Source organism: Cervus elaphus, chromosome 21, assembly GCF_910594005.1.
Source record: "Cervus elaphus chromosome 21, mCerEla1.1, whole genome shotgun sequence".
Lineage (NCBI taxonomy): Eukaryota > Metazoa > Chordata > Mammalia > Artiodactyla > Cervidae > Cervus > Cervus elaphus.
In genome coordinates this window covers 27928487-28216844 of record NC_057835.1, presented here as the reverse complement: position 1 = coordinate 28216844, position 288358 = coordinate 27928487, and the positions used below count along the sequence as shown (strand labels likewise).

At 43.0% G+C, this 288358-nt stretch overlaps 1 protein-coding gene across 5 annotated transcripts; it reads right to left on the bottom strand.

The window, feature by feature from the left end:
- Positions 1-114037: 114037 nt before the first annotated feature.
- FAM110B (family with sequence similarity 110 member B) lies at positions 114038-253087 on the bottom strand. Of its 5 annotated transcripts, XM_043879225.1 has the most exons (5): positions 252778-253087; positions 226534-226660; positions 218461-218556; positions 174163-174251; positions 114038-116906 (listed from the first exon to the last, which is right to left on the bottom strand). In XM_043879225.1, the coding sequence occupies exon 5, from the start codon at positions 116591-116593 to the stop codon at positions 115448-115450; it is 1146 nt and encodes a 381-aa protein (XP_043735160.1). In that variant the 5' UTR covers positions 116594-116906; positions 174163-174251; positions 218461-218556; positions 226534-226660; positions 252778-253087; the 3' UTR covers positions 114038-115447. The 5 variants fall into 5 exon arrangements, with proteins under 5 accessions (XP_043735160.1, XP_043735159.1, XP_043735161.1 ...); XM_043879224.1 differs by lacking the exon at positions 226534-226660; XM_043879226.1 differs by lacking the exons at positions 226534-226660; positions 252778-253087 and adding an exon at positions 223718-223739.
- Between the last annotated feature and the right edge of the window lie 35271 nt (positions 253088-288358).

Below are 288358 nucleotides of genomic sequence, written 5' to 3'. Positions count from 1 at the left end.
GTATGATGTGACATTTGGATCTAATTTATTCTTTCTTTGTACCAACATCCAGTACTCCAGACATTTCATTGCCAGTAATTTTCCCCTCATTGGCCTTGTTTTATTCGTTCATTTCTAGAATTATGTCCAGTTAATTGGTCATGTCATTTGTCCTCTCAAAGCCTGCACTATTCTCGTAGAATTGGTGGTTTGTCAATAATATCTATCCTGGGATTCTCTTTCTACTCAGTTGAACTTTATTTCCTGGAGTACTGTTTTCGTGCTGGTGACTCTGTTTCCCCCAGTATCTCCATTATTTAGCAGTTGGGTCGCCCCCGTTTTCCTGTCTCTCTCTGCCACCATCTGCTTGAGTTATCAGCTGGCAGTCGAGTTGGTTGTGCTTACAGTTCTCCCCCCTCATCCGGAGTTTCCTTTTCCATAGTTTCAGTTGCACATGGCCAACCATGATCCAGAAATACTAAATGGAAAATTCCAGATATAAACAATTCAGAAGCTTGAAATTGCATGCCGTCCTGAGTAGCCTGATGAAATTTCGTGCCACCACGGTCCTGCGTCATGCCTTTGTTGGGTGTCTCCTGCCCGCTGTCGGGGTTATCAGATCAATGGTTGAAGTACCTCAGGGCTTGTGTTCTAGTGACCCTGATTCTACTTAATAACGGCCACACGGTGCAAGAGCAGTAAGGCTGGTGGTTCAGATATGACAAAGAGATGCTGTAAAGGTCTTCCTTTGAGTGAAAAGGTGAAAGTTCTCAACTTATAAGGAAAGAAAATAAATCGTATGCTGAGATGGCTAAGACCTACGATAAGAATAGATCTTCTATCCATGAAATCGTGAAGAAGGAGAAAGGAATTTGTGCTAGTTTTGCTGTCGTGCCTCCTGCTGCAGAAGTTACGGCCACAGTGTGGAGGAATGCTTGGTTAAGATGGAAGAAGCATTCAATTAGTATGATAAGATTATTTTCCTTTTTTACTATGAGGTAACTTTAATGGCAGTAAACATTTAAGAAGCAAATAATATGCATACAAGGCATAGAATAAATGTAAAAAAAAATGGAAGTAGTGAAATGTAGGGTTAAACTTTTTCATATATGTGTGTGTGTGTTAAGTTGCTTCAGTTCTGTCTGACTCTTTGTGACCCTATGGACTGTTGCCTTGCAGACTCCTCTGTTCATGGGATCCTTCAGGCAAGAATACTGGAGTGGATTGCCGTGCCCTTCTCCAGGCGATCTTCCTAACCCAGGGATCGAACCCACATTTCTTACGTCTCCTGCATTGGCAGGCAGGTTCTTTACCACTAGCGCCACCTCGGAAGCCCATTAGAAAGCTGTAGTTTCTTTCATTATGTTCACACACACACACACACACACACACACACACACATCTTTCTTGTTTTCTCATCAGGGATCTTTGCCGACACATCCGATTTTGTGACTCCCAGTCTGCCAGATCAGGTGTGACACTGTTGCTCACTTCTGCCTAGGAGAGGGTCTCAGAGGGTCTTGCACAGCATGTGTCAGCTTTACAGCTCTCTTGTCTTTCTCCGTTTTGCAGAATTGTACTTTTAGGGATGTTTTTCTTCTCATAGCAAGACACACAGGAAGTTCAAAAATACATCTATAAATGTACTTCTCAGAAAGTGTTTTGGCATGCAGGATCACTGATTGGAAGCAAGCTCTCTCCTGACTGCAAGAATATCCTGATTAGATGGCGTTATTTCCTTTGTGGCTTAAATAACCATATATTAATCTAAATTTGAAACCCTGGGTTTCAAGCTCTTTTTAAGTTGTTAGATATTGCCAACCACTAGCTCAGTAACAGGGTTAAAATGAAATTCGTTGTTTGGTTTTTGAGGTTGCAGCATAAATGAAACTTCAGAAACAAAAGATAAATTTGGCTTTTGTTGCACTGACTGATGGAAACTGCTCAGTCCAGTGATAGCAGCAAAAGTATACAGTTAAGATGATAAACCAAGGTTATGATTGAACAAGTAACTTCACAACAGAGGAAAACTTTACAGGGTCACTGCATAGCCCCATAAGCATTCAGGGTAGAGTTATATTTCTAGGGAGTTTCTAGTCGCTGTTATTTAAAGATGAAGATCTGTTTGCTTAAAAAAAATCTATTTAATTATTCAGCAAGGTTTTTGACATTCTGAAAGAACTTACCACAATGTCACAAAGAAATAGATTCTTCCAAGACCATATTTGGAGGATGACTTTACAAAATGATCCCACTTTCCTAAAATGCCCCTTCCTCTCCATCCTCCAACAATGGACCAGTCCATTCATGCTTTCTCTTGCTAAGCTCTCATGGGCACCAGTGGAAAGCTTGCACAAAAGAAGCAAAAGGTCTGGACTTTGTTGAAATGGAGTCACTTTGTACATATGTAAAAACTACATCCATTTATTTTGTCAAGCCAAAATGACTGTTTAGGAGCCAGAAGAGGTAGGAGTAGTGGAAAGCAGCATTTTGGTGCTTACGCATGAATCAGCATACGTCTGTACCATGTTGTTATTCAGTCACTCAGTTGTGCCCGACTCTTTACGACCCGATGGATGGTAGCACTTCAGGCTTCCCTGTCCTTTATCTCCTGGAGCTTGCTCAAACTCATGTCCATTGTGTCAATGATGCCATCTATCACCTCATCCTCTGCTGGCTCCTTCTCCTCCTGCTCTCCATCTTTCCCAGCATCAGGGTCTTTCCCCACCATCAGCTCTTTGCATCAGTTGGCCAAAGTATTAGAGCTTCAGCTTCAGCACCAGTCCTTCCAATGAATATTCAGGGTTGATTTCCTTTAGGATTGACTGGTTTGATCTCCTTGCTGTCAAGGGACTCTCAAGAGTCTTCTCCAACACCACAGTTCAAAAGCATCAATTCTTTGGCACTCAGCCTTCTTTATGGTCCAACTCTCACATCTGTACATGACTACTGGAAAAACCATAGCTTTAACTAAATGGACCTTTGTTGGCAAATTGATGTCCTGCTTTTTAATATGCTGTCTAGGTTTTTCACAGCTTTTCTTCAGAAGCATTAAAATGTTTATTCAGGTGCTCTCAGAATGAAGGAATATGATAATTCAGCTGACTGGGATGGTTTAGCAGCAGTCAGGCATACAATTTCATTACATTTTGGTAATAGATATCTAGTTTATAAAATAGTACAGTAGTTTTTAATGTATCTGGAGGTATAGTAACCACCATTTGAAATAAATATCTGTGATTGTTAAATGTATTGTAGGTACACAGGATTTGTGAATGACCTGGAGGTATTTAACAGAGCCCTACGAACCTGACATTCTTAATGATGTGGAACATAGGCTGCAGTGCAAAAGTAAGGAAACATGCCTCTGAGTGGCAAAATCCCTGGTGCTTTGTCATAAAATACGTGCCTTTTGCAGTAAAATTGTATGCAAAGTACGGGAGAAGATGTAGAATATCATGGTCCGAAGTCTCGATAATAAATGACAGCGGCTCAGCAGCTGGGGTCACTTAAGACAAGGCAGACCATCCTCTGTGTTGCAATGGCCCTAGGAGCTCTCAAAAGTATAAACATGTTTAGTGTAGTGCATTTGTTTCTTGTTTGCTAGTTTGGTGGAACAGAGTACAATAACCAGTATTTTTAATGTTGCCCTGGAATCATCAAGAAAATGCACAAACTTTTTTTTTTTCCAATATGCTCAGACATGCAAGATTCCGACATATTTTTTAAAGTCTTGGCTTCATGTGGAACACTCTCTGAAAATGCCAGGGAAATGAGACATTGATTTATTTAAAAGAGAGTTTATACATTTCCTGTGCTGTCCCAAGTCCTTCTGAGAAGTAGGCATTTTCTAAACAAGTGATGCTACATTTTTTGAAGCTTCTACTTTTTTCCAAATAATTTTCATCTTGTGTGCATGAGTGTTTAGTCGCTCAGTTATATTTGGACTCTTTGTGACCCCATTGACTGTAGCCCACCAGGCTCCTCTGTCCATGGAATTTCCCAGGTAAGAATCCTGGAGTGGGTTGCATTTCCTTCTCCAGGGGATCTTCCCATTAATTCTAGGTCTCTGACCCCTATTACATGTGACCTTGGGCAGTGTAATTAACTTTTTTGATAATTTCCTGATTATGCACACACACACATGCCTACACATGCACACACACAAACACACCCACCCAATTCATAGAACTGTGAAAATTAGATACTGTGTCTGAAAATTTTGTGTATATTGGTTTTGAATGTTTGCTTATCTGACTTATGTATGATACAGCCAAGAAAGTCAAGTATATTATTACTTAGCAGTGTGCTCGAGATTTCATTAGTGGCATGAAGACTTACTTGACTTATGGAAGAGCCTTGAAATTCTGAGCAAGCATCTTTCATCTAATTGCATCTTTATAATTTTTGAATTATAGATTAGGGCTCATATTCTCTTAATCATTTTGGGAGACTAGGGATCCCCATTTTAGTTTAATCAAACCACATAATTTAAATAATTAATAAGTTGAGCAAACTGAATAGGCACTCTGGTTCAGACCTTTGCTGCTTCCAATCAGGGAACCTAAAACAACAGGGACAGAATTCCAAGGAAGGTGTTGAGATGAGGCACCAATAATAAGCATGATGTAAAGAGAGATGACTCCCACACATTACATTAGTTATACAGAATGTCATCTCATTACGAGACAAAATTCCCTTCACAACATCTGAAGCAGAGATTGTGCTTCCCTGTCCAGGAATGATTATTAATATTGTTCAAAAGATTTTGTTTTCATTTCTGGATTTGGGGGTGGAATGGACTATGGATTCCTATCCATTAAATGCTTCAGTTTTCAGATGAGGGAGTTGAGGCCCAGAGGGTTTCTGTGGCTCATTCCACGTTACATGTCTGGTTGGTGCTGAGTCCAGGTTGGATGCTGGGTGGCCTAAATCTGTTCCGTAGGAGTCTGCTGCCCTGGGACTTGTAACTTTTTTAGTATCGTGATTTTCAAGCTTTCTGAAGTCATTAGATCTGTTTTATGGATGTTGTTGCTGTTTAGACACTAAGATGTGTTGGACTCTTTGTGACCCCCATGGACTGTAGCCTGCCAGGCTCCTCTGTCCATGGGATTTCCCAGGCAAGAATACTGTAGTAGGTTGCTGTTTTCTTCTCCAAGGGATCTTCCTGACTCAGGGGTCATACCCATGTCTCCAGCATTGGCAGATGTGTTCTCTGCCACTCAGCCACCAGGGAAGTCTGTTTTATAGATGACCAATGTGTAAAACGGTAAAACCAGGCTTGCTATGCTGAAGGGTTTGAGGAGCTGAAACCCTTTACCCTCCTTTCTTGTCCTAATAACACCAGGCCTCTGCAGAAGGGCTAAAATGTCTGGTTTCGTGTGTACTTTCTCTTAATGGTAGTAGACATCAATACATATTCTTTGTTTTTTCCTAGTTTTCTTCTTTTTTTCTAGTTTTATTGAGAAGTAATTGACATACATTACTGTATATGTTTAAGGTATACAACATTATGGTTTAATTGACATATATTGTGAAATGATTACAATAGGTTTAGTTAACATTCATCATTTTGTATAGATACAGTAAAAAGAAAAGAAAAAAAATTTTTTCCTGTGATGAGAACTCTTAGGCTCTCCTCTTTTAACAGCTTTGTATATACCATACAACAGCGTTAATGCTGTACATTACATCCTTAGAACTTAGTTGTCTTATAACTGGAAATTTGTCCCTTTTGAATAGTTTATCCAATTCCTTTTCTCCCCACTGATCTCTTTTTCTGTGAGGTTGGCATGGTTTCTCCTTTGTTTTTTGTTTTGTATTTGTTTTAGATTTCGCATGTAAGTGAGAATATACAGTATTTTTCTTTTTCTGTCTGAATTTACTTCACTTAACACCTTCAAGGTGCATGCATGTTGTTGCAAATGCATATTCTTAAGAACTCATCTGCAAGTTAAGGTTGATGGATAAAGATAAGTTTTTTCAAAATTTAGATAAGTTTGATCAGTTAGAAAACTTAAACTAGAAAACTAGACACAGAGAATCTCGTTATATGTGTTTTCTCTGTACATTTATATCAGCACATCTCACTTGTCATTTAAACACTTCTTTTCTAATGCTAGGTTCCTGCTAGTTATGACAAATTGTGTCCACTTTAATCATATTTTAATTAAAAAATTTTTAAAACATATTTATTTTGCTCTCCCAGGTCTTAGTTGCAGCACGTGGGATCTTCAGTTGTGCATGTGAACTCTTAGTTGCAGCATGTGGAATCTAGTTCCCGGACCAGGGATCAAACCTGGGCCCTCTGCATTGTGCAGAGTCTTAACCACTGACCACCAGGGAAGTGCCCACATTAGAAATGTTTTAGATAGCAACTGAAACTCCAGAGGTTGCCAACGTCCATTGGATCATAGGAAAAGTAAGAGAGTTCCAGAAAAACATCTACTTCTGCTTTATTGATTACTCCAAAACCTTTGACTGTGTGGATCACAACAAACTTTGGAAAATTCTTCAAGAGATGGGAATACCAAACCACTTTACCTGCCTTCTGAGAAATCTGAATGCAGGTCAAGAAGCAACAGTTAGAGCCAGACATGGATCAATAGACTGTTTCCAAATTGGGAAAGGAGTACGTCAAGGCTGTATATTGTCATCTTGCTTATTTAATTTATGTGCAGTGTACATCAAGCTGGAATTAAGGTTGCCGGGAGAAATATCAATAATCTCAGGTATCCAGATAATACCACCCTTATGCAGAAAGCAAAGAGGAACTAAAGAGCCTCTTGATCAAAGTGAGAGAGGAGAGTGAAAAAGTAAGCTGGCTTAATATTCATAAATATTCAATATTTCTGAAATATTGATATTGAGAAATATCTCAATATTTAGAAAACTAAGGTCATGGCATGCAGTCCATCACTTCATGGCAAATAGATTGGGAAACAATGAAAACAGTGACAGACAATTTTCTTGGGCTCCAAAATCACTGCAGATGGTGACCGCAGACATGAAATTAAAGGACGCTTGCTTCTTGGAAGAAAAGCTATGACCAAGCTAGACAGCATATTAAAAAGCAGAGACATTACTTTGCCAACAAAGGTCTGTCTAGTCAAAGCTATGGTTTTTCCAGTGGTCATGTATGGATGTGAGAGTTGGACCATAAATAAAGCTGAGCACTGAAGAACTGATGCTTTTGAACTGTGTTGTTGGAGAAGACTCTTGAGAATCCCTTGGACTGCAAGGAGATCCAACCAGTCAATCCTAAAGGAAATCAGTCCTGAATACTCATTGGAAGGACTGATGCTAAAGCTGAAACACCAATACTTTGACTGCTTGATGTGAAGAAATGACTCATTGGGAAAGATCCTGATGCTGGGAAAGATTGAAGGTGGGAGGAACAGGGAATGACAGACAATGAGATGAATGGTATTGCCAACTTGATGGACTTGAGTTTGAGCAAACTCTGGGAGTTGGTGAAGGGAACTGGACAGGGAAGCCTGGCATGCTGCAGTCCACGGGGTCGCAAAGAGTCGGACATGACTGAGTGGCTAAACCGATTGAACTGACTAAACTGATTGACTAAATCTCCAAAGGGGTATCTGCAGTTGCTGACAGGATGGAAGATTTATTTAATCTTCATTATATGTCACTGCCATGTCTTCTGTACAAAATTGTAGCATTTTTATGCAGTTGAAAGTGCACTTGCTGCTCCACAGAAGCCATTCCTTGGTAGACTGTTACCATGTGTTATCACGTCCACTCCATCCTTTCAGAGAGATGCTGTTTGTGTTTGAAGCCACTGGGAAGTGGAAGTCCTCAAAGAAAGTTACACACATTCAGGGTAGAGCAGCTGTGCATAAATATCTAATCATGACATTCTCTGAGTTGAAGACTTGTGCCCAAATGACAGGAGAAAGCAGACAGCATTATGAGAAGACAGTATTGCCATCCCCCTCTGTCACTGCTCTTTCTTCTTTCACATCTTGTCTTTCAAGTCTTTCTTTTGTTAAATAATCTTAAACCTTGCTGGGGATTAGTACATTATGTTAACTTTCAGCTTTGTATTCTAATACAGGAAAAAACAAACAACTCTCCCCCCCACCCTCCTAGCCAATACTAGGTCATTTTAGAAGACACAAGATGGAAATTACTCACACAATACGCTATTTTCAATTTACTTTTGCCCTTTTGGAAAGCTGTGAGAATTCATGTTTTATGCGTTTGTTCATAAAACATTCACTGGGTGCCAAGTATCTATAGAACTAAGCTGAGGGGTTTGGAGACATATTTAGTTTGAGTCTTTGATAAGTAGGAGGGAATATACACAATTAAAATACTTGCAATTGATGACAGCTGTGTCTGGTGCAGTGACAGAGGACTTTGCAAACCTCAGCAGAGCCCTGAAGAGCCTTGGGAGGGGGAGTTTCAGGGAGCCTTGAGAGTTTTGGGGAGAAGCTGATAGGTGAATAGGGTTGTTAAATGTGAGAAGCATTTTGTCATGACCAAGGCCATCGTCAAGAATTCAAGGCTGGGAAGGCAGGTAGATGTGTTGAGGGCCTTTGTAGTTCTCTGGGAGCAGCAGAGACTTAAAGGGTTGAGGACATGTGGTTGGTGAATAGACGATAGTGAGCACGTTTGAGGTTATGCAGTTAGGATCTTGATGTACTTCTGACCATTAAAAAACATCAGCTATTTTCATCTTCATGAAAGTGAAAACTCTGCCAAAACAGTGGTCATGGCGGATAATGCTGAATATCAGCACAAGTGAGATTTACTCTGGGAGGGGTTTGTTGTCGTCGTTCAGTTGCTAAGTTGTGTCTGACTTTTTGCGACCCCATGGACTGTAGCCCACCAGGCTTCCCTGTCCCCCGGAGGTTGCCCAAGTTCATGTCCATTGAACTGGTGATGCCATGCAACCATCTCATCCTCTGTCCCTGCTTCCCCTTCTGCCCTCCATCTTTCCCAGCATCAGGGTCTTTTCCAGTGAGTCAGCTGTTTGCATCAACTGGCCAAAGTGTTGGAGCTTCAGCTTTAGCATCTGTCCTTCCAATAAATATTCAGGGCTGATTTCCCCTACGATTGATTGGTTTCATCCCCTTGCTGTCCAAGGGACTCTCAAGAGTCTTCTCCAGCACCCCAGTTCTGGTTACCACTCTGGGGGTTTAGATAACTGCAGATTCAGTGTGATGATGATTAGTTAGTCAAAAATAAGCGGTAATTTTACCCACAGTTTCCTGTGTGAGATGATTCTAGACAGCAATAGAGGGATTATTTCTGCCGTGGTCTGCCCTGTAAGAACACATCTATTTTTTTTTTTTTAAATGTGGGACCATTCTTAAAGTCTTTATTGAATTTGTTACAATATTGCTTCTCTTTTATGTTTTTTTGGGTTTTTGGCCATGAGGCATGGGGAATCTTAGCTCCCTGAGTATGGATCAAACCCATACCCCCTGCCTTGGAAGGCAAAGTCTTAACCGCTGCACCCCCAGGAGGGTCCTGTAAGATCACCCCTTGTGTGTTGCACTGCTTCCACTTCTGATCATTACATTTTAAGAAGGATTTCAGCAATGGGATCATGTTTTTCTTTTTAAATTTTGTTTAAAAAATACCAACTAAATGGGTTATTAAAAGTCTGGAAACCATGAAACTTTGGGAAGCCCTAACTCTGAATAGTTAACCAGAATCTCTGGAATGGAGCCCTGGCATGTGTAATTTTTAAGAAGACTCTGTTGATTTTAATTTGGAGGCAGGGTTGGAAAAACTAGAAGAGATAAACTGTGTTTCATTTCTCAATTTCAGTTATTTGTTTTTGCTCAGTTACTCAGTCGTGTCCAACTCTTTGCAACCCCATGGACAGCAGCATGCCAGGCTTCCCTGTCCTTCACCATCTCCTGGAGTTTTCTCAGATTCATGTCCATTGAGTTGGTGATGCCATCCAACCAGCTGGTAGCCATAATAAAATAACCAAATTAGTGTATTTCGTAAGAAAAGCATCACACTAGCTACTAAACAATATACATTTAGTAGCTCCTCATCCTCACATGATGGCATGAGGGGGAAAGGACATGTGTTGATATAGACATTTGTTCCCAGATGTCAAGATCCCCAGAAGTCTATCGAGCCTCACTGGCAGTGAGCTCTGTACAGAGACTGGATTGTGTTTCTGCCACCAGCCTCCTCTTTCTGCTTTAGAAAGCATGAAATAGTTTAAGGAGTTTGGCTATTTTACTTGTGAAATTACACTTGGAAAATTTTGCCTATTTTCTATCAGGAAGCAAGAAAACTTCAAACCTTTTCCTCTGTCATATCTCTTCAAGTGCCCTCCACCTCCACCCCAAGCTTGTCTGTCCACTGTCAGATCTTTGGTTCCAATGTAAAGTCAACAGTGTAATAAGTCCCATTAAAATAAATGACTATTGATCGTTTCCCATGATGTCATCTTCTAACTCTGCTAGAATAAAGTGCTTTTATTCTTGTTCTGTTTGATCTTTTCCTTATATTTGAAAAAAAAAATTGACAAAACAAACAGAAAGTCTTTTGAACTTTTGAAAGAAGGCATGGAGAAAAGAATCCTACTAGGAGAAACCCACCCAGATGTTGATAGAACTCATTCATTTCTCAGACATTTGTTGAGCTCCAAGTACACGCCAAGCTGAGTGGCTGTCCCTGTGGTACCCGGGTCCTAAGCCCCTACCTGTCCAGAGGGTAATGTACTAGAAGTTAGCTTGTGTAGCCATATTTTAGCATCAAATCCTTTTGTCTGCCTATGAGTGCACCAGACTCCCAGTCCTGAGAGGAGAAGTGAGTCACTGTTGACTCACCTTTCAAGGAAGCCGGAACACCAGGGATTCCAGAAAACTGAAAAGGCTCAAGAGAAAAATAGTAATGTATATTCTAAATATGTCCCTCATAAGCACTTTCAAAATAGTGTCAGAAAATGTTACATGTTAGTAATGTAACCACAGGAAAAGGGTCTAAGTGAGGGGTGAACTGTGGGACTAGGCATTAAGGTATGCCCCTAAGGTGTAAGAACAGGGTGGGGAGCAAGACCCCCAATCGCCGAGTCCTCCAGAGACGAGAAGAACCCTGGGGCAGCCTCCTCTCTTCTTAAGAAGGCTGGGGCCGGGCACTGACTTGTTTCAGGGCCTGCCTAGGACTGACTCACCCACTAGAGCAGAAAGGAAGAACTTCTTCCTGTTTGGGGAAAATCCATGACAAGCGTATTTGGATTTTGAAATCTGCCAATTCACTCCAAGTTGTCCCTACTGCATTCATGATCTTATTCCTCTTTTTAATTGTTTTTAGTACCTGTATGACTTTCTGAAGATAATGGATTTGTGTTGTGAGCTTCTCACGTCCCTGTAGTTGTTAATTATTTGCTCTGAAGTGTCTTAACTATATACTTACCACTTTCCCATAGCCCTCACTTCAAGTTCTGTTTCTAGGGATCACCCTCCATAAATCAAACAGTACATTTCTATTATAGCATTCTTCAAAAATTATTGCTGTTATTATTTGGGCTTAGTGGTAAATGATATCTGCTTTGCCATAATAGAGTGTGGTTAAATGTATATTACACTAAATAGAATGTTTGGCTATTTTTTATTGTAGAATAAATGAGTTTTCTTCTCTCTCATCTCAGATGGAAACTTATATCCAGTAGTTTAGAGAGTTTGGGGATAAATAATTAGAATAAACTGTCTTTTCATATAAAAAGATGATCCACAATCAAAATAGCATATTCTTTGCTATTTACAGAGAAGCAGGGGAAGGTCTATACTGATCAGTCCACTGTTTTTGCCAAACTTGCCTTCTTTTATTATATTCTGGCAAAATGGTTGACTATCCTTTGGTGATGCCGTGGGTGTACACTCTCCCAGAAGATTCTTAATCACCACACAACTAAAATGTAGTATTTTCTGACACTATCTGAAAGTGCTTATGAGTGACATATTTAGAATGCACATTACTGTTTTTCTCTTGAGCCCTTTCAATTTTCTGGAATCCCTGGTGTTCTTTCTCAGAAGGTGAGTCAGTAGTGACTCGCTTCTCCTCTCAGGAAAGGGACTCTGATGTATTCATAAGTAAATAAAAGGATTTGATGGCAGAATATAGCTTAGCTAACGTCAAGTGCATTACCTATTAATGTTTGACCTGGTAATAAATATGTAATCTAGGTTCAGAGAGCACCTGTCTCACATTGCGGCCCATCTACCCTTGAGGCTGAATCTCGAATGTATCAGTTCTTCTCACTGTGCTCTGATTTTTCCTGTCTCTCTTCTCCCAGATCGGGCCAGCCCTGTGAGACAGTCAAGCTGGGGCAAGGACCTAGAGTCTGAGCACTGACCACTTCCGGGTGTACACTGTGGTGTCGTGGCAGCCGCAGGGATAGTCACAGCTGAGACAGTAGGTGCCTCCAGCTGTGTAACTTACTTCTATTAGCCTGTATTGTTAGCACTACCCTCCTTCTAGATTTGCTCAGTCTCTCATGAAACCCTGTGGTTGTTTCTGTTCCCAGTGGGCATCGTGTCTTGAGTCAAGTGCCACCTCCAGCCTGTCATTAGATAGCTCCCTTATCAGTATTACCTTCTGTTTGTCCTATAGCTGGCGAAGACCAGGGGAATTTCCTTTAGGTTTTCTTTTTTAGTCAGCAAAGGGAATGTGGAGAACCTGATCTAACTCCATAATAATTTCCCCTAATCACTGCCAGAATTTACTTCTGTTTCCGTAGGACTCAACTGATGCTATTGCTTTCGGTCAAATTGCTGTTACTTCTTCCCTCTTTCAAGGGAAACCATTGCTTAGAATGTCTTGATCTTTGATTTGTAACCTTTAAATCCTTTACTGATTGGACAAAGCTTTTGTTTGTAAAAGAGTTACCACTTAAAATATAGAGTTACCATTTATAAATATAATCTAGACAGCGTATTAAAAAGCAGAGACATCACTTTGCTGACTAAGGTCTGTATAGTCAAAGCTGTGATTTTTCCAGTAGTTGTGTATGGATGTGAGAGTTGGACCATAAAGAAGGCTGAGCATGGAAGAATTGATACTTTTGAACTGTAGTGTTGGAAATGACTCTTGAGGGTCCCTTGGACTGCAAGGAGATCAAACCAGTCAATCCTAAAGGAAATCAGTCCTGAATATTCATTGGAAGGCCTGATGCTGAAGCTGAAGCTCCAATACTTTGTCTACCCGATTGTGAAGAGACGACTCAGTGGAAAAAACCCTGATGCTGAGAAGGATTTAGGGCAAGAGGAGAAGCAGGCAGCAGAAGATGAGATGATTGGATGGCAACATCGACACAGTGGACATGAGCTTGAGCAAACTCTGGGAGATAAAGGACAGGGAAGCCTGGCGTGCTACAGTCCATGGGGTTGCAAAGAGTTGGACATGACTTAACAACTGAACAAGAAGAACAAGAGGGCACAGCTACATTTAAAAGTGTCTAAGTGTATATATTTCTCTATAGTTGTATCATCACGATTTCTCTACAAGTCTCTCTCGATGCCTGAACCTCCTTTTTAGCAAACTGTAAAGTCTTTTCTATTAAATATCATTTTCTCTTTGTTCCGGGCCCTTAAACTATATATACATCCTTTCATCCTGCCCTGTAGCTCCAGAGTAAGATACCGTCATCTTCCTTTTTAAGGCTAATCTATCTCATTGTTAACTGGATCCCGCACCTAAGTTATTTATGCATCAATTATTTATCAAGAGCCTACGATGTGCCAGGCATCTGTTAGAGAGCTGAGGACCGACATGAACAGGCAGGTTGGTCCCTGTCCTCATGGAGCTCCTGGCCTTGCTTGTCTCCCCATCATAACACCTCCATCTCCAGCATTTCCGTTTCTACTACCTTTTTAGCTCCTTCTCCTCTCCCTTAAATCTTTCCCTGATGCCCCATTAGCTAATCCCCAGTTCCCTCTTCTTTTTCTTCCTATCTGCTCACTCATTTCCCCTTCTGTGATTTTCAGAAACTTACTAGATTCAGCGTTAGATATTTTTTGATGAAGCTCACCTGATCATGAGAATCTAAAGAGGAACTTGTTACAGTGTTTGTTTCTGAGTCTGTCTTTGGAAGTTTTTGGTAGAAGATGGCTGGGGTCAGGGAATCTGTAATTTCACTTAGCTATGTAGATGACTCCTAACATCAGGCCAGTTAGGGAGCTCTGGGCTACATGCCTTGCACCTCTGACATTTCCCCATCCAGCCCCTTTACCTTATGTGGGCACACCTTACCTCACACTGCCCCAACCCTTGCTGTCCTTTCCTTTTCTTTCTCTTCCAGAGAGACCAGTTAAGAGACCACCCAATTATTAAGGCCCCTGCCTCATGATCCAATCTCTGGTCTGTATCTAGAGTCTGAATCTTTTTCATCTTATTATTTAGACTTCTGCTTTTTCATCTGCCTGGGGGAGAGAGATATGGCAAACTTAGTACAGAGAAAACTGCTAAAAGCAAACCAACAAAAAAATCCAGCAACTGTTGTCTCACACACACAAATCAGAACCCAGACCTAGTGCAATATACTGCCAAAATGCTCATATTCAACAAAATATTATGCCGAGTCATGCAGAGAAGCAGGAAAATATAACCCACACTCAGGGAAGAAAGCCAACATTATAAATTATCTCAGATTAACCCCAGATGTTGTATTTAGCAGACCAAGATGTTAAAGCAGCTATTATAAATAAGTTCAAAGAACTAAAGGAAATCATATTTAAAGAATTAAAGGAAGGTATGACATTGACTCAACAAATAGAGAATAGCAATAAAAATAGAAACTTTAGAAGAGAAACACATGGAAATTCTAGAATTAAAAGATATTAATTGAAGTGAAAAATGCACTAAATATATTCAACAACAAAATTAAAATGACAGGAGAAAGGATCATCAGTCTTTTGATATGCTAATCAAATTTATCCAATTTAAATAACACAGAGAGAAAACGGCCTAAGAGAAATGAACAAACTTTCAGTGATATGCAGGACAACATCCGGTTTACCAAAATATGCATAATGGGAGTCTCAGAGGGAGGGGAGAAAGAGAGAAAACATTTGAAGAAATAATGGCCAAGACATCCCAAATTTGGTGACAAATAGCCAAGAGTTCAACAAATAGTAGGAACAGAAGTGAACTTCCTTAACTTGATAGATGGCATCTATGAAAACTCTGTAATTAGTATTACATTTCATCATGAAATTACTGTTTTTCTCTGAAGATCAGGACCCAAGACATTGATATCAACAATTGGCATTTTTATTCAATAGTTTTGGAGGCTTTAGGACATGAAGTAATGAAGAAGAAAGGAAGAACAGCAGGAGAAAAGAAGAGAAAGAAAAAAAGAGAGAAAGAGAAGGAAAAGGGGGGGGGGAGATGGAAGGAAAGAGGAAAGAAAGGGAAGAGGAGGGGAGAGGTTGGAAAGAAAGGCGTCTAGATTTGAAAGGACTCTTTTTGTTTTTAAATTTCAGATGAAATTATCTTGTATGTAGAGAATCCTAAGGAAGCCACAAAGACAGGAAAAGCTAGTAAATGAGTATAGCAAGTTTGTAAGATACAAGATGAATATACCAAAGTCAGGTTTGAAATACTAGCAGAGAACATTTCAAACATGAAATGCAAGAAACCAGTTTCATTCACAAAAGCAATAAGTATTTAAGGATAAACAATAAAAAGAATATGACCTTCACACTAGAAACTAAAAAATATTACTGAAATTTTAAAAGAGGTAAATAAATAAAACAATATCCCATGAATATGGACTGGAAGAGACAGTTAAGATTTCAATTCCCCTCAAATTGTAGATTCAACAGAATCTCCATCAAAAATGCCAGGAAACCTTTTTTGTAGACATTGATGAGATGATCCTAAAACTTACATGGAAATGCAAAAGAACTAGAATTGCGAAAACAATTTTAAAGGATAAGAACAAAGTCAGAGCAGTTATACTGCTAAATTTTAAAACTTCTTATAAAGACACAGTAATCAAGAGTGGAATTTGCATAAAGATAAATATGTAAATCAACAAGGCAGAATTCAGAGTTCTTAAACAATTACACTAATAGTTAATTATTTATAATTAAAAATTTTTGCTTTGAGATAATTATAGATTCACATGTGGTTGTAGTGAGTAATACAGTGAGATGCTGGGCAGCCTTTACTCAGGTTTTCCCCAAAGGTGACATCTTATGGGAACTCAGCAGAATGTCACAGCTAGGATACTGGCATCGATACAGTCAATATGTGCAGCACATCTATCACCACAAGGCTCCCTCTTTTTGCCCTTTTATAGCTACACCCACTTGTCTTCTCTCCATTCTTGACCTCTGGCAATGACTAATCTGTTCTCCATTTGTATGATTTTGTCTTTTCAAGAATGCTATATACATACATTGTATAAATGATACATGAAGTCATATACAGGTGACATTTTGGAGTTGGATTTTTTTCACTCAGCATAATTCTGTGAAGGTTCATCCAAGTTGCTGAGTGTATCAAGAGTTTTTCCTTTGTATCGCTGAGTAGTATTCAATGGAATGAATGTACCAACAATTTGTTTAGCCAGTCACCTGTTGAAGGACACTGTGGTCATTTCCACTTTTTGGTTATTACAAAAAGGTTTGCTAAGAACAATTGTGTACGGGTTTTTTGAGTGAACATATGTTTTAATTTCTTTGGGGTGAATGCCCAAGTGAAATTGATGGGTTTATGGTTGTTACATTTTAATTTTTTAAGAAACCAGTGAACTTTTCCAGAGTAGCTGTACCATTTTACAGACCCAACAGCAAAGTACAAATGATCCAGTTTCTCTTCATCCTTTCCAGTGTGTTGTCATCATTTTTTTATGTAACCATTCTGAAAGTATGTAGTGATATCTCATTGTTTTGGTTTCCATTTCTTTAGCAACTCTTCTAATATACACTGTTTTAATTACTATAGCCTGTATATTGTCTTAATAGCAAATAGTTTTATTCCTACCATTTCATTCTCTTTTTTTATTTTCAAGTTTGTTTTAGCTATTCTAGGACTGGTGCACTGATTTTTGAGAAATATGCAAAGACATTTCAATGACTTAAACATAGCATTTTCAGCAACCTAATCTGGGACAATTAGATACATATATATATGCAGAAAAAAATGAACTTAGACTCTGGTGATCATATGCAAAAATTAACTCAAAATGGAATCCAAGTCTAAATGGAAGATCCAACACAAAGAAACTTCCAGACAAAGTATAAGAGAGAATCTTTGTGGCTTTGGGTTAGACAAAGATGTCCAGCTTATAGTATGAAAAGCACAATTCATAAGTAAGAAAATAGATTTCGGACTTCAGCAACAGTAAAAATGTTTGCTCTTTAAAAAGCCCCATGAATACAGTAAGGAAAATATACACAATAATATTGTAATAACTTTGCATGGTGATAGATGATACCTCGACTTATTGTGATGATCATTTTGAAATGTATAGAAATGTTGAACTACTATGTTGTGTACCTGGAACTAATGTAGTGTTGTAGGTCAGTTGTACTTCAATAAGATTTTTTAAAAACAAGAATAAAGGGCTCATGAAGAAAATGAAAAGACAAGCCTCAGATGGGGAGAAAATATTTGCCTATCATATTTTGGATAAATGTTGTTGTTCAGTTGCTAAGTTGTGTCTGACTCTTTGTCTGACTTCATAGACTGCAGCTCCCCAGGCTCCTCTGACCTCCACTATCTCCCAGAGTTTGCTCAAATTCATGTCCATTGAGCGGGTGATGCTGTCTAACCATCTCATCCTCTGATTTTCGGATAAAGGACTTGTATCCAGATATATAGAGAAAAGTATATTCATGCTCACCATTTCAAAAATAGAACCTAATTTTAAAAAGGGAAAAAATATGTGAATAGATACTTTCCAACAGAAGATAGGAATGGCGGAAAAGCACAGGAGGAGATGCTGACTGTCATCGTTAGGGAAGATGCACTTTTAAAGCACAGTGTGATGCTACCACATACCCATGCACATGGCTATAATAAAAAAAGACCAACAAGACCAACAACTGATGAAAATGTGAACACTTAGAACTTTCATGCGTTGTTGATGCTGCTGCTGCTGCTGCTAAGTCACTTCAGTCGTGTCCGACTCTGTGTGACCCCATAGACGGCAGCCCACCAGGCTCCCCCGTCCCTGGGATTCTCCAGGCAAGAACACTGGAGTGGGTTGCCATTTCCTTCTCCAATGCGTGAAAGTGAAGAGTGAAAGTGAAGTCGCTCAGTCATGTCCGACTCGTAGCGACCCCATGGACCGCAGCCTACCAGGCTCCTCCATCCATGGGATTTTCCAGGCAAGAGTACTGGAGTGGGGTGCCATTGCCTTCTCTCATTGTTAATGGGCATGGAAAATTGTAGAACCACACTGGAAAACTGTTCGGCACATTCCTCAAAAATTAAACATAAGTTTATGACACAACCCAACAATTGATTCCCTTTCTAGGTGTCTACTGAATAGAACTAAAGACTGATATTCACGTAAAGACTTGTGCCAGTGTTCATAACAGCACTATTCATAGTAGCCTCAATATGGAAACAATCCAGATATCTGTCAACTAGTCACTCACTCAATAACCAAAATGTAGTATCTTCTTCCAGTGGAAGGTTATTTACCGATAAGATGGTCATGCTGTGACGTGAATGAATGTCAAAAACATTATACCAGGTAAAAGAATCTAGACACAGAAGACTATACAGTGTTGATCTCATTTTTATGAATCTCCCAGAGGAGATAAGAGAATATAGAGAAAGCACATCAGTGGTTGCATGGGACTGAGGGGGTGGGAGTGGAGATTATAAATGAGAAGGAGGGAAGTTTTTGGTGCAACAGAAATGTTCTAAAATTGGGTTGTGGTGACGGTTGCACAGTTCTTCATATTTACTAAAAATAATTGAATTATACACTTAACAATGAATGAATTTTGTGGTATGTGAATTATTTACCCAATGAAGCTGTGGAATTCTTTTTTTTTTTTGAAGCTGTGAAATTCTAATAATAATTCTTTTTTGGAAATGTTTTCTTATAGTGCCAGTTTAATAAGTAATCACCAGTGTTTCACCCAGCTTTTAGGAAAGCCAGATTTGGAGAACAATAGGAAGAAGAAAAACATAAGTTCTTTACTCTGAGACTCCTCTTAAATTTCTCCAAAAATGAATAGACACTGGATTCTCTTGAGTGACAGAAGTCAGTAAGCTGGGAGAATGGCAACTGATACATCCCAAAAGATCATTTCTCTTCCCTAAAGTGAACTTTCAAAGCTGGTATTTGTCACATAGCCAAGTTTTTCCTAGAAGTTACCCACAGTCCACTCTGCTAAAGTACTAGGGAACTTCCATGTCATTGTACCTCTCCAACTTGCGATGTGAGTAGTGATATAATTCAAGTGATTATTTTTGTTCGGAGAGTTTAAATTGTCTTATGATGAGCAAATAACATTCTTAGACTTGAGTCACACATTTACAAGCTAATTACATGGTGTATCTTTGCTTCACTTGCCTGCACAGTAATCATGTAACTCTAAAGGAAATGTGATTATTTTGTACCTGAATTAATTCAGAGCACAGTTGTGTGATCATTGGTTTGAGTCCCTAGGACAGAAACATCTAAGTCTAGTCTGTAGCAAGAAATTATAATGCAGTCCTTGTCTTCTGCAAGCAGATTCTGTATTCTGCTGGTGATAAACTGTATTCTGTTGGCAAATGATTGTTCAACAGGACAAATGCGGTATTATTTTCCATTTCTAAGCATGAAATTCCCATCTCTAGGACTGTTTAGTGTCCACTGGCCTTCAGCATTTCACAGCCAGCCCCAAGTGCTTATGTAATAATCGTCTGCAACCAGTCACTTAAGGGCAACTTTCTTGATGACCTTGTCAGAGGCTTTCTGTTGGCAAGCGGGATTGATGGACTCTCAACCAGCACACAAGTGACAGAAAACACTTCTGTCACAGTGAATTCACTCTTTTCATACACAGAACTCACATTAGAGGTCAAATTGCCAAAACTGGTGTTCTGTAGCTTCACAGATTCTATTTCTGCCTCCTTTTGGGTGGTCACTTGTAGCTGAGTTTGACAGAAGAGGCCTTATTAGAAGGATGCACGGGTTCTTCCATAGTCTACTGTTTAGCCTGATTTCAATCACCAAGTGAAGCTTTCCCCTTTTCACTGAAACCTAACTGGTTAGTTTCACAGTCTGCTTGTTTTGGCTGGTCATATTCATAGGAACCCCGTCCAAAGAGGAAAGGAGGAAGTGAGGGAAAGTAAGAAAGTATAATGTGGTATAATGAGCATGGCTCTTAATCCAGGATGTGGCTGCTTAATGAGCACATGATTCTGATTAAACAGGACCTCCAATGTCTCTCAGTACCCTGTAACCTCTGGTATCACCATGAAGGTCTCAGCAATAAGGCTCACAATCTTTGTTGGCTTTTTAGAGTTTTTTCTGGGCTTCCCAGGTGGCACTAATGATAAAGAATCTGCCTGCCAATGCAGGAGATGTAAGAGATGTGGGTTCGATCCCTAGTTGGGGAAGATCCCCTGGAGAAGGAAATGGCAACCCACTCCAGTATCCTTGCCTGGGAAATTCCACGGACAGAGAAGCCTGGCGGGCTACAGTCTATGGGGCGGCAAAGAGTCAGACATGACTGAGCACACTTGCAGATACACCCTGCAGATGCCTAGCACAGCCCTTGACCAAGGACTCAAAGTGCATGCAGATTTATGATTTACTTATTTATTTCTGTTTGGCTGCATTGGGTCTTCATTGCTGCACATAGGCTTTTTCTAGTTGTGGCAAGCGGGAGCTGCTCTCTAGCTGTGGTGCACGGCTTAGTTGCCCCACGGCATTTGAGATCTTCCCAGACCAGAGACTGAAGACTGAACCTGTGTCCCCTGTATTGGCAGGCAGATTTTTATCTACTGGACCACCTGGGAAATCCACATGCAGATTTGTAGGGAGCCTCTGTGCTTTTCCCACTTATCTACTATCTTGCTCTGCAAATTCCAGCTGCCTCAGCAGTCTAGAGCTCGGTTCTGTTCATCTCAGTTCAATGAGACTGCTGTGTCCAATGGGCTTCCCCTCCCAGCCACGGAAGGCAGAAATCGGGGTTGTTGTGGAGCTTATTTTGTGTGTTTTCCTTTTCTTAAGTATTATAATTCTGTATCCGTTGGGTGGTCACTTGTGGCTGAGTTTGGCAGAAGAGGCCTTATTAGAAGTCTAGAACTTGGTTCTGGTTTTTTTTCCAATGGCTGAAAGCAGTTGCCTTATACATTTTTTTCCCCTGCTTTTGAGAGGGTATTCTTGCCTGGGAAATCCCATGGTCAGAGGAGCCTGCTGGGCTATAGTCCATGGGGCCATGAAGAGTCAGACACAATTGAGGATGCATACACGTGGTTGTTTTTGGTGGGTGGGCAAATCTCCTAATTGGTCTATCAAGGATAGAAGTGGAGGGTCTATATTCAACTTTCATATCCTTATCCAGTTATCAAGGGTAAGCAGGAATTCCCAACATGATTTATCCTAACACAATCTCTTCTAGGCCAGTCTCTATTCCTTATAGTTGTGCTTAGGATAAATGAGTCAAAAATAGCTTAAATGTAATTTTTAAGAGAAAATAGTTTGTAAGATAAATCAATATTATATCAAAGTCAAATATCAACTATTTTTCTTCTGCCTTATTTCTTTATTCTTTTTTTTTCTTGATTCTTATAGATGATTAAGAGTTGACTATCTTATACTAAATACAATTTTCTAGACCAGCCTTTTGTCTAATGACAGTCTTTCTCTCTTCTTTTTATGTTCAATAACAGAACTTCGGACAGAAGGCAGTTTTAAATGTCTGCTCACATCACCATCAAACAGATGTTCTAACATTAGTTGTATGGTCCTATAAGAAGACTGGACTTTATGTTGAACAGAATTAATAAGAATCTTGGATTACAAATTCAATATTTAGTGTAGATTTCAGCTTCTGGTCTTAGTGGTAGAATGTATTGGCTTCCTCTAGGTTCCAATAAAGCTTTTAACCAGCTGTTCTGTTTAATTGTATCCTTTTGTGTGTCTCAGAGAGACAAGATGCTAAAGCTTTAACCTCAAATTTATCTTTGCACCTTGCCAAATACACTGGAACAAAAGGTTGAATGTGATACAAATTCAGCACATCAGTATATTGAATCAAACATGTTTTCATGTCACTTGAATTACAGATTGGCTGGACTTTTACCCTGCTGCTACCTAACTCTCTTTCGAGACTTTTAAATCCATGGTCTCCTTGGTTCGTTTCTCATATGTGCTTTTGGGTCAATTACAACTCTGCCTCACTGGCTGCCTTGTTCTCTCCAGCAAGATAAACACTGAACAGAACCTTTTATCTTAGCAGGGCCTCTCTGGACACTGCATTAGAACAACTTTTCTCTCTCCAATGTATTATTTATGGGATTTTAAGTTTTTCTTTCACTTTGGGTGTGAAACCAAACTTTCTTACACAGTGTAACAGATGTGGCGATAAGTCCAAGTGATTACCTGTCTTCCTGTGATTTCATCTGCAGCACTTCCTTCAGCTAGTCACTTTCAGCTGAGTTCTTTTTGGCGCTCGTGTGATGAACTGGGGGCTGGACTTTGTGACTGAGGGGTACTTTAAACCAGGCATGTTGAAGGATGACATGCAGCTGTTTTAGGCAGAGGCTGTCTATGGTGACAACAACCACAGATTCATTCATAATCATATGGCATGGCTCTACTTGCCAAGATAACTGGTCGACCACATTAGAATGCAAATTGCCTCCTGCCTTGTGGTGACTGTTCCCTGAGATGGTGTTTCTCAAGGATTGTCTATCAGCCCCCTCCCTCATAATCATGGGTGGGTGTTTGAACCACACACAGACCTGTGTCATGTCTGAGGATGAAGCCTGGAACTTCCTTCAACAAGCATCCAGGGTGGTTCTCACACACAGAAGAGTTTCAGAACCACTTTCCCCTCAAGGGGCGCTATTTTAAGATCCAAACTGGCAAGATATTTACTAATTTAGTCTATGATGAATTCATGTTGTTATTGTTGTTTAGTGGCCAAGGCATGTCCAACTGTTTTGCAACCCCACGGACTGTAGCCTGTCAGACAAGAATACTGGAGTGGGTTGCCATTTTCTTCTTCAGGGGATCTTCCCTGACTCAGGGCTGGAGCCACATCCCCTGCTTTGGCAAGCAGATTCTTTACCACTGAGCCACCAGGGAAGCCCAATGAGTTCATGCATCAGATGACTTAGTGTTAAATTTTTGGTCTAGGATTTTGCCTTGATGCCTGTTGCTGTGCTTATTGTAGAAAAGTTTTCTGTAGCCTGGACCATACATGGTTTCTTCTCAAGGTGGGAAAATTGGCACTTCCTCTTTTGTCTATGTCGTTAATTTCAATGAACAGCTGCATCATTTCTCAACTTTCTTAATGGGATATAGCAAAGTCATCCCTATGGTTCAGGTCCTTCTTTTTAAGATTTTCAGTTTTCTGGAACAATTTTTATTATAATTGCAGGATGCAATCCTGGCATTGTCTCCATCTGAATGGGGATTGATGGTGCCTTCAGGGATCTGTATAACTTTCTGCAGATATTCTTGCTCATGTTAAAAGAATAAATGTAATTCTCCAATGGATGTTCTGATTCTCTGCTATCACTAGCCAAGAAGTTGCTTGGATACTTGCCAAGTCACTCACCTTCCCACTGGTCTCCTTGCTTCTACTTTTGATTATACAAGCATTTCTCAACACCACAGCCAGTGATCCTTAAAAACATGTCACTCCTCACTCAAAACCCTCCAATGACTCCCTGTAGTGGATGCTCTGGTGTGTTGCCCAGATACCCCTCCCCAGGACCGAAGCACTGATTTCCCCAGATGGTGGGACAGTTGGCAGCTAACAGCCCTCAGCGAGTCACTCTTTAGGAATTGCTCTGTTGAAGAGAGTCACCTCAGCCAAGGTCACCTTCATGGCAGCCTGTATCCACTGATGGATGGTGTGGGGGTATAAAGACTGAGTTGTGTTGGCCATTTTAACTCCAGAGCTCCCAGTGGGGTGGATGCATCGCAATTCCCCTTTTCCATCTGCCAAGTCCTGCTTCTTCCACACTCTGTGTGCTTAGTCGCTAAGTCGTGTTTGACTCTTTGTGACCCCATGGCCTGTAGCCCGCCAGCCTCCTCTGTCAGTGAGATTTCCCAGGCAAGAATACTGGAGTGAGTTGCCATATACTCCTCCAGGGGATCTTCCCGGCCCAGGGATTGAACCCAAGTCTCCTGTGTCTCTTGCATTGCATGCGGATTCTTTACCCACTGAGTCATCAGAAAAGCCCCACCCTTTGTAGCTTTAGATGCCTGAGATCACTTCCCCCAAACCTCCCACCCACACAGTTCCACCTTGGCATCTATCCTAAGGAACTCAACCTGCAATACCTCCCATCACATATATTTTATTAAAAAAATTTTTTTTTGCATGCAGCATCTTAGTTCCTTGACCAGGGATCAAACCTGTGCTCTCTGCAGTGGGCTTAACCCCTAGACCACCAGGGAAATCCCCCATCACATTTAGAACAAAGCCATGCTCCTCTCTAGTATGGCCCTGTGCAAACTGGGCCTACCTGCCACCAGCTTCCTGTCCTCCCCTCTCTTCTCTATGCATTTCATTAGAGCCACCTTGGTTCTCTTGCCATCCCTCAGACACTACAGGTTTTTTCCCACCTCCTGGTATTTTGCACTGCCCTCTGCCCAGAACAGAATCCTTGCCCAAAACTCTGCATGACCCACTTCCTTGTCTCTGTCCAAACAATGCCCCCTTAGAGAGCTTCTCTGATGGTCCTTCCTAAGGTGGTGCCCCCTGCCCCCGCATCAGCTTCTACCTCCGCATCTGGCTTTACTTCATAGCACTTCTCAAATGACATTTTATTACATGTTATTTATTTCTTTTGTTTCTCTTGCTTGCATGGGAAGTTTATGAAGTCAGTCTTGTTTACTGCTCCAAAGCAGCACTCACATGTAGTGAGCCCTCAGTAAATATTTCTGAATGAATGGATGAATGAATGAGTGACCCGCAATTGACCCAACCCACTCACACAAAATAATAAAGATGAGAATGTAAATGTGCTTTGCTCTCTGCCTTTTAATCTTCATATCTAATAGATATGTTTACATATCATTAATTGTTCATTTCTTAGCTCTGCCATTTGTTGGCTGTGTGACCTTAGGCCAGTTATTTAACCTCTGTGCTTCAGTTTTCTTTCCCTAAAACTGAGGTAACAGGGTGGTTGTGAAGATTAAAGTGGTTAGAAAGAAGACTGCCAGCAATGTGGCAGCTACTTTGCAAGTGTTAATCAGTTGCTTTTAAAATTATTGTTACATCTTTTGACTTAAAAATCTATCTTAAATGCTTAGAACTATTTTCTCATAAATGTTTACTTACCTAACCACCTTCTGTTTGACCTTGAGTTTGTTTCCAGGTTGCTTTACTGTCATAAATAATGCTGTAATAATGTCCTTGCACATGAATTTTTTTGCATATCTGTAACCATTTCCTTGTAGCGATGCCTGTCATAGAACTACAGTTACAGTCCTACACACTTCTCTCATTAAGGTGCATTATTAGCTCTAATTAATAGCTTGAAAAAGTGTAATGGCTCAAACACAACAAAAGTTAATTTCTTACTCAGATTTCAAAATGGGTGTTGCTGACTCCTTGTTGGTGGCAGTATTGAAACCCCATCTCCAGGACGTGGCCCCCAGGGTTATCACACTCCTCAGCGTCAAGCCAGTGGAAGGAGAAACAAGGAATGAGGAAAGCACATTCCTGCCAATCACATCAGTCGACTCCCCTGAATTGCCCTGCCTACTCAAGAGCAGGAATATAGAAAGAAGAAATAGAGTGTGCAGTTTCTCCCTCTGAATCTTAAATAGCTTCTGTACTGCTTCCAGGTGATATAAACCAGAGGATGCTGTCACTGTGCTGTGGCCCCATTTAGCTTTCTATAGTTAGAAGGCAAAGGTTGTATCTGATGGGTCTACTAACCCTTTCTTGGTTTTCCATCTCTTATCCCATAAATACATGGTCTAGAAAGGTCCAGTGTCTTGAGTGTCTCTCACAATTCGTCCGTGGCATTTTTATTAGATATGAAAATTCCCAGAGGAACTGAGAAGTGGCATTATCAATGCTTTCCAAAATATACACTGGTAGGTAGATAATTTTGGCTTCCCTGGTGGCTCAGATGATAAAGAATCCACCTGCAATGCATGAGACCCAGGTTCAGTCCCTGGGTCAGGAAGATCCCCTGGAGAAGGGAATGGCAAGCTCCTCTAGTATTCTTGCCTGGAGAATACCATGGCAGGCTACAGTCCCTGGGGTTGCAAAGAGTTGGACACGACTGAGTGACTTTCACTTTTGCTTCAGGTAGGTAATTTATATGAAATCTTTGGTAGTTAAGAGTTTTTCAAGAGCAGTGCTGGGCAATAAATTTAAACTAAGATTCTTGATATAACTAGGGAATTACTATGAAACTTTCAAATAAAGGATAATCTTTGCTCTTAAATGAGTCAGAATCTAAGTTAAAATGAGTGATCCATGGAAAATGTGAAAAAAAATAGCTCTTATCATAAATTATACAGTACATAACCAGCCACTACCTGACGATCTTAAATAGGGCTATTTTGCTTCTACTTTTCTATTCAAACTGAGAACAATAGCAATGAATAATTGTATGTCCTTCAGCATCTTAACTTCTTACACAGATGTTTCAAAAGATAAGATTTTATTTTGGACAGATGACAACCGAATGATTTGCAAGCCTCAGGCCCAAGTTTAGTAGCACAGACTAAGCATGTTGACAATATTTTAAACTGTTGAAATAAACTTTTATCATTTCATTTAGAATGATTCCCCAAGCTTATTCTAAATATCTCTATTATGGAAATAAAATATTTTAGCTAGGAGTAAAATTACTTTCTAAATGTAATTTCTTCTAAAAACATAAATCTAACACTCAGCATACTTTTCAAAGCTATCTAAAATGGCAGTTCCTCTCAAACATTAAAAAATGCCCACCAGCATGTCACCTACTGAATGTCCCACCTAAAAACTCATTCTTCATCAGCAAGGATCAAATCCACCCTGTTTTCACCAGAAAATATGTTACCATAAGCTCATTCACAGATGCTTTTGGTGGGATGGTGGATGTCTTAGTCAGAGACCTAAGCCTTTGGATACATAATGTTTAGAAGTTAGGGAGATGAGGCAGAATCCACAAAAGAACTGGGGAGTGACTGGCAGGGAAAGGGGAAAATTACATGTTGTTAAAGTCAAGTGACAAACTAATGTCAGTAGGAGGGTGTGATTGGCAGCAAATGCAGATCAATAGATTGGGGAGACAGTGACATATAGGGAAGCCTGGTATGTGGCAGTCCGTGGGGTCGCAAAGAGTCAGACATAACTGAGCGACTGAGCAACAACAGATTGGTCAAGTATTGGAGGACGGGGAGTTGACCATTGAATATCATGTAGAAATCACTGGTGCCATTGACAGGAGGGTTTCACGGGCTCAGTATGGATGAGAGCCTGACTGACATGCATTGAAGAGAAAATTGAAGGAGAATGTACATTGTTGAGTGTTGATGGCTCTTTTGTCTTTCCAGCCAAAACCACCAGGATTACACTCTAGTCAAGCAAGTTGGGCTTGTAGCTCATTACAGTGAGGGGGACCATATAGTACGGGGAGCACTGGGTCTGTCAGCAATGTGTTGTATAATTTGGGGGGAAGTTTCAGGAACCAGATCTTTGTTCTGGAGTGGAGGATCTCTGGAAGCAGAGATAATTAGCTATCTTAATAAATCTTCATAGGAAGACTATGAGTGTGGTCAAAGCTGTAGTTAGTAAAGAATTATCGGTCACTGACATCAGTTGGAAGAGGGGGTGTTGGGTAGTTTGTGGTTTTCACAGTGACCTTGCTGTTGTCTGTCCTTAGATAAGATGATAAAGTGCCCTTGTTTTTTGACTGCTTTATCATGCTCACAGAGTGACCTTGTCTGATGTTGACGTTCTGTGAAATTGTTTATGTTCAAAGGAAGAACACCAAGGACTAGCTGTGAGTGGTGTGCTGTTACAGACACTGCTGTTGGAGGACTCGGGGAAGAAGTAGTTTACACACTGTTTGAGTTTTATAACTAAATATTCTCATATGTGATTCATCTCTTGTTCCACAAACAAGATATTAATAATTAACATGTCTGATCATTTATTTTTCTTTCTATCTCACTTTTTCCACTCTGAGGCTCCAGGTTTTGGGGGTTAGCATTTACATGACACTGCAAATTTCATAAACTGAGCAGAAGATGGTGGTACGTGAAATTTTCGTGAAAACCTGAATTGTAATGCTGCAGACTCATTACCTTTATTTGGCCATAGACTCAAAGAGATTGTGCATTCCAAAGTGAAAGTGAAAGTCGCTCAGTTGTATCCGACTCTGTGATCCCATGGGCTATACAGTCCAGGGAATTCTCCAGGCCATGGAATTCTCCAGGCCAGAATACTGAAATGGGTAGCCTTTCCCTTCTCCAGGAGATCTCCCCAACTCAGGGATCAAACCCAGGTCTCCCGCATTGCAGGCGGATTCTTTACCAGCTGAGCCACAAAGGAAGCCTAGTATGCATTAGCAGTACTTAATTTTATGGAATGTTGAGTAGTTACTTTAACATTTTTAAAAATTATATTAACTGTTTGGTAACACCATAACATTAACAATGATTTTGGATATTAGATTTCTTGATACATTTTTGTTTCATACATTTGGCAGGAGAGCCCAAAAACTATATTCAAAAAGTAAAAATGAGTATAAATTTGCATAAAATTAGTTCCATGGAAGGTTTAATTTTATCTCCCACAGCTTAAGTGATTTTTTTTTCAGCTATTTTCCACTTGGATGAACCAAGACTAGTTACCATAACAACTGTGGTTATTACCACTGACATAAGTGGTCTTTTCTTACACCAACACACTTATCAATATGTTCATGGTACAAACGTTAAACATTCACAATGTAAAAAAGAAAGACTTCCTCATACCCCCAGCCACCAGGACCTCTCTCTTGATACATTCATGGTTCTCAGCTTCTTTTATATCATTCAGAGATATTTCATGCTTATATAAGCATTTACACATGTATTCTTCCAACCTTACACAAATGGTCTGCACTTGTTTTATACTTAACAATTTGAGACTGGTTTCATTACCAAATATATACAGTGATTTTATTCTTTTAAGCTGTTAGTCTATTTTATTGCTATAAAAATATTAAAGTAACTCTCTACTATCACAGATAATTCATCACTGAACAACTTTATACATGTCCTATGTATCTGAAGAGCAACTTTCCAGAGTTAAAATTCTGGGTCAGAGGTCATTGACATTTTAAAATTCAGTGGCTGTTACCAAGTTTCTACAGAAGTTGTACCAGTTTCCACTTCCACTGGGAGAGGATGTGAATGTTCCCCATAGCAATGACCAAAATGCTAGGTGAACACTTTGATTACTGCCAGTCTGTTAAAAGAAAAATGTTACTATAATTTCATTTTTCTTGCAGGGGGAGTTTATACTTTTATTCTTGATAAAATTGAGTTCTTATAGTAAATAAATTTGTTATCAGTTTGTTATCTTTTGACTGCAGTGGTTTTCCTTTGAACACATTTTAAAAATTTTTTATAGAATTGACTTAATTAATTGTGGATTTTGTGGCATCTGGCCTTCATGTCATCTAGGCAGGCTTTCTTTACTCTAAAGTTGCCAAAAACAAAAGAGATACACAAACAAGCAAGTAAAAACAAAAATCTTCTTTCATAGTATTTTTCTAATATTTTAATAAATTTAAATTTTTTCACAAAAATTTTTAATCTTAATTTTTTGGGGGTATAATGTGTGAATTATATATTCAAATAAGTTTTCAGGTACCAGTCTAACTGTTTTTTTTTTTTTTTTATCTTTTATTGTCTAGCTTATCTTTTCACCCTTAGTGTGAAATATAACCTAGTTTGTATACTAAATAGCCAAGTGAATTTGGTTATATTACTGGATTTGCTATTCTTTTACCTTAATCTCATTATTCATAAGTAATATATTTAGTAAGGCTGGTTTCCCCTCAGTACTTTTCTTTTTCATAACCTTCCAGTCTATGGATATTTACCCTTGTTTATATTTTCATGTGGACTTCTGAATGATTTTATGTAATAAAAAGAAATCTGTTAGTAATTTGTCAATATTACATTAACTGTTCACATGACCTTAGAGAGAATTTATGTCTTTAGTTGATTTCCTCCTTTCCAAGATCACAGGAGGTCTTTCTTTGTTCAATTCTTCTCTTGAATAATGTTTGCCACTACTAATGGGGTTTTGTCTGCTTTCCATCCCTTTTCCCTGTTTTATTAATGTTAAAACTGTAATCTGGGAAATAGGTACTCAAAATCATCGGGTCTTTGTTTTAGACTCCATCTTCTGTCAGTTATACTTTTAAATTTTGTTTTTGGGTGTCAGTTTTGAAGAACTTTCTGTTCTCTCCTGTGTGTTCTTTTTTCTGCTACCAGTTTTATGATCTCTTAGTTATCAGAGATGTTTAATAACCCTTTATAAGTGATAGGACAGTGCCCATCCTACCCATTCTTCTTAAACCTTAAACATTATACAGAGTCATACAAGATGCTGAATTGCAAAAGCAATCTTGTGAAAGAAGAAAAAAGTTGAGACAACATGTTCCCTGATGTCAACTATATTACAAAGCTACAGTGATTAAAATAATATGTTACTGGCATAAAAACAGACACATAGATCAATGGAATGGAATAGAGAGCCCAGAAATAAACCCACACACATGTGGGCCATTAATTTATGATAAAGGAGCCAAGAACATACAATGGGCAAAGAACAGTCTCTTGAGTAAATGGTGTTGGGTAAACTGGGCAGCCATGTGTAAAGAATGAAACTGGACCACTATCTTACATCATAGACAAAATTTAACTCAAAATGGAGTAAAGATTTATATGTAAGACCTGAAACCATAAAACTCTTAGAAGAAAGTATATGTGATAATATTCTTAACATAGCTCTTGGTGATGATTTTCTTGAATCCCAAAACAAACACAACTAAGGCAAAAATAAACATGTGGGACCATACTAAATTAAAAATTTCTGCACAGCAAAGGAAACCATCTACAAAATGAAAAGGCATTTCATGGGAGAAAATATTTTTAAATTATTTATTTAATAAAAGACTAATATACAAAATATATAAAGAAAGCATATAGCTCAATAGAAAAATCCCAAATTTTGAACAAAATAGGCATAAGATCTGATTTCCAAGGAAGACATACAGATGGCAATCAGACCATATAGACCTTTTGATAAACAGCTCCAGGGAAGCTACTGGACCCTGTTTGAGACAGAGTACTTGACCTTGGACTACAATTGGCTGTGTTCCCAGAAGCTGAACATGCAGCCCAGATGCCATGTCATCAGTGATAGCTGTACCATCATGTCTCCCTATGCTTTATTTGTTGTCCAACGAAGGATCCCTTAGGAGCAGATGCTGGAGAAGGAAAAAGCCCAAGCTTGGTTCCTGGTTGGATTGGGTCAAGATATAGGTGTTAGGGAAACATGGATGGTGTTTCCCTGACTTGTACTCAGGAATGACACTGAAAGGCCATGGTGAGAAAACATCCTCCTGGAATGAACATACAGTAAGGCCTCTGGTTTCTGCTTTGCATGGAATGAGAAGCTGCCTTTTCTTTAGATGGTTTATAGGTATAGGTTATAATATACGCCAGGACTCATGAGCAGTGACAAATGGCCAGAAAAAAGATTGGAAGATTGCAACTCACTGCTTTCTTTACACCAGGAGAAAAATTTGAACACATATTTAATCATGTGTTTCATCATGGAGTCAACATTGTTCAAAACTCTTTTCTACCTAAAATCATTTGAGTTGAAAAAGACTTTAAGTGGTGTTAGTAGTAATCCCAGGATTACTGTCAAATTTGTTTTGAGCCAGTTTATTATACTTGTGACAAATAAATATTGGTAAATGAAGCTAATTTACATTCACTGCCTCATCTGATATCCACAGAGCTTTACAAGTCTCCTGTGCTTTTCTCATTAACAAGATTATGCATGTAATGAGAGTAGATGTCTTCTTATCCCCTAAAGTCCTCACTAGTCTCTGAAGGCAGAGGATGTCTTGTTTCTCTCTTTGACTAGGTAAACAGTCTAATCAAGTACTGAGTACTCACATGTTGTCAGATGGCATTATAAGCAATGGATCAGAAAATTTACTTACAAATCAGAAGCATTAATCTTTGGCTTGTTACAGATTTGGGAAGCTAGAATTTAAAATAATTATTTGTTCTTTAAAACCACACTCAGTGTTTCATATTTTGTATAATAAGCTATTACTTTGACCTTTTGATTAGCAATTAATAGCTTAATGCTGATATTTAATGCTTGCATCAAGAACTTTTCTTGAATGCTGTTGTCCAATATGGAACCCACTAGCAAAGCTTGACTATTGAGTACTTGAGATGTAACTTAACTCAGTTGAGTTGAGCTATAAGTAAAAAATATGAATTGGATTTCAATGACAAAGTAATTGAAAAGTAAAATATTTTATTAATACATTTATTTAGTGGCTCAGATGATAAAGAATCCACCTGCAATGCAGGAGACCTGGGTTCGATCCCAGGGATTGGGAAGATCCCCTGGAGAAGGGAATGGCTACCCAGTATTCTGGCCTGGAGGATTCCATGGACAAAGGAGCCTGGCAGGCTACAGTCCATGGGGTTGCCAAGAGTCAGACACGACTGAGCGAATTTCACTTAACTTATGTTAAATAATGTTCACTTCAGTTATATGTGAAACAATATTTGGGGGATGTCGGGTTAATTTAGTAAGTATAAACTCCTATAATTATCCATTGTTTAGTGTAATGTACAAAATATTTGCACACATGGGGCTTCAAATTGTGATCTTGTTATTTATTTCATTAAATTTTCTACCATCATTAAGTATTAAACCCCAAATTTTATACTGGTTGTGCTTTGTATCTTTACTCCTTGATCCACATGCTAGACCCACTGGTGTGTCAAGTGAAGTTTGTCACCCATGAATGGAACAACAGCAACAACAGAAAAGCAAAGGATGTGGTTTGACCTTGATGATAATGATAAATTAAAGACATAAATATCACTCGGGCATCCCTTCCAGAGACCTAGGGTTCTTCTCTATCCTTCCCTTCCATACTCTCTCCACTAGCCATCCATTCCTGCCATTCTGCTTCCTAATGACTCTCAAATGTTCACTTTATCCTCCTGTCTATTGCTACTATATTGGCAAAACCCCTTGGTATCTTTCCCGGCATTATTGCAGTGTCCATGGCCTGGGTCCATAATTCCAATTCTCTTTGTCCTCCTACTTATTCTTAAAATGTGGATCAACTGTTTTACTCCTAAAATACAAATCTATTCAACTTTTTAATGAGGAGTCCTGCAAAAATCCTGACTGCCCACACAATAAAATGCACACTGCTTAGAGAATATTTCCTGTGCTGTCTCTCACCGCATCCTCCTCTATGTCAGCCATGTTGGATGGGTGAACATCCTTGATGTGTGTTGCTGCCTGAGGCTTTCAGCCTGTGTTCACTGGCATATTTGCCTGGGAAGCTCTCCTTGCCTGGACTGCCCACGACCTGGACTCTCCTATCATTCTGAAGGTGCTCTAGACTGAATTGTTCAGTCACTCAGTCATGTCTGTTTCTTTGCAACCCTATGGACTGTAGCCTGCCATGTCCATGGAATTCTCCAGGCAAGAATACTGGAGTAGTTTGCCATTTCCTACTCCAGGGGGTCCTCCACATCCAGGGATCGAACTCACGTCTCCTGTATTATCAGGTGAATTCTTTACCACTAGTGCCACCTGGGAAGCCCTGTTGTGACCTCCCCAAATTCCTACTTTGAAGCACAGCCTGAGCAGACTGGTACAGAAGGATCTGCTCCAGCTTCATTCCCAGAGAGTGTGATCCGGGCTAGGTGCCTTTCCTCCACTCCCCGCAGCTGCTGGATCCTGTCATCAGAGCCCCACATCATTCTGTGGTTATGGTCACTTTGATCTTCCATTTTACTCTGTGAACTCCAGGAAGGCAGACTGAGTCTCTCATTAGTCTTTGCATCAAATTCTCAACACATGATTGTTCATTTTAATGTTGAAAGAGGTACAGGACAGAAATGGTGTTTTGCTGGCTGAGCATTTTAGGAGTGTTTTGTAAACATGTTCCAAGGCAGATAAAGAGTGTTTGGGGGATGCATTTCACGAAGAGTTCTCACAAGTAACTTCCAGTCTGAGGCCACCTGGCCAGAGGGAGCAGCAGGGATCCGGGCCCGGCCAGCTGGTGCGTCTGGGGAGGTGTCAGGGAGCCATGTTTCTTGGGAAAGTTACCAAGCCCACGCTTAGTTAATGCTCGTAACAGGTGGGATTATCCCCATGGGGCATCCATGTTAAAGTGATCTGCTCCCTCCTTCCGTGACCTCGAATGCAAATGGTTAATGACAAAGGAGTGAGAAAAAATCTTTAGTTATCAAGCCCTGGTAACCCAGTGTCTCAGAAAAACAGATGGGACTGTATCTTTGGAGGGCTCTGTTTCTTTGAGCGGAAGGAATAGAACAATGCCCTAGTACAGTTGTTCAGTTTTCACACGTTTCCGTTGCAGAAAGCACGGGGCAATTTTCTCAGGCTTTGCTAGGGCTATACCATTTATTTCTCCCTTCACATTAGTTTGTGAACCTAGTGAATTCTTTGTGATTTCATGAGATCTCGGATAGTGGAGGATGTGGCATAGTGTGTGTTCATCGATCTTTCACTTCTATTTTTTTTTGATCTGTCTTTATCAGTTATCTTTCTCTTTTCATTCGTGGCCTTATACTTATTTGCTAGTTTTCCAGGCATGCTGTGTTATATTGCACGGATTAGAAGTGGCACATTCGGAGGGTGTCCTGGAGAGTTTTCATGGGTGGATGTGTCAGCCTCCAGTGGTTACTATGAGGCAGCATGCTGGAGGAGTAAGGCATGGCTTATCCATGGGGCATGCAGACTTGTTCATAGATAGCCCTGGGTTAGGATGTGTGTGTGTGCTCAGTCACTCAGCTGTGTCCAACTCTTTTCAGCCTCATGGACTGTAGCCTGCCAGGCTCCTCTGTCCATGGAATTTTCCAGGCAAGAATACTGGAGTGGGTTGCCATGCCCTACTCCAGGGAATCTTCCAGACCCAGGGATTGAATCCAGGTCTCTCGTATCTTCTGCATTGGCATGTGGATTGTTTACCACCGAGCCACCTGGGAAGTCCCTTGTTATATTTACATCTGCTCAGTATTCGGCATCTAGTGCCTTGGTACCCCAAGTGTGTGATGTGTATTGTTTTATGAATTACTGGTGCTAATTTTCCACCAAGGAACAGATTGCAAGAGATTTTCCTATAAGTGAAGCCCCTGGGTTAGGATGCTGACTGTTATTTATTTTCTGTGTGATCTTTGATTAGCTTCTAGACTTCCCTGAGCCTCAGAACCTATGAACTGGAAATAATGATGCTTACCTTATAGTGTTTCAGAGTTAAGAGGCATAAATGTGAACACTTGTAAATAATGCCCCTGTTACTTCCACTGTCCTTGGAAGGTGTTTCCCTCTATAACTAGGAGGAGGGAAGGATGACTAAAGCACATAGGAGATTTGGGCCATAGAAGGACCCTGAGAAATTGCTGTTTTCATCCAGAGGGATGTCTAAATCATTCATGATGGATAGTTTTTATTTTCTTCTTTAATATTTCTGGGAAAGAGATTTAACTTGAACACTTCACAGAGAACTTTATTCTAGTGTTTCATCATCTTAATGGGTGAAAAGTTCTTCCTTATAGTCAGTAGAAATCTGTCTGGTTTTAATGCAAGCTCATTTCTTTGTATTCAGACCCTGAGGGGAAAGGGAAGAATCTATGGAGTCTCTCAACTGAGAAAACCTTCACGTATGAAATCATCACTCCTTTCCCTTTTCTCCGCGAGTCTAATGAACTCGGGGTCATGAAGGGGTTTTCAGGGACACAGGTCCCCATTGCTTGTCATCTTCAACCTTTCATGTGAAGCAGATTCTCTTTCTTCTCATCTGGTTAAATGTGTGTCTGTGCTGAGCAGAGTCAATCTACTGCAGAGTAGAAGGGATGGGTATCATCTCAAGGTTGCAAAAAAAGACAACTTATTTCTATGGTATGCTACGAAATCCCAGACATTTTAGAAAAGAACTTCCTATTATAAAAAAAGTCCCAGTTAGTAATTTAGAATGTTGTATTTGGGTCTCTGTGCTTACTACCATTTTGTTCTGCTAAGTTGAAGAAATATGCCATAACGTGGTGAGACCTCAGCTCCCCATGTTACAAGCTACTCTTCTCATCTCAGAAGCCTTTCCTAACTCTTGTTCCTCAGATTAAAAACCTGGCAGAAACTGTTTGCCAGGTTCTGTTCACTTTTAGGTTCTCATGGTCCTGATCTGGCATCCACAGAAGATTGGGTATTTTGTGTGTGCCTGCTCAGTGATGTTCGACTGTTTGTGTTCCCATGGAGACCACCAGGCTCCTTTGTCCATGGGATTCTCCAGGCAAGAATACTGGAGTGAGTCGCCATTCTCTTCTCCAGGGAATATTCCCAACCCAGGGATCAAACCCAGGTCTCCTGCATTGCAGGCAGCTTCTTTACTGTCTGAGCCACCAGGAAAGCCCAATTAGTTTGTTTATTTTTTACTGGTAGAAAAAACAAGTGAGTTGTTCACAGTGTTTTTAAAACTGACTTTATAAAATCGGTTGTTTTCATGGTGGTAATTCAGAGTTTCTTCCTCTCTGGAATGGGACTTTCTTCCTCTCTGGAAATAGTATACAGATCTGAGCATCCTTTTTGCTCCTGATGGAAAGAGTCTGTCCTACCGCATGGAAGGAAAAACAGGAGACAAGAAATTGGAGACAGTTGTTCTTGTCCTGATGAATGTGACTTTGATACATTGCTACATAACACTGACTAGTTTGTCAGTCCCCCAAGATGGCTTCCCCTCCTTTAGCTCTAAAATAATCTTCAAAGACCCAGGCCATTGAAGTGTGCAGTAGCTCTCCCCCTCCCCAACATGATTTGTTATATTTACATCTTCTCAGTGTTCACATCCAGTGTCTTGATAGCCCATGTGTGTTGTTCTGTGAATAACCGGTGCCAATTTTCCACTAAGGAACTGATTGCAAGAGATTTCAGTGTAAGTAAATAAGGGATAATTTTATAAGGTTTGATTCTCCAGGGAGCCCCAGTGGATGCCATTGGGACTTTCTGAATTAGTTCAGAACCAGAGCCAAAGAAGATGGCTCAACATTTGGGCTGATTCTGTCACGGCTTAAGTGTTGTGATGGGCAGTGTTACAGAATATAAATTCTGTAACCTCAATTCAAAGAGCAACAATTTAACCTCCACAAAGTAGCCTGGATGGGGTGTGCTGTGACAGTAATTTATTCTTTCAGTCATCTTCTCCTTGCAGTAGAAGAGATAATTTTGGTAATCGGGACTATTCCCAGACTTATATGCTCAGCCACATACACCATTAACATAAATGCTTCTATTCACTCAGGCCCTGGAAATAGGAGCTGTGATTAATATGCTCATCCATATGCTTTTTTATATCCTTTAAAACCGAAAGATGATTTTTGAAAGAATTAAATAGGGACTGGAATTCATTCTGTAATCGCTCTAACAAACGGCATTTTAAAGGACCTAGCAGGGGAATATTTGTGCTGAGATGAAACGGTAGCTAAGAAATTGATTTCTTATGACAAAGAGAAGTTCTTGCCTCCTCATTTTGAAAGAGAATCTTAAATATGTAATATAATCAGGCTCATTCTTGTCTTTGGCCAAAAGCCAGGACTCAACTTTACACTGTTGCTCAGATTCTATTCTCTACCCCTGCCTGAGCCTGACCCACAGGGACCCCTCCTCCTGGCAGGAGCATGCTGAGATGTGCAGAGATGTCCCCTCATCTCCAGGTGCTTCCAAGTCACGAAGGGAACTGGGTGCCCTATAAGTGGAAACTCACCTCGTCTGATGGGTCGAGGATGGACTTGGGGTGACTTAAATGCCTTTCGAAAGTCCATGAATGAACTTAAGCTGAAACAAAGTTCAGGTGGGCAAACCGCACCTCAAAAATTGAATTAACAGATAGTTGTATATTTATGAATATTTTCTTGTTTTTGCTACTTAGTTTTTATTTTTATTATTTTTTATTGTAGTACAATTGCTTTACAGTGTTTTGTTAGCTTCTGCTGTACAACAAAAGGAATCAGCTATATGTATACATTATATCCCCTCCCTCTTGGACCTCCATTCCACCCCCCAATCCCACCACTCCAGGTCATCACAGAGCACCAGGCTGAGTTCCCTGCGCTAGGCAGAAGCTTCTCACTACCATCTGTTTTACACATCCATCCATTCATGTGAGTGCTCAGTCATGTTCGACTCTTTGCAACCCCATGGACTGCAGCCCACCAGTCTCCTCTGTCCATGGGATTCTCCAGACAAGAATACTGAAGTGGGTAGCCATTTCCTTCTCCAGGGGATCTTCCCAACCCAGGGATCGAACCAGGTCTCCTGTGTCTCCTGCACTGGCAGGCGGATTCTTCACCACTGAGCCACCAGGGAAGCCCATGTTACACATGACAGTGTACGTATGTCAACGCTGCTATCCCAGTTCATCCCACCCTCCAACTCACCTCAACTGCTTTGTCCACAGGTCCATTCTCTATGTCTGTGTCTCTATTCCTGCCCTGCAAACAGGCTCATCTATACCATCTTTTTAGATTTCTTATATAGGAGTTAATATGCAATGTTTGTTTTACTTTCTGACTCATTTCACTCTATGACAGACTCTGGATCCATTCACATCACTACAAATGACCCAATTTCAGTCCTTTTAATGGCTGAGTGATTTTCCATTGTGTATATATACTACATCTCTGAATATATCCTTGTATGCTTTTTTTTGGACTTTCCAGGTGGCTCAGTGGTAAAGAATCTGCCTGCGGTTGCAGGAGACTCAGGAGACAGGGGTTCAATCCCTGGGTAAGGAAGATCCCCTGGAGAAGGAAATGGCAACCCACTCCAGTATTCTTGCCTGGAGAATCCCATGGACAGAGGAACCTGGCGGACCACATTCCATGGGATCGCAAAGAGTCAGACATGGCTGAGCATGTACACATGCATGCTTGCTTTTATGCTCTGGTAAGCCTTACGTGCCCATCTGCTGCTGGCAGGACTCACTGCCACCAAGCCCATTTCTAGTAGACTGTCTTTGATAAGGGGCATGTGTAATTAGAAAGGTGTGAATTAGAGGGGAAAAACTGAAAAAAAAGTGACTCAATTTAAATGAATAATACACTACAAATAGGGGGCGTGTTCATAAGAGAAATTGTTTTTGCCCTATCCTGACATGAGAGCAGTCTGTGATTTATTACTACAGAGAGTGGAAGGCGATAGGCCAGAGCCACACAAGATCCAGCTTCCAGGGTTGTAAATTCCAATCTGATATGCACATGGCAGTGTCATCCAAAAGTCTGTCAGTTGGCCTTGGCTGACCTCTGTTCCCCGGTCTCGACTAGCTCTTTGAATCCCGTGGCCCTCATTTAAGGGCGGTCATCAGATTTGTTATTCCTGTCCTGTGACAGTCACGCAGGGGAGATGGTGAGCCTCACGAGGGCAGGGCTCTAATTTTTCTTATTGCCAAATGTTCACAACTGACCCGTGCCTGCCCTGTAAGTCCACGCTGAATAAATGCCGTTAATACAGGCACAGAGACCTAGTGGTCAGTGTCCCTGGGGAGGGACGTGGACGGTCAGAGTGGAGGCAGGCCACGAGTCCAAGATTGGGACACGGGGAAACAGGAGCCCCTGTATCAGGATCACGGGGAGGGAGCCGCCTGCATCATGGCCAGGGGGACCTGGCCTGGAGATCACTGGGACCGGAGACCAAGACAAGCCTCAACTGTGGGCTGAGGGCAGCGTGATGATCCAGGTCAAGTTTACGGTTAGAGTTTAAGGGGGCCCAGCTGTGAGAGAACAAGGGCTATAGGAGCTGAGACCCAGGCTTAGCCTGATGCTCTGTGTGTAATGAAAACCTGGACTTGCCTCGCTAATTATTAACTGGTAGGCAGAGCGATGACCTTGTAATCAGACTCTTTGGCTCCCAGTCCTGGCTCTATCACTTACTAACTACAAGCAGGTCGCTTGGCCATATCCTGTCTTAAGTTGCTCCTCAGAAAAATGGTTCCAGTAAAGCTCTTCTTACAAATCAAATAATAGCTTATTCTTATTAGTGTGCATGCTAAGTTGCTTCAGTTGTGTCCGACTCCTGCAACCCCATGGACTGTGGCCCTCCAGGCTCCTCTGTCCATGGGATTCTCCAGGCAAGAATACTGGACTGGGTTACCATGCCCTCCTCCAGGGGATCTTCCCGACCCATAGATGAATCTGTTTCTCTTAAGTCTACCTGCATTGGCAGGTAGATTCTTTACCACTAGTGCCATCTGGGAAGCCTCCCTATTAGCAAGACTCTGTAAAAATTAGAAGATTTTAAGATATTAACCATGATGCACTCAATCATTCTCTTTCAGCCCCGAAGGGCTCAGGGGTCAGTTCTCGCCAAGACCTCTTGGAAGAGTCGCCACTGACCCTTCAGTGCCTCTCTAGCTCACCTTCAAGGACAAGGATAAACCTCAGAAGTATCCTTAGAGCCTGGAGGGGAAGAGAAGTAGGGCTGAGGCAGAGTGCACAGCCCAGGCCTGAGGTGTATTCCCAAGGGCTGGTGGAAAGGAGCCTGGGCACCCTGGGCAGGAGAGTCTTCCTGTGTTTCCTTGACCGGCCTCCCCTGCCAACCTCTGCAGTTGTGTAGCCAGGTAGGTAAGCATGCATGTGACGATGCAGACTCCCCCAAGGTTCAGAACTCCTTTGTCCATCCGTTTCTTCACTCACTTATTTCACAGGTATGTGTGAGCCCCTGCTACATGCCAGGCTAGATGGCGAGCCCTAGTCCCACATTAGTGCTAAGCACCACAAATATTCTTCGTGTCTCTTCACTAGTGAGTGGATGGTGGGCTCCTCTCTTCCCTGGAGGGACCATGCCTACTGGTGCTTCCATTCTGGGTTCTGCCATCAACTCAAGTTATTTCATGGAAGGTTTTACCTCTCCTAGGGCTTTCCAGGTGGAACAGTGGTAAAGAATCTGCCTGCCAATGCTAGAGTTGCTGGTTGGATCTTTGGGTTGGGTTGGGAGGAAATGGCAACCCACTCAAGTATTCTTACCTGGAAAATCCCATGGACAGAGAAGCCTGGCAGGCTATAGTCCATGGGGTTGCAAAGAGTTGGACACAACTGAGCTTACTTACATAACTTTTACCTCATTTCCATATTTACATATGTACTCTTTAATCTCACCCTTCCTTTCCAATTTGTGCCCTTACTTGAGAAAAATCTTTTTTTCCACAACCTTACTATAAGGATGTTGACTCAGATGGTAAAGAATCTGCCTGCAATGCTGGAGACCTGGGTTCGATCCCTGGGTTGGGAAAATCCCCTGGAGGAGGGCATGGCAATCCACTCCTACTGGAGGATTCCTGTCTGGTGGGCTACAGTCCGTAGGGTCTCAAGGAGTACAGCACCCAGCACTATAAGGATATCAGTGATGATTCATCTAGGTTAAGGGACTGGAAATTCATAAAAAATTAGGAAGGAAAACACTTTAAAGTCTTTGTAATTGACTCAGTAGATCCTCATCATTTTCTTACCGATCTGTTTTACTACTTCTGATTAATGTATTTCCATCTAAAAAACCAGCCTTTAAGATAACCTATCTCAAATACAAATTTAATTTTTCATCTTGTCCTAGTTTTGCTTCACTTAAAATATACAGTATTTTGGCAACTCAATGATTGGTCAAGGGTTTTAGGGCTCCCTTGAGGTCCCAGACATCACTTACTACTTAAATTGAATGGGAAAATGTGTTTTAAGTTTGAAATGCATGCCAGTAGGAAGCAGGATTTTTAAATCATTGTAGAATAAATTGTGAAATTTATTTGAAAATTCATGGTTATAAACCTATAAAACACTGGCACTTTCAGGCTGTTTTAAAACGGGTCTCTCTTTCATGTAGTAATTCTTCTGTTTTCACATTCCTTGCCCCCATCAAATTCCTCATCCTAACAGCTGGGGCAGAAGTAGTTCTGGGACTATATGATATCCTGGAATAGAATGTTTAAAACATTTCAAAACATAATCTGCCAAAGAGTGTCCCCAGTGTCCTCCAGAGAGAAACAGCTGGTTGATTCTAACCTGCATCCAGCAGACCCAGAGTGCACAGTTTTCTAGCTTTGTGTGTGTGTGTTCAAATAGATACTTCAATACTCTGTGAATTTTCATCCGTTCAACACTGAAAGTAGAAGTGTAAGTTTTTGAGTCTCATACTATGCATTGTATATATTTTTTATTTAACAAACACTTCAAAATAAAGCATTGAAACAAGAAAAGCTCATCTTCTGGTTTTCATCGCTCCCTCTCTCCAGATGGATCCCAAAATACTTGCCAGGAACACTGCCTTATTCATAACTTAGAATAGAAATACATAGAGAACCATAACAATTGTGCCCACTAAACCTATTTTCTGCAATTACCAACGGAAATAACAAAAATGCTAGGAAAACATATTCATCAAAATGGCAGATTTTTTTTTCTTTGTGAGCTGTAATTAGTTCCTGGGCCAATTTCCATTTTCTGAATTGCATACTAGATGATAGACATTTTTATTTGTTGGGGGGGGGCAGAAAAATGAATGTATTAGCTCATAAGCACATCCTGTCCAGATTACAAATTTGTTTCTCTGGAATGCACCAGTAATAAACAGAGTCTTTCTGAAAGAAAAGTCCTTTTCCCTCCAAACATTTATTTGGAAACATTAATTTTCATTCTTCATGTATCAATGTGTTGTTTGGCGTATGTTAGTCCCTGCAATGCCATAGAGAAGAATACAATGCTCTGGCATTGGATAGTAATAGCAGTCATTTTAGGGTAAAATAAGAATTATTTTACTGCAGTAGCCCCCTTCTACTTTGCTCCCTTCTTCCCTTTCATGCCAATAAATAGAGTGTATAATGAATATGGAAATTTTGGCTCCATTTTACTACAAATTATTGAGCATTTCCTATGTGCTATATACAGTGTCCTGGGCTTCCTAGGCGGCACTAGTAAAGAATCTGCCTGCCAATGCAGGAGACTCAAGAGACAAGGGTTCAATCCCTGGGTGATCCCCTGGAGAAGGAAATGGCACCCCACTCCAGTACTCTTGTCTGGAGAATCCCAGGGACAGAGGAGTCTGGTGGGCTACAGTCTATGGGATCGCAGAGAGTCAGACACAACTGACTGTCTGAGCAGCAGCTGTATACAGTGTCTTAGGAGAGTAAAAAATAAACACAATAAAATCCCTGCCTCAAAAGCTGCTAGTTTAGAAGTTTCCTGTGACCAACTTCTTGCAGACCAGCCTGGGTCTCACTGCCCCCAGAAGGCCCAGCATCTTCCAGGGGGGCTCCAGCCTGTTACTTTTGTCCACATGCGGAGTGAGCAGGGTGTGTCTGGGAGAGTTAAGCTGAATTGCCCTTCTTATGAGTGCGACTGAACACATTCTCATGCTTTTCTTTTAAGAGTATTCATGTTTAGTTTTTCTGTGAGCTGACAATGTATTTGTGATGTGTGTGCATTCTAAGTTGCTTCACTCATGTCTGACTTTTTGTGGTCCCCATGGACCACAGCCAACCAGGCTTCTCTGTCCATGCGATTCTGCCGGCAACAGGACTGGAGTGGGTTGCCATGCCTTACTCCAGGGGATCTTCCCAACCCAGGGATCAAACTCACATCTCATGATGTTTCCTGCATGAGCAGGCAGGTTCTTTACTACTAGTGTGCTGCCTGGTGAGAGTATCTATTATACTGTTGGTCATTCTCTTTGTGGACTTCCCTGGTGGCTCAGATGGTAAAGAATCCGTCTGCCAATGCAGGAGATAAAAGAGAGGCAGGTTCTATCCCTGAGCTGGGAAGATCCCCTGGAGAAGGAAATGGCTACCCACTCCAGTATTCTTGCCTGGAGAATCCCATGGACAGAGGAGCCTGGCAGGCTCCAATCCATGGGAGTCGCAAAGTATTGGACGTGACTGAGTGACACACACACACACACACTACATGCATCAGCCTCTTGTCTGTCAATGCAAAGCTCAAACTCTGTTCAGAGCCATCTCTCAAGGTTCTTCCCCCAGGGTCTTCTCTCCCTGATGGCCTCTGAGTGGAGGAGGGTTAATGGTGCAAGGAGACGCACTGCCTCTTCTGGGCATCTTGCTCCCAGGTCCACTGAGGTGTGGTCAGTGTCTCCCGCAGGTTTGGAGCCTTGCTCTGCTGGCCCTGCTGACTGTGCCCCCCAGTGCCTCAGATGGTGAGGTCCTGCGCTCGGCAGCTCCCCACCCGCCCCAGGCCTCTTCCGGTGGCTTCTGTGCCTCCTCTCTTGGGAGAGAAGGAGGGGGTAGGTGACTGTGGGTGGCAGCTTCCACTAGCTCTATAGTACCCAGCTCTCCAAGCTCACTTTCCCTTTGACCCTGCTTGTTGGGTGCGGCCTGTGCTGGGGCTCTGACGGGCTGTCTGAGTCCAGTCTGGAGGAGGCCTGGGTTGCTCCTGGGGTCCTTTTACTTCAAGGCTCCTTCATGCCGAGACCTTGTCAACTTACTGAAATTCCTGCGCCTCTGTTTTCTCTGCCTTAAAACAGGCATGACTGTAGAACCTTAATCATCTTGGCATTCTGAAGAGTAAATATAAGCACTCTGTAAATATTTGCTATGTTAAAAATTATTCCACTCTGCTTCCACCTTGAGAATTAGAGAAGCTTCACCTCTCAGACATTTATTGATTGACTGGGCATCTTTAGGCATTTATTTCAGCAAGTGAACAAGATGGCTTTATTAACACCTTCATTATATTTAAATTGGGCTTCCCTGGTGACTCAGATGGTTAAGAATCTGCCTACAAAGCAATGTGGGAATCCTGGGTTCGATCCCTGGTCAGGAAGCTCCCCTGGAAAAGGAAATGGCGATCTACTCCAGTATTCTTGTCTGGAGAATGCCACGCACAGAAGAGCCTGGCGGGCTACACTCTATGGGGTTGCAAAGAGTTGGACACGACTAAGCAACTAACACTTTCACACTTTATATTTAGATTAAAAAGTATTTTAAAAATACTAATTTAGAAGATTTTCATCTGGGTACAAAATTATTTTAAAAATAAACTTAGGCAGAAACTTCCACTTATGGATCTGAAAGACTGAGACCTTCCGGTAGGATTCCCTTTCCTGGCAGAAACCAACTGTGAAAGCTGGACGTGAAAGAGTGAGATTCTAGATAGCAGAAGCAGACACACCATGCTGGCCAGGGCACGTGTGCTCCCAGGGAGAGAGAGACGTGGTCTTTAGAAGTAAGTTTCCATCACCGTGGCTTTTGGTCTAGGACTTAAGTGTCATCTGCCTGACTCACTCAGCAGTGGCAGGGGCGCGTATAGAAAAACTCAGTTTTTCTGATCTGAGAAAGTATAGTGAAGCCAGGAAACTGAATGCTGGAGAGAGTAGGGGTAATCCTGGAAGGAAAAGAGTCAGAGCATGGATCCCCAATCTCCATCCACAACATCTCTGCTGTACCCCAGATAATATTTATGCATGGAACAGACTCAGTGCAGCTCAGCTAAAGACAAGAGATCCAGAGTGAGACTGCACTTCTGCCCAGGAAACAATTTGCACTTCAAGACCAGCCAAGAAAATTACCTGCTAAAACAAACAAAACAACACCATTAGAGAAAATAACAATATCCAGGATCTGTTAACATTCATAATATCTGAGATACAGTCAAAATTATCCAACATACAGAGGTCCAAGAAAATGGAACACATTCTCAAGAAAAAAGAAAATGAGTTGTGTCTGACCTGAAGATGAACCAGATGCTGGAACTAACAGATAAGTATATTAAAGCAGCTATTATAGCAACAGCCAATGAAGTAAAACAGAACATGTTTTCAGTGAATGAGGACCTCAGCAGAGAAATGGGAGATCTCAGCAGAGAAATAAAAACAACAAAATGAGAAGCACATGGAAGTTATAGAACTGAAATTAGAGTTATGATAAAAATAGTCACTGGGAAAACTTAATAGTCAAATAGATATGACAGAGGAAAGAGGAACTGAACTCAAAGATAAAGCAATAGAAATTTGTCCAAGGTGAAAAGCAGAAAAAAGTGTGGAAAATGAACCAATGTCTTGTTAGACTGGATAAAATAAGCAAACATATAATAGGAGCACCAGAAGGAGTCATAAAGAGTTGGACACGACTAAGCAACTTCGCTTTATTATCAGAAGGAGAGGAGAGAGAACAGAGCAGAGAAAAAGTACCTGAAGAAATACTAGCTGAATGTTTTCCAAATTTGGTGAAAGTTAGAAATGTTTTGGATACAAAATGCCATGCAAACAAAACCACAATGAGCACAGAAACTCCAAGGCTAAGTTACATCGTGGTAAATTGTTAAAAGCCAAAGATAAAGAGTAAGTCTTGAATGCTGACACATTGCCTATAGAGGAACAATGATGATTAATAGCCACCTTCTCATCAGAAGCCATGAAGGACAGAAAAGAATGGAATAACCTTTTGAAAATGCAGAAAGAACAGCTGTCAACCCAGAATTGTGTATTCTTTGAAAACTGTTGTTTAAGAATGATGGCAACTTCCCAGAACAGTGCTGTGTTCACTCAACCCTCTTTGCATAGCCTTGCTCCTGGGACCAGAGCCAGACATTGTTTCAGGGATAATCAGAAAGAGTTCTGGAACTCTCTCGAGTTTCCAGTTCTGTTGGACCTTGTGTTTATTCCTATTGTTGTGGGTGAAGGACCAAATGAACTATTCAGTACTAACTCAAAGAAGAGAAGAGATAGGACTATGTTATGTAAATATAGAAAAGATAAAAGAATGCAGTCTGCAGTCAAAGATCTCATGGTGACAGCAGTGGGAAATCACACAAAAAATTCATTAGTGAAGGAGACCACATAATCAGATCAGTAAACAAAAACATAGCTTTTAAAAATTTTATTTATTTTTCATTGGAGGTTAATTGCTTTACACTGTTGTGTTGGTTTCTGCCATACATCAGCATGAATCATCCATAGCTATACATTTGTTCCCTCCCTCGTGAGCCTCCCTCCCACCCCTCTCAGTTCTCACAGACCAGCAGTTTGAACTCACTGTTAACAGCAACTTTCCATTAGCTAGCTGTTTTACACTTAGTAGTGTATGTATTTCAGTGATACTCTCTCAATTCTCAATTTGTCCCACTCTCTCCTGCCCCCGCTGTGTCCATAAGTCCATTCTCTACGTCTGAGTCTCTATTCCTGCCCTGCAAACAGGTTCATTAGTACCATTTTTCTAGATTCCATATATATATATGCATTAATATATGATATTTGAAAAATGTATTTTTTATTTGAATTTCTCAGTGGAGGCTAAATGGAATTGGAAGTAGAAAGAAATGCTCAGATAAGACATGCTCTCACTGACGACATCCTCACCATCTGAGCTTGTGATCTGTTCTTTTTCTTCTTGGGATTTAATGTAAATTATATAACTATGAAGACTAAGTATCAGCACTTCTCTGGCTAGCACAGTGAGCAACTCAGCAAACTCTTCTTCAGATAATAAAGGAAGACTTCACAGAAGAGAAGACATTTGATATTGTATGTCAGAGTGTGAGCATTTTCACTCAAAGGAGGGGAGGAGAGAGGAGAAATTGCTTATTGTATAGGGAAAAAAAAGCATATGCAGAGCACAATACCATTTTAATTAAACATGCTGCCTCATGAAGAAGTGTAAAATGTCCTGCAAGCGAAGGCTTCAGGAATCATCCTCATCTCTATTTCTCACACATGGTGTTTTCCAAAAATGAGAGCAAAAAAGGCATTTTCAAATAAAAGAAAATTAAAATAATTTGTCATCAGAAGACCATGTAGCATTACAATAAAAGCTAAAGGATATTCTTTAGGCTGAAGGCAAATGATAGCAGATGGAAAGTTGGATCCTCAGGGGGAAAAAAGAAGAGCCCTACAAATGATAAATATCTGGGTGATGATGCAAAAGACCACCCTTTTCCTTCCAATCTCTTTGGAAACAATTGTCCTGTGTAAAGAGAAATGTAATTCTGTCTCAAGGGGTTGTAACATATGGAGCTGTAACACAGAGAGCAACCATGATTATACTCCAGCACCTATCTCCAGCGTCCCCCCGCCAGCTCAGTTCAGTAGCTGTGTCACGTCCGAATCTTTGTGACCCCTTGGACTGCAGCATGCCAGGCTTCCCTGTCCATCACCAACTCCCAGAGTCTACTCAGGCTCCTAGAACAGGCAATATACTGGACAATTCTATCCCCCATCCACTAATTGCTTTCAGTTTCCCCAGACATTCAATTCAGTTCAGTCGCTCAGTCATGTCTGACTCTTTGCCACCCCATGGACTGCAGCACGCCAGGCCTCCCTGTCCATCACCAACTCCCAGAGTTTACTCAAACTCATGTCCATTGAGTCGGTGATGCCATCCAGCCATCTCATCCTCTGTCGTCCCCTTCTCCTCCTGCCTTCAATCTTTCCCAGCATCAGGGTCTTTTCCAATGAGTCAGTTCTTTGCATCAGGTGGCCAAAGTATAGGAGTATCAGCTTCAACATCAGTCCTTCCAATGAACAATCAAGACTGATCTCCTTTAGAATGGACTGGTTGGATCTCCTTGCAGTCCAAGGGATTCTCAAGAGTCTTCTCCAACACCACAGTTGAAAAGCATTAATTCTTCATCACTCAGCTTTCTTTATAGTCCAACTCTCACATCCATACGTGACTATTGGAAAAACCATAGCCTTGGCTAGATGGACATTTGTTAGCAAAATAATGTCTTTGCCTTTTAATATGCTGTCTAGGTTGGTCATAACTTTTCTTCCAAGGAGTAAGCTCCTTTTACTTTAATGGCTGCAGTCACCATCTGCAGCGATTTTTGAAATAATCTGGAAAAATATTGGAAAATTGGAAAAAATAAAAGTCAGCCACTGTTTCCAGTATTTCCCCATCTATTTGCCATGAAGTGATGGAACTGGATGCCGTGATCTTAGTTTTCTGAATGTTCAGCTTTAAGCCAACTTTTTCACTCTCCTCTTTCACTTTCATCAAGAGGCTCTTTAATTCTTCACTTTCTGCCATAAGGGTGGTGTCATCTGCATATCTGAGGTTATTGATATTTCTCCTGGCAATCTTGATTCCAGCTGTGCTTCATCCAGCCCAGCATTTCTCATGATGTACTCTGCATAGAAGTTAAATAAGCAGGGTGACAATATACAGCCTTGATATACTCCTTTCCCGATTTGGAATTAGTCTGTTGTTCCATGTCCAGTTCTAACTGTTGCTTCCTGACCTGCATACAGGTTTCTCAAGGGGCAGGTCAGGTGGTCTGGTATTCCCATCTCTTTCAGAATTTTCCACAGTTTATTGTGATCCACACAGTCAAAGGCTTTGGCATAGTCAATAAAGCAGAAGTAGATGTTTTTCTGGAACTGTCTTGCTTTTTCAGTGATCCAGCAGATGTTGGCAATTTGATCTCTGGGTCATCTGCCTTTTCTAAATCCAGCTTGAACATCTGGAAGTTCACGGTTCACATATTGCTGAAGCCTGGCTTGGAGAATTTTGAGCATTACTTTATTAGCATGTGAGATGAGTGCAATTGTGTGGTAGTTTGAACATACATTGGTACTGCCTTTCTATGGGATTGGAATGAAAACTGACCTTTTCCAGTCCTGTGGCCACTGCTGAGTTTTCCAAATTTGCTGGCATATTGAATGCAGCACTTTCACAGCATTGTCTTTTAGGATTTGAAATAACTCACCTGAAATTCCATCACCTCCACTAGCTGTGTTCCTAGTGATGTTTCCTAAGGCCCACTTGACTTCACATTCCAGGATGTCTGGCTCTAGGTGAGTGATCACACCATCGTGGTTATCTGGGTCATGAGGAACTTTTTTGTTAGTTTTTCTGTGTATTTTTGCCATCTCTTCTTAATATCTTCTGCTTCTGTTAGGTCCATACCATTTCTGTCCTTTATTGTGCTCATCTTTGCATGAAATATTCCCTTGGTATCTCTAGTTTTCTTGAAGAGATCTCTAGTCTTTCACATTCTATTGTTTTCCTCTGTTTCTTTGCACTGATCCCCCTGCCAGGCACTAGCTACATCGGAGTGGTGGTTTTGCAGAGTCTCCTCATGCTCTCAGGTCATTGCATTGCCAAGAGAAATATGACAATGTACACTCCTCAAGGTGAATCCAGAAGCTGGCTCCGCTAAGACTGTAGAGAAGCCATCTGGACCCACAGCAGAATTACCATCTGCATGTGCCTTCCAAGTCCTCTTTGCTGCTTGGCCATTAAGATGAAATGTGGCCCAGGACATACTGCAGAAACACAAGCACAAGATAATCTCATAATGGCCTTCTCCTTTGAGTGAAAACAATTCTTTCCCTGTATGTAATGTATGTATATATGTATGTGTGTATATGTACATATATATATGTGTGTTTATGATTATGCATGTGTATGTTATAGTTATATGTACACCAATTTCACTGTCCATCAGTCTAGGCTTCTTGGAAGAAAAGCTACACAGTTTATTAAAGAGCAGAGACATGCTTTGCCAACAAAGTTCTGTATAGTCAAAGTTGTAGGCTTCCCTGGTGGGTCAGATGGTAAAGAATCTGCCTGCAATGCAGGAGACCTGGGTTTGATCCCTGGGTCAGGAAGATCCCTTGGAGGAGGGAATGGCAATCCACTCCAGTATTCTTGCCTGGAGAATTCCATGGACAGAGAAGCCTGGTGAGCTTCAGTCCAGAGGGTCACAAAGAGTCGGGTACGACTAAGTGACTAACACTTCACTTCATGGTTTTTCCACTAGTCATGTGAGGATGTGAAAGTTGAACCGTAAAGAAGGCTGAGCACTGAAAAATTGATGCTTTTGAAGTGTGGTTCTGGAGAAGACTCTTAAGAGTCCCTTGGACAGCAAGGAGATCAAACCAGTCAATCCTAAAGGAAATCAGTCCTGAATATTCATTCGAAGGACTGATGCTGAAGTTGAAGCTCCAATAATTTGGCCACCCAATGCGAAGAAATGCCTCATTGAAAAAGACCCTGATGCTGGGAAAGATTGAGGGCAGGAGGAAAAGGGGACAACAGAGAATGAGATGGTTGGATAGCATCACTGACTCAATGGATGTGAGTTTGAGCAGACTCTGGGAGATAATAGGACAGGGAAGCCTGGCGTGCTGCAGTCCATGGAATCGAAGAGTTCGACATGACTGAGCAACTGAACAATAATTTTACAGATGGGGAAACTGAGTCTTAGAATGTATAAGCAATTTTCCCAAGGCTCCTGAAAGAGGTAGGAATCAAATATAGCTGACTCCAGGGCCCATGCTCTTAAAAGATTTTTTTACTGCTTCAACCTGTATCACCTTTTCCCAATCTGTATACATAGCACATTTACTTCCTGTGTGTGGGGAAATATGACCTGACTTGGATTATATCTAGATATGCATACTTTATTATGGGACTCTAATAAGTGTATTATAATATATGTATGTAATGTATATATGCATCCTTGTAAGGTTATGCTATTTTCTATAGGGTAACTAGCTTTAAGAAGGGCTTCCCTGCTGGCTCAGACAATAAAGAATCTGCCTGCAATGCAGGAGACCCGGGTTCAATCCCTGGGTCAGGAAGATCTCCTAGAGAAGACAGTAGCAACCAACTTCAGTATTCTTGCCTGGAGAATCCCATGGACAGAGGCTACAATCCTCAGGTCTCAAAGAATTGGCATGACCAAGTGACTAAGCACTAGCACATGCTTTAAGAAATTCTAAAAAGTAAGATACTAAAATATATTGAGAAGATAAAGTAGGCAATTTTTATTTGGAATCGTTCTTGCTCCTTTTTTCACAGGGACTCAGTAGGGACTTCTTTTTCAGATAAAAAGCTCTCCCAGCATATTTAAAATATTATTCCATTTACAAAATAAAACTAATATGCTTCCCCACCCAAATTGTGTAAAAACTGTTACATCTATAACAGACTGAATAACTATAAGAAATTATATCAACAGAGAAGGTGCTATGGCAATTAACAGGTGACTTTAAAAAATAATTGATGATTCAGTAGCATTCCTAACTATTATTTTTGAAAGCATTTTAGACATTTTATCAAGCAGTTTCAGGGGTAATTGTTACTGTTGTTATTTTTAGCAACATGGCAGAGCCTAAGTACCAATTTATGCTGCAGTCTACATGTTTGACTGTTTGCTACAGTAATGAGATTTATCTGTCCTCAGAGAGGTTGCCCCTTGGCAGCACACTGGGATTTCATTCAGGAGGAGGAGAAGAAGGCAATAACTTGCCCAGGACAAAGCCTCTTACCCTATGTATTCATTCATTTACGTGCTTTTTGGAATGAAAGCACACCACATCAGACAGCTTTGCATTGTGCTGATCGAAGGATGGAATTCGGAAACTGTGCTTAGAATCCCCCACTCTTAAAATCTTGTCCCCAAAGTATTAATTCTTTTCAGAGTGTCCTGGAAGATTGCCAGAGGCCCTCCAATTCAATCCTTCTCTTCCTCTAGATTAATAGGAGGTTGACTCAAGGACACCACATCAGTATTTTTTAATGTGTTTTTTTTTTTTCTTTTTCCTTTCTGTTAACTGGGTTGATAACTTTTGACTACCTTTCAAGTTCTTTGATCCATTACGGATAAAGTCTTCAGTCTTCACTATGTGTAAGGGAAGGGTTGGGACTTGGTTATCACATGACATGGTTAAAACATGACAAACAAGTGAAGGTCTTGAGGCAAGGATCAGAAGTGCTGTGCACGTTGTCGGAGGCTGGAAATGTTGGAGTTGGGAGTTCTGATTTCTCTATCATCTATTATCTTTATCTATCGTCAGTCATCTATCTATTATCTATCATCTATGTATCTAAAAAAAGTGAAAGTGTTAGTCACTCAGTCGTGTCCGACTCTGCGATCCCATGGACTGTAACCCGCCAGGCTCCTCTGTCCATGGAATTCTCTAGGCAAGAATACTGGAGTGGGTAGTCATTCTCCTCTCCAGGGCATCTTCCCAACCCAAGGATTGAACCTGGGTCTCATGCACTGCAGACAGATTCTTTACCGCCTGAGCCACCAGGGAAGCTCTATCTATGTGCTATCTATCTATCTATCATCTCTCCATCATCTATCTACCTATCATCTATCTATCTATGTCTGTCTATCATCTGTCTATCTGTCTACCATCTGTTATCAATGTACGTACCTACCCACCCATCTATCATCTATCTTTGCAGCTAGTGGCTCAGATGGATCTGGGAAAGACATTCTTTTCAGATGTATATCTGCACAATCAGAATAACCTCCTGTGGTCTTTGACCCTACTTCGGGTGAATGTCAGACTACAGAACAGTACAGACGTGACTACTGACCTACAGAAGCAGAGTGAGGCTGATGTTTGATTAACGACCAGAGGAATCTAGTTGCAACCACAAATGCAAATAGTAGCAGGTGAAAGATATTAGCAAAGCCTGCATGAATTTGAATAAGATATCATCAGGAGATAGAACTTACGCGTTAACACAAAGCCTCCTTATTCTTCTTGGCATCGCCATTTGGGTCACTTTACCGCTGTGCCAATTTTTCTCAATGGAGCTTTTCAGAATCACACACAATTTTCAGTTCAAACAACAGAATAAGCACTGGTAATTTTCCATTTTTCACGATCACCTATAGAATGGATTTTTCTTTTAGTTGAAGTGAGCTTTGTAGCTCTGTTATCTGCTTCATAATATTTGCCACATTTAATTATTATTTAGAGTTGAGTTTTTGAGAAAGAATAAAATGCTTTCAAAAACATCTCCTTCATTGTAAGTAATATGTTAAAAACAAATTGAACATATATACTGAGAAATATATTAAACATATATTTTAAATGGAAAATTTCCACAGATTTAGCCATAAGCTTATTTTCTCAAAACAAAGGTAAATGTTATTATTATTATATTTAAGTCCTGGCATTTTATCTTAAAAGAAACTAAGACCATTCTGTGGCTACTGCTTCAGTCTGGAACCCGAGAAACTTGCTTTCTAATGTTTTCTAGAATACTTTGAACCCATGTTTATCTCTAACTAAGCTGTGGTACCACATATCATTAATCTTTTATTGACAATACTAGGCTCCAGGAAAAGTGATCACTCATCAGATACACAAAACAGCAGCTTAACTGAACTGACATAGAAAACACGCAAGGAAACTACATGCCTGTTCTCTTACTGGTGACATTTGGAACAATAGAACTGTCAGACCCTCATGTGAACAGAGGGGCTTAATCATAGCAGGAATTAGTACACACGACAGGTGATTATGTGCTGGCGACATGCCAGGACCAGCTGTGAGCCTTCACATTATTTGTAATCTCAGTAATTGCAGCTTTGGAAAAAAAATTATTGGGGGACTCAGGGTTGGAGGGAGGAAAGTAAGCAAAAACCACATACAACCCATTTATTTCCACAATAAAGTTCTTTAACCCACATTATAAATTTAGGTCCATCCCCTTTCTCTCCAGTTAAACAAAAGAGCAATATAATCATGTCTTCCCTCCCTTTTTTCAAGTCCAATTTTAGTGGCTCCTTACAAATAAAATATGCCTTCTATCATTTATTTACTAATTTGAGATGGGATTTCCTTCTAAAATTACATAGGCTACAATATGTAAAGCCACTCAGGAAAACATGGGACCTAGTTGGCATTTTCCCATGTGGAATATTCTGTTATTTAGCTGTAGTAAATGTTTGATTTCTTTCTGTTGGGCGTTTATACAGAGAGATAATTCTTTAACTCTGAAACCATTTGTGGAAAATAATCCAAGTGTAACCCATGATTTGGAGAATTCCAGACGTGAGAGGCTGGAAAGCAAAGCAGGAACATGGAAAGAAGACAGATAACGAAGTTTTTCAAGATCCAGAAGCAAAATTCCCGGTTCACATTCTAGTTAACCTGGAACGAGAAGGCAGAATGTAAAAGGCAGCTTTGTCGTAACTGTTTATCTTTAGTCTGTTTGTTGATGGTTTTTCATGGAAATATACCCAAAACCTTTCTGTTTTCATTATACCCATGTGGTTATTACTACAAGTGCAATCTTTCTTTAAATGGTTTTTTTTTTAAGTTATTATTCTATTTATTTATTTATTTTTGGCTGTTCTGGGTCTTTGTTACTGCACAGGCTTTTCTCTAGCTCCAGCCAGCCAAGGCTTCTCTCTAGCTGCAGTGCATGAGCTTTTCATTGTGTGGCTTCTCTTGCGGAGCATGGGCCACAGGGCCCTCAGCCTCAATGGCTGTGGCTCCAGAGGTTTGGTGGCTGCGGCTCCTGGGCTCTGGAGCACAGGGCCAGTAGTGGTGGTGCACAGGCTTACTTGTTCCACAACACGCGGGATCCTCCCGGATCAGGGATTGAACCCGCGTCTCTTCCATTGTGGATCCTTTACCTCTGAGCCACCAGAGAAGCCCTGCAAATGCAATCTTTGCACCACAGCTTTCCTTTACTTATGTTTTGTTTTGCTTTTTGTAACTTTTAGATTTTACGATAATTTTAAACTTATCATTCCAAGAATAGTGTTGGAACTCCCTTAACCAGTTATCCAAATTCACCAAACATTTACATTTGTCTCATTTGATCTATCATTCTCTCACTATGTGTTTATTTACATCTGCATGTTTTTCTGAGCCTTTGGTAATGTAAAGACATTGAGTCCTTTTGATTTCTAAATATTTCTAAGTATATTTCCCCCAAACAAGGATATTACCCTATATAACCACAGTCCAATTTTTTTAACATTGATACATGACTGTGATCTGATCCACACAGGCAAAACTGTCAGTTATCCTAATCGTGGCCTTTGTAACTAATTTTATTCTCTCATGTAGCATGTAATCCAGGATTACAAATGCTTTTTTGTCATGCTAATTTAGACTATTTTATACCCAACAATCCATCACCCTTTAAAAAATCTTTTGGACATTGCCATTTTAAAGGAAAAGAGGCATTATTTTACAGACTCTTCCTTTTGGGTTTGGCTATTTCTCCTTCATTAGATTCCAGTAATGTATATCGTCAGATATAGCACAGAAGTGATGTTCTGTCTCTCTCAGTACTTTGCAAGTGTGGAAAGCAAACTTACTAACTAGAGTTTAATTTTTCCTTACAGGGTTTCTTTGAATATAAAATTTATATATAATGATATGCACAAGTATTAAGTGCACAATTTGATGCATTTAATTAATACATACACCTGCCTAATGATTTATCCAGAAATAGAATATCTCCATCATCTTAGAAAGTTCTGTCACATCACCTCCAGATGAATCCCCTTCCCCCTACAGAGGCAAGAGTTTTTCTGACATTTTTTAGACACAAATGAGTTCTTCCTGTTCTAGAACATTCTGTAAACTGATCCACCTAGTAGGTACCTTTGTGTCTAGCTTCTTTCACACATAGTTTCTGTGGGATCCATCCATGTTTTCCTCTGTCGGTAGTTCATTCCTTTTTGTTATTGTTGTTATGTAGCATTTCATTGTATGATACAGCACAGAAGTTGTATATCTGTGTTTCTATAGATGAGCATTTGTCATGTTTCCAAGTTAAGGCTGTTACAAGTAAATGACTTTGAGCATGCTTGGAACAGATAATAAATTTTATTCCCTTGAGTAATATCGGGAGTGAAATTTCTAGTTGATAGGGTAGGTAACCAGGCGTGCGTGCATGCTCAGTCATGTTCGACTCTTTGCAACTTCATGGACTGTAGGCCCCCAGGTTTCTCTGTCCATGGGATTTTCCAGGCAAGAGTACTGGAGTGGGTTGCCATTTTCTTCTCCAGGGGGTCTTCCTAGTCCAGGAATCAAACCCTGATCTCCTACACTGGTGACACCTGGGAAGCCAGGCAAGGTAAAACATTTAATTAAAATTAAATAAGCTGCCAAACCTTTCTCCAAAAAGGCCTACAGGAATACCTCAGAAATTTTGTGGGTTCCATCCCAGACAACCACAATAAAATGAGTGTCAAATTAAAGCAAGTCACATGACTGCTTTGGTTTCCTAGCTAGCACAGATAAAAATTTACATGATACTATAGTCTACTGAGTGTGCTCCTCTGTCCATGGGATTCTCCAGGCAAGGATACTGGGGTGGGTTGCCATTACCTTCTCCAGGGGATCTTCCCAACCCAGGGACTGAATCCAGGTCTCCTGCTTTGCAGGCAAATTGTTTACTGCCTGAGCCACAAAGGAAGCCCCTATTATTACATCATAACTTATAAAGCAATGTTTATTCTGATGTGACCTGTCCATTCATATTCTCGACAGTGTCTTTTGATCAGCAGAATCTTAAATTTTGATGAAATACACTGTATCAATATTTCCTTCTGTGTAGAATGCTTTCTGGATCCTAAGGAATTTTCTCGAGACTACCCTAAGTGTGGAGAAATATTTCTCTATGTTTCCTTCTTTCTTGCTGTTCTTCAGTCATTCAGTCATGTCTGACTCTTTGTGATCCCATGGACTGCCACATGAAGGCTTCCCTGTCCTTCACCATCTCCCAGAGCTTGCTCAAACTCATGTCCATTGAGTTGGTGATGCCATCCAACCATCTTATTCTCTATTGTCCCCTTCTACTCCTGCCTTCAGTCTTTCTGAGCATGGGGGTCTTTTCTAATGAGTCATCTCTGCGCATCAGATGGCCAAAGTTTTGGAGTTTCAGCTTCAGCATCAGTCCTTCCCATGAATATTCAGGATTGATTGCCTTTAGAATTGACTTTTTCACTTTTTCACTCTCCTCTTTTACTTTCATCAAGAGACTTTAATTCCTGTTCGTTTTCTGCCGTAAGGGTCATGTCATCTATGTATCTGAGGTTATTGATCTCTCTCCTGGCAATCTTGATTCCAGCTTGTGCTTCATCCAGCCCAGCATTTCTCATTATGTACTCTGCATATAAGTTAAATAATCAGGGTGATAATATACAGCCTTGATGTACTCCTTTCCCAATTTGGAACCAATCTGTTGTTCCATGTCCAGTTCTAAATGTGGCTTCTTGACCTGCATAGAGGTTTCTCAGGAGGCAGGTCAGGTGGTCTGGTATTCCCATCTCTTGAAGAATTTTCCACAGTTTGTTGTGATCCACACTGTCAAAGGCTTTAGAGTAGTCAATGAAGCAAAAGTAGATGTTTTTCTGGAATTCTCTTGCTTTTTCTATGATCCAGTTCAGTTCAGTTCAGTTGCTCAGTCGTGTCCGACTCTTTGCGACCCTGTGAACTGCAGCATGCCAGGCCTCCCTGTCCATCACCAACTCTCAGAGTCCACCCAAACACATGTCCATCGAGTTGGTGATGCCATCCAACCATCTCATCCTCTGTCGTCCCCTTCTCCTCCTGCTCTCTATCTTTCCTAGCATCAGGGTCTTTTCAAATGAGTCAGCTCTTTGCATCAGGTAGCCAAAGTATTGGAGTTTCAGCTTCAGCATCAGTCTTTCCAATGAACAACCAGGATTGATCTCCTTTAGGATGGACCGGTTGGATCTCCTTGCAGTCGAAGGGACTCTCAAGAATCTTCTCCAACACCACAGTTCAAAAGCATCAATTCTTCAGCACTCAGCTTTCTTTATAGTCCAACTCTCACACCCATACGTGACTATTGGAAAAACCATAGCCTTGACTAGATGGACCTTTGTTGGCAAAGTAATGTCTCTGCTTTTTAATATGCTGTCTAGGTTGGTCATAACTTTCCTTCCAAGGAGTAAGCATCTATTAATTTAATGGCTGCAGTCACCATCTGCAGTGATTTTGGAGCCCAGAAAATTAAGTCAGCCACTGTTTCCACTGTTTCCCCATCTATTTGCCATGAAATGATGGGACCAGGTGCCATGGTCTTCGTTTTTTGAATGTTCAGCTTTAAGCCAAGTTTTTCACTCTCCTCTTTCACTTTCATCAAGAGGCTCTTTAGTTCTTCTTCACTTTCTGCCATAAGGGTGGTGTCATCTGCATATCTGAGGTTATTGATATTTCTCCCAGCAACCTTGATTCCAGCTGTGCTTCTTCCAGCCCAGCATTTCTCATGATATACTCTGCATAGAAGTTAAATAAGCAGGGTGACAATATACAGCTTTGATATACTCCTTTTCCTATTTGGACCAGTCTGTTGTTCCATGTCCAGTTCTAACTGTTGTTTCCTGACCTGCATACAGGTTTCTCAAGAGGCAGGTCAGGTGATCTGGTATTCCCATCTCTTTCAGAATTTTCCACAGTTTATTGTGATCCACACAGTCAAAGGCTTTGGCATAGTCAATAAAGCAGAAGTAGATATTTTTCTGGAACTGTCTTGCTTTTTTGATGATCCAGCAGATGTTGGCAATTTGATCTCTGGTTCCTCTGCCTTTTCTAAAACCAGCTTGAATATCTGGAAGTTCACGCTTCACGTATTGCTGAAGCCTGGCTTGAAGAATTTTAAGCATTACTTTACTAACGTGTGAGATGAGTGCAATTGTGCGGTAGTTTAAGCATTCTTTGGCATTGCCTTTCTTAGGGATTGGAATGAAAACTGACCTTTTCCAGTCCTGTGGCCACTGCTGAGTTTTCCAAATTTGCTGGCATATTGAATGCAGCACTTTCACAGCATTGTCTTTCAGGATTTGAAATAGCTCACCTGGAATTCCATCACCTCCACTAGCTTTGTTCATAGTGATGCTTCCTAAGGCCCACTTGACATCACATTCTAGGATATCTGGCTCTAGGTGAGTGATCACACCATGGTGATTATCTGGGTCATGAAGGTCTTTTTTGTACAGTTCTTCTGTGTATTTTTGCCATCTCTTCTTAATATCTTCTGCTTCTGTTAGGTCCATATCATTTCTGTCCTTTATTATGCCCATCTTTGCATGAAATGTTCCCTTGGGATCTCTAATTTTCTTGAAGGGATCTCTAGTCTTTCCCAGTCTATTGTTTTCCTTTATTTCTTTGCATTGTTCACTTAGGAAGGCTTTCTTATCTCTCCATGCTATTCTTTGGAACTCTACATTCAGATGGGTATATCTTTCTTTTCTCTTTTGCCTTTTGCTTCTCCTCTTTTCTCTGCTATTTGTAAGGCCTTCTAGATGTTTCTTAAAACTTTTAGGTTTACTTTTATCTCTGTGAAACAAGCTGAATTACTTTCAACCAGTTTTTCTATCATAATGTTGAAAAGACTTTAATTTTCCCACTATATTAGTTTGGTCACTTGACTAAAATAGTCAGTTGATCATATAAGAACGGATCTATTCCTTTAGGCTATTTATCAAACATATATCACTGTCATGTGCTGTGTTCAATCATGGCTTTTAAATAAGTTAAGAAAAGCAAAAAATGCATGGAGAGATAGATTACAAAAAAGAGCAAAAAGGAGTCTTATATATATACCCACTCGAGACAATCTGTTTCTTCCTGTAGAAACGTATTTTTTAATCTGGTGTTATTTTTACCTTCCAAGTAAAGCATTTCTATTAGTATTTCATATACTGCAGGTTTGCTGGTGGAACTATCTAAAGATGATTTTCTTCCAATGTCACTTTTTATATTTTTGCCAGACATAGTAGTCCAACCGTTATTGTTTCTGATGAGAAGTCAGCCATTGTTTATGTCATTGGTTCCTTATGTATAACATGACAATTTTCTCTGACTGCTTTCCAGATTTTCTATTTACTCTTCAGTGTTTGGCAATTTAACTAACGTGTTATGTACTTACTTCCTCCTTCCTCCCCGTACTTTTTTTCTCTTTCTTTCCTTTTTCTTTCCTCGTCCTTCTGTCTTTCTTCCTTCATTCCCTCTTTCTCTCTGAGGTTTGCAGAGCTTCTTGAGGTCTATATCTTCTTTTTACTACATGTGAAAACCTTCTGGTCATTATTTCATCAACTTTGTTGTGCCCCACCTTGTTCCTCTCCTTCTGTTCCTCCAATTTACATGTGTTAATCATTTGCTGTTGTACCAGTAAGAGTGTTCACACTCTCTTCAATTGTTTATCTCCTTTTCTTCACATTTATCTTCAAGTTCACTAACATTTTCTTTGGCTATCTCCGGTAAGCTGATAAGCCTACACAATAAATATTTTTAATTATAAACATCTTATTTTTTTCTCTGCCAAAGTTTCCATTTGGTTCTCTTTTTATAGTTTCCGTTACTCTGATTTTTTCCTCCTATTAATTTATGATGATCATGTTCCTCTTTAAGTCATTGACATATTTATTAGACCACATCTAAAGTCCTTGCTGGGCTTCCCCGGTGGCTTAGCAGTAAAGAATCTGCTTGCAGTGCAGGAGAGGTGGATTCCATCCCTGGGTGGGGAAGATCCCCTGGAGAAGGAAATGGCAATCCACTCCAGTATTCTTGCCTGGGAAATCCTATGGACAGAGGAGCCTGATGGGCTACAGTCCATGGGATTGAAAATGAGTTGGACACCACTTAGCAACTAAACAAGAAAGTCTTTGCCTTCTAATTACAACATCTGTATTATCTTAAAATTTGTTACTACCTCTACTTTTCTTTTAGCAATTGTTCACATTTTCCTGTTTATTCCCATGCTTATAGAGCCCTGGACATTTTGAGTGATAACACTGATTTGTGAAAATAATGATTCAGGGTACTTTGTTTCTTCTCTTATAAGTGTAGATGTTTGTTGTAGCCATGACTTAACTGTATTAACAATATTGGAAGCAAACCTCAATCTCCCATTCCCCTGGAATGAATAGCAGCTGAAAATGCTCAGTTATTGCAACCTTCCAGCTGTTGCTTTTCACAGGAAATCTTGGTGTTGCTCCAGTGCATACAAAGTTCAGGGTTCAGCCAAAGGTTTAGACAGAATCATATGTAGTTTTGAGGATTCCTCTTCTGTGATCCTAATTTCTGGAATTTCTTACTTATTCCCTCTGCTCTCTACTATCTCCCGAATCCATCCTCTGACTTGTTAAGCCAGTGAGACCAGGTTTCTGTTCTAGTTTGTCCACCTCTTGCCACACAGACTGGGGTGTGCCCTTCAACAAAAAGTCATACGAGCACAAAGTTTTATCCAGAGAAATTATTTTCTTTCAAGGACAGACTCCTCTCCAGGTTCTGTGTGCTTTTGGTCAGTCCCTACTGCCTACATATACTTATTTTTTTTAAATACTTTGTCCCAAGTTTATCATTGTTGTCTGCATATGGATTAGTTCAATAAAAAGTCCTTTGCTATTACCAGAAATGGAACTCTCCAGAGGGGAACTTCCATTATATAACTTTTAAAGATGGTATTTTTGGAGGTTAAATAATGTATTCAATGAAACATATAGATAAAAATGACTTTATCACCTTTTAATGAATATGTGTCACCTATTCAATTACAAGCCCATTGAAGGCTCTCTTGGTCTTCTACTTCTTTGTGGTCTTATTTCTGTCACTGGTACTTAACCAAGGTTTTACAATAATGAAGATGCTTATATTCTTCATTATATTGCTAAACAGACCAAGTGAAGAGTTATATATCCAAAAAAAGAGATCTCAGTTTTGAACACATGGTCAAATTTTAGTTATCAGATTACAGATTTCACAACTCTGGTTTACAAATCAGTAAACTATGGCCCACAGGCCAAATCTGGCCCAGGGCCTGCTTTTGCATAGGAATTTTTATTGGAACACAGCCAAGGTCATTCATCTATGTATTGTCAATAGTTGCTTTCACACTACGATGGCAGAATTGAGTAGTTGTAACAAAGAATGCATGGTTGGCAAAGCCAAATATATATAGGATCTGCTCCTTACAGAAAAAGTTTGCTGACCTCTCCTTTAAATCAATGTGAAATAATCACCAGTACTTAAATGAAGCAGTTGAAAGTGTGTGCTTTACTGCTTATCAATATTTTGAGAAGCATCTTGGTTTTTCTAGGTCAGTGTGCAAGACAAGAGACTCACTGTGGCAGGCAGTATAGTGGTCCTTTAAAGAACCCGATGGCCTAATCCTCGGGACAGGTGAATATGGCCAAGGGAATTTTGCAGTTGTGGTTAAGTGTGTGATCTTGAGATGGGGAGATTATTCTGGATTGTCCAGGTGGCCCCAGTATAATCAGAAGAGTTTTCAAAAGCAAGAATCTCTACTGACTGTGAAGTGATGGAGGAAGGAAGGACCAGAGAGATGTGATGTTTCTGGTTTAAAAAGGGAGGTGGGGGATGGGAGCTGAGCCAAGGAATGCAGGTGTCTTCTAGAAACGGAAAAAGGCAAGACAATGCTTTCTCCCTTGGAGCCTCCAGGGAGGTATGGAGTCCTGATGGCACCTTATTTCAGCCCACTAAGACACATGTCAGACTTCTAACCTATAGGACTCTAAGATAATAAGTACTTGTTATTCTAAGCAGTAAGTTTGTGGTGATTTATTGTGGCAGTTAATAAGACTAATCCATTCACACACTGCAACACACAAAGGAATGAATTCATTTCATAATTATGGAGAAATTATATGAAAATTAGAAATATATTAGCTAACCACAGAACACAGCAAAGTATCTCTTGCCATATCAGCTATATTTTTGCAACAATACAGTTTGAACAGGTACTTTTGTATCAGTTTCTGCCATCTGTGGTGTTTGAAATTATTAGAAAAAAATTCATGTCAAAAGGAAGGCAATTCTATGGGCTTCATTCAGTTATGAATGCCAGGGAAACCATTTTACTTGGTGATCAATATGTCCAGTATGTCTATATCGCTTTGTGCTTAACTCCCAAAGAAGGGGTCGGCGGGGCGCGGGGAGAGGCAGTCCATGGAAAGCATTGGGAAAGAAAGGAAAACCCTGAACTTCAGTGAAAGAAAATCTGGATAACTTATTTCTATTCCCGTGAAACTGAAAACTATTAAGAAATGAATGACTTTGTTTGATTATTTTGCAAACTGAATAGAATGGGATTTATTTTTCAATAGCAAATTGGCAGAACCAAGTGAGGTCCCCAGGATTCTCTTGCTATGCCGTGAAAGCAAAGGTGCAGCTCACCCATTGGCAAGCCAAGCCCTTACCAACATTTTTTCCTCTCTGAATTGTCTTTCAATTAAGAAACATGCAAAAATGAAATGAACTTGTAGTTTTTAAGGACTCTTGGCAATACAGAGAATTGAATTCTATTCACTGTCCCTGAATCATAGACTGTTTTACACAGCCAAGGAAGTGGAACCCTAGAGAGACAGGGTGCCTTCTTATTCTGTGTAACTAGAGAAAATTAAAAAGTGCTTAAGGAAGGTCTCAGGGTACCAAGGGCCTGTTTCATGTGCTATGTTTTGAGGTTCAGTTCAGTCGCTCAGTCATGTCCTACTCTTTGTGACCCCCATGAACCGTAGCACGCCAAGCTTCTCTGTCCATCACCAACTCCTGGAGATTGCTCAGACTCATGTCCATCGAGTCGGTGATGCCATCCAACCATCTCATGTTCTATTGTCCCCTTCTCCTCCTGCCTTCACTCTTTCCCAGCATCAGGGTCTTTTCCAATGAGTCAGTTCCTCGAATCAGCTGGCTAAAGCATTGGAGTTTCAGCTTCAGCATCAGTCCTTCCAATGAATATTCAGGACTGATTTTCTTTAGAATTGACTGGTTGGATAATAATTTTGAGGTTATTAACATTCTTTTGCTTAAGAAACCTGAAGTTGACTCTAATTTGCTTGATCACAGGCAGACAATTTCAGGTTGGTAGGTAGCAATCTGAGAAGAGAGGATAAGCGTGACAGAGGGACACAGTGACCCTTCAATAAAGACACTTGGCAAATTAGCAAAGACTCGCTCTTGAGATGCAGTCTGAGACTCAGAACCTGAGGGATTTGACATTTGCTCATCAGTTGCAGTTGCTTTTACTTTTTGCGTGAAAACCATTTTGAAGTACATTATTGTGAGAATGATTAAATTTGAAATCATCTCGGTCAGAGAGACAGGCAGGCAGAAAAAAGAAAGACATGAAATGATGAACAAAAGAGCAAACATAAAAGAGATTTAAAAAAGGAAAGTGGAGAATTACAAGTGCATTAATAAATGTATTAGTGTCTATGTTTATCCAATTAAATAAAAATTTTACTTTTCACATTACTTTTTTTTTTAAAGCTCAGTGGCATTCTTGAGCTATGTTGTTGTGAAAGATGACAGAGTAAAATAAATTGATCTAATTTATATTTCAAAAGACAAAAATTAATAAATATAAGAGACAAAATTTAGATTTTTACCTAGCACTAAAATGGTCTGAAAAGGATGTCAGACAGTGTAAATGGAGACACACTAGCAATAAGATTACTTTTTTTACTGCTTAAAAAAAAGAATAAAAATTGTTTAAAAGATATTACTTATATATAGGTACTTAAAAGTTATTTTTAAAAATGTATAATTTTGTAGGTTCATAGTTCCCACATGAGTGTCCCTTGGGGTTTTGTTTTTTAATCCACTCTGACAACCTCTGTGTTTTGTGTATTTATTTTTTAAATTAAAACATTTTTTTATTGCTCTGGGTCTTTGTTGTGGTGCACGAGCTTCTTTAGTGGCAGTGCAGGCTTAGTTGCCCTGCAGCACGTGGGATCTTAGTTCCCTGACCAGGGATCGAACCTGCATCTCCTGCCTTAGAAGGTAGATTTTTAACCACCAGACCACCAGAGAAGTCCCTAGTTGGTGTATTTAGGCCATTCGTGTTTAAAGTGATTATTGATTCTGATGAGAAGACTGCTGTCATCCCCATCTTTGTTTCTCTGTAGGTAAAATGTTTTATTTTCCCTAGCTTCTTTCAGGTTTTTTTTTTTCTGTATTTTTGGTTTTCTACAGTGTACGTATGATGTGCCTAGGTATCGCTTTTTTTGTATTTATTTTTCTGGGTGTTCTCTGAGCTTGCTGAAGTTTTGATTTGTTGTCTATCTTTCATTTTGTAAAATTCTTGGCCATTATTAGTTAAAATATTTTTTGCTCCATTTGCTCTTTCTTCTCTGTTGGTATTTCCATTGCATGTAAATTATAACTCTTCCAGTAATTAAATGTCCTGTTCTGTTTTACTCATTCTTTTAAAATTTTCATTTCAGTTTAGGAAATTTCTATTGACCTATCTTCACGCTCACTGGTTCTTTCTTGGCCATTATTAGTTAAAATATTTTTTGCTCCATTTGCTCTTTCTTCTCTGTTGGTATTTCCATTGCATGTAAATTATAACTCTTCCAGTAATTAAATGTCCTGTTCTGTTTTACTCATTCTTTTAAAATTTTCATTTCAGTTTAGGAAATTTCTATTGACCTATCTTCACGCTCACTGGTTCTTTCTTGGGTGGCTAACAGTCTACCAATGAGCCCATCTAAGGCAATTTCCATTAATTACTGTGTTTTTGACCTGGAGCATTTCCTTGATTCTTTCTTAGAGTTTCATTTTTTCTGCTTACACAGCTATGTTATCTTGCATGTTGCCTACTTCTTTCATAAGAGTCCTTCTCATATTGATCATGGTTATTTTAAATTCCCTATATGATAATTCCAGACTTTAGGTCATATCTGAGTCTGGGTTTATGTTTGCTTTGTATCTTCAGACTGTATTCCTTCTGGAACTTTAGCATGTCTTGTTTTTTTTGTTGTTGTTGTTGAAATCTAGATGTGCTGTATCAGGTCATGGGAACTGAGGTAAATAGAACTTTAATGTGAGGTTTTATATTAATCTAGCCAGGAGTTGGGTTATGTTTAATGTTGTTGTAGCCATTGGTGCCGGGTGCTCTTGAGGCTCCTTGAGGCCTCTCAGGTGGCTCAATGGTAAAGAATATGCCTGTCCATACAGGAGAGTCAGAGGGTGCAGGTTCAGTCCCTGAGTTGGGAAGAGCCTGTGGAGGAGGGGCAATGTTCTGTAATCTTACAATTAAAATTTAGATTTTTTGTGGGCTTGCACCTGTGGGTTAATACTTTCACAAATGTTTTTAAAATTAAAAACAAATTCCCCTTGGGTGAGACAGGAAGACCAGAGGGGGCTGGAGTTGGATGCCTCCCTCTCATCATCCATTGAGACAGGGCTCTGGTGATGTCCTTTCCCTGGAGAGGGGCCTTTTCTCGAGGAACCTCTGATATTTCACAGTGGTGACTCCTTTCCTCCATCTGCATCATTCCTGGATCTTCACCTGGAGATCCCGCTGACATTCCTGGATTAAACACCACCACCTCCCTACCCGCCTGCCAAGCAGGAGATGCAAGTTTGATCCCTGAGTCAGGAAGATCCTTTTGAGAAGGAAATGGCAACATACTCCGGTATTCTTGCCTGGAGAATCCCATGGACAGAGGAGCCTGGTGGGCTACAGTCCATAGGGTCGCAAAGAGTCAGACGTGACTGAGTGACCAAGCGCTCACACACACACACACACACACACACACACACACACACACACACACAGTTGCTCAGGCTCATACTCACCCATACTCTGCCTCCAATAACTTACCCAAGCTGCCGTTTAACTGTTCCTACCAGCGTGTGGCTCCTGTAGCTTCTGCTCAGGGCAAGTGTGACTCCCTGGATCCTCCTGTTTTTCCAGATTTCAGGGTGGAGTTTGCTTTGCAACCCCAGTTCTCTGATGAGTCCCAGTAAATACATTCCTTTTCCCACATTCTTTATATTCAGAGCAGGAGCGACAAATTTCTCAGCTCATTACATGTCAGAGCTAAAACAAACCTATCTATCTATTTTGTTAAGCCTAATCTTTCATTTAAGGTTGCACTTACTGAGTAAAATTAAAAAGAAAAAAGACACTACACAGTCATGTAACATTTTGGGAAGGGGTTATGGACTGAGTCAAAGTCACTTTTTCCCATTTCTTAGGGAAACACTGCACAAAGTTGAAAAAGTTGTTCTTAAGCATTTCCCTTTTCTTCTTTTCCACTTTTCCATTGTGTGTGTTTGGTCTCTTTGTTGTTGTTGTTGAGTTGCTAAGTTGTGTCCGGCTCTTTGTGACCCCATGGATTGCAGCATACCGGGATCCTCTGTCCTTCACTATCTCCTAGAGCTTGCTCAGATTCATGTCCACTGAGTCAGCAATGCCATCCAACCATCTCATCCTCTGTCATCTCCTTCTCCTTTTGCCTTCAATCTTTCCTAGCATCAGGGTCTTTTCTGGTTCCCTAGAATTTGGACTTAGAAAATTGACATTTTATTGTAGTTGTTGTTCAGTTGCTAAGTCGTGTCCAACTCTTTGCGACCCCATGGACTGCAGCACGCTAGGCTTCCCTGTCCTTCCCTGTCTCCTGGAGTTTGCTCAAACTCATGTCCATTGAGTCAGTGATGCCATCCAACCATCTCATCCTCTGTTGCCCCCTACTTTCTCCTCCTGCCCTGAGTCTTTCCCAGTATCAGGGGGTTGGCCACACAGTTTATTGTGTTTTTCTTACCATCTTCCTGGCCAACCTGATACTAGATTTCATTCCTGTGTACACATCATCACCATTCATTCCTTCAGCCTCTAGGATTCTTTCTCAAGAAGAGCCCTTTTCTGCTGTCATGGACCCTGCCAAGAGCTCAGACAAGACAAGTTTCAAAGGTCCTCTGTCAATTCGCCTTCAGAGCACCTTGACCTTTGTGCCATTGCCTGTACGTTTTCCTCTTAAATTTGGATGGAAAAGTTTGAACAGTGAGCTCTTTAAAGACCCTGTGTGCAGCTTTGAGAGTACAGACCTCTAATCTTCACCCTCAAAATGAGATTTTCATTGTGAGAAGTTTCTACTTTTTCACAAAAGCCCCCAATTTTTATGCCAAAAAAGAACCTAAAGAAATGTCACAGCTAAGGAAAAGCCTCAGTGTGACACCATTGTCCCTTTTGTGAATGTAGTGTCACTTAATGCTTCAGCCCATTTCACGTCTCAGATAAACAATGTCCAACTTTTGACTTTTCATCTCTTTGTTCAGCATGGGCTGGCCCGCTGATACCAGAGAGACTCTGGCTCATTGTGGACCAAATGAGTTCAAAGGAAACTGCTTATTGCAAAGTCTGCCTTTTCCTACAGCATAAATGAGAAATGGGGAAAGCTGTAATAAAATTAATTGTATGTACATAGAATCTTGATGCTGAAGTGCTTAGCGTTAGAAATTCTTTTGAGAACTTAACTCTGAGGAAAAAGGAATTTTCTCTTATATAGCTTTAAATATAATTCAGTTTCCATTAACTCTTTGAAGCTGCCAAAGACACATTAAAAAAATGCCAGTTCCTGGAGTGCACCTCAACTCCGTATTTTCAAGTGTTCTCGAGGCAGCTCATTTAGCAACTTGTTTTAGGTCCCATACGTCTCTATTCTGCTAAGGAAACATGCAGAATTTGTAAGTAATTGTCTCCTTTCATCTTTTATGTTACATGTGTGCTCAGTCATGTCCAACTCTTTGTGACCCCCATGGACTGCAGTCTGCCAGGCTCCTCTGTCCATGGGATTTTTCAGGCAGGACTACTGGAGTGGTTTGCTATTTCCTCCTCCAGGGAATCTTTCCAATCCAGGGATTGAACCTGCATCTCCTGCATTGTAGGTGGATTCTTTACCATCTGAGTCACAAAGAAGTCCTGGTATGATGTGGAAAGAAGCTATCACAATATAGATCTTTTGATTAAAGAAAAGCAGACAGCATCCAGTTGATAGATGGAAAGAAATAGAGATTTGTTATAATATTAATGAGGTCTTCTTTGACTTTAATTATTTATTTACTTTTCTTCCCCTTGAAAAGGCTTAACTAGACACGGCCTATGTAGGAACATTTAGAAATAAAACAAGTTTCCAAGTCTTCAAGATTTAAGAGCACAGAGAAAGAAATAGGCAAAGAATACCATCCCCACATTTACCTCTGGAGGGAAATGGAAGAGACAAAATCTCTGTAATTGAATTTTCTCCAGTACATGTCAAGAGTACTTGCTTTTGTAAAAAATGTTCATGGGCCATTAATCATAACCTAAGAACCACATCTCACCTGAAAAATGAAAGATCCTCTTTTGGCCACAGCCCAGATGAGTTCCACAAGGTATAGAACGTTTCATTTTCAATTCTCCATGTGCTTATTATTGATCCAACTCTGAAAATCTCTAAAAATAATTCTCATTTACTCACATGGTGAGTGCTTTCATCCTAGAACATTCTCTTCTCTGGGCTTCAATAATGCAATCACACTCTCTTCAAATGTTCCCATCAGATCTCTTGGGACCTGAAGCATCAGAAGTGGATGAGGCCCTTCAAGAATGTTCTGGCATTAAGAGCCTGAGTGCCCAGAGCCATGGGAAAATATCAGCTGGAAGACACCCTTTCCCTGCCTTCTAAGGCCCCAAGAGCAGCCTGATGTTTTCTGAAGAGTTGTGCCTACTTCTTAGGCTCTCCAGGATCCTTCCAGGATGTTTATCCAACTCGACAGAGACATCATCTGAGCCATGGGGAGTGTGACTATGCCCTTTATTCCATACCCCTCACAAAGAACAGGGATTGGGTAATGGCAGAGGCATTTGAACCCTCCGTTTGCAAGCTGTGTATCCTATAAAATAGCAGCTTCTTCCAGCCACATTTTTTTTTTTTTTTGTATTTTTAAAGCCACATATTTTAAACTTGTTTCCTTAATTTTTGTCTGAAATGGTTCCAACACTCTTCTGTTCAGTTCAGTCACTCAGTAGTGTCCGACTCTGTGACCCCATGAACTGCAGCACGGCAGGCCTCCCTGTCCATCATCAACTCCAGGAGCTTGCTCAAACTCAGGTCCATTGAATTGGTGATGCCATCCAATCATATCATCCTCTGTTGTCCCCTTCTCCTCCTGCCTTCAATCTTTCCGAGCATCAGGGTCTTTTCTAGTGAGTCAGTTCTTCGCATCAGGTGGCCAAAGTATTGGAGCTTCAGTTTTAGCATCAGTCCTTCCAATGAATATTCAGGACTGATTTACTTTAGGATTGATTGGTAGGATCTCCTTGCAGTCCAAGGGACTCTCAAGACTCTTCTCCAACACCACAGTTCAAAAGCATCAATTCTTTGGCACTCAGCCTTCTTTATAGTCCAACTCTCTCATCCATACATGACTTCTGGAACAACCATAGCCTTGACTAGACGGATCTTTGTTGGCAAACTAATGTCTCTGCTTTTTAATATGCTGTCTAAGTTGGTCATAACTTTTCTTCCAAGGAGTAAGTATCTTTTAATTTAATGGCTGCAGTCACCATCTTCAGTGATTTTGGAGCCCCCCAAAATAAAGTCTCTCACGGTTTCCATTGTTTCCCCGTCTATTTGCCATGAAGTGATGGGATCAGATGCCATGATCTTAGTTTTCTGAATGTTGAGTTTCAAGCCAACCTTTTCACTCTCCTCTTTCCCTTTCATCAAGAGGCTCTTTAGTTGTTCTTCACTTTCTGCCATAAGGGTGGTGTCATTTGCATATCTGAGGTTATTGATATTTCTCCTGGCAGTCTTGATTCCAGCTTGTGCTTCATCCAGCCTGGCATTTCACATGATATACTCTGCATAGAAGTTAAATAAGCAGGGTGACAATATACAGCCTTGACGTACTCCTTTCCCTATTTGGAACCAGTCTGTTGTTCCATGTCCAGTTCTAACTGTTGCTCCTTGACCTGCATACAGATTTCTGAGGAGACAGGTGAGGTGGTCTGACACTCCCATCTCTTGAATAATTTTCCAGTTTGTTGTGATCTACATAGTCAAAGACTTTGAGAATGGGTATAAAATAAATTACATGTAATATGAAAATGTATATTTGAAAGAGACTTTTATATTTTATAGTAAGAGCATAATTTTGTATTATTATCTTGAACTTCTAGAACTTTCCATAGCCATTTTATAATCATAAGTATTTTACAACCATCTTAATTGGTAATTTCTCCTAATAGTTTAACAAACCACTTATCTGTATCTTGTCCTTGTGCCAACAGCATGTAGAACCAGAAATAGAAGTTTTGCCTTTAAGCTTTTTCCTTGCTGTTTATTCCTTTATACAGGAGTATCCCAATGTGTCATGTTTGCCCACAAATCATCCAAGAAAGTCTCCCTGCAGACCCATCAGGGAGGCAGTGATGAGGGAAAATTTCAGGATTGCCCATTTATGTTTAAATATTATCTTCACAGGGCTTCCCAGGTGGTGCTAGTGGTAAAGAACCCTCCTGCCAATGCAGGAAACGTAAGAGATGAGGGTTCAATCCTTGATTTGGGAAGATCCCCTTTAGGAGAACATGACATCCCACTCCATTCTCTTGCCTGGAGAATCCTCATGGACAGAGGAGCCTGGCAAGCCACAGTCCATGGCATCACAAAGGGTCGGACACAACTGAAGCAACTTAGCAGGCATGCCTGATCTTCACAGGAGCCTGTAAACAAAACCTTATGGGTTTCTGGCTATTTTGAATGGATTGATGCGCTGCTGGAATTTACAGTGCTTGGGTTCAGTCTCTTGATGAGCAAGGACTAGGCGTGTGGGGCAGCCTGGCTACACTAATTTATATGGAGGCAGCGCATCTTGTAAGACAGGAAAACACCTAGCCCTGCAGTTGGAAAAGTGATGAGATGTTGTTTCTTCAGACAAGGTTGTGGATTTATAGCCTGCGCTGTCTGTGCTCAATGTACTTTCCCCAGATGGTACAGAGAAGGGACGGAAGTTGCTTCCCAGAGAGAAGTGGTCTTTCTCCATTCTGCTTTTTAGCTTCACTACCTTATGTTAGACCGGACTTCAGCCTTGGATGTTTCATGACCAATGTCCCTCCACGTGAGGATGGCTAACAGCATTTATTTCACTTCCCAAGCCTCCCCTAGCCCCATCAAGGGAGGCATGGCTCTTTTGCACCCAGTCTTATTTATTTAAATGAACCTTTTAAAATCCTCAGCTGTGTAACTAATATGGGTCGCAATATTGATTCCCTTGGTTTTGGCTGCAAGGGGCTTTTTATGAAAAGCATCGGCTCAGCTGTTCGGCTCAGCTGAGCTCCTCTGCGTGCTCAGAATTCTGGGTTGCTGTAACTGCTGAGTAGTGAAAATCAAAGAGGGTCCTTTAGTCAAGACAAGTCGATTCAGATGACTGCGGAGGTTTGAAGTCTTTGTTGTGGACGTTTTAGCCCTGTGTTGCTGAGCTGGGAAAATAAAAAGAAAAATGATTGCTTTCATCATCATGGGGTCCTGCCCCATGCTTCCTGCCCCCTCCTCCCCACTCCCAAAGCACAGGATATCTTGAGAAAAGACTTTGCCATATGTGACTTTATTATAACTCTCACTGAGAGTGTTTATAAACCTTTCCACCTTGTGACCATCATTCTCTGAGAGCCAGTTCAGCCATAAAGATGAACTACTGTGACATTTTAGGGTTCTGTCTTCCATAAATTAATTAACTTGGCTGCATCGGGTCTTAGTTGTGGCACACAGCACCTTTGCTGTGTCATGTGAGATCTTTCATTGTGGCACGCGGATTCTCTAGTAGTGGCTCCCGGGCTACAGAGGGTGTGGGCTTTTAGTTGCTCACCTGTATAAGAAATTTTAGTTCCCCAACCAGGGATTGAACCCACATCCTCTGCATTGCCAGGTGGATTCTTAACCACTGGACTGCCAGGGAAGTCCCTAGGGTTGTGTCTTTTCAATCAAAAATTACTGATTAGCCAGGGTGCAGAGATCTTGATAACCATGACTTCACAGTGTAAATAACCAAAGAATCACCAAACCATCCAGTTTTGGAATGAAACTAATAAATTCCTTAGGGTCAGAGATGGCTGGGTTTAACAAGGGTCAGTAATAGTTCAGGGGTTACTGTGCATGCATGCTAAGTTGCTTCACTTGTGTCCGTCTCTTTGCAACCCTATGGATTGTAGCCTGCCAGGCTCCTCTATCCATGGGATTCTCTTGGCAAGAATAGTGGCATGGATTGCCATGCCCTCCTCCAGGGAATCTTCCTGACCCTGGGATCAGACCCGCGTCTTGTAGGTCTCCTGCATTGACAGGCAGATTCTTTACCACTAGAGCCACCATACCAGAGGGTACAATAAGCATCTTTATCATTGACATCATGAGCAAGCTATTCAGTACTAGTCTTGGGACCACTAGTATTCTCTGAGAAGCCAGTAACCATTAGCCATTCTTTGGGACTCAAGCAAGGACAGTAACTTCTTCCAAAACATTAAATGAAAGTATTCTGTAGACAGTGTAATTGACTAAATGATATCAGGGCCTCTGAGAATTCATTCAAATCACTTGGCTGAGCACTGGCCTTAGCTCCTCAGAGACTTAGCAGTAATGTAAACAATTGGTCTTGGAGAGGCTCATTTGCTTTTTCTTATTACAGAGATCACACCCTTGAATGCCAAAAGGTTTCCCACTGACAGTTCCTAATATGGGCTTCAGAAAAGTCCAATCTCCAAAATGTATACACGTTTCAACACCTACATGGAGGAAGTCATGTGCTTCCTGTCTACCATGGGGCTGGTGACACAGCTTGGCTCAGTCTGGGCATGTCTTATCTTTATCTGGAATGTAGTGCATATTCCAACATTAGGATAATTGTTTTTAACTTGCCTAAAAACTATATCTGTACTACAGTCATTGACTCTAAATGTGAGCATTCACTGGTGTGACCACAGGACAGGCACTGTGGACAGTTTTACATACAGCATTTAATTGTCACCAAACTCCAGGAGTTAGATATTCATTTCACTTTATAGGAAAAAAGGAGAGAGAGAAAGTTAAGTCTCTGGCCTAAGGCCACATAGCTAATAAGAGTACATCATATTTTGAATAAAAATTGATCTGATTCTAAAAGCAGGACTTTTGTGCTAACACTGTACTGTCTGATGTGGAAGCTACATGACTAATAGCCCCTAGTGGCTGCTGAGAGCTTTAATGGGGAAACCTGGCTGGTCAAATGTACTGTATACACTGGATTCAAAGACTTTGCATGAAAAATCTATATATAGTATGTCAGTAGTTTTATGAATTGACCTTTATTCATGTTGAAATGATCATATTTTGGGTATATTAGGTTAAATAAAATGCATTATTAAAATTAATTTCATGATAATCAGGAAACTTCTATACTTCTCTGCCCTTTCTCTGATGGTGCTTTATTGTGGTCAACTGAGTTTTTAACTCCTCAAGACTGAATCTGAACCACCATTTTAAAGCATCTTCAAAAACCTTGGCAAGTTTTTCAGATCAGGCATCCTGCTCAGTTCAAAAAACCATAATCCTGAACTCTTGCTGTTACCACCAGGGAGACAGGCAGTAAAGATCAATGAGACACGTTCGCTTGTTTCTGACTCGGACATTCTGTCTTCAGAAGCAGCTATAACCTGATTCTTAGAGAAAAAGATAGCCCCAGGATAAGGCACAACAAAAAAGTATCGCTCTCCAAATCCCTGGCCAGTTGTGTATCTCTTCTGCCATTGCTTCTATTGTGCACGGGATTTGAGTTTCTTTATTCTCATGATGCAGATTTTTGCCTATTGTTTATTATTGTTGATCAGATGATTTAAGCTTGTTCCAAATTCAGCCACAGAATTTGAATCCAAGACCTCTATGATAATGGATTCCCCAAGTTCCACAATGGATTATTTGTTCTTTGAAAGTGAAAGTGTTAGTCTCTCTGTGTGTCCAACTCTTTGTGACTCTAGGGACTGTAGCCCGCCAGTCTCCTCTGTTCATGGGATTCTGCAGACAAGAATACTGGAGTAGGTAGCTATTCCCTTCTTCAGGGGATCTTTCTAACCCAGAGATTGAACCTGGGTCTTCTGCATTGCAGGCAGATCCTTTACCATCTGAGCCACCAGGAAAGCCCCCATCTGCTAAAATCCAGGACTAATTCATCTGCAGCGTTACAAACTTCTTTGTCTCTCTGGAAAAGTACTGACCAAATACATGTCCATGGATATGCAAAGTAGAGGATGGAGACAAATATTTGGGAAATCTGAAAAAGTTAGGACTATGGATTACCCTGAAATATACTCATTGTCATCATTTAAATACCTGTATTGACTGTTACATTGGGTAGCTAATGAATATCAGTGTTCTAGAAAATTTAGAAAATATAATTGCACTAACTTATTTCTGAAAATTCTTTTTCCTTGGTCTATCTCTGACACAAAGGAAATAAGTTTGCTCAAGAGATATGATAATAATAAATGCAAGACAAAAGAACTTTCATTGATTAATTTAGACAACAAATAAAAACCTGAAGGTAATTAAAGTAAAATCATAAATGCTCTCCACTCTACAATATAAGAAAGAGTCTCTAAATCCCCATTTAATTTTTTCTCTCATGTAGAATATCCAGCTGCAATAAAAGAAGAAATTTTCTAGTCTCTGCTTTTGTGTATAAATTTTATATTTTCTTTTTTCTAAACTCTGAATATCATCAATTAAACACTGTCCCCAGAGCAAATGCATATTTGCCTTAAATTCAACAGAGCTTAAGGTTTAAAATAACCAATGGTACATATAATAATTAAAAATAAAACTGTAATTTATCATACTTTATTAATGAAGATGACTAGGAAATGACTTCTTAGGAGAGAAATTTTCCATTCACAGCAAACGTCATTTTCTAAGATTAGCCTCCCAGGCTATGTCTACTAAGGAAAATTTCCATTGTAAATGGTTAGGCATTTTTATAGTTTAGGCTTGTTATGAGAAATGATACTTTAGATTATTGAAGATTTGGAGTGACAGAAATACACTGAAATAGAGCTTCCTTGCATGCCTCTATAGTAAGAGGCGTGGGTTCAATCCCTGGGTCAGGAAGATACCCTAAAGGAGGAAATGGCAACCCACTCAAGTGTTCTTGCCTAGAGAATCGCATGGACAGAGGAGCCTGGTGGGTATAGTCTGTGAGGTCACAAAGAGTGAGACACGACTGAACAACTGAGTGTGCAAGCGTGGGAAGAGAAAGAATGAATCTTAGAGCAAAAATACCCATTTGTTTTTGATGCTATTTAAAGTAATAAGGCTATTCTATGACAACCTGTAATGGGACCTACTTCTCCAGCCCCTGCCCCACCCAGCTTCACAGCTCTTTCTTGTAGGATGAAAGGAGGACTGTTTCTGCCTCTTAGCTTTCCTCTTAAAAATAAAAAAAGAATTAATTAATTTGGTTGTGCCGGGTCTTTGTTGTGGCATGTGGGGTCTATTTCCCTGTCCAGGGATCAAGCCTGGGCCCCCTGAATTTGGGAAGTCAGAGTCTTAACCTCTAGACCACCAAGGAAGTCCCCCGTCTCTCAGATCCCCTCTCACCCACCCCAGCACTCCCACTGTATAGCCTGCCTTCCACATCGTCTCATCGCCAACATTCCCTCTTGGTTTGGAAGACTCCTCTCCTATTGACCAAATCTAATTTTTGTCAGTGCTAAATATTTCTTGTTGTTGTTCAGTTGCTCTGTCATGTCTGACTCTTTGCGATCCCATGAACTGTAGCACGCCAGGCTTCCTTGTCCTTCACCATCTCCAAGAACTTGCTCAAACTCATGTCCATTGAGTCGGTGATCCCACTTAACCATCTCGTCCTTAAACAACACCAAAAACAAACAAAACTACTAGAATTCTATTAGCTAAATCTCTTCTGTATTTTGCCTCTTCACAATCCATCTCTAAACCTGGCTATATTTTGTCCATACTTCTGAGTGTAATAATCTGGAATAATCTGTTCAAGTTTCTCCTCCTGAGTTTGTACCCCACTCCCCATTTCAACTTTTATACTATTCTTTCTCTTTCCTACAGGTGAACTGAATGGACTCCCAAGCTATCTTGCAGCAAATTAAGTCTTATTATTAATATCTTTAACCTTTTTCTGTTTGTATCACTCATTTTGCTTGCCTCCATCACCATCAGTAGCAGACTTTTGTCTCTGGACAGAACCCTCATGTCACTACCATCCTTTGACCCAGATCAGAGAAATTCTTGCCCTTGGCTCCATGCTTTAGAGCAGGGGTCCCCAACCCCTGGGCCACAGATCAGTACTGGCAGTGGGTGAGCAAGCAAACCTGGATTAGCCACCCTCTAACTCCCTGGTCAGTTATCTGGTCTGGGAAATTGTAGCTACAGACTTGGGGACCTAGATCTGCTCTTCACTGGATTGTGAAGCAATTCGAAGAGTGACGAGTAAGCCAGAGAGTGATGTCAGAGCATACCTCCTAGAGCAGTCATTTTTAGTGTGGTCTAATGTGCGTGCATGCTTGCACAGTTGTGTCCGACTCTTTGTGACCCCATGGACTGTAGCCCACCTGGTGCCTCTGTCCATGGGATTCTCCAGGCATGAATACTGGAGTGGGTTGCCACTTCCTTCTCCAGGGGATCGAACCCTCATCTCCTGTGTATCCTGTATTGGCAGGCGGATTCTTTACCTCTGAGCCACCTAGCCACAGACCAATCAATATTGGTTCTGTGTTCCATAAAGCTATTGATGAATGATTGGCCTATTGATGAATATGTACTTATTAGGGTTCTCAAGAGAAACAGAACCAATAGGATATGTATATATAAAAAGAGACTAGTTATAAGGAGTTGGATCACATGGTTATGGAGACTGGTAAGTCACAATCTGCAGGGGTGAGGCTGGCAGGCTTGAGACCCAGGAAAACTGATGAGGTTCCAGTCTGAGGGGGCCACTGGAGATCAAGGAGACTCGATGGTGCTGATGAACCCGACAGAAGGCATTTGCTGGGGAATTCCCCCTGACAGGGGAAGGCTGGTCTTTTTGTTTTCTATTCAGGCCCTCAATAGATTGGATAAGATCCATTCACATTATAGATGGCATTCTGCTTACTCAAAGTTCACTGATTTAAATAATCTCACCCCATACACCCTCCTCATTAACATATAACATAAACATCACATCTACTTTCTAGGATTAAATCCCAGACAGCTCAGACACTGCAGAATGAAAGTGATTTGACAGTCTCCCTCAGTGACTCATTTCGATTTACTTATTTAGTTCAAATCATTCTTGCTTTTCATACCTCAATCTTCTGAAACTTCGCATGCATGGAAGTGTCATGGTGTACAAAGGGCCTGATGTGAAGAATGAAAATGAGACTGAAGGTGATGCCTGGGGCACAGTAAAATGCTTGTGCCATCTGTGGAGTTCCGTGATGGAAGGCTATCCATGGTTTCTGGCAGTTAACGAGTGGATAAGTGGTCATTCACGACTGATTCAGTACATTTTGTAGGGCTGGAAATTCCTGATTACTTGTTCACTTTTACATGAAGAAATTCAGTAATAAACAGACTACCAACTAACGTGACCACATGGTGAGATTCGTCACTGAAGAATGCCTCCTTCTGCTGTTTCCCCGCTCCACCTTGGAAAGTCAAACCACCTGTTCATCATCAGTGATATGTCAGCTATAAAAATTAAATAGGGGTGGGGTGGGGGGGTTAGGAGGGAGGTTCAAGAAGGAGGGGGCATGTGTATACTTTCGCTGATTCATGTATGGCAGAAGCCAACATAACACTGTAAAGCAATTATCCTCCAGTTAAAAACAAATTAAAAAATTAAGTAATGCCACAAGACATAATCCATAGAAATGTGATATCTTTTAAAGCATATGGTTCTACTGTATAGATGCTAAGTGTTACTATTGTCACTGTGAAAGGATAAGACCTATAAAGTTGGGGGTCTTCCTTACCTAGAAGAAGAGAAACAAATTCTCTCTGAGAATGCACCTTTGTATGTACATCGCCATATATGCAGGAGTTCTAGCATTAGGTTGTAAATGTCATGTACTCTAGGACACACCCATGCTTAAAATCATAACCAGACATCTCAAACCGGTAACATTTAGGCGTATTGCCCCTCCCATTACTGCAGGTTGAAGTGAAGTGCTACTCGCTTAGTCATGTCCAACTCTTTGCAAACCCATGGACTGTAGCCCACCAGGCTCCTCTGTCCATGGGATTCTCCAGGCAAGAATACTGGACCGGGTTGCCGTTTCCTCCTCCAGGGGATCTTCCCCACCCAGGGATCGAACCCATGTCTCCTGTGGCTCCTGCGTTGGCAGGCAGGTTCTTTACCACTGGAACCATCTGGGTAGCCCTCTGCAGGTTACCCAAGGGTTATTTTCTTTTTCAACCTGTAAATAATTTATTTGCCACCATCCTTTTAAAATAACACAACCTTGCAGATCCCAACAGCATCTTAGGGCTTCTAGACAGAGCTGTTTCATCTATTCCATAGTGCTGAAGGGCATCAGTATGTTTTAAATTATACTGTTAATAGAAATAATACAACATGGAGTTCATCTCTGAAGTTATATCTCATCCAATGGCTAATACACTACTGAAATACTCTCACAACTATCAAGTTGTGTTACGCAACGTTTAGGGGGGAAGTGAAAAAATAAAGTCAATTAAAACAGCTCTTCTGTTGGTACAATGGAGCAAGTGAGGTGATAAAATTACAGAGATAACAGTGTCTTAAGCCGCAGACCTCAATAGAGTCATAAAAAGCTGTTTATCTGTGTACAACATCATATTCTGTCTCTGCTTTTGATAATCCTGAGTTAGAACCTAACTGTAGTATTTTCTAACATTACCTCAAAAATTGCTTTTATTTCATGTTCATGTGTTGTACAACGAGGAACCATCTTAGGAAGTAAATTATAAGGAGATTTAAAAAAATCTAATTTAAAGACTTTAGAATTGTGTTAAACCCAGTAGAGCTCCCTTTTTTCTTTCAGATTATTTAAATTTGCAATGTCAGCTAAGCTCTGCTTTAGAAGTTGAGCATGTTGCCTTGTTTTCCTTGTTAGGAATGGCTTCAGGTTACCAAGAAGATTGCTTTGTTGCTGTTGCTCAGTCACTCTGTCATGTCCGACTCTGCGACCCCATGGACTGCAGCATGCCGGGCTTCCCTGTCCTTCACTATCTCCGGGAGTTTGCTCAAACTCATGTCCATTGAGTCGATGATGCCATCAAACCATTTCATCCAACCATTCACCCATCTCCTCTTTCCCTCAGTCTTTCCCAGCATCAGGGTCTCAACTCCAATTATGCAACAATTATTGAGTAGAAAGCATTAAGTGTTTGGTTCAGTTCAGTAATCTTTGAGCTCATACAGGGAGACCTTAGGCAGATGTGCGCTAAGGTAAGTCTTGTTCCTCAGCCTCAAGCAATTCCCAATTTGGTGTCGGAGAAGGACCCATGTATGGGTGTTTACCACAAGACCTGGTGTGGTCAGGTTCCAAGTCCTGAATGCAGAGGAGGGGACCTAACCCAGCCCAGGTGAAAATGACGAGGCACATGGTGAAACATCCGACTCCTGAGTTTTTGTGTTTCATGAGTCAGCCCATGAGTGACTATGATGTCAATTTATTTGGTCAAAACCAAAAAAACATTTTTTCTTCATTTTGAAAACATTTATTTTTGATTGAAGGATAATTGCTTTTACAATGCTGTGTTGAAAACTTTTTTAAGTGAAGAAAAATAAGCTAGAAAAATTTTGTCTCCATTCTGAAGCTTTCTTTAATCCATTCTCCTCCATCTCTCTGAGACACAAACTTGATTTTATCTTCCTGATGAAACTCTCCTGGGTCTCCCATCGCCTGCCTACAAGGTCTCAGTCTCTCCTTCTGGCATGTTCTTCTCTCGCCCTCCTAACTTGCCATCCTGGCCTGTTACTCACTTTTCTTGTCCTAGATCTCCAGCCAAACTCAAACCTCATGTATTTGCCAATTGCCCTAGAATGCTCGTCTGCTCTTGCGTGTGTGTGCTTGATCACGTTCGACTCTTTGTGACTCCCTGAACTGTAGCCCGCCAGGCTCCTCTGTCCGTGGAATTCTCCAGACAAGAATCCTGGAGTGGGTTACCATTTCCTCCTCCAGGGGATCTTCCTGACCCAGGGATGGAGCCCAGCTCTCCTGCATTCGCAGGTGGACTCTTTGCCAATGGGCCACCTGGGAAGCCGCCTCTACTTTTGATGATATCCTAGTCATCTTTTAGGACCCAGTTCAGGAGTTTTCTCTTGTGAAAACTTTCTTAGTTTCCCAAGCAAAGTGATTTTCCTTCCTTTGTGTTATCATTGTAGCTTATTCATATCTGTTTTTGTAGCAATAAGTGGTGTCTTGCAATTGCTTGTTTATATATCCACACCTAGCCTCTAAGCACCTTGACAGCAAAGAAAATATCTTATGTATTTTTCTCTGCCTAGCATGTAGAAAGCAGCAAAAGAGAAACTTGTGATGCATTACAAATGATTGCTCTTTTTGCTTCATTGTAGCAATTCAGTGTCTTGCAATTATTTATTTAATCATCCACTCCAATTCCAGACTCAGTATCTTCAAGGCAGAGACTATGCCTTATATATTTTTATCTGACTAACGTATAAGATGAGTAAATAACCAGATGAGTTAATTTGGGAAACTGGCTATCAATAATAACATTTCATCTCTGTAAGGACCATTAAATTTTCCTAATGAGAAGATATACAACATAAATATTAGATCACTTGAGAAAGACACAGCAAGAATGTTGTTGGGTAAAAGTTATCAATTAAGGTGATTGTGCAAGAATAAAACTGTGTCTCCCTCACCCCCCATAAAATATTAAGAAATGATGATCTGGAAGGGATATGCTACCAGATATGTACCAGATGTGCTAGAAGCAGGGTTTCCCTGGTGACTCAGTGGTAAAGAATCTGCCTGCAATAGGGAGACCTGTGTTCGATCTCTGGGTTGGAAAGATCCCTTAGAAGAGGGACTGGCAACCCACCCCAGTATTCTTGCCTGGGAAATCCCATGGACAGAGGAGCCTGGTAGGCTACAGTCCATGGGGTCACAAAGAGTTGGACACGACTGAGCACTTAGCATCACCTGAGTCCTATAAAGTCAGCCCACCTTGCTGCTCGTGACAATCTATGAAGGAGACTTAGAAAAACTCCAGGGGTCCCAATTTGAGAGCATTTTCCTTGCTCTCGGTGCAATCCTCTTTCCTCTTACCTAGACTCAGCCCTGGGACATTTAAAGGATGCCCACAAAGCTCCAAGGCTCCAGGTTCCCGGCCTCATAAAGCTCCTACCCCAGAGGGCATCCCATCTAACGACTAGATGTCAAGTAGCGAATACACTGGCACTCACTTCTCTCTCTCCGGTTATGTTCACCGGCACCCATATTCTTGTTGTTCACTGATCCCATGGGCCCTCCAAGCCATTTGCGATCCATCACATCCTTTTGTGTATCTACTTGATCCATTTTCAGCTTCAAGTCCACAGTTCATCACTATGATAGATCTCTTGGATAGGCTCTCAATGCCCTAGACAATGGGTCAGTGAGCTAAGGCCCTCAGGTCAAATAGCCCACAGACAGGTTTTATAAATAGTGTTGAGTTGGAACACAGCCACCCCTCCCCCCTTTAATTGAGATATTGTCTTCGGCTGCATTTGCACTAAAGTGATGAGCTGAGTAGTTGTGACAGACACTGTGAGGTTGCAAAGCAAGCCATATATAATTTCATGTCCTTGTAATCATTATAAGGAAAGGAACAAACTTCTGCACACTTATAGGTGGACCAGGGAAGAAATGATTCCACTCTGCAAAACGCTGAACTTGTAGTTCTAGCAATGACTTAATGATGCTCTACTGAAGGCCTGTTAAATCTGTACATATTTCTTTTACTCTGGGTTCTCCATTGAGACCCTTGGGGTGAGGCTGAGATCCTTCCCTGATTGTGTTTGTAGATACCAGAGGGCTTGACCAGGGCTTATGTTAGGAAGGAGGAAGGAAGGACAGACAGCTGGAGATTTGGTGAACTGACCTGCACTGCATAATGCAGAGGGGAGAATGTGGTCACTCAGGATACGTGGACTTGATTCCATGCCTTATCCCAGGTCTAGTGGTTATGACACTTGCCCCTAGTCTGTTCCTTTTTCAAGAATGTATTTTCTCTCAAACATCCACTGGGGGAGTGAAAAACCCCTTGGAACTTCTGATTCCCATCACATTCTATTAATAATTCACAGAGGTAGACTTCCCTTTATAAGAAGCCTCTGTGTTCTTCCTTTGCCCTATAGACCAGACATCCTAAATAGTTTTCATCTTCTGCTTCTGATAGCATGTAATTGCATGTAACAAAAAAAAGTCCACTGATAGTTTCAATAAAATAAAAGACTTTTAATAAATACTTATTGAGCTATAACAAGAAATGACATATTCAGGTGAGAAAAAGACCCAGGCATCTGAAGAAAAGCATGTTAATTATGCACATTCAAGATTTTACTTTGAAAATAGCTAAAAAACCAACACATGCATCTGATTATCTCATATTCCTTTTCTCCAGGCTGCCCTTTGCATGCTTTCTGTGCACAGATATTTTTCACCATTGTGATTCTGACACACAAACCATCTCATCGCTTCTGCATTAACAATGACACAGAGGCAGCCAGTATCAGGCCAATAGGAAATGAACTACGGTTCTGATTTTATCCCAACAGGAAAGTAGAGATGTTTATAATTTCCCAGTAGGAAATCAGATCTATTTCTCTGCATAGCTTGACAAGATGGTATGTCTTTTCCCTCTCTATTAACTTAATACCAAAATAAATGGCAACTCAGAGTTAAATGAACAGGAATAGACTGCTAATGTCAATCAAAATATATGCCAATCTCACTTCTACTGTCAGTTGCATGGAACTCAAGTTCATTACTGAAAGTATTTGTAATTTTCTTTCCTCATTGTCTAAATCAGAGAAAGAGAGAAAAAAAGCCAGACTATGGGACTTCTGTGGTGGTGCAATGGTTAAGAATCCGCCTCCCAGTACAGGGACCTGGGTTCAGTCCCTGGTCAGGGAACTAAGACCACATGCTTTGGGCAACTGAGCCGGTGTACCACAACTCCCGTGGGTGTCATGCTTTAGAGACCTGAGCCCATGCTCTGCAACCAGAGAAGCCCCCTTGCGTCACAACTAGAGAGAAAGGCCACATGGCATAGCAAAGAACCAGGCCACCCCCCAAAATGCCAGACTACAACTTTTATCACATCATTTTATTTCAAGAGTTGTCTTCTTATAATTTCCCCTCACTCTCCTCATCCAGTCGACTCCCGCCACCATTTTTAGCTGGAAGGTTACATATGAAATCAGTGATACACTGCTTATACTTACCTGAAAATGCAAATATAAATCTATCTGTGTAAAAATGATCCTTTAAATCAAATTTCCAGACTCAGAAACCTCCTATGTAATGTCCAGAGCTAGTCTCAGATCCTCAGAGACACATTTTGCTGCTTTCCAAGTTGAAAACCATATTCCAGATGACGCACGCTTCAGTGCTGATTTTTCCTTAGCAACATGACATGGACAAGAGAAGGATCCTGGTTGACTGACAGCAGCTCTCTGTCTGTGGGTGGGCATTGGCAAGTGCCTCCATATGTGTCACACTTAAGATGCTTCTTCTAGGAGGCTTCTTATCAAAACAGTGTGTAAAGCAGTGATGCTCCCAAGGAAGTGACTGGATAAAGACAGAGCCCGTAAATTGGTGCCCAAGGTTGGCCTATGCTCTTGTCAGGACATTTACGAATTCCTCCACTGACAACTTTCATCAGGGGTAGGTGGTCATATGGTTTGTGGTGAGTGCAGGGAGGAAATTTAAAAATAGAGAAGAACGAATGTTAGCTTAGATGCCTGCATTGCCATCAGATATTCATTCATATCTGAAAGAAATGGGGCCAGTTATATGCATTCATATAAATGTGTCTATCTCTTACTATATATCTGTCACCTGTTAAAGAGTGTACACACCTGTAGGATTTATTACTGCAATGTCTTTGGAGAATGCATGCTCAGTTGCTCAGTCGTATCCCACTCTGCAACCCTGTGGACACAAACAGGCTCCTGCCAGGCTCCTCTGCCCATGGGATTTCCAAGGCAAGAATACTGGAGTGGATTACCATTTCCTTCTCCAGGGGATCTTCCTGACCCAGGGACCAAACCCACACCTCTTTTGTCTCCCGCATCGGCAGGTGGGTTCTTCACCACTAGTGCCACTGGGAAGCCCAACAGTAGTGAGGACTTAAATAGTATAGTAAGGTGTTCTAGAATCTCATACATGGATCTCTTCCTGGGAAGAGCTCCCTGAATATGCCCACACAGTTAAAATGATGTTTTGGAGAGTCATTAGAATCATGTCTTCCTATTTGGTTCCATACATCGAGGGGAGGATGAAGCCTACAAATAATGGCTAAACTAAATGTATTATATTAAATTACACCTATGTCTTAAATAATACTGCATCATAGATGTCATGGGTAAATTGCTTACTTCTTGACCTTCTGAATTCAATATAGTAAAACCTATTGTGTGGTTTATTAATTAAAGTGTATTTACCTCTTAGGCATGCAAGACTCCTAGAAGCCTCTCACTACAGGTAGAAGGAGAGGAAACTTAAGTCAAACTTTTCAGTTGTTGTTAGGTTATCCCATCTGATAAAGAGGTCTCGGTGAAAGCTACACCAGCACAAACAAATCAACGACAAAAAAGAGCTGCTGTCAGGCTATAACCCAAATCAGCTGACTAGCAACTCCTTGAGATTCTGGGGTCTCAAGATAGTCTTGGCCTTCTTCTCCTGGGGCCAACACTGAGGCCCCTGCTATTGAAATCTGGTCTACATTCATTGGTTAGAAAAACTAAATATTAAGTTTATTTGCTCGAGCACATGATTCAGTTACAGTAAAACTAATGTTGGAAATGAATTAAATTTGAGTTTTAAAAGAAAGCTTTCTCTGTTATGTTTTTATCACGAAAAGGAATCACCAAAGTGATAAGGCAGTAAACATAAATGTGAAACTCATACACAAAAGTCAACAGAACCAAGTCAGTCTGTGAATGTACAATGAGGTTAGGAATAAGCCAGTTCCCAGAAAATTGAGATTTATTGCCTATAATCTAGGAATACAGAGCAAAAGTTTTATTTTCTGATATAGAGTAGTGTCCAAGCTGGGGTTCTGTGTGGGATTTTTTTTTTTTAAGTCTTAATATATGATTACTAGAGTAAAAAAGTTTTTCCCCAGAGAAATATTGGTTTAAAAAATGCTTTCAGACACTTCCCTGCTGGTCCTGTGGTTGAGACTCCAAGCTTCCAACTCAGGGAGCCCAGGTTCCATACCTGGTCAGGGAACTAAGATCCCACATGGCCATGCAATGTGGTCAAGAAGTAAAAATTAAAGATGCTTTCAGCTAACTAGATGGTCAGGCAGTTCCTATAACAGTTGCTTTGTGCAGTGAGTGCTAATATGATGTTTTTTCTGGAGAGTGTACTTCTCTACAAAGGGGCCTCATAGAAACATTTAACAACTGACTATAATTTGTGATTAACAATTCCTATGATAACTGGTTTGTATTATAGTAAATATACGGGCCACCCCCTTAATTAATCCTTACTACAAAATCTACAGATGATGTGATAGATTATCTGTAGGAATTTTTTTAGAGTCTTTTGATGTGGACCATTTTTAAAGTCTTTGTTGAATTTGTTGCAATATTACTTCTGTTCTATGCCTCAGTTTTATGGCCATGAGGCATGTGTGATCCCAGCTCCCCGATCAGGGATCAAACCTTCACCCCCTGCCCTGGAAGGCGAAGTCCTAACCACTGGCCCGCCAGGGAATCCCTACGTGAATGTTAAACTAGCAGTTCTTGGGGTTGGGGGTTGGAGGGTTGGAGTGACTTGTAGTGTTCAGCTATACTCTTGGTGTAAATAAACCCATCACGGCTGATTTCAGAGTACCAGCATGATCCCACAGATTGTGGAGCTGGGGAGAGATGTATATTGGCCACCATTAGAGAGTGTTTCTACCATCTGGATACAAATAAAAGTGAAGAAACTTTACTCAAGAGGATAGAGCAGAGTAAGATGCAATTAAATAGTGTTGAGTTTAAAGTGTTTATACCTTTTTATAGAATATAACAATGTAATATTATGTAGTAATACAAATTATGTGATTTTTAATAATGGCTATATTTAACAACTAGTTTGCAAATTTCCTAAAATTTAACAATTGGTTCTTGTGCACTTGTGTGAGCTGGCTCCAGTGTATCATGACTTTTGGAGCTAAGTAATATTTTTTTAGGAACAAAGGTTTTATTTTTAAGGAATGAAAATGTAAAAGGCCTTCAGTTAATGTTTATTGCTGTCTAGATGAGTACTTTCTAGACACACTATTTCTTTTTTTTAAAGCTTTTTATTTTGTGTTAGGGTATAGCCAACTAACAAACTGAGAGTTGGACTATAAAGAAAGCTGAACGCTGAAGAATTGATGCTTTTGAACTGTGGTGTTGGAGAAGACTCTTAAGAGTCCCTTGGACTGCAAGGAGATCCAACCAGTCCATCCTAGAGGAGATCAGTCCTGGGTGTTCATTGGAAGGACTGAGGCTGAAACTTCAATACTTTGGCCACCTGATGAGAAGAACTGACTCATTGGAAAAGACCCTGATGCTGAGTAAGATTGAAGGCAGGAGGAGAAGGGGATGACAGAGGATGAGATGGATGGATGGCATCACTGTCTCGATGGACATGAATTTGAGTAAGCTCTGGGAGTTGGTGATGGACAGGGAAGCCTGGTGTGCTGCAGTTCATGGGCTCACAAAGAGTCAGACACAACTGAGTGACTGAACTGAACTGATTGCCTATAAAGAAAAGTTCTTCTTCTCTGCCTTCAAGGTTTGGCTGATCCTTTGTCCCTCGTATCTGACCACCGGGGCTCCTACTGTTCAGGGGTCCTACTGCAGAAGTTCATAACCTTTCCCAAATGTGTCCCAGGCTCTTCTGTCTTCATATCCTTGGTCCTACCATTACTGTGACATCAGTCATCTTCCTCCTTAACTTCCCCACCACATTCTCCAAGGGTGTGATGGATTACTCAGCCAAGGGAGTGAGTATTATGGCCAAAACTTAATGTTGGTGCAAATCAGTGTTCACCTCTAAGGTTTGCTGAAGACCTGTTTTCTGTTTCCATAGGGAACCTACTGTGCCTTTGGGGATGCGGGTGAAAACCCAGCATTTCTACAAACATTGCATTTCATCTTCCTAAAATGAAACTAGATAAAATGTATGATATTCAAAGAGACAATTTGTTACCTCAGAAAATCCCTCCTTGCAGTAGCTTTTAGTCTTAAGTTAATATAAAATACTTGACATGATGTGTTGTGTGTATGTCTCATGGCTCCATTACATTCTTTTCTGTGTATGTATGCTCAGTTGCGCAGTTGTGTCCAGCTTTTTAAAACCCCATGGACTGTAGCCCACCAAGCTCCTCTGTACATGGAATTTTCCAAGCAAGAATAATGGAGCAGGCTGCCATTTCCTTCTCCAGGGACCTTCCCAACCCAGGGACTGAAACTGTGTCTCTTGCGTCTCCTACATTGGTAGCCAGATTCTTTAACACTCACATCATCTGGGAAGCCCTTTCTTTTTCTAGTAGCTTTATAATAGATATTAATACCATAAAGAAAGTCATCACTAAAACGTAAAGTTAATATTCATAGGTAAGGCTTCTGATATTAGAAAATGGTACAAATTCAAGAGGACTTTTGTGACTGACCTTCTGGAGTCAGGAGTCTAGATAATAGAGAAATAGGAACAAATATCAATAATATTTTAAACAAATGGAATAGTAGCAAATATGGAATTGGTTTACTTGTGTCTTTATTGTTTAACTGAGTTATTTAAGAAATATTAATAATTTTAGTTCCATTTATAATTATTTAAAGGGTTCTGAGAGAGATATTTTATTCTCAGTGCTTCTTTTCTAAAAACAGGAATTGTAATAATTTTAGGAGTAAGTATAAACCAGAATTTTGAAAGGGTCAATCATAGTTCAGGATTTGGAAGATAAAATGTTCAAGTGAGCCTCGAGCTGAGTGTAACACATGTGCTGCTTCAATCCTTTTTGCAATAATACCTCAGAGCAAATAAAACCAGCTGTGTAAATGAAAAATTCAAATTAAGTATGTTTTGAACAGCCGCTGGTACCGAAGAATCATTTGCAACTCTATTCTATTCCTTCTGTTACTGAATTCAAGCAAATAGATGGTCAATAAAACTTCGTGAGTATCTAAAGTCAGAACATCTCTGATTTATGACAGACACTATTATAACTCAAAGGTTGTTATTGAGCAGAGCTAAAAGATATCAGAAAACAAGATGATAGAGATAGGTAAACGATAGAGATGAGTAGTGGGTTATGTGTCTAAATATTATGAATTTAAAAATCATCTTTAGTAACACAGTAGACAACCCAGAATTTTAAGAATTATATACTTATTTACTGTTCATATATAGTTCACATATTGTCCACACAGTTATATGTACATGTAAAGTATTTTGATGGTTTATTTAAAATTGGCCTAAGACATTTTATAATTATTTGCTAGCAAAATTACAAGTTTATTCATTAATTCTAGCTAAATAATCTGGCTATTACAAATAAAGGCAGGGTTAATTAAAGATTATTACTATAGTTACAGAAATGATATAATTTTCCTATGAAACAGAATTTTTTGAGAGATTAGTCTGTACCGTTACCTTTGAGAAAGTCTGGGTACAACGTCTCTCCTTGAAAGCAGATGAGCTCCCTTGATGCAGGTGAGGGTTGCATAGAGGCTGTCATTGGTCACAATTGGCCCCAGGCCCCTGTGAGCCCATTTTCAGCTCACAGGGAGATATATGTAGCCCACCCCGGAGAAGCTCCAGGTTTTTGCCTCCCATCAACATCCTTGAGCCACAGGCCTGAGCTAAAGGAGGTGACATACTTACTCGTCTTTCTTGTGCCCCCTCCCCACCCATGCCTTGAGAAGTCTTGTTCTGGGTAGAAGGAGATGGGGAATGAGGCAGGGTAACTTCGAGGCTCTGGATCATTCCAGCGGGAGGCCTGTTAGTTTGGTGTTGCTTTTAACTTAAGGGGTTCTGAAGCAAGAGGAATTGCTGAGAGGCGGGACTGCACAGAAGGGAGGGCCTGAGGCCTCAGGGACCCCAGGAACCATGTCCTCTGGCAATGGGAGAAGCACGGACCGAGCTGGGAGGGGGTGGAGGCTGGCCTTCTTGCTTTACTTCCCACGGTGCGCAGAGGTGTGGGCTTGATCCTCTGGCCCTGTCCGAATAGTCACCGGATATAACGACGTGAATTAATTGACAATATCTTTATCAAATAATTTGGGAGGCCACGTGGAAGAAATGAATTGCTTAGGATGTAGCAGGGAAGACAATGTCACTGAAAAATGCAGGTAAAGCTAATGAAACCTGGACACGTCCAGTGATTTTTGAAACCAACAGGCTGACTACTTTGAATGCACAATAAAATAAGCTATTTTGAGTGACATGGAAAAAATAAGATTCTTTTATAATGTATATTATATAAATAAACAACGTACAAAGCATTTGCATAGATTTTTTACGTCCTCCTGAGGAATAAGTGACGTTTTTCTTTAAAAGGCCCGATCATGCCTTCTTTCTTAACTTTTCCATGATTGTGATTTCACTGGTTCATCTAGAACAGAATTTAAATATCTTTTCAAGGTGGAAAGAATTACACACTTAAACTTAAAACACTCAAATACTCAACTTGCCCTTCAAAATACAGCAAATGGCTTGGGATTCAGAAATTTTAATAAGTTCCAAGTTTTTATACTATTAGCCATCTACTTAGGCAGCAGACAAATGAAAACCTGGGAATATGAATATATCAACTATTTATGGAAATCAAGTGATAATACACTCTTCAGAAAAAAAAAATCTCTGATACTTCTAGATGAACTACACCAGGCAAATCTGCATTTTGTCATCAGGTTTGTGTCTGTTGAGGGGACATCATACACTGTTTACTTTGCTTTAGACGTAACCTATGAACACTGATGGTTCTGAGTGATCTGTTCAAAATACTGTCTCTCCCCCTTCTGTGGGAACCAGCAGGAGCAAGAGGGCATTTTCAGTTAAATATAATTTGTATTCATGAGCTCCCTGAGTCTTTCTTACTCTCTCACTTCAGATCTTTCTCTGTGTGACAGGTTCAGAGGTTCAGTCTTGATAAGCATATGAAAGTTGGGATGTTTATTTAAACTTCTTGCCTCTGCAAAAACCCAGCCAGGATCTTTTGAGAGCAGCCTTTTTAAGGGTGTTTGCTGGCACCACTGGCTTTCTTTCACATTAGCAATCCTAGGTACCTTGTCTACCTTCTGGCATTTCATCACTTCTCCTTTGAGCCCTGTCAGCAAAGGAGAGAGGCAGGTACCCGAGTCAACATGCCTATTTTGAGAAAGAAAGGAAGGACTGCACTTTCAGCATCAGCTTCGTGTGATGTCAACAGAAGCACAGGGATGAAGGAACAGCTGTGATCATCTCAGATCTGAGATCCTGGACTGCAGTAAGATTTAAGGACACCAGGCTTTTAAGCTGTAGATTTTAGTAGATGGGGTGGGGAGGGCGGTGGGAGCGGGGTTCAGGATGGGAAACACATGTACACCCATGGCTGATTCATGTCAATGGAAGGCAAAAACCACTACAATATTGTAAAGTAATTATCCTTCAATTGAAAATCAATAAATTAATTTAAAAAATAACTTTAATCCTTTAGATTAAAAAGTCTTTTCTAGCTCATATACATCATTTTATATGAATCTATGTTTTGGATTTCATTCATCTAGTTGATGATAATCCCCCGACTCGGTTCTGGGTGCTAGATGAAGCACTGGGAATCCATCCATGGATGCGTGCTCAGTTGTTCAGTTATGTCCGACTCTTGTGATCCTATGGACTGTAGCCTGACAGGCTCCTCTATCCATGGGATTCTCCAGGCAAGAGTACTGGTGTGGGTTGCCATTTCCTCCTCCAGGGGATCTTCCCTACCCTGGGACAGAACCCCAGTCTCTTATGTCTCCTGCATTGCAGGCAGGTTCTTTACCACTAGAACCACCTGGGAAGCCCCCATTCATGGATAAACTTGGATAAATAAGATGGATAAATAACTAACTCAAGGAGGTGCTCCCCTGGGAGAATTCCTTTTTTCCCCCTTGCAATGACTCAGTACATTATTCTATGCCCCCAAGGCACCAGATTCATTATTCACCAAATATTTCTTGAACATTTCAGTCATCAGGTACTGCTACCAAATGAACAGTCACAATTATAAAGCCTCAGTGACAGACAACAATACCCTTTTGTTCCTTATTCAGGCATCTGCTTGTTAGGTGGGTGTTGGCTGATGGAGGCTGGCTGTGTTAAGCTTGGTTCTCAATTATGAAATGGATCTGGATTTGCTTCATTTACTTTCCATCTTCTTTAGGTTATGGGATATCCAAGGATTGGCAGAAGCATAAGAAGGGTGGGACGAAACATGGTGTTTTGCGGTCAGACCTGGCATGCTGGCACATTCTATGAGCCAGACAAGTCACATGGCCACGCTCACCCATGAGGGTGAGGTACCTGTCTTCCTTGGGGTCTGGCTGGGGAGGGAGGGGTTGAATATCTGCTGAACAACCATCTCCTCTATCACAAGAGCCTGCTGTGTGCCAACTATTGTGAGCTGCTAAAGAGGTAGTGGCTTCCAGGTCTGTCTTTACCCCCTACTAAATAGGCAGAGATAAAGGGATTGATTAAAGACTGTGGGAGAGGGGTTAAGGATTTGAGCTCTGATGTCAGGCAGTCTGTGAACTCTGGTTGCTCTATCTGTTGATTTATTTTTGGCTGCTCTGGGTCTTCGTTGCTGTGTGGGCTTTCTCTAGTTGTGGTGAGCAGAGGCTACTCTTAATTGCAGTGCTCGGGCTTCTCATTGTGGTGGCTCCTCTTGTTGAGGAGCATGGGCTCTAAAACACTCTGGTTTCAGTACCTGCAGCACACGAGCTCCTGGATTCTAGAGCATGGGCTCTGTAGTTGTGGTGCTCAAACTTATTTGCCCCATGGCATACGGGATCTTCCCAGACCAGGGATCCTAACCCTGGTCGAACTCTTATCCACTGTACCACCAGGGGAGTCCTGGTTGCTCCATTTATTAAATTTGTGATCACAAACAAGATTTCTTTTATCATCTCTGAACCCCAATTTCCACATCTGTAAATTGTAAGTGACAATAAGGTACCAATCCCAGAGGGTTCTTGGGGGGATTAAATAAATAATGCATACAAAGTTTTAAATTCAGGATCTGGTGCCATGTAAAAGAAAGTGATAATTGCTCAGACATGTCCAACTCTTGCAACCCATGGACTGTAGGACCCATGGACTATAGCCCACTGGGCTCCTCTGTCCATGGAATTCTCCAGGCAAGAATATTGGAATGGATAGCCATTCCATCCTCTGGGGGATCTTCCTGGCCCAGGGATCGAAGAACCTGGGTCTCCTGCGATGCAGGCAGATTTTTTACCATCTGAGCCATGGACACTCTTATCATCAACACCAGACACCCCAGGTGGCCAAGAAGAGCATCCTTGTTTTGGAGGTGCTGGGCGGTGAACTAGAGTGAGCTCTATCGTGACGTTGCACGTCTATCCATTTGGGTTCCTGGCATCTGTTGGCCCGTCTATGTTCCCAAGGGCCCGGAGAGCTCGTTAAGGACAAGACTGACCCCTCCTTCCTAGGATTCTGCCACAGAGCTGGCACTCATCGCATGCTGATGACAAATCGCTGAAACCCAGTCCCCTCGCCACTGTGCTTCCCACAGCACCACTGTTAAAACGGGCTGTGGTGAAGGATCTCTTTGGCTTTTTGTTAGTGTTCATTGTTGTTGCTTTCATTTCCAGTCTGTCGCAGACCAATGTTTTATCTGCCCAGTGAGACAGAGTTCCTGATCTGATGCTTGGCTGTTGTAGCCATGTCAAGTCGCCAGAAATGTTTCTGAACATTGACTCCTTTTTTCTGCATGTATCTCTTTGTGAGTGAATAACAAGCATCCTGTAGATCCACACTGCTTCCCAGATGGACTGCTCCCCACCCCTGCCCCTCGAATAGGGCTTCTGGGTGTCATGTGAGTTTCCTCCTGATGTCCTTGCCAAGTGAAGGATGCAGATCAGCAGATGCATCCTTCAGAGCCTTCCAGGTACTCAGGGCCAATGGGCCAAACCATCATTTATCTTGTCAGTGGCTTTCTCCCATAATCTGTCCCTGCTGTTCTCCAGAGACTGGTTTTCCTGTAAAAACACAACAGAGGCTGCTTCAAATGCAGGTACATGAGTCTAGTGTTAAGTGAAAGAAAGTGAAAGTGTTAGTCACTCAGTAGTGTCCGACTCTTTGCGACCCCATGGACTGTAGCCTGCCAGGCTCCTCTGTCCACGGGATTCTCCAAGCAAGAGTACTGCCCTTCTCTAGGGAATCTTCCCAATGCAGGGATCCAACCCAGGTCTCCTTTGCAGGCAGATTCTCTACTGTATGAGCAGTAGAGTCTAGTGTTAGGCCAACTCCAAACTCCAAAGAAAACTCCAGTGTGCTTAGGGGGGCTGCCAAGAATCCTGTAGACCAGACATGCTTCCAGCCAGAGATCATGGCCACGAGGAGACAAGCCTGGCATGAGTGCCTTCAGGGGCTCCCAGGATGTTGATAAAGTTGGCTGAAAACCCAGAGCAGAGCTTCTGCCTGAGCATCAGGTATTATGGGCTGTTTGGCTCCTGTCTGCTTCTGGGTTCTCAGGTCACTCCTACACAAGCTGAGTGGATCTTTGGCCTCAGCTCTTTCTAACCAACCCAGGCTGGAACATGTGTCCAAGACCCAGCGGAAGTTCCACAAAACCTCCAGCCCACTTGCTGCATCTCAGCATGAGCCCCACTGCCTCTGACCACCTCTTGGCTGCTCTGTGTAGCAGGGGCGGGGCGACACAGCAGCTTGGCTCCCCCCAGGCTGCAGCAGCTAGTGGAGGGGTGTGTAACAAGGTCACCTCCCTCCCTCTTGTCCCCTGGGGGAGAGGAGCCCCTCTCCTTCCCTATCAGGCTGTGTGCCTTTATCCTCTAAGGCTCAGATCTCATTCTGAACACCCCCACTCTCCCCACCCAGATTCAGTAGCTCAGGGGGGCTCCCCCACTCTGTCTTCAAATCCTGTGCCCCCTGTACTGGGCCTCTTCACTGTGGAAGATCGGGATAGGAAGAGTGTAGGTGGGTGGGAGGCATGCATGGGTATGGATGAGTGAAAGCCAGCAGGGTGCCGTGGGGCTCCTGGGCACAGAAGCCTTCCAAACAGCTGCTAATCAAGGAAGGGAGGGGATGTGGAGACAGTAGGTCCTGGTTCCACCTCAAGGGGTGTGTGCAAGAGTTCTTAGTCACTCAGTCATGTCCAACTTCGACTCCATGGACCATACCCTGCCAGGCTCCTCTGTCCATGGAGATTCTCCAGGCAAGAATACTGGAGTGGGTTGCCATGCCCTCCTCCAGGTGATCTTCCCAACCCAGGGATTGAACTGCAAGTCTCTTATGTCTCCTGCAGAGTTCAAATTCTTTAACCCTTATCTACCTTTCCAACATCGTGGCAGTGGTCCTTAGGTCCTTTATATAAACTCCATCCTTCATATAAGCCCCATCCTTCCCACCCCTGGTATGTGCCTGTAGAGCCCCTACCTTCCAAGACCACATGCACAAAGTCTACCCATCATCTATCCCCCTCTCATTCATGTCCTACATTAAACCTTCCTTAGTATCCCAAAGCATGATGCCTTGCACACAATAGGTGTTCATTAAATGTCCCACAATAAAGACATTTAAGCAAAACCTCCTTCCTCTTCAGGGTGCGGGCATCCTGTCATTTTGTTGTTCAGTTCAGCCCATCAAGACTTAGGTTTCTAAGTGCTAGAAGATTTTTATATCTTGAGGATTTTTTTGTTGTTGTTGGAGATATGGCTTTGGAAAATATGGTTCAACTAGTAAATGATTCAATGAGTGAATGATTTTGACCTGTTGTGGGGAGACACTGGGAGTTTTGCTTCATTTTTAATTACAGTTGGAAGGGTTTGCCTAGTGGGATAGGACTTCTTTTTCCCTGTCTCAAATCTAAGATAATGTAGTCATTTTGTCAAAACATCTGACTCTGAAGGAAATTGCTTCTCTTACAACATTCAGAACAAGTTTTCAAATCACACTGCAAATGAACGGTTGCCAAGACTGTGAAACAAGAGTTCAGACAGAAAGATCTACTGCTAGAATCATAGATGAGGCAGGAACTGCCTTTTCCAGAAAGGATCCCTCCTCCCAGCATCTCCACCCTGGCAGCCAGGGCAGGACAGGAGCCCAGGTCTGCAGTATGCCGCTCTGTGCACTCACCGCTAGGCTCCCTTCCCCTTGTTGGAGCCACTCATTACCTTCCTTGTATGTTCGAGGCCTGGGAGAGGCAGCAGGAAGTAGAGTAAAGACTTGGGCTGAAGCTGGATGTCCAGTGAGAGGCCCCACTCTGACACTTTCTTGCATTGACTGTTGCCAAGCCATCAACTTGCACTGAATCTACGTCCTTGTTTATGATGCAGGAACGAGCCTCTCCTATAGTCCCTGGGTTCCTGCGTCCCTGGGCTTGTCATAAGAACCAAGTAAGAGTCTTTCTGCTCCTTCTACATCCCAGTTCCTATTCCACATGGGCTCTATGGAGGTGATGCTCTGTCCTTTCACTGTATCTTACCAGGAATCATGTGCGGTTGGTTTGTCAGAATACTGATGATGTTAACTTGGTTCTGTTGGTTAACATGGTGTCCACCAGGTTCTCCACTAGAAGGTTAATATCTGTCCCTTTGTAATGAACTAGGAATTCGTGGGGAGATTCTTGGACACTACATAAATCCTCCTTCCTCACGAGGCATGCATGCATCCACGAGTCTTAGCATACATTGATGACTCTTGCCTGAATCAATTATTGCTGTGTTGGTGGTAAAATGGTGAAATTCTAATCCATTATTTCTTCCATATTCATTCATTGCCTGAATTAAATACATAATAAAACACTGAATAAGACTTGGGGCTTCCCAGGTGGCACTAGTGGTAAAGAACCTGTCTGCCAATGCAGGAGACAATGAGGTTGCCCCTCATTACTAATGATTCTAGCTGGGCTTTTCATAAAAGCCTGACCATTGTTCCCTGTAGTCCGCTCCACACCTGGGGCTGAGCAGGGGTCACCAGGCTCTGTTTGGGTTGGGGCACAACAAACCCCATATTTATTGGGTATGTGCCCTCAAGCCTCTTAGACAGTAAATCTCTGTGACAGTGAAAGGTACGTGACCCCAGACAAACAATATGTTACCTGTTTCCAAACTAAGGTAACAGTGTTTCTGGAGTGATCGCAGGTGTATGGTGTTATGATGAGTACAGACTTTTCAGTAAACTGGCTGGAACTCATACATCTAAACGAGGCTTAACTTCTGAGCTGTCACTGCGGGAGATGCCCTACGCATCCTCATACAAGTGTCATTTCTTAAAATACTGCAGAGCTCTGTTTTTGGACTGTTTCTAAGGTTCGTTTTGAAAAACTGCCTAAGAATCATCAATGTATCATTTCAGTTCAGTTGAGCTCAGTCGCTCAGTCGTGTCCGACTCTTTGCAAGCCCATGAACCGCAGCACACCAGGCCTCCCTGTCCATCACCAACTGCCGGAGTCTACCCAAACCCATGTCCATTGAGTTGGTGATGCCATCCAACCATCTCATCCTCTGTTGTCCCCCCTCAATCTTTCCCAGCATCAGGGTCTTTTCAAATGAATCAGCTGTTTGCATCAGGTGGCCAAAGTATTGGAGTTTTAGCTTCAACATTAGTCCTTCCAATGAACACCCAGGACTGATCTGCCTTAGGATGGACTGGTTGGATCTCCTTGCAGTCCAAGGGACTCTCAAGAGTCTTCTCCAACAACACAGTTCAAAAGCATCAATTCTTCGGTGCTCAGCTTTCTGTATAGTCCAACTCTCACATCCATACATGACCACTGGAAAAACCATAGCCTTGACTAGACAGACCTTTGTGGACAAAGTAATGTCTCTGCTTTTTAATATGCTACCTAGGTTGGTCATAACTTTCCTTTATTTACTCTTTATCTTTTTCTAAAATAAAAATAATAAATTCTAAAATTAAAATAAATCACTCCTATTATACTCCTTTGGTTGTTCCCCAAGATAAGTCCAGTTTATAAATACAAAGGAAATGTATCCTATTTCAGGTTTGTGGGCCCAGGTTCAAGCTCACACACCAACGAGGACACTCCCTATCTTGGAATGAGGGCCAAGGAAAGCCACCATGCAGCTGAGCTTCAGTACTTTGGGTGGAAAGAAGACTCCTCTGTCTTGGGCATCTTGGGAGAACAGAACCCAGTAGATGAAATAATTGCATCAGACCTTTATTGAAGCTAACAAGCCTAGCAAACCTGCAAGACAAGACAATACACATCTGGCTCCAAAGCCAAGTGCCCTGAGCACATATGAATCAGGACCACAGCCAGGCTGAGGCCAGGATCATTACCTGACCCACTTAGACCTCCAGTCCTGGAAGTGGCCTTGGCTTGCTGTGCTCCCCCATTTTTGTCTGAATTTCTTGAGTGGGGGTGGTCCTCTGCTCACTCCTTCTGCCCCTTGAAACAGACTTTCCCCTCTGTCCCACGGGGAGCACAGCACCCCATCGTCAGCATCCTTGGGTGCAGCATCTTTTACCTAATTCACCAACTCTGGTCACGTAAGAGATGCTGCCTCACACAGAGGTCAGTGATGCTGGAGATGTAACGGGCTGTGCCGGGCACCGTGTGCTCTTTGGAGAGATGAGGCCTTTGTTTCTGCTGGTTGCCAAGTGGCTGGTGTGTGGGGAACAGTCCCAGGAGGGTGTCTGCAGCTCCCTGGGCAGCCTTGTGTCTTATCTGCAGTCACATCATCTTATCTGCAAGGTCTCAGGGTAGAAACGAGATCAGTGTGCCTACAATAGCGGCTCAGAAAGAGCAAGCAGCAAATGAGTTCGCAGGGCAGAGTCCTGTTCCCTCTATTCACACTTTCCAATCCCTAAATTATAGAGCACAACTTCTCTAATGAAAGCGTAACACGCACACACACACACAAAATCCATTTGATGTAAAGCCTTCTAGTGTTCACTTTCCGACAGTGCCTAGAACATTGCTCCATCCTGTTAGGTGGTCTTGCGGCCCCTCAGCCCAGCGGTGAAAGATGTACACACCAAAGGTCTTGGTCCAAGGAACTCTGTAAATGGGGTGGTTTTCACTCAGGGCTTCCCACACTTGGTCTGTTTTCCAGCCAACTGCCTCCTTCTACTTCAAAGTTCAGGGCCATAACAGCATCACACAGCTGAGCTGGAGTCTTAGTGAGCGGGTATAAATGCTCATCTACTAGGTGAGGTATGGCATGCTTCAGAGTTAACAATACCAAATGAATTCTACAGAAAGCTTTAAAATTCCAGGGACTTCCCTCATGGTCCGGTGGTTAAGGTTCCAAGCTCCCAATGCAGGGGGCCTGTGTTTGATTCTTGTTCATGGAACGAGATCCTGGAAGCCACAACTAAAGACCCCACCTGCAGCAACTGAAAGGATCCCACATGGTGTAACTAAGACCTGGTGCAGCCAAATACTTTTTTTAGAAAACTTTATTTCAATGCTGAAGCTCTAATACTTTGGCTACTTGATGCAAAGAGCCGACTCACTGGAAAAGACCCTGATGCAAGATTGGGGGTAGGAAGAGAAAGGGGCAAAAAAGGATTAAGATGGTTGGATGGCATCATTCACTCAATGAGCATGAGTTTGAGCAAACTGCAGGAGATAGTGAAGGACAGGGAAGCCTGGTGTGCTGCAGTCCGTGGGGTTGCTCAGTAGACTGAGCGACTGAACAAGTTCACAATAGTTTACAGGTTTCAGGGGAACCTCTCTCTCTCTCCTCTTGGTTTTCCTCTCTCCCCTCCACCCCAACTGAAGTTCCTATTAGTATAACAAAGCAGCACAATGGAAAACCTAATTTAAAGCAATTAAATGGTATTGGACTCCAGGCATTCTCAGTGTCAAGAATGGCCATGTTCAATTCAGATCCTGGATGGTCTCTCTAGGTCTTTAGTTAACTAACTGTGTCTACACATCTCTACACTCCACTGGAACCACAATTATTTTTTAGGACTACTGTGATATTTATAGATAAAGCCAAACCAGAAAGTCTCAGGAAGTCAATTTGCATTGGAATTAAAGCTGGGCAGAGCGTAAGCAAAGTGGGTTTTCCCAGATGAAGCCATACTGTGAACAGTTCCATGGGTGGGTTTTCCCATTGCCTTCTCAGTGGGAAAAGTTAATAGACTAAAGTAACATTTAAATAACAATTTCTAACGACAAACTGAAACACGACTGAAGACATGCCATGGGGCCACTCATGATTTATTGCCAGATGTTCTCTGCAATGAGTAATTGTCATGAGCAAGTGTAGAAGCGAGGCCACTTCCTGGTGGGAAAAGCGGGTGTGTGTGAGGCTGGGGGGACAGGCTGGGAAGCGCTGGAGAGGAGGTCCTTCGATTTGGGTTTCACAGGATGGGGGCTGAAAGTTGGGGAGAGGTGGGTGGAGCTCCAAACATGGATGCCCCGCCCTCTCCTCTGCTCACCTGTGGGACTTCTCTGGGTTCCAGACTCTCCTGGCCAGCAGCAGTAATTCTTATGTAAATGAACGAGAGAGACACTTTCCCTTGGCTGATTCTGTCCTAAAGGTTGACCCTTTGTCCTGATGATACATTCTGCCCATCTTTCATGGAGAAGGGAATGGCTACCCACTCTAGTATTCTTGCCTGGGGAATCCCATGAACAGAGGAACCTTGCAGGCTACAGTCCATGGAGTCACAAAGAGTCAGACACAATTGAGTGACTAACACTTTGGGCTTCCCAGGTGACCTTAGTGGTAAAGAACCCACCTGTCAATGAAGGAGACACGAGATGTGGGTTTGATCCCTGGGTTGGAAAGATTCCCTGGAGGAGGGCATAGCAACCCACTCTAGGATTCTTGCCTGGAGAGTCCCATGGACAGAGGAGCCTTGTGGGCTATATTCCATAATGGTCACAAAAAGTCTTAGCGCACACTTCCAACATGGAAGGAAAGAGCACCACAGGGAGGAGGAGGGGAGGCATCGGCCCGTGTTCTGTTGCACACATGAATTTAACCCTGGCACCTGCTGAGGAGGAGGCAACAGTGTGTCCACTTCACAGATGAGGAAACTGAGGCTCAGCAGATGTGAATGAGTTGCTGGAGGAGGAGGAGAAGGAACTGGGAGTGGGCTCCTCCAATCCCTGTGCTGCCTCCTCCTGGGATGGAGGAGGCAAGAGGGTCTGGCCATCCAGGAGCAGGTTGGAGGGTGGGAGATGTCTCCACGGGCAGGAGACATGGATGCTTGGAAGTACCCCGGCCCCATGGTCGACCTAGGTCACTGACTTCCTGCTCTAGGAGACTTGACCCTGCGAATGTCTGCTGATCTCCATGGTTTTTCTGGTTTCTGTTGTCTTTCTTCTCCAGGTGGGGCTGGTGGCCTTTTCCAACTCACCACAGAGCTCTGAGCCTAAGGAGGAGGACCTACTATTACATATACATACACAAATACAGATACACATATACTGACCATGTACACACACACATATACACAGATGCATACATGTATTGTATGTATACTATATACACATATATTTATAAATATATCTATAGTACATGTATGTATATTATGTATGAACATTTAGCATAGGTTATAATATGTGGTGTTGGAGAAGACTTTTGAGAGTCCCTTGGACTGCAATGAGATCAAACCAATCAATCCAAAAGGAAATCAACCCTGAATATTTATTGGAAGAACTGATGCTGAAGCTGAAACTCCAATACTTTGGCCACCTGCTGCAAAAAACTGACTCACTGGAAAAGACCCTGATGCTGAGAAAGATTGAAGGCAGGAGGAGAAGGGGACGACAGAGGATGAGATTGCTGGATGGCATCGCTGACTCCATGGACGTGGGTTTGAGTAAGCTCCGGGAGTTGGTGATGGACAGGAGGCCTGTCGTGCTGCAGTCGGGCTGCAAATAGTTGGACACGACTGAGCAACTGAACTGACAATGTGCGTGTATATATATAGTGTATGTATGTATTGATATATACTCATGTGAAAGTGTTAGTCACTCAGTCATGCCTGACTCTTTGCAATCCCATGGACTATAGCCCACCAGGATCCTCAGTCCATGGGATTCTCCAGGCAAGAATCCTAGAGTGGGTAACCATTCCCTTCTCCAAGGGATCTCATCTTCCTGACCCAGGGATCAAACCCAGTTCTCCTGCATTGCAGGCAGATTCCTTACCATTTGAGCCACCAGCAAAGCCTATATATTTAAGTAAATGTATGTTATGTATATATAGTGTGTGCCCACTATCTATGTATAAATATAATTATACACATATGTGTTATTACTTTACTATAAGATATAAAAAAGGTGTCTATTTGAAATTATATTATTCTATGTTATTTACTCTTCTGTTACACAAATGCTGTTAATAAACAGGATAAAAATAGGACTGGCTAATGGTGGCAATTGGCAGTAAGGAATTTTTTGTGTGAAGAAAATGGAATATTTTGATAATATTCTTTCTGTCATCTGACACAGCAGTTCCCTTTATTCCTCCTCCTTTTTCTTGGATTTTGAATGTCTCCAGCTGGTTAGGATACCCTGGAGACACAGCATGTGCCCCTGAAGATAGCCCCCACAACCCCCACCCCCACCCCTCAGCTTGCTTCTGTGATCTCTACAGATCTGAGTTGCCCAAAAAGTGGTTCCGGATTCACATACACTTAGGGAACAGTTGGCACTGAAATCGTCTTTCGGAGATTAATGGCTCTGATAAAGATCCCAGAGAAACAGCTTAAGTTTGCTTAACCTGGACTTTCCCCTAAGTGGCATTTGATTTCTAGAACATTTTTCTTTCTTCGATGCTTACCACTAAATAGCTAACAGGCCCTACCCGCTCTCCCTTCACCCCCTTCAGCCCTGGGAGCCAGCCTCCCCAGGTGTATTTGCAGAGTCTGCAGCTGGTCTGCTTTCTCCAGGTGTCTGCAAGCTTCCCCCCTCACTTTCTTCAGTCTTTGCTTACCTGACACCCTGAGTGAAGCCACTTCTAGCCCTCATCCCTGTTTTCTTCCTTCTTCCTAAGCATGCGTCACTGTCTAACAGTCTACGTATCTGACTTATTTGACTTACTCTCTAAGAGGACCAGAGCTCCTTGCAGGTGGGTGTTTGGTTGGGGGGCTCCCTGCTGTAGCTCCAGGCCTCAAGCCTAGATCAGAGTCTGGAGCAGGAGAGTGACTCCCTGAAGGGAAATGAGGTGGAAGAGGCTATGTATGTGCTAAGGCACTTTAGTCATGCCCAACTCTTTTCAACCCCATGGACTGTAGCCCTCCAGGTTCCTCTCTCCGTGGGATTCTCCAGGCAAGAATACTGGAGTGTATACATATCCCCTCCTCCAGGGGATCTTCCTGACTCAGGAATTAAATTCGAGTCTCTTATATCTCCTGCATTGACAGGTGAGTTCTTTTATCACTAGTGTTACTGGGACTGCAGCAAAGGATCATATGTGTAATTATGATTGGGGAACCCAGTGAAGGGAGTGGACACAGCGGATGGGAAGCAACCTGTTGGGAGCCTTTCTGGTCATCCCCTCAGATTAGACTCCCAAAGTGATCTTGGCTTCTCTCTACCCCACATTCATCCAACAAGCCTTAAGCACCTACACCCAGTAGACATCAGACAGTTAACCAGACAGCAGTGACCCACTTGTGGGGAAAATAGTAGAGGTGGGTCTTCGCTCACCCAAGGGCTCAATGATGGCTCAATGCAAAGAATCCACTTGCCAATGCAGGAGACGTGGGTTCGATCCCTGGGTCAGGAAGATTCCTTGGAGAAGGAAATTGCAACCCACCCCAGCATTTCTGCCTGGCAGTCCCATGAGCAAAGGAGCCTGGTGGGCTACAGTCCATGGGGTCGCAAAGAATCAGACACGATTGAGCATGCATGCACTGCCTTCTCACTAAGGAAGATGTTTGCTCTCCATTTCTTTCTTTTTTCCATAAAACTGAATGGGTGAAAAAGCAGCTCAATCACCAGGAAAAAAAGAGTTAAGAGCAAATCAGTGCTAAAGAAGAGAAGATGCTTTTTATTTCATTTTTAGCTTGAAATCAGCCTCACTGTCTGCTGGGCTGCATAGAATTTCAAATCTCTCTGAACAGACCTTTCCAAATCACTAGGGTTCTAATTTAAGAAATAACTGTGATGTAACATGACCCTCGGCACATTTGTCTGGAATAAATTCTTTAAGAAATCCAACGTGCACATGCATATGAGCACATAATCGTTTAAGTGCAGAAAATACAAAAATCCATTTCAGCTATTAAACTAGATTTAAAAGGCATCAGGTGGTGAATTTGATGGTGAAAACAAAATCTTGGGAACCCAAAATGCTGTCTAAATCTCAATTCACAGATTCTTTCAACTAGAGAACTCTCAGCAGATGGATGAAAATCCGTAACTCAGGGCATCTTTAGGGAAGGAGGTTGGTTTTATATCAGATGCTTGTACAGTGAGGTGCTCTGGGAAATTCGAAACATGGACAAAACATATCCAGCCTTTGTCCAGGCTCAGTGGAGTGATTCTTCCGCAGCCACAGACATGAGTCCCACATCCTTAAACCATGTGCGTGTGTGCTAAGTCGCTTCAGTTGTGTCCGACTCTGTGTGACCCTATGGACTATATCCTGCCAGGCTCCTCTGTCCATAGGATTCTCCAGGCAAGAATACTGGAGTCGGTTGCCACGCCCTCCTCCAGGGGAATCTCCTGGATCCAGGGATTGAACCCATGTCTCTTAGTTCTCCTGTATTGGCAGGCAGGTTCTTCACCACTAGCACCACCTGGGAAGCCCTCATAAACCATGTATAGCTGTCAATTCATTGGAAGAAAATAGAAAAAGACTTTTGTGAAATAACCACATGATCATGAAGTTACTAAATGAGTATTTCATCATTTTCCACCAAAATAAAATGCTCAGTAGTTTAAGTCCTTAAATGGTCTAGAGCCCAAAAGAGGAAAGGGATGTGACTGAAACATTCGGAAGCCTGTCTGACAGAGCTGAATTTGTAATGCACGTAAATAACTCACCTGGCTGTTCTTCTCCATCTGTTATAAAAGAGAAGAAACAACCAGGAAATATTAAGGTTGCCTAGAAATCCTTGAACGCTTCCAGCTTATTTACACTTAGAAAGGCAAAACCTGCATCCTCAGAGGTGGTACTGTGAGGGTCCCCCCTCCCATCTTTGCTGCCCCAGTTGAAACTCTGTATGTTCTCAATTACCAGCCACCACGGTTTGACTCAGTGGAGGGAGCAGTTGCACTCATGCGTGGTTTGCTTTCTTTTTTTTTATCTTACCCAGTGAGTCTTATCTTACAACAGGCTGGTGAACCCATGTGGTCAGCACACATACATGGGAAGGCTGAGGTGGGAGGTATTTCTGCATCAGCTGTGCCTTGGAGACTGTCGGTCAGGAGACCTTCAGTGGTTACTACAGCAGCGCTACCTACCATATGGATTTTCATACTGTTAAGGGTAAGTTTTGTAGTCTGGCAAAGAAAAGATATGTATGCTGCTCCTTGACCTTCGGGACAAATGAGGGGCACAAGATAAAAGTCCTGTCTTCAGGTTTAGAGTTTTGTTCCCCCTTCCTCCCCAACCCCAATAAGTGGAACTTTTCATTGCCTTTGTTATTGTTTGGTTTTATTTATTCATTGACTTTGAGGCATGTGGGATCTTAGTTCCCCAATCAGGGATGGAACCGGCGCCTCCTGCACTGGAGATGTGGAGTCTTAATTACTGGGTGGGCCAGGGAAGTCCCTCACTACCTTTGAACTATAGTAATTACTGAGAGGGAGACATCACCTTCCTTGTAAGGTGGTTGTGCAAGAAACACTCATCCCTTTATACAGAGAGGTCCATAGTGTGAACTCCTCTTACCTTAAATGTGCCATTTGTTCATTTTCCAAAAATAAAAACTAGGGAAAGAAAGTCTTCAATGCCAGCCCCAGTCCCCATTTGTAGCTGGACGGTGTCACTGATGGGAACAGGATGGGTGGGAGGACAGGTCGTGGGGTGGGGTTAGTGGAGGGGCATGGCAGGGATTCATGCATTCATTCCAAAGACACATATTATTCACTGTCCTGGCCGGGTGCTGCAACATGTAGAGGGGATAAAAAGTGCCCATGACAGACAATAGCGTAATGAATGACAGTGTATCTGATTGTGGTCAGTGCCAGGAAGGGAAGAGGCTGGGATGGAGATGATCACCAAGGAGCTAAGAAAAATCCCATGAACACAGTGAGTGGAATGGAAGGGCATTCTGGGAAGATGGAAGCTGAGATCCCAATTTTAACATCTCAGAATCTTTTGTGGGCACTTGTTAAAAAAAGCAGATTCTTGGGCCTGGAGCAAAGCTTGGGAATTTACTGAGAACCTCAAGGAATTCAAGTGGGTTTTGAGGGCACACTTTGAGAAAGTTGTCCTCATTCAGGGTTCTGGTGACTCTGGGATTTTGCTGCTCTGAGGAATTTTGTTCGCTGCCATGTTTGGGGCAAGAAAAGATGGCAGATCTGGGACTAGATGTCTGAGCTGTAACTCTGGTCACTTCTACTCATGGTTCATTGGTCACACCTAACAATGTGGGGTGTGAGAATGCAAACTACTTGTGAGTCCAGAGGAGAGGGAATGGATACTGGAAATAGTGGCAATGTCTGCCCTGAGGAATGCAGGAGGCCGAGGCATCAGGCCTGGAAAAATGGTACCTAGGCTCTCATGGAGTTCTGGACATCTATGGATGGTGGAGGCACTATAATAATATGAAAATAGTGGTCCCCATTTCCAGAATTGACAACATTGTCCCTAGAGAAATTTTTTTATTTTTAAAAGTTTTTTATACCTGCTAGGGTTAATTGAAAGATAGTTCATATATATTAGAGCTTCCCAGGTGGTGCTAGTGGTAAAAAATCTGCCTGCCAATCCAGGAGGTGGAAGAGACATGGGTTTGATCCCTGGTCACTCAGTCATATCCAGCTCTTTGTGGCCCCATGAACTGTAGCCCACCAGGCTCCTCTGTCCATGGGATTCTCCAGTCAAGAATACTGGACTGGGTTGCCATTTCCTTCTCCAGTATAGTAGTATAGTAATGTGTATTAACAGAGAGCCTCCTAATTGAAGTTTCTTTAAATATCTGATAGTTTATGAGATAAGGGACACAGCGTAGGAATAACAGAGTCTATGCTAATCACATCATGTGATGTAACTGTTAGTGGTACTGGGTCTCCTGAGTCTAGGACATACTGGTTTGGGGGGTGCCACAGGGCACTTGGCTCTACCTCCATCTACTCTTCAACCCTGGCTGAAACCCATCACCTCATTTCTCTGCATCTCTTTCTTCCTCCATAAAATAAGCTGGAAAGAGACAATGGGTCACTATGGTCTCCCTCAGAAGAACTGAGAAGCTTCCATCTTGATGTGGTCAGGTATGATGAGGAGTTTTGAGTCACTCCCTGTATGAGAAATCACAAACCAAGATACACAGTGGTATTTTAAGCTTCTGAGAAATATTCTGCAAGACAGCTTACCACAAAGAAGCAAAAATGGCTCATACCAGCCTACATGCTAAAAACTCATTGTGGAATGAGTCTTAGGACATGCTTTATTAACTTGGGTTTGCATTTCACTTCTTCCACTTACTGGATATGTGGCTTCGAGAAGTTGTTTAATCTTCAGATCTCTCATTGGCAAAATGGATTCTAATTTATTTCCAAGGTGCTTGTGAGAGTAATAAGATAATGTGACAACAGGCTTATTTTAGCATTGCATCGAAGACATCCTGATGGTTGCTTCGTGAATGTGAAATGAATTAAACGCCCAGCTTGTGAAAGACTATATCGTTATTACTGTCATGCTTGTAGCTTTGTTGTGGTTGGTGGCTCAGATGATAGAGTCTGCCTGCAATGCAGGAGACCAGGGTTTGATCCCTGGGTTGGGAAGATCCCCTGGAGGAGGGCATGGCAACCCACTCCAGTATTCTTTCCTGAAGAATTCCATGGACAGAGGAGCCTGGAGGGCTACAGTCCATGGGGCTGCAAAGAGTCGGGCATGACTGAGTGAATAACACACCCTGTAGTTTTGTGTCTTGTGTGTATCTGGGCACACTCGATTCTATCAGCTTCCAACAACCCAGATAGTTGCTGGAGAGTCCTTCCATTCAGAGAAGAAGCCTTTTATAGATTTTCTCTCTTTCCCCAACTAAAACGTGCTCAGGTGACCAGTGCAGCAAATGCCCTTCAGTAATGGGTCTGGGTCCCCATCAGGCCTTGCCTGCTTTCCTGCCTGCCAGGAGAAAGAGGAGCCGAGTCATCTCTGAGTTTTCACTCCTCGCACCTCATCCTGATGCTTCCCAAAGAGCTCTCAGTGCTGTCAAAAAGCCCCGAGGCCAAGGGAACACACACATCAGCCGGTTTCCTCCCACTTCACAGATGAGGGCGTGGAGGCCAACTTAGCCAGATGGGTCTCAGGTATTGAGGGAAGGGGTTCCAAAGGGCTGCGGATGTCCCTCGCCCTCTGAACTTTCCTTCTTCTGTAAACACCCAAGAAGCCCTCTGTGCAGCTGACTTGTTCAGAGCCAAGCCTGCAGCTGCCCAGCCTCTGACCACTGACCTAGCAGCTCTTAGACAGCAAAGGGAACGTCGGTGGAACCTTCCATCATCCTCCAGGGCTAAGCGGACAAGTCAGGTTGGACACTTCAAAAATCACAGTGAGATGAATTATCTTTTCTAAATGAAGACTGTCCTTTCTTCTGGAACACCTTCTCCTGTTCATTCCTTCCCAGGGCACCTCCTGGTCAGTGTACCCTGTGCATCCCTGAGGCTGGGACAGGGGAGTGGTGCCAAATCACCCCATCATCCGAATATGTCTCCTGATCCTTGAATCGCGGCCAGACCTTTTCCTCTACTGTTTGCCCTTCTTCACGTCCTTGACCAAAAAAGAAGGATAGGGCTTCAAAATGGCTCACTCAGAGCTGAAAGAATGACTCTACAGCTTTCTCTCTTTGAACTCAGTGGATTGAAGTCTTTAAAAAAGAAATTAGTGGTTACCATTTGGTAAGACTGAAATTGCTGAAAATCTGTTTGAGACATGCTTGTACACACAGGTGGCAGATAAAATTATCAAGATAAATTTAAGGGTGCTTTGGTTTTTAAGTACAACATACCCGGTCTGTCTGTCCTGGTCCTGAGCTGGGCTGTAAGAGAGTGCAGAGCAGGAATCACAGAATTGAGTTCCAGTTTCCTTCTGTCACTTACTTCCTCTGGGATCTTGCTTAAGGAGCTTAATCTCCACGGATCTGAGGTTCATCACCTCCAAAATGCGACAGTAACTACCACCTTGGGTTCACTGTAAAATTAATAACATTTATAGTGTAACCAGTATACGACTTAAATGTGATAGCTTAAAAGTATCAAGCCAACATGTAATGAGATCTACTATATACCTTGGGCTTCTATGCCCAGTTCTGGGGCCGTAGTTCACATCATAACCATCAGAGATTTGTGAATTTATTAGGAGGTTCCACCTCCATCTTCAGGCAGAAAATAAAATATTCTGGGGAAAGTATACCATCTCAAAATTCACAGAGAGGCACCCACGTAGTCCAGCAAAGGCTGGGGCCATGGTGGTCATGACAAAAATCATATCTAACAGGAAAAGGCAATTCTGACACTCAAAAAAAAAAAAAAAATCTTACTGGTTGATAGCTGAGTCTACAAGGTCAAGGAGGGAAAGGAAAGCATTCCTCACAGAACGAAGAGTCCCAGGAACTCAGCAGTAGTGGTGATATTTATTAAAGTAAGTCCACAGGGATGTCCCTGGTGTAGCAGTAGAAGTGATATTAAAGTAAGTCCACAGGGACATCCCTGGCGTAGCAGTAGTGGTGATATTTATTAAAGTAAGTCCACAGGGATGTCCCCAGTGGTCAAACGGTTAGGACTTCACCTTCCAGGGCAGGGGTGCAGGTTTGATCCCTGGTCAGGGAACTAAGATCTCACATATGTCTAAGCCAAGAACTGAAAGATGAAGCAAAACTGTAACAGATTCAATAAAGACTTTAAAAATAGTCCACATTTAAAAAAAAAAAAAATAAGCCCACAAATTCTTTGATCTTCCTTCTTTTAGAACAGTGGAGCCTCCTTCTCCTTTCCATGTGTGTGGGCTGTGTTTGGTAATACTCTCCTGATGAACTGGGCATGGTGGAGGTGTGTGACTTGGCTTCTTCCCTGCCCAGGTCACTCTCTCGCGGAGAGGGGGTAGCCAGCTGCCACGTTGTAAGGACTCCTGCTGATACCACATGAGCTCTCTTAGAAGCAGATCATCCAGCCTCAGTCAAGCATTCAGATAATGCAGCTCTGGCTGACTCCTCTCTGCAGCCTGATGAGACAGCTTGGGCCAGAACCATCTGGCTAAGCCTCACCAGGATCTCTGATCCACAGAAACCAAGATAACAAATACTTATTGTCTTAAGCTGCTGAATAGTGGGGAAATTTGTCAGATCACTGAGTGTGTTAGTTGCTCAGTCTTGTCTGACTCTTTGTGACCCCCAAGGACTGTAACTCACCAGGGTCCTCTGTCCATGGTATTTCACAGGCAAGAATACTGGAATGGGTAGCCATTCCCTTTTCCAGGCGATCTTCCCAACCCAGGGATCGAACTCAGGTCACCTGCATTGCAGGCAGATTCTTTACTGTCTGAGCCACCCTTACCACCACATAGATACAGACAGATCACTGATGCAGTGGTTAAAAAGTCCCCAGGGAAAACTTCGGTTTGGTTGGAGTGCAGAGGCCTAGGCGTGGTGGCTAAAAGGGACACAGAATGTGAGGCCTGACAGCAAGATGCCTGACGATCTTGTTAAGAAGTTAGGATTAATCCTACGAGCAACTTATTTAAGCGGAGGGATGTTTTTACTTAGAAGAGTGACATGAACAGAGTTGATTATAATATCCTTGGCAAGAAATGGGATGGGTAGAGGCTGACTGGGTAGAGGGGGACCTGCAGTTAGAAAGTTGTAGGAATAACAGTGCAGTCAAGAGAAGATGAGAGCCTGAACAGAGTCAATGATAGAGAGGTGGGTATGGGAGGATTGTCTTAAAATATACTGCTTTGCAGAATGAAACTAGTCTCTAGGGCCAGCTAGTGCAATCCTGCGTCACTCTGCATTGTGTGGGGGAATAAAAGTGGGCTGAACTATATTACAGCCCAATACTCACACCAACAGTATCATCACACACGCACAATCAATATACTTACACCCGTGAGCTAAAAAAAGTGAGCATTTTGCAAAAAGGACTTCACAATTAGGAAGTGGCTTACTCTTAGATTTAATGTGAAGCATTTGAAATCATCCTTTATAGAAGCTCTAATTTCAAAGACAAAAAGAAAATAAGGAACTCCCAAATTCCACAAGAACCCAAAGCCTCACATTTGTTCATGGTATAAAGGCCACAGATGATTAGACTGAACAATAGTGGGGGTGATTTATAGGGTTGTTAGAACACAGGTTAAGGTGGTTTTGAAGTACTGGAAGACTTAAACAAAATCTATAACTAAAACAGCATAGGCAGTGATAGTAAATTTGCCAAGCCCTCATCTCCAACACCACCAGTTACTTTAGGAAAGTAACATCTATCTTTGGTATTTCAATAGCCCCAGAGAGAGATGGGTATATAAATACTAAAGCCATGAATATTTTAAATGGCTTCATTTCTATCTAAATGATGAAGGAAGAAAATGTGTGTGTATATAAAAATATTAAAGCTTTCATCCTATTATCTTTAATCCATTGCACCATCACCACTCAGAGCAGTATTTCAGACTCTTCTGGCAAGTAGAGTTCTTGTTGAATTAAAATTAAGAAGAGAACCAGAAAAATTCAAAACCAGTAGACAGTCAAAGAATCAAGTCTGATTTTCAAAGGAAAATGTTGGTGAGTGTAAGAGTTGCAAATCATATTGTTTCTGAAACTTTTAAAGTAATCCTTTCTTTTACTTTTACATGTTATATGCAACTTTAAAAAATGTTAATCTTCAAATAACTTGATTCATTAAATAGCTGTTGAATACTCAATGTCCTATTAATAACATGAGATAAGATAGGTCCACTGGGAGGAATGATACTTCACTAGAATGAAAATTCAAGTGAAAATCTAAGTTCCTTGAGGCAGACACTGTGTTGTTGACCACAGCAGTCTTGGGTCAATGGTAAGGCCTGAAAAGGGAATCACTCATCATATACCCTTTTGATAGAGGAATGAATGAATGAATGAGTGGACCACTATATAAACACATGTAACATTAATGAACTGGGTTTGTTCAAATAAGAACGAGGCTATAAATTTCAAAGGTCTGTCTCCACTGTAAGAACTCCACTGTGAGAAGTTGCAACAAATAATTACAACTTAAGAGTTTGGTGGAAGATATGAAAAATCCTGATTTTAATAAAAGATAAAAAACTGAAAGTTGTGATCTAAGCAGCAGCAGCAGCAGATTTTAGGAACCTCGATGAAACTATTTTAGCAAAAAAGCACACTGATCTAACTACAATGAAGAATACAGCTGTTCAGAATGATTGGGATATGGTGAAAATAACTTAATGAAATGCTGCTTCTTCAAGACCCTCAAAAGTCTCCTTCTGGCTCACAGTCCAAAGTGAAACTTCTGTGGAGGGAGTGAAGGAAAAGACAAAGAGAAACCACCACCATGAAAGCCTGCACCAGAGCTATTTATTAGAGTAACATTTCTTTTTTTTTTTCTTCTTAAAGATTTCATAAACAACTGAAGTATGTACAAAGTCTTACAACATTTACAGCATAAAAAGTGTCCTATGAGCTGATGAAGGCTAAGGCAGTGCTGCTAGGAGCTCCAGGGCGTGTCTATAAGAGCGAGGAAGCTGAGCATCCCAGGTGGACCCCTTGGCTACTGCCGGATGACTGTCAGCTGACGGACAGCCAACTAGACCACCTGTAGGACAGCTTATGGGGCAACAAGCTGAAATGCAGCCCTAGGGATCTTCGGGTTGAAAAGCTACACAGCGTCATGTTTCAAGTCCCTTACAGCCTCACAGGTTAACATATGCATGAGGACATAGTCATGCTGCCCAGATCTGGTTCAGCTCCCAAAGGTACTGACTTCTGAAGAGAAGGCTCTAAACTGGTATGGCTGGCATTTCCATTTGTGTTCAGTGGTCTTCAGGTAGTTCCCACCACCCAAGCCCCACTCCCCTCTCCCAGATAAAACAGTTACAACAAAGGGAGGGAGGAGAATCCACTTGGAATTCTCAACCAAAAAACCAACTTAAAAAAAAAAACAAAAAACATTCAGTATCAGCTCTAGGGTGGCCAGTTCTGTCAAATGATTGATAGTCGAAATTTCTAAATCAACCCAATCAGATTAATAGTAACAAACCCCTCTAACACCCAACCTCCTGATTTAATTCCCTTCATTGTATCTGATTGTCTTTCCTTGGGGTCAGTATTACAGAAACCACCAACGTTTATACACCAAATCAGACACAGAACGATGTGTCCCCAACCATTACTTGTGTAAATAGCAAGAGGACTGTCAACAGTAAATGACTGACATCGGATTCCCCACTTTCTTTCTCAGAAAGCCCAGCCCAGTCCTCTGGGATCCCTCACTATCTGTTTGATAGCAGAGCCCATTTATTTTCCCGTTTGGGTCTCACATGTAGGCAAATTGGGTTTTTTTAAATTCAAAAAGATGCTACTCCCAACTTAAAAGCCAGTTGATAAAACTTTTAATTAAGACACCATAGCGCGGGATATAAAAACACTAGAACCACATAAATATTGAAGAAGTTGTATACCGTTTTCCGTGTAAACAGTTTTGCCAAAGATTGAAGCCCTAAATTAGGATGTGGCCTGACACTTCGGGGCGGGTGACGCGCGACCGGCCAGGCTCTGCAGCGATGGTAGCCGAGGACGCCAGGTCAGTCCCCGTGTTGGCGGGCATGCAACTGGAAAGACATTGCACAACAAGCAACACAAAGAGAGTGGAGAAGCTCACAACACTTCAAGGAGACCTCACAATCTTCACAAGTGCCGAGGCGCGGACAGAGACCCCCCCCCTGCCTCCCTCCGGGCGCGCTGCTGCCTCTTACACGTGGGACACCTTCTGCGACTCCCTGGCCTGCTTGATGCTGTACAGCCACTTGATGATGCGCGCGTTCCTCTCGATGGCGGAGATGCCGTAGGGCACCCGGTCATTGGCACTGTCATCGTTCCTAAGGTCACTGTTACTGTCCTGAGACTGTTCGCAGTCCGAGCTGATCATGCTGGCGCTGCGGAAGTTGAGCGAGATGATGTCCGAGTTGGCCCGCGCGAAGTTCTCCATGCCCAGGTTCTCCAGCTCCTCTGGATCCAGTCCGCAGTAGTTGAAGAAGCGCTCCACGTCGGCGTCCACGCGGAAATACCTGTCGCTCAGGTCCGACTTGGAGCGCTGCAGCGAGGGTCTCCGGCCCACCCCGCCGGCTGGCTCGGCCGCCTCGGCCTCGGGGGACTTCACTGCGGCCGGGGCGGCCACCTTGGGCTTGGGGGGCAGCGGCGGGGCGGAACTGCTGCAGGGGAGGATGGCCTTCAAGGGCCTGGCGCCGGGCCCCTGGCGGATGTCCGAGGAGCTGTGGGACACGTGCAGAAAGGCGTCGGCGGCGGCGGCGGCGGAAGAGGCGGGCTCGGGCGGCCGGCGGCCCACGTGCGAGCCGCCCTCCTGGGGGCTGCCCCGGCCCGGCGCGGGGCGCGCGCGCAGCGACTCGGCGAACGAGTGCCGGTGCAGCTCGGCCGCGTCGGCCCGGGGCGCCGGCCAGTTCCGCGCGCTGTGCTTGTGGCCCGAGCCCGCGCTCGAGCCTTCGGAGCTGTTGAGGATGTTCTTGAGGATCTCCAGCTTCAGGGTCTCGCGAGGCGCGCCCCCCTCGCTCTTGGCGCCGCCGCCGCCGCCGCCGCCGAAGCCTTTGAGCGTGGGGCTGCCGAGCGCGCGCTTGGCGGCCGGGCACACAGGGGGCTTGGCCAGCACCGCCGGCTTCACGGGCTCCTGCTTGGCGTTGATGACCTCCTGGCTCTTGACGTACTTGGCCTTGTCTGCCTCCAGCCGCTCCACGGCGCTGAGTCTCTTGGGGTTGGGCTCCGCCTGGCGGCGAAAGTAGTCGGGCCCCTTGTTGAGGATGCGCAGGGGCACGGCCGACGTGAAGGTGCCGGCGGGGCTGACCGGCTTCACCATGCTACCTGTCTGTAGGCTCTCCGTGGGCATGGCGGGCACTCTCTCCCCGGCGGCCGTGGTGGATGCTCGTGTGCGCGCCTCCGGATGCGCCGGGCAGACACATGTGCGGGCAGCACAAAGCGCAGCGGCTGCTCCAGAACCGAGGGTCAGCGGCGGCGGCAGCGCCTCATCTCCCGCTCGGTCACCGCCCCGGGACTCTAATCCCCTCGGCCCCTCGCCGGCCGGCCGGTGCGCAGAGGCCACCAGCCCCCAAGTTCCTGCAATCGGGCCTCGCCGCCTCCTTTCTCCTCCCCGAAGGATGTGGGAGTCTCCTCCAGGTCTTTGTGTTCAACTGCAGGCAGAGCTGAAACACACAACAACCAACCGCGGGTTAGGATGGGCGAGTGACATCACGGCTGTAGCAACAGCGAAGCCTCGCGCCCCCGCCCCGCCGCCCCCGCCCCGGGGCGCCCCCGCCAGCCCGGGAGGGAGCTGATCCCGGCTGCCGCACGGGGCCCCGCCGCCCGCGCCCGGCGCTCGGAGGCCGGCGCGGCTCCGGAAAAAGAGCGGCGGAGGCTTCCCACGCGCCAACTCCTCCCGGCGCCTCCCCATCAGAGAGACCCGCCTCCCGATCACGCCCGGCCCGGCATCACTTAAATCCAAACCTAGGAAACACCAGATGAGAGTAGAAATGCGGGTCCCCAAAGCCCAGTTCCCACTTCATGACATGCCACTGGATTCCTGCGGCTCTCTTATCTGCTTAGGGTACAGTCTCCTTGACTTCTAAGATGCCTGTTTTGCAATGAAGCAAAACTTCTGACTTCTGTCACTCTAACACTTTAACAAGCACCTAACGCTTCAAAAACTTAAAAGATGGCAAGAAACGACAGTAATCACTCACGGTTTTTTAAAAGTCAGCATGTTTATCTTATTTTTGCTAACCAGTGTATTTGAAAACACCATCTCCTGTAAACGGAATGTGTACTAAGTTCATCTCATTAAATAACAAAGCTTATTTTTAACTAAACTAGCACCAAACTGACACGAAACCCACTAGAAATACTTCTAGATCAACCATATAAATAGACAGTCTGATTATAAATGCTCCATAATTTTTCACACAATGGGCAGAAATCAAGTTTTTTGTATGTATTTTACCAAGTCCCCCAGAGAACTAAGAAGACAAGCTGTAGGTGTAAATCATACCTAAATATGTTACTTTATAGAAAATTTGTATAATAGTTAAGCATTCATGGGTCTTATTTATGGCCTTCTGAACAACTTGACTCCCCCACCCCCCACCAAGACCACTACAGTGAAACACTTATTAATACTCCCAAGATAAATCTTTCTACTTAAAGAGATGGGAGTAACAGACCACTTACCTGTCTCCTGAGAAACCTGTACATGAGTCAGGAAGCAACAGTTAGAACCAGACATGGAACAACTGACTGGTTCAAAATTGGGAAAGAAGTATGACAAGCCTATGTATTGTCACCCTGCTTATTTAACTTACACGCAGAGTGCATCATGTGAAATGCCCAGCTGGATGAATCACAAGCTGGAATCAAGCTTGCCATGAGAAACATCAACAACCTCAGATGTGCAAATGATACCACTCTAGTGGCAGAAAGTGAAGAAGAGCTAAAGAGCCTCTTAATGAGGGACTGAGAAAGCTAGCTTGAAACTCAATATTAGAAAAAACTAAGATCATGGCATCTGATTCCATCACTTCACGGCAAACAGAAAGGGAAAGAGTGGAAGCAGTGGCAGATTTTATTTTCTTGGACTTCACAATCACTGCAGATGGTGCCTGCAGCCATGAACTTAAAAGACACTTGTCCCTTGGAAGGAAAGCTATGACAAACCTGGACAGCATATTAAAAAGCAGAGACATCATTTTGCTGTCAAAGGTCCGTCTAGTCAAACCTATGGTTTTTCCAGGAGTCATGTATGGACATGAGACTTGGACCATAAAGAAGGCTGAGCACAGAAGAATCGATGCTTTCAAAGTGTTGTGCTGGAGAAGACTCTTGAAAGTCACCTGGATTGCAAGGAGATCAAACCAGTCCATCCTAAAGGAAATCAATCCTGATTATTCATTGGAAGGAGTGATGATGAAGTGGAAGCTCTAGTACTTTGGGCACCTGAAGCAAAGAGCTGACTTATTGGAAAAGACCCTGATGCTGGGAAAGACTGAGGGCAGAAGAACGAGGTGACAGAGGGCCAGATGGTTGGATGGCATCACAGAGTCAACGGACTGAATTTGAGCAAACTCTGGGAGATAGTGGAAGACAGGGAAGCCTGGCATGCTGCAGTTCATGGGGCCGCAGAGTCAGACATGACTTAGCGTGCTAACTACTAGTTAGCACATGATACCGTGTCACATTTGTCTCTGCAGCCCTCTGAGCACCAACTAACTCTCTGTCACTGTTGGCAGAGAACACTGATGGAGCGCATCAGCATTCCAAAAACTGGTTCAGACCCACTCAGCATCGTTGGTTATAATTAGGAGTATTAAGAGAGTAAGTATTCAACTAACATCCTGAAGCTGAAACTCCAACACTTTGGCCACCTGATGCGAAGAACTGACTCATTTGAAAAGACCCTGATGCTGGGGAAGATTGAAGGCAGGAGGAGAAGGGGATGACAGAGGATGAGATGGTTGGATGGCATCACCGACTCTATAGGCATGTGTTTGAGTAAACTCTGGGAGTTGGTCATGAACAGGGAGGCCTGGCATGCAGCAGTCCATGGGGTTGCAAAGAGTCGGACACGACTGAGCGACTGAACTGAACTGATTCAACTAACATATCCAGTAACTAATTTACAAAATAAATAAAGTGGTATTAGTATAAAATCATCTGCTCTCATGGTAAGAAAAGGAAGTGTCTATTAAAATAAGCTTGGGCGGGGGCTGATAGTTTTCCTTAACATCTTTGAAAACTCAGTCTCTAAGAACACTCATCGTCATGTTTTGTTAGAGACCATTTCAGTAATCTGCAAATGGATTCATTCTAATAAAAATATTTTCCTATGCAAGATTTAAGAAGCCTCAAGGCAATTCCTCCTAATGATTTCCTTTAATTGTGTGGTGCTATTATGATACTTCAATTTAGTTTTTAAAAAACCATCTCCTCTTATGAAGATGAAGTAGGATTGTTTCTTTGAACATATTTTGAATGAAATGCCAGAGGAGCGAGGATTCCTCCTCAGAGCCTGGGGGTCCACTCATTCACTGCCTGGGTGCGCCTCCCCCATGGAGCCAGTCCTCCACAGACAGGGTGGGGAGCCAGAGCAGGAGAAGAGTCTGGGCTCAGAGGTAACCCCACTGGACCGCCCCCAGGGAACCTGAGGGCCCCCATGAGAGGACTTGTTTTTCCTAGGCGCATGTAACATTTTCACTGCTTATCACTGCAGCTTCCAAAATGTGTCTGCGGAAGGGACAGTGCTGGAAGATTCAGGAGCAGAGTGAAGGAGGTAACGGACATCTATGCCCATCAGCTTTGTGACTAAGAACCACTGCAAACCTCCAGCAAGTGGGAAGATCACCCATCGGGTGATGGTGGGCAGAGCCTGGGCCCCTTTCCCTGGGGCTTCGTCTCCTCATTTGTGACATGAGTGCTTGGATGAGATCCCCATTAGTCCTTCTCCCTCTAAAAGCACGAGGTTCTGAGCAGCCAAGAATGAGTGTGTGAGTAGTCACTTCAGACATGTCCAACTCTGTGTGACCCCATGGACTGAAGCCCACCAGGCTCCTCTGTCCATGGACTCTCCAGGCAATACTGGAGTGGGCTGCCATTTCCTCCTTCAGGGATCTTTCCCACCCAGCTTTCAAACCCGTGTCTCTTAAGTCTCCTGCATTGGCAGGTGGGTTCTTTACCACTAGTGTCAACTGGGAAACCCAAGAATGAGTGAGTTATTTCCAATTTCAAAAAGGGCCCATAGGAATACTGGCCTGTGACCAGACTGTTCTATGATTCCAGCACTTACTGTTCTTATGGGAAGGTTTTTCAGATGATGAGCTGTAGTTATCACATAGCATCCACTGGCACTAGAGCTCACTCTGGCCTACACAATAGTGTTCTTTCTAAGTCCACCATATTTGGACTGGAACCCCCAAAATATCCACCCCAACTGACTTTCCAGCATGCCCACCTGTTCATCCAGGGGGCTTTGGTACCATTCAAACTAAATGAGATTCATCCCTCTGCATTCTCAGGACCGAGGGTCCAGGACTCCCAGGCTCTGTTCTAGGAAGCATTCCCCAGAAAGCTTGTCTTCCTTCCACCCTACCTTCCATCTTCATGTAACAGAAACCCTGAGAATGGGTGGACACAGGCAGACAGCCTGAGGATGGTTCCTCCAGGCATGCACGGGGGTGGGGTGGGCTGTGTGAGGGTGTGTTACCAGACATAAAACCCACCTGAGAGGTTTGCGTTAGATAAAGTTATTATTTGTAACCACTTTACACTCCATTTCCTTTCTGTTTCTACCCCCTCTCCTGTCTTTCCTGTCATTCCCAATTTCCCTTATAATAGTCAACACACTGATGATGTCTAGACATGACTGTGGTCACAGTTGAAAAGTTTTAATTTAAACTCTTTGGGGATGGGGGAAAGCATCTTATAAGCAGCATCAAAAGCCACAGAAAAAGCTGTAGGAACTGGTTGGGTATAGGATAATGTGCTCAGTTGTGTCTGACTCTTTGTGACCCCAAGGACTGTAGCTTGCCAGGCTCCTCTGTCCGTGGGGTTCTTCCGGCAAGAATACTGGAATAGGTTGCCATTTCCTCCTCCTGGGGATCTTCCCAACCTAGGGATCAAACCCGAGTCTCTTGTATTGTCTGGAGCTGGCGAGAGAAACCCCGCCCATGACAAGGTCTGGGTTCAAGGAGCTGGCACGCAAAGGCGTCCGGACCTCCGGGGGTTTCTCGAGACCGCCCCACCATCCACCCCCAGGCCTTCGTCCTTTCATCTTTTGATGCTTGGCGTTCTTCTGTGTTCCCTAAAAACTAGTCTGACTCTTACCTAAAATCCCTCCTTGAAACCTTTGCATGGCAGCAACACAGTCCCTGGGGGCACATGGGTCCCAATAAACAGGCCTATCTATCCCATAAGCAAAAGTAGATAGAGTCCATTACAGATTGAGAAGATTCCTTAGGGTGTGATCACGAGGGAATTCATGAGACCTCTGACCCTTAGGATTACATACCAGAGCTAAGTTGCCCAGGGCTGAGCTTCCCAAGATAAGGTTTGTAGATGGCTTTTCACAGTTGACTAGCTGCTGCCATTGAATTGTTTAAAAGTTATGTGTAGGTATTGGCTGTTCTGGAAAGTTATTTATGATGTAACCCATGATTATGCACCTGGTACAATCTTATCATTCCCCCCTCCTTAAACCTCTTTAAAGGATTATTGGTTTTAGGATATATAAGCACTGATGTAAAAGAATAAAGTAGTCTTGATCCTACACTCAACCAAGACTGGCTTTCTTTTCTTTGCCGACGCCACTCATCCGAAGGGAACCCCTGGACTCCGCCGGGGCTGGACCCCGGCATTATATTTCCTGCATTGGCAGGTGGATTTTTATGACTAGCGCCACCTGGGAAGCCCCATATGGCACAACTGATGTTTCCTACCTATTTGAGTCGACGCACTGAACCTACTTAAAAAATAATGATGGTGGCAAAGAGTGTGCCTTCTCTTAATCGTGTCATAATCCTTAATTCTGCTCTTTCACTTCTTGGTGCTTCAACAGTGCTGGCTGGCACACAGCAGTATAGACCACCTGGTGTTTTGGAGTGTAGACTCACATTGAAGACACCCGGAAACCTGGAGTTACACTGTGATGTCACAGATGTGATAACCGTGACCTGTGTTCATGAGCTGTGACCAGGCACAAGACCCTCTCCTGACGGCAGGCTCATTGGAACTCTGATGTCAAAGCAGGCCTGCAGGAGTGCCTGGGCACTGGTGGGAGCAGGCCCGGAGGGGGCTCTTTGCCTCTTCATCTTGTTTCAGGGGAGGAAAATTTGATCTCAGCCAAGTAGGGTTTCATCGACTAAAGTATTAGTAATTATCCAATCCTGCTTGATCCCCTGGTGGAGGGCTAAGGAGGCAGAATAGAAGCCTGAGGAAAACTCCCATTCACAGACCATTTTGCCTACATTCTACTCCACTGAATATTCATTGAGAATGTCATGAAAGCATAAAAAGAACTGGAGGAGAAAATGTTGCAGAACCAGAGCATAGGGCAGTTCTCTGAGTCAGGGCAACGTGAACTCAACAGCAGCCCGGCCCAGGGGGCATCGTGGGCACAGCCCTCCCTGCCTGCTTCTTCCTGATGGAGAGGACTGGGGCTGGAGGGGCCACGTTATCTGTGTGGGGAGGGCTGAAGGGGTGCAGAGCCAGCTGGGGACAGAGGACCCAGGGGTGAAGACAAAGTGGCTCCCTGCCGGCTCTGGCGATGCCTCTCAGACTTAGATGTGCCTGTGCTTCTGGGGATCTGCCCGACACCCTGAGTCTGACTCAGCAGGTTGGGGTGAACCTCAGATTCTGCCTTTCTCATCAGACCCCAGGTGGTGCCTGGGAAATGGGTCCAGCCTTTGGGTGGAAGAGGAATGGGAAAGACTCTGAGTCCTGTAGGGGTGAGCATCAGAGTAGGTCCTAGACACTGGCACAGAGGATGTGAGCCCGGCTTTCTGGTCTCTTACAGAGTAAAAGTCTGGCTTTGGAGGCGTGGAAACAGCCATCCCAGCACACTGAAACTTCTAAAACCAGAGTGGCCTGGATCCTTCTAACTTCACATCTGCCAGCTCCTCACTGGGTGGTTAGGTAGAGACCAGGATCTGAGCTGATGTATGGGACACTGGGGAGACCCAGTACACTGGTCTCAGAGTAATTACAACCTGGGGAGCAGTGAGGGATAGAAAATGAGCTGATGTCCACACAGTTTATGTGAAAAATGCATAAAGCCAATTCCTGTAACCCAGGCAACGTGCATCCCGTGATTCTGAGGTCAGGCAGTCCACGGTGACTGTGGCCTCTGTGGAAGGGTCTCCAGCTACAGGACTGCCACGGGGAATGGCCTTCATTGTTGATGCAGCAAACCCAGATCTCTGAGTGATGGCTCTTTATTTTAAAATTCAATCATGGGCCACGCGCTCCTGGTAAGTAAAGAGAACCAAACAGTTAACACCTAACTGATCTTTAAACTTTAGGTGAGAACAAAGTCCTGGAGATGCAGCAAGGATCCTGGGATGGAACACAATCCCTGATTTATGAGTAGAAGCTCCTTCAGTACATGAACACTGATCATTTCTCATGTGTGTTATGGCAGAAGAAAAGGTGGAAATGGCTTTAAAGAGGGAGTCTGACTAATTCCATTCTGAGTCACCTCACATCTCGGTGTCTGGATCTCATCTATGAAAACGAAAATGTGTTGAATTTGGCGAGCTTGAAAATGCCTTCCATTCAAACATTCAGACAGCATATTAAAAAGGAGAGACATCACTTTACCAACAAAGGTCGGTATAGTCAAAGCTGTGGTTTTCCCAGTAGTCATGTATGGATGTGAGAGCTGGACCTAGACAAGTCTGAGCGCTGAAGAATTGATAATTTTGAATTGTGGTGCTAGAGAAGACTCTCAAGAGTCCCTTGGATTCTTTTGCAAAACTCTTTTGCAGAACTCTTGGACTAGCTTGCAAAAGCAAACAGTCAATGTTAAAGAAAATCAGTCCTGAATATTCATTGGAAGGACTGATGCTGAAGCTGAAGTTCCAGTTTTTTGGGCACCTGAAGTGAAGAGCCAACTCACTGAAAAAGAGCCTAATGTTGGGAAAGATTGAAGGCAGGAGAAGAGAATGACAGGATGAGATAGTTGGATGGCACCGCTGACTTCATGGACATGAGTTTGAGCAAGCTCGGGGAGATGGTGAAGGACTGGGAAGCCGGTGTGCTGCAGTCCGTGAGGTTGCAAAGAGTTGGACACGACTTAGCGACTGAACAACAACAAACGGTCTTGGAGGCAAAGAGCAAAGAAGCCGTTTACCTTTGAGGTTAAAAAGAGTTCTGGAAGAGTAACTTTCTTAGCTTCCTAAAGGTCAGATCACAAAATGTTTACAATCCAAGTAAACGTGTCCCGTGTTGCTTCCTGGTTTTCTGGAAACAGCATCTGAGCCTACTGACGTCGGCCGTTAAGATTCCAACTTGACTGGGGCCACCTTCATAACTGTAATCTTGGTTTTTTTCCATTTAAAAGCAGAGAAGCCTCATTGAAATAAGAATATAGTCTCCCACAACAGCATTAACTTTTGAATTCTTTATAAATGCAAGATAAAGGCACTCAAAATCTAATGGTGCTTACGGAACCGTGGGCTGGGTTGACTCAATCCATTAGTACCTAGTGACTGCGCAATTATGTGTAAGATGTAAAGAAACAGGAAAGTCTTGACAATTTAGAAAAAAGATTCAACAGACACACTATGACTATTAATTGAATAATGTTGATCAGCGTGGCAGAACTGTCAGAGCACTGCCCCGCCCGCCGCTTCTCGGGAATCAGAAGACAGAGGAGGAGAGGGGAACTGGACGGGGCGTCTGTCCTCAGGGCAGCTAGCTCTCCGCTGAGTTCATGGTTCATCCGAGAAACTTGAAACATACCCAGTGGTCAGTGCGGAGTGCTGAGCTGGGGGGAGAGGGGTGCATGGGGACTGACCTACGGAAGTGAGAACGGGGTGGACAGACTCTGCATTTCAGGCAGCATGACGGGGGAGCCTTAGAGGGTGATGATGCATTAGCGACAGGGTCAGGTGTGTTGTTGGGAGGGAGGGGCTGCGGGGAGGGGCCAGGATGAGAGGGGAGCAGAGCAGCTGCAGGGAGGCTGGGCAGAGCTGGCCCGGGGAGGGAGAGGCAGCGGGCTCTAAGGGGTGACCCCCTAAAGGGCACGACCTTTAGGTCTGGATGCTGTCTCTGCCCTGGAAGGGCTGAGCAGCCATGGGCAGGTCACTTCTCCATCCAGGGTCTCAGGTTTCCCATCTCCAAAATGGGCACAGTGATACTACCTACTTACTCGGGGAATTGAGAATGTTAAATAAGGGCATAGAGGCTCTTCTTATCCGTGTCACCCTCACAAGGCGGGTGTCTCTGGGGTTGGAGGGAAGACTGGACGATTTCAAGAGATGTTTTAAGACCTGCACTGGTCTGAACATGGTGTTGGGTCTACAGCCAAACCACCCTGAATGCGTCTGAACGTGGCGTCCGTCTGGTTGTGGGGGGTAAGGGGCTGTGGAGGACGATTCTGGGCTTCCTGCTCCACTGCTGACAAGCATCTGTGGGAAGCAGACACTAGTCTAATCTTTTCTCCTTCTCTTCTCTGCACCCCAGGCCTGAGCCCACGAGAATGGAACCAGCTGTGCATATCCACACACCTGCCCTCCCTCTGCTGAGATGACCCTAACCAGCGGGATTTCAGGAAACGCGTCCTCTCCCTCATTCACGTCGCAGACAGCCAACGATACTGTGGTCATCACAAAACCTACTTAGAAGCAAAATGCATTCCTAAATTCAATGCTTAGTTCCATGGGTTAAAGGAAGCAATGACATTGCATTTAGAGGACATTAACCTACCCATTTTAATATGAATATGCCATGTTTGTCACCCCCTTTTCCTTCCCCTCCCAATGCCATTCCCTTTAGTGACTCCTTCTATGCTGTGAAAATAACTTGTAAAGAGTGCAACAGGAGAATTATAAAACTGAAAAGGTAAACGGCGGAGTAACAAAAGCACGTATCCGAAAAAGACTGAATTTGCACAAGATAAATCAAATGGAAACTAAGAAATGAGAGGCCCAGACATCTGGAAGCATTAAGCCCAAACCACCACTCTTTCGGTGGGACCTGTACTTTTTCAATTACTGAGTGACGTGCCTCCTTGCTTATCGCCTGCTGCAATTCCTCAGCTCCTGATGGCTGGATCTTCTCTCTTCTGACCTCAGCCTTGCCATCAGCAATCAGCTCCAAGCTGTAAATGAAATCGTCTTCTGCCAAAAACACTCTCACTCTGAATATTCTCAGAAACCATGGACTTGTCCTAATAACATTTAAGCTTTTGATTCCAGTATCCCAGTTTTCAGCTTACTCTTTCAGTTAGCTGGAGAGGGTCTTCATGTGCTACATAATAAAAGAATCCTTGCCCCTGCATTTTCATTACTTTGTTTTCATTTTTCACCTGTTGGGTAAACTATTTCTCCACCTTTCAGCAGGTCCTTTAAGCCTTGTTTCTTCTGACATCCATTCTGTGCAGCTGGAGGATAGAAACGTAGGTTGGAATAGTGAAGAGATGCCAAGAGGCCAACTCTGCCTTCTCAGACCTTCATGGGTGTGTACCAAGGAGTAGAGCCCACCCTTCGGCTCTCCTAGGGCGTGCTGGACACACGGTTGGGCAGCACACACTTGCACTGGTATTTGGATCAATGTGTGAAAATTAGACAGTCATGTACTGCGTTACGGAAACAGCCTCCAGGTGGCGCTGTGACCTGAGAGAGTCTGCATGGAGGAGGGGAGCGGGTACAACTTGTTACCAGGAGCTTTGGTGTGACGTCGGGGCTGGTAGCTCAGATGGTAAAAAGAATCTGCCTGCAATGCAGGAGACCCCGGTTTGATTCCTGGATTGGGGAGACCCCCTGGAGAAGGGATAGGCTACCCACTCCAGTATTCTTGGGCTTTCCTGATGGCTCAGCTTGTAAATAATCTACCCACAATGGAATTTGGGAGACCTGGGTTTGATCCCTGGATTGGGAGGCTACCCATTGCAGTATTTTGGCCTAGAGAATTCCATGGACTGTATAGCCCATGGGGTCGCAAAGAGTCAGACATGACTGGAGTGACTTTCACTTTCACTTTGGTGTGATGTCAGGGGCAAAGAAGGAGTGGAAGACAACATCACTTAAGGAACCGGTATCAGGCCACCTTGGTTCTCTGCTCAGAGCAGTGGTTTGGACCATGGCCTGTGCCCACCCCCATCTCAAATAGGCTGAGGCTGGACTCAGGACCCCTCACTCTTCCAGAAAGCCTGACACAGAGCTGATAGAATCTGAAAGGGTTAGACACAGGGTCTGTGCTGGACCCTCTACCCCAGGACATCGGCCAGAGGAAGCTCCATTTCCACCAGTACAAAGTGCTGGTTTTCTGGGCCACACGAGCCCTTGGGGAAAGGTGTTCTAGGGTTATCTTTAAAAAAAAAAATTTTTTTTTTTTAAACGTGGACCATTCTTAAAGTCTTTATTAATTTGTTACAATATGGCTTCTGTTTTATATTTCGGTTTGTTAGCTGCAAGGCATGTGGGGTCTTAGCTCCCCAACTAGGGATCGAGCCCACACCCCTTGCATTGGAAGGCGAAGTCTTAACCACTGGAGCCCCAGGGAAGTCCCAGTCTAGGGTTATCTTAGAAGGAACTGAGAGCCCTGCACTGAGGGGAGGCTGTGAGCACCCCCAGAGGTGGGAGACTGGTGGCTGCGCCCAGGGAACCCAAAAGCTCCCAAAGAGACCCAGCTCCGGGCTCCCCCATGCGTGGGGACACCAGGTACAGAGCCAAGGAGAGGACCCTGCCATCTTCACAGACCCTCATGGGGCTGCCCCCAGGTCAGAAAAGTGAAAGTGAAAGTTGCTCAGTTGTGTCCGACTCTTTGCGGCCCCATGGACTGTAGCCTGCCGAGCTTCTCTGTCCATAGAATTCTCTAGGCAAGAATACTGAGGTGGGTAGCTGTTTCTTTCTCCAGGGGATATTTCCCACCCAGGGTTGGAACCTGGGTCTCGCACAGTGCAGGCGAATTCTTTACCGTCTGAGCCACCAGGGAAGCGCAGGTTAGAAGTGACACCTAATAATGAGCTGGAAAGGGGGAAGAGGGAAAACCCACAGGTTTGTGAAGCCCCTGCCTCCACTGAGATTTCCAAGCCAACAGAAGGCCTGAGCTGGGAAACGGAGAGGCGGCCCAAACAGGATGAGAGAGGCTGGAGGTTTTCAGTCTTTCACTCCTGAAACTGATCTAAGGACTCTGAATTATTGAAGATGAACTGAAGAGGCTACTGGTGGTGTCTGAGACTTCATACCAAAGGTGGAGAGGAGAATTCAGGGTGCATTCTTGGGGCCTGAGAAAAGAGGACATTCACTGCCCATTCATTCCTCATGAATCTAGGCCAGACAGTAGAAAGGGTCCAGGTGGCATCTGTAGGCCTGTTGATGCTGAGCCCCTCAGTTCAGAGCCAGAGCCGGGTCTAAGGTCAACCTCATTTACTCTGGAGTCTGGCACGTAACAGCTCTGTGACCCTGGGCACATTTACCAAGTATGCCTCAGTTTCCTCCTGACGACATGCTGACCGTAATGATGCCTACACGTCCCGGGGCTGTGGTGAGAATTCCGCGAGGGAGTGCGCTGAAAGGGTCAGGCGGGGCAGCCCGTCTGTTCAGGCAATACGAGCTGTTATTAAATTTCGCCCCCATATCCACAACTTGGCACCGTCACCCCCCATCATTACATTTCAAGCTTTACGGTAACTGAATGATCTTTTGTCTTAAAACGATTCCATTGCTCTCAGGAGATAGCGTGGGTGCTATTTCTGTCAAAGTGGGTTGACTAGGCAGTTTCTGTCTACAAGGTCACTGTTGTGACCCCATTTTTATTTGAGTTTCAATGAAAATATGTGGTTTTAGATTTCAAAACAAACAGTTGTGCAAGTGAAACAGCCTAGAGTAAATAATAAAACCATTATTAAAAATGAAATCAAATCTAAAATTGATAGGAGAAAAGCAGCTGGTTAAATCTCAGTCCAGAATGGAGCCTTGACTTTAATGTCATTCTCCAAGGTTACTTAGAAAACTTGTTCACAGGCTTCATTTGTTAGTAAGTCCACTCTAAAAAAGAAAATGTTATGAGTTTGTTTTAAAATGCCCTTCTCTTTATTTAAGACAATTAAAATGAAATCAACAATCAGAAGAAAAATTGTATTTCTGGTTCAACAGTCTTAACCAAAGGCAAAGAAAGTTTTGCTCTAACAGGGCCACCAACTTGTGTGGATGTGGGGGGCAGGGGTTCCTGCCCAGCACTGAGATGTCAGAAGTCGGGGCTGCATGGAACCAGCACCAAAAATTGCTTGGAAATACAATGGCTTCCTCAATAGAAAAAAAAGACAAGTAATTTAAAAGCAGGGTAACTGAATTCCTAATGACAGCCCAATAGGACTGCTGGCCTTATCCACAGAAACATAGAATGATCCTATTTTCAGCCTCTTTAGTCCTTTTCCATAAGTGCTTCAGGCAGTCTCTGTCCGGCTACAAGTACATGCGAGGCACACCAAACTTTTTATGAACCCAGAGTCCAGTGGAGGCCTGGCCCGTCCCACACACCAGCACCCTCAGGTCTCAGGTCAGGAGACCAGCTAGTTAACGTGAGGCTAGGCATTAGCTGAGGGACTTCTCAGGTGGCTCGTGGTATAGAATCCACCTGCCAATGCAGGAGACTTGGGTTTGATCCCTGAGTGGGGAAGATCTCCTGGAAAAGGAAATGGCAACCCACTCCAGTATTCCTGCCTGGAGAATCTCATGGTCAGAGGAGCCTGGAAGGCAGTGGACCATGGAGTCAAAAAGAGCTGGACATGACTGAGTGACTGAGCATGCACGCAAGAGTTAACTGGCTCCCCAGTTAGGCAGATCAGGAGCACCGTCTAGCAGCAGCAATGACGTCTCAACACACTCAAGTATTGTGAACGTTAATAGCAGCTTACGGAAACCCCGGGCTTCCCAGGAGGCACGGGGATAAAGAATCTGCCTGTAGTGCAAGAGATGCAGAGACACAGGTTCAATCCCTGGGTCAGGAAGTTCCCCTGGAATAGGGAATGGCAACCCACTCCAGTATCCTTGCCTGGAGAATTTCATGGACAGAGGAGCCGGGTGGGCTACAGTCCATGGGGTCGCAGAGTTGGACACAACAGAGTGACTGAGCACACCCACACAAAGACTCCATTTCTGGGCTCACATTCACCATCTCATCCATCGTCACCATCACCCCCTTATGAAAGGTCTGATCCCCCTATACCAGCAAATGTAAATGGTACCCAGACCAGAATCCAGCACTGTGTGGCTCTGGGGACACTGTGTCCCCTTCTCCCACTGACATGGACTGTAGGCATGTACACTCTGCATGTTGCATTTTTCTTTGGCTGTAAATTTATACATACTCTATGACAATTGTAGCAGAGTGGCAATTCAGGCAGAAACTTTCTTTGTGAAAATATTTTCAATTTCTAATGAACAGCCTTGGGGTAAAGGAAATAAATATGTTTTAAATATGTGTGTAAGTACTGTGAAATAAATGAGTTAAAACAGTGACACATATCAACTTGAAAGAAGAAAAAGTAAATCAGTGATTTGGGGGGAGTGGACCAAATTCACCAGGAATGTATTAGAAAAATCACTATCTAAGTTATGCTTAAAAATTAACCTGTTCATAATGATCATTTCTTATTAAGCATGTACCATATATTTAATGTAGGGACTTTCCTGGTGGCTCAGATGGTAAAGAATCTGCCTGCAATGGAGGAGACTTGGGTTCGATCCCTGGGTTGGGAAGACCCCCTAGAGGAGGGAATGGCTACCCACTCCAGTAATCTTGCTTGCAAAATTCCATGGACAGAGGAGCCTGGTGGGCTACAGTCCATGGGGTCGCAAAGAGTCAGACATGACTGAGTGACTAATACAGACACGTGTATTAATGTACAGAGAACTGTACTAATGTGTTTTCTAGGTTTCAAAATTCAATCCCACCAAGATCTCTAAAGCAAGTGTTATTATCCCCAGTTTACAGATGAAGAATAGGCTTCCCAGGTGGCTTCGCAGTAAAGAAGAGACGCAGGAGATGCAGGTTCCATCCTTGGGTCATGAAGATCCCCCGGAAGAGAGCATGGCAACCCTCTCCAGTAGTCTTGCCTAGAGAATCCCATGGACAGAGGAGCCTGGTGGGCTACAGTCCATGGGGTTGCAAAGAGTTGGACGTGACTTAGCAGCTGAGCACATGCATAGATGAGGAAACTGATGTCCAAAGATAGCAACAACGTTGTCTGAGAGACTACCGGGCGGCTGTGGGTTCCACACCTGATCTCTATGCCTATACCCTGGTCCATCTTCCCAGGTCACAGCATCACTCCTGCTCTCAAAATAATACATGGGATGTAATTCTAAATGGTTTACATTTAAATACTGTGAGTATATTTACATTAGGAAACCACACTGATGAAATTGTACTTCCTAAGATCTAAGACCTACTCTCTTGGCCACTCACTGCTAAGAACCAGCTTCTTTCCCCAGCAGGAAGAAGATAAGAAATCGTTTAAACTTGTTAAATCAAATAATCCTGTTACTCGCTCACGGTGTAAATGTGCATGCAGAGAAGGTGAAATGTTTAATAACTGACTTCCACGCATTTCTTTCTTGACACCAGTGACTGCAGATCCACCAAAGTTAGCCAAACTCTGATGAAAATAATGAGACTGAAAAGAACAATGGGAACATAGACCATGTTTCATTCTGTGCGTGACACAGAGCATTTGGAGAGCAAGGGGAACTTGCTTTTCATGGCCAGTTCTACCAAAGCCCCCAGCGGTGCACACAGTAGGCGCTCACTAAAACAGGTACCAGGTGAACTAAAATCTAAAATGCAAAGCTTCCCTGGTGGCTCAGATGGCAAAGAATCTGTCCCCAGTGTGGGAGACCTGGGTTCAGTCCCTGGGTTGGGAAGATCCTCTGGAGAAAGAACTGCTACCCAGTCCACTATTCTTGCCTGGGAAACCCCATGGACAGAGGAGCCTGGTGGGCTATAGTCCATGGAGCTGTAAAGAATCAGAGATGACTGAGCAACTAACTCTTTCACTTCAGTAGACTAGCGAGCTCATCGTTTTGTATAGTAAAGGCTCAAAATTTCATAGACAGAGGAACCTAGCAGGCTATAGTCCAAGGGGTCGCAAAGAGTGGGACACGACTGAGCATGAGTGTGCGCACACACACACACACACACACACACACACACACAGAGGATAGTCTCAGATAAAAAAACCTAGGAAGTGAACCTCAGGATGCACTGTTTACAAATTTGAAACAATATTACAAGTGCCTTCTTCCGACTGGAGAGCTAGAGGCACCAGCCCAGAAATGCACCGGAACTGTTTTTTCACAACTTAGTGGGCACATTAGCCCTGAACTGTGCTTAGAACACAAATATGGTCCAAAGGGAAGTCAACACAAGGTTGAGTTTTACAGTGGAACCAACTCTTAAAAACAAGAGCGAGTATGGCTGATCTCGTTTGCCAAACAACACTTAGAATTATTTTCCATCTCTGGAATCGTTTTTGGTTCTGGAAAAGTTCAGCAGTTGTTAGAATAACTAGTTCCTTGTCTCAAGTGTACTCAGAAAAGAGAAGCAGTATTTTTTCATTAAGGATTCAGACGGAATGGTGAGACAAATACTTTTCAAAGTAAGACACGCAAGTCTAGCACCTATTTCTGCAGCATGTATTTTAATCTTTAGCACTTAACGTGTCTCACATAAACCATTTTCAAGCCTAGAACGGCACCGGGTAAGGCTTCACCACAGTCTGCACCTGAAATGTTACTCTGGGTCCAGTGACAAGGTGCTTGGGAACGGTTGATGCCGTCATTCCACCATGCCAGGCCTGCTCCGGCTCTGCTCTGAGCCGACTGGAAGGACAGCAGCAGGCAGATGGCCAGACTGCTACATGCTCTGCCTGTCCATCCTCACCTGCCCCAGGATCCTCTCCTCCTGGGCTTGCTCTCTGATGCCCGCCTGCCCTTTCTGCTCCCTGCCCTGGCTTCCCCCAGTCCTCCTCTACCAGGGCGCTACCAGAGCCTTGCCAGTGTCCCCAGGCCCACTGTGAAGCCTTTTCTGACCTTTCATTCTGGGTCCCCTCCCACCTCCCTGGGGCTCCCCTTGCAGTCCTGATTGTGGAGTGGGGTAGTGCCCCTTCCCCCACCTGGGGGCAGGGTGCCCGCTCTGGTCTGCCCAGCGCAGCTCTGGACCATGCAGGACAGTGGAGATCAGAGTCTCCTTGTTTGACTCATGTCCAGCACAGGATGTGATAAAGCTAAGGGACTTCTCTGGCCGTCCAGTGGTTAAGCTGCTTTGCAATGCAGCGCCATGGGCCTGATCCCTGGTGGGGGAACTAAGATCCCCTGTGCTGTGCGGTGCAGCTGAAAAAAAAAAAAGAATAAAAAGCTAAAACTATCAAAAAGGCTTTGCTTGTACCTCCCCACCTCCCTATGCCTGCTGCCAAAACAAACAAAGCCAGCTCACTGAAGAGGCTTTCTAAGGATGATGATAATTTTTAAAAAATCTATATGAAAAGTAATCTGATAAATACCTTGAAAACTATACACATTGCTGGACAAAAACCTTTCATGAGATCTGAAAACTCTACCTTCAATATTCATTCAAATGCAATATGCTTTTCTAACACTATTCCTTCATGCTTTTCTTTTCAAATGAAACTATCTGCCTCTATCTTGATTAACTGTAAGTTTCTCATTCCTGTTTACTAAAGAAAAATGACTCATTCAAAGTGAAAAAATGGGATTTGGCTTTTAAGCTTCAGTCTCTGGCATTGTTTAAATATGCTTAGAGAGACATGCAGTTTTCTTTTTTTAACAAGAAAGAGAATTACTTTGCTTTGGGGCCAAAGGTGGTTGTTGATGTTCAGAGCTTCCAGGTGTCTGAACGGGCATCACCACTAAACTTGAAGGGGGAAAAAGCAGTGAAAATCTTTCATGGGGAACCATCCTTCTGTGACACTTCATGCCAGATAGATGGACACCTTAGAATCAACAGGGTATCACCTGTCCCACTTGGCAGGTGGGGACACTGAGTCTCAGAAGGTCTAAGTGGCTTGCCTAAAGCTGATCAGTTGAAGGAGCAACCCCAGGTCCATCTGTTTTCTAAAAGCATGTGCCCTCATACAGCCCTCAACAGTTATGGAGACGTCCCAGGCTGCCAGGAGTGAAGAGCGGCCAGGTTTGGATGCGAGCCCAGAAGGAAGGAAGGGAGGAAACAGCGTTAGCAGGCTCCCTCCCCACCCCCAGCCTGGAGGATGCCAGACCTCAGGCTGCTTCCAGAACAAAGTGTCTGTCCTGCTTGTGGCAGATCTGTGTGCCCACTGCCGGGAGAAGCTGCAGTCCACAGGACTAGCTGTGCCCGAGGTTAAAGTTGTGGGGAGGGTGGGTAAGAGGCCGGAGGATGTTCTTCAAACTCCACGAGGAAAAGCATTCTTATAGCCCCCTAGACCTGATTAGACTGGCTTCCCTGGTGGCTTAGTCGGTAAAGAATCCACCTGCAATGCAGGAGACACGGGTTCAATCCTGGGTCAGGAAGATCCCCTGGAGAGGGAATGGCTACCAACTTCAATATTCTTGCCTGGGAAATTCTGTGGACAGAGGAGCCTGGCGGGCTACAGTCCATAGGGCCACAAAGAGTTGGACATGACTTAGCAACTAAACCACCACTACCACAAACCCAGTTAGTGGCAGTGACAACCGAAGCTCTTTGATAAGATTCTCTATGGGGCTCTCAAAGTCTCACTGCACCCTTGGTGGGAGAAAATAGTTATCCTAACAGCTTGCTCAGGAAATGAGAATATCTTCTGAACAACAGAAACATCACAATCTAGTCCTCACTTGATAAGATAAAAATCAGACTTCCCTGTGCTTGCCTGGTGGCCCCAGTGGTACAGAATTTGCCTGCCAGTGCAGGAGATATAAAAGATGTGGGTTTGATCCTCAAATCGGGAAGATCCCCTGGAGAAGGAAATGGCAACCTACTCTAGTATTCTTCCCTGGAGACTCCCATGGACAGAGGAGCTTGGTGGGCTACAGTCTATGGGGTCATGAAGTCGGACACAACTATTCATGCATGCACAGTTGCACTGTGCTTGTCTGGAGGATTGGGCCTGAATCCTCCAGGGCACAGTGGTGGTGGTTTAGTTGCTAGGTCTTGTCTGACTCTTTTCGACTCCATGGACTGCAGCACACCAGGCCTCCCTTGTCCATCATCAACTCCCGGAATTTGCTCAAACTCACATCCATCGAGTCAGTGATGTCATCCAACCATCTCACCTTCTGTCACTTCCTTTTCTTCCTGCCTTCTGTCTTCTCCAGCATCAGGGTCTTTTCCAATGAGTCAGCTCTTCGCATCAGGTGGCCGAAGTATTGGAGCTACAGCTTCAGCATCAGTCCTTCCAATAAATTCAGGACTGATTTCCTTTAAGATTGACTGGTTTGATCTCCTTACTGTCTAAGGGACTCTCAAGAGTCTTCTCCAACACCATAGTTCAAAAGCATCAATTCTTCAGTGCTCATTTTTCTTTATGGTCCAAATCTCACATCCATACATGACTATTGGAAAACCAAAGCTTTGACTAGAAGGACCTTTACTGGCAAAGTGATGTCTCTGCTTTTTAATATGCTGTCTAGGTTTGTCATAGCTTTTCTTCCAAGGAGCAAGCATCTTTTAATTCTTACACAGCATGTTTCTATACACAGAACATGCAGAGTGCTTTAAGCAGGGCACAGGCTCTGAAACTGCCCACTAGTCTACAGGCTGATGGAGGAAATCCACATTAGGAGCTGTTTACTAGGCAGTGGGGTGATGACCAAGAGCCAGGAAGGCAGGCTGGTGCCTGGAGGTCAGAGGCAGCCTTTATGGTTACCAGGAGTGGGATGCTCACTGGAGGAAATGTGCCAACAGCAGCTACACTGGCGTGTAACATGTCAACCTGGGTTTGCCATCACGTCACCCCAAGTTCTTCAGAAAACATTCAGCCAGCAACTGGAATTTAGTAACCAAGTTAGGAAATTCTGTAGTCAGGACCCCATATGTCTGCAAAATGAAGCCACAGGCTTTGAACTGAGAGATGCTGCCAGAAACTACTTCAGATGCGATGCCAATGTCTCCAATTGAACATTTGGATTCATGTAATTTCCTCTTCCATTAGCTTAGAGGGGTTCCAACTCTTCTGGGACATTCTTTATCGATTTCTACAGGGAGGGAATGGGATTCTTCTCTTTTGTTTAATAGCCTTAAAGGTAGGTGGAGGCTTTTAAATGTTCATGTTCATCTATTTTACTCACTGTGCATGAGTGCTAAGTTGTGTCAGTCCTGTTTGACTCTTTATGACTCCATGGACAATAGCCTTCCAGTCTCCTCTGTCCATGGGATTCTCCAGGCATCAATACTGGAGTGGGTTGCCATTTCCTTCTCCAGGGGATCTTCCTGACCCCGGGATTGAACCAGCATCTCTTACATCTCCTGAATTAGCAGGTGGGTTCTTTACCACTAGCACCACCTGGGAAGCCCTAAGGACCTTTATTCACTAAGGTCCTCCAGATCACTCCAACCGCTGCTTCTAGAACTTAAGGAGTTAGAGCTTTCTTGTGTTTACAAGTGTATCTAGAAAGACATTTTAATAAATGAAGCCAATATGTACAATATAAAGACTGAATTGCTCCTTTTATCAACTTAAAATTGACCATTAAAATGAAATTTATCTCAGGGAGACACTGGAAAAAAGAAACCACATGAGAAACCTATTGTCTATCTCAAAGAATATCTCAGCAGCCCATTTCCAGTCATCGCAGGAAGAACCACTCAATATTCAACTTCTCATTTCTCAATGCCAGCTTTTTTCAAATACTATGATAAACACTCTAAAGTGACCTATTTCCCCTGACACCTGAGAAACTTGACGTGTCATTCCAAAATCCATTTCTCCCACTTGCACGGGAAGCAATGATACTTCTACAGTCGCCCTGCTCTGACAGGTGGGAACGTCTCTTCTAAGTAAAAATCTCAAGAAAAAAGTTATTCTGAAAAGGATCACATCTTCTCTTCAAGTTGGGCAATTTGGAACAGTGTTCGTGTTCACGTCTTCAGCTGGAACCAGAGTGTTAGACTGGGAGCACCCAGGATGGACCCTGGAGGGGAGTTAGGCAGTGAAGTGATGGAAGAATTACAGGGATTGTCAAAGAGCAGGATTATCTCAGAGGCCGGTGGCCTGAGACCCCCAGAGGGGCAGGAACACAGGGTGCAGATCAGGTTTTGGACTCTAGGGGGTCTACCTTGGAATCCTGCTTCTGTGTTCTCTAGCTCTGTGGCCCTGGGGCAAGTCAGTTCCCACTTGGTGCTTCCATTTTCCCATCTGTTATGTGTGGATCACAACAGCACCTTCCTTACAGGGGGACTGTGAAGATGATGGGGCACAGAACGGAAGGCACTCAGCCTGCGACCCAGCCCACAGAAGGCAGACAATGAATTTTCACAGTAACATGACTGAAAGCATTGAAAGTGCCTGGTGTTACTTGGAAAATCATTTCCCTGGTTAATTCATCGTTTTCAAGTCACACAGAAATTCCAGATGTTCTTGTAAAAAAAAGAAATGCATCAAAACAGAACCTATATCTACAAAAACTCTTTCTGGGATTTTGCCAGGCGTTTCAAATGGGGGAGGAACTGACATCTTTACTAGACTGAGTCTCCAGTTCATCAACACAGGATGTCTCTCCAGGGATGTGGATCTTCTCTGATTGCTTTCATCTGAGTTCTAGTGTTCAGCGTAAGACTCCTAAATGGGTTTTGTTAGGTATGCATGTGTGTGTGCTCAGTCATGTCTGGTTCTTTGCGACCCCATGGACTGTAGCCCACCAGGCTCCTCTGTCCATGGGATTCTCCAGGAAGGAATACTGGAGTGTGTTGCCATTTCCTTCTCTAGGGGACCTTCCCAACCCAAGGATTGAACCCGTCTCTTGCATTGGCAAGTGGATTAAGACGGAGCCACCTGGGAAGCCCAACTTTGTTGGGTGTACACTTAAGTATTTCATTTTTTTGAGCCATTGTGAAGAGTTTTGTATTTTAAATTTTGGCCAGTTCAGGACGCATCCTTATCATTTTCCACCTCTCTGGACACAAGTTACTAAGGTGTAGGCTCTAATGGCTTTTCTGAGATGTGTCAGCAAGGTTAATCAAAAGGTCTAATCAGAAAAATAACTTGTGCAGTGTCATATGGAATTCCAGTCTCTATTTAAGGTAGCCGGTTAGATCTGTTTGGCTTGGAGGGTGAAATTTTTCTGGTAGACAAAGCAATCCAAGAACGGATCCATTACAAGTCCACTATGCTGTGATTTCTGGAGAAGGAAATGGCAACCTATTCCAGTATTCTTGCCTGGGAAATCCCATAGATCAAAGAGCCTGGTGGTCTACAATCCATAGTGTCGCAGAGTCAGATGCAACTTAGTGACTAAGCAACAACAATTATTAGACCTGTGGCCAAGAAGACGTTACTGGGGAACCCAGTTGTTTTTTTTTTTAAACGGCTGAATGTTTCCATTACCAATTTCTTCAGGTTGACACTTTTATTAATTAATCAGGGACCACTCCACTGCCCCTCCCTAAAATAAAAAAAAAAAAAAAGAAACTGAAATAGATAAAAGAGAGCTAAGGTAAAGTAGATTAACAGAGATGTAAAAGAGGATATGGAATTGAAGATCATTTTCCTATATGGATACCAAATCCTCCTCATTTGTAAGGAATCAGAATAACACATTTCCCATGGAAACAGAACAAAACTGAATCCCTGTCACAAACACTATTAATTAACTTAGAAATCTGCTTTTATTCTGTCTTCCAAAGGACATCTGTATAGGAGGAAACTGTTTCTCAGAATCTATAATCAAGACAGAAACAAAACCAAGTCTGGCACAACTGACAAATTCTTTCTCAATTAATCTTGATAAAGCAGGAGTTATGTTAATAATCCAATAATTTATAATTGCTAACTGTATAAAATCTTTACTGTGTCATGTGGATGTGTTACAGAATCTAGCTTTTTTTGCAAAATGGTTTCTAAACATGGAAGCATCTTATGGGGACTATTATTAGCTTAGAAACGGACTGGCTGTAATTTGAATAATGTGAAATATACATAAGGTAAGTGAACAAAATCCCAAAGGTTACTTTTGCTTCAAAACAGTACTGTGACTTCTTTTGTTTATCTACTTTCGTTCCCCAGACCTTATTAAAGGAGAAGATGAGAGTAAAAAGCTAGAAAGAGCAAGAGAGACACAAAGCAGATAGATGAGTAACTAACCTAATGGGTCTGGGAAGTTATATGCCAAGTGTCTGGTGGAAAATCCCAGGGAAAAGTGACTGTATTTTCCTGGAATCACCCCCCCAAAGTGACAGGACCCCCGGAGCAGGATAGGCCCAGAGCTGGGGGTTAGAAACCAAGCTGAGAACATGGAGCTTATGAAGCTCCAAGCTCAGTACTGGCTGGCCTGAGACCCCACTGTGACACGGCCCCGAAGCTAGCCCCCCATGCATGTCTGCTGGGGTGACAGGACTCTCAGGCGGGCAGAAACCAGGTGAAAGCAGGACTGAGTTATCCTGAAGCTCACCTCCTCCCCTGAGCCCTCCCAGTGCCAGCAGCGGGTCAGAGGGTGCTTTTCAGGAGGCAGCTTATCTCCCTCTGAGAAACATGATCAGCCTTGCCTAGGGGAGTGTGTGTGTGTGTGTGTGTGTGTGTGTGTATTGGGACAGGGCCCCTACTGATTAGCCTTGGATATGGGAGTGTGTGTGTGTGTATGTTGGGACGGGGGACAGAGCACCTACTGATTAGCCTTGGATATGGGAGAGAGAGAGAGAGAGTGTGTGTGTGTGTGTGTTGGGACAGGGGACAGTGCACCTACTGATTAGCCCTGGATATGGGAGAGTGTGCGTGTGTGTGTGTGTGTGTGTGTTGGGACGGGGGACAGGGCACCTACTGATTAGCCCTGGATGTGGGAAAGTGTGCGTGTGCGTGTGTGTGTGTGTGTGTTGGGATGGGGGTTGGGGCACCTGGAGAAAACCAGCTCAGCCTGTGATCCCAGCCAGTGCTTCCCACCATCAACAACCCTCACCTTCACACACTGAATTGTCCACCCAATGCTCAGCAGCTCCCTTTTAAGTGTTAATGGGCAGCCAAACACCTAACATAAAAGCCAGAGACTCAAGTAATCAAACAGGAAAAAAAAGAACTGGGAGGAAAACGAGAAATTCAAAGGACATTTGAAGAAAACTTCAAAAGGTCTAGGAAATTGTCTAGAAAAAACAAGTGAGGCTACGTATGGAAGCCCTAAAATAAAAACCTTAAAAAATTTTTTAAAAGGCAAAAACAAGAGTTGGAAATGAAATATTTAATTGAAATAAAGACTTCCATAGGAGGACTGGAAGGAATATCAATGAAATCTCTCAGAAAGTAGAGCAAAAGAACAAAAGTTTGAAAACAGGAAGGCAAAGATGATAAAAACGAGAGGATCCATCCAGAAGGTCCAATGGTCAAACAGTTAAAAATCCCAGGCAAAGAGAACAAAGAATGAGGGAGGGGAGAAATCATTTAAGAAATAATATGAAAAAAAGATAGTCTCATGGAAGGGTCCAGAGATCCAGAGCCAGAAAAGCAGTCCAAAGAAAAAGAAGCAAACAAACAAACAAAAATCCACAGTAAGAGTCACGTCACTGTGAAAGGAAACCATCAGGATACAGAGATCTTACAAAGCAGGACACATACGGTGCCTAAGTGCACTGGACTTCTTAAGGCAGCACTAGATTCCAGAAAACAATGGTGCCATCTTTCCCAGTGAGGGACAGTGCTTCTTAACCTACAATTATATGCCCAGGTAAGGATGAGATGCTTAGACAGCATCGCCGACTCAATGGACTTGAATCTGAGCAAACTCTGGGAGATGGTGAAGGACAGGAAAGCCTGGCATGCTGCGCTCCATGGTGTCGTAAAGAGTTGGACACAAGTGAGTGAATGAACACCACCACAACCCTTCTTCAAGCACAAGGACAAGAATAAAGACACTTTTCAGACATGTAAGGATTTAAAAGTAGACCTCCCAGACAGTGAAGCTCACAGAGGATGTGCTTTGTCAGATGGTGGGGGTGGGGATCAACCTGGAAAGAAAAGAGACAGAGACCCAGGAAAAGAGCAGCCCCCTACCCCTGCAAAAAAAAAAAAAAGACACAAAAAACATCCAAGGGTGTTTCTCAGGTTCTGTCAATGAGAAGTACCAGCAGCTGCTGAGCAGCTCAGAGCAACTGGGGCTGGAGTGACCCTGGGATAAAAAGCTCCAGGAGGAGATGTGTGCGTATTGGTGAAACACTATTCAGATGCCGGAACATGTGGGATTCAGACTGCCTCTAGGTGGATCAGAAAGTGACGTTAAAGACAAAAGGAGGCCATGAGGAACTCAATGAAACTGGACAGTTTTTGAAAAGACATGGTTGCAGTATACAAACTGTGTACACAGCAGAGTTTGTGGCTATGTTTTGTGTGCATATGTGTGTTAGTTGCTCAGTCGTGACCGAGTCCTTGAGATCCCATAGACTGTAGCCTGCCAGGCTCCCCAGTCTGTGGGATTCTCCAGGCAAGAAATACTGGAGTGGGTTGCCATTCCCTTCTCCAGGGGATCTTCCCGACTCAGGGATCAAACCTGAGTCTCCTGCGTTGCAGACAGATTCTTTATCACTGCGCCATCTGGAAGCCCCGCTCTTGGGTAGATAAATCATAATGTCAACAGTACAGGCTGATATTCCTGTTCCTGCCTTTTTGAGTTCTCCACCACTGAACCTGGGCTACAACAAAGGGGCAGCTACTCCTGGATGTGATCCGGCAATCTGTAAGCACATGTTCTGATTTAAAAATAAATGATAGAGAAAGAAGTTACCTGTGGAAATATCAGTGCCCTTCCTGAGGCATCTGGCCTGGGATTTCTGCTGCTAGATGAGCATCAGTGGGTTATTCTCTTTTTCCTACATCTCCCATCACTCTTCACCATTAAACAGTTAACAGGGTAATTCAGTGGATTATTCCCTTTTTCCTACATCTCCCATCACTCTTCACTATTAAACAGTTAACGGGATAATTCAGATCAGGAGACCTAGATCAGGAAGAACAAAAGGGAAGCACCCAGGAAAAAAGACAACTAATGAAGATTTCCCAAAGTCATCTGGGAAGGAAGGGAGTATGCTACGTTCAGGGTGGCCTGCATAATGAGAACATATTTACAGGTGCACGGAATTTGGTTATCTTCTGTAAACGCTCTCAGGCCACATGCCTTTCCTCCATCCTCATCCTATCAGAAACCACGTGCTCTGGCGGAAGGTGCCCTTACAGTCAGGGACACAAGTGTGGGAGGCAGGATGTTTTGCTCCCTTGTTCGGTGACAGGACAAATGCTGACTCAAGGTATACATGAACTTGGCTTAACCTTGGGCGCCACTGCTCACAGACCGCATGTCCCCGAAGCAAGTTATTTACCTACATCGAGTCTCGACTTTCTTGACAGTGAAAGAATGGAACACTTAATATGCCTTACCAGATGCCTATGGGCTGAAAATCAGGTAGCAAGTGCAGAGCACTCAGCAGAATGCTGGGCACAGTCCACACCAGAGCCTTGGGGATCAGCGCTGTGGCCACCCGCCTACCTGAGGGCAGCCTGAAGGGTCTGTCGACAGGCTGGCAGGGTCCAGGGCCTTCAGAGTTGTCTGAACAACTTCTATGGGCACTGCCATAAGAAGGCTACAAGGACCCACAAGAAAAGTAAGGAGTCTAGTTCAGCCAATTTTTCAAAACCTTGCCAATGAGAAGCAAGTCATTTGGTGTGTTAGCTCTTCTATCCCAATGAGAAACTGACATTCTATGTTTCCCACTCAAACTCAAACTAAGAGAAATATTAACTTTCTTTGGGCTTCCCTGGTGACTCAAAAAAATCCACTTGCAGTGCAGGAGATGCAAGTTTGATTCCTGGGTCGGGAGGATCCCCTGGAGAAGGGAATGGCTACCCGCTCCAGGATTCTTGCCTGGGAAATCCCCTGGACAGAGGAGCCTGACAGGCTACAGTCCACAGGGTCACAAAGAGTCAGACACAACTTGGCGACTAAACAACACAACTTTCTTCAGCAATGCTGTCTGATCTTTATTCCTCTGTCTTGGGTGGAGTTCAGCCACCTCAAGACGCAGGCGTGTGGATGGAAACGTTGTAGTTTTGTTGACTAGAGGATACCATTATCCCACTTGTTCAGAAAAATCATGAATAACATTACCCCTGAATGTTTAAAGTAATATATAAAAATAATGTCTGTAGGCAATGTTAAAATGAGAATCAAAAGATGAGATTGTAAGGCTAGAAGCACAAATACGGTTGAGTGGTTTTTTAAATGCATCATTATTATTATTTTTGTTACTTGTTTTAGAATAGCAAAGGGAGATGGTGTTCTCCGGGCGGGCAAAATTCACATTTGCAGGTACAGCTATTAAAAAAGAGGCACTTTTCAAACTACACTTTAAAGGTTCAAGAGGGAACTTTCGGAGTTTTTTAACCTCAGTGTCTGGAAGACATTTAGAACTGAAGCTGATGCAGAGTCTGCTGGTTTGCAGCTGGAAATAAGAGCATGCTGAGTTAATACCTCCTCAGTGCAGCCTCTCTGGAAGCTTCTGGGCTCTTTGTACCATGGCTGTACCTCTTCCCTGAGGATCCCCTGCTTAGAAGTAGTCATTTGTGATGAAGCTTTCCACCCCAGCCAGCTACCTACTGAACCTCCCAGTGAGGACCTTCTGATACAGCGCCCTGACAAGCCACTCAGTCCTGAAAAACGAGATGGCCAGTTTCTGGATGGGAAGAGCATTTGAAATCTGAACGCCCTGGAGTGTGAGGCCAGTTTCCCTTCTCATCGTCAGTGAGTCTCCAGACACTGATACCTGCTTTTTGGTTTTATCAAACCCGCACGGCCCCGACTAGTGGGATCAGCATTTCCACAAGAGAATGAGCTCATTCATCAAAGACATGGAAATGATGTCACAGAATGAGGTAGGTGCAGAGAGGAAGAAAGAGAAAAGGAGTATGTCCAACTAAGGCCCTCGGGATTATGGAAATGACATTATTATCAGTAAAGAGATTGATGATAACTGGGAAACATTTTGAAAACTTAACGACACTTGTGCACACAGGATATATATTTTGCACATATAAGGAGCCCACCCCAGAATCTTCCTGATACTCACGTTTTTGGAGGATGAGAGATTTCACAACACAGCATAAGTATTTATCAAGACAGATACTTTTTGATTTTTAAAAAATGCTGTCCTGAATTTAATCTCCTTTTGTTTTTAAATGAAACAGGAAACCTGCGTCTCTTTAATGCAGATTAAATAAGGAAACTGCAAAAAAACACCTTCTGGTTATAAAGATGGATTGTGTTTACTTTAAAATTTTACTTATTTATTTATTTTTGGCTGTGCTGTGTCTTTGCTGCTATGCCGGCTTTCTCTAGCTCTGGCAAGCGGGGGCTACTCTCCAGTTGCGATTCTGACTATGGTGGCTCCTCCTGTTTTGGAGCAGGGGCTCTAGGCATGCGGGCTTCAGAAGTTGTGGCTACTGTGCTCTAGAACACAGGCTCAGTAGCTGAGCCGCTCCATGGCTTGTGGAATCCTCCCGGACCAGTGATTGAACCCGTGTCTCCTGCATTGGCAGGGGGATTACCACTGAGCCACCACGGAAGCTGGGGACTGTGTTTATTAACAAGACATATACACTAGGTACATGCTACCTGCCACAATGATGAGAGACACCACCCCCGGCTGGTGTTACTGCATCAGGCCTGCAGGAAAGGGCATCACAGATACTCAGACATCAACTCCCACAACATCTCTGTTAGGCAGGAGCTAGAATGAGCCTTCCTTTTATAAATGAAGAAACCGAAGCCCCAAGATGTCAAGATGCTCAATAATTTGTCCAAGAAAATACTCACTCTCCCTTCAGCTAGACAAAACGGAACTGGAACATGAACGGGACCACGCGGGGCCATGATCACATTTGCCCGATGAAGAAACCGAGGTGCCGAGAGGTTAAGGACACCCCCAAACTGCAGTAGCTCCCTCTGTGCTTCTGAGGACTCTGTGCTTTTCCTCTAAGTCTTCCCCACTCTTTTCCTGAACGTTGGTCCATGGGTTGTCCCGCCATGGAGGTGAACTTGACCAAATCGCTCTTTGCTCCTGACTCTGAGTCTGGTAGCCACCAGGAAAGCTCCACACAGCATCCTATCGACTCTGCTCCTGGAGTCGGCTTGCCTCCTGCTTCATTAGACTCGGAGAAACGGCTGCACTTAGATTCCCTAATTGGTTTACCTACGATTGATTTTATTTTATTTTTCTTCTTAAAGGATTCTGGATGGAGCTGCACAAAAATGCTAGAAAATAAACCTGTTATAAAAAGGCTCTGTGTGTTAAGCCATCCCCTGGGGTCTGGAGATGCATGCTTTCTGGCCTTCTTACTTGTCTTTCTTTAAGTCATGAGGAACTGCTAGACTTCGAATCCTAGAGGCAGTCCCCAAATGCCACATGCAGCGCAGTAAGGAGAATCTCAACATGGTCTGGGGTGAACAAACCATTCCGGATGCATTCCAGTTCATTATATCCTCCAGCCTCTGGAATCCAGAATCATAAGCCTGAAATGGAATAAATTCAGTTCTGCCCAAGAATATGATCATTTACTTGTTTTCTTCCTAATCTCTTCTTAAGAGGCTGAATGTTCATTCATTCAACATCTCTGCATTAAATGTCATGGCACATCCAAATCTTGGTGTCTTGGAGAAGGAGGACTTTTCAGACCTTTGAAATGGGCTGATGTGTTCTACAGCCGGGTCACAGAACAACCGGAAGTGGGACAGAACACATCTGATCTGGTCTGAATTTTAGGACGGGCATGTTCGCATGTTCAGTGACGGAATCACCTCCTCCTATTAAGACATCCTGGCAAGGTTCTATGTGTCAGACAGACAGAGACTCACTGGAAAGGGGGTGTCTCAGCAAAGCTTGAAGGGGGCGAGGGAGAGACCACAGAGGTGCTGGGGAGACTAGAGCAGAGGCCTGGAGGCACCTGTGTGGCTGGGAGGGAGAAGGGAGAAAGCGACGGGTGATGGGGGCTGCAGCAGGACCACGACGCTCCCTGTGCAGAGCAGGTGCCACCGGAGTGAGGGCCTGGACTCAGGAGGTGGGGGGCGCTCTGATGCTCTGCTGAGAAGAGGCTTCAGGGGCCAGGATAGAAACAGGGGCAAATAGCTGGATGGTACAATGATCCCAGGGTTCTGTAGCTCGGAGATAGTAGTGGGGCGGGGAGAACTGGTCCATTTCTGGATATTTGTTAAAGATGGAGCCAACAGGAATACTGTAGCTTCCTTTATTCACTGTCTGTCTCCCACACTGGTTTTCAGTTCACTGGAGCAGCCTTTGTTCTCTGCATTTCTGGAGCCCAGAACAGTGCTTGGCGCACAGGAGCCCACAGAAACTCGTTGAACCAGTGAATGAACCGCCCGAGTTCCAAGTAATGCTGAGTGGCTGCACTAGGATTCTAGCCCAGGTCTGTCTCACTTCCAAGTCCCAGCTCATAATCACTATGTTATTCTGCTTCTGCTAGAACTGCAGGCAGAACGTTACGAGGACATGCAGGGGAATTCCTTTCTGGAGTTGTAGAGAAAATGGAAAGTGAGCCAGGAAAGTCACTTTAAGAGACTGGCTGGGGTGGGGCGCAGGAATGGACATGAGTAAGTGAGCAATGGAATAGCTCGGAAAACAGCAGTGTTCATCCATGTGACTCACATGTTCTGAGGAAGACGGATGTCCCCAGAATTTACAGTGATACAACTACAAATGAAAATAATAACAAACGTTCCACGAGAGAGGCACAGGTGACCCCAGGCACTCGGCCACTCCGGAGGTCTGATGTCACTATTTTTTAAAAAATAATTCTAATTTATTTTTGGCTGTTCTGGGTCTTTGTAGCTGTGATGTATTTTCTCTAGTTGTGGTGAGTGGGGGATGTTCTCCAGTTGTGGTGCTCGGGCTTCTCATTGTGGGGGCTTCTCTGTTCTAGAGTACAGGCTCAGTAGTCATGGCCCACGGGCTTAGTTGCTCTGTGGCATGTGGAAGCTTCCCGGACCGGGGATTGAACCTGTGTCCCTTACATTGGCAGGTGGATTCTAACCACTGAGCCACCAGGAAAGCCCCCAATGCCACTTAAGACTGTTTTCCCTGCTGCCTGAAGTCTGAGGACAGCACAGCACGGAGTCTGGAGAGGCACCTGCGAGGTTTAGACATGGCCTCCACCTCACCAGCTAACCGTCCTTTGGCAAAAGATCAGTGCTTCAATTCCCGGTGTCTCAATCTGCTCATCAGTAAAGAGCCCATCTCCTAAGGCCATGACATCGGGGGGAAATAAACTAACATATGCAAAGTGTCTAGAGGAGAGAGTGGCTCACTTGGATGATTAACCCCTTCTGAAGGTTTGTCTCTCACCTCACTGCCAGCAATGCACCTAACACCTTCCCCACCCCTCCAGGTAACTCAGAAAAGAAACTCCCTTTGATGTGTGAGTCCAGGAAGAGAAGCCTGGCGTCCCCCCTCCTGGGGTTCAAGAGAGATGAAAGAGGAGCCTCATTATCTTTACTATTTTTTTTAAAAAGTTTTTCAGCCACACCTGGTGGGATCCTAGTTCCCCCATCAGGGGTTGAACCTTCGACCTCTGCATTGGAAGGCAAAGTCTTAACCACTGGACCATCAGGGAAGTCCCTGGAGATTCATTATCAAGAACAGAAACTACGAGGCCAGTGTGAGGCTTGCGGGGATGAGGGGACCCTGGGGCTGGGTATGGACACACGTGGGGACAGTGTAGGTATCTCTTCTATTATGCTTAATTACAGCTTTCAAAGAAAGTCCTGAGAATTCTTGGAAATACGTAATTTATTCTCGTCTTCTTATCATAATAAATGACTATTAAATACAAATCTATATGACTCTAGGCCCAGCCACTATGGCTTCTGGGAGAATCCTCCCAGACTGACAATATCCCTTGTCATAGAAAGGTGAACGAATCCCAGACAGAATCTATCAGGACTTCTGAGGCCACCTCACATCATGGCAATAATCTGGAAAAATGGTGTCTCCCTGTACAAATATTAGCCTTGGAGTTATTAGTCCTTCCCTTCTGAAGGGACAGGGCTGGCTCATTAAAGACCCAGAGGGCAGGTGAGAGCAAACTTAGTAAGTTCACAGATTACTTTAAAGGCTGGGCAGGACTCTTTAAAACATAGAGTCTCCAAATAAAGAGGCTAGGAGTGAGTGTGTAAATGTGTAATGTGCTCAGTCGTGTCCAACTCTTTGTGACCCCGTGGACTGTAGCCCACCAGGCTCCTCGGCCCATAGAATTTTCCAGGCAAGAATACTGGAGTGGGTTGTCATTTCCTCCTCTAGGGGATCTTCCCAACCCAGGGACCGAACCTGGAGTCTCTTGCATCTAGCTGGCGGGTGGATTCTTTACCGTTGGTGTCATCTGGGAAGCCCAGGAGTGAGCATGAGCCTTTAAGACATGATGGAGAGTCACTGAGACTCTCCTCTGACATCTACCTTCTTCCTTTGCTTGCTGAGTTTTAGCCAAGACCTGAGTCCAAAGCGGCTGTGGATACAGATGCCTATGAAATGTGGGGAAAGATTTGTACCCAGAGGCCCTGCTGTATTTACGAATCACTCTCCATCAGAGATCTGTTTCCTTCTTTTGCAGGAAACTTTAAAAGATCCCTGAAAGCCATAAAGCCAGATGATATTTCCTTCGGGAACATTCTTGGGAACACACTGCTAGAAACTGTTTCCAGGTTTGAAGGGAATCAGCGCTCATCTGGAAGCAGGTGGGACCAGGAGGGGGCTGGGTGGCCAGGAGTTGGGGCCGTGACCACAGCAGGAGCCCAGGCTCAGGCCAGGGGATTCTCAGCACCATTTGCTCCACACAGTGAGGTCCCGGCAGTAAGGTGAACCCGCAGGATGCCTGGGGGGCGGGGGGGGGGGGGGCGGCATTGTAAGTGACACAAACAAATGCTTGAGGACAGACTATGGCAATCAGACCTTGGAAGTCTAGCTTACACACAGGGACAGTCAGGATTTTCCTGGCAAAAATGAATTAGAACTTACTTGTAAAAATGACTAAGTAAGCTACTGAAGTAAAGATGCATGTGTGTGTGTGTGCTCAGTCACTCAGTTGTGTCTGACTCTTTGTGACTCCATGGACTGTAGCCTGCCAGGCTCCTCTGTCCATCAGATTTTCCAGGCAAGAACACTGGAGTAGGTCATCAGTTCCTTCTCCAGTTGATCTTCCCGACCCAGGGATCAAACCTCTGTCTCCTGCATTGCAGGCATATTCTTTATCACTAAACCACTGGGGGAGCCCCTGAAGTGAAGATACTAATCTTAAACTTTAATATTGTTATAATTTTAAACTGTACTAAAAAACAACCCAAAAGAGAGTTATACCTTTTACTCGTGGCCTTTTGCCACGTAACTACACTGGCCTTTTGCCAGTGTAACTAATCCAAGTGATGGCCATCCGATATCCATGGCTAAATTTGATTCTTAGTTAAATAAGACACGAAGTGCCTAGCATGAGGCTAGAGATGAGCCTGGCCTCAGTGAAGGGCTGAGAGGATGTGGTATGAATCCCTCAATGAGCTCCTAGAGTCAGGGAAAGAGGGGCCGGTACACACTTGGGGGTCACAGAGAAGAGAAGCCCTTCCACTGACTCTCCCCATATTTATTTAAGCGTGTAAACATTTTATTTAAAGAAGCACTTGTGATGGGACCTTTCAAAAGTAGTTTATGAACTTCTATACCTGCTTATTGCTAATTCACGGCTATCACGTGACTACAGTACATGTAAGCAGGGTCTGCAGATGTTAGCTTTTCCAGATCTCTGGTGCTCTCCCCAGAACCAGGCCATTAGTTATGAACTGTCTTGTCATCATTTTTGTGTCTGGAAGTCTCCCAACCTCTTCACAATTCCTTCTTCTGATCTACTTGAATTTAAATTTTAAAAATCCACATTAACTATAAGTCAATCAGGCACTGGAGGGACAGTTTAGGAGTGGGGAGTGTATTTTCATGGCATTATACTGATAGAGCCATTTTCTGAACTATTTTTATTTTTATTTTTATTTATTTATTTTTTTTTTTTTGAACTATTTTTAAATTAATTTATGGGTAGATGAGGGATGTGTCTGATATAACCTCAACATGTATATTTAGAATGTTGCTTTCTGTTTGCAAAAAGAGATACAGAGAATGACAAGTAAACACAAAACATAAAATCAGTTTTACAAAGATGAACAAACTCACATAATTCAGAAGTCCAGTATTTCTCCTTTTTTATGGCCTGAGCCACTAGGGAAGCCCATATTAGGAAGATAGCAAACTTAATTTCTGTTAGCCTGAAATCACAGATTACTTCTTTTGGATGGAAACTTCAGATCTTCATGGTGTCTTATATGTCAGTTTCTCAGGGAATTCTGTTTTCTTGTGCCATTTGGTCACTAGTCATGGAAGAGAAGAAGCAACAGAATAAACACAGCAGTATGATGTCCTGAATTTTTTATTTGCCCCTGACTCTGAGCCTCTCACTACTATAGCCTTCGAGTGAGTAAACTGAATACATTACAGTAGAATTTTTTCTTCTGGCCTGACTCACTCCCATAATAAATTAGCCGCACAGAAGGGCAGCAGGGTGTTATTAATCTAAGGTCAGCTGCCATGGCCGGCTGGACTGCACCGGCTCAAAAGGCCACTCTGGCAACCCCACAGCCTTCTGCTTCTGAGGCCAGCGGGCTGGCCCTCTGGCTTCCCCATCAGTGTCTGGGCACCTTGCCACTGTCCAGGATAGCTGACCTCATTTTCCTGACTGTCCTTCAACCGTGGCAGTGGGGCACACGGCTGGGGAGGGGGAAAAGCCACTCAAGACACTGACAAGCGCTTGTCCCCAAATTGCCCTCATGTACCGCCTGGCCAGTGACCAGAAAAGGGGCCTGCCCGGGCTCAGTACTGCAGAAAACACTACAATCATCATTTTTGTAAACGCCCTTCACAGAAACAGCTACTGTGTCTTTGTTTGAGACCAATAAGTAAATTTAGCCCTGGGGCTTGTGAGAGTTCTATTTACAAAACCTCTCAACCAGGGCCAAACCTGAATAGCAGAAAATGATTCCTGCGCATTTTATGTTAATTTCATGAAACTGGATTTTAGTCTTTCTTGCTGATTCTGTTCTGACTGCGAGGCTCCTTAGGAACTGATCAAGCTTCCATTCAACCTCTCATCTGGTTCTTTGATAAACTTCGTTTATAGAACGAGGGCTCTGAGCCAACCATGGGGCTGGATGTGTAGGGTGGAGACAGAAGTGATGATAAACAGGTAAGGCAGAGGACCTAGTGGGGAAGACAGAAATGAAGGAGGCAGACCATAGTCCTGTGATGTGTGGAATGTGATGTGCTATACAAGAGGACAGTGTTGTATCCAAATGCCGCTCTTTCCTGGCGACTTCTTGAGCCAGGTGGCCGCTTCCACCTCCTACAGTGTCTGTAACAGGGTTACAGAGGGTCCCTGAGGGACTGAGATCCTGCATGTCAGGTGTCTTGGAGCAAAACAGGCACCCGATAAAAGGGAGGTACAGGGTTGGAAGAGGGTTCCCTGGTGGCTCAGCAGTAGAGAATCCGCCTGCCAATGCAGGAGATGCAGGTTCGATCTCTGGGTCCGGAAGATCCCGTGGAGGAGGAAATGGCAGCCCACTCCAGTATTCAAACCCACAGACAGAGGAGCCTGGAGGGGTACAGTCCAAGGGGCTCGCAAAGAGTCAGACATGACTTAGCGACTAAACAACAACAACGAAAGGGTGAGAAGAATAAATTACTTCTGGATGGACCCAGGTGAAGAAGGTGTGAAGTTCCCAGAAAGGGCGAGGAATTTTCCTCGCTGTTTTCACTGCAGTTCACCGAACCACAAAGCAGGAGAAGGGGTAGGCACCCCCTGCAGAAGGAAGAGTCTGAGTCAAGGGGTGACTCATCAAAAGCCAAACCAAGGAGGGTGGGCATTCACTGCTGATGTGAGCAGTGAGGAAGGCCCGGTGGGAGCTGGCGGCTTCCCGGGGCAGCTGGCGTCCCCAAAATGGACACTATAGGCCAGGGGGCCGACGAGGACCAGAGGCCAATTTCAAGTCAGCTGTTTTCCTGAAAGTGCCAGAAAGCTCACACAGGACTCCAGCAGAGCAGAGGCTTCATACAATTTTTCGCATCAAGCCTGAAGTAAGGGCCTGCCTAGAGGGGACCCTGGGGTTGCCTCAGGGGCCTGCACCAGCTCTGAAGGTTTCCCCTCATCGGTGCAGGGTCGAATAGTCCACATTTCCCTATTCCTGAAATTGCCTTTGTTTACAGATTTTAGTAAATAAATAAACATCCACAATTTGAGAAGTAGGAAAGGGTCTTCAAAATAACCACTTTTTTTTTTAATTAATTAATTAAATTGGAGGCTAATTACAATATTGTAGTGGTTTTTGCCATACATTGACATGAATCAGCCACAGACACACATGTGTCCCCCATCCAGAACCCCCCTCCCACCTCCCTCCTCATCCCATCCCCCAGAGTCATCGCAGTGCTCCGGCCCTCAGAACCGTGTCTCATGCATCAAACCTGGACTGGCGATCCACTTCACATATGATAATATACACATTTCAACGCTACCCTATGAAATCATCCCACCCTCGCCTTCTCCCACAGAGTCCGGAAGACTGTTCTTTACATCTGTGTCTCTTTTGCTGTCTTGCATATAGGGTCATCGTTACCATCTTTCTAAATTCCATATATATGCGTTAGTATACTGTATTGGTCTTTATCTTTCTGGCTTACTTCACTCTGTATAATAGGCTCCAGCTTCACCCACCCCATTAGAACTGATTCAAATGCATTCTTTTTAATGGCTGAGTGATATTCCATTGTGTATATGTATCACAGCTTTCTTATCCATTCATCTGCTTATGGACATCTAGGTTGCTTCCATGTCCTGGCTATTGTAAACAGTGCTGTGATGAACATTGGGATACACATGTCTCTTTCAATTCTGGTTTCCTCGGTGTGTATGCCCAGCAGTGGGATTGCTGGGTCGTATGGCAGTTCTATTTTTAGCTTTTTAAGGAATCTCCACACTGTTCTCCATAGTGGCTGTACTAGTTTGCATTCCCACGAACAGTGTAAGAGGGTTCCTTTTTCTCCGCACCCTCTCCAGTATTTATTGTTTGTAGACTTTTGGATAGCAGCTGGTATGAGGTGGTACCTCATTGTGGTTTTGATTTACATTTCTCTAATAATGAGTGATGTTGAGCATCTTTTCATGTGTTTGTTAGTCATCTGTATGTCTTCTTCGGAGAAATGTCTGTGTAGTTCTTTGGCCCATTTTTTGATTGGGTCATTTATTTTTCTGGAATTGAACTGCAGGAGCTGCTTGTATACAAAATCACCACTTCTAATTCTTTACTGTCACCAGCAACTTTTCTTATTATTAAATATTTATTTGGCTGTGTCAGGTCTTAGTTGTGGCATGTGGGATCTAGTTTCTGCATGAACTTGGGCCCCTGTATTGGGGGGTCTTAGCCAGCGGACCACCAGGAAGTCCCTCAACAGCAGCTTCTTGCTGCTTCTCAAGCGAATCTTCACCTAGGTTCAGACCAAAGCATTTTGCAGTAAAAATTTTTATTTTTTTCTTATAAAGCTGATGAATATGATAAAATAAATCGTATGACAAACTATATGAAAATTTATGTATATAAGAAGTGGGGAAAGTGTTAGTTGCTCAGTCGTGTCCAACTCTTTGTGACCCCTATGGACTGTAGCCCACCAGGATCCTCTGTCCGTGTTTTCCAGGCAAGAATACTGGAGTGGGTTGCCACTTCCTACTCCGTGGGGATCTTCCCGACCTAGGGATCAAACCCAGGTCTCCTGCATTGCAGGCGGATTCTTTACCATCTGAGCCACCAGGGAAACTTGTATATAAGAAGGACAGATCCATAAAGGAACAAAATCAATGAGTTGCCTTGCCGTATGACCACTTTGCTATAAGTTGCAAAAGACAGCAAAGAAGTCACTCTTTCCACGCACAGATTTACTCTGTGTTTAAATCAGTTTTGTTCCCTGAACACGATTAAGCCAATGTTTAAAAGCACAAACCATGCCCACCCAAGGCTTTCGGTGCCTGTATGTGGCCCAGCAGGCTGTCAGCGTGAGGCCCCGTGAGGACCGGCACAACGTCACAGGCATGCTGGTGGCAGAGGGGACCTTCTCCAAAACTGTAATCAAGGGCCCTTTCTCCTCCACAGACCATAGCACTGTATCTGATGCATTCAAACAACCCAGAGGCTCTTGTTATTATTCATGATACTAACATCTTTCAAAAGCAAACAATTTGGAGCCTTTAAATTATAGGTATTTTTTACAAGGTTGAATGATGCAAGACAGTTTTAATTATTTGAGACATTTTAAAGTCAAAACATTCTGCCTGCACACCACAAAGTACACAATGAAGCCCCACTGCTTGTTGATTTAATGAGCAAACAAGACTGCCTCGCTCACCCCCCAAGAGATGGCAAATATAAACCGTAAATCTAGTGATCAGTCTGGAACTGACAGTACAACGCACTATGTGTGATCCAGTGACTTGGCGGTTGGCCCAGGGGGCAAACCAGTGGGGCCCTCCTGGACAATGAAAACAAACTTCTTTAGTACAAAAATATTTCCTAAAACTACTAAATATTTCACTAAAAAACTTTTATGGCACAAAAATATTTCACTAAAATGACCACTAAAATGCAGGTCTCTGAATACGAACTTTTAGACTCTTTGAAAATTAAAAGTCACAAATAACAGAAAGTCAGAGAAGTTCCAGCATTACTACGGGATCTTTGACGATATGAACTGCCATCAAAAGGCTAGGAAAATACTTGCAAATACTGACGATATTAAAATGAATGTGTGAACCAATTTTCAGTAACAGGCAATCCAAATGGCAACAGGGTTTGTTTGACTATTTGTCACTACAGATGGTCCCTTGCTTTGCAAGGTTAGGACTGTCAAAAGAACCAAACAGGCTGAAACCAGGCATGTGTGCTCAATAATCAACAGCAAAAACAATGGTTCTCTGCCCTTTAAACAATTTTTGGCCAAAACTTAAAAGCTTTTGTTGTTGGTTATAAATGTACAGGGAAATGAATGCTGTAACAACATATTTGAATTGGTAACATAATCACATTGAGAACTTTTTCTTTCTTTGTAAGTTTATCTAGAGCAGTTTGCATAATCCAGGCCTGCCTTCCTCATTTCATCCCACTGCTTATGAAAGGGGTGAGCATCTTTTCCATACTTGGAGAATTGTCACTTTTCTAAGTTTGGATCAGCTTCCAAACTTTAGTCCTTTGTGCTTCCAAAGTCGGAATATCTCTGAGAATTCCTTTAAAGTGACAATTCTGATGAAGTCATTTCCTCTGGGACATCTTCATTCTTGTTGTCACGGTCACTTTCCTCATCTCTCTTTGCTCGGCTTCTGTCTGAACCTCTGGGGCATCTGGGATGGTGGTAGTGTTACCTTCCCTACAGTCAGAGCATCTTCTACAGACTTTTGATGGGATTCTCACTTCAGCATCATCATGTTCACGGCTCTGCCGTGTTCAATTCTCTTAGAAGTATCCATGTTTATAAAATGTAAGTTACCACCTCAAGACAAGGAGGAAGCACAGCCCCATGCTTCCTGTCTGTGGGTGAACTGATCAGTACCTGCGCAGTGACCTATCAATGGCAGACTCTAAATAAAGCAATGTGACTAGTCAGAGGTCAAGCTGAGCCCCTGCTGTTTACTTAGAGATTTACAGACTGAAGAGCTAGCTATGAGGTTTATAGCTCATGCAACTACAGCTAATATACAGCAGTAACTGAAATGTGAGCTGTGGCTTTAAACAACTGGTTTTATTCAGCTAAAACATGTAACGGAAATTCACACAGACTGGAACCATGTACATGGGGGTAGAATTCAAATGCATCAGTTTTCTTCCAACTCCATGGGCTACGACAGAGTAGTTCCTATTTATTTAAGTTGGGGTAGCTGTCAAGTTCCTAAGGTTTGCATGAACATTCAGAGGTGAAAAAGACATTTGAATCTAGGAAAAATGAAACATTCTGAAAAGTAACCAGCCATCAGGCAGTAGAGCTGTGATGAAACCTAGGTGTATCCAGCACCAAAACTTGTTTTCCAACCTTAGGTAACATGCAGCCCAAAGCAATTTTATGAAAATGGCCAAAGTCTTTGAAACCATCCCCTCCTCCCCATCCCAGGGCACCTGGTTCTGCAGGTTACAGCTCTGGGCTGCACCCATCCAAGGAAGCTCTCATCTCCCAGGAAAGGCAAAGCAAAGGCAGACTTCTCTTTCTGTACACAATTGCTAGTATGGAAATCCAGTTGATAACAAGACAGCAATATTTTCTCCCAGGATGATAGACTTTTCTGAAGTACAAGTCTGATCATGTTACTCTCTTCTTGTACCTCTTTAATGGTTTTGAGGTTTCTAGCCTCAGTCCATCTTGGTTCATGGAATGGCCAATGTCAGAGGCACAGTGAGTTTGGGAAGGCAGTGGGCTTTGTGGAGGTAAGGTGGGCAGTCCTCCCGGGAAGGAGGTTGAGATAACCCCGCTGAAAACATATGGGACATAAGAACTGGCAAAAGCAGGAACTGCACTGGGAGTACTGACTAAGGCTCAACACCAGGAAGGGAGAATGGAGGCTGCAGGTGGAGGCTGAGGAGGAGAGGCTGTGAGTGACCTCTACTGATATGACCTTGGTGGAAATCAACTCATTTATGCAACAAACCTAACTAGCTTTATAGTCATCTTTGCCCAAATTTTTTTCCATAACTGAAACCATGTATTCTGGTTTAAAGCAGTTGGCTACATTAAAAAAAAAAAAAAAAAGTGAATTACTTAATTTAGACACAATTGGAAGCAAAAGTCAGACATGAAATATATGTAATTTTATGGAAGATCAAATTATGTAAACAATGGTAAGCCTCTAGTATTACAATCAAGTTATACAATAAGAAACTGGCTTGGTCAGAAGGTAAAGAATCTGGCTGCAATGTGGGAGACCTGGGTTTGATCTTTGGGTTGGGAAGATCCCCTGGAGGAGGTCATGGCAACCCACTCCAGTTTTCTTGCCTGGAGAATCCCCATGGACAGAGGAGGCTGGCGGGCTACAGTCCATGGGGTCGCAAAGAGTTGGATACGACTGAGTGATTAAGTACATACACACACACTGTATATACAGGCTTCCCAGGTGGTGCTAGTGGTAAAGAACCTGTTTGCCAATGCAGGAGGTATAAGAGAAGTGGGTTTGATCCTTGGGTTGGATCCCCTGGAGGAGGGCATAGTAACCCATTCCAGTATTCTTGCATGGAGAATCCCATGAAAAGAGGAGCCTGGCGGGCCACAGTCCATAGGGTCAGACACGACTGAAGTGACTTAGCAGCATGCAGGCTGGAGATTCACTCTAAAACAGAAGTGAATGGATTTGTGGCAATATCCTTTGCTGCTCCGTGTCATCTTTTCCCAGTTCTCTGGATCAGAGGCAGAGGAACTCACTCTGAGTTCCACTGAAGCAGTGGTAAAGTCATCTGCCATCTGCTTCTCTTAACATCCTCACTCTGCTTCAATGTAAACACATTCTTGAAAAGCGTTGGTGAAGAAGCCAGCATTGTTGAGAGAAAGGAAAAGTAAGATGTGCTGGTCTAGAAAATAACTAAGCAGCGTTAATACAAAAGGTTTCCTTTCCTTTCAAGTTTTAGATATGGGGCCTAAGCACCACTTAAATGGAATATATTTGAGTTAGCAAACTCCAGCTTTCTGCTGTAGCGTCTACCCTGGGAAAATAAACCACGTGGCCTGGGACTGTTAAGACAGTTACTTCGCCTCCTGGCTGGTGGGCCCAGACTTGCAGGATCAAGGAAACAGGTACCAAGAGATACAAATGCTGGTGAACCTCCAGATGCCATTTAGAACCTGGCTATCTTGCTGCTGGTAATATAAATCCACCATGATTAAACTGAAGTTCAGCAGCACACCATTGAGAAATCAACTCCTGAAATATGGAAAATACTAGATTTTGGAGGAAGTCAGTATACCTAGATTGGAAATCAATAGAGCTCTAATTAATAATAACTTGTGTTTTATTCTGTCTAAATAGTCATTATAGTCATGGCTACTCTGGGATTAAAAGGAAATTATCACTTGATGAAAAGGTTAGAAAGATGTTTATAGTGATTTCATTGCCATTTGGGAGTAACAATTGCTGGCACAAGTTTAGACACAATTAATTTATTCTTTTAACAAGGTTAAGCTGGTATGATTAGGAATAAGTGGACCCTCAAGGTCATGAACAAACAGAGTGTTCAGTGGAGCTGGCCGGGGCAGGAAGGCTCAGGCCTCCACTTTAAATGCAGCCACACTGATTGGGCTTTCCAGGTGGCGCTAGTGGTAAAGAACCCACCTGCCAATGCAGGAGATGTAAGAGACACAGTTAGATTTCCAGGTTGGGAAGATCCCCTGGAGGAGGAAATGGCAACTCACTCCAGTATTTTTGCCTGAAAAATCCCATGGACAGAGGAGCCTGGCAGACCTCAGGCTATGGGGTCACAGAGTCAGACACGACTGAAGTGACTTAGCACGCTTGCATACTACAAAAGGCAGCCCTAGGAAATGAATACAATATGTGAAATACACTCAACAGAGAACAGAATCAACATATGACACCTGCATGGTGCCCTCTTTGAAGGAGTCTACCTACCTTCACAGGGAATAACAATCTTATGGAACTAAACTACAACCCATCCCTGTCAATTGAACTGACTATTTTTTCCAAAGCTACTAAGGAAACACTAGATTAAGAAGTGTCATTTGTGAATGTGTATGTGATTGAGTACTACACAGAACCAGGAGACAGGCTTTTTACCTTCCCTGAATTCCAAAAGATTTTCCTAGAATCTAAGTTACAAGAGAAGAGAAGGGGGAAAGGGACAGAGGTGAGGGCAGGGAAAGGTTTAGCCAGACAGCATCGTGGGAGCAGGCTGTAGAGGCAGAAAGCCTGGACAAATTCACAAAACATGACTGGGACGCTGAACAAAGGAGCGGCATTTTTGAACGCTCAGCAAGCAGGAAGCAGGAAAGAGGATGAAGGGGTGGACGGAAATGAACAAAATTTTTTAAAATGAAAATAAGCATGTAAAACACACAGCCTTCATTAGGCCCTCCTCCATGTAATACCATATGCTACATGATAGAAAAATCACATATTAATAAATGTTATAAAAATACACACTTTTCTCAGAGTTTCAAAAACATTTAAACACTCAAAATTGCTTGTGTTTAATTTTTAAACTTATTATTCATTTTAAAAGCTATATTAAAATATTTAAGTATATCACAACACTACTATTAATATATAACCTTGAATAGTTCTGCACATTCCCAGTTTAAACCAAGAAATTTGCAGGAATACAGACATTGCACACAGAAGATTTTGAACAATTAGTCATCCTGTCTGAGTCCCTCCATTAGGAAGTTGAGATTTAAAAGAAAAGGTGAGTGTCCTGGCAGGGGTTACTCTGCCTGAATGAAGTATGATTATTAATAACATCAAATGTAATACTTCTCAGATGAGACGTGTCTATCTGTAATTTGAAAGGAATGCTTTACTTTCAATCATTATAACTATTCAAAAGTCAGATATTAATCTTGGATACATTTTAAAAAATACTAGTAGAGAGTTAATGTTCCTGGAACTACCCAGAAGAGCTTAGAGACTAGTAAGCACGTTTCCATGGTAACAGACTGCTTCGCTGTGGAGAGATCACTTCACACATCCCTAAAACCCAGCAAGCACAAGCGCAAGACAGAGATCTGCATTTTGGCTTTTCAGGGTCACCATCCATGGTGACTTTTGGCAGGATTATTATCTTTATGAGGATGCACACAGTATTCATACTTAGAAGTTGCCGAGGTTTCAACTGTTCCTCTTCTCCAGGGTGTGGACTGCACAACCTGGGAGGTGTGCCCTGGTGGTCAGCGGGGGTGACAAAGTCACCCACAGATTTCCCTTTGCTTCCTGCTGTTACAGCACCTGCTTATCCAGTCTTGACGCTGAGTCCCCAGAGATAGGGCGGGCTGAGCTGAAATGAAGGACCTTCCCAACAGCCTTGAAGTAGACCACTGTCCAGCAGGGACTCCATGCACACCAGCTGGACACCTGAGTCATGCCAAACGGCCAAGTGGTCATGAGAAGGAGGGAGCAGAGAGTGTGGATGAGGGTACGCTGACACCCCGACTGCCAAGAGATGTACAGATGCCCATGACCTGATGTAGACCATCAGCAACCCCTGAACTAGGGTGTCTCCACGAGGGATGGTGCTAGAAAGAAAGGTTTCCACTTGCTTTGCTTCACCGGCAGTTCTGGCTGGAGAGTAAGTGTGAAAACACCCCTCTCTCTTCTCTTCTGGAGCTCACTTCTAGACGGGTACTGCTCTGACCCTCTGCAGAGGTCCACCCAAAGGCACTGTTTACTTGCGGGACAAGCACCCAACCAGACCTACAGTCACAGACCCAAGTGGAAAGCAGTCCCACGGGGACAGGACCTGTATGTTTTGGTTTCCTCCTGATACAGGGATCTGAACCACGTGGTGAGGATCAAGTGAGAAGATCCAGGTAGAGCCTTAAAAGGAGGCAGAATGCACAGCAAGCATCCAATAAATGTCAGCTGTTGTTAGTAACTATTACTGTTCGTGTTGTTAGCATTGTTAATATTTTTCAAATCAGGCCGTGTCCTCTGCTAGGCCATGTGGGGAAAAACTCAAGTCAATCTTACATAAATGATGAGAGGCAAACACTGACTTTCTAAGAGTGTGCATAGACCTCAGCCTTTCTTTTGAACAAAACAAGTTCACTGCAGCTGAATCTGCTAACTGGTGACACATTTTGGGAAAAGGACAGAATCATATATCAGGAATAACAAACAAAAATTTCTAAAAGATGAATTACAATTTTAGAAACTCTATGTTTCTAATGTAAAAAAATTTGTTTCAACAGTATTTTACTTCTATGAAATGTTTTTTTTTTCTAAAAGATGATCTCCTGATCTAAAAATAAATAAGGGCCATGTGACTTTTAAAATGAATAACTTTCACTCAGAAGTAAAAGTTATTATCAATATCTCCATATTACACCTGTTTCTCAAACTCTCTGTCATATCATTACAATGTTAGCAGGTTTACAGTGTTGTTCCAAGTGAGTGTCTTTTCAAGGTATCACAATTATTTTGGTTCTTATTTTGGTTGTAATCCATTTATCACACTGAATAGAATAACTGCCAAGTGGAATCACGAGTGCTAATAAAAATAAAAATGACCAGGGAAAGAAATGTATCTTGAGTAGTAGATGATCATGGCTTTGAGTTCAGATTCTATTATGTCTTTTCTTGAGGAAGGGTAAAACCATAAAACCAAGACACCGCGAAGTAAATCAAGTCACAAAACTAAATTACTGTGAATCTAAGACACCATGTTTTGAGCACCACTGCCGAGGGAGGCAGCAAGTCAAATATAACCCTTAAACAACTAAATAGATGCCCTACACAAAGGACCAGAGATCTCTAAGTTCTCAGAACAGTAGAAATCACAGCTTAGCCACCAATGACCTTCAAGTGACGAAATCCTTCATGATCCTTGCCTGCTGAAGCCCCCAGCTGCGCGGGGACAAGGCAGGGAGGCAGCCTCCGATGGCAGCATCGGAACCACGGAGTTGATGTAAAATAAAACCACTCGTCTGTGAAGGGTTTTACTTCAGCCTGGCCTTGCCCTTTGTTGGAGCATTTCATTGTCATTCTAAAACCTCAGAGCTTTATTACAGAGTTTTCACCATCGCTAAAGGAATATTCATGGCACCAGATTCCACCGCTGTCAGAGACAGTATTTATGTCCATGAGAAGGTAAAACCGTTTTAACAAGGGAAAATGTCGCAGATTTACAAGCAATCAAACTTACAAGGCAGCGAGTGGACGTGCATGGGTTTCACCGTGGGAGCCCTCTGATCCGAGACCTAGCGTGAAGGCTGAAAAATCTGTCCTTCATGGTTCTGGGGACAAAATATCACTTCCCCTCCTGCAGCCCCTCCTCACACTACAAGGAGGGGGCTGGCCAAGGATGAGGGCCTAACTCAGAACTGGCTTCAGTGTTCTTGAAACTTCCACACAAATTCCAGGGCATGCAATCGATAGAGAATCACACGTAAACCTTTCTAAAATCTGAGAAATGGGAGAAACAGAAATTGGCTTATTAAACTAACTGTTTATATTCATAAAAATGAACATGTTAGTGGCTCAGTCATGTCTGACTCTTTGCAACTCCATGGACTGTCCCTCTGTCTGAAGAACTCTCCAGGCAAGAATACTGGAGTGGGTTGCCATTTGCTTCTCCAGGGGAACTTCTTGACCCAAGGATCAAACCCAGGTCTCCTCATTGCAGGCAGATTCTTTACTGTCTGAGCCACCATGGAAGCCCTATAAAAAGAAGCACATACAGTCCCTCTCCTCAAATCTCTTCTAAAGACTAAAGAGAACACAATGCATTATGGAAAGAAAGGGGACTATTTCATCAAATTCAAAAGTGAACTGTGAAGGATGGCACATTCTGTCTGGAAATCTCATTTTACTAGAGGAGTTCTACACTAGATATATGACTTGAAAGCATCATCTGGGCCCTGAAGGGACTGGGAATACAGCAAGACAGTAAAATAATGAAGACGGCTATGGAGTGACTCTGGGGAGGTGAGGAAATCTGGTCTTTCATACAGACTCTCTGAATATACATATGCAGGTAGTAAAAGAAACGTTTTAATGGAAAAACAGAAAGTTGTGATTATCCCTTACTATTAACTATGAAATTATTTGTAATCCTAGCATACTCTACCAGGTATAAAGCAAGTGAAAGTGAAAGTGTTAATTGCTCAGTCACGTTCCACCCTTTGCGACCCCATGGACTGTAACCTGCCAGGCTCCTCTATCCATGGGATTTTCCAAGCAAGAATATTGGAATGGGTTACCACATCCTCCTCCAGGGGATCTTTCTGACCCAGGGATCGAACTCACATCTCTTATGTCCCCTGTACCAGCAGGCAGATTCTTTACCGTCTGAGCCACCAGGGAAGCCCAACATTTTCCTACTGACAACTTATTCATGTTTATACCAATTTCATTGATTTTTCAAAAAATTGGCACTGGCCCCTAGAGACCAGAGCTTTGGGTGTAGTAAGAACTTTGGGACTCAGATGTCTTTTGAAGCAGTTTTCAGCTGCAGCTTTCCTCAAGCTGAGATCACTGGGACATCAATATGTAAAACAGGCAGATGCAGAGGGTCTGGGCTGGAGCAGAGTTTCAAAGCCCCAGTACCTGAAGAAACAGAGTTCGAAAACCACTGACGAAGGTGAAGTAGTTCATTCTATGATGCACTCAGGAGGTGCTGGTCCCAGCAGAGGTCTGAGGTCTGGTCCTGGACCCAGGAGGAGCAGGAGACAGAAGGGCTTGTGTCCTGGCTCTTTCTGTGTGAAACATGCTACTCTGAAGTGTCACCGTCTCTCAGGTGTCTGCCTCCTCGTTTGCAATGCTAGGATAACATTCCCCCATCGCCAAGCGGATGAAGTGAAAGCGCTTGGTAAAATGTGTAAGTCTGTATGAAGAAAGCAAATGGCCTCTGCTGACCAGGGGCCTGCAATCAGAGGGCTGGGAACAAAGCCCGTGACCTGCATCCCTGGTGGGGGACAGGAGACTCATTCTGGCCCCACAGTGAGGACAGAGCTGAGGGACAGCACTGTCTCTTCAGGGCCATCATGTGATAAACCCACCTGAAGGGGATCCTGTGGTCAGAGAAGCCTTCAGTAAATCTAATCTGCTGAAAGAATATAGTTTCTAGGAAGGAAAAACACCTTTACTTCCAAAGGCTGAGAAATATCGAGCACAGCAGAACCATCACATCCGACATACTTTGGCAAATCGGTAAGGATGGGGCTTCCCAGGCAGCACAGTGGTTAAGAATTCCCCTGCCAATACAGGAGACGTGGGTTTGATCACGGTGTTGGGAAGATCCCCTGGAGAAGGAAATGGCAACCCACCCCAGTATTGTTGCCTGGAGAATCCAATGGACAGAGGAGCCTAGTGGGCTACAGTCCATGGGGTTGCCAAGAGTTGGACACGACTGAGCACAATCGAGAGAGAAGGACGGATCTGCAGCCAAACCAGGGCTGGAATCCACCTGCTTTGTTCAACAACTCCCTGCTGTGAGAACCTCAGGAGGTGATGCATACGGGGGACTCAGCACCACGCCTGGCCCCGGGAAGTGCTGGGTAAATGCCAGGCACAGCCCCAGCTCCACAGTCTCCTACTTCTGCCACATCACGTACTTCCCTACACCCTGCAGCTTTCGGTCCTCTAGCATGCCCGTGTCTTCACTGCGAAATGCTCCTGCCCCGAAATGCACCCGAGAGCATCACCCTCTCTGGTCCTCAGTAAGGTCATAACCTTACTGACCTGGGAGGAGACTGGAACCTGAAGGAGGCCATTTGTATGCATCACAGCAATAAGGCGCAAGTAGAAAACAGAAGTTGCACTCTCTGTGATATACCCTCAGGACAACACGGCTATCCTCCTCACAGACATGGCTAAATGCCAATAAAGTCACTACTTATTAGTTTAAAATTTAAGAACACTTCACATAGCACTTCAAAAGTGGGTTTCAATAGCACTAAAAATAAGAGATCAATTGGATGCAAATGTCTAATTATCAAAAAGTGCTCTGGAACATAGTCGTACTTAAGATTAATAAGACACTCTGCAAACACTAATGTCAAGTGTCATTAATATAGTACAATGAGAAACCCTAAAATGCTGCAGATCTGGCATAAAGTGTCTTCTTCAATTCCTGTTTCTTAATGGGAGATTTAAGGTCACGGGTTTACACAGTTTTTCTCAATCATACTGAGTATCTCTTACTCGAATGCTTAGTGACTGAAGGATGTTCAGAATAAAAGAGCTGCTCTCCAAGCCCCCAGTGAGGCACCTGACTCCACTCACTCCTGGAGGCCACCTTAGATGGGCGGCATGTCCCGCAGTGAAGTGAGCCCGGTACACAACTGACGGCCACCAACGCCACGCGTGCAGGCCAGCAGCTCTCAAGGAATGCAGCGAGGAATAAACAGCTGCACAAAAGCAGAATGCAGCACATTACATAACAGACACAGGTCCTGGGCTGCTGGCCCTGTTAACCCCTACGTGGCCACGGCCTACATCTGCAGACACGGCACATTTGTATAGCAGCAGACGAGAAACCCACAACCACCCTCTACACATGCAGAACATCCTCAGTTCTGCTAAAGCCCACAAACTGTTCTCAGGCCTCATGTTAGGGGCTGTGCTGGGTTCTAAAGACACATTGACTTAACACAGAATTCCCACTCTCACACCACTTATAATCTATGAGAAACTGGTAGAGGCAACTTCCTGTAACACAAACCAGATCAATAAGTGCCCTTATGTACTCAGATGGTTATCCCCGGTGGCTCAGTGGTAAAAGAATCCGCCTGCCAATGCAAGAGACATGGGTTTGATCCCTGGGTTGGGAAGATTCCTAGAGGAAGAAATGGCAACCCACTCTAGTATTCTCACCTGGGAAATCCCATGGACACAGGAGCCTGGTGGCCTACAGGGGTGGCAAAGAGTCAGGCGAGACTTAACAACAAAGCAACAATAACAACACGTCCTTAAAGAATGATAAAAGGACCTGCCTGCACTCACAGATCGAGGCACCATGAGTACACGGAATATAAGTTATGAGTAGATGCAGATTTAGGGATAAGAAGGGCCTCCATACAGGAGAGGAACCCTGATCCAGGCCCCACAGTGAGTGGGATCTTGATCCAGTTTCTACTTGAGCTTCTTGCTATCTGTGGGTCTGTTTTACCTCTCGGAGGAGATGCTGTAATCTTCCTCCTGACTGTGTTCCCACGTGTCTATTTAGATGTCAGTCTATTATGGACATTTAAGAACTGACAATTGCTTTCCATTCTGTGTTGGTGCATAAAACTGTTCTTTTCGTGGAGGGCTTCCTGGGTTGATAAATAGCTTCTTCCCTCTCCAGGAAGTTCATCAGGACACAGAACTCCACTAATGCAGCAAGAACGACCTGCAGTCTCTTCTCGGATTTCAGCCCCAGCCCACGTCCTCCCGCTGTGCCGTGCGGACACCAGGGCGGGCTTCTATGGCACTGCTGCTGATAAACAGCAAACAAATGAGAGCCTGGGCGGTGTTATTTATTTGTTTTTAATTGAAGGATAATTGCTTTACAATACTGTGTTGGTTTCTGCCATATATCAACATGAATCAGCCATAGATATACCTATGTCCCCTCCCTCTTGAATCTCCCTTCCACCTCCTGCGCCATCTCACCCCTCCAGGTCGTCACAGGCGCTGGTGTGAGCCCCTGGGTCACAGAGCGATCCCCCACTGGCTGTCTACGCTACACCTGGTAATGTCTATGTTCCCAGGCTACTCTCTCAATTCCACCCACCCTCTCCTTCGCTGCCCGCCGTGTCCACAAGTCTCTTCTCAACGTCTGTGTCTCCACCATGGCCCTGCAAATTGTTTCATCAGCATCATCTTTACAGATTCCATAGATATGCGTTAGTATGTGATATTTGTTTTTCTCTTTCTGATTTACTTGTTTTTTCACTTTCTTACGTAGAGCTTGGGAAGTCTTTGCATTAAGGGACAAATTTTGTATCAAGTTGTCATGGAACTTGAGAATCATATACATACTTAAAGCAAAAGATAATTTCAAGACTACTGATAAATGTACCTGGTATATATTTAACTGTGAAGAAATGTGAATGAATGACTGGCAAAAATTCTTAGATTTTGCTCAAAAGCCTCTTTTTAATGGAAAAAGTAACTTTTACAATGGGCCTCAAAGGAACTCCCAGACTCTGGGAGACAGGAATTGATAAGGAATTCCAGGCAAGGAAAAGCTCACAAACTCTGATGAGCAAGGTGTGTGGGGAACAGGAGGAGAGAGATGGACACTGACTTTAGATGAAGGTGGGTAGCCCAGTTGAGAGGTGACTTTAAAACTACCAAGCTTCCCTGGTAGCTCAGCTGGTAAAGAATCTGCCTGCAATGCAGGAGACCCCAGTTCGATTTCTGGGTTGGGAAGATCCCCTGGAGAAGGAATAGGCTACCCACTCCAGTATTCTTGCCTGGAGAATTCCATGGACAGAGGAGCCTGACCGGCTACAGTTTATCGGGTTGCAAAAATTGGACATAACTGAGGGACTTTCACTTTCACTCTGACATTTATAGGTAATGTCAGAGGTAACCAGAAAGGTAAACAGAAAGAAGGGCTTCCCTGGTGACTCAGCGGTAAAGAATCCACCTGCTAATGCAGGAGACTCGGGTTTGATCCCTGGGTTGGGAAGATCCCCTGGAGGAAGAAATGGCAACCCATTCCTGTATCATTGCCTGGAAAATCCCATGGAGAGGGGAGCCAGCAGGTTAGGGTCCATGGGGTGGCAAAAGAGTCAGACATGACTTAGCGACTAAACAACAACAACCAGAAAGAAACAGGATTTTGGAGCAGGAAGTAATAAGAGGAAAACAGGGCTTCAGAATTTTCTGCTTACTAAGTGGACTGGTCTGAGAGCAAAGACTAAGGCAAGCTGACAAGCAAATGGCAAAGTTAGGAATGGAGCTGTTTGGTGACAAAGAGATGACAATACCAACGCTCGGGGCACAGGGAGGGTCTGCAAGGTTTGATGCCTCTGTGGGCATATGGGGTAAAGAACCATGAGTCCCGCTGGTCAAGAAGAGTGTCCTTCCACTGACTGTCCTGGTCAAAGCTGCCTCTCTTTGACCAAGGATGTTGCTGAGCCCAGCTCTAAGTCTGTCTTTCAGAGCATCAGGCCCATGAGACTCAGGTAAAGACAAGAGATCAACATCTTAGGCTCGGATGAACCTACAAGAGTAAGTCTGTTTCCAAACACCCCAAAAAGACCAGGTGTGAGAAACAATTTCACCTCCTCTGCCAAACAGGAGAAAGCCCCCAAAGAAGAAACTCAGATTAGGAGGATTTTCAGGTTTTCTGTTATATCTATGAACACAGTACCTAACAAAATAACAGAAATGAATATTTAACTACATTTTTAAAATTTAGTTTTTAATTGGAGGAAAATTACTTTACAGTGTTGCATTATTTTCTGCTGTACAACAATGCAATTCAGACATAATTATACATATATATCCCCTCCCTGTTAAGTTTCCCTCCCCTCCCCCTACCCCACACCTCTAGGCCATCAGGGTGCCAGGCTGGGCTCCCTGTATTATGTAGTAACTACCTTTATCCTAGGTGTCTTAGTTATGTTTTGGCTGCTATATATATAATATGTATATATTATATATATATATCAAATGCTATAGACTGGGTGGCTTATGAACAACAAATGTTTATTTCCCATAGCTGTGGAGGCTGGACATCCAGGATCATGGGGCCAGCACGGTTGTGTTCTGGTGGGGATCTCTTCTGGGCTGCAGCCTCCCCACTGTGTCCTCAGGTGGCAGAAGTGGTGGGGCTTCTCCTTGGAGCGTTCTCTGCAGAGGGCACTAATCCCATTCAGGAGGGCCCCACCCTCAGGACTCCAGCACCGCCCGGAGGCCCCAGCTCCTAACACCATCACAGGAGCCACCCAGAGTTCAGCGTAGGAATGTGGGGAGGGACACACACACTGAGACCACAGCACTGGGCTATTGAAGAGAGACCAGTGTGGAGAGGACACCCCAGTGCTCAAGGATCACATGGTCTTGAGCAGTTCATGTGGTTTTGAACATCATTATTCAAAACACACAAAAGCTTTCTCGATCACGCTGATGCAGCAGACACCCAGCAGGCTGGAAAACAGACCAGACAGGAGGGTCTGGTCACTCTGAAGGTGTCTTCCTCTCTCTCTCATGTACCTGCTCTGATGGCCTCTTTATCACTTGACTTTTTGGCCTCTTCCCTTCTGTTATTCATTAAGGACTTGCCCTGGTTTCCAGCATGCATGCTCAGTCATTCAGTCATCTCCGACCCTTTCGTAACTCCATGGAATGTAGCCCATGCTAGGCTCCTTTGTCCATGGAATTTTCCAGGCAAGAATACTGAAGTGGGTTGCCATTTCCTACTCCAGGGGATCTTCTCAATCCAGGGATCAAACCTGCATCTTCTGCACTGCAGGCGAATTCTTTACCACTGAGCCTCCAGGGAAGCCCCTGGTTTCTAGGGTCTCATAATATTCCACCAGACAGCTGTGTTCTCTGGAAACTTTCCCACCCCTTTCCCCATAGCCCAATTTCCCTCAACCAATCTTCCCGTTCCATTTATGACTCTATCAGTAAGCAATGAAATTCAGGTCTGGGGTCTGACAGGAGAGTCAGGGTGGATCTGGGTGTTATACCCAGCGTGTGTCTGGTCACATGGTCACCCTCTGTATGAGGTTAACCTCTTTGATTCTTGTGCCCTTGTCTACACCACAAAGACTAATCTACAGGGCATGTGAAGACTGCAGGGGGGGGCTGTATCGCCCGCCCCAGAGCAGGCCTTCCATAGACAACAGCCTTAACTTTGTTGCTGCTCTTTGCAGAAAAGCAACTACATTGACAATGAACTAACTGACTTACAACGTAACAGTCATTAATAATGAACAACAAACTATGCACACAGCAATGTACAGAATATGTCTTTCATTTAAGAAAAGAGAATTTTAAGTATGCCAAATCATTTAATTGGTAATACAATAATTTAAATTGCAATCAATAGTGGCTTCTTGAACTTCATAAATAAATGTGTGCTAAATCCTCACAAATAGAATCTGTGTACTGGGGAACTTTATTTATTTATATAAGTTTTTTTGAAGATTTTTTTTTATGTGGACCATCTTTAAAGTCATTATTGAATTTGTTACCATATTGCTCCTGTTTTATGTTTTTTTTTTTTTGGCCACAAGGCATAGGGGATCTTAGCTCCCTGACCAGGGATGGAACTTGCACCCCCTGCATTGGAAGGTGACGTCTCAACCACTGGTACACCAGGGAAGTCCTGGAGTTTTATTTTAGAGAGGGGAATAGCCCTGTTTCTATTCTTCTAGAAGTCTATACAATTTTTATGAGAGGAATAAAACAACTGAAATCCCAGCTGCTATTTCCAGAGGTTCTCCCCATCTCCCTCTTCTTTTCTAAAAGGCAGCGAGCCAGGTCAGGTTCTCGTTGGCCGCCAGCTCTCCCTGGCCCCGGGAGACCTGCTCAAGGTCAGCCTTGCCAGTTTCGAGGAGCCACCGGACAGGCCTGGTGGAACCTGAGCTCGGAGTCACTCGCCTGGCAGAGAGCTGATGTGGGAAAAGGCAGAAGTCAGAGATGTTGGCAGGAAAGGGAGATGAGTCATGGACAAGAACTAGATTCCTTTCTGCAGATGACCAGCTTTGAGAGACACGGAGATGGAGAAGAAGTGATGTGGAAAGCTAACAGGTCCGCCCGGTCAGGGCCACTTAACACACAAGCCAACGTGCAAGGTCGTGTCTGCTGCCAGTAATCCCAAGTCCCCAGCACTCATGCTCTAAAGGAACAAAGCTCCGTCCCAAGAGATTTTGAAGAAGGCGACTTTCGGGGAGAAATCTGACTCTATCAATTACTTAAGTTTGATTAAGATAACAAGCAGCTATAACCAAAGGGAACATTATAATTTACTTCCTGAAATTCAATCACATGAATAATGCACAAAGGTTGGTGGCTGTGTGTCCCCCGAAAGGTGACTCACATACACATTACACAGGAGCTTGTAGGCTGAAAACACTCAACAGTTTGACCCAAAGAACATGATAAGGTCCTTTTATGCCTGCCCTTTCTTTTTTAGTTTCCTTAAAGAAGGGACCACTTTAAAAAAAAAAAAAAAAAGACCCATCTTGTACTTTAAAAACATAATAATCTTAAATGAACATGTCAAGGAGTGGTGAAAAGTGTTAATGACAGTAATAATACATATTCTTCATAAGGCAACTTATTTGGCATTTGTAAACTCAGAAAAGAACAAAGTTTTAACAAACTTTACATGTGAAAATAGCCTAAAACAACTGAAAACATCTGGACAATCAGACAGAAACTATGCTTTTCATAGCAATCTCTAGAATACTTTTTGTCTGTTTCTAGTTGATCCAGGAGAAAACTGATACAAAAACAATTTAAAGTAACTAGCACACAATGACTTGGCACTATTTGAGAATTAGACACAGGGGCCCAGAGCTAGACCTTACAGCCTGGTGACACTGTCAATGACTGACAGGGTTGACTCCTTTCTCATCTCCCTGATGCAAGACCTGGCCAAACAGTAATACTGACAAAGCTCAAGACGATGACGTCCGTGAAGGTAACTCACTAGCGCCTCCAGGGAGCATATCCAGGAGGGAAGAAGAGGGGCCCTCCTCTTTTAGGCCTATGCTTGCCCTGACACTTCCCATGGCTGTCATGTGACCTTCCCCAAATCCTTAGGAGTGTGTTTGTATTCTTACTTGGGATGTGGGTAACTGAGTCTGGAGGTAAAAGCCACTGGCAGGGCCGGTAAGCTGAGGAGCTGAGGTTATACCTGTGTCTACTCCACCTCCCATGCCTGTACCTCTCCTGGTTACTGTGCATTTGTGTTCAGTCCTGTCTGACTCTTCGCAGCTCTATGGACTGGAGCCCTCCAGGGGATTCTCCAGGAAAGAATACTAGAGGGTACAGCCATTTCCTCCTCTAGGGGATCTTCCCGACCCAGGGGTCAAATCCACGTCTCCTCCGTCTCCTGCCCTGGCAGGCAGGTTCTCTGCCACTTGCGTCGCCTGGGCAGCCAATTCCCTTACTGTCAGGAGCCGGCTGTTGGGTGTGGGGGAGAGGGGTGGTGCAGAGAGTCCTAAGAGGGATGAAGACGCCCCTTGTTGCTGGGGACTTGTCCTGCTTTTAGCACTTGAAAGTCCCATGTTTCAGAAAACTCTGAAACATGAGGGCAAATCAAGAGGGGTGGGTTCTTAGAACAAGTGGAGTTGGGAAGACAGGCTCTGTTGGAGGCAACCTCCATAAAACCCACCTGTGAGCAGGTGCCTTTCTATGACCTGGGGGCTGGGAACAGGAGATGCTGAGTTTCCTCCAGCCAAAAGGAGCCCAAGGCTTTCATGTCAGAGCTTCTCACATCTGGGATAAGGTGACATGGTGATAACACTGATGGATTTCAGGGTAGATCACTGATAACGTGTTCTCGGCTTTTTCTTGAATCTCTCCACACATTGCAGAATTCCACTAGACAGAAGCTGATTCTTATCTGTCAGCCTGAGTTAGATGCTGAGACTGCTGGAGGCCAACACCATCCACCCAATAAAGTTCTGCATGATGCAATGATAAACAACTATAAAATGCATGGTATGCTGTCCAGGTAAAAAGGTATGTTACATACGAATGCTGGAAAAGAGGCTGGAGGAAGGCTAGCAATGAAACCAAAGCATGTGGTCACTCAGGGACATGGACACCAAGGCTCAAACTTAAGTGATTTCATAAGGGTTGCTTTTCACCACTTGTCAGGTCCCTGCAGACCTGTGTTGACACTGGGATCTCAGTCCCTCTGTCAAAGCAGAGGAAGCCCCTAGACACTGACCTCTGCTCACCTACTTCCTCAGCTCCGTCATGAGAAGATGCGTCTGGCTATAGGAAGCTTCCACGCTCACCATCAGGAAGGAAGCTGGGAGTGGAGTGGACGTGGGACAAAGCACCCAGCAATGTCCTTTATGTTGCTGTGTTAGTCCTCAACTGCACAGTCATGTCTGCTTCTGTGACCCCATGGACTGAAGCATGTCAGGCTTCCCTGTCCTTCACCGTCTCCTGGAGCTTTCTCAAACTCATGTCCATTGAGTTGGTGATGCCATCCAACAATCTCATCCTCTGCAGCCCTCTTCTCCTTTTGCCTTCAGTCTTTCCCAGGATGGACACAAACATTCCATCCTCCAATATCTGCCCCGCCTCGGCCTGTCCCCTGGCTGGCATCGAGGCTCTGCCCTCTTGACATAACCTCCCATAGAGATCTCTGTGTCCCAAACTCCAGGGCACTTGCTGCTAGCCCCACAGCATTAGGCCAGCCAGAAAGCAGCACCTCATTCCCCAAGCACATAGTGCTTCTCACTGTTCATTCATTTCATTCTGTCTTCAAATTCATGCACTTCTAGATATCAGGGAGATTACTAGTAACTATTAATATGACACAGCCCTTAAAAGACTGTAACTGCCAGTAGACACGTTGACAACAACATGGAAACCCCTGGGAAAGGAAGTCATCATTACTGTTATCAACATTATCAATAGCGGGATGCCTTTTTTTTTTTTTTTTTTGCCAGATAGCAAGTATCTGAAACCTCTGTCTCTGTCTTAGTGCGATACTGACATGGGTTTCAGAGAGAATCAATATCTTCTGCTCAGAATGGATCAAAACAAAGCAGTTGACTTACCTGAGAGGGGAATGAGTGTTTGACCAGTTGCAGGCAGGAATCGCAGGGAATCCTCGCTCCCTTCAAGTACTCTCCACTGCACGAAATAGCTAAAAATAGAGGCAAAAAAGAGACAGCAATTGCTTTTCTATTTGACAAAAATAACCAGGCGATTAACTGTACACAATAACAGAAAACGATAATTCTTTTAAAACTTGGTCAATAAACTTGAAAGAAAACAATAACAAACAGGGAGGTAAACCAAACTGTGTTAGTCCTTATATAACCATCTCATTTACAAGCTCAGTGTTCTTGCTTTGACAACTTTTTCAAGGACATATTTAACCACAGACAGCAAGTATAAAGGTGGTTGTTGTTGTTTAGTCCCTAAGTCGTGTCCAACTCTTTGCAGCCCCATGGACTGTAGCCTGCCAGGCTCCTCTGTTCATGGGATTCTCCAGGCAAGAATATAGAGTGGGTTGCCATTTTCTTCTTCAGGGGATCTTCCCAGACCAAAGATCAAACACGCATCTTCTGCACTGGCCGGTGGGTTCTTTACCACTGAGCCACCAGGGAAGCCCTGAAAATGTGCCTAAATTCCATCAAATGTAAAAGGAGAGCAGAAGGCCTTAATCATAGTAAGGTCAAACAGAAGTGTTATATTCCAAGCCCAGATTTTACAGACTTCTCTTTAATGACCACGTACAAAATAAATGACTGAAGTAAATAAAAGGGCTAATTAAACAAATAAAAGAGCCAACAGGCAACCAATAGCAGATGATAATTCCTGGCAATGCAGGCAGTTCCAAAAGCCATCACTGAATTACTAAGAGCACAACAGTAAGGAAGGTATTTTGAGATTCCTTTAAGATGCGTTTTTATTTCTTATTTATTTCTAAAAGATTTTTTCATGTGGACTATTTTTAAAGTTTTTATTGAGTTTGTTACAATCTTGCTTCTGTTTTTTATGTTTTGGTTTTTTGGCCACAAGGCATGTGGTATCTTAGCTGCCTGACCAGGGATTGAACCTGCACCCTCTCCATTGTAAGGCAAAGTATTAACCACTGGACCACCACAGAACTCCCAATGATGCATTTTTAAATTACTGGATATATTATAAATTTTTTTGAATCCCACATGATATAAATCTATCTATAAAAATACTCTTCATGCAACAATCTAGTGTGCATTCTGAGAAGCAAAAATAGGAGGAAGAAAAGACGTGATAGTTTCTGTTTATAACATTTATTACAGACCACATATAAGACATGTGATACTGAGTGCACGCATGCATGCTAAGTTGCTTCAGTCCTGTCCGACTCTTTGCGACCCTATGGACTGCAGCTTTCCAGGCTCCTCTGTCCATGGGATTTCGCAGGCAAGAATACTGGAGTGGGTTGCCATCCCCTCCTTCGGGGAATCTTTCCAACCCAGGGATCGAACCTGCATCTCTTTGGTCTCCTGCGTCTGCAGGCAGGTTCCTTACCATTAGCGCCACCTGGGAAGCCCCTAGAAAAAAAGCCTAATGTCTCCAAAAACATTTTCACAGCCCAGGCATGGAGTGTCAACCCTGCACTATTTATCGATTGCCAATGACAGACTTCCTTCAGTGCTTTTTTTTTAAATTTATTTATTTATCTAATTTAGCTGTGTCGGGTCTTAGTGGCTCTGTGGCATGTGGCATCCGAGTTCCCTGACCAGGGACTGAATCCAAGTCCTGTGCATTGCAAGGCAGAGTCCCAACCCTTGGACCACCAGGGAAGTCCCTTCCTCAGTGCTTTTGATACCACAGATGCCTAGGGGACCAGCCAGAAAGCCACCCGCAAGTACAACTCTGCAGCTCTTCCCTTCCTGGCCTGGACAGACCATTCCTCCTTTCTTTCCACTAGAACTTTCAGACCCTGATCACCTCAGTTTCTTTGTGGAACATGAAATTCTACATGGAAGGACTTTTCATTTTTAATCTGATTATCATTTTTCCTACTGTGATTATAAACCTCTAAAAGAAGAAGTTAGAAAGCATCACTTAGATAATGTTTTACTTTTAAACTATTATATGTTTTATACTCTAGTTCAAGCTCACAGGCCTATTTTTGATAGGTCAGAAGTGTCATTATTCATCAATAAAGACCTATGGAATTATAAGAACAAAATGTTAAAGTGCCTCAGACACTAATGTTTACTTCATTATCTCAGAAATACACAGATTCCCCTTCTTGTAGTTAAAAAACTTAAGATGTGATTCATCTGAAGATAAAAGAGCAGATTTTGTTACTTTGCAACAAAATAAATAACAATTTATTTGGTGCTATCAGAATAGAAAAATGCCCCTTTAGTGTATGTTAAAAGGTCTGCTGGGATATCATAGTAAATCACTACACAATATTCACACACCGTTATATTAATGTTTACATCTTTAACAAGTTCCTTCTAGACACAGAAAGTCTCAGGAGCCAAACCTGAGAGTCAGCATCAGCCAGAACCACTTCCCACGGCTTCCCGTGACGCAAAGCCTAACAAGATGCTCACAGGGAGGTTCATACGGAGTATGTCTGACAACAATAATTTACTTTTAAGACAGTAACTTCTTAGAATGCTCTAAGGCCAACGTAATTTAGGAAGTGTTTTATGAGATTCAGAGAAGGAAAGGGGAGAGACGGGGATGGGATCGCATCAATTAATTCCTCCCCAAGTGTGGGTCCAAGCCCATCTGTGGGTAGGAGGTTACTTTCCACATCTGCACAAGGAGCAGGTCAGGCAAAAATGAAGAGGCAGGAGGGTTCCGGGCAGGTGAGGAAGAGCAAGGCCAGGAACTGGGCCATGCCCTCAGTCCCCTCTACGCAACCTGGTGCGATGTGACCAGGGGCGTGGTTTGCATCATCGGGGCATCCGAAGAGGAAGTCAGAGCTGGCTGCAGGGGGACCCCTCCACGGCCCATCTCACCAGACACAGTATCTCAAAACTGAGATGCCGGATGACAAGGAACCGCATCCAACTTATTACAGACAACACCCTATCACCATAAATGACAAACTTTCAGAATATTCCTTGTTCTTTTTTACAAACCGTTATTTGGGAGAAAGAGTATGTCCCAGGAAAGGATTAGGGAGGGAATGTGCAGGGGCTGGGAGGTATGGGTGGGGAGGAAACCACAGTTAGTATCCTGAAGTTGTCCTCCACCAAAGAACACACTGAACCCCTTGAGCCAGATTATAGCTTCAATTCAAAGCAATTATTTTAACCAGATTCTTAAATGGCAATGTCTGGCTTTTCAGGAGTAGGGAGATAATTCCTGACGGCTTTCAAGATACCGGCAGGCTTCTTCACCGATCCCAGACGCATGGTGGCAGTCAGCCAGCCGTGTGACTGGTGACTCAATACACAAGTTTCTGTGGTCTCCACCGTCTGATACGGTGAGGACATCAATTTTTAAGTCTGGGGGCTAAACAGTGGCAAGGGGGCTCTTCCCCTGTAAATCAGAGCTCCGCAGAGAAGCTGTGCTCTAGATATGCTGAAAAGCAAGCACTTGGATTGCATTTGCTTGAGTTTCTTTAAGCTCAGCCTTGGCTGTTTAAATATCTTCTCCTTCCCAATGCAACATCTTTATCACAGAATTCAAGATTATTTACTGTTTGATTTGCAAAATCATCCAGGCAACCACAAAGAGAAATTTTTAAATGTTGTCAAACATCAGTCAAAGTGGCAAGAACTCCACCTTCGGTGATGTCAACTCCCCAAAACAACATCCCTGTTAAACAAAGCCCGAGTCAAAAATTCCGTCTGGCACAGGCCAAATACACACCTTGCCGTGTCTCTGGAAGAATGGGATATGCGAACATCCTCTACAAGAAAGAGGCTTCGCGAAAACTACAGAAGGGGAAACAAAGAGAACCCATCCAAAATGAAGGCTGCAGGCATCTTTGAAGAAACAATAGAGGTTACTTCTGCTGAGACCCTGCGCTGACACCAGGAGGGCCACTGCTCTGTCCTAATTAAAGTGTGCTTCTCCGAACTCTCCTCCAGGGCTCATTATTCAGGAGAGTCCGGACCCGTGCAAACAAAGTCGCCCGGGGAACCAAAACGCACCTCCAGAGACACCTAAATGGATGCAGCGTCGGGCTCCCCCAAACAGCAGAGAAACCAATAAGATTTGCTCCCCCAGCACTTGCACTCTAGCATCCAGGTAAAAACAAGATTCCTGCACGAAGAAGCTGGTTGTTCACCAGTTCAGCCTTCTCCGGGAGAGCATATTTGAGATGGAACGCTGGAGGGATGCGTGATATTAACAAAAGCAAGATAAATGAAGCAGATGACATGATGAGCACGCTTCATTTCATGCATGGCCGTGTTTTGCAGGCGAGATAAAGATGCAAAGTAATTACCATGAGCTGAAACTTTTCCCCTGAGCCCTTTCAGCAGCCGGTGACTGCCCTGCTCTCACAACAAAGACGACCGCCTTCTCCTGGGTGCCCGAGTCCTCCTGTAACGTTACCAGCTAAGCACCTCGGCCGTGGCCAGGACGCAGCGGAGTATTTCTGTATCCGTGTCTCCAATGCAGCATAAAGAGTTCTGTGGAAACCTATCAAACGGGCGAGCAGCGCGGCTGGCAACCAATGAGGAGCGGCCGGGGCGGAATCCGGCACATGCTCTCTGAGACTCAGCTGTCACCAGCGTTTAGCAGGCTGCTAATCTAATTATAGCTAGTTTGCTAGCACAGAGCGACCGGAGCCAAGCGCAGGAGCAAATTAAATTTTAATAAATGAAACCCCGCAGACAAAATCATCTTGATTTCCTGTCACTGTGAGGATTGATGGGTCACCTTATAAACCAGAAGTGGTTTTTAAAGTGCATTCTTGTTTTTCTTCCAATCTAGAGAAACAAAGAGTGGTTAAATCAATGTATGGTATGACCAGCTTCCTTCAAGTTAACAGATTCCAGAGAATATGAAAAAGAATGTGTATATATATAGGTATAACTGAATCACTTTGCTGTACAGTAGAAATTAACATGACACTGTAAATCAACTATACTTCAACAAAATAAATTAAAAAACTTACATTCCAAAGAATATGAAAAAGAAGATGTATATTTATGTATAACAACCACTTTGGTACAGTTAAAATTAACATGACACTGTAAATTAACTATACTTCAATAAAATTAATTAAAAAACTTAGCAGATTCCAAAGAATATGAAAAATTAAGTGTATATTTATGTATAACTGAATCATTTTGCTATACAATAGAAATTAACACAACATTACAAATCAACTGTAAGTGTGTTAAGTCGCTCAGTCATGTATGACTTTCTGTGGTTCCATGGACTGCAGCCGCTAGGCTCCTCTGTCCATGGGATTCTCCAGGCAAGAATGCTGGAGTGGATAGCCATTCCCTTCTCCAGGGGATCCTCCTGACCCAGGAATTGAACCCTGGTCTCCTGCATTGCAGGCAGATTCTTGACCATCTGAGCCATACTTCAGTGAAATAAATTAAAACAAAAAATAAACACAGATTTCAGCACAGAGGAATAAATAATAAATTCAGTAGTAGGATATTAGTGGTAGTGCTATAAAATTGGAGTTTTTATTTACCCTGATAAGCAATTTGCCACTTATTTGTCCTAAAGTGCTAATTAGTCTCTCAATATAGCTTGAAATACCATGCAAATTTCCACCCATCCTGAGAATGTACTAATCAAGGTGTCAAAAATCATCACCTTGACTACAGTGATGAATAATAATTCAGAAGCACAAGAGATGGAAAAGGGGCACCAGAAGTCATTGTAAAATAAAAAATTAAGGAAATCTGCCCACAGCACAATTTCTTGGTAAAAATAGCTTCAGAAACTGAATCTCGCAAGAGGCATAGGAGAAAAGCATGGTTTCCAACAACCAGGCTATTGGGGTCTGCTATTCCCTGCTGTGTGACATGGGGCAAGTGACTGGATGCCTCTGAGTCTCAGAGGCAATAGTGGGAAGTATCTTGCAGCATCACTGCCGGGAGCTGTGAGCACTCAGCGCTCAGCGTGGACCCTGGCACAGAGCGAGTTCTAAATTAAGCTGTTATTCATAGCAGCTATCTTTTCACAACACCACGGTGTCTCCCTCCTTTCCTGGTACCAGACGACTCTAAAAAGAAGTATCTAAACTTCTCCAGGGCACAGCTTTGTCAGAAACACCATTTAGAAATAATCAATGGGAACACAATCTAGAAAGATGGTACAGATGAAACAATTTGCAGGGCAGTATTGGAGACGCAGACAGACAGAACAGACTTACGGACATGGGTGGGGGGAGGAAGGAGAGGTGGGACGAATGGAGAGAGTAGCATGGAAGCATATGCACTACCATATGGGAAATAGATAGCCAGTGGGAACTTGCTATATGACTCAGGGAACTCAAACCAAGGCTCTGTAACAATCTAGAGGGGTGGGAAAGGGTAGGAGGTGGGACGGAGGTTCAAGAGAGGGGACATATGTATACTTATGTATGATTCACGTTGATGTATGGCAGAAACCAAAGCAATATTGTAAACAATTATCTTTCAATTAAAAATAAAAAAAGAAGTAATCAATGGTGACAAGCCAAGAGCAGACTTGATAGCAGACAGAACCATTACTGGTATTCACTGTACTAACAAACATTATGTCCCCTACTTCTTTTTGGATATGAACTATTCACTAACTTCAGCTGATTCTATAAGAACCAATCTCCTACTTCTTTTTGGATATGTACTATTCACTAACTTCAGCTGACTCTATATGAACCAATCTCAAAAGGAATTGTCGGGAAATGAGGGTTTATAATTGTATTTTGTGAATGATTCGTAATACAGATTAAATGCTGTTATAAATCTGAAAAGGGCTTCCCTGGTGGCTCAGACGGTAAGGAATCTCCCTGCAATGCAGAAGACCTGGGTTCAATCCCTGGATCGGGAAGATCCCCAGGAGAAGGGAATGGCAACCCACTCCAGTATTCTTGCTTGGAGAATCCTATGGACAGAGGAGGCTCGTGGGCTACCGTCCATGGAGTCACAAAGTTGGATATGACTGAATGACTAACCACATACATCTGAAAAAGTGTTTTCAATGGAGTATAAATTGAGAAGGTCTGTAATGAGGAGACTGATTAAAACGACACATTTATGTGAAAAGAGCTCACAGCGGAGAGGTCAGCTAGTCAAATGCAACTTTTATCCTTGTATCCATTTATTTATTTGTTTTCCCTTCAAGTCAGTTTTTTCTTCCAATACATTCCTCAAAATTAATAGTCCTTCAATCATATTAATCAAATCTCTTAAAACTTCTTTTCCGTAATTCCCCCAAATCGGTATATGTTCTACCAATCCAAGTTCCAATCCAATGATAACATGCAAACTTCTGATTTCTGCAACTTTGCTGTGTTTTGGTTTTTCTTTGAAAACCTGTACAAAAAAACTGACATGCTCAACCTTCCTTAAGCACATGCATAATGTTTTTTAGGTGTAGTAGTAGCATGTGCGTGCTCAGTCATGTCTGACTCATTTGTGACCCCATGGACTGTAGCCCACCAGTCTCCTCTGTCCATGGGATTTCCCAGGTAAGAATACTGGAGTGAGTTGCCATTTCCTTCTCCAGGGGATCTTCCTGATCCAGTGATCCAATCTGCTTCTCTTACGTCTTCTGCATTGTTAGGCGGGTTCTTTACCACTAGTGCCACCTGGCATTATGACTTGCTGTGAGGAGCCAAATCCTCCCAGAGAGTAGCTGTGGGGGAAAAAAATTACTATGGGGCATCCTTCATCCTTCCCGCTTTGGGTATCACAAACTGTATGAGAAATAATCCAAGGGAAGGAATAGCATGGCCCATAAATGTCAGAGCAAAGCACAGAGATTCCTGGTCTATATATCAAAGAGTGAAAAACTATAGAAATGTAGGCATAGACACCAACCATGAGAAAATATGATAGACACACATTTCTTTAAATGACTGTCCCAGGTGCTACCTCGCAGCAGCGCCGGCATGGATTATCAAAGCACCATCACCATTATTGGGAGCTAAAACTCCAAGAGGAATTGGCTTCAGTGATTTGGCCTAAGGCACAGATCCCTGGAGGCTGCCAGCATCCAGCCTGGTACCACTCGCAGGCACTCATCTGGGAATGCCAACAGCTCTGCCTTCCTCTTCACGGAACAGACTGCTGGCTCAAAAAGGGGCACTTTTAAAAAGCTGTTTGATTAATTTGTCTCATGCCTGTTTGGTGTAAGACATTAAACATACTTTGTAAGAGAAAGAAGCAATAATCCCTTCTTAGGTCTCATCTTTCAACACTGAGAGCCCATATATTAGTTCGAAACTGGGTAACAATTAATTGCTGATCATTCTTTCTTTAAGTTTTGGCTGTTGCTGGGTCTTCGTTGCTGCTTGAGGGCTTTTCTCTAGATGCGGCAAGCAGGGTCTACTCTCTAGTCGTGGTGCACAGGCTCCTCACTGCGGTGGCTTCTCTTGTTGTGGAGCACAGGCACTAGGGCACTTGGGCTTTAGTAGTTGTGGGGCATGGTGCATGTTGCTCTGTGGCATGTGGGATCTTCCCAGACCACAGATCAAACCTGGGTCCCCTGCAGTGGCAGGCAGATTCTTAACCACTGGACCACCAGGGAAGCCCTGCTGATCATTCTTATTGTCACTCTTCTGGGGGAACCTAGATCATTCTCTTCCAATGATCCTCATTTCCTAGGACTGGTGAAATGAGATGAAGTGGCAGAGAGCAAGGAGACATAAGGATTCAGGAGCCTGCAAGGAGGCCAGCTCTGGAGACACTGACACGAGACTTGCTTTGCCTGGGCAGTAGCTGTCAGCACATTAAGGTGCAGAAGCCCTGGGTACCCCCCCATCCAACGACCTGAAACACACTGCATCATCTCTACGCTGATGATCCAGCCCAGCTCATAGCTGCTCAGGGAGGGACTTCCTAGGACCCACCAGCCTGGCGTGGTGGACAGCATGAGTCAGCGATGCCTGACCACAGTGCCAAGATGGTGGGTAGTCTCCCAGGGACCCCCTGCCCATTTCCTTGGGCCACCTGCCTGCCATACCCCTCTAGTACAGACTTACATGGTCCCAAGCTCTCCAGCCGTTTGTCATTCCAGCCCACCCAGTGGACCACACAGGCAGTACTCTGGACTTTGAAATGGCTTTATCACAGGTCAGTTTTTCACTGGATCAGCCCAGGGATGCCTGTTTTACTGAGAGTGTGCCTGCTTCTCAGGCCTCAGAGAAAGGGATCACGTGGTGGAAGAAGAATAAAAAAGCTTTTAGGTGGAGGCCCACATGTATTTGTGCGTGCTTCAGTAGTGTCCGATGCTTTGTGATCCCATGGACTGTAGCCCGCCAGACTCCTCTGTCCATGGAATTCTCCAGGCAAGAATACTGGAGTGGGTTGCCATGTCCTCCTCCAAGGGACCTTCTCAACCCAGAGATCGAACCTGTGTCCCTTGTGTCTCCTACACTGCCAGCCGGTTCTTGACCACTAGCACCACCTGGGAAGCCCTTAAGTGTCGGACTAATCCTCAAAAAGATTTGTTGGTCACTTAGCTGTGTCCAATTGTTTGCAATCCTGTGGACTGTAGCCAGGCAGTCTCCTCAGTCCACGGGATTCCCCGGAAAGAATACTGGAGTGGGTTGCCATTCCCTTCTCCAGGGGAACTTCCCAACCCAGGCATCGAACCCAGGTCTCCCACATTGCAGGCAGATTCTTTACCAGCTGAGTCACCAGGGAAGCCCAAATAGACTTACACACACATAATTCACATCTGCTGTGTCTCATTCCCTCCTTCTGGCCTCTAGCACCTGGGGCTGGGGTGTGGAAGGCCCAAGTGCTGACAGCCTGGGGATTCCATTTTGCTCCTCTTTTCACTAAAACCATGTCAAAGCTATGGTTTCTCCAGTAGTCATGTATGGATGTGAGAGTTGGACCATCAAGAAGGCCAACCACCAAAGAACTAATGCTTTCAAACAGTGATGCTGGAGAAGACTCTTGAGAGTCCTGTGGACAGCAAGGAGATCAAACCAGTCAATCCTAAAGAAAATCAACCCTGAATATTCACTGGAAGGACTGATGCTTGAAGCTGAAGGTCCAATACTTTGGTCACTTGATGTGAAGAGTCAACCCACTGGAAAAGACCCCGATGCTGGGAAAGACTGAGGGCAAGAGGAAAAGGGGACGACAGAGGATGAGATGGTTGGATGGCATCACTGATTCAATGGACATGAGTTTGAGCAAATACTGGGAGATAGTGAAGGACAGGGAGGCCTGGCATGCCACAATCCAGGGTCACAAAGAGTAGGACATGCCTTAGAAACTGAACAACAGCAACAAGATGGTTGTTCCTACACACACACAAAATGAATTATTAAAATCCATGGATATATAATTATATATTATTAAAATCTGATATATAATAATTATTATAATCTAATACTTAGAAGGGAAGGAAATGGCAACCCACTCCAGTATCCTTGCCTGGAGAATCCCATGGATAGAGGATCCTGGAGGGCTATAGTCCATAGGGTCGCAGAAGAGTCGGACATAACTTAGTGACTACATAACAGCAAACAATAATTAGATATGATAATAATACCTAGACATTATTATCTAATAAGAGCTATGAATTAGGTGGCAGAAGTTGTCCTGAGCTTAATAGCTCCCCTTCCATTCTCAGATCATACCAAGTTTCCTGAACTCCACCAGGCATTTTTAGGATTCGAATGTGTTTTCCTCATTGGTAATCTCCATTCCCAAAAGGACCCAGGATTAGACTCCCTCTACTGACCATGGGATAATTCCTACAAAACCTTCAATTACAATAAGTGGATTAATGTCCTAAATATCAGCTCTGTCTCTTGAAGTGGAATGCCTACACATTTCAATCAAAAGCAGTTTTCTACAGTTGTAAACCGTTCTATACAGTATCAGTACCAGTTCTGGAATTCAATTCTATGTGTATTGTCCAAAATCAAGACATATAATCTTGCATGAGTAAGGCATGTTACTATTTTTAGCAAGAGCTTCATAGAAGAACTTCAAGTATGCATGGCATGAACGTTCATAATTATATTTTAACATGACTAACTTTGAAAGATTAGACTTTTATCCAAACAAATGTGTAACCACAGAACATAATTTGGTATGAAATTCATCTGGGGTCTTTATGAAACTTTTAAAGTCAGTAGTGACCAAAGAATGAATTTGCGTAAACTCTGGGAGATAATGAAGGACAGGAAGCCTGGCATGCTGCAGTGCATGGAGTTACAAAGAGTTGGATATGACTGAGCGACTGAATAACAATAACAACAGAGGTCAAAGAGTAGCTGTCTTGAAAAGGGCCACAGCAGAACCTCAGAGGTTACATACTGAAGGATACTCCTTGGGAGAATTGCATTGCTAGAATAATACCATCATGTGCTTCTCACCTTCTATCTCATTATTTTTATCTTCCGGGCTTCCCAGGTGGCTCAGTGCTAAAGAACCTATCTGCCAACACAGGAGACATGGATTCAATCCCTGGGTTGGGAAGATTCCCTGGAGAAGGAAATGGCAACTCACTCCAATATTCTTACCTGGAAAACCCCACGGACAGAGGAGCCTGGAGGGCCACAGTACATGAGGTGAAGAGAGTTAAGACACAACTTATCGACTAAACAACAACAGCCACCTTCCAGCTGGCAACCTTAGATAAGTTACTTAAGTTCCTCAGGCTTGAATTTTCTCATCTGTATCATAAGTGTGAAGATGCTGTGTAATAAAATGAGTTAATATACACAGAAAGCATGTAGGGAGTGCTCAGCATTTTGCAAACATTATTTAAATTCTCTCCACTTGGCTGATGGCAAAATTAAAACACCCAGGCCAAGTGGTATTAATGTAATTAGAAAAGCTGACCCTCTTAAGAAAAAGGACTAGATAATAAAAATAAATAACCATATGCCTTGAGTACAACACAGATGGGAAACGCTATACTGTTAAGAGTTTGTTAATAACATCTAGAAATTCTGAACCTTATATAGGCCTGACCTTTTTTCTGGGATAATCTGAAAAAACTTCTTGAAAATTTTACAAATGTGTATACATTTACCCCTGGCCACTCACTTTGAGAAACTCATCCTAAGGAAATAGTTGGGATCAAGTGCTAAATTACAAGCCATTCCGGATATGTGCAAATAAAATACAAGTAAGGAATTTATCACAGTATCCTTTATTAAAGAGCGAAAAGAAAATATCATTCAACAAGAGCCATTATGTAAATGACAGTGTATAAATAAAATGAATGGAATAGAATGCAGCTATTTCATAGTTATACTCTAGAGGAATATTTATTAAGTGGAAATATAGCTGAATATTAAGTGACCGTTGAATCGATGTATATTATCCTACTTTTGTTAAAATTATTTCTGTGTATATATGCACAAATTTCTGTGACTATATACGGAGAAAAAGTCTAGGGGCAAATGTGAGAGTGAGAGTTATTTTTATCTCTGCATGGTCAACTTGCCTGAACTTTAAAATGCTTCTACTGTGTTCTTACTAATGTTGAACATAATTTGTTATTTTTGCAATTTTATTAAATTTAAATACCATTTTAATTTTTTTGGCTGCACCACGCAGCATGTGGGATCTTAGTTCCCCGACCATGGCGAACCCAAGCCTCCTGAAATGGAAGCACAGAGTCTCGAACACAGGACCACCAGGGAAGTCTTTGAACATAAATTTTCAATTAAAACTTAATATTTTCCCCACCTCTTACCCAAGAAAAAGAAAAAATGATAGGAAACAAGTTTTTAAGGAGTGGCCCCTCTAACATCTCAGGCTCCGAGGTGCCTGCTGCCTCCCCAGGGTCAGTGACTCTGTTCTCTGGGCAGTTTACAGGATACAGCTCAGCATTGCTAACCAGTTAGCAAGTAGCAGCTTCAGCGAACAGGATTCTGATGTGCTAATTATTCCGAGCCAGAAGTCAAACCAGTAGAGTGGGAACCAAAGGTTCAGCCTGGACTGTCAATCTGTTGATGCTTATTAGGCATTAAAGCCTCAGCTGACACTGGAACAGGGACTCACTGCTCACGACGACTCAGATATTCCTTTCCTAAGTCATCTGGATAATTCTCTCCTTTTACCTAAAGGCGCCCTTATGCACTTAAAAGATATGTCCAGGTTCAAATGCCTGGAAAGAAGCCAGGAAGTCTCAGTGATGGAGAAAAAAGAAAAGAATTTCTTTGGATATAAAGGCAGAAACATTAGCATTACTGAAGATTGACTGGAACTCTGGTAGGTTTTGGAAGCATGCATTGCTACTCCTTCAGTGAGAAATAAGTTTAAAATAAGGGAGAGCAAAGCAGGGGCCTCCCAGATAGCTCAAAGGGTCAAGAATCTGCCTGCAATGCAGGAGACCTGGGCCGGATCCCTGGGTCAGGACGATCCCCTGGAGAAGGGTGTGGCAACCCACTCTGGTATTCTTGCCTGGAGAATTCCATGGACAGAGGAGCCTGGCAGGCCCCAGTCCTTGGGGTCGCAGAGTTGGACATGAGTGACTACTACTTTCACTTTCAAAGCAAAGAGGTCATCTTTCAGTATGTGCCTAAACTGACTATTTTTACCCTCACAGTTTAAAAAGTCTTGCAAATCACAGCTCAGTATCATTAACAGACAATGGTTCCAAGGTTTTGTTAGAAAGATATTTCCATTTATATGTGTAGATTTTAAAGGCAATTTTATTATATCTGGGGACCAATTTTTAAAGTTCTACAATAGAAATTAAAGTGCAAATGGGATTTACTTAACAGAAATTTGCCTTGAAGCAAACTGAGCTCTGTTCTACCTATACCGTTAAGTGTGTAATTACCTGTAATGTCAAAAGTCAAGACTTTTTTTTTTCCTTACTGAAAATAATAATCCCCCAGTTTCTTTTTAACTGTGAAGTTCTTCATAAATGGTGACTGGTTTTCTGAATCTAGATTCCCTAGATTCCTCTTATTTCTATTTTCATACGTAGGGATCCTTTTCTAAATTTCCTTTTACAGCAAAGAATCAACTCTTCATTACGTAATCCTGTTCAAGGCAGGGATAATAATCAGGGAAACTTTTTTCATTTAACAAGTGCTACTCTCCTGGAAAGGCTTCCCCAGTGGCTCAGTGGTAAAGAATCCACCTGCAATGCAGGAGACGCAGGAGACATGGGTTCAATCTCTGGGTCGGGAAGATCCCCTGGAGGAGGAAATGGCAACTCACTCCAGTACTCTTGCCTGAAGAATTCCATGGACAGAGGACACTTGTGGGCTACGGTCCATGGGGTCACGAAGAGTTGGACATGACTGAAGCAACTGAGCATGCATGCATTTTCCTGGAAAGTTTACCACCCAGTGATTTGAGCAGAAAAAATACTATGCTCTTCAAGAATGAGGAAGAACTTATTTGAAGAGAAAGAATCCTTTGAAAATATGACCATCTGAATAGCTTCTAAGTAAAATAAAAAATCTGTGTCGTTTATTTAAGGTCCTTGCTTGGGTTAACAGTGTATGCTTTATGGACACAATAAAGGAAAATGTTGTCCCTCCAAACAGAACTGAAGAATCTGTAAATTTCTGGTGATGCTTGAAAGTCATTTCTTCAGATGTGGGTTCTCTCTATGTAGGGCACCTTTCCTAAGCCCAGCATCAGTGTATCAGGTAGAACAAGCACCTGGAAAAGATAAGCTTCACTGCATATTACCTTTATCATGTGTATGTTATTAGCTTTAAAACTGGAAGTGATCTGAAGGACACTAATTCCCCTTAAAGGAAACTTTCTTGGGCTTCTCTTTCACTTTATTTTCAAAGTCAGATTACAAGCTAATTTAAATTTCAAGTATTCTGATTACATTCCTCTTGAATGACTGCTTCTGATCTTTGCCAAGTCGGTGTTCCCATTCAGGGTGAAGCTATTTTAATTCTACTGCAGGCAGGTCTCCTAATGAAGAGGAGAGTTTAAATTCCTCTTACGTGGAAGCGCACAGGATGAATGCTTTTTAACACAGAGTCTGAGTCAAGCCTACACATTTGGCTTTCTTGTACCAAATTATATAGAAGGCTTTTAAATGAATATTGCAGAAATGTTCTGCCATAGGAATAAACAGCATAAAGTTCCTGAGAGATTAGTGTGAGAGCACTACAGGGGTCTATAGGGCAGCAACTGCCCATCTGACGTCTTGATGGTATTTTGCACCTTGTATAGATTAAAGAAGCTTTGGAAGTTTTAATCATCTTCCTCCAAAGGGGCAAGCATAATCTTCAAATTTGCTTTCAGTGATGTTTAAGAACAAGAATAATTTGAATATGTGATGCAAGTTAGTACCTGGCTTTAAGAAGATGGTACCTGGTGTTCCCTTATCCCGAGAGTGGGAGGTGGAGGAGAAGTGGGTGGTTCTTAGTTCATTTTATTTTGTCTACAATGGGCACAGCTCATCCACATGAAAGAGTGGATCCTGGCTTGCCTGGGTGAGATACACAGGAAACCTTATAGGCCTTGCTCTTCCATCAGTAGGATGGATGGTCCAACTGATGAGAATCAATACTTGAGCCTATGGAGGTGCTCCAGTTGAGAGCCAGGGTCCCCTAGAGATGAAGAAAAGACCTTCTGCCCCAAACCCTGCCCTGGGACAGGCCAGGTGAGGAAAGAGAGAGAAGCAATGTCTTTTTGATTTGTTATTACAACTTTTCTTAAAATGTCCTCATTTTCAGCAATGGAACATATAGAATTTTTTTCTATTATTTTCTTTTTGAAAAATAACTTAATTTCTGTCTTCCCCAAAGATGCTGATGCTGTGTGCCTTTTGGGAGGATCAAACAAACAAACAAACAAAACAAGCCTCTGTGGGGAACCAAGAGAAAGCAATCCTAAAGCATTGCTATTTTAAACAACAGTGAGGCTCAGTTGTGTGAAATTAATTGCAATTTCAGTCAATCTACTGTTCTTCCTGATTTACTAGTTTTGGGGCTGCTCTGTAGTCTGTGCTCACTCAAGCCTTCATATGTGTTTCTTTTCAGCATGACTCTGTGACCTAAATTGCAGTGAAATGGAATGTATGACACCAAATTTCTCATATCTGAACAATCTGAAGTCATCCAACTGCAAAACACAGTCCACCTGCAAAATTCCTGTCAGTCATCCATCAGTGATATTCTGCATTTCGTGGAAATGTATGCCACAGTGAGGAACCCACAGCGTGGCTGCCCTGAATTCCCACTGATAAGAAAGGATCATCCCCTCAGAAAAGGATGGGAAGCTACTACAGATGCTGAAATTCCAACACTGTCATTTAATGAGAATGAACAAGATAGATCAACAAGGCAGAAGAGAGAGAGCAGAGCTCAGAAATAGATCCACAAAATTACAAGTGACTTTTCACAAAGGAACCCAGGCAATTCAATGAAGGATGAAAAGCCCTTTCAACAAATTATGATGGGACAGTCAGATACCCATTTAGAAAAAATAGTAAGCTGCGATCCCTACCTCACATCGAAAATATCAACCAAGATAGCTCAGAGACCTAAAAGTTTAAAACTATAATCCCTCTAGAAAAGAACATAAGGGAATATTTTTGCAACTTTGGGGTAGGCAAAAATTTTCTGGAGTAACAAAAAAACACTGACTGTAAAAGAAAAAACTTATAACACGGTCTTTAGAAAGTATTTTCAACTTTTGCTCATCTCATCAAGACACTGTGAAGAAAATGAAAAGACAAAATGAGAGAAAATATATCCTTTACATAAACATAAAAGAACTTTTAGCCAGAAAAACAATAAAGAACTAATAAATAACAAAGGACAATCAAAATGCTTAAAAAAGGCAAACACTTGAACAAACACGTTGCCAAGAAGATACACAAAAGACCTGGGAGTATATGTAAAGATGGTCAAAGACATCAGTCATGAGGGAAATACAAATTAAACCCATAATAATGCAATAGCAAATGTTGGCAAGAATATGGAACAAATAGACTGTCACACACTGGTAACAAGAAAGTCTGAATTAACCAAACACTGATCCCGATTATCCAGCAATTCCACTCAGGGGTATTATCCAAGGTAGAAGAAAATGAATATCCATAAAAAGACTCATTCAACAATGTTCACGTAACTTTATTCAAAATATCCAACTGGAAACAATCCAAATGCTCAGTAACAGAAGAACAGATAAACAAATTGCAGTACATAATGAAATAAATGAAATAAATATTACTCAGCTACTGATATAAAAAGGATGAACTTCAAAGACATGATGAATCTCAAAGACATGATATGGGATGAAAGGAACTAGTATGAATGGTATTCACTGGATGATTCCAACATAGTTTTAAACTATGTTTAAAAACACATTAGACTAATTTAACTGGAATTCCAGTTGAGCTATTTTAAATCCTAAAAGATGATGCCGTGAAAGTGCTGCACTCAATAGGGCAGCAAATTTGGAAAACTCAGCAGTGGCCACAGGATTGAAAAAGGTCAGTTTTCATTCCAATCCCAAAGAAAGGCAATGCCAAAGAATGTTCAACTACCACACAATTGCACTCATCTCACACGCTAGTAAAGTAATGCTCAAAATTCTACATCAAGGCTGTATACTGTCACCCTGAATATTTAACTTCTACACAGAGCACATCATGCGAAATGCCAGGCTGGATGAAGCACAAGCTGGAATCAAGACTGCCAGGAGAAATATCAATAACCTCAGATATGCAGATGACACCACCCTTATGGCAGAAAGCAAAGAAAAACTAAAGAGCCTCCTGTTGAAAGTGAAAGAGGAGAATGAAAAAGTTGGCTTAAAACTCAACATTCAGAAAACAAAGATCATGGCATCTGGTACCATCACTACATGGCAAATAGATAGGGAAACAATGGAAACAGTGAGAGACTTTATTTTTTTGGGCTCCAAAATCACTGAAGATGGTGACTGCAGCCATGAAATTAAAAGACGCTTGCTCTTTGGAAGAAAAGTTATGACCAACTTAGACAGCATATTAAAAAGCAGAGACATTAACTTTGCCAACAAAGGTCTGTCTTCTCAAAGCTATGGTTTTTCCAGTAGTCATGTATGGATGTGAGAGTTGGACTATAAAGAAAGCTGAGCACTGAAGAATTGATGCTTTTGAACTGTGGTGTTGGAGAAGAGTCTTGAGAGTCCCTTGGACTGCAAGGAGATCCTACCAATCAATCCTAAAGGAAATCACCCCTGAATATTCATTGGAAGGACTGATGCTGAAGCTGAAACTCCAATACTTTGGCCACCTGATGCAAAGAACTAACTCCTCGGAAAAGACCCTGATGCTGGGAAAGATTAAAGGCAGGAAGAAAAGGGGAAGACAGAGGATGAGATGATTGGATAGCAGTACTGACTTGATGGACATGAGTCTGAGTAAGCTCTGGGAGTTGGTGATGGACAGGGAAGCCTGGCATGCTGCTTTCCATGGGGTCGAAAAGAGTTGGACACGAATGAGCGACTGAACTGAATTAAAGACTAATTTATGGTGACAGAATAGAATAATATTTTTTCCAAAGTGGAAAAGGGAGATCTGAGTAGAATTTACCTCCAAAAACCCCATATTGTATTAAAAATCTACTCTTGCTACAAAGTTTTGAAAAAGGTTTATTATTGACTTGACATCCTAATGAAATTACATTTCAAATTCTTCTGAACCTTTCAATCTCTCATTTATATGTATTAGTAGTGTGCTGTGTATATACAGAGAAAATAATGACGACTCTGTTCTTCACGATTTTAAATGACAGTTAAAGTTTACTCATTAATATTGTGCCTGTTTGTGTGTATACTCAGTCATGTCCAACTCTTTGCGACCCCATGGACTGTTGCCCACACAGGCTCCTCTTCCATGGAATTCTCTAGGTAAGAATACTGGAGAGGGTTGCCAATTCCTTTTCCAGGGGATCTTCCCGACCCAGGGATTGAACCCACATCTCCTGTATCTCCTCCACTGAAGACAGATTCTTTACCCCTGAGCCACTAGTGAAGCCCCAGGAGGTAGTAAGATGACTTTTACATCCAGTTTCACTCCCCGACTCCTCAGGACTCACATCTAATACTGTATATTGAAACCAAACAGAAACATTTTTAAACTGAACTGAAGTTCCAGAGAGGGAGAGAAAAATATTTTAAGTCAGGCCAAATATTGAACAAAATTTTATAATAAAGCATAAAACTCCCTGAGGTACAATAATTGAAAATATTTTCCTGGAACACCAAGGCCCGCGTTGGAAGCCCTTGTCCTGCCTCTCTGCGGTTACCGTCCTAGGGCTCATGTGGAAGTCCCGTATGTGATTCTGGCTCACACATGTCCATCTCCAGTCCATCTCCTCCCCTGATCTCAGGATTGCCAAGCCATACGGCACCTCAAGGTCTCCATGTATCTCTCCCCTCCTGGCGAGGCCCTCCCTGGTCCCCGTCTGCATCAGTTTCTGTTGCCGTGTAACATGCATCCCGCCCACCTACTATTGCACTGTCTCTGTCGAGGCGTGGCTTTGCTGGGTCTCCCAAGGCTGCCCTCAAAGTGTGGTCTGGACAGCCTTCCTCTGCAGAGCCCAGGGGCCTCCTTCAGGTTCCCGTGGTTGTTGGCAGAATTCAGTCCCTGGAGACTGGAGCACTGAGGTCCCAGCTTTCCTGCTGGCTGGGAGGGCCATCCTTTTCTCCAAGACGCAGCTCACAGCTCCCTTCTCCAAGGCCAAGGGGAGAATCTCTACTGCCAAGATGGAGTCTTACACGAGATAACCTAGTAGTCACAGCTGTGTTATTCACCCCTCTCACTGCATGCCATTAGCCCCATCCACTCAACACAGGGGTCATCTCAGAACTCTGCCAACCATGCCCTCTAAAATGCTAGCACCCACTCCCAAAACACACACATCTACTCACCTCCCTACTTTACTTTCCTCCGTAGTACTTTTTACCAGTTGAAATAACAAATATTTGATATATTTATCTTCTATATTTCAGCTTCACCTCACTGAAACATAAGCCTCACTAGGGCAGAATGTTTGGTCTGTTTTTCTTTACTACTATATCCCCAGCCTGCAGAAGATTACCACCTGGCTCAGAGCAGCTTATCAACAAATATTTATTGAATGAATAAATGATTTACTACCTAGAATTGCCTGAGAAACATCAGCACCTCAACATCTCCAATTTTACTCCTACACACAGATTTCTGCGACCTTTTTCCTTAGTTAGTTGCCTTACATCAGAACTTTTAGTCACAAAAGATCAAGCTAAACGTTATCTTTTCCACAGTTGCAAAGCTATATAGTTGTATTTTTTTTTTATAGTTGTATTTTATTTATAGTTTTATCAGCCAACTATGTGGTGAGAATGCCACACTAAATATATGCAAAAACCACCATTTTTAAGCTTGTGTGAAAACAGATATGTTTAATGTCCGGTTCCCAGGCTCAGAGATGACTTCTGTTTGTTTGCTTTTTAATCTTAAAAATAATCTTTGGTCAAACAGTGGAGAAAATAGGAAGTAAAAACCAAGGTCCTTTGAACACTGACTCCAAGAAAACCACAAGTATGTGACTAAGTCAGTGACCGAAGCAAGAGAGAAGTATGGCGTTTGGAGGCAGTGAATATAACCGTGAAATCTGTATCTGACTGAAGACCTTTCCTGATGTCCAGACTAAAAACCTCTTACATACGGATGTGTGTGCTAAGTCACTTCAGTCATGTCCAACTTTGGGACCCCATGGACTCTAGCCTGTCAGGCTCCTCTGTCCATGGGATTCTCCAGGCAAGAGTACTGGAGTGGGTTGTCATTTCCCACTCCAAGGGATCTTCCCAACCCAGGGATTGAACCTGCATCTCTTATGTCTCCTGCATTGGCAGGCGGGTTCTTTACCACTAGCACCACTGAGAAGCTCTTACATAACTACAGCCTCCACTAAAAGTAACCGAATAGCACTCAGCTGATCACAGGTCGGCAGGTAGATCGTCTCTTTCATCTTGTTTAACTTTCCCTACTCTTGTTTATTTTACTAGCGCTACTACTACTAATGCAATTCAAGGGATACAATAAATTTTTAAATCTCCCTTGCCAATGATAAATGAGCATTTACTCCTGCATCCCTGGCTGGTTTCTCTTCTGCCTTCTCTCCTCTAACCATATATATGGTTTCCAAGTTAATCTGCGCCAAATAGTGATTCTGGCAAGCCTCTCCTCTGGTTATGAACACCGGGTGGCTCCCTACAGCCTCACTCCTCACGTTCATGGTCCTCCCTGGGACCTCACTTGTCAAGTTCCTCACTTAGGTTAGGATGTAGCCTGGATCAATCTGGTTTCTATGTTAACTGCAAGACTCTGACCACTTGACTCCATCTTCATCTGGCCACCACTGGCCTCAGGATGACTGGCTAAAAGAATACAGATCAAATGAATGAAAATCACAAATATAAAACCCTAAGTCCTACTGACTGTAGAAACATATCTTCACATGGAGAACAGACTGCTTCTCTGACTCTTAGAAACATAGTAAGGTTAAGAAAGAAGAAAGTCCATGAAATACAGTCTCCAGTATCTCCAAGTGAAAGCATGATAAAGGTAAACAAAGTATTATGGGGACTTCCCTGGTGGTCCAGTGGTTAAGACTCCACACTCCCAAAGCAGGGAGTTCAATCCTTGATCAGGGAATTAGATCCCACATGATGCAACTAAAGATTCTGCATGCTAGAACTAAGACCCTGTGAAGCCAAATAAATAAAAATTTTTTAAAAGGGAAAGTATTATGGAGGTAAATTTGGCATTTCCCAAGCATCTTAACTGAGCTTTCTGTAAGGCAGAATGCCAACAGTGGCCCCAGAATTCCCAGCACCCTGGGGCACAGCTCTGCCCAATCATAGGATAGTAAACACAATGGATTTTACTCCTGGGATAAGCAATGTTATAAGGCACATTAACCTAAGCAAGCACTTCCCAGGTTGCTCTGTGGGTAAAGAACCCACCTGCCAATGTAGCTGATGCAGGAGACTTGGGTTCCATCCCTGGTTCAGGAAGATCCCCTGGAGAAGGGCATGGCAATCCACTCCAGTATTCTTGCCTGGAGAATCCCAAGGACAGAAGTGAGCTACAGTCCAAGGGATCACAAAGAGTCAGACATGACTGAAGTGACTGAGCAGGCATGCATGCACAACCTTGGCAAGGGGGACTGACTGGGTGGACTCTTTACTCTCTGCACCCGTTAAAAGCAGAGAGCTTTCTATGGCTGGTCATAGGGGAGAAAATTAAGAGACTGTAGAGACCGTAAACTGAGGCGCTCTGACATGGATGCTTCTCTGATGCTGTGAGAGGGCCCAGGATGAGGAACTATGAGTGGTTTCTAGGAACTTTCAGGAACAAATGGCAGCCTTCAGCCTCAGTCTTGCCTACAACCTGAATGAGCTTAGAAACTGAGTCCTCCCCAGAGCCTTGGTCTAGAACACAGCTGGCCAACACCTTGAGTGTGAGACCCTGAGCAGATTCAGTCCAGCCACAAAGGACTTGTGATCACTGGACCCTGAGCTGAGAAACAACTGTGAAAATGTCCTGCAGCAAAAGAAAACCAATGCTCTTTCTTCTAAGCCCAGCTTCTATTTGTTCATAGAAAATAATATCGTAAAAGCACCTCCCAGTGCTGAAAACTGTCCTCATGGGCAGAAATGTATAGCCAACAAGTGAAAGAGGAAGAAAAGCATAAGAGCTCTTCCAGGAAATCACTTATCTTTCCTACAAAATCAAGACATTTGGGACCAAGCAGAATATACAAATCTTTAATGATCATGCCTACTCTGGGTGCTTCCCTGGTAGCTCAGATGGTAAAGAATCTGCCTGCAATGCAGGAGACCTGGGTTCAAACCCTGGGTGGGGAAGATCCCCTAGAGAAGGAAATGGCAACCTATTCCAATATTCTTCCCTGGAGAATCCCATGGACAGAGGAGCCTGGCGGGCTACAGTCCATGGGGTCACAAAGAGTGGGACACAACGGAGTGACTAGCGCACACACACACACATACACAGCTACTCTAAAGATCATCATGTATGAGTAGGACTTCTCAGAAATGTCAGAAGAGGAACCAGCCCTTCCATGATATTTTACAAACATGAACATCATCCATGGCATAATGAACATTATAATTTATTCAGGTTTCCATGATATATAGGAAAGGTGTTCATCTTTTATTCATCAAAAGAATAACTGATTATCTACTTTACACAGTATCCTTTGTAAGTGCTTATTGACTAGTTCCAAGAAAGGCTAAGAAATATATGCCATCTACATATTATACAGGAAAAAGTAAATATTAGAGGATGTTTGCCCACTGCTTTTCTTTTTTTTTTTTTTCCAGTGGGTTTTGTCATACATTGATATGAATCAGCCATGGATTTACATGTATTCCCAATCCCGATCCCCCCTCCCACCTCCCTCTCCACCCGATTCCTCTGGGTCCTCCCAGTGCACCAGGCCCGAGCACTTGTCTCATGCATCCCACCTGGGCTGGTGATCTGTTTCACCATAGATAGTATACATGCTGTTCTTTTGAAATATCCCACCCTCACATTCTCCCACAAAGTTCAAAAGTCTGTTCTGTATTTCTGTGTCTCTTTTTCTGTTTTGCATATAGGGTTATCGTTATCACCTTTCTAAATTCCATATATATGTGTTAGTATGCTGTAATGTTCTTTATCTTTCTGGCTTACTTCACTCTGTATAATGGGCTCCAGCTTCATCCATCTCATTAGGACTGGTTCAAATGAATTCTTTTTAATGGCTGAGTAATATTCCACGGTGTATATGTACCACAGCTTCCTTATCCATTCATCTGCTGATGGGCATCTAGGTTGCTTCCATGTCCTGGCTATTATAAACAGTGCTGCGATGAACATTGGGGTGCACGTGTCTCTTTCAGATCTGGTTTCCTCAGTGTGTATGCCCAGAAGTGGGATTGCTGGGTCATATGGCAGTTCTATTTCCAGTTTTTAAAGAAATCTCCACACTGTTTTCCATAGCGGCTGTACTAGTTTGCATTCCCACCAACAGTGTAAGAGGGTTCCCTTTTCTCCACACCCTCTCCAGCATTTATTGCTTGTAGACTTTTGGATAGCAGCCATCCTGACTGGCGTGTAATGGTACCTCATTGTGGTTTTGATTTGCATTTCTCTAATAATGAGTGATGTTGAGCATCTTTTCATGTGTTTGTTAGCCATCTGTATGTCTTCTTTGGAGAAATGTCTGTTTAGTTCTTTGGCCCATTTTTTGATTGGGTCATTTATTTTTCTGGAATTGAGCTTCAGGAGTTGCTTGTATATTTTTGAGATTAATCCTTTGTCTGTTTCTTCATTTGCTATTATTTTCTCCCAATCTGACGGCTGTCTTTTCACCTTGCTTATAGTTTCCTTTGTAGTGCAAAAGCTTTTAAGTTTCATTAGGTCCCATTTGTTTAGTTTTGCTTTTATTTCCAATATTCTGGGAGGTGGGTCATAGAGGATCTTGCTGTGGTTTATGTCGGAGAGTGTTTTGCCTATGTTCTCCTCTAGGAGTTTTATAGTTTCTGGTCTTACATTTAGATCTTTAATCCATTTTGAGTTTATTTTTGTGTATGGTGTTAGAAAGTGTTCTAGTTTCATTCTTTTACAAGTGGTTGACCAGTTTTCCCAGCACCACTTGTTAAAGAGGTTGTCTTTTTTCCATTGTATGTCCTTGCCTCCTTTGTCAAAGATAAGGTGTCCATAGGTTCGTGGATTTATCTCTGGGCTTTCTATTCTGTTCCATTGATCTATATTTCTGTCTTTGTGCCAGTACCATACTGTCTTGATGACTGTGGCTTTGTAGTAGAGTCTGAAGTCAGGCAGGTTGATTCCTCCAGTTCCATTCTTCTTTCTCAAGATTATTTTGGCTATTCGAGGTTTTCTGTATTTCCATACAAATTGTGAAATTCTTTGGTCTAGTTCTGTGAAAAATACCGTTGGTAGCTTGATAGGGATTGCATTGAATCTATAGACTGCTTTGGGTAGAATAGCCATTTTGACAATATTGATTCTTCCAATCCATGAACACGGTATGTTTCTCCATCTGTTTGTGTCCTCTTTGATTTCTTTCATCAGTGTTTTATAGTTTTCTATGTATAGGTCCTTTGTTTCTTTAGGTAGATATACTCCTAAGTATTTTATTCTTTTTGTTGCAATGGTGAATGGTATTGTTTCCTTAATTTCTCTTTCTGTTTTTTCATTGTTAGTATATAGGAATGCAAGGGATTTCTGCGTGTTAATTTTATATCCTGCAACTTTACTATATTCATTGAGTAGCTCTAGTAATTTTCTGGTAGAGTCTTTAGGGTTTTCTATATAGAGGATCATGTCATCTGCAAACAGTGAGAGTTTTACTTCTTCTTTTCCTATCTGGATTCCTTTTACTTCTTTTTCTGCTCTGATTGCTGTGGCCAGAACTTCCAACACTATGTTGAATAGTACCCACTGCTTTTCTTAACAGTAACCATTAGTCACTAAAATACAAATATTCTGCATTTAATTTTGCTTCTATAAGCAATCCTAATTAATGTATAGATATTTGTATCATTTCTACGCCATGCCAGGCTCCCTGCTGCTGCTGCTGCTAAGTCACTTCATTTGTGTCCGACTCTGTATGATCCCATAGATGGCAGCCCACCAGGCTCCCCCATCCCTGGGATTCTCCAGGCAAGAACACTGGAGTCGGTTGCCATTTCCTTCTCCAATGTGTGAAAGCGAAAAGTGAAAGCGAAGTCGTTCAGTCATGTCCGACCCTTAGAGACCCCATGGACCGCAGCCTATCAGGCTCCTCCCATCGATGGGATTTTCCAGGCAAGAGTACTGGAGTGGGGTGCCATTGCCTTCTCCGAGGCTCCCTGCTAGGCACCAAAAAAAAAAAAAAGATAGTAAGTCAGTCCCTGATTTCCAGTTATCCAGAGTCTGTTAAGAGAAACATGTCTACGAAGAACTGAAACAAGCAATTTCAGTCAGTAGGATATCAGCAGTATGGGGACTGCTTAAGATGCAGCGTTACCTGTGAATTATGTAATCTTGGTGCAACGGTGCTGTGCAAGCATGCTTGCTCAGTCAAGTCTGACTCTTTGTGATCCCATGGACTGCAGCCCGCCAGGCTCCTCTGTCCATGAGATTTCTCAGGCAAGAATACTGGATCGAGTTGCCATTTCCTCCTCCAGGGTATCCTCCCTGACTCAGGGATTTAAGCTGTACCTCTTGCATCTCCTGCATTGGCAGGTGGATTCTTTACCACTGAGCCATCAGGGAAGCCCACAATGATGCTGAGCTGTCAATTAAGACAGTCTGTATTTCCATCTGTCCATCCATCCAAGACGCTCATGAGTTAAACAGAAACAACTGACTGAATTAAGGGCTGTTCTGACATTTGTTGTGTGCCTAAGGACTGTGACCAACTACATATTTTTAATGAAGGAAAACTAGCTTTTCATAAAATACATCTGTTGTTATTGTTCAGTCGCTAAGTCGTGTCCGACTCTTTGAGACCCCATGGACTGCAGCATGCCAGGCTCCTTGTCCTTCACTATCTCCTGGAGTTCGCTCAGATTCATGTCCACTGAGCCTGTGATGCCATCCAACCATCTCATCCTCTGTTGTCCCCTTCTCCCCCTACCTTCAATCTTTCCCAGCATCAGAGTCTTTTCCAATGAGTCAGCTCTTCGCATCAGATGGCCAAAGTATTGGAGCTTCAGCTTCAGCATCAGTCCTTCTAATGAATATTCAGGGTTGATTTCCTTTAGGATTGACTGATTTGATCACCTTGTAGTCCAAGTGACTCTCAAGAGTCTTCTCCAGCACCACAATTTGAAAACATCAATTCTTCAGCGCTCAGCCTTCTTTATGGTCCAGCTCTCACACCCATACCTGACTACTGGAAAAACATAGCTTTGACTACACGGAACTTTGTCAGCAGAGGGATGTCTCTGCTCTTTAATATGCTGTCTAGGTTTGTCAAAGCTTTCCTTCCAAGGAGCAAGTGTCTTTTAATTTCATGGCTGCATCTATCCATTGTTTAATATGAAACGTGGCTTATAGTTCTTAATCTGTCACAATGAAGTGTACACATCTCTAATATGATAGTCTGAGTACAACAAACTTTACCTGCATGGAAAGGGAACATTATTTTGTTCACTAACCTCTAAAATTCCCCAAACAGAAAGTTACATTAAAACCATGCAGACTCCCTAGAAACAGAGCATATGAGAGTTTGGGACCTAAATCAAACCAGACATTTCACCCCTGACCCAGCAATGTAAAATGACGATAACTGTATTCTGGGAGGGATAGAGTGATTACAGTAGAAAATACTGAACATTACAGTTTATGAACACACACACACAGTATCTATTCTACCCGTCCTGCTGGAAGGAAATGAAAATCTTAATCCCCATCATTCTACCATGGTTTTTCTTAAGTGAGAAATTTCCCTGCGATAATGCTTGTCTTATTTGGCGTTTATTTTTAAAAGGATGAGCTGTGACTTTTCACACAAGCTGTTTTCAAATTCCACCACTTAAAATTATTCCTGAAAGAACTTTCTTAGGCTCAGCCGTCAGATGTTTAACATCTGCTGTGCATTAGACAAAGTCAAGGATGCAAAACATGGTACTTAGAAATCACAGGCACATAAATAATGCATGGGTGGGATGCAGCGAAACTGACAAATCGTGACCCCAGCCATCGAGGCATTTATACATTGGTTGCGGAGAGCTGGTTAATAAATGTGCAAGACTTTAAAAAGCAATGATACATGAAGACAAGAGGACCAGGAGGGGAATACCTGGAACAGAGGATTTCTGCTGATGGGCTCCAGCCCAAAAGGCAATCAGCCCACCCACCACATGGTCCCCCGGAACTCTGCTGCATAAAGTTGTACTGGGGGTGGGACAAGGCCTCTTGGATTATGAATATTGAATTTTGGTTTCTGTAACTCAGTGGCTAATGAGCTAGTTTTTCCAGTAGCCATGGATGGATGTGAGAGCTGGACCATAAAGAAGGCTGAGCGCCAACGAATTGATGCTTTCCAACTGTGGTGCTAGAGAAGATTCTTGAGAGTTCCTTGGACAGCAAGAAGGTCAAACCAGTCAATCTTAAAGGAAATCAACTCTGAATATTCACTGGAAGGACTGATGCTGAAGCTGAAGCTCCAATACTTTGGCCACCTGATGCAAAGAGCTGACTCATCGGAAAAGGCCCTGATTCAGAAGAAGAAGGGGGCAGCAGAAGATGAGATGGTTGGATAACATCAGTGACTCAATGGGCACAAGTCTGTGCAAACTCCAGGAGATGGTGAAGGACAGAGAAGCCTGGTGTGCTGCAGTCCATGGGGTCGCAAAGAATTGGACATGCCTCAGCAACTGAACAAACAAATTTATTCTTGAGTAAAAACAAAAGCCTAAAGGTGAGCAGCTAGTGCTGGTGAGATCTACTTAAGGAGCTCAGAGCCAGGCTTGGGGGAGATCCTGGCACAGCTTTGGGGAATCTGCAGCCTTGGTCACACAGACCCACAGCCTCGCCATGGACATTGAATCTCGGTATCCCATCTGCTGAGGGGGCCAATGAAAGGGACAGTGATAGCTTGTATGAAGGGCACCTCAGCCCCAGCACTGCACTAAGCACTCCTCAGGAACATCTCATATAATTCTTATCAGAACCTTTTGAAGCAGGAGCCAGGAGAACAATCTAGAAAGAATAACAGAATGGGGCCAGCACGATAGGGTGGTTGTGAGGATTACGTGAAGACGGTGGGCTGTGATGATCAGCATTTAACAAGGCACATAGTGCTTAATAGAGGGCACATATTATCATTCCTTGGCTGAGTGAGGAAAGGGGGCAGGGGATTTCAAGCAAAGGAAAAGAGCAGGGTTTGCAAAAAGCCTTCCAGATCACAAGTAGACCAGTACAGCTGGGAGGGGTTCCAGGGAGGACAGCAGGAATGGCTGGGATGTAAATCTGAACTCAATGTGGCTGCAGCTGAGTGGCTAGCCTCCTGCATCCATAACTTTTACCCCCACGGTCCAGGGGAGTTAGGACGAGGCTTTCAAGAATGAAGGTGAGAAGAGATACTAATTTCATTGAGATCCACCCACAGGCAACACTGAAGGAAGACTGAAAAGGGAGCAGATAGGCAGCAGAGAGACTGGTCAGAGGAGGCTTCAGCAATATCTGTTATCTTGCAACAGGTAGTACCTGGGGCATGGCTCAGATGGTAAAGAATCCACCTGCAATGCGAGAGACCTGGGTTTGATCCTTGCATCAGGAAGACCCCTGGAGAAGGGCATGGCTACTCACTCCAGTATTCTTGCCTGGAGAATCCCACAGACAGAGGAGCCTGGTGGGCTACAGTCCATGGGGTCACAAAGAGTTGGACACAACTGAGCGACTAACGCTGGAACAGGTAACACAGAAAGAACAAAATTACTTAATGAGAGGATACTCTGAGGTTCTCCGAAGATGCTTCCTTGGTAATGGAGGCTCAGTGGTACTAGGAGAACAGTCAGAAGAGGATGCTGGCATAACAGGAAGATCGGGAGTCATTCATGACATCGTAAACTTGAGCCTGGAGTGGAATGTTGATGATATGGGTCTAGCGAGTGGTGTAAAGGTTGAATCATCAATGGGGAAGCACAAGTGTGGGTGTGATGTTCTGGGTGTAGGTGACCCAGTGACCAAGCCTGAACCCTGGGGGAGGGCACACTTAGGTCACAGGACGTGGATGGACAGAGCGGGCAGGGAGAAGATGAGAGACTGACCTGGGAGGACTGAAGAGCAGTCATGAGGTCCTGAGGGCAGGGGAAAAAGAATGAACCAAGCATGTCCCTGATTTATATATCAAATCAAGAGCAGAGACAGAGAAGACAAAACCGAAGCAGAGCTGGGGAAGCAGGAAGGGGAGAAAGGAGGAGGATGACCACAGACAGGATGGGTCCTAAAGGGGAAACTGTCAGGGCATCAGGGCTCAGAAGGCGAGAAGAGTGAAATTAATACTGAATCTTATGTCAATCAATGTCAACATCCCCTTTAAAATAAAAAATATATATATCTTCAGCACCACCAAAGTCTTCCCCACCAAACCTGCACTAAAGGAACACTCAAGGCTTCTATTTTTATCCTCAAACTATGAACAGAAAATTTTCCTGAAAAGAACTTGCAGGTGCTTCTGAAAGAGACTAAGTTAGAGAAAAACTACTGCAAAATATTGTTTATTAAACAATTCACTGCTGATTGACTCTGTGATAATGAACTAGGTTCAAGCACTGGAGAGCCTCAGGCTGGCTTGAAGGATTATTAGGCAAGTGTTTAGAATCAACACTGAATTTCAACAGTGCAGATGTAATCCAAGGAATGTGAATCCATTAAGCTTTTATGCTAATAACTGTTCAGGAGAAGTTGAAAGAGAGGTTAAAGAAAGAAACTGAACTTTAAGTCTCCCTTTGACATTAAAACGATTTTTGTTCAAAATTCTCAAATCGGTTGCCTAGCACACTAACCTCCTACGTGAAGAACCTATTTTTAAAGAAACTAAAATCTCAATATTCATTACACACATTAATAGTCTCTCAAGTTTTACAAGAGAGCAGTCATTCAGCAAAACAAGTATAAACCTTACAGAGACAGACTTCCTCCATTACTGTTTGATTGGAAACAACCTCTTCAAATCCTTACTAAGCATCTTGCTTGATTAATGTTAGTTTTGAAAGAAGAGAGAGAAAGCAAAAGAGGATAATAACTACAATCCCATGAGGTCTCTCTCTGGTTAACCACATCCCAGGTTCTGCAGCCTCCAAGCACAAGGCTAGGTGATGGGGAGAGGGGAAAACAGTAGCCTCCAGATCCAGCCACATAGGGTTATAGCCTATGAATACACTCCCTGGTCCTCACACCTCACTATAAGCAACCTACCCAAACACAGAATACAGAAACCATGATGACAGCACTCAGGTCATTAACACTGACCTCTTCTCTACAGAGTGACATAAGAGCGATGTCACCACCTGGACTCCTACAGAATGTTTACGTATCTGCTCCCCTCAAATGTAAAGTAGCTCACTCTTCTTGCTCAGTTTCATAGGAGGGGACATCTATCGAGTCTCCATCTGCCACCTAATCAAGTTCATGCATGGAACCCTATTTCAGGATTGTCTGAAACTGCTCCCTGCATCACCAGTATTTTCTCTTCGTAATTTCCAACTTTCTTTTGCTTTGAAAATATGTTGATATGATGGCTGTCGTCAACAGCTCTAGAAATCTGAATAGGCTCCTTGGTTCAAGCTGTGAGACCTAAGACCCAACATATGATTCTCCCTGTCACGTATAAAGTCACCTGGCAATGTGTGTTCAACTGGACCATGATCAACCCAGGAAACGGTGGCCCACAGCCATCCTCAGGTGGAACGGCACAGCTGAGCATAGGCACGGGGACTGAGAGCTTAAAACTCACCACTAATGCTCGCCTGACTTGGCATCAATCCCTCTTCTACAAAAGTGGATGTGGGGACTTCCCTGGTGGTCCAGTGGTTAAGAATCCATCTTCCAAAGCAAGGAACATGAGTTCAATCCTGGTTTCTAAGATCCCACAAGCCATGGGGCAACTAAGACCCAATGCAATAAAATAAATAAAGAAATTAGTTGTTGTTTTTTTTTTAAGTGAAAGTGAGCAGGTAATACAGGCTGAAGACTAAGAAATGGCAAAATGTACACAAAGATTTCCTTCTTCAAATCCTTAATCTATGGGGTTCCTAAAGATGAACCAAAAGGGAAGAAATGATATATGTAGAAGTGGTACTAAGACATCCTGGCTTTCTGATTTCTTAAAGGGTAGCTTGCATTTAGTGAGAGTTTTCTGATATATACAGTATAACAGGAAGAACACAATACATGGGATGATGAGGCTGTAGGTTATATCTGACAGTTAATGCCTGGCCTCCTACAAACTGTGCTTCAGTTTTCTCATCTATGAAGTGGGGACTCCAGAACTGCCACAGAAGAGCAAATCACTTCTGAGAATCTAGAAGACTGAATTACTAATATTTTAAAGTCTGTGAAGTGAAGTGAAAAGTCGCTCAGTCATGTCCGATTCTTTGTGACCCCATGAACTGTAGCCTGCCAGGCTCTTCTGTCCATGGAATCCTCCAGGCCAGCATACTGGAGTGGGTAGCCCTTCCCTTCTCTAGGGTATCTTCCCAACCCAGGGATCGAACCCAGGTCTCAGGTATTGCAAGTGGATGCTTTACCTGCTGTTGTGTATTTATATACAGTAGGGACTGGTTCTGACAATTCCATTGCAGAAAATATGAAAATCCAGCTATAGTTCAGCTGATAATGCTAAATTTGGTCATCATGCCTAGTGAAGGATAGAATTCATGCCCCCTGCATTGGAAGCACAGAGTCTGTTTTTTTTTAATTGGAGTATAATTGCTTTATAATGTTATGCTAGTTTCTGCTATACAAATATGTGAATCATCTATATGTACACATATATCCCCTCCCTTTTGAGCCTTCCTCCAACCCCCCATCTCATCCCTCTAGGTCATCACAGAGCACCAGGCTGAACTCCCTGTGCTATAGAGCAGCTTTCCACTAGCTATCTATTTCACACATGCTAGTGTATATGTCAATGTGGGAGCATGGAGTCTTGACTGCTAGACCACCAGGGAAGTCCCTGGTATGACAATCTTAATATAATTCCTTTTAAATAAGATGAAAAGAACCCTTGGTTTGTGTGTTCCACTACTGCAATTGTTTGCACAGGTGGCCAGTGAACCGTAATCAATAGATGCAGCTGGAATTGCATTACAAGGCCTCACATGAAATACAGCCCTTCATGGAAACATGAGAGACCCAGGTCTTCTGAGCATAGAGGGCACCCGGGCAGGGGAGCAAGCAGGTCAGTCCATTCAATGGAACACCCACTGGGGGTCGGGCACTACTCCAAACCCTGGGCACAGAGCTATCACAAACACACAGAACTCCCCGCCCGCCTGGAACTTACTACCTCCCAGCTCTACCTGTCAACTTTCTAAATGAAGAGCGATGCAACAGCCAGGGAGAGTATGATCACGTCATCAGAGATGGGGACACACTGCAGCCAAGAGGATGTGAGACACCCAGGGTCGCTCAGAGTGGCAGAGAGAACACAATTCCATGGACAAACAACAAGGTCCTCCTGTGGGGCACAGGGAACTCGGTTCAACATCCTGTGATAAACCACAGTGGAAAAGAATATGAACAAGAATGTATACATATGTATAACTGAATCACTTTGTATATAGCAGAAACTGACACAACATTTAAATCAATTATATGTGTGCGTGTGCTAAGCCACTTCAGTCGTGTCCGACTCTTTGTGACCCCACGGACTGTAGCCCACCAGGCTCCTCTGTCCATGGAATTCTCCAGGCAAGAATACTGGAGTGGGTTTCTGTGCCCTCCTCCAGGGGATCTTCCTGACCCAGGGATCGAACCAGAGTCTCTGACATCTCCTGCATTGGCAAGTGGGTTCTTTACTCCTAGCGCTATCTGGGAAGCCCCAAATCAACTAATTGTCAATAAAAAAAATTACCACCAACATATGGGAAAAGAACACATTAAAAAGAAAGAGAGAACGCAGTTCTAGTGCCCTGAACCACACATGTGGTAGACACAGTGACAGGCTTCCTCCTGGAATAAACATGGCAACAGTCAGCCCACTGCACACAGACCTGTACTCACCCACTTACTGTCAGATGGCGATTAATGTCACTTCACTAATTTTTAAAGCAACTCTTCAACAGACTATTAAACTCAGACTTTCAATGAATTAAAGCTCCCCTTTAACAAAAAAAGCTTTTTATTTTAGCCGTTAACTCATTATTTCCTAAAACTAAATCACATACAAACTTGTTGATCAGTAAATTGCTAAGTCGTGTCTGATTCTTTGTGACCCTGTGGACTGCAGCATGCCAGGCTTCCCTGTCCTTCACTATCTCCCAGACTCTGCTCAAACTCATGTCCACTGAGTCGGTGAAGCCATCCAATAATTTCATCTTCTGTCACCCCCTTCTCCTCCTGCCTTTGATCTTTCCCAGCATCAGGGTCTTTTCTAAAGAGTAGGCTCTTCTCATCAGGTGGCCAAAGTCCTGGAGCTTCAGCTTGAGTATCAGTCCTTCCAATGAATATTCAGGGTTGATTTCCTTTAGGATTGACTGGTTTGATCTCCTTGCAGTCCAAATGTACATGCTATCCATTCTATTTAATGCTGAACATATTTAATTGATAAAGCACTTTGCAGGCTTTGTTTCAATTCATCCACACGGTCTTTTGTCCCTATTTTATGAGAATTTCCAAGTGCTGCCAGATTTTAACCAGAACCAGCACTTTCCTAAAGAGTATCCATGAATCCCCAATTCCAAAGCGTGAGTGAGTTTTGCTGGCCTGCAGCTACCCAACGGCCAAAATATTTTAAACTGGCTTTTATTCTGTGACTCTACTGCGTGAGGTCTATAATTTCCAAAATTACTAAGCCGATTATTTTGTAAGTATAATATCCACAGCCTGGCCGACTCCATCTACTTTAGAAATGAGCACAGGGACCTACTTTGATCCTTCTGGTGCAGTTCCGGCAGTTTTATTCTCCTAGTAGCTGTTGCTTTCATATAGGAGTTTTAGCATGTGGAAGTTGGCTACATACAATATTGATTTTTTTCGTTCATACATTTTTAACTGAAAGGGAGATTTGATGTACTCAGGTGAGCTTATAAAGCATGAACTCTTATCATAGGTACAGCATATTCATTCACTGTATGGTCATGAAAGATTTTTTTTTAGAGTATAATTGCTTGACAATGTTATGTTAGTCTCTGCTGTATAACAGTGTGAATCATCCATAGGTATACACATATCTGCTCACTCTAGAGTCTCTCTCCCACCGCCCTCCCATCCCATCCATCTACATCACTACAGAGCACCGAGCTGCTTACAGCAGCTTCCTACCAGCTATCTATTTTATACATGGTAGTATACATATATCAGTGCTACCGTCTCAATTCATTCTACCCTCTCTTCCCCCTCCTGTATCCACAAGTCTGTTGTCTACATCTGCATCTCTATAAACAAGGCTATCAGTCAGTTTACAAAGGGCTAGGTAGCCAGTGGGACAGGCTGCGATGTACTGTACACCCTGGGAGATGTCATGACCATGGTGGTCCATGTGAGTGGTACCCAGGACCACATGCCATTCACTCTGGTAAGCGCACATGGTGTCTCTGAGCGCATGAAAGTCTCTGTGTGCACCCACGCTGCTGCAGGAAGTAACCCCCAAGTATCACAGACAAGACTTCAAGCAAGCCCCCCAAACCTTTGTCAGTACCAGACCAAGGGTCATCATATTCATTGGTCCACACGCCTCCCAGGAAAGGGCACATGTATGTTCACATAATCAAACCAAAATACAAAGGAATCAGGCAGTATATTATTTTTTTGGAGAGACGGTGCCACATGTCTTTGAGAATGAAATTCTAGAGCCAGTCTGAATGGGTTCAAATCCTATTTCACTACTTCCTAGCTGCGTTAACCATGGACAAGCTATTTCACCTCTTTATGCCTCAGTTTCCTCATGTGTAAAACGGAGATAACTCAGCCCAGAGATGTGATGAAGATTAAATGAGGTGATACATGTAAAATATCTAGAACAGAGCCTGACAATGTAACCACTATTCAACCATTCAGATGTGCAATATTGTATCATATTATTGTTTTGGTAAGAAAATCAAAGCTGAAAGAGACTGAATAGCTTGCTGTGGGTTTTAGAATTCGTCAGCAGTTTATTCCAGAATGAAAATGAAATCTATAAGAGTTCCGCTGAGACCAACTTTCTGAAAAGGTAAAGCCCACAACGTGAAGTCATACGTGGGTCTGAAAAGCAAATTCCTGTGCATGTCAGGGCTCTGATGATGACATGGGGCATCCCTCACCAGGCCACCTGAGCTAACGTTGACTAGTTGCCTCTCCTCCTGGGGAGGGGAACACCCAGTGGACAAACAAGCCCAGTGTACACAATCAGCCATCAACAAGACTTCAAATCTTAGAAGAGAATCAGTGTCAAAAAGCCCTGGCATCTCGCCCGGGTGAGGGGCCTCCTGCTTTCATTCATGTTCTTTAAATATCAACCAATCCCCACTGTGTTCCACTCCCACCTTGGAAAATCATCTCACTCATTTCAGTGCAAACAGTGTCCCTGCCCAGTGCCCCGAGGGAGCCAGGCTATTTCCACAATGTGAAGTGGGACAGCTAGAAATCAGAAAAGAGCCGGGCGTGTTAACGAGCAGGTGCTTTTTATCTACTTCAAATTCCCAACAAGGGTCCAGGGAGAGTTGATAACTGATTTGGATGCAGATTACAGCTCTGAGGTAATGGAAAACAACATCCACAGGAAAGCAGATCTTCCCCAGCACCTCCATCTAATGCAGGAGAAAGGTGTGGTCCTGCCCAGAGAACTGCACACAGGCCTTGCACACAAAGTCCAGCTGTTCCAAACTTGTCCAGAGCACCCACATCTTAGACTGCTCTCCAGGGTCTATGTGAACATCACTGAACTAGCCCTGCTCTCTTAAGAAATGATATGGGGAGGGTTTCCCTGATGGTCCAGTGCTTAAGAATCTGCCTGCCAATGCAGGGGACACAGTTCAATCCCTGGTCCGGGAAGATACCACATCATGCTGGGCAACTAAGCCCATGCACCACAACTGCTGAGCCTGTGTTCTAGAGCCCGGGAGCTACAGCTACCGAAGCCCTCACACCCTGGAGCCTGTGCTCTGCAACAAGAAAAACCAGCTCAGTGAGAAGCACACATACCACAACAAAGAGAAACCCTGGCTCGCTGCGAACAGAGAAAGCCTGTGCATAGCAGTGGAGACCCAGCACAGCCAAAAATAAACAAATAAATTAAAACATGAAATGATACAGGGAGATTACACTGGGCAAAACCTAAGTCTGTATATAAAGAAGTCCAGGTAAACCAAAGTTTGAAGGAGCCAGGAGCGAACAGGTATGCTGTATAAGACAGTCTGTGTAAAAGGCAGCCAAACCCCAAAAAGGGTCACACGGCATCATCTCTGAGTGACATCAACATCTCACCCACAATTCCCATCACTGTTGCATTGAGCTAGAAAAGCAGGGGAAAGCACCCAAACCCTGTTTTTCAACAGCTTAATAAAAATGCAGATGTTCTATTTTTAAATCAATGAACATCTATGATTCTCAAATGTCTTCATCATAAACGGAATTAGTGTAATATCCTGGATCAAGCAAAGAGTACAGTACCTGAAAAGTAGGAATAACATTATTTTCAGTCTAATAGCATTACCTGTTCTTACTCACTGCCTGATTGTGAGTCCAATCAGAAACGATGTCTTTATAGCCGATTTGCTTTGCCGTACAGCAGAAATGGATACAACCCTGAAAAGCAGTTACACTCCAACAAAAATTAACTTAGGAATGAGCTGTATTTACATGAAGCTATTTCTTACACATTTGTAATAAACTTTCAACATTTATCTAAAACTAAAAAAAACACGATGTCTTATGGAACAGAGAAATCAGAAGCAATCTCTCTTCAAGACAAATGTGAGGGAAAAAAGGCTTGGAGACTTTACACAGCTTATCTGAGGCCAAATCCTGCCAAAGACTCAAGCCGACCTCTGCTTATTCCACACGAAACAGACCCAGGTACCAGGAAATAAGTTTAGTCTTTAGTGCTGCTCCCTGGCCTCCTGCAGAAGCTAGCTGTCGTCCACCATGTGGTCAAGTCACAAAAAGGCTGTGGAGTCCTACAACTGAAACTGAGGCAGGGTGGGGGTGGTGTACACACTGGTTTAGGATTGTCCTCATTTACCGGACGGGTCATACCAGCCAGTGTTGTCCTTCCTCCGCCAAAACCCTGATGCCACATGCTTGTAACAGCCGGTGACCACCATGATGAGTGAATTTCACCCCCAGGGTACTGCCCTCAGCTCCCCTTCCTGGCGCTCATGGCACACCTGCTGGGACTTCCTTGGACCATGCCCCGCCCAGACCCCAAACAGGCAGAAGCAAAAGAACAATGACAAGTCACTATGGGGGAGGAGGAGGCACCGTATCCTGAAAGAACACTTGCAAACATGTGGTTGAAATGTCACCATCAATGAAGTGCTGGGAACACCGAAATCCTTAATCATGACAGGACGTTCTGAGTATGGGGGAAAGGACAAAAAAGGAGAAGAGTGGGAAACAGTGCCATGTTTCAGATTAAAAGGGTAGTCCTGTTTTTTTTTTTACTAAAATGACCATTTTCTCTTAGTATTTTTTTCATGTGGTTACATTATTACGCTGTGCCCTAGAAAAAAGATTTTCCCATTTCTAAACCGTTCTTTAAAAGCAAAACAAAACAAAACAAAAGCATGTGCGTTTGTCACTAAAGGGTTTCCCTGGTGGCTCAGCTGGTAGAGGATCCACCTGCAATGCAGGAGACCCGGGTTCAATCTCTGGGTTGGGAAGATCCCCTGGAGAAGGGAACAGCTTCCTACTCCAGTACTCTGGCCTCCATGGATTGTATAGTTCATGGGTTCTCAAAGAGTCAGACACAATTGAGTGACTTTCACTTTTTTGTCACTAAAATTTATTTTACTAATAAACCCCATGCCGACAAAGTTGCTGAAACAAGGATGATGGAGAAAGGAAAAGCTGTAAGTGGACATTTATGGCCTCATTAAAACTGAGCTTACCAAATGCTGGTCTTGATCTGGCAGAGACCCTCGAGGACCCACAGCCAAGGAACACCTGGTCTGGTCTGTTAAGTGTATGCACATGAGTCACTCTTTAAGAGTGTTATTTTGGATACTGGTAAAATGAAATGCTCAGGGGAAAACAAACTGCTTTTGCTTGCGAGACAGTCAATAAATTGCCACAGAACACAAATGAATTTGCTTTGGGGACAGTAATATGTGCACTTCTCAAGAGCAGGGGGCCTGCCTTCCCATATGGTACCACGGATGCCAGGACATATGTGTTAAGAGAACTGTTAAAGAGCAAATGCAACCACGTGGCCACTTAGGACACTCCTGGGTACCAGTTCTGCTCCCAGAGTCCCAGGTGAAGCACAGCTGTCCTTTACTGGGGAGTGTACCAAAGTCTGATCACGTTCAATATGATTTTTTTTAAGTCTTTATTGAGTTTCTTACAATACTGTTTCTATTTTATGTTTTGGTTTTTAGGCCACTCGGCATGTGGGATCTTAGCTTCCCTGATCAGGGATGGATCCTGCATCCCCTGCATTGGAAGGTGAAGTCTTAATTACTGAACCACTGGGGAAGTCTCTCAGTATGATTTAACACACTAATTATTAGTACTTTCTGTAAATGTTTTCATTACATGAAGAATACCTATATTCTCATAATAGAAAAAGGATATCTTTGCTGAATTCTTATAAATGTATTAAATGAAAGTAACTGTCAAAAGGTCTCAATTTTCACCTCTGTAAAATAAGGAATTAAACTTGCACCATCTCCATCTTAAACATTTCAGGATTTCATACGGAGAGTACAACACAGTTCCAAGACAAGAACACAGACGTCAATGATGTCCTAGGATTGACGGGGAGTGATGGTGGCTCCTGATCCAGGGTGAGCAATACTGAGATTCACTGCAGCAGTATTTACAATAGCCAGGACATGCAAGCAGCCTAGATGGCCATCGACAGATGAATGGATAAAGAAGCTGTGGTACATATACACAATAGAAAATTATTCAGCCATAAAAAAGAATGAAGTTGAGTCAGTTGAACTGAGGTGGATAAACCCAGAAGCCTGTTATACAAAATGAAGTAAGTCAGAGAAAGAAAAACAAATATCATATATTAACGCATATATATGGAATCTGGAAAAATGGTACTGATGAACCTATTTGCAGGGCAGGTATAGATGCAGACACAGAGAATGGACTTGTGGACACAGCGGGGGAAGGAGAAGGCAGGATGAATTCAGAGAGTAGCACTTAAACATATATATTATCATATGTAAGACAGACAGCAAGTGGGAAGCTGCTCTGTGGCACAGGGAGCTCCGCTCAAAGCTGAGATAACCTGGAGGAGTGGGAGGGGAGGAGTGGGAGGGGAGGGGTGGGAGGGAGGCCCCAGAGGGAGGGACATACGTAAACTTCAGGCTGATTCATGCTGCTCTACAGCAGAAACTAACAACATTGTGCCTCAATTATCCTCCAATTAAAAATAAATTTAAGGAAAAAAAATTAAGTGAGAAAAGGCTAGGACACATTTACACGTCATCAGCAGTTACTCATGAGAGAAGAATGACACGCTTTTTCAATAGGTACAATTATCCTCCTACAAGGACCTTTTGATGACTAAGAAACACACATTGGGTGACTTACTAGGTCAGAACAATCTAGAATTCACTGGGTCCCCTACAGCCTGCATCACTGCTTGCGTCACGTTCTGGTGATGCTTATCTGCTCAGGCAGAGACTAAAGAAGGAAGAGGTTCTCTGAAATGACGTGCAAACTGCAGGGTGGACACAGGGGACAAAAACAAAGATAACAAGGCTTGGTGGCCCTGAACAACAGTGAGAAAGAGAAAAAAGAAACGTCTGCTTTCCAACTCCAATTAACTCAGAAAACAAGTCAGACAACACAGCCCAGACAGTACTCATTGAAAAGAGATGCTAGGAAAAAAAATTTAGAAGACTGTAAACAGCACTCCTTAAAATGGAACTTCATCTTTATGACTGAAGTGTGCACCTTGAATTTGAAACATTTTAAGTCCATAAAAGACACAAATTTTCCTTTAGAGAAGGAAAGCCAAATTACACATTTGTGTACAAAAACCAGAAAAAGTGCTAAGTATTGTGTTTTGTTTTTTTTACAAACTGACATATGTACCAATTAGAATCATTTACTGCAGATAACAGGCTTTGAAGAAGGTTAATCAGAGTCTAGGATTAGAGACCAAACCAGAAATGTTTTTTAACATACTTGTACCTTTATGCCATGAATACATAGGAGGTCTATCAACTAACTTAACAATCTCAAAAAATCCTCAAAGCCCAAAAACCTACCATTGGCTGTTTTTCTCCTTTAACTAAACAATAAAACAAGGTAAAAAAAAAAAAACAACAACAAGTATGAGTGTGTGTTCATTCTTGTCTGACTCTTTGCCACTCCATGGACTGTGGCCCATGGACTGTGGCCCTCCTCTGTCCATGGGACTTCCCAGACAAGAATACTGGATAGAGTGTTGTCATTTCCTTCTCTAGGAGATCTTTCCGACCCAGGGATCGAACCTGAGTCTCTTGCAGCTCCTGTATTGGCAGGCAGATTCTTTAACACTGTGCTACCTGGGAAATCCAAGGAAAAGTATGGTTGGATATTAATCAGAGAAATCTAGTCTAGGAAAATCTAAGTGAATATTACAGAATCCTAAAGAGACAAGTCACTCAGTACAAATTCTTAGGCAGCAAAGGGTTTGAAGAACTGAATATCATTAAATATTGAAACATATTCCTGCTTAAATGGTTTGCTCTTAGGTGGTACTCAGGTCAGATCAATACCAAAAGCAAATAAGGAAGGAAACTCAATGAGAGTTGAAACCAAAGGTCACCTCTGCAGGGGATGAACCCACTCTCTCCGTTTGGAGCCACAACTCAACTTCTCTGTGGTTTGCAGAAACTTTCCCAAGGCACTGCTACAAATTTTAAGTAGCTGTATTATTTTTACTTGCTTAAGTAGAATCATAACTTATGTGCAACCATGTAACCAAGTTGAATTTTTTAAGTTATGTAAATTAAAAAAAAAAACAGCCAGCATAATTGTTCAGTCTCTCAGTCTTGTCCGACTCTTTGCGACCACATGGACTGTGGCCCAGCAGGCTCTCCCGTCCATGTGATTCTCCAGGGAAGAATACTGGAGTGGGTTGCCGTTTCCTTCTCCAGGATATCTTCCTGACCCAGGGATCAAATCTGCATCTCCTGCTCAGCAGGCAGATTCTTTACCACCGAGGCACCTAGGAGGCCCCATTTTATGGGCACTACCTCATTTAATGCTTACAGTAACCACAAGAAATAGGTATTATCACCTCTGTTCTGCAGAAGACAATACAACAGAAGCTCTAACATGGGTTCTACATGGATCAAACATGGATTAACATCTCCCGTGTGCCAGCCTACACAGCAACTAATCCTTCAATGCTCACAAGGAGCCTATGATGTGGGCACTGCCTGTATCCTGATGTGACAGGTGAAGAAACTGAGGCACAGAAAGTGAACAGCTTTCCAACATCATGCACATCGCACGTGGCTGAGTCCAGATGCTGACCCAGAGCCCACTGTCACCAAAGCCACCAGCCCCAGGAAGTTCTGGCTCTGCCCACCTATGAGAAGAGCTCCAACAGCAGATGGGAGGGAACCAGGGCTGGGCTGCCCAGAGCTGGAGCCCACCCACCCACAAGCCAACTCATAAATCTAACTGGGGACCATCTCAAGTTTCCTAGAAGAACTCACAGTCAGGAAAATACGTCCTGCCTCAAAGCTGGCACTGCTCCACGGTCCCCGGAGCATCTGACCAGCGTACACGGCATCCCACGGGATACCGGCAGTGCCCACATCCCAGGATAAAGAGCCCGGGTAGGGACAATGCCCGATGTCCACCCAACACTCATCAATCGCTTATTTCCTACAGCCAACCAGGTGCCAGACCACAACGGGCTCTCTTGGTCACTGAGCTGAACAGGCCAGGGACCCCCTCAGCTGCTGACAACGCATGGAGACAGACAGACAGACACCTGGGAGAACAGTGGACCAAGGGCTACAGAATCGTGGCCAGTTGCTTTCGAATATTCAGTTGAGGGGGGCATCAAGTGGGGATGGGGCAGAGTCAGAGGGTATTTGAGAAGGTGACTGAGGCTGAAGAAGGAGGCAGGAGCTGGGTGTCTCGGAAGCGAGATGAGGCCCCTGCCCTCTAGGAGGGAGGGAGAAAGTCAGATGAGGGCAGTCCCAGCAGGAGGGAGACGGCTGGCTCCTTAAGGACAGGCAGAGGCGCCAAACAGAGATGCAACGATGTCTCCAGAGCCAGGCTGGCTGGTGGGGGTGTACCGCAAACGAGGATTTCAGCCAAGGGAGGGGCTCGCCATTCCCACCCAGCATCCGGGACAAGGATGCTCACCCTGGCTGGCAGTACCTGAGTCCAGGTTCTCCCCGGAATCCTGGTATGACTAATGCATTATCAAGGCAAGAGGAGGGGGTAAACAGCAGCTTGGCTGCTAAATGAGGGCAGAAGCCACCAGAATGAACAGGCGCAAGGGAGCAGCCATGGTGCCCAGCTCACAGAACCTGCCATCTGCATTAGCAAGGACCACGCACAAGGAAGAAACAAGGCCTGGTGATCAGCAGAAATTATGAAACCACCTTTTCCCACAGAATCTTACCCTGTTGGATTAGGGCACTTATTACAGACGAAGCACGTTCCCTAACAACATCAGTCTATGCAGAGAGGAAAGCGATTAAAGTGTGTGCACCCAAATTTAGCAGGTGTTATCTCCGGACTTTGGGAGAGACCAGTCACATTCTATGTTATGGATCAGGGTCATTTAAACTTTTTGCATGACACATGCTCTGTTAGTGATTGGAAAAAATATACCAGGTCTCACACCAAATGAGAGTGCTTACAAATTCATCTGTCAGCTGACAGTCCACTGATGCTACTTTCTTCATCTCCACGAGGGACTGAGCCTCAAACAGCCCGAGAGTTTGCAGAAAAAGCCACTGTAAGCAACACCCAGGCAACCTCAAAGAGAGCCGGAGAAGCGCACACCTTTCAAGGCCCGGGTGGTTGGCAAGGGAGCGCTCTGGGGACAGCCAGAAGCAAGGACTGCCTCTCACTCAGACCCGGCACAGAGCTGGGGGGGAGGTCCTTTTCAGAGGCTGTCCCCCCATTCCTTCCAGTGACCCTACAGGACAGACTCCATGCACCCGTTTGTTGAGTGAATGTGTGTGAAGAAGGGAGAGGAAGGAGAAGGGAAGGAGGAGACAGAGAGAGAAGACCAGGAGGGATTGGGTGGTGGTGGGCGGGAGTGGTGAGGGGGGAGGGACAGGAGGAGATGGTGGGAAAACAGGGAAGGACACCCAAATTCCACTCAACAAATAAGGAGCTGCCATTACTTTATGATTATCAGATGTACACATGAATTTAATAACACAGTTTTTAACATGTATTACCTTTTATTTCCTTTCCAGGCTGCAGAGTCTTGTTAGCTTCCAATTCAAGAGTCAGAAAGAACAGGAGAGGCGCCCTGGATGTCCAGTTGGAGACAGCTAAAATAAAAGAGCAGAGATGATTATGATTATTCTAGAGAAGAAAAGTGATTAGTTTTTCAAGTATCATTAAAGAGAAACTAATTTTCACTGTGTAACAAAGAGTGGTATTTCCTAATCTACCTGGGAAAAATCTGGGTCCAAAGGCTCTTTTTTACAGAGTTGCTCGATTTGGGAAAAAGACAAAAGTCAACTATAAGGTGGGCTTTGCTTGTGCCCTTAATGGAAAACAACTTAAAGAGCCTGTGGGCTGCCACTAGCCTGGCGATTGACCCCTGTGAGCCTCTCTCTGCCTCATTCCAAGCCCAGCATCCCCAGCAGGACACAGCATCCTTGTAATTCACAAAACCAAGCAGGAAATGATGTCGCCTCCTCACAAGAAACTGCATAGCTGGGGAGAAGAGGGATATGTTGCTTGTACTGCAGAAACTTTGTTAATGTTTGCAAGGGAAAAAAATATTACAAGTCAGCATTTTCTCTTATCTTGTCCTCCAAACGCAGTTCCTACCAGAGCTCACAAACACGTGCCTCATTGTCCTGGGTTTTCTTTATTCTCCTGATGCAAGGTCAGCTCTTGGAGGCGACACTACCCCAATTTTTGAGTATTTCATTTTTAGGAAGGAAATAATTAACAATGACTGGGCACATACTCAGGTCCAGAAACAATGTGACTCCACTTTACAAACGCAGAAAGAAACAGGCTTTTTGGAGAAAAGTCATGTTCTTAGGTCTGTTGTTTAGTCACTAAGTTGTGTCTGACTCTTTTGCAACCCCATGGACTATAGCCCACCAGCCTCCTCTGTCCATGGGATTTCCCACGCAAGAATACATGGAGTTGGTTGCCATTTCTGTAAATGTTCTTACTCTATTTGGAGACACTTGGATGAATCATGAAAGTGATTGTTATGTGGACATCTAGCAGCTCAAGAAAATGTGATGGAAAACTTAACCATCTTTTCCTCTAGCATCTGCTTTCGTCTGGTGCCGTCAGCCCAGATAATGACATTTTTGTTTACTTGACAATGGGAGCCAGGCAACAGGGAAGGAAGATGCTCTGTCATAGATACCCTTTTTTATTGAAATTTATTCCATGTTTTGCACGGGTACAGGAGTAATCAGCAGTATGATTTTTTAAGGAGGCACTTGGGACTTCAACAGATGATGCCTGAGAACCACTTCATTAAGGTAGACGCCAGTTTCCCCACCATCATTAGTTCCTTTCTGGAGCAATATGCAGTGAACTATGTGCCAGGAGTTCGTGAGTAAGGCTGCAAATCTTGACCTAGATTTTGAATAGCTTCAAAAAAAGTAAAAAGCAAGCCTGAAAATGTCTATTTCAATAACTAACACTGATAATTCCCACTCTCACATTCAAAACTTTCAAAATAATCTACTTTCCCTTTGTCTCACTACCCAACAATGTTCAACAAGAACATAAAGTCAGAATTAGCACTAAATTAAAATAGAAACATAAACTCCAAGTTCTACGGGCTCTTTTTGATTGCTTACTGCCTGCAGTTTAAGATTTTATTTTATTTGCTTGCTGAAATATAAGGGACACCAAAAATTCAAATGAATAAAATCACAAACATTTATGAGGACATTAGAGAAATTTTAATCCAAAACACCTTTGGGCCCAATTTGAATTGACTGTGACCCACAATAACAAAGTAAAAAGTTTTGCATTTTACTATTTCAAAAACAGGCTTTTGTTTTGCTCTAATATTGTATCAAAAATCCCTTTTCGTCTTTATCATTATTTTTACCTTTTCCTTTTCTTACTTTGGAAGAGAGAAAGTAATAAAGAGTAACAAAGAGAAAGCAATAAAGACAGAAAAACCATGCAATTATGACTGGAATGAGGAATAACACCACAGATGAAGAACTTCAAGATTGGATTTATTTTCAAAGTTGCCAAGTGACCTCAAAACCATTGTAATAAAAATAATCCACACCACAAGTCTTTCAACTGACTCATTTCAGAGCAGAGGAAAGCCCAGAGTGGCCAAGTGACCTCTCCAAAGTCACACAGCAAAGCTGGTCCTAGATCTCAGATCCGCTAGGTGCCAATCCAGTGCTCTACAGATCATAAATTTCAAAAGCAACCCCCCATGAGCTCACACTTTCATCAGCTTTTCTACTCATTCATTATCCTACACAGCATGGACACTTCTTGATGAATCAACTCAACTTTATATTAATACAAGTGTTAGTTGCTCAGTCATATACGACTCTTTGAGACCACATGGACTGTAGCCTGCCAAGCTCCACTGTTCATAGGATATCCCAAGCAAGAATACTAGAGTGGGTTGCCATTTTCTTCTTCAGGGGATCCTCCCAATCCAGGGATAGAAACCCCTGTCTCCTGCATTGACAGGCGGCTTCTTTACTGTCTGAGCTACCAGGGAATCCCATATTAATACAAAACATGGCTCACAATGATGAAGAACATATTCTGCCTTTGGCCCACAGATACAACAACCACTAAAGGCCACAAAATACTCTTAGGTTGTCTATCCTAGAAACATCTACTCTAAAAACAGAATTATTGGACTTCCTTGGTGGTCCAGTGGTTAAGAATCCATCTGGCAATGCAGGGGACATGGACACAGGTTTGATCTGTGGTCCAGGAAGACCCCACATGCCGCAAGGAAACTAAGCCTACGGGCCACACCTCGAGAGTAGCCTCTGCTCACCCCAACTAGAGAAACCCCATACGCGGCCACAGAGACTGAGCACAGTCAAAAATAATTAGATTAATTTAATTATTTTACAAAAATAAAAATAGAATTACCCTGTCTTATTCATAGTCCCTTGGACTGCAAAGAGATCAAATCAGTCCATCCTAAAGGAAATCAACCCTGAATATTCATCGGAAGGACTGATGTTGAAGCTGAAGCTCCAATACTTTGGCCACCTGATGTGAAGAGCTGACTCACTGGAAAAGACCCTGATGCTGGGAAAGACTGAGGGCAGGAAGAGAAAGAGGGAACAGAGGATGAGATGCTTGGATGATATGCTTTGGGAGATGGAGGACAGGGCAACCTGGTGTGCTGCAGTCCATGGGGTCACAAAAAGTGAGACACGACTTAGCGATAGAACAACAACAACAACTCATAGCCAAATTACAATCACAGCTTTGCTACAATACTTTTTCCCAAGTAGATTTTATAGCTAGCTATCAAGCAAAACCTTGGTATTCTAAAGCTTACAGAAGCAGTTTTTAAAGTAAGGATTTCAAACTAATTTACTACTCCATCCATCAGTTTAGAAGATCTCTTGTTCTCTAACACTGGAGTCATTCAAGAGCACTTAACCTACCCAGGTCAGCAGCTTATCATCACCAACAGTCACTTGTTGACTCCCCAGTAATTTACACTGAACAGCAGTGGGTGCAGGGGAACCAGAAAGCAGGAGAGGATGTTGTGCCCGCTGCAGAGTGTCCACTGGGGTCACTAGGGTGCCCTCACAGTGGTAGGGGAGTCAAGGTTTGCCTGTGACGGATGTATATGTGTGTGTGTGTGTTTAGAGGTGTAATTAGTACCTTCACAAGTCGTTTTCCCAGAGATTATGAGTTGACAGAGTCAGTAAAAAGTAGATTTAGCAAAGCAAGGTAAATTAAAACAAACCAAGAGATGACAGGCAGTTCCTGCTATACATGTCCAAAAAAGAAAAAAAAAAAATGGTATAGGAAACAAAATATCCATTAAAGAGATTCCTTTCCTGAAAATATGTCAGCAACAAAATACTTCCTTTATAACTCTCCACATTACCTCATTAATGGTATTAAAACTCAGAGAAAGACAACAACATTAAAAAAAAAAAAAGGCAGAGGACTTTCCTGGTAAGTCCTCTGTGGTAAGAATCCACCTCCCAATGGGGAGGGGACATGGGGACATGGGGACATGTCCCCAATGCAGGGGACATGGGTTCCATTCCTGGTCAGGAACTAAGATCCCATATGCCTCTGGGCAATTAAGCCTGTAAGCCACAACTACTGAAGCCCTCACACTCCAGAGCCCATGCTCCTTCAACAAGAGAAGGCTCTGCAGTGAGAGGCCCACAGCTCCTCTCCACCAGCAAAGAAAGCACAGATGTAGCAACGAAGATCCAGCACAACCCAAAAAACAGACAGGATCTGAACACAAATTTTCAACGAAGAAAACCAACGCCAAGGAAGCACAAGAGCTCTGCTACATAATTAGCAGGAAATGCAAACTAAAACCTCAATGAGATGCTGCCGTATACTCATGAGAATGGCTAAAGTCACAAGGATAAAAACATCAAGTGTTTTGCATGGATACGGAGCAACCGGGCGTCTCATACAATGTGTTTGTATGGGGTTGGGGGTGTTAGTGACTCAGTCATGTCCGACTCTTTGCGACACCATGGACTGTAGCCCACCAGGCTCCTCCGTCCATAGGGATTCTCCAGGCAAGAATACTGGAGTGGGTTGCCATTCCCTTCTCCAGAGATCTTCCCAACCCAGGGATTGAACCTGCGTCTCTCCTGCATTGCAGGCAGATTCTTTACTGTCTGAGCCGCCACGGAAGCCCTAAGTCAGGACAAACGCCCCATCACCTTGGAGCTACAGAATATGAGGGTGGTGACTCCCTAAGGAGTCCAGGCAGTCGAAGCTGGACTACAGCAGTGGAACCAAAATATTTACCTGATGGAGACTCTTAAGTGTTCTTCCATCAGCTGAGTTCAATCCTGCTTTCACGCCTTCACTAACCATGTGACCTTGAGTGAGTAAACCTTTCAGAGGCCAGATTTCCTGGTCTGGAGATGGAGATAACTACAGCCAGGACCTCACAGGTCATCTCGAAGATTAAATGCCAATGGATCGCAAAGGAAGTAGCTAAAGAGGCGTTCACTCACTGGACAGGGCCTGGTAGCTGAGCCACCTCCTTCTGCCCACTTTTCATCAACAAATGGAAACAGTCCCTACTTTGGAGTAAGACGTTTCAGTAAAAACATGTGAAGACGCCAGGCACACAGGAGTGACTGGATTATGAATCACTGATTTCTAAACATTCTGGAAAATTAACTTGTATTTCCCAAAAGGCAGGATCACACAGCTAGAGACATCTTCTTGAGGTTCAAACTAAAAAGATCATAATCACCTCACTGTCAGGCTCCTCACAGGCTGTGAACTCACCTTAAAAAGAAGGCTTTCATGTGTTCCAACAATTAATTTCTTTGGACTGAGTTAAAATAGATCTATTTCTCTAGACTTGACAAAGAAAGAAGCATATGAAAAGTTTCATTAAATTCACTCAGATGTGTTCTGTTCATTGATTCTCTACATAATAGTAACACTTAGCAAACCCACAAATATCCAAGATAGAATTTTCTAAAGAATGTCACAATGGAAAACCTGTAAAATATTTCGTCTAATGTCAATGTCACAAAAATATTTTTAAAGATAAATGCACCTAGTTTCAAATAATATATTAAAAAACATGTTGCCCATCTCAACTGTTCATTCTTAACACTCTTCAAAATGGTACTCTGACACACAGCTTATTATACAAATACATTTTTTAAACCTAGTACAGTTATTAATTGCTTGCAATCCAATATCATACATTGTCATTTTCCAGGGTTTTAATGATTCTGAATCAGTAGCTGGAAATGGACTTCCCTGGTGGCTCAGAGGGAAAGTGCAATGTGGGAGACCCAGGTTTTATCCCCGGGCTGGGAAGCTCTTCTGGAGAAGGAAAAGACTACCCGATCCAGTATTCTTGCCTGGAGAATTCCGCGGACAGGGGAGCCTGGCAGGCACAGTGTATGGGGTCACAAAGAGTTGGACACAACTGAGCGACTAACACACGCAGCTGGAAATAATAGCTCATTTAGAAGAGGTTAATAAAGTAACAAAACAAATAGAGTTTATAGTGTTTCCCTGACTAAGCACCAGCGGAGATGGGTGGGACGGTTATTCGCATAAACGTGAATATAAACCAGAATGACCTTGACATATTCTGTGGGACTAATACGCTAATCTGGAAAGAAGGAACAGAGGAGCTTCCTTCCTTCAAAAATTTTAAACTTGTACAACACCAGAGATTTCCCAAATCCAAAATAAACTAAGAGAGATTTTCTTTTTGGTCAACACGGTTCTTCCAAAGTCACTGTATTTACAATCTCACTTGATTTACAAAAATAAACTCAAATTGGATTAAAGACCTAAATATAAGATCGGAAACCATAAAACTCCTGGAAGACAACGAAAACAAAACACTCTTTGACATGACTTGTAGCAATATTTTTTTGTATCTGTCTCCTCCGGCAAAGGAAATAAAAGCAAAAATAAACAACTGGGGCCTAATTAAATTTAAAAGCTTTTGCACAGCAAAGCAAACCATCGACAAAACAAAAAGACAACTTCCTGAATGGGAGATAATATTTGCAAATGATACATCTGATAAGGGGTTAATATCTAAAATACATAAGGAGTTCACACATCTCAGTATCAAAATAACAAACAACACAATTAAACAGTGGGCAGAGGACGTGAATAAGTATTTTTCCAAAGAAGACACACAGATGGCCGACAGGTACATGGAAAGGTGCTCACCATCACTAACCATCAGGGAGAGACAAAGCAAGACCACAATAAGCTATTACCCCACACCTGTCAGAATGACCGTCATCAAACAGACCATAAATAACAAAAGTTGCTGAGGATGTAGAGAAAAAGAAAGACTTGTACACTGCTGGTGGGAATGTAAACTGGTTCAGCCACTGTGGAAAACAATGTGAAGATTCCTCAAAACACTGAAAAAAAAAAACCCACAAATTACTCTGTACTTCTTCATCCAGCAGAACCTATTGTAGAAAACATGTATTTTGTAGTTACTCAAATTTTTATGTGCAAAATCTCTTGCTAACCTACATTATGAAAAATATTTCTGTCAAGAAAAAAAAAATAGGGATAAGGAACCCATTAAAACCCAAGATAGAAAGCATTTATCTTTTCTGGAGGCTGATAAATTTTCTTTCGTTTTTTTCTACTATGGTAAACTACACAATACATAAAATTTGCCCTCTTAACTGTCTTTAAGTGTACAGCTCAGTGGTATTAAATACATCACAATGTTGTACACATCACCATTCATCTCCAGAACACTGTTTATCTTGTAGAACTGTAACTCCAGACCCATTAAACAATAATTCCCCATTCCCCCTTCCCCAGCCCCTGGCAACCACCATTCTAATTTCTGTCTCCATGATTTGCCTGGGTATTTCACATGACTGGAATCATACTGTATGTCTTTTTGTGATGGGCTTATTCCAATTAGCATAATGTCCTCAAGGTTCATCCATGTTGTAGCATATGTCAGAATTTCTTCCCTTTTTAAGACTAAATAGTACTGCATTGTGTATTAACCACATTCTGATTAGTCATTCGTCATTTGATGGACACGAATTGCCTCCACATTTTAGCAGCTGTGAATACTGCTGCTATGAACATGGGTGTATTGAAACAAAGATCTCTTCTAGACCTTGCTTTGGATTCTTCTGGGTATACACTCAGAAGTGGAATTACTGGGTCATATGATAATTCTACTTCTATAAATTTTAATTTTTAAATGGCTATCTATTAAATAAGTCACTATGTTCCTTGAAAACCAAAAATAGAAATTATGTAATACTATTTAAATAATCCTAGTATATCATGCCAAGAAATTATGTCAACAAATTTCTGTTTTCTGCTTTGATTATAAACTGGCAAACTTCCATCCTCCTGGGCATCTATAAATACCAAGTAAGAGATAGTGTTGATGAGATTCAAATCTCCTCTTTTTTTTCCCTTAAAAAATTAGTCTACATGATATAGTCAGTGTTGGACTACAGGAGCTCCAGGAATCACTTAAGTTGTTTGAAAGGCACACACTCTTTATGTTCATTGAGAATGTGGGCACAGTTTTCCCACATTATTTTTTTTTTTTGATCCTTAGGAGAACAGACCTGTTTCACAGCCCTGAGGTTTGGGCTCTCCGGACTAGGTGAGAAATATAACTGGAGTCTCCTCCAAGGGCTTTCTAGAGCAGGTGGCAATGATTTCAGGCCAATAGATCTCTACTTTCAGCTTCTTCTAAAAAAAAAAAAAAAGAAAGCTATTCATCCCATTAATAAGCATGTGGAGAAAAGTGCCAACAACACTGGTATTTTCTGTCCTCTACAAAAATTCAGCATGATGTTAATAAAATGTAATATAATCTACTGGGCACTTTTTTGTTAACACTTGAACACAAGCTTTATTGAGGCATCATGTTTTATATTTTTACAGTTTTTTAATTGTGGGAAAATATGTACAACACAGAATTTACAATTGTAACTGTTTTTAAAGATATGGTTCAGTGACATTAGGTACCTTCGCACTGTTATGTGACCATCACCACCAAACATTTCCAGACTGCTTCATCTCAAAAAACTGAAATTCTGTACCCATTAAGTATTAACATCCATTCCCCTCTCTCCCTGTGTATGTGCTTAGTCGTGACCGACTCTTTGCAACCCCATGAACAGTATAGCCTGCCAGGCTCCTCTGTCCATGGGATTCTTCAGGCAAGAATACTAGACTGGGTTGTCATTTCCTTCTCCAGGAGATCTTCCTGACCCGGGGATGGAACCTGGTCTCCTGCACTGCAGGAGATTCTTTACCATCTGAGCTACCAGGATAGTCCCTCTCTCCCCCGTCCCTAGCAACCACTACTCTACTTTCTCTCTCTCTTTCTAGGAATCTGACTCCTCTAAGTACTTCCTGTAAGCAGGAGGATGCAGTGGAGGTCCTTTTCTGACTGGCTTACTCCACTCAGCACCATGTCCTCTGGTTTCATTCAGCGGGTAGCAGGTGTCTACTGGGCACTTCTTACTTTTCAAGTCACAGGAAAATGGCCTTCAGGATGGAAATGTACAGCCAGGTGCTTCTCACTCAGCAAGGCCACAGAAATGGAGGGGCTAAATATACATTGGGCTTCCTAGTGACCCAATGGTAAAAAACACACCTGCCGATGCAGAAGATGTAGGTTTGATCCCTGAGTAGGGAAGATCCCGTGGAGCAGGAAATGGCAACCCACTCCAGTATTCTTGCCTGGGAAATCTCATGGACAGAGAAGCCTGGTAGGCAACAGTCCATGGGTTCACAGGAGTTGGACACAACTTAGTGACTAATAAACAACAAAAAAATATACATCACTGTGTTTACAACAGAAAGAACCTGACTGCACTGGCCACCTCCAGAAAGACAAGCATCACCAGCCCTGCAGAAAGCTCTCTCTCTCTGGTATACCCCTGAAACTGTCGATGCTGTCCCCCTAGCACATGAGCAAGGGGAGGTATGAGCGAGGCTAGTGGCATGTCTCTAAAATAAGTCAGGGTGCAATTTCATGGAGGACTTAACTTTTTATATTCAATGTCTCCTGTAGGCTATTAATATCTTCAGAGCTTTGGGAAATTAATGTCAGTATAAAGGACTGGCAGGGAAAGATTGACACTACGAGTAAACGTCAAATTAATGGCTCCATTACATTTAAGGCAGTTCTGCTCTCTTAATGGTAATACTAAATTGCATGGTAAGAAATATAGCTTGCTCCATAAAACAGAGCATTTACTGTATGATCTTTTGTAGCATTTTTTTGGCTGTTTGGCTCTTTTATGTAAGCCTTACTTTTCAGCTAAATTGCATGTTTCACAAACAGTCTCTGAATTCTTTTATGTCTATCATGTTCTACTCTCACATCAATGTCCACGATAAAGTAGATGTTAGATAAAATATTACTGGTTGAACAAGAAGCGATTGATAAAACAATCTAACACATAAAAAGCAAATTGATTCATCATCAAAGAAGTCTTTGAACCAGGTAGTACTTATAGCTTGGTGGTTAAAGGTGATTGTTTTACAGTCAAACCATCCAAATTTGGACCTCAGTTCTGCTTGGGGTTGTTTTGAATTAAATGGCAATACATTTAACACCAGTGATTTGGAACCTGAAAGATGGTAACTAATCAAACACCTTTCAACCATTAGTACTAGGAATGCCATTGCAATGGACTGAATATCTTCCCTCAAACTTAATATGTTGAAATCCTGAACCCCAATGTGATGGTATTGGGAGGTGGTTAGGTCACAAGGATGGGGCCCTCAAGAACAGGATTCGTGCCCTTATAAAAGAGACGCCAGAGAGCTTTCTTGCACCTTCTGCCAAGCAAGAACTCAGAAACAAGAAGAGTGTTGTCATGAATAGAACCTAGCCCTCATGGTACATGGAACCTGCCTATACCTTGACCTTGGACTTCACAGTCCTCAGACCTATGATAAATAGATCTATTCTATTTCTTACTGTCTGGGGAGCCCCTCAAAGCAACCACAAAGCTATGAATGCACTTTATCTCTGAATCTTTAACTCTTACTGTTCTCTGACCTACATTTGATTAGTCAGTTTCATAAAGGAAAAGGAGTTTGTCTCAGGGCAAGTCCAAGAGAACAATGCTTGATTTTACTTTTTATTCCCTTTCAGATATCTTGTTCTGTTGGCAGGTATCAGTAACCAGCAGTGGCTCATTTGAATAGCACAGGTATCACAGATTCCAGTCTTGGGAAAAGGAAAAATAAGAAGAATGTCACTCATACACTCAACTGGGCACTGATCACCTGCCAGTGCTTTCCACTCAATCCAGGGCCAGAGGGCAAGGGAACCCACTGACTGACTTCTCAGTTTCAGGCATTTACTTTAAAAATGCATATATATGGGTTCCCCTGGTCGCTCAGTGGTAAAGAATCCACCTGCCAATGCAGGAGACACAGGAGATGTGGGTTTGATCCCTGGGTTGGGAAGATCCCTGGAAGAAGGAAATGACATCCCACTCCAGTATTCTTGCCTGGAAAATTCCATGGACAGAAAAGCCTGGCAGGCTATAGTCCACAGGGCCACAAACAGTTGGACACAACTGAGCATGCACACACACACACACACACACACACACACACACACACACACACACACACTATTGATACTATGTATAAAATAGATAACTAATGAGAACCTGCTATAAGGACAGAGAACTCTACTAAATGCTGTATGATGACCTAAATAGGAAGGAATTCCAAGGAAGAGGGGATATATGTATATCTGTGGCTGAGTCACTTTGCTGTACAACAGAAACTAACACAACATTGAAAAGCAACTATACTCCAACAAAAATTAATATTAAAAAAAGGAGGAGCTTGCACTCTCCAAGAAGTGAAACAAATAAAATATTATACTTCAGTCTACTATTTTATTCATGACTCCTGGAACACAATTTTTTAAATTACAAAATATATAAAGAAATAGGAAACTGTGATCCATAATTAAGAATGAACAATTAAGAAAGAGAGAATCTCTACTCCATTGATGAAATGAGTAGTTGGGGATTTAACTATAATAAATATGTTAAAGAATTTATAGGAAAATAAGTATATAATGGAAGAAGAGATTGGTTATTTTATGACAGAATAGAAACTCTAAAATAGAACTAAATAAAAATCTAGGGCTAAAAATACAAGATTTGAAATAAATTTACTGAGTGGGCTTGCTAATTGGACACTGCAAAAGAACGGGTCAGTAAACTTACATTCTCCAAATTAAACAGAGAAAAAGAACAGGAAAAAAAGAACTAAGTATCAGTGATTTGAGAATTAGTGTCATTTACTGAGATAACAAGTACAGTAATTAGAGAAGAGAAAAGAGAACGATAAGATTAAAATATTTGAAGAAATATGAATAAAATGTGCCAAATTTGAAAAAGTCATCCCACCAACCCAAGCAGCTCAATAAATCCCAAACAGGTAAATACCAGGAAAACTAGACCCATCTATATGATAGTCTAACTGTTAAAATTAAAACACAGAAACAACTTTTAAAAAGCAAGGAGAAAAGAAAAGACACACGGCAGAACAAAAATAACGATGCTCAACTTCTCATCAGGGCCCAGGGAAACAGAGTGGAACAGCAGAGGGACTTGCCAGGTGGTCCCGTGGTTAGGACTTCACCTTCCAAAGCAAGGTTGTGGATTTGATCCCTGGTCAGGGAAATAAGATCCCACATGCCTCATGGCCAAAAAAAACCAAAATATAAAACAGAAGAAGTATTGTAACAAATTCAATAGAGACTTCAAAAATTGTTCACATCAAAAAAAAAAAAAATCTTTAAAAAACAAGGAATGGAATAGCATAGCTAAAGTGCTAAGAGGAAAAATAATGCTGCCAATCTAGAATCCTATATGTGGCAGAATTATCCCTCAAAAATGGAGGCAAATGAAAGAAGTCTCCAGTTAAACGAAAGCTGAACACTCTGTTCCTAGCAGACCCACACTGCACTAAATGACTGAGAAAGTCCTTCAGGTTGAAGGGAAATAGTACCAAATGGAAAAACTGAAAAATACAGGAAGGGATGAAGAGCACAGAAAAGATAAATGTGGGGATAAATGTTTTTAAAAGTATCTTTGTAAAGATTTTTTTTAAAAAGTTACAAGTGTAACTCAGACTTTAGCTCCATTCTGAGAGATCTGAAGGTCCACTTCTTAGTCTACCCTGATCTCCATCAGGAAGAAAGAGCTTGCACTCCCAAGAAGTGAAACAAAATATTCTTTAAAAAGGTATCTGGATTTATCTCTGGGCTTTCTATTCTGTTCCATTGATCTATATTTCTGTCTTTGTGCCAGTACCATACTGTCTTGATGACTGTGGCTTTGTAGTAGAGTCTGAAGTCAGGCAGGTTGATTCCTCCAGTTCCATTCTTCTTTCTCAAGATTACTTTGGCTATTCGAGGTTTTTTGTATTTCCATACAAATTGTGAAATTCTTTGGTCTAGTTCTGTGAAAAATACCATTGGTAGCTTGATAGGGATTGCATTGAATCTATAGATTGCTTTGGGTAGAATAGCCATTTTGACAATATTGATTCTTCCAATCCATGAACACGGTATGTTTCTCCATCTGTTTGTGTCCTCTTTGATTTCTTTCATCAGTGTTTTATAGTTTTCTATGTATAGGTCTTTTGTTTCTTTAGGTAGATATACTCCTAAGTATTTTATTCTTTTTATTGCAATGGTGAATGGTATTGTTTCCTTAATTTCTCTTTCTGTTTTTTCATTGTTAGTATATAGGAATGCAAGGGATTTCTGTGTGTTAATTTTATATCCTGCAACTTTACTATATTCATTGAGTAGCTCTAGTAATTTTCTGGTAGAGTCTTTAGGGTTTTCTATGTAGAGGATCATGTCATCCGCAAACAGCGAGAGTTTCACTTCTTCTTTTCCTATCTGGATTCCTTTTACTTCTTTTTCTGCTCTGATTGCTGTGGCCAAAACTTCCAACACTATGTTGAATAGTAGTGGTGAGAGTGGACACCCTTGTCTTGTTCCTGATTTCAGGGGAAATGCTTTCAATTTTTCACCATTGAGGGTGATGCTTGCTGTGGGTTTGTCATATATAGCTTTTATTATGTTGAGGTATGTTCCTACTATTCCTGCTTTCTGGAGAGTTTTAATCATAAATGAGTGTTGAATTTTGTCAAAGGCTTTCTCTGCATCTATTGAGATAATCATATGGTTTTTATCTTTCAATTTGTTAATGTGGTGTATTACATTGATTGATTTGCGGATATTAAAGTATCCTTGCATTCCTGGGATAAAGCCCACTTGGTCATGGTGTATGATTTTTTTAATATGTTGTTGGATTCTGTTTGCTAGAATTTTGTTAAGGATTTTTGCATCTATGTTCATCAGTGATATTGCTGGGAAAACTGGTCAACCACTTGTAAAAGAATGAAACTAGAACACTTTCTAACACCATACACAAAAATAAACTCAAAATGGATTAAAGATCTAAATGTAAGACCAGAAACTATAAAACTCCTAGAGGAGAACATAGGCAAAACACTCTCCGACATAAATCACAGCAAGATCCTCTATGACCCACCTCCCAGAATATTGGAAATAAAAGCAAAACTAAACAAATGGGACCTAATGAAACTTAAAAGCTTTTGCACTACAAAGGAAACTATAAGTAAGGTGAAAAGACAGCCCTCAGATTGGGAGAAAATAATAGCAAATGAAGAAACAGACAAAGGATTAATCTCAAAAATATACAAGCAACTCCTGCAGTTCAATTCCAGAAAAATAAACGACCCAATCAAAAAATGGGCCAAAGAACTAAACAGACATTTCTCCAAAGAAGACATACAGATGGCTAACAAACACATGAAAAGATGCTCAACATCACTCATTATTAGAGAAATGCAAATCAAAACCACAATGAGGTACCATTACACGCCAGTCAGGATGGCTGCTATCCAAAAGTCTACAAGCAATAAATGCTGGAGAGGGTGTGGAGAAAAGGGAACCCTCTTACACTGTTGGTGGGAATGCAAACTAGTACAGCCGCTATGGAAAACAGTGTGGAGATTTCTTAAAAAACTGGAAATAGAACTGCCATATGACCCAGCAATCCCACTTCTGGGCATACACACTGAGGAAACCAGATCTGAAAGAGACATGTGCACCCCAATGTTCATCGCAGCACTGTTTATAATAGCCAGGACATGGAAGCAACCTAGATGCCCATCAGCAGATGAATGGATAAGGAAGCTGTGGTACATATACACCATGGAATATTACTCAGCCATCAAAAAGAATTCATTTGAATCAGTCCTAATGAGATGGATGAAACTGGAGCCCATTATACAGAGTGAAGTAAGCCAGAAAGATAAAGAACATTACAGCATACTAATACATATATATGGAATTTAGAAAGATGGTAACGATAACCCTATATGCAAAACGGAAAAAGAGACACAGAAATACAGAACAGACTTTTGGACTCTGTGGGAGAAGGTGAGGGGGGGATGTTTCGAGAGAATAGCATGTATATTATCTAGGGTGAAACAGATCACCAGCCCAGGTGGGATGCATGAGACAGGTGCTCGGGCCTGGTGCACTGGGAAGACCCAGAGGAATCGGGTGGAGAGGGAGGTGGGAGGGGGGATCGGGATGGGGAATACGTGTGAATCTATGGCTGATTCATATCAATGTATGACAAAACCCACTGAAATGTTGTGAAGTAATTAGCCTCCAACTAATAAAAAAAATAAAATAAAATAAATAAATAAAAAGGTATCTGGCTGTAAAGCAATGTATAATAATATGCATTCCTGCCTTTGTGCTAAGTTGCTTCAGTCATGTACGACTCTTTGTGACCCTGTGGACTGTAGCATGCCGGGTTCCTCGGTCCATAGGACTCTCCAGGCAAGAATACTTGAGTGGGTTGCCAAGCCCTCCTCCAGGGGATCTTCCCCACCCAGGGACGGAACCTGTGTCTTTTATATCTCCCGCACTGGCAGGTGGGTTCTTTACCACTGAGCCACCTGGGAAGCCCACATAATACAGGCAGAAGTAAAATATATAAACAAGCCCACAAAGGATGGGAAGATGGTAAATGGACTCAGTCCCTCGACCTGGTCCTGCCCACCTGGCTAGAAGTTCCATCCGAATCTCTCCCCAACCAGCTCCGCACGGCCAGCCCATCCCTTCACCTACCAACATCCACTTTCCCCAAGAGGAAGGAAGATCTGACTGGGCCCAGATGGGACCCTCTTCAGGGAAGCCTCCTTGGGTGTGTCGCCTCTCCCCATGACCTGCACCTGTGTTTCTGCTCATGGCATCCACGTCCCCTGGGGGCCCAGAAGCTGGCGCCTGGCACATCCTGGCACCAGGAGGCACCTCAGGACAAACTCCCTGGAGTTGGGCAGCGAGCCAGTCTGAGACACTGAAGGATCACCCTTCTGGCGCTTCCCTGGACAAGAAGCTGACCTCTAACCAAAACAATGAAAGGCCCCTGGGGAGAGTGAACTGAGCTCCCCCTAACCCACCAACAGCAGCGTCAACCCACCTGCCACCCACCTTGGATGCAATTCCTCCAGGTGACTGTGGTCCTGGCAATCCCTGAATGCAGCCTCCGAGATTCTTGAATCCCCAGAGAAATGCAACAGTGAGAAACCTTTATCCCTTGGAGCCACTACATTTTGGGGTCACTGGTTATGCAATAGTTGACAACACAGGTTGCATGCCAACTCCCACTGTTCTTTTCGCCCAGTGCAGTCATTTATCTAAAAGTATCTATTTCGTAGATAGAAAGATCATCAAAAAGGCAGAGAATACCTGTTCTGGTTCTCTCTGGCCCCACTCACCAAAGAGAAGGCGGATAGCTCAGATTCTAAAATTGTTTAAAAGATACCCTAGTTTCTATTTTGTGAGGTACTCAGATTAAATGGGTCAACTATATAATTAAACCATAAAAATAGAATGAATTGAACAATATAATAAGAAATAGCTCAAGTTTCTATGAGTCAAATTTATTTCCAAATGGGACTTATTTTAATTATAGAATACACATTTTACTAGATGTCACTTTAAATCCTTGTAACTTGGAAAAAAAAAAAAAAAGTTTCAGCTCACTGAGGGCAATTTTGCTTAAGGACCTAAGACTAAATTTAGAAATTACCTTCACTCTATTCATTTAAATTTAATCAATTTAATAGCATCTAACTGACTTTTGTTGAAATAAGAAAAAGTGTTCCAAGAATATAAACTTCATGTACTCTGAAATAGTTTTTAAAAAGAGCCAAGCTGTCTGAAAGGAGGAACACCACTAACTCAGCTAAAAAAAATTAAAAGTCCTCAAATCTGGCACTTCCCAGGTGGTGCTAGTGGTAAAGAACCCCCCTGCCAATGCAGGAGACAAAAAAGACAAGAGTTTGATCCCTGGGTCAAGAAGACCTCCTGGAGGAAGAAATGGCAACCCAGTGTAGTATTCTTGCCTGGAGAATCCCATGGACAGAGGAGCCTGGTGGGCTACAGTCCATGGGTTTGAAAAGAGTTGGACATGACTGACTGACTTAGCACGCAAGACAAGGATGTTATTTCAGAAAAACATTTTTTAAATCTAAGGCAATAAGTACAGTTTCATGGCCCAGAGTCTTGATGCTAATGAACAAAGACATCTTATACTGAATACATTTTAAAATATTTTATGAAAGCTGAGTATGTTCAAGAACAGATTTCCATTATAATCATAAATAAAATATGAAGATCATAGTTCTGCTTTTGAAGGACTTAAAATGTTTACTAAATTGCACCCCCCAAAAGCAAATCATAACTGAATTGATATTTTAACTATGAAAACGCACACAGACTAAAGACAAATGCAAAATGCTTAGAGAAGAAGATACACGTCCATAGCTTATTAAACAGCAGTGTTATATCAAACCTTATCCACTTTGTTTCAGATTCATGGTGAGAAAGTTAGAGCCTGTGACACACGGGTCATCTCCCCCGCCCCAGGGAGAGCTTTTATAACCCTTTCTGTCTTCGCAGCATTTTCCCTACAAGACACCCAACCTCAATCACCAACCCTCCAGGACCCTGCAAAGTTGTATGGTGCCTGGACAATCTCAAATGAAGCACCAGGCAACCTTTAGATTAAATGCTTCAGGTAGTATGTATGTGTGTATCTGTGTGTCTGTGAGCATGCAACTCTTTGCAACCCCATGGACTATGCAGTCCACCAGGCTCCTCTGTTCATGGGATTTCCCAAGCAAGAATACTGGAGTGGGTTGCCATGCCCTCCTCCAAGCGATCTTCCCAACCCAGTGATCAAACCCAAATCTCCAGTGTCTCTTGCATTGGCAGGCGGATTCTTTACCACTGAGTCACCTGGGAAGGCCCTCAGGTATTATATCATTCGATTTTTCAAAAATGCTACTGTTAAAGGAATTTGGAATCTAAAACACATGCATTAACTGAATCCAGAAATCGTATGTTTTCCTTTCCTATAACTGAGATGAACATTGGGAAGCCATCATTTGGCTTTGAAAACTGTACAATTGACCGATACTATTAACTGAATGGACTGAGGTCTTCATTTCAATTTGCCCAAGCAGGATTTCCTATTTATGTATATTTTTCTCCTTGTGTTTTTTATAAATCATGGTTTTCAAAAGCTAACAGATTTTGACATCATTTAGTACACCGAACTTAATCGTGATGAAATTATATTAGCCAAAATAGAATACCCAAACCTTTGAAACTTGTGATTATCACAGGTTCTCAATTAAGAATTGCTAAAGAAACACTCAATGCAAAACAACTTAATTCACTAAAGATATCAAGGTAGTATTAAAAAATTTTTTAATGATATCTGTTTACTCACAAAAGAAAAAAAAGAGGACTTTGCCCAGATCAGCGATTCAATAACAGCAGGGAATGTGTTAAAAATGCAAATTCTCAGGGACTTCCCTGGTGGTCCAGTGGCTGAGACTCCATGCTCCCAATGCAGGGGGCCTGCGTTCAATCCCTGATCAGGGAACTAGATCCCACATGTTGCAACTAAGACCCTGTGCAGACAAAATAAATAAAAATAAATAGTCTTTTTTTAAAAAATGCAAATTCTTAGGCCTTCCAAAACCCAGTGAATCAGAAACTCTGGGAAGAGACCAGCAACTATTTAACCCTCCAGGCAACTGACAAGCTAGAGTCTGAGAATCATGGCCCAGATGCAGGGGTCCTAAAGCCACCTCTGCATCACTGTCACCCCAGAAACAACCTGGGCAGCCCCCCCACCCAGTTTCCACTCGGATGCTCCAGAATCTCAGGTGTGCTAAGGGGTTCCACAGTGTGGACCACTGGAGCAGGTGACCCCGAAGGGCCTTTTGAGGAAGAACTGTGACACCATGTTCACCCTGAGAGCTCCCATTCTGCTTGACCCTCTGCCAAGCCAGACAGAAGACAAAAGTGTCGCCCTGCAGACAGGAGGTCAGGATCTCAATTCACAGAAACTCCCGTCCCCAAGAGATACAGGGTCTGGCCTCCTTTCCAGCCGGTAACAAACGCCCCAGGATTGAAGGCCGGCCACTTCGCTCCCCTCCTTCTCCACTCACAGGCATTTATCAGTTTATTTTGGTGTTAAAGGGAGGTATGACCTTGTTTTCCAACAACGACGCGCCCCTGAGACAGGGCCCTGAATAGATTTTGTGAAATCTACCGTGGAGCTGACTCCGAGCTTCTGAGCAGGAGGCAACAGAACCAAGATGAGAAGTTAAAGAAAAAAAAAAGAAAAGATGGAACTGGAAATGGCAACCCCAGAGGCAGGTTATGGGTGAAGAGGACATGAGTCAGGGTTGAAACACTCTGGGCTCAGCGTGGGGGACAGAGCAGTGACTGTCCACCACCCCTTCTGGACCGCTGCTTGCCTGTCCACCAACAGCCCCTCGAGGCCTGGGTTGGGGAGGGGACAGGGTGGACATATGGACACCCCAGGGCAGAGTGGACCCCAGGACCTCTTGGGAGAAGCCACGGGCAGAGATCTCCAGCTGGGAAGACAAGGATGGGGAGCCAGCCCGGGTTGGGTGGGAGCACAACCCCAGGAAAGGGGAGGCCAGGCCAGGAGGGCAGTGGGGGCCTCTCTGACTGCTCACAGCTGAGGCAGCCACCCTGACTCCCCGAGTACAGGCACCAGACCAGCTCTTCCCTTGCCAGCACCTCAAAGAGGCTAGCTCAGCTCTTGACACCACGTTACATGGGACGGTAGTAACAGCACCCTGCAGGCTGTTCTGAGAAAGAAATGGGGTAACCCCAGGGGACCCTGAGCAGCTCTCCACAGGCACAGGAGCCCAGAGGCCTGCCCGCCCGGTACTGCGACCACCCAAATACGCCCATAGGGCACCTTGCTCATGGCCCAGAAATCTAATCAAACCCCTCTTTGAGATATTCTACCCAAGAGATAACTAAATTGTAAAAATTCCGCCTCATCCCCCTTCACATAGGACTCAACAAGTCTTATAAATTTGAACAGAAAAAAATGTAACCTCTAAATTTTTTTTCTCATCTACAAAAAAATACATAAATAAATCGGAAAGCTGCTCATCGCTGATCTAAGTATTTAATATGAAAGCTTTGATAAGGTCAAATATAAAACTCCTATCTTTCCAAGGTAAAGAGTTCTAAAAACCAACTTCTAAACCAAACATTAAGAAAGCCTCTACTTTTACTTTAAATCGGCCTTCCTTCCCCAAAAGATGTGAGATACCTTTAAGAAAAAAGACAATAAAATCAGAGACAAACAGAAAATTAAAAATTTCAGGGTTTAGAGAAAATTAAAGCATAGAAACAGGGCAAAATACAGAAGAAACCAGCCATAAATTTCTTCTAAGTTGCTACAGCTGAGCTTCATTTCTGCCTAAAGTTTACTGTCATCAAATTATTTGTCTTTTGTGTTTTTGACAAATCTGTAAGCATGTAAAGTGTCAAGCACAGTGGGTAATAATGTAGGACATACTGACAACACCTCCACCAAAATGCGGGCAGAGATGTCATATGGCTGCTTCTGGAATATCCTGCAACCCAGGTGAAGAGCAGGACAGACAAGGGGACTACTGCCTCAGGAAAGTGATTCAAGCAGAGTCTAAGATAAATCCATGCCACCTGAATGTGGCCTGCACCCACTTTCCACACACGTGGAATATCAAAGATGAGGGAAGCAGGGCCACGGATGGGCTACATCAACTCTGAAAAGAATTTCCCACAAGCCTCTTAGATTGCTAAGAGCTCAGAAGATCCATGAACATGTGCATACTCAGTCACTCAGTCGTGTCCAACTCTTTGCGGCCCCATGGACTGTAGCCCACCAGGCTCCTCAGTCCATGGGAGTCTCCAGGCAGGAATACTGAAGCAGGTTGCCATTTCTTACTACAAGGGACCTTTCTGACCCAGGGATCGAATTCACGTCTCTTATGTCTCCTGGCATTGGCAGGTGGATTCTTTACCAGAGCCACCTGGGAAGGCCCAGAAGCTCCATAATTTTCAACTAAAGTTCAAAAAGCCTGAGCAGATACAGAATCATCCACTTCTGTACAGATGCAGCCAAACAGGGACCTAGTGGGCAAAGTCAGAATGATCTTTCAAAAACAATAGCTTGAAGGTCACTCCAGAGGTCAGGGACAGTGTATCATTAGTCCTCACTCCCAGCAGCCAGTCAGCATGGTGCCTGAGCAAACACACCCTCAACACATATGATGGATGAATGAGCTACAGACCACGGCTGGCGTGGGTAACCTTTTCCAGACTACCCAAACCTGACTGAACTCGACCTCTTCACAAATGACCCTCATTTGTGAAACAAGCACTATGGGAATCCTGAGAGCATCTCCCAGCCTGTTCTCAACACAACCATCAACACAAGATATTCTGGGAACTGAGTTCAACCAGCCACAGAGGCAGCCATGCCATCAAAACAACTTCACACTCTCTAAATTGTCCTCAAGCTTATCCGAGGAGAACTCATCTGATCTTCTAGCCTCGTAACCTTACAAAAAACATATGAGGTTCACTTGGCACGATTTGTTCTTGGCAAAACTATCTTGCCTTTAGTTCTCACTACTTCCTTTCCTATGAGTGCCCAGCCATCTGCTCCACACTATGCTCTAGGATGCTGCCAAGGATGTGAAGGAAAAGCCATGGATCGTAGAGTCTAAAACAGCATCCTCCCAGGAAAACGCAATGCAAGTCACAAACGCTAACCGTGTATGTTCTTTTAAATTTTCCTGTGGGTAACATGCTAAGTCGTTTCAGTCATGTCTTACTCTGTGACCCCACGGACTATAGCTCACCGGGCTCCTCTGTCCATGGGATTCTCTAGGTAAGAATAATGGAGTGGGTTGCTATTTCCTTCTCCAGGGGATCTTTCCGACCCGGTATTGAACATGCGTCTCTTATGCATTAGAAGGCAGGTTCTTTACCACTAGCGCCACCTCTTGTGGCTATAGCAAAAATTTAAAAAAAAAAAAAAGGTGAAATAATTTTTATAATCTATTTTACTTATAAACTTGATAATATATTTTAATAATACTATATCATCAGTCCAAAATAGGTGAAATTATTTTGACAATATATTTTATTTATAAGCTTGAGAATATATTTTAACAATAATATATTACCTGTCCAAAATAGTATCATGTAAACATGTAATATAAAAAATTATTCACGAACTATTTCACATGTTTTTTTCAAGCAAATCTTCAAAATGTGATATTTTATGCTTGGAGGCATTCAAGCAATTCAGGCCAGCCACCAAGCCAGTACCCAGAAGTCACGTGCGACCAGCGGTCAACACACTGGACAGTGCAGGGCTAGGATCTCTTGGCATTTTCTGAAGAATCAGGGCATTTAATTCTGGCATTTTTTTGTCTTCTCCATAATCTCTCAGGATATTATCAATAGTGGTATCTTCATCCTATCTTCAAATTTACCCTACACTGGAGAGGACCTTGGCCTTGATCTTGAAATGCAAAACACCCTCAGGGCAGCAGAGTGGACTCGGACACAAGGAGATACTCACATGAAGCTGTGAGATACAATTCCTGTCCTTCCATTGAATCCTACAGTAGCGATAAGGCAGAGACATATTTTACGCCTTTGCATTCAAGTTACTTGGGCTTCCCAGGTGGCTCAGCAGTGAAGAACCTGCCTGCCAAGGCAGGAGACCCAAGAGATTTGGGTTCAGTTCCTGGGTCGAGAAGATCCCCTGGAGAAGGAGACAGCAACCCACTCCAGTATTCTTGCCTGGAAATCCCATGAACAGAGGAGCCTGGCGGGCTGCAGTCCATAGAGTGGCAAAGAGTCAGACACGACTGAGTGTGCATGCGTGCATTCAAGTTACTTGAACATCACAAAAGGTGTGATTGTTTATTCTGTTCTTTTTATTTAGACTACATGAGGTCAAGGAAAAGAACTAAAGATGAGGCATAACAGAGCCTTTTAGGATGATCAGGAGGGCATGAAGCAGAGAGAGAAAGCAGCAGATGCAGTGCCAGGCAAAGCCCAGGGAAGTGGCTGCAGAAGCCCTCGGGCCAAGGCAGGACAGCCCTGGATGTTGGGTTAACAGGACTTCGTCCTGGGCACTTGAGTGGGGCCTGGGGTGGCCAGGCAATGTGACAAGCCGGTGACACAGCTGCTTCAGAGGGAGCACAGCGGAGGCAGGAAAGGAAAGACAGCAGAGGCGGGGCTACCAGTCAGAGAGGAAAAGAGGACCAAGGTCTGAGCTGTGGGGGAAGGCACGCCAGGAGCAGGGGAGATGATCTCAGAGTCAGATGGAGGGGGAAACCCAGAAAGGATGTCAGAGGGGACTAGGGTCCTCACTGCAGGATCAGGGTGATGGTGAGCTCCAAGCATCAGCTGGCAGGAACATGGGCTGAAGGATACTGGCCAGACTTCTGCCCTCAGTCCGGAGGCCTCTCCCGCTCAGCTCAGGGCGGGGGACTTCAGTCAGCCACAGCCTCAGCTCAGATGCAGTGGGGCGGCAGGAGACAGAGGGGAGAAGTCACCCCTTCCCAAACGGGAGCTTTTTGTGGCTCTCACACAGTCGCTTCATTAGATCACAAAGCATTAAACATCTATGAGTACAGACAAAAGCTGTCTTGCTTACTACTAGGTTTGCTATTTTAGGTTTGAGGAATTTACCCTCTTAACAGTAGAGGGAAGTTTCTTATGGGAGGTTTGCAACTTTTCAAAATGCAAGAAAAAAAAAATAGCTTTTCATACAATATTCCCTCGGCACTACTTTTTGTTCAAAGAAGGGATGGAGGGGCCAAAAAGTAACAGTGAAAAGAAAAAGGAACAAAGCTTTACTTTTTTCTCTTGTAAAGACGAATCTGGGCTTTGTGGATGCTGCATCCCCCATGCCAAGTGAGTAACACTGTGATGCATGTGACCCCAGTCACATGGACACTTTCCACGAAGACAGCAGGGCATTTCAGATGATGGACACGGCTAGAAGAGGTCACGTCAGTTCTTCCACGACAGGCAGGAACTTGGAGGCAGAACTAGGGAAAGGAAGTTCTAAGAGATGGCTGAGATGAAGATGAAGCTCTACAGGAGGTGGCCCAGAGGCTCAGAGCCACCAGAACTTCAAGCAAGACAAGTGAAGTCCACCCCACCAGGGAGCATCACGGTCCCTGGTAAACAGCAGGCGCTCAAGCATACATGAGTATGGGGGCCACACCACTGGATTCCAAGGGCTACAAAGAAATGGAAGTGGTGTCAGTCACTATTGACACCACTAGTTACTGTATCAGTCGCATCTGACTCTTTGTAACCCCATGAACCGTTGCCAGCCAGGCTCCTCTGTCCATGGGATTTTCCAGGCAAGAATACACCCAAGCCAGGTGACACTTGGAGCTCACCATCACCCCGATACTGCAGAGAGGACCCCAGTCCCCTCTGACATCCTCTCTGGGTTTCCCCCTCCATCTTACTCTGAAATATCTCCCCTGCTCCTGGCGTGCCTTCCCCCACAGCTGAGGCCTTAGTCCTCTCTTCCTCTCCAGCTGATATCCCTGCCTGGGTCTTCTTCCTTTTCTTGCCTCCACTATGCTTCCTTCTCCAGTGGGTCTTCCCAACCCTGGGATCGAACCCACATCTCTTCTGTCTCCTGCACTGGCAGGCGGGTTCTTGACCCCAGCGCCACCTGGGAGGCAGTTACTACATCAGTTGGTCCAAATCTGAGCATGGGTTTTGGAAAACAGCTCAGTAAGGCCCTGGCATCCATGTCCTAATGCTGAAACATGGAAAGAGAAAAGATTTTAGCTCTATTTACCTTTGGCCTCAGCCAGTTTCATCTAAGGGGATTAGGATTCTAGACAAAACTCTTGTCTGGAGTTTAATAAAGACCCAAAAGTCAACCTACTGGAACCTGCTAAGGCCACACCACCCGATTCCAAGGGCTACCCACCACAGTCAAGGCTCCCAGGCTTGGCACCAAAGGGCTGCCTGTGGTTGTTTCTAGTCTCACACCAACTCATGGTCCAGACAGGAGCAGATAAGGAACCTCAGGCCCAGACCATTCTAAATGAGTCGATCTAAATGTGAGCTCTGGGAGAAAGGAGTACGTTTTGGTTATATGTGACTGATCAGTTACTGCCCTCCCCAGTGCAGGTGGCCTCGTCTCATCGGTGGAGGACCTGAATCCCACAAGGCGGGTGAGGGGATGAGATCTCTCTGTGCCTGGCTGAGCTGAGACCCAGTCTCCCCCCACCCTCCCACTGGGGCTGACCCCTTGTCTTTGCTGCATTTTCTGCTGCAAACGAAATATTCTGGGACTTCTCAGCCTGCAAAACCGCTAAGAGCCAATTTGTTACAATAAACTTCGTTGAGATCAAGATTGAGATCCTATTGGTTCTGCTTCTGTGGAGAACCCAGACCAACACAAGGTACACGTGAATAGTCAATACTATCTGGTAAAATGAAAAATCCAAAGTAATGTGAAGGTCCTTAAGACCTAATGTACAGCACCGGGAACTCCACTCAATGTCATGTGGCAGCCTGGATGGGAGGGGAGTTTGGGGGAGAATGGATACATGTGTATGCGTGGCTGAGTCCCTTTGCTGCTCACCTGAAACCATCACAACATTTTTTGGTAATCAGCTATATTCCAGTGCAAAATAAAAGGTTTTAAAAAATTTTTTAATAAAATCAGAAGGGTAAATTTCAGTGATAACCATAAAAGTTTGGGGGCAGCTATATTCCAGTGCAAAATAAAAAGTTTTAAAAAATTTTTAAATAAAATCAGAAGGGTAAATTTCAGTGATAACCATAAAAGTTTGGGGGCAGGAGAGTTGTTCATTTAACAGAGAGCACCCCTTTCTCCTGTCCTCAGGTATAGGATATTGCTCCATTTTAAGCCACTGAGGGAGAAGGGCTTTATATTTTAAATTGCAAGCTAATAGACACTCTTTTCCTCATCTAAATAAGTACATAAATAAAATGAAGATCCTTAAGTATTCCTGAGACAGAATGTATAACAACATGTGATAACGTCTTGGTTTGCTTAATTAAAAGGCCTTAGGGTGCGGTCTCTTGATCATGAACTCAACTCACTTCAACACCTTTTGGGTAAGAGCCAGAGAGACTACAGAGCTTTTCAACAGCTGAATGCTTCATGTTGAGATTCTACTGGAAAAGGCACATGGAAATAGCAATGGGGGATTAACAACCGAAGAGGTTCGGACGTGTGCCTGCGGATTCTGAAAGGAAAAACTCCTGTGGGAGAAATCCAATAAGCACACCTGCCTGGCCAGGAGAGCTGGAACCCTTCACTCTGCGGTGAGGGCAGGGTGGCTCCTACCTGGGGAAACGTGGCCGCTGCAAAGCTCACGCTGAGCACGGGGATTACAGCTGGAGAAGTGTGACCCCACTCAGACTACCTGCCATGCATAGGACTCCGGGGGCTTCCCAGGTGGCCCAGTGGTAAAGAATCTGTCTGCCAATGCAGGAGACAAAGGAGAAACGGGTTCGATCTCTGGGTCAGGAAGATCCCCTGGAGGAGGAAATGGCAACCCACTCCAGTATTCTTGCCTGGGAAATCCCTGCAACAGAGGATCCTGGTGGGCTACAGTCCATGGGGTCACAAAGAGTCAGACATGACTAAGTTCGCACACACCCACGCATGGGACTTCCATCATTTGTATGGAAAATTCACTTAAAATCAAATTCCAAGGACTTCCCTGATGGTCCAGGGATAAGACCCTGCCTTGCAAGGCAAGGGGTACCAGTTTGATCCCTAGACTGGGAAGGTCCCACATGCCATGGAGCAGCGAAGCTCGTGTGTGTTCTAGAGCCTGAGAACTGCAGCTACTGCCGGCTCTAGGCTCTGCAACAAGAGGAACCACCACAGCGAGCAGTCAGCACGCCACAACTAGAGAAAGCAGCCACACAGCAACAAAGACCCACCACAGCCAAAAAAAAGAATTCCAAACAACGCAGGGAGACTGCATACATCCTCCAGCATGACCTAACAGAATATTTCAACTTCCCACAAGAAATAGATTTTATATGGCTCTGTAATACTCTCCCCCTACAAAAGTTGTAAATATAAATTCACTAACAAGGATTAGAAAAATAATCTCCGTTAAATTAAAGAACTAAGTTATTAGACAGCTGGTCTATCCCCTGAAAGATGGTGGCCACTTTGACCAAAAACTGTAAGAAGGCTGGTTAGACACCAAGTCTTGTTGTAGGTTAAAACAGAGCCTACAGGAGTTGGGAAGAGCACCCAGGACTAGTCGAATTCCAGACCACCACAATGATTTCTCTTCTTCCTTCAAGGTCACTGAACAAGAACAAAACTCACAGAGAAGAAAAAATGTCTGATTCTTAAAATCACAACGTTCCAATCAGTGATCATTTGAATGAGCACTGGCCAGGGATAGACTGAAAGGATTTTAAAAATCCCCATCTCATAGTCAAGTGTACAGAGAACCTCCCAACTCATCTTGTTCTAACTATGTAGTCAAAACAGAAGCGCTGTCAGGGGTCACTGGTATCTCCCAACACTACTGAGTTCCCAGTTTCCAACTGTCCATTTCTGATGGAAACAGTGGCCCCCTGAGAGCCAGGGATCAGAAGATGATGCATAGTTTTCATGTGGGTGAATAAACAGGCTCACCCATCTAGGATGGTTGGAGGGTTTGCACGAGAATTTGAAAATACATCCTTGCCATTTTATTTGCTAAACTTCACCCAAAGACTACAGTCAACAAGCAAACACTGGGAAAGATGAAAGCCTAGAGAACAACATACCAATATTCTTATTTCCAAAATGATTTCCTTTTCAAAAAAATACAAAAACACAGCATCAAAATCAGTGAAGCAACAAAAGCCATTACAATGGATACAGCATCACCAGTAACAAAATATGACTTAGAAATGGGAGGAATAACCCATGATCCAGAGGGCTGACCAGGCAGGTTCACCGGGCTGCCAGCTCCACCCCAACTCCAATGCCAGCTTCTCAGGGGGCAGAGCAGAGTGACATGTGATAGCCCGGTCCCTTGTATGGCAGGCACACTTCCCGAGCACATTTCCTTGTGTGCTTTATAGAAGGAGATGGGTGCCTTTAAGCTGGTATATCAGGTATTAGGTAATCAGCCTCTGGTGACATTTGCTGGAAGATGAAGCAGGTGACACCCTCTGAAACGCAAAACCACAAGCAGTCCCACAGTCCCAGGAAACCCGTATTTCCAGATAGAAATTTTCCCTCTTCCCCAATTGCCATCCCCAAAGTCCGCTCTGAAGGCTGGCTTGGAGCCTGCTTGGTGGATCCCAGAATTCTACCGCTGGGCTGGAAGGCCCATCATCACAGCCGAAAAAACGGAGAAGAGCCTTGCTGTCCTCTGGGTCCCATGGGAAGGACCCGCTCTCAGCAGTATCACCGCACAGCCAGTAGGTAAATAAGCCACGTCCCAGGCCCTGTGGACACAGCAGTCCTTGCAACAGTGACCTGCTCAACCTGGAGAAACACACTTATAACAACAACAACACATACACAATTTCCCTTAGGAATGAGGTGAAGAAAATAGCACAAGAGCGGGGGCCAGAGAGTGGCTGGAGAAGCAGGGACCTTAGCTTCAGCAGTCGGGGTGAGTCTCTCAAAGAGACTTTCACGCTGTGATTGTGTAATGAGAACACACGAGACGGATGGAGGGGCAGATGACATCCAAGAGACGGTAACCCCTGACACCAACCAAGCTCCACAGAGAGCTGGCTGCTCTGCCAGCACCATCCTCCTTAAACCCCACAGCGATCCCTTGAAGTGAGTCCTGCAGTTTCCCATCTGATAGATCAGGAAACTGAGGTTCCCGAAGCCTGGGTAACCTGCTCAGCCCATCCAGCCAATCTTTAAACCCACACCAGCTCCAAGAGCAAGGCGCCCTCTCCCAGACTCTCAGGCATCCGCTTACTGGTCTGCTGGCTGACAACTACTTGGCCTGATTACCCAAGCCCTCACCCCGCCCCGCTCCCAGTGACAGAGAAACAAAGCTCGGCGCTCCCAGGGGATGTGCCGCCCACTCTGAATGACACACAGTGTCTGAGTGTCCCCTTGGGCCTGGCAGATCCAGACTGTCCCAGTTCCCTTGATTCTCTGACACCCACCGTCTGCAGTCCACCTGCGGGAACAGAATCTGCAGATGCCTTCTCGTGTGGTTGCGAAGCAGCAGAAAGACACTTACAGGGGATGCAGTTTTCTACACTAGCTTCCAACCCAGAGGTTGGAGATCCCACTACACAGCCCCTCCCCCCAGAGCCTTCCAAATAACAGAATTCAACTCATATTACGCAGGCGCAAATAAAACTGAAATACAAACCAGCAAGCCCTCTCAGCCTGGTCTCCAGAAAAGACCAGATTTTGCCAAATCTAAGGCAACTCTGTTTTCCAGTGTTGACATCTGAAATGAGGATCCACGTCACAGCAGGTCCTTAACAGGCGAAGCTTAATGGGAAGTTTGCTTTCTTTCTCAGTGGTGTACACAGCAATGACGCATCTTAAGAGCAATACTCTGTCAAAGTGTTAATCGCTCAGTCGTGTCTGACTCATTGCGACCTGGTGGACTGTAGCCCACCAGGCTCCTCTGTCCACGGGATTCTCCAGGCAAGAATACTGGAGTAGACAGCCATTCCCTTCTCCAGGGGATCTTCCCAACCCAGGATCGAACACAGGTCTTCCAGGCAGATTACCATCTGAGCTACCAGGGAAGAGTGTGTTGGGTGAGCAGTAGTTCAGCGTATCGCCTCTGCTTTCCTTCCCGCCCAGCTGGTACTGGTCACCACGAGGTGGGCACAATGAGCTGCCAATCTGCAAACGAGAGCCTGCCCCCACACCCCGAGTCACACCCTCCAGCAGGACCCACTGCATACAGAATAAACAGAAACTCCCCCCTCCCTCACCCTGGGGCCTCAAGGTAGGCCCTGCTGACCTGGCTCTTCTGCTGCTGTCCCCTGTTCCTAACGAAGGCCACAGGGCCTTTGCACAGGCTGTCTGTCCTCTCGGCCCAGAGACCTTCCAGAGGTTGCCTCTTTTTCCTCACATAATGTCTTCACTCAATCAGCCTCCATGAGGTCCTCAGATGAGAATGCCTCCCTCAGTCTTGATTGCAATTATTACTGCTTCAAATGAGCTTTTCACTTACTTGTTTACTTCATCTATTTTGTCCCACTTTATACCTGACTCCCTCAATGAGGCAAGGACCTTATCTTTCCTGGGTACCACTTATCTCCAGGACCTGGCACACAAAGAACTCTCTATAAATATCTCTTTAATACAGCAATCATAATAGAAGAAATTACTAAACTACATTAATTCACATAATTACTTTATTTTCATTACCTTCCAGTCAACGGGATAAAAAAATTGCTGCCAAGAATAGCTATTTTGAAAGATATCAGTGGTTCTTCCTGCAAAAGACAAAAAAGATGAAAGTAACTTCTAACAGAGTACTGAGGGGGAAAAAATGCTTTGCATTACAACCTAACTACTCCAAAATTTCCCATATGCTTCTGAATTGTAATTTTAAAAGCTTTACCTGGAAATGGACAATTTCAAAATCCACTGATCTTGCTCTGATGTATAAAACACAGCACAGAATTCTTAAAATTTTTCTAGAAATCTGTCTGCCAAATGACATATTGTTTCCTTGGGCAGAGTTTTCACCTTTGAACTTTTCCCCAAAGTGTTTATAATGTTCAAATTCCATCTTTAGTGTCAGTTCCACTTTAGAATTGTTTAATCATACTGGGAAAAGGAAACAATTTGCTTCACCTACTAATGTTTCCTTAAAAAAAAATTAAAAACAAGTCTCATGCCTTTAAATGCTGTGTTCTTATGTGATTATCCTTAGGGGACTCAAACTGCAAAAAGTTAGAAATGTGAAAATCACTTGCAGGCCCTTCTCACAAGCAGGAGGGACTCAAACATGTCAGAATAGGAGAGAATACATATGATTTAACTTCAAGAATTGTGTATCACATAAAGACAGTCCAGAAACAAACCTGGGTTTAAAAACAATGAAAGTGTATTCTGCAATACATTTCCTCACTGGTATCTAATGACTTGAACTAATTGGACCATGACATCTATGAGCAACAAAAACCTAAATTTCTTACTACTTAGTGTTCACCAAAATCGTCCATACAAATCACCCCATAACTTATCCCAACAAAATTTAGAATCAATACTACATTTATATGTACGCATGTGTGCGTAGTTGTCTCGGACTCTTTCAGACCCCATGGACTGTAGCCTGCCAGGTTCTTCTGTCCATGAGATTTCCCAGGCAAGAATACTGAACTGGGTTGCCATTTCCTTCTCTAGTTGATCTTCCCGACCCAGGGATCGAACCTACTTGCATTGGCAGGTGGATTCTTTACCACCGAGCCACCAAGCCACAGGCACACCTGGGTTAAAACTGCAGCTTTGCTTCTCTGGAGCTCCATGACTCAGCCAGGTCACTTAGCCTCACCTGAAGCAAGGAGATAACAGCAAGGACTCTGTGCTGCAAGAGTTTAGAGAATGCAGCATCATTTGCATGGGACTCGACCAGAGAGATAATCCTCATTACAATCCAGAACCCCCTTGTTCCTGCACTACCTCCTCTGTTCGGTGCTATACTAAGTGGAGTGAATATTTTTTTCCTGGATGAGTCATGGCTTTGCAGAGCTCCAGAGGCTTCAGCCTGAATTTCAATTCTTGCAGCATTGTATGGAGTGGCACAATGACGGTAAAAATCAGAATACACGAGAATCCACCCTAGTAAGTGGCTGTCTTAAAGTCAAGAAGTGAGTAGGTTTCTTATTTGTTTTTCTCCCCTAGGAGTTGAGTGTTGAGGAGAAAAAGAAAAAAGCGCAGGTTTGCTGAGAGATCCTCTAGGCTCAGAATGATCAATCTTGCTCTGTTATGGGAAAAGAGTCGTCTAGGGGACAGTCAACTAAATCAAATTTTGACTGACAATGTTTGTCTTAACACCTGGAATACCATGGTTTTCAGAGAGAAAAATTTGGCCAACAGTGGTAAAAAGCTGAAAATGCAAAGAACAAACTTTTCTTACAAGTCCATTTCTAAGGAGATTGTTAGAAGGTATTAATGCAGAAAGAGTGTATTTTGGGGAGAGGGCGAGAAACAAAACTGAGAAAGGAATCCTTCCTCCAATTCGACTGGATCACACGTATCAGTCCACCAGCACCAGTCACAGCACCATCTCCTGCCACAGGGTCCCCACAGCAGCCCAGCTCTGCAGGCCCCACGAGTTAACATCAAGCCTTGGCTTAGCTAAGAAAACTGTTTAGGAACGAAAAAGATGCCACTTCAAAGGTAAAAGTGACGAGCAGGGGGGAACCTCAAAATGAGGGTTAACTCCTAACAATCTTTTCAAATATCTAGGTAACAAACATCATCTTTCGGTTACGAACGCATGCTCATTAAGCCATTTTACTTTTTCTTTGCTAGTTACACTATACACTCTGCAGATTTTAAAGCACGGGTAAGAATTATGTGTTCTGGCTGATGTAGGTGTAAAGGGTACATATATCTATCTTTTATTGCCTTTTGACACAGTGCGAGTCACAACTGCTGTGCTAGCAGCCACAGCACAGGAATTGAAAGCGAGGAATTGAAAGTATGATCCCAAACCTACAGAACCAGGGGGTTCAGGATGGGGCTCAGAGCCCAGGTTTCTCCAAATGTCTGGGCTTCTCCCTAGACAAGAAGGCCCCTAAGGTCTTCTTGAAATGTCTTGTGAAATGTACCTGCATACGAGCAGGTGCAGAACTGTGTTCTCATTCTGAGATCTGCTATATCTCATGTATAAGAACATACACAACAGCCTGTCTGTCTTAAGCAAAACAATGACCCAACCTCAATCCTGATCTAAAACTAAACCACAGACTTAAAACAGACAATAAATTAAAAGATTGGGGATTAAAAAAACCAAAACAACCATTTTCCATAGAAAAAAAAACATATGGACTGATAAGAAAAATTATAAATAAAACCAGCTGACACTTCCCTAGCACCATGTCCCAGAGGGCATGATGCTAAGCTCTTTACAGATTATCAGGCTGTCAAAATACCATCTATAGTAATAGCACAGATTAAATACCACAGGGCAAGTCGATGGAGTGTTAACTCGAGGAAGACGCCTGGCTTACCATTAACTCACCCTTATGTCAGAATAACTGTACTTAATAAATAGCTCATTGGAATGACTAGGAGTGGTGACGTCGCAAAATAAGTACAAGTTAATTCGGGTATTTTCCATGGAACGACTCTAAGTGTAAATTGGGAGGAAAAAGGCTAAATAAATAACTTGAGCTCCAACAGGGGAAATGAAGAAAATGGAAGTCGTTTACAGTCATTTACTATTTATACTGCAAAAAATGCTTACTCTACTATCCGCCTCCTCAAAATCAGACCAGCGCGCAGCCCTGACCATATCAGCTACGCAGTGTTGTCACAGATGTGTGCCAGGTTGTGAACAGGACGTGGCCGGCAGGAAAAACGCAAAGTTAGCTCCTGTCTCGGGCGGGAAAGAAAGCCTGCTTAATTTTTTGTGGCTCAATAAAGCTGAACACCAACTCTTAAGGGTTAAAAAACCGGGCATCAGGTGCTCGCTTTCCGCTCTGCAGAGGGATTTGAGCTCACGGCGAAGTTCCCTCGCTTCCCTCCCCGGCCTGCACCCCGCAAGGAGGGAGAGCTGTCACCGCCCGGGTCCCCACCACCAGCAGCAAAGCCCCCGGACTGGGCAGCCCGCTCGGCGGCCGGGCTCCCAGCTCCGCGGGGTGATGGGGCGCCAGCGCGCCAGGGGTCACTTAATTCCATTTCAGATCTGAACGCTTTCAAAGAAAGTCCAGACAATTGAGACCACGGATGGGGCCCGAGAGGGTCCCCCAAAACAAACTTTCGGGGCCTCGGAATCTGCATATCTTGCAGGAATTCCCAGCCCGCGAGGAAAAGAGACTGATACTCGCAAAGTACTCAGGACCAGAGATGAGAGGCCGCGCGAGGGGCCCCTGGCCGAGGGCGTCCCAGGCGGAGTCCCTACCCGCGCGCCCAGCTCGCCGGGCCCCCGCTCCGGCCTCCCGCCAACCCCCGGCGCGCGGCGAGCTCGCGGCCCGGAACGCCGGCCAGGGTCGGTCCGGGCCACGCGGCCCGCGCGCCCCGTTGAGCCGAGACCCAGGCCGGGCGGGAGCTGCAGAGGCGGACCCGGCTGTTCGGCGGCCGCGCGCAGCTTCGGCGTTGTGCGCGATCGGGGCGCGGCGCTGCCCCCCAACTCGGCCCCCGGCCCAGACTTACCTCGGCCGCGCTCCCCTGTGCGGCTCGAGCCGGGCACCGGGCTCCGGGGACGGCGGGGAGAAGGAGTCGAGGCCCGCGAGGGACGGGGGCCGGGCCGCCCGGGCCGCCGGAGGGCAGAGCGAGGGACCGGGAAGGCCGCGGGGTCCCGGACGCGAGGCAGCTGGGGGCCGAGCTGGCGGCGGCCGCGGCGGCTCGGTCTGAGTCGAGTGGGAGGGCTCCGGCTGCCAGCGCCGGGGAGCGAGGGAGGGAACTTGGAGCGAGTTGCCGCTGCCGGTAGCGCGTGTCCCCGCCGGTGTGCACGCCCCCGAGCGCCCCGCCCCCGGCCCCACCCCTCCCGCAACCCCCCTTCTAGCCCCTCCCCCAGATCATCCCCACCCCTCACTCCCATCACCCCGCCGCCTCGCCTCCAAAGCGCTCCGGCATTGGCCCCCCATTCCCTCTGGGTTGGAGAAGCGCTGGATCTTAACTGCCAGGAAACCCCAAACCTGGAGCCTGTTCTGTGAGTGTGAGAACTCGCCAGTCCACCTACCTAGATGTCGGTGCCTGACAACATTTTCTATTGACTTTCATCTGCTCAGATACACCCTCTCAGTATTTGTAAACTAAGTGTCTGAAGGCTTTTTTTTTTTTTTTGGTTGATTGGTTGGTTTTGTTTTGCTTTTTAATTTTTTTAATTTAATTTTTATTTGAGTATAGTTGCATCTCCTGTGTCTCCTGCATTGGCAGGCGGATTCTTTCCCCCTGAACCACCTGGGAAGACCTCAATACATAGTTTCTTCTTAATTTTGCATCAGTTTCTGCTCTACAGCAAAGTGAATCAGCTATCAGTTCAGTTCAGTTGCTCAGTCGTGTCCTACTCTTTGCGACCCCATGAATCGCAGCACGCCAGGCCTCCCTGTCCATCACCAACTCCCGGAGTTTACTAAAACTCATGTCCATCCAGTCCGTGATGCCATCCAGCCATCTCATCCTCTGTCGTCCCCTTCTCCTCCTGCCCCCAATCCCTCCCAGCATCAGGATCTTTTCCAATGAGTCAGCTCTTTGCATCAGGTGGCCAAAATATTGGAGTTTCAGCTTCAGCATCAGTCCTTCCAAAGAACACCTAGGACTGATCTCCTTTAGGATGGACTGGTTGGATCTCCTTGCAATCCAAGGGACTCTCAAGAGTCTTCTCCAATAGGTATACATAAATCTCCGCTTTTGTGATTTCCTTCCCATATAGGTCACCACAAAGTGCTGAGTAGAGTTCCCTGTGCTGTACTCATTAGGTTCTCATTAGTTATCTGTTTTATACACACTATCAGTAATATGTATATGTCATTCCCTGTCTCCCAATTCATGCCACCCACCCTGTTCCCCCTTGGTATCCATACTTTTGTTCTCTACATCTGCGTCTCTGTCTCTGCTTTGTAAATAAGATCATCCATACCATTTACTTAGGTTCCACATACATGCTGAAGGTATTTTTGAGACTCCAAAGAAGATTTGAAGAAGACATTAGAGAATATAGGAGAAAAATCTTTGGGTACCATGTACCACCCCTAGAGTATGGACCAGCTGATGTTTAGAAATTAAGTAATTCTTTTCGGGTGCATCCTTATTTATCTCATAATGCATGGTTTGGTAATGCTTTTTCTTTTGATTTGCTTAATAACTTGGTTGGGGTTTTGAGGGTTTTATTGTTTTAGGAATATTAAACCCATTCTAGTTTAACGTTTACTATTGGGAATGCTAAAAGAGAAAATCTGTATTTATCAAAATGGTTGATTTTGAATGAGATATGAGTTCACAGCATAATTACGTCTCTAAGATATGTAACAAAATTTTATTTTATATCTTTAGCACATTTGAAATGCAGTTGCATTCATCCTGTTTTCTCAGAAGGATCATCTATATTTGAATTATGTGACTCTTGTTTCATGTAAGTTCAGAAATTATCAAATAAAGAAAACTCAGGCTCCCATAATAAGCCTTTGGCTTTTTACAAGAGAACCATTTTAAGAAAGTGACATGATACTGGGTTTTCAATGGAACTTTCCTCTGGCATACTAATGCATTCCATGTGATCACAGATTATGTTGTGGTCTCCATTAACTCCTGAAGTCGTGTAACAGTAGAATGAAGTTATTTTTCATCCTTCCCGTAGCAAATGGAACCAACCTTTCTCAAAGTAGTCTATTAAAAAAAAAAAGATTAATCTCTTTACCCCAACCTCTTCCTTTTGGGAATTGCTTCCTGCCTTTGTGTATGACACACCTCCACCGACATTTTAGGAGCACATGACCCAGGTCTGTCAATCAGACTGCATCTCATCCCTGGCACAAAGTGGAGGGGGGCTGGCACATGTTCTAATGAGGGGGGGTGGGCCTTTTTCTGAACTGATGTAGCAGCTTCAGAGACCATGCCATGGAAACCTGCAGCGGCTGGAGGAAACCTATTAGGGAAGAAAACCACCTGAGCCAGGAAAACAGAGTCCTGACAAAATTAACAAGCCCCTCCAGGCAGCCTGGTGGCTCAGAGGGTAAAGAACCCGTCTGCGTTGCAGGAGATAGGCATTCGATCTCTGGGCTGGCAAGATCCCCTGGAGAAGGAAATGGCAACCCTCTCCAGTATTCTTGCCTGGAGAATGCCATGGACAGAGGAGCCTGCAGGCTACAGTACATGGGGCTGTAAAGAGTCAGACACAACTGAGTGACTAACACACTAATAGTATCTTCACTTAATCATCTACTAACACTTTCGCTTTTCACGGGCAGCCATCTCTGAAACCAGTTAGAACTGCTGCACGTCTGAGGAAATGCATCAATAAATTGTATTTTTAGCTTATTCTATTTTGAGCTACGTTGCTTTCCAAAATACTCACTTACAAAGCCATAAACAATTCCCATAAGACCTAGGCTCTGAAAATCAGGAATGTAGCCAAACAGTGCAGCTCCCTTGTCACCTAAATGGCCTGCATAATAAAGTAGATGACAAGACAGTCACTTATCAGGAAGGCTTGCCTTGAGACAGGACTAAGGGTGTCATTTAGGGCATTACTGTTGCCCAGGGTAGAATCCATATTTTCACTTTGTCCTTCCCAAAAGCAAAAATCAATAAAAGATGTGGTTAGAAAACGAGAGAAGATAACGACACCTCAAAACTAGAATATCCCAGTAAATGCTTTTGTCTTAATTATTCCAATAACAGGTGCCTTCATAGTCCCCAGTATTTGCTGATATAAAACATTTCTCTTCTGGACTCACAATTGTAGGGTCTGCTACAGACTCTGGGGGACTGCTGACTTTGGTTCATCATGCTGGAATTTTACTGATCAGAAGTGGGCTGTTGGCCTGTGCTTGGAATTCTTTTGTCCCAGAGAGATTCTTGTCTCTAAAAGTAGATAACAATATTCGACTAGTACCCTACGAGCATTCACACACTAGTCAGAGGGTTGCTTAGCCATTACTCACAGGTCCCATGAATGATAGGAGTGTTGGTGGTGAGGGAGTGGGCTGCATGCACTCAAAGGCATTGCTTTGAACCTCTGATTCCAAGGATATTTTCTTATGGGAATTCTGATCCTTATTCAGAGTTTTCAGCAGTCTTTCTTCACATGGGTACGTACCCAATTGTGTGGAGAACTAGTGACATTTCATGTATGAAAGCCTGTAAGCAAAATAGTAATACATCATAAACAGATCTGAGCCCCAGAAAAGAACAGTACAAGGAGGTGAACCATCTCCAGAATTGTGAAAGGGTAGCTTAGGAAGAAAAGAAAGAGTAGTTCTGAAATCCTCGCCCAGCTCTGAATGACATTTATTCAAATGATTGGCTGATTCCCCAGTGAAAATGTCAATCAAATATCCAAAGATTTCCCATGTCCATACATCAGATCTATGTGATGTCAGTGCCATTTCCTTGCCCAAGAGCACTGTAACATCTCTCAGTTCACCAGGGATCCAACAACCCCAACTGTCCGGAACCCATTCCAGGAACAGAGCATACATCACTGCTTTTCAGACCCTAAAAAGAATCTGTTGAGTGCCCCTAAGACACCACCTCTCTGGTCTGGGGGGAAGAGGGATAGACTTATGTATTAAAAAAAAAAAATCCCCCAGGAGATTGTGATGTTGAGCCAGGGTGAAGGTAAATAAATTCTGTGAATACCTGCTCTTAATTCCACAGGAAAAGACTCTTTGGATTTAGGATTGTATGTAAAATTATAGTTATTGATTGAACAAGCTTGATTTGTCTTTTCCTCTGAACAGCTGAGGTTATAGAAGAAGCGCTGAGGGATGCTCCTTAGGAGGAGGAGGATTTGCTAGAAGCAATCAGGCTGAAAAAGCAGAGCTCACGGCAAGGCGGAGATAAGAGACTCTCTAAGTAGAAAAGCACCACCAGTTGCTTTGGGAAGAGGTGACTCCACCACAGGTAACAGCCAGGGGTTATCTTTATTGCACATTTCACAGTTTATTACATGTTCATGCTAATAATCGATGAATCAAAACAGTTGAGTTATGTCCAATGAGTACTGACTCACATCATTTAATACTAGTAATAGCTCTCATTTATTGTGTACCAGGTCTGTGCTTCCCAGGTGGCTCTAGTGGTTAAGAACCCACCTGCCAAAGCAGGAGACTTAAGAGATGCGGGTTCAATCCCTGGGCCAGGAAGGTCCCCTGGAGGATGGCGGGGCAACCCACTCCAGTGTTTTGGTCTGGAGAATCCCATGGACAGAGGAGCCTGGAGGGCTACAGTCCATGGGGTTGCAAAGAGTTGGACACAACTGAAATGAGTCAGCATGCATGCACAGATCTGTGTAAGGCAGTATACATGCCTCATTTCCAGTCATCACAATGGCCCTAAACATAAATATTTTGATCCCCATTTTATTAAGAAGAAACTCAGGCCCAGGGAAGGTGAGTGAGGTATCCAAGGTCGTGGAGTTAGTAATTAGGGGATTTAAAGTCTGGTTTACAGGGTGCCAAAACCTACGTATTGTTTACTCTAAATCAACCTTGCCTATGAATCATATGAATCACAGTCCCTAACCACGTGAGCTATTTAAATTTAAAAATTAGATTGAATGAAGGCTTCAGTTCCAGTGCCACTAGCCGCTTTTCGAGTGCCATTAGCCACATGGTGGAGACACAGAGGAAAAACATTTCTCTCATCATCCCAGAAAGTCTTGTTAGTATTGACATAATGAAGGCAGTGTCTGTGATTAGATTTTTCAAGTAAGCTAGTCCAACTTTATGTTAACTATTTGGATGGGATGTTTTCAAAATGATGTCATATGTTCATGTGCCTGTGTCTTGTTTTGTTTGGGCTGCTACAACACAAATGCCATAGACTGGGTTGCTTATAAACCACAGAAATTTGTTTTCTCACAGTGTTGAAGGCCAGGAAGTCCAAGATAAAGGCAGCCCCTGATGTGGTGTCCGAGAGCCCAGCTTCTTGTGTCTTCAGATGACAGAGGGAAAGGGACAGCGAGCTCTTTGGGGGTCTGCTTTATGAAGGCACTAACCCCATTCCTGAGAGCCCCACTCTCATGACCTAATCACCTCCAAGGCCTCACCTACTAATATCATCACTTTGAGGGCGGGGAGCATGATTTCACTGTATGAGTTTGAGGGATACACAGACATTGTAGCCTGCCTTAATTAGCAGAGCACATGGAACTAAATGTCTGTTTGAGGAATTCTGGGCAGGGCGCCCACCTCAGTGGACCCAAATGGCCTGCCCCAAGCCCATACTTCTATCTCCATGGGCCCTTCTGCTCCTACCCTCACGCCTCGTTTTCACCTTTGGCTACATTCTAGTGCCTGTGATGTTCTGCCCTCAGCCTGCTTGTGCTTATGCACTCTTCCTGTGGGTTTTTTTTCCCCAGTTCTCTATCTTCAGCTACCATCAATTTGCCTGTAACTGCAGAATTTTCATCTCTAACTCCCACCCCATTTTCTGATCCTCAGGGAAGTTCTCTTTCTAGCCTTTTACTGAACTGGTGCTACTCACACTGCTCTGTCTCTAGACCATCAGCATCTGTGAACTGTTGCTACTGCTCTAAGCCAAGATGAGTTTAGAAGACAGAAGTCTGTGGTTACACACATCTAGCAATTTGTTTTTTCAATATTTGTTTATTTGGCTGTGCCAGGTCTTTTACTTGTAGCATGGGAACTCTTAGTGGCAGCATGTGGGATCTAGCTCTCAGGGATGGAACCCAGGGCCCCTGCATTGCGATCTTGGAGTCTTAGCCACAGATCACCAGGGAAGTCCCATTTCTAGCAATCTGACATTGCTAGGACATGATCTTGTATTCTGTGCTGCTGCAAAGTCGCTTCAGTTGTGTCCAACTCTTTGTGACCCCATGGACTGTAGCCCTCCAGGCTCCTCTGTTCATGGAATTCTCTAGGCAAGCATACTGGAAATGGTAGCCATCCCCTTCTCCAGGGGATCTTCCCAACCCAGGACTTGAGCCCAGGTCTCCTGCATTGCAGGCAGATTCTTTATTGTCTGAGCTACGAGGGAAGCCCCTTGTATGCTATAGTATGTACGTAAATACCAGACTACCATGGATTGGACATTTTAAGCAAACAACTACTGTACCTGACTCCCCTCAGTTGTCTCTGGGGCCCCTAACTCTCTTTTCCTACACTGTCAATAATGATATTATTATCCCCCGGGCATGAGTCAGGATCCAGGCAGGCAGGAAACAGGGATGTGAATACAGGGAACCACTCACAAAAATGCTGGAGAAGCTGAAAGGACAAACACGGGAAGGTGAGTCAATCTAGATTTTAGCAGGAGCCGGAAACTCTCCCATGAAGGGTGAAGATGAAGGAGAAGTAGGTGTCATCGGCCTCTGAGATTTGGAGTTGTTGAACTGATCCATTACCAGGAATAACAAGGATTGCCCCCAGGAGCTGAGACTGTTCAGGACATGCAGATGTTGTCAGTTTAATTGAACTGAATTAAATTGATTTTCCTATTCTGTTATTCACACCGAACACATATAAAAATTTCCTGAGGAAGTCTAGATTGCCAAATATCATCTATAACCAATTAGTGATGGAGAGAGTTTGAATCTGTTCAGGTCCTTTCCATCTATGAAACATCTAGGCTTCAGTACTGAGATGTTGTGGCCGCTTCTATGAAATAAACGAACTCTTATTTTCATCTGGCTCAGCATTCCCAGTTACTTCAAGATTTTGAACTATTTCTAAAGGGTTAAGTCATCAGAATTTGCTTGCATAGTATGTGAAATATTAGGCTAATATACATACCCTGTGCATTCTCATAGACTGGGTAGAATAATGTACTAAGGATAGTTTTTAAAGTATTTGTAACAACTGTGAGCTTAGAATGTTTAGCTACTTCCATAATAGAAACATCATCCATCTATTTTGTATAGAGCTCACGAATTCTTATTTTCCCCAGAATAAAAAAATCAGAGGTGACACAAGTAACTGGAATCTCTAATTTCATTCCAGCCTCTTCCTAATCAAATATTAAATCAGTTCATTAGTAGCCAGAAAAAATGAAGTAATTTGGATTTTGCTCCTCCTTTCTACCATTATACCACAGAGTGTCTAACGAGCAAAATAGATAAGAATAAGGAGAAAGGGACAAGTCAGGAAACATGAGGTCCCTGAACCACAGATGGTAACGATGCTTAATCACCAATTTCTTCTCTTTAAAACACGGGTAAGTAGGTACACAGGCTTCTGAGTCTTTAGGGTTCAATGTGTATTTTTCCCCTGAACTCTTTAAAGCAGATGTTCTGGATTCTCAGTGTTTGGTAAAGATATACTCAGAATTTCATGGAGGCATTTTATTTTTCAGTCACCTGGTGTTACAGGATGAGCAATGCTATTTCTGACATTTGTAGAAATCAGCTGCAAATGATCGGGAGGTTTTAACAAAATGTCAGAATGCCTTTTAGCTCCTCCACCCACTCATCCTTCCCTGACTCATCTGTTACAGAATCTCTCATTGTCAATATTTTCACTCATGCATCTAACCATCCACTTCTTACCTGCCCTCAATACAACACAATAACTTCCCCTGTTTACTTTCACAACCAGTCAGATGTGTTCTTTGTTACCTCTTCTGTGATTCTTCTTCCTTTCCCGAAATTGATAAAAATCAATCTTTCGAGCAACAGCTCAATGGTTCCAGCTTGTTTTATTTACTCACAAATTCCACATATCCTTAACTTTCTGCTCATTTCTCCACCGGTGGCCAAGACTTCGAAGTAGATATTTTTGGAGGTCATCAACACTTGCCAATTGCCAGCCAGTCTGTCACAAGAGAGGGATGAGGTAGAGGAATGGAGGCAGAGAGGTTGGGAAAAAACAAAATGAGATGACCAAAGGAGTGTCTCTACTCCCCATTTCACCATTCTACCCAATCGACAAGCTCTGTCTGACTCAGGTGTCTGATATACAGTAAGACTAAGTCATAGTCTATCGATAGCTTTTGGGACAACAAATTAACATAGGTTGCCATTCTGGTGCTTCTGATCGAATAGAAGTATGGATCCTGGAGAAGGGCATGGCACCTTACTCTGGTATTCTTGCCTGGAGAATCCCCATGGACAGAGAAGCCTGGCAGACTGCAGTCCACGGGGTGGCAAAGAGTCGGACATGACTGAGCAACTAAGCACCCACACATTTAACGTTTCTACCTCCTACCTTGAATAAAACTCTCAGCTAACTTCCCTGGTGTCTCGGACAGTGAATAGTCTGCCTCCAATGCAGGACACCCGGGTTTGATCCTTGGGTTGGGAAGATCCCCTGGAGAAGGAAATGGCAATAGAAGTATGGATTTTTGTGGCATCAGCTACAAAAATGTCCATGTGTGATTACGGGTTTTTATCAGTTTGCACTTGTCTTCCTCTGATAGCCTGTACTCCCTATTTAGATGTTGACTGATTGTGTTAATCGTTCAGTTGTGTCTGACTCTTTGTGACTCCATGGACTGTAGCCCTCCAGGCTCCATTGTCCATGGAATTTTCCAGGGAAGAACACTGGAGCGGGTTGCCATTTCCTTCTCCAGGGGATCTTCCCAACCCGAGAATTGAACCCGGGTGTCCCACATTAGAGGCAGACTATTTACTCTCTGAGACACCAGGGAAGTTAGTTGAGAGTTTTATTCAAGGTAGTAGGTAGAAACCTTAAATGTGTGGGTGCTTAGTTGCTCAGTCATGTCCGACTCTTTGCAACCCCATGGACTGCAGTCTGCCAGGCTTCTCTGTCCATGGGGATTCTCCAGGCAAGAATACTGGAGTGAGTAGCCGTGCCGTTCTCCAGGGGATCTTCCCGACTCAGGGATCAAACCCAAGTCTCCCACATTGCAGGTGGATTTGTTACTATCTGAGCCACCAGGGAAGCCCAGAAACTTTAAACACCAGCACGATTTTCTCATAGTCATAAAGCAGAATAATTGCTTATGAATTTTAGATTGGCTGGATTCCCAAACTCCTAATCAACATCATAAGCATGCTGTTCTTGGAAGGTCTTCCTGAGTTACACTGGATTAGATTGCATACATCTCAGAACTCAGATCTCACCACATGCTCATAAGTTGTCCTGTTCAATTCATGGTAGTCGAACGGCTCCTCATTAGTTAACCTCTCCAGACCCTAAGCTACATGAGAACAGGGGATGGAGCTGACCTCCCATCCTGCCCCAGGTGAAATTTCTCATACTGCTTAGCAAAAGCAGAGGCAGCTGACAGAACTTCATCAGACACTCACTGAGATAAACAGATGCTCTGATAGTGGCATAATCATGATGTCACTTTATATTCATCAACTCCCAGTCCTCAGAGAGTCTGGACACCACAGCACTTCCTGCACAGTCCCGAGCACAAGAAGTGTTGTCCTGCCGGAGAAGTCCCAACTCTGAGCATAGCTACCAAGAGCAGCAGGGCATCTTTCCCACCTGGTAACAGCCACCAGAATCCAGGAGAGAATGAGGACCAGACATTCCAGAAGCATCTAACCCTTAAAAGATCCACAAAGTCACACTCAGGAATATGAAGCACAAAATATTCTTGTTAATCTTCTATGAATGCAAGTGCTGCAGGAGATGCAGGTTTGACCCTTGGGTCGGTAAGATCCCCTGGAGGAGGAAATGGCAACCCACTACAGTTTTCTTGTCTGGGGAATCGCATGGACAGAGGAGCCTGGAGGGCCACAATCCATGGGGTCTCAAAGAGCTGGACGTGACTGACTGAGCACACACACACGCATTGTTCATAAGCTTCTAATGTCCTATGTGTACACTAGCATGTATCAGCATCTATATGCCTATCTCTATGTGTACATGTATTAATAATTTCACTAAGAAAATCTTTGCTGTTCTTTTTTAAAATCTTTTTTTATTTATCTGACTGCACGAGGTCTTAGTTATCACACAGGGATCTTCAATTCTGGTTGTGACATAAGAACTCTTTAGTTGTGGCCTGTGGGATCTAGTTCCCTGGCCAGGGATAGAACCCAAGCCCCCTGCAGTGGGAGTGTGGAGTCTTAGCCACTGGACCACCAGGAGAAGTCTCAGTCTTTGCTGTTTTTAATGAGAGAATCTTTTAAACAAGGACACAACTACTTAAAATGTAGACACTTATTGTATTTTAAAGGGCATTTTAATAAACCTTTGCATGAGGACTAGATTGGTATGTACAGGTTGTCATCTTCTACCCTGTACCCACTAGAATAAAGCAGTTACATAACTTACGGAGATGCACCCTGTCAACGGTTGTGTTCTGTTGTAACAAAGTTTTATAATAATCACACACCAAACTGTAGAATATTCATTGTGCATATGATATAGACAGGCTGTGAGGGGTCATAGCAAATTAAAAGATGTGATTTCCATCCATGAGTAATTTTCAACTACTTTAAGCAACATAATACACCCATGGAAAAATCTCAGCAGATGAACAAGGTCAAGTAAATATAATGCAAGATTACTTTCAAATAAATTCAAACAGCTGCTTTATAGAGAAATCAGATGGAGGAAGATTATAAAAGTTTCTTCAAGGAAGTAAAATTTAAATAGGACTTTATATCATGGGGTGGTTACAAAGAGGAGTATAGGGTTTTTCTCATAGAGAAATTACAATTTAAATAAGGTGTAAATTAGAAAAAAATTGATAACTACCCTGAAGAAACAATGGTAGACAGATTTATTAGAGATTTATTAAAGGAGTTAGTTTGGAAGTGAGAGAGTAAGAATCATTAGTGGATGACAAATAACACACCAACAGTTTCTCGCTTCTAAACAGTATTTCAGAAGATTCTAGATATTCATATGAGAGGCACTGTTCCTTTATCTCTAACTTTAATATAGAATATTATTGTTGAGTATCTTTGACCTCTATTGATCGACATGATTAAATGATAAAGTAAGACTTTATAATGTACAAATAAAGACAAGATTAGTTGAAGTATACAGTATTATGTATCATAATTATATGATTTAATATTCAACAAATTTTTATATAAAACAGATGTTTTGAAATTGTACATACAAAACAACTGTGAGCATTTGGAATAAGAAGAAGTTTTGGTTTATGCTTTTGAAGTCATCTTAATTTTATAATCAGGTTAGAAGGCCTAAATCAGAATATTACAGACATAGGAATTTTTTAAGTTCCCATAAATTCTCAAGATTGGAAAGAAAAGTAAAGCAGTAGATCTTGAAGAGCAGTAGATCTCAAGACTAAATACTAAAGAAGTGTTTCTTTTTCTTGTTAGTGAAATTGATGACACTACTGAGAGTGTCAGAAACTAAACCGAATAATTTGATGATTTTAATGATTTTATTTTTTTAAACATTTTTTTGGTTTTTATGTAGACCATTTTAAAAAATCTTTATTGAATTTGTTATAATATTGCTTCTGTTTTATGTTTTGGTTTTTTGGCTGCAAAGCCTGTGGAATCTTAGTGCTCCGACCTGGAATTGAGCCCACACCCCCTGCACTGGAATGAGAAGTCTTAACCTCTAGATTACCAGGAGAGGCCCTGATTTTATTTTTAAATAGTTCATATTGAAGAGTGTAATACATGTAACAGAAAACTCTGTATACATTGTACACATTGATTTACCCCCACCCAATAATGGTAGAGAAATGTTATCTGGAATAGAAAAGTTGAAAATTTCCTGTTGTAAGCAAGTCTAATATATTTATAATTCAGAATTCTTCCTTTTGTCTTTCTCGATGGGCAAGTCTTACTTATTCCATATATTCCTATGCATAAATGACTTCACTAAACCTAAAGGCATCCCCCGCCCCGAACATTTATGGGATTGGAACGTTTTTAGTGAAGGCTTTTAATAAAGGTAGAGCAAGCAGAAACATACTTTCTGAAGATACCAATTGTTTCTTTAAGCAAGTAGACATTAATTATTCAGAAAAGATTTCAGCATATTATGCGTTTATCATAAAATACTTCCAAGAAAGAATAAACCGTCTACCCCCCATACAATGAAGCACTTACTGTATTTTTCCACACATTGAGGTAAACCACATAATGTACAAGTAGAATAACTCTAGCCACAAGTATGCCTGCATATTTCCAGCTTCTGTTCCTTTTAATTTACTTGGATTTCTTTCCTTGCAGTGATAAGAAAAGCTTCAAAACTCTTAAAAGAGATGATAAGAATAATATCTTATGGAAGAGAAATTTCAGGTATGTATAAGGTTATTTGGAAGGCAACAAGTATGAAGTGTCTTTGGTGCTTCTTCAAACAACAAATCCTTCCAATCATTTATGACAATATGACCAACCAAAGAGGAAAGAATCTAAAACATTTATATGCTGAAGGTAATTGTTGTCTGATTGTATATAAGTAGAGTTACAGAACTCACCAAGCAAGATGAGACCTTAGTGGCTATATACTCGACAAACCAGAAACATAAATTACATGCTATTGTTTTTACAATAGTAAGTCAGAATTAGGAGGAAGGCAGTCAAGGAAAATGCTGAACGTCTGGGTGCCTCCTAAAAAGAGTTCACTCATTCATTTATTCATTAATTCATTTGTTTGTTCAACCAACATAGAGGGCAAAGTTTCTGTCTCTGATAACACAAAAGGAAGCAAGTAGACAAAGTTTTTGTACTGTATACTCATGGGAAACAAAAATCTTCAAATAATATGATAATAAACATGTAAGACAATTTCAGGTGATGGTGAGTGTGTTTGTTTCAAAGAGCAGAAAAGTCTAGTGGCTATGAAGATGTGGAGTTGTTGGTCATGTCTTCAGGAAGGTCTCAATGGGGAAATGGCATTTGAGTGAAGACCTCAGGCAATAGAGGGTCTTCCCTGGTGGCTCAGTGGTTAAGAATCCACCTGCACTGTAAGAGCTGTGGCTTTGATTCCTGGGTCAGGAAGATCTCTTGGAGGAGGCAACCCACTCCAGTATTCTTGCCTGGAGAATTCCATGGACAGAAGAGCCTCACAGGCTACAGTCCATAATGTCACAAAGAGTCAGACATGACTGAGTGACTAAGCACAGCATAGTGCAGAGTCTGGGATGGACATGTACTCACTGCTCTATTTAAAATAGATAACCAATAAGGACCTACTGCACAGTACAAGGAACTCTGCTCAATGCTGCGTGGCAGCCTGGGTGGGACGGGAGTTTGGGAGAGAATGGATACATGTGTATGTATGGCTGAGGCCCTTTGCTGCTCACCTGAAACTACCACGACATTGTTAATTGGCTCTACTCCAATACAAAATAAAAAGTTAAAAAAAAAAGAAAAGAGTCGATTTTGAGCAGGGATCTGAATGACACACTAAAGCCAGCCAAGTGAGTGTAACATTTCTGGCAGGAGAAAACCAGTGCAAAGGCCATAATATAGGAATTAAGTCAGCATGTTCGAAGAATAAAAAGAAAATTGATGTAGGTTTATTTTTAAAAAATAAAATCTCTAATAACTGCATCTAATGGTCTACTCTGCCACCATTTTTGCTTCTGTTTTGAATTCTAATTTACTATCAAACCTGCTTTATTTCCCAGCTTGATGTCATTTTGTAAATTTAATCAACTTATATTCTATTTTTCATTAACGCTATTGCTAATAATTTGAATAGGACCAAACCAAGTATAACCCAAAGAAAGAATCAATTCAAAATCCTATTTCAGGATAACATCCGTTAATTAGTGGATCCATTTTGGGGAGGGATTCAAAAATTCACATAACTATATGTTTTCTCATGTTGCCATTATTAATAATTATAATAAATATAACTACCATTTAAGAGCAATTAATAATACACAAAGGCATGAAGTTAAATTTTACATAGTCCTCTAAACAATCTTCAAAGTATTGTACATAAGAGAAACCTGGGCCTGAGAAAGGTTAAATGAATTAATTGCTTGAGGTCCAGAACATAATATGTGTGTTAGTCGTTAAGTTTTGTCCGACTCTGCGACCCCATGGACTGTAGCCCACCAGGCTCCTCTGTCTACGGGATTCTCCAGGCAAGAATACTGGAGTGGGTTGCCATGCCCTTCTCTGACAACATGAAATAGAACAGTTAGTCCTCAGTTGTATAGATGAGTGTCATTGCATGCAGTAGAATATCCCAGGGTTCAATGAAAAGAGTTACTTCTTCCCCAGGGGCCGATTTTCCTTGAGATTATCTTGTCCTAGGTCATACTAACGAGGCTGCATATATTCTGATAATTCTTAGGCTAGATCTCTATTGTCAATCACTCTTTACCTAGAATTTGCCTTCCCTTTTTTCTCATCTCTTAGTTATCTGCATATTTTTCTAGGACTCAGTGATTATTATCTCATCTTTACAACTTCTCTTTCAACTACTCCAACAATACCCCTACCCCCAAACCGAGGCTAGGCTAGCATGAGAACTGACCACTGCTTCTTTTCTGATAAACTTTATTGAGATACAGTGACCACCACTTCTTCTAAGCTCGTTCAGGAAGAGCATGTGTCTTTCCATTTCCAATCCTTTCCCCTTTGTTCCATGGTCCACACTGCAATCAGGGAGACTTCTATGAATTTTTGGTGGTTGTTATTTAGTCAGCTAAGTCATGTCCGGCTACTCTAGTGACATCAGTCTATTGGTATAAATTTAAATCTTTTTGATGACTCCCTATTATTTTCAGCATAAAATGTCCAAACTACCCAGCCTGGCATGCTCTAGAGGTTATGGTGAGTCAATAACTTCTGGAATTTGTGGGCAGGATTGGTCAATAGTTCTTCCTCTTCAGTCTTCTGGCATCTTTCCCCTTTTCCTCAATTTCTAAAAAATTATGTGCTAGAAGGTATAAAATAGGATTTGCTTGGTCTTTTGGAGATGTGAGCCTGGGTCAGGATGATGGTAAGATGAGGTGAGTTGCCTGGTATACAAGATTTAAGGAGGTTCTGGCTCTCAGGATGGTGCAAATGCCAACCCCAAGGGGAAGGGGAGAGAGGATAGGCCTGTGAATGGGCACATAAATGTGCATCTATATGTGAGTGCTCATAAAGGGTGATCTTAGAGAGGAGGAGTTTAATAATCAGCTGAAGAGGACAACCTATTCTGTAGATACCAGTCAGCCTCATTCTCCAACCCCTCCTTTCATCACCCGCTGGGCTGGTGAACAAAATGGCCCTAGTGGTAGGGATGGAAGTTCTGCCTGGGCTCAGCAACAAGGACTTTTGTTCACCAATACTGGCGTGACTACAGCCATTGTGAGTATCCAACCTGCGGCAGAGACTAACCCTGAGGACCAGCCATGGCACATTCCCCATGGTTGTCAGCCAGCTACCTGGTGGCAGGTTGATTTCTTAAAGTACGTCCATCATGGAAGGGGCAGGGCTTTGTTCTCACTTCGGTAGGCACTTACTCTGGATACGGATTTGCCTTCTCTGCCTGCAGTGCTTCTGTCAAAACCCTTATCCATGAACCTACAGAATGCCTTTTCCCCATCATGGTGTTTCACATGACATTGTGTTGCAGGGAAAAGCCAATTCTGACTTCACGTTGGAGCTGTTCCTTTGACTTGCTTTCTGTTGCTTTTGTTATTATAATCATACAGAATGGCCTGCCTCAGAGAATCCTGCCCCTCTGCCTGACTGTTAAACTAAAGTGCCTTTGTTTAGAACCCTGTCCACCTGTAGATGGCAGGAAGGAAGAAAAGAACACATCTCCTGCCTGAGGCTTGCATTCTAGGAAATGTTTGCAAGATTAGCGGCCTTTTTACTTTGTTTCCTCACCTCCCTGCTCATCTCTGATCTACGAAAGAATCTGGCAGTAGTCTGCTGTCATCTTCAAGAGTTCCTTGCCTCAGTACCTCCTCTCTGATTCATTGCCCTGTTGTAGAGTGAGCAGAGCGAGCTTGGACTCCGAAACAACTGCATCTGATAAGGAATTTACTTCATAGCAAATGCAGTGCTCTTCTGGGCCCTGGCTCACAGATTTCACTGGTTTTATCATGTCCCCACCATCCTGAAGTACCTTGTAAACTGGCCTTTTGAAGACTTAACCCGCAGCATCAGTTATATATTATGGCAGCACTTCGGGGAGCTGGGGAGATTTCCTCTAGGATGCAGTATAAATTCCTAATCAATTGTTCCTCCCATACCCAGGATTCAGGCATTCAGGAATCAGAGATTGGAAATGTCTGACTCGTGGTGATCCATGAGAAAAATATGCACTTCCTGTTTCTTCAAATGTAGACTCTTTATATGGAAATGGAAATTCCAAAGGGAGAAATCCTGGCATCAGGGGAAACAAAAGTAATTCCACTAAACTAGAAGTCGAGACTGTCACCTGGCCACCTGGTGATGCTCTAGCCAGCAAAGCAACAGGCAAAGAAGGTAGTTACTATACTGGCTGGGATTGATTAATCATAACCACAAGGAATAATTGGGTTCTGCTCCACAGAGGGGATAAGGAGCAGCGTGTCTGGAGTGCAGACAGTCCCCTGGGGCACTTCTTAGTACTTTTCTGTCCTCAGAGTTAAGTCAGTGAAAACTACAGAAACCCAATTCAGGCGCGATTTCTAGTGGTCAGACCATTCGGGAGTGAAGGTTTGGGTCTCACAGAGGAGCACAAGCACCACCAGTGGTGCATAACCTGGAGGCGAAGGGAACTTTGGCTGATAGTAGAACTTGTTATAATTAATGTGCTAGCGGTAAAGAACCCACCTGCCAACGCAGGAGATTTAAGAGACGAGGGTTTGATCCCTGGGTTAGGAAGATCCCCTGGAGAAGGAAATGGCAACCCACTCCAGTATTCTTGCTTGGAGAATCCCATGGACTGAGGGACCTGGCGAGCTACAGTCTATGGGGTCACAAAGAGTTGGACATAACTGAAGTGACTTAGCACGCACAGTAGAAGAACATATTGTAGTTGCCAGCTGTGACCATGTAATATTTAGAGAACTGAATATTGTGATAGTTGAGCATTTTTCCTTAATTGAATACAATTGTTTGTATTAATTAACCAAGAATTTTTTCTTCTCCTTTCCCAATATCCTAACATATATTAATAGTAGTTTACTTTATAGCTCAGTATTTACATTACAAGGTAGCAAATAAGGAGTGGAAGTCATCTCGAAGAAGACAGGTGGTTAAGAAGAGAGATCGACATCAGACAATGGAAGATTTTTGCATTCATTTTTGGGTAAAGAATTACCCTGCTTTTGTTGTATGCCTCATGTCCAATAGAAATAGGACTTTGCTATCATTTCTGTTTGGAAATTAAGTGTGGCTTAAAGACATGTGTATGGCAAGTGGACAAGGTGTGGTTTTATAATGTGTCAACTAGTCCAGGTTGAATTATTTCCCAGAACTCCCTTCCCTGAATATTTCCAGTCCAGGTGGGCCATAAGAGATATTTTGGTGCAAGATTTGGAATGCAAAACTAAGGAAGCAGCCATTTTGTAATGCAAATCTTGGATGATAGAAATGTTCATTGTCTTGATTGTGTGATGATTTCAAGGGTTATACATATGTCAAAATCGATCCAATTGTGTGTTTTAATATGTGATATTTAATACGTTTCAATGATGCAACAATAAAGTTATGGAAAAAAATCTATACCTGGAGAGGAGGCTAGCATTGACCTAGACAAAGTTCTGATGCTTTACAGACATTTGCACTAAACACTGTGTGATTTTTTTCACTCTTTCTTCTGAAGTGTTTCCCTCTTCTTGGGTGACTTCTTCTCTCTGAGCCCCACCATGGTGACAGAGGCAAGTGATCCAAGCCATGCTGGCCATGTTGCTGTCTCCCCGCCACCGAGATGTGCCTGTAGACCAAGCCAAGCCTCTTGGCGTCCTTCAAGATGAAAATGGAGCTGGCCAGGAAGACATCTTCTCTCTCCTGTTAAAGCCCTTGGGATGAGCCCAGGGCTGCTGGAAGCCTGTTTTCCCTGTATGTGGAGTTGTCTGACTGCACTTAGGACAAAGCTGAGGTGCAGAGAGGAAAGATGAAGGAAGGGGCAGAGAGCAGAGGGTTGGGGGAGGGGAGGAGGAGACATGAAGAGAGGGAGGGAGGAAAGATGAAATGAGAGGGAGAGGGAAGGACGGGAGGGAGGGAGAGATGGTTAGATGTGGTATCAGGCCCCCGGGAACCAGTTTTACCTCTGCCCTTCCTAGACTGTAGACATGTGAGCCAATGAACTTCCCTCTGGCTTAACTATGATTCAGGTTTCTGTCATTGCCAACAGAAAGAGTCCTGACTGATGCAGTATTTATTTAGTACCTTTCTTTTAGACTGAGGCGAGAGGTGAGATTTGTATTATTCTCTTTTACCCACTGCCTTCTCGTTGCTTAGGAAGTACCTCTTTTTGGTCCAGGCTGGGTACACAAAGGACAAGATTTCCTTAGCATACATTTCTTTTGAGGTCTTTTCTCTCTTCTCTTGCCTTTAATGTTCTTTTTTTCCCCTTAAAGTTTGTTTGCCTTCTGGGATGCCCTCTGTACTTTGTACTTGAAGTTTCAGTTTCTGGTGGGTGGGAAGGATGAACATTTAAAATGAATGAAGCAGTGGAAATCAGCATTTTTGCTTCTCCCAACCATGCTCTACTGGTTTTAGTGTAGGGTGACCAATTATTTATTTTCTTAGCTGAGCCCTAATAGTAGTGAGTAAACGTCTGCCCTAGAATCTTGGCATATCATGTTCTGTCATTCTTAAGTTTAAAATGCAGGTACAGGGACTTCGCTGGTGGTCCAGTGGTTAAGACTTCACCTTTCAATTCAGGAGTTGAGGGTTCGATCCCTGGTCAAGGAGTTAAGATCCCACATGCATTGGGGCCAAAAAAACAAAACAAAAAAACAGAAGCAATATTGTAACAAATTCAATAAAGACTTTAAAAAGATGTTCCACATTAAAAAAAATCTGATAAAATGAAGATATACAATTTCATGCTTTTTTTAAAAAATATATATTATCTTGGGAAATGCATGAGAATTTGGGAAGAGATGAGCCAAGTGGTGCTTGGGCCCTTCCTTGTTCAATGAGAAGCCTGGCAATTTGGCCTTTTAACATATGAGTTATTCCCTATCTCTGTTGGATTTGTAATGCTTCCCTGGTGGCTCAGTGGTAGAGCATCCACCTGCAATGCAAGAGACGCAGGTTCAATCCTGGCATTGGGAAGATCCCCTGGTGTAGGAAATGGCAACTACTCCAGTATTCTTGCCTGGAGAATCCCATGGACAGAGGAGCCTGGTAGGCTACAGTCCTACAGTGCATAGGGTTGCCAAGAGTCGGACACAACTGAGCACCAATAAGTGAAGTTTTCTTTGACGGTGAAATGTCAGTTGCCTTAAGGGGATAAAGGAGAGATATTTCTGGAGAAGTAAAACAGCCCGGCATCACCCCCAGGGACAGTATATATTCAGTCTATCAACTCTGTGGCATTGGTCTTGCTTCTGAAAGGTCAGAGGGCAGAGCACAGAAGAATATTTGATGAGACTCTGGGAGTGGGGTGGGCGATTCCCTGATAGTTGGTGAAGAATCTGCCTGCAATGCAGGAGACCCTGATTCAATTCCTGGGTCAAGAAGATCCGCTGGAGAAGGGATAGGCTACCCACTCCAGTATTCTTGGGTTTCCCTTGTGGCCAGCTGGTAAAGAATCCACCTGCAATGGAGGAGACCTGGGTTTGACCCCTGGGTTGGAAAGATCCTCTGGAGAAAGGAAAGACTACCCACTCGCATATTCTGGCCTGGAGAATTCCATGACTGTGTAGTCCATGGGGTTGCAAATCATCGGACACCGCTGAGCGACTTTCACTTTCACTGGGAGTGGAGCCACCCATCTCAGCAACAGAAAGCCTGTGGAAACCTTCCCAGACTAGACTTGGAGGGTCCTCTCCATTTTTGCTTCTCAGATGCTTCTTGCTGGTCAGTGACTTCCTGTGACAGGACTAGCTAGGGAATCAAGTTGTGGTCAGACAGAGGCCGAGAGGTTGGGAGAAAAGTCATGGAAGAGGTAACTTGCTCCTGGGGTATTTATATTTAGGGGCTTAATATATTTTTTCCCGAAAAGTTCCTGGGTTTATAATTGGATGCTCACAGTAAGACAGTATTCTTATCTGAATTTAGAATTGCTGGAGACGTGTTGTCCCTGTTTTATATGGTATTTCTGTAAGTCTTATGCATATGTGCTTAGTCACTGCAGTCATGTCTGATTCTTTGCAACCTTTAAGACTGTAGCCCACCAGGCTTCTCTGTCCACGGGATTCTCCAGACAAAAATACTGGAGTGGGTTCCGTGCCTTCCTCCAGAGGATCTTCCCAACCCAGGGATTAAACTCGGGTCCCCTGCATTGCAGGCAAATGCTCTACATTGAGCCACCTGGGAAACCTTATATACCTCCCTAAAAGGAGCAAATGGACTTAATTTTGGGCAAAGGAGCCTACAGATGCTGTTTGCAGAGCTCAGTTGGGCAGAACGTGCAGTGAAAACTGGTTCAAAAACCTTGCTGACACTGCATCGACCACAGGGCTCTGAGAATCACACTAGAATTCCACCCACGATCTTAAAATTCATAAAAAAAAGAAATTATACCATAAAATTTGAAGTCAGAATAGTTGTGATAAGTGCTGCAATATTTCTTCCTTATATTCTGTCAGAAAAAAAATCTGCTTTTCATAATGGACGTTTAGTTAATTGCCCTGCTGCTGGCTGGCTCGCTTTGTCTTTATCATATCATGCATCTCTTTTATTTATGCCCAGAAAGATGCTTCTGAAAGAGTGGATTTCTAAATGAAAAGTATTTACACTCTTGGATTCAGGACGTGGAAGAATGCACAGCAAACTTTTACTCTTTGTTGGTTCTCCTTGTTTCCATATGCCTTTCAACTAAAGGGTGAAAATAAAACTTAATGATTAATAATCTATGTGGATCTTCTTAAAATTTTGAACATAGGTGCATAAAATACATTAAGAGGTAGTTAAATTCAGGTCAACAAGATAGAAACCTTCTCAGACCTCTCAAATAATTATAGGTAAATTTACTAGGGAATTTTGAATATAAATTTTAATTGGTTTAGTAATGTTTCCAGTCACTATTTATTATGTAACTTAAAAATTACACAGTACCTTGCTGATGTTTTATAAAGCCATTATTGATATGATTTATTTATGAAATAAAGTGAGAATACTGTACTGCTAATCTTCATGACTCAGTCATAAATCTTTACTCTTTTGCAATAAAATGCATTTCCAATAAGGCTGAATATACTTTCCATGGCATTTTAGTCTCTTGGGCTTTGACCATTCCACATTCTTAAGATCATGATATATGTTTCCAAATGAACCAGATGTTCTTTAGAGTTTGAAATGGAAGATCTCATTAAAATGGGTATGTGCATGTGTGTGTGTGTTCTGCTGTATTTAGAGCAATTTATTTTTTTCAAATAGTATAGATGCCAAGGACTGCCAATTATTTATTTCTTTCTTTAAGCAGTTAGCCCTGGACAAAATAACTGTGAGCAAGTCAAACTCATCACATTTGGGGACTATGCCAATAACGTTGAACAAAGGTGCTTCCTCGGTCTTGGCCTTATGTGCTTTCAAACATTCAGCAACCTACATTATGAGCTGGATTTAATTTACTTGGTAGAACTTGTGAAAATACTACAAGGGAAACAAAATATTCTCTTTATTCAGGGTTAACAATGGAGCAATACAGAAAGTCCAATACATGAGGAAAAACATCAGTCAGTTCAGTCGTTCAGTAGTGTCCAACTCTTTGCTACCCCATGGAAACCAGCATGCCGGGTTTCCCTGTCCATCACCAACTCCCGGAGCTTGCTCAAACTCATGTCCATCGAGTCAGTGATGCCATCCAGCCATCTAATCCTGTATCGTGCCCTTCTCCTCCTGCCTTCAATCTTTCCAAGCACTAGGGTCTTTCCAATGATTCAATTTTTCACATCAGGTGGCCAAAGTATTGGAGCTTCAGCTTCAACATCAGTCCTTCCAATGAGCACTTAGGACCGATCTCCTTTAGGATGAACTGGTTTGATCTCCTTGCAGTCCAAGGGACTCTCAAAAGCCTTCTCCAACAACACAGTTCAAAAGCATCAATTCTTCAGTGCTCAGCTTTCTTTATGGTTCAGCTCTCACACCATAAAACCATAGCTTTGACTAAACGCACTTTTGTTGGCAAAATAATGTCTCTGCTTTTTAATATGCTGTCTAGGTTTGTCATAGCTCTTCTTCCAAGGAGCAAGTGTCTTTTAGTTTCATGGCTACAGTCACCATCTGCAGTGATTTTGAAACCCAAGAAAACAAAGTCAGTCATGATTTCCATTGTTTCCCCATCTATTTGCCATGAAGTGATGGGACCAGATGCCATGATCTTCACTTTTTGAATGTTGAGTTTTAAGCCAGCTTTTTCACTGTCCTCTTTCACTTTCATCAAGAGGCTCTTCACTTTCTGCCATAAGGGTGGTGTCATCTGCATATCTGAGGTTATTGATATTTCTCCTTGTGCTTCACAGCTGGTATTTCACATGATGTACTCTGCATATAAGTTAAACAAGCAGGGTGACAATATACAGCCTTGACGCATTCCTTTCCCAACTTGAAACCAGTCTGTTGTTCCATGTCTAAAAACATAAAAATGTTTAAAGAAAGATGTGCCAATGCAAAAAAATTCAAGAAACTTCACCAAGATTATTTGTATTTAGAAAATATTTTTATATAGAAATATACATAAAATATCAATATTACCCACTGTTTGAGTTACCTCCCTAAAGATACATTTGTGGTTGTTAATAGCAGTGAACCACAGGCTGGATCAAAACACATTTGTATATACTTATTTCTTTTATAGAGTGCATACCATCTTAAGTATTAATATTAAGATTCATATTGAAGTCTCACCACTTCAAAGAAGTGAAATCCTAATTAAAAATAACATTGTAACTCTTCGTGAATGGACATGAGTTTGAGCAAGCTCTGAGAGATGGTGAAGGATAGGGAAGCTTGGCATGCTGCAGTCCATGGGGTCACAAAGAGTTGGATTCAACTGAGCAACTGAACAACAACTTTGTTAATGAGAAAAGTCTTTTTTAGTTCTCCAGAATGTATTAATTTCTAGAATACTTATTGATACCTATGTATCAACCAAACTTTAAGGAATAGAATTCTTTCATTCATTTAAAAATGTTTATGACAGCTTATTATGTGATAGGCATTCTCCTCAGTGTGGATGACACACGAATGAATGAAACACACATCTCTGCCTCCAGGGTGCATCATTCAAGGATGAGGAAGAGGGCAGGAAACCGAATAAACAGTAAGGTGGTCCTTGGATGGGATGGTTGCTGTGAGGAGGCATAGAGCAGGGGAGGAGGACAGGAAGGACCGGCGGCGAGGCCACCCAGACCTGAAGAAGTGAGGGAGCTGCCCAGGTGGTACCCAGCCCCAAAGCTTCCTGGACAGGGGTCATTGCAGGAGTCAGGGCCAAATGGGAGGGGTGCCATGTTCAAGGTCCATGGAGAGCAGAGTCATGGGAGCGGATGATGTAGGGGTAGAGAACTGGATGTCAGGAAGGTCAGTGGGGCAGGAGGGGCAGCCCAGGAGGCCTGGGGCCTCAGAGACCAGGGCAAGGCCCTTGGCTTTTATTCTAGATGAGATGGGAAGTTTTCCAGCAGGAGAGAGTCACGACAATGATCTGATCTGTATTTTAATAGAATCGCTCTGATTAACTTCTTTTTTCCTTTAAATTTGAAATAAAAAAGTTTAACTTAATTTATTTTATATATTAAATATTAATGTATTTTATATTAATTATATTATGCATTTATTGCTGGATCATATGTTAATTTTACTTTTAATTATTTTGAAGAAATTCCATACTGTTTTCCATAGTGGCTATACCAATTTACATTCCTACCAACAGTGCATGAGGGTTCCCTTTTCTCTCATCCTCACTGGCACTTATATGAATATTTTTTAAAATTTGCATTTCCTTGGGGATTAGTGATGCTGAGCATCTTTTCATGTACCTGTTGGCTCTGTGTGGCTTCTTTGGAAATGTTTCTATTCTGGTTTTTGTCCATTTTTCACTCAGATTATTTGCTTTTTGTTTGGTATTGAGTTGTATATTAATTTCCTCATATATTTTGTGTATTAATCCCTTATCAAATATTCAGTTTGCAAATACTTTCTGCCACTCTGTAAGTTGCCTTTCCATTTTGCTGATGATTTCCTCTGCTCTGGCAGAAACTTTTTATTTTTTGTTTATTTTTTATTTTTTTTTAATTTTTTTATTAGTTGGAGGCTAATTACTTCACAACATTTCAGTGGGTTTTGTCATACATTGATATGAATCAGCCATAGATTTACACTTATTCCCCATCCCGATCCCCCCTCCCATCTCCCTCTCCACCCAATTCCTCTGGGTCTTCCCAGTGCACCAGGCCCGAGCACTTGTCTCATGCATCCCACCTGGGCTGGTGATCTGTTTCACCATAGATAGTATACATGCTGTTCTTTTGAAACATCCCACCCTCACCTTCTCCCACAGAGTTCAAAAGTCTGTTCTGTATTTCTGTGTCTCTTTTTCTGTTTTGCATATAGGGTTATCGTTACCATCTTTCTAAATTCCATATATATGTGTTAGTATGCTGTAATGTTCTTTATCTTTCTGGCTTACTTCACTCTGTATAAGGGGCTCCAGTTTCATCCATCTCATTAGGACTGGTTCAAATGAATTCTTTTTGACGGCTGAGTAATATTCCATGGTGTATATGTACCACAGCTTCCTTATCCATTCATCTGCTGATGGGCATCTAGGTTGCTTCCATGTCCTGGCTATTATAAACAGTGCTGCGATGAACATTGGGGTGCATGTGTCTCTTTCAGATCTGGTTTCCTCAGTGTGTATGCCCAGAAGTGGTATTGCTGGGTCATATGGCAGTTCTATTTCCAGTTTTTTAAGGAATCTCCACACTGTTTTCCATAGTGGCTGTACTAGTTTGCATTCCCACCAACAGTGTAAGAGGGTTCCCTTTTCTCCACAGCCTCTCCAGCATTTATTGCTTGTAGACTTTTGGATAGCAGCCATCCTGACTGGTGTGTAATGGTACCTCATTGTGGTTTTGATTTGCATTTCTCTAATAATGAGTGATGTTGAGCACCTTTTCATGTGTTTGTTAGCCATCTGTATGTCTTCTTTGGAGAAATGTCTGTTTAGTTCTTTGGCCCACTTTTTGATTGGGTCATTTATTTTTCTGGAATTGAGCTTCAGGAGTTGCTTGTATATTTTTGAGATTAATCCTTTGTCTGTTTCTTCATTTGCTATTATTTTCTCCCAATCTGACGGTTGTCTTTTCACCTTACTTATAGTTTCTTTTGTAGTGCAAAAGCTTTTAAGTTTCATTAGATCCCATTTGTTTAGTTTTGCTTTTATTTCCAATATTCTGGGAGGTGGGTCATAGAGGATCTTGCTGTGATTTATGTTGGAGAGTGTTTTGCCTATGTTCTCCTCTAGGAGTTTTATAGTTTCTGGTCTTACATTTAGATCTTTAATCCATTTTGAGTTTATTTTTGTGTATGGTGTTAGAAAGTGTTCTAGTTTCATTCTTTTACAAGTGGTTGACCAGTTTTCCCAGCACCACTTGTTAAAGAGGTTGTCTTTTTTCCATTGTATGTCCTTGCCTCCTTTGTCAAAGATAAGGTGTCCATAGGTTCGTGGATTTATCTCTGGGCTTTCTATTCTGTTCCATTGGTCTATATTTCTGTCTTTGTGCCAGTACCACACTGTCTTGATGACTGTGGCTTTGTAGTAGAGTCTGAAGTCAGGCAGGTTGATTCCTCCAGTTCCATTCTTCTTTTTCAAGATTACTTTGGCTATTCGAGGCTTTTTGTATTTCCATACAAATTGTGAAATTCTTTGGTCTAGTTCTGTGAAAAATACCGTTGGTAGCTTGATAGGGATTGCATTGAATCTATAGATTGCTTTGGGTAGAATAGCCATTTTGACAATATTGATTCTTCCAATCCATGAACACGGTATGTTTCTCCATCTGTTTGTGTCCTCTTTGATTTCTTTCATCAGTGTTTTATAGTTTTCTATGTATAGGTCTTTTGTTTCTTTAGGTAGATATACTCCTAAGTATTTTATTCTTTTTGTTGCAGTGGTGAATGGTATTGTTTCCTTAATTTCTCTTTCTGTTTTTTCATTGTTAGTATATAGGAATGCAAGGGATTTCTGTGTGTTAATTTTATATCCTGCAACTTTACTATATTCATTGATTAGTTCTAGTAATTTTCTGGAAGAGTCTTTAGGGTTTTCTATGTAGAGGATCATGTCATCTGCAAACAGTGAGAGTTTCACTTCTTCTTTTCCTATCTGGATTCCTTTTACTTCTTTTTCTGCTCTGATTGCTGTGGCCAAAACTTCCAACACTATGTTGAACAGTAGTGGTGAGAGTGGGCACCCTTGTCTTGTTCCTGATTTCAGGGGAAATGCTTTCAATTTTTCACCATTGAGGGTGATGCTTGCTGTGGGTTTGTCATATATAGCTTTTATTATGTTGAGGTATGTTCCTTCTATTCCTGCTTTTTGGAGAGTTTTAATCATAAATGAGTGTTGAATTTTGTCAAAGGCTTTCTCTGCATCTATTGAGATAATCATATGGTTTTTATCTTTCAATTTGTTAATGTGGTGTATGGCAGAAACTTTTTAGTTCAATACAGTCCTGTTTATTTTTCTTTGTTGCCTGTTCATTTGATGTCATAGCCAAAAAACAGTCTTTTCTGAGACCAGTGTCAAGGAGCTTTTCTCCAATGTTTTCTTTTAGGAGTTTTATAGTTTCAGGTCTTATATTTAAGTCTTTAATTCATTTCAAATTAATTTTTCTAAGTGGTATAAGACGGAGGTCCAGTTTCATTATATTGCATGTGGATATCCAGTTTTCCCAACAGCATTTCTCAGAGAGGTTTTTGTTGTTGTTGTTGCCTGTGTATTTTTGGCACTTTTATCAAAGATTAGTTGATTCCATGTGTTCTTTTTTATTAAAAAATAGAATATTGTTCTATTGTGGTGCTAATATCACTTTTTTCTTTTGTAGAAAAGTTACTGTTGTCAAACGTGTGTATATATATGTATGTATATATATATATGTCCATGGGGATTCTTCGGGCAAGAATCCTGAAGTGGGTTGCCATTCCCTTCTTCAGGGGATCTTCCCAACCAAGGGATCGAAAAGTGATCAGCGAAGCCCATCAGTCAGTATACCAGTACTTTATTACCTACTGGTGTAAAAATACAGAATTCCAACATAAAGAATTTTTTATCAACAAATATTTTAATACTTACATACATTTGTGCTACATCAGATTAAAAGCTTCACTCTGAAGACTCCTTGATATGGCTGTTCACAATCCTTTACAAAAATCAAGCAAATGAAACACTGAACTTTATTACAGTGCATTACATTCTGTGACATTCTGCATGGGCTCCATCGAGCACAAATTAGCATTTCTCTCCAGGCACACGTTCACTTTATGAGAAATGTGAGTACGTGGATTTATTACTGACTCAGAGTCATCAGAATTTAAAGTCTGTTAAAAATGGGTTTTGGGCCCTTTCTGGTGGGAATTAAAAAATAGGAAGCTAGAGCTGGGAAATAGAATAAGGAATAATAGGAATCATAAAACAAGAAAAGTAAGGAAACACCTGCAGGGTATTTGCTTCTAGCTCAGGTACCCTTGCTCTATCACTCGTGTGGATTTTTCCTGGATTGAATAATTTTTTTTTTTTTTTAACAGCTTTGTGTTCAGTCATTCAGTCATGTCCAATCCCCCAGACTGCAGCCCACCAGGCTCCTTTGTCCATAGGATTCTCCAGGCAAGAATACTGGAATGGGTTGCCATTTCCTCCTCCAGGAGATCTTTTCCACCCAGGGATCGAACCTGGGTCTCCTGCATTGGTAGGTGGGTTCTTTACCACTGAGCCACCAGGGAATTCCAGCCTTATTGAGATGTAATTTACACACCGTTCCATTAATGAATTCTACATGTATAACTCAAGCAAAGTTTTTAGTGGTGTCACAGCGTTGTCTGGCCTGGTTTTTCACCCCCATTTCCCCCTCAGCTCTTTTCTTTAATCCAAATTCTCCAAACCTGTTCCAACTCTGTTCTTTCTCCTTCGAGTAACTCACTTAATAGCATCATCCACGCTATTCAGTCAAGCAAGGAGACCCAGGTTAAGTAGATGGCAAGCTTCTCTTCTTGCCCAGCGAGAAAAATCCAGTTGATTCTACCTCCAAAGTGTCTCTCAATTCTCTCCCTTGAAACCCACTCAGGTCTGAGCCAGGTTTCAGGCCTCCCTGAATTCTCGCATGAATTGATGTGAAGGCTGCCATGTGATTTCCACAGGCAGACCCTTCCCGGTTTTCATTGATTCATGTCCTGGACTCCCTGAGCCCAAATCTGTTCATCTTTCTCTTGTGTCTCTCAGCAACTATGAGGTCAGTGTAGATACTTGCTGCTTACCTGGGACCTTTACCATCTGGCTTCAGTCCACACTTCCTGTTGCAGCTTCTACCCCTTTCCTGCTCATCCATTCTAAAATTCCCACCACGCTTCTAAACTACAAGGCATCAGTGTATTTAGGTGCATGGGTTCTCTTGTACATATTTATCTTTGCACCAAGATTACTCCTTTGCTCTGTTCCTGGCCTGGGAAATTCTTCCATATCCTTCATATACCAAATATGACACCAGCTTGGTGAAACCTTTCCTGAGTACTCAAGACTGTGTGCACAGATGTCCCAAGCTGCAACTGCACTCTGCAAAAACTTCTTTTTCTGTGTGGATGTTAAACTGCAAAAAGCTGGTTCATGTCTCTTTCAACTGCTGGGGGAAGTTCTTCAAGACCAGGGACTGCCCTGTCTAACTCAGTAGGTCCTGCCATTCTGAATTCATGGCAAGGCTTGATATGTGATGCTGAGTGAATGAAAGTCAGTGTTCTCTTCAAGGTTATCTGCAGTACAGTTGATGTCACAGTGATATCCCTGGAGGTCTAGTGGTTAAGACTCCGTGCTTCCAATGCTGGGGGCATGGGTTTGATCCCAGGTCAGGGAACTAAGTCTTCACTGGTGGCTCAGATGGTAAAGAATCTGTCTGCAGTGTGGGAGACTTGAGTTCGATCCCTGGGTTGGGAAGATGCCCTGGAGAAGGGAATGGCAACCTACACCAGTATTTTTGCCTGGAGAATTCCATGGACAGAGGAGTCTGGCTACAGTCCATGGGGTTGCAAAGAGTCAGACATGACTGAGTGACTTTCACACACACACACAGACACACACTCAGGGAACTAAGATCCTACATGCTGCAGGGCCACAAAAGAAAAAATAAATCAGTGTCACATTTTTTAAGAAACTGGCCAGGTGACATCTTCAGTACTGATCTGGTTTGGAATTTTTATCTCTATGCTAATTTCTCACTATTTTTTTTCCTTCTGGCTGTGCAACATGGCTTGTGGGATCTTAGTTCCCCAACCAGGGATCAAACCTGGGCCCTCAGCAAGGAGAGTACAGAGTCCTAACTACTGGACTGCCTGGAAATTCCCTTTTCTCACTTCTTCAATATTTAAGAATATTCTTATTCTTCCCATTAGGCTGAAAGAGGGACATCTGGTCCCTTTTTCAGACCAAGCTCGTTTAGAACTAGCCTGGTAGGAGAGAAGAAGCCATGTGTCCCTCCTCTGGACTCCCAACCCCATGGAGTCCAGTTGTCCTTGGAATCCAGGAAATCAGTGAGAATGGAGTGGACAGAAAAAGAAGCTGGAAGGTAAGACTAAAAATAAAGAACTTTTAACGAATTTATTGAAGGTTTGGGAAGAATAGAGATGAAGAGAGGAGTGATACGCTGTGGATGACATTGGATTTTGAGCATTAATTATATTTAAAAAATCCATTCCTCAGTAAAATGCTTAGAATGTAACAACCAGATGGTATATTTTGCTTTTTATAATTTTTAATGTTTACATTCATGCTGGTTTTACGAGGAGTTACTTGACTTTTAGTGATTCAGATTTCCGATTGAGGATTGGGGTTGACATAGTTTAGGGCGTCACCCACCACCCACGTGCACTCCTGGGGAGAGATTTCCTCACAGAGCATCTCCATCCCAAGTGGTGTGTTTTTTTCTTTTTTTCCCCCACCACAGGATCTTTTCTTAACCCTTTCTCCCCTGTCCTAGGGAGGGAACTGATAAGAACCTCAAGGGCAGCCAATCTATAATCTCTGACTGTAGCTCTGCTTCAAAAAGATAAGATGGGGCAATCAGACTTTTGTGTCTTGGAGTAAGCCACTCCAGAAGAAATTGCCAAAAGCTATTCAGAGATGAATGGAGTTAGTAGCCATTCAAACCCAAGCCAAAAGTGAACGTGAAGAAAACACCCAGAGCATAGATGAACAGAGACGTATGCATTGTTGTTGTCCAGTCACTCAGTTCTGTCTGACTCTTTGCTTCCCCATGGACTGCAGCACTCCAGGCTTCTCTGTTCTTCACTATCTCCCGGAGTTTGCTCAAACTCATGTCCGTTGAGTTGATGATGCCATCCAACCATCTCATCCTCTGCTGCCCTCTTCTCCTTTTGCCTTCCATCTTTCCCCACATCAGAGTCTTTTCCTACGAGTCAGCGTTTCACATCAGGTGGCCAGGGGATTGGAGCTTCAGCAACAGTTCTTCCAGTGAATATTCAGGGCTGATTTCCTTTAGTATTAACTAGTTTTAATAAGTGATATTAAGAATACAAAATAGCCAAAAGAGAAAACTCATTTTATTATACTTTCTGGGCAAGAAAGACCTACATTTGGAAACACATCAGTATAGCAGCAGATCTATATCTATATATATCATGTTGGGTAAATGAACAGGGTTTTGACTAGCTCAAACAGAAGTGGGAAGATTATGGCAGGACCTATCAGAGAAGGAAAAAAGTTCCATTGTCCCCAGACTGAACTGAGGGTGTGTCACCATGCTCACCATTCTAATTTGTCTCAGCATACCCAAGTGGTGCAGTGGTAAAGAATACGGCTGTTAATGTAGGAGATTGTGAATTCGATCCCTGGGTCAGGAAGATCCCCTGGAGTAGGAAATGGCAACCCACTCCAGTATTCTTGCCTGGAGAATTCCCTGGACAGAGGAGCCTGGAGGGCTACAGTTCACAGGATCCCAAAGAGTAGGACATGACTGAGGACCATAGTACTAGTACAGTGTATTTAATTTGTTTTTGTAACCCCTAATGTGGTTTTAAAGACTAAGTTCTCAGGGTCTTTAACTTTAAAGAATAAAACTTTTTAATATATGTCCTTGATGCTGATATGACTGAACGGAACAAGGTTTATTAGTGTCTAATCTTAGAACTTAGTAACCAGAGAAATTTCTACAAATTTACACAGCATACATATGTGCCTGTACTACCTTGTCCTTAAGTGCAGTAATTTTATCAAAGTATTAAGGAATCATAAATATGCTGTTAAAGAATGGACATCAAACAATAATGATCCACAAAAGCAAGTTACTATTTGTTTTTCAGGTCATAAATGAGAACAGACATTCACAAGTGCATGCTTGTGGCTATTGTTGCTCTTGATTTAACCTAACACTACTGGATCTGCATGGTGGTGGAGTTTTAAGAAACTATTTCATAAACTCTACAACTATGTCTGAATTCTGACTATGATGGGGCCCATAATGGAGGTCAGTCAGCCCACTTGGAGGTCATTCATCATTTCCTTATTTCCTAGAGACAGTTCTGATATGGAGAAATTTGTAAGGACCCTGCTGAAGTGGAACTTTAGCTATAATCAGGGAGTCACAGAAGCTCCAAAATTACACTGAGCTGCACAAAGTTTTTTGGGAATGATTTGTAAGTTCACATTTGCAGAGTACTTTCATGGCATCCTTGTATGAGATCACATTTAGGACATATCCCTATATTTGAATTCCAGGTTTTCACTAGACTATATTAATGACTCTTCTAGTTGAAAATATTATTTTGTAGACATTAATCAGGCTGCTGGCTTCCCAGGTAGCGCTAGTGGTAAAGAACCCACCTGCCAATTCAGGAAATAAGAGAGGCGAGTTCGATCGCTGGGTCAGGAAGATCCCCTGGAGGAGGGTGTGGCAACACGCTTCAGTATTCTTGCCTGGAGAATCCCATGGACAGAGGAGCCTGGTGGGCTACAGCCCAGGGTCACAAAGAGTTGGACATGACTGAAACAACTTAGCACACACACATGCAATCAGGCTGTATTGTTGGTATCCATTTTTTAAAAAATTGCATCATCTTTAAATGCATTTAAATGCATTAGATTCAAGATTCCTGAAAAATGACTCTGGAGAGGAATTTTAAACTTTAAACTCACCACAACATGCTTAGTCTGTAAGAGGAAGTGTCATGACTGACTTTGTCATTATCTGCTTTCAGTAGGTTTGGAAATACCATTCAGATATGAAAATCAAGATTAAGTCCTAAGAATGCATTATAACCCAGGGAAACTTCTTTCTTCTTTCGGTTCAGTCCAGTTCAGTTCAGTCGCTCAGTCATGTCTGACTTGTGACCCCATGGACTGCAGCACGCCAGGCTTCCCTGTCCATCACCAACTCCCAGAGCTTGCTCAAACTCACATTCATTGAGTCAGTGATGCCATCCAACCATCTCATCCTCTGCCATCCCCTTCTCTTTCTGCCTTCAATCCTTCCCAGCATCAGGGTTTTTTCCAAGGAGTCAGTTCTTCGTATTAGGTGGCCCAAGTATTGGAGTTTCAGCTTCAGCATCAGTCCTACCAATGAATATTCAGGACTAATTTCCTTTAAGATTGACTGGTTTGATCTCCTTGCAGTCCAAGGGGCTCTCAAGAGTCTTCTCCAACACCACAGTTCAAAAGCATCTATTCTTTGGCACTCAGCTTTCTTTACAGTCCAACTCTCAACTCTCTTCTTTACAAAGAAATATTGACTTGAAGGTGAGCACAGTAACAATTATAGAAATGAAGTTAAGCATTGCAATCTGATACATTCATTTTTACCCAGGAGTGTTCTCCTGAATTTAATGATGTTTCATAGACACTAAGAGTATTTTCATAAGTGGATTCTTCTTCGCTAAGAACAAGTACATCAACATTTCTACAAAGAAATCCCTTGAAAATGTTTTTTTTTCTGTTATTTGAGTGTAACTCAAGATCTCTCAACTTATTTTTCTTTTCTACTAAATGATTGGAATGAAAACAGAAGAGGAACATATGTTTAACTTACTGATATTTCTAGTGAAGAGTAATTATTAACATCATTAAACAAAATGGCATCAACTTTGTGAGAAAGCAAATTATTGTATTACCTCCTTGATCTAATTAAGAAATCCAAATTGTTTTTTTAAAAGGCAGGATTTGAGACAAAAGAATTTTCTGTCAGTGAAAATTCATAAATTAGATTCAATGCCATTTTGGAGACCGGCTAAGAATAAGAGAGTTCTGATTTGAACATTTTCCAAGTTCAACCATGCTTGACTTGGTTCCTTGGGGTGAGGAAGTTATTGCTAGATGCATTCCTGAAGATGTAGGGTAAATGATATTCCCTCAGAACTTTCCAAGTCCTAAGTTATGAGTCCATGTGGGAGTTGGGACATGGCCAAGGGTGCTTGTGTGGAGGGGATGATTCTGTGTGCAGATAAACATCCGCAGAAGCTACCAGTTCTGCCCAGTGACAAGGTTGAGTATGTTCCGCCATTTTTCACTGAGAGCAAGTTCCTTGCAGCAGAATGAGCTGCAGAAGCAGCTTTGTTTCCTGGAAAGAGGGTGGAAGCAATGGTCTTCCTGTTCATGGAGTGGACTAGAGAAAAAGAGGAAGAATGAGAGAAGAAGCGGGAGGAGTCCTATGAGCTCTCCTGGCCAAGTCTGGAGAAGGCAGGGTGAGCTCCTCGGGGGTTCTTATGAGAAGGAGACTCTGAGGCCCTGATGGAAATTTATGACTAAATAATTTAGAAACAAAATACAGTAAGTCCCCTACAAATGAACCTTCAAGTTGCAAAGTTTCAAAAACGTGAACGTGTGCTTGCATGTCCAATTGTGTAGGTTAGTTCATGTGTCTGGCATACATAGTCACCTGCGTGCATTCTCGACAAAGGGCTGTGCTTCTGTGTACTTTAGTGCAGTAGTACAGTATCTTTATTTCAAGCCCAGGAGGGACCCAAGCATCACTGGATCATTTTTTCAGAAGGGTAGATAGAATTGAAACCAGTAAAGAGCCAGAACCTGTGCCATCAAGGTCAGGCATGAGTGATATTTCAGCTTGTCCTCCATCTCCTATTGCTGACGACCCTTCAGCTCTACCATCTCCCTCCTCCTCTCCCTCCTCCAGTCACTCTTCTTGCCTATTTACTCGATGCCAGCTCCTGTATGCCAGCTATTGTACTATACAGCTGTACTATTCAAAGTACTGTACTGTAACATTAAAAATATTGTGTGTGTGTATGTTGTTTTTTCTGTATTATTTGCATGAAAAGTAAACATATTACAGTATAATATCATATAGCTGATTGTGTTATTTGGGTACATAGGCTAAATTTGTTGGACTTATGAACAAATTGGTCTTACGAACATGCTCTGGAAAAAGAACTTATTTGTATGTAGGGAACTTATTGTGGTGTAGACTTGGGTTGGAGTTGGTCAGAGGAGGAACCAGAGGACAAGAAGAAGGAAAAGAGAAAGAGAAATGGAGAAAACCCTGAATGGCCATTTTAGCACATGCCAGCTACAAACGAAGATTTGAGTCTCAAAAATTTTCACTTCAAATGAAGAAATAAAAGGAAGGAAAAAAATCAGAGAATCTCTAGAAAAATTTCAGTCAAGTTTCAAATTTATGTACCTTCCTCCTCCTCACCCCTAGCCTGTATCTTAAATTCAAGAGGAATGCAACTTTCCTTGATGATTTTTTTCCAGAATTAAGTACTTAAAAAAATGGTAGATTAAAGAGAGTTGCAAAGGTCTGGGATTCATCAACTGGAGATCTAAGAAAGTAGGGTTTTTCTTTGTTTTGAAGTTTTCAGAAAAAATTGTCTTCCATTTTTCAGTTTGGATCCTATTTAAAAAGGTGCAGAGCA

Excerpts from the sequence above, each read along its gene's own strand:
- FAM110B (XM_043879225.1), bottom strand. The coding sequence starts at position 116,593 with ATGCCCACGGAGAGCCTACAGACAGGTAGCATGGTGAAGCCGGTCAGC.